Source organism: Tachypleus tridentatus, chromosome 6, assembly GCF_004210375.1.
Source record: "Tachypleus tridentatus isolate NWPU-2018 chromosome 6, ASM421037v1, whole genome shotgun sequence".
Taxonomy (NCBI): domain Eukaryota; kingdom Metazoa; phylum Arthropoda; class Merostomata; order Xiphosura; family Limulidae; genus Tachypleus; species Tachypleus tridentatus.
Window position 1 is genome coordinate 169,158,895 of NC_134830.1, and position 245,961 is coordinate 169,404,855.

At 33.2% G+C, this 245,961-nt stretch overlaps 9 protein-coding genes across 34 annotated transcripts; 2 read left to right on the forward strand and 7 right to left on the reverse strand.

Moving 5' to 3' along the window:
- Positions 1 to 3,759: 3,759 nt before the first annotated feature.
- On the reverse strand, positions 3,760 to 50,963 carry LOC143254417 (kinesin-like protein KIF19). Of its 2 annotated transcripts, XM_076509545.1 has the most exons (22): positions 50,606 to 50,962; positions 48,193 to 48,273; positions 39,329 to 39,442; positions 36,911 to 36,998; positions 36,566 to 36,702; positions 36,229 to 36,354; positions 34,133 to 34,333; positions 32,709 to 32,787; positions 30,653 to 30,834; positions 29,687 to 29,828; positions 26,913 to 26,994; positions 26,097 to 26,174; positions 23,466 to 23,670; positions 20,857 to 20,938; positions 20,097 to 20,228; positions 18,769 to 18,795; positions 14,316 to 14,428; positions 13,120 to 13,226; positions 10,914 to 11,201; positions 10,173 to 10,254; positions 8,544 to 8,664; positions 3,760 to 7,745 (listed from the first exon to the last, which is right to left on the reverse strand). In XM_076509545.1, the coding sequence occupies exons 1-22, from the start codon at positions 50,648 to 50,650 to the stop codon at positions 7,633 to 7,635; spliced, it is 2,625 nt and encodes an 874-aa protein (XP_076365660.1). In that variant the 5' UTR covers positions 50,651 to 50,962; the 3' UTR covers positions 3,760 to 7,632. The 2 variants fall into 2 exon arrangements, with proteins under 2 accessions (XP_076365660.1, XP_076365661.1); XM_076509546.1 differs by lacking the exon at positions 3,760 to 7,745 and having other exon boundaries at positions 8,544 to 8,676; positions 50,606 to 50,963.
- Positions 50,964 to 54,592: 3,629 nt separating this feature from the next.
- Positions 54,593 to 63,068, reverse strand: LOC143251539 (putative methyltransferase-like protein 24). Its single transcript, XM_076502811.1, has 5 exons — positions 62,714 to 63,068; positions 61,418 to 61,601; positions 59,164 to 59,313; positions 56,337 to 56,496; positions 54,593 to 54,902 (listed from the first exon to the last, which is right to left on the reverse strand). The coding sequence occupies exons 1-5, from the start codon at positions 62,733 to 62,735 to the stop codon at positions 54,687 to 54,689; spliced, it is 732 nt and encodes a 243-aa protein (XP_076358926.1). The 5' UTR covers positions 62,736 to 63,068; the 3' UTR covers positions 54,593 to 54,686.
- A 2,589-nt stretch (positions 63,069 to 65,657) lies between these two features.
- On the reverse strand, positions 65,658 to 98,111 carry LOC143254418 (splicing factor U2AF 50 kDa subunit-like). 8 transcript variants are annotated; one of them, XM_076509549.1, is made up of 15 exons: positions 97,985 to 98,111; positions 96,999 to 97,111; positions 95,429 to 95,493; positions 93,971 to 94,079; positions 89,782 to 89,884; positions 89,048 to 89,157; positions 87,385 to 87,512; positions 82,373 to 82,489; positions 81,523 to 81,673; positions 80,114 to 80,193; positions 78,405 to 78,527; positions 76,833 to 76,922; positions 75,599 to 75,722; positions 67,615 to 67,718; positions 65,658 to 66,759 (listed from the first exon to the last, which is right to left on the reverse strand). In XM_076509549.1, exons 4-15 carry the CDS (start codon positions 93,996 to 93,998, stop codon positions 66,628 to 66,630), a joined length of 1,290 nt encoding a protein of 429 aa, XP_076365664.1. In that variant the 5' UTR covers positions 93,999 to 94,079; positions 95,429 to 95,493; positions 96,999 to 97,111; positions 97,985 to 98,111; the 3' UTR covers positions 65,658 to 66,627. The 8 variants fall into 8 exon arrangements, with proteins under 8 accessions (XP_076365664.1, XP_076365668.1, XP_076365665.1 ...); XM_076509553.1 differs by having other exon boundaries at positions 89,782 to 89,909; XM_076509550.1 differs by lacking the exon at positions 95,429 to 95,493 and having other exon boundaries at positions 97,038 to 97,111.
- Positions 98,112 to 104,096: 5,985 nt separating this feature from the next.
- Positions 104,097 to 116,224, reverse strand: LOC143254419 (ribosomal L1 domain-containing protein 1). The gene is made up of 7 exons (XM_076509556.1): positions 116,101 to 116,224; positions 115,033 to 115,202; positions 109,716 to 109,866; positions 109,000 to 109,148; positions 106,887 to 106,988; positions 105,714 to 105,880; positions 104,097 to 104,967 (listed from the first exon to the last, which is right to left on the reverse strand). The coding sequence occupies exons 1-7, from the start codon at positions 116,137 to 116,139 to the stop codon at positions 104,621 to 104,623; spliced, it is 1,125 nt and encodes a 374-aa protein (XP_076365671.1). The 5' UTR covers positions 116,140 to 116,224; the 3' UTR covers positions 104,097 to 104,620.
- A 2,462-nt stretch (positions 116,225 to 118,686) lies between these two features.
- LOC143254420 (soluble calcium-activated nucleotidase 1) lies at positions 118,687 to 128,109 on the forward strand. Of its 9 annotated transcripts, none has more exons than XM_076509559.1 (5): positions 118,687 to 118,825; positions 121,774 to 121,947; positions 122,353 to 123,040; positions 124,501 to 124,704; positions 125,396 to 128,109. In XM_076509559.1, the coding sequence occupies exons 3-5, from the start codon at positions 122,386 to 122,388 to the stop codon at positions 125,764 to 125,766; spliced, it is 1,230 nt and encodes a 409-aa protein (XP_076365674.1). In that variant the 5' UTR covers positions 118,687 to 118,825; positions 121,774 to 121,947; positions 122,353 to 122,385; the 3' UTR covers positions 125,767 to 128,109. The 9 variants fall into 9 exon arrangements, with proteins under 9 accessions (XP_076365674.1, XP_076365679.1, XP_076365677.1 ...); XM_076509562.1 differs by lacking the exons at positions 118,687 to 118,825; positions 121,774 to 121,947 and adding exons at positions 118,860 to 119,730; positions 120,463 to 120,654; XM_076509557.1 differs by lacking the exon at positions 118,687 to 118,825 and adding an exon at positions 118,861 to 120,654.
- A 4,516-nt stretch (positions 128,110 to 132,625) lies between these two features.
- LOC143254422 (histone-arginine methyltransferase METTL23-like) lies at positions 132,626 to 141,291 on the reverse strand. The gene is given in 7 exon segments (XM_076509566.1): positions 132,626 to 133,155; positions 134,683 to 134,834; positions 134,990 to 135,074; positions 137,401 to 137,586; positions 137,589 to 137,643; positions 140,158 to 140,262; positions 140,739 to 141,291. Coding segments are annotated over 7 exon segments (810 nt in total). The 5' UTR covers positions 140,916 to 141,291; the 3' UTR covers positions 132,626 to 133,105.
- A 2,045-nt stretch (positions 141,292 to 143,336) lies between these two features.
- LOC143254424 (dehydrogenase/reductase SDR family protein 7-like) lies at positions 143,337 to 163,804 on the forward strand. Of its 2 annotated transcripts, XM_076509570.1 has the most exons (7): positions 143,337 to 143,470; positions 148,330 to 148,516; positions 154,083 to 154,186; positions 154,890 to 155,109; positions 156,092 to 156,184; positions 159,006 to 159,158; positions 161,181 to 163,804. In XM_076509570.1, exons 1-7 carry the CDS (start codon positions 143,447 to 143,449, stop codon positions 161,399 to 161,401), a joined length of 1,002 nt encoding a protein of 333 aa, XP_076365685.1. In that variant the 5' UTR covers positions 143,337 to 143,446; the 3' UTR covers positions 161,402 to 163,804. The 2 variants fall into 2 exon arrangements, with proteins under 2 accessions (XP_076365685.1, XP_076365686.1); XM_076509571.1 differs by lacking the exon at positions 156,092 to 156,184.
- A 612-nt stretch (positions 163,805 to 164,416) lies between these two features.
- Positions 164,417 to 194,041, reverse strand: LOC143254423 (chorion peroxidase-like). Of its 3 annotated transcripts, XM_076509567.1 has the most exons (13): positions 192,806 to 194,041; positions 191,752 to 192,080; positions 190,738 to 190,864; positions 188,939 to 189,165; positions 183,012 to 183,350; positions 180,647 to 180,748; positions 178,393 to 178,509; positions 175,536 to 175,663; positions 172,912 to 173,164; positions 171,776 to 172,103; positions 169,346 to 169,515; positions 166,929 to 167,037; positions 164,417 to 166,017 (listed from the first exon to the last, which is right to left on the reverse strand). In XM_076509567.1, exons 1-13 carry the CDS (start codon positions 192,844 to 192,846, stop codon positions 165,942 to 165,944), a joined length of 2,346 nt encoding a protein of 781 aa, XP_076365682.1. In that variant the 5' UTR covers positions 192,847 to 194,041; the 3' UTR covers positions 164,417 to 165,941. The 3 variants fall into 3 exon arrangements, with proteins under 3 accessions (XP_076365682.1, XP_076365683.1, XP_076365684.1); XM_076509568.1 differs by lacking the exon at positions 180,647 to 180,748; XM_076509569.1 differs by lacking the exons at positions 180,647 to 180,748; positions 183,012 to 183,350.
- Positions 194,042 to 196,984: 2,943 nt separating this feature from the next.
- LOC143254425 (uncharacterized) lies at positions 196,985 to 237,686 on the reverse strand. Of its 7 annotated transcripts, none has more exons than XM_076509575.1 (15): positions 236,373 to 236,545; positions 231,146 to 231,265; positions 230,093 to 230,175; positions 220,606 to 220,791; positions 216,947 to 217,384; positions 215,942 to 216,045; positions 214,374 to 214,520; positions 213,885 to 213,938; positions 211,861 to 211,902; positions 208,314 to 208,421; positions 202,861 to 203,086; positions 201,264 to 201,662; positions 200,318 to 200,532; positions 198,521 to 198,611; positions 196,985 to 197,469 (listed from the first exon to the last, which is right to left on the reverse strand). In XM_076509575.1, the coding sequence occupies exons 3-15, from the start codon at positions 230,148 to 230,150 to the stop codon at positions 197,183 to 197,185; spliced, it is 2,355 nt and encodes a 784-aa protein (XP_076365690.1). In that variant the 5' UTR covers positions 230,151 to 230,175; positions 231,146 to 231,265; positions 236,373 to 236,545; the 3' UTR covers positions 196,985 to 197,182. The 7 variants fall into 7 exon arrangements, with proteins under 7 accessions (XP_076365690.1, XP_076365689.1, XP_076365687.1 ...); XM_076509574.1 differs by lacking the exon at positions 236,373 to 236,545 and adding an exon at positions 235,874 to 236,027; XM_076509572.1 differs by lacking the exons at positions 230,093 to 230,175; positions 231,146 to 231,265; positions 236,373 to 236,545 and adding an exon at positions 237,177 to 237,686.
- Positions 237,687 to 245,961: the final 8,275 nt, after the last annotated feature.

Below are 245,961 nucleotides of genomic sequence, written 5' to 3' on the forward strand. Positions count from 1 at the left end.
TTTTTCTATACACTATAAGTTCTTAATCTAACTAATTTTTGCCACTAATTATTCTGTGAATACGCCACGAATTCCTTTCATGAATGATCTTAATTTTGATTGGCTCACAAATAAATTTACTGGCCATTGACTGCGTCGTTTTTGGTCAAGGTTGATTTTGCAATATATATTTATTTCAGTTAGCAGTTCTACTGCGGAAATGTCTCAGGTGTGCCACGGAATTTTTGCAATTATTAAGTAATTTTTGTTTGGTAATACAAATTTATTATTATTTATTTTCATTTTCAAATCTGATTTCTTTTCTTCTTGATACACGGTATATTAGTAATTTCTGCGTGTCTTAGTCAGAGGGTTGCCACTTGGCCTGCCGTAAAACGTTTCAGACATTAAAAGTGTGCCAAACTGAACAAATTTGGGAAGCACTAAACTAACAGGGTAATGAAAGTTACTTCTGCCGATAAGTAACAAAAAGTGATTTTAATTATTTATAAATGTATATTTTGATCAGTTTGTTTGTTTTTGAATTTCGCGCAAAGCTACAATAGAGCTATCTACACTAGCCGTCCCTAATTTAGCAGTGTAAGACTAGAGGGAAAGCAGCTAGTCATCACCACCCACCGCCAACTCTTGGGCTACTCTTTTACCAACGACTAGTGGGATTGACCTTCACATTGTAACGTCCCCACGGCTGAGAGGGCGAGCATGGTTGGTGCGACGGGGATTCGAACCCATGAATTTTGATCAGTAAGGCGAATAAACAAAATATTGAATAATTCTTATTACGAGAAATTTTCTAATAATATAAACATAGATAATGTAATACAATTAACCTTGTTACTGAATACGTAACTGAAATTAGACAGTCCGTTTTTCTGTAATGTTCAAAATCTTTTCATGAAAAATATTATTACTTTCGTCTCACTTTCCTGCCATCTAGTGAGCACAGTTACATTTAACTTCGTATTTTTAATGTTTTATGTCAATCAAATAGCTAAAATTTCAAATAATTTGGTTAAACTTCGATGATAAACTACATCTAAAAAACACAATTCGTGAAGTCAGACATTTGTTGTTGTTGTGTTCCTGTCTAGGTAATCTTCACTTAGAAGTCTTGAGTTCACGTATCATAAGCTGTGTTATAGACTACACGGAGAAGTCTCGAGTTCATGTATCATTAACTGTGTTATAGACTCCACGGAATTTCGGTAGAATCTCCCATATGACTACTCCCATATGACTACTGTTTTTTTCAAAATATAGTATTTTTTTTTATTTCACATATGTCTGAGTATTTTATAACGAAAATAATTCTTACATTACAAGTTACCTATTGGTAGCCTTTTTTGCTTCAAAATAAAATGAATCAAAATAGATTTATGACAAAAAAAAAGATAACCGTGTGATACCTTTATGAGCACTTAGAAATGAATGATTTTTGCTTAACATTTTGCTTTCTTCTAACAGATGGGCCAAACGTGTCCTAACAGTTAGTGTGCTTAAACTGTAAATCTGAAGATTCATGGTTTGCGTTCCACCCCTACAAAACCATTCTCCGCACTGTGGAGCCGTATATACGCTATAAACGTTACAGTTAAATTCCCTGTTCGGTCAGCATGGAATAATCAAAGAGTTAGCGGTGGAGGCTGTTTAACAGATAAGCCAAACGTGTCCTAACAGTTAGTGTGCTTAAACTGTAAATCTGAAGATTCATGGTTTGCGTTCCACCCCTACAAAACCATTCTCCCCACTGTGGAGCCGTATATGCGCTATAAACGTTACAGTTAAATTCCCTGTTCGGTCAGCATGGAATAATCAAAGAGTTAGCGGTGGAGGCTGTTTACTATATGACATCTCTTTAGTCTTTCAGTTTAAAATTAAGGACATCTACGTGCAAGTAACGTCTGTGTAACAGCGATAAGATTATGGACCAACAACGCTAAAATCCGGGGTTCGATTTTCCGCGGCGGATATAGCAAAAAGCTCAATGTGTCTTTGTTCTTGAAACAAACTTTAGAATTCTTGTGTAACTGTGGATGAAAATGTTAAAACAAACAAACTTGCTAATAAAACTCGGAAGGTTTATCATTTTAAACAAACAAAACGATTTTCTTGACACAGTATTATATCATGTGCTATAGAGAGAAAAGTCAGGCGTTTCACAAAATGTCTTGTAAACGCATAAGTGACAATCTGATAAAAATATCAACTTCAATAGAACATTTCATACAGGTTTGTGGACCACGTGCTATAAAAAAATACACTCATCCATTCAGACCAGCTCCTTGTGCACTACAACAATCAGACTAGTACAAGTGTGGTCAGACCCGTTTATAAAGCTTTCTAAAACAGTTGTGTAAACATATTCAAATTACATCATAAAATATTTTTACTAAATTAGAAATACTTCTGACAGCAAAAATAATGTAAATCTAGGCTTCCAAGGGTCCGATAAACCACTCTGTAAGTTTGATGTGTGTTATCGGCTGAATAGAGGAATATTTTAAAGATAATCTAGACATCTTGACTAGTGGAAAATAATATAAAGTTCTTATTTACATTCACAGTAACGGTCTTCTTACTTGTTTCCTTCTAGAAGAACATTTTTACACTATTACTAGTTTATTGGAATTGAGAAACCTAGCTACGTAAGCCATCTTCATTTGGTAAACAGCTACAGAAAAGTTAAGTATGCAAACTTTCCATCTTTACTATGTTCTATATGTGAAACTTACATTATAAGTGCTATAATGTAAGTCACATACATGTAACTTACATTATAGCAGTTATAAGTTACATGTATGAGGTTTACATTATAGTAATTATAAGTTACATGCATATGACTTACATTATAGCAGGTATAAGTTACATATATGTAACATATATTACAGTTGTTTCTAGTTTCTTGTGAGTCATATAATTAGAGTACTTCTAAGTTACAAATTAGTATATAACATTAGAACAGTTCTAAGTTCCAAACGTGTAATTTACATTAGAACAGTCCTAAGTACGTGTAAATTACATAAGAATAGTTCTGAGTTTCACACGTGTAATTTACGTTAGAAAAGTTCTAAGTTCCACTGGGTAATGCCCCTATCATATTCGTGATTTATTAGGAACTACAATAAATGTTACGATCGAATTATGTAACATGTAACTTTCTGAGCCTGTCTGTTGTGTAGCGGCATGAAGAACGTGGCTTTAGTGTCATTAACTTTAATAAAGTGCTTTGCAGGTGGGTCAGGGAGAGAGAGCTGTGTTAGAAAATTTCAAACATGACTTCAGGCGAAATATAAACAGTCATACCTCTGTCCCAAGAAAGGGTCAGACAAGTCTACGGATTTACAACACTAAACTCAGGGGCTCGATTCTCCTTAATGGACACAGTAGAAAGCCCGATGTGGCGTGGCTATAATTAAAAAACAAATTTCTAGGGGTAGTGTTTATGAAAGTAATAGTCTCACAACTAGCAATATACCAGTTTACATTCGACAGTACTTTTCTTAACTTAACCACCTGACAACTCATGTTCGAGCAAATTCCGCTTTCGTCGATGGATCCAGATCAATTACATAAGATATTTCTGTCCGATAGAACAGGACATTGAAGGAAGAAATCATAGCGTGGTGCACTCGCTTATACACATTCTCTTTTCGCAAAAAACGAAATCCTAGGTGTGTATTTTTAAGAAAAACATTATGAAAAGAAATCAAAGTGCTCAAAAAAATTTAGGTAAAACTTAATAAAGCACTTTATTCATCTTACCGAGATCACGCCAGATGGATTAGTGAAATATACAGCTTACAGACTTCTGGTATATGCCTTGAAGCCTTTGGAAGTGGTGCTTGAAAATCTTGAAAATGAAACCATGTTTTGTTCACTGCCGCTGGTTAGTGAGATAAGTGGGTTACAAAATTCAGATTTACACGATCATGCTTTTTATTAACTTTTAGAGCTGGTTCTTAGAACTCGTGAGATTGAAATAGAGTTAAACATCACAACATTATTGTTTGTTTGTTTGTTTTAAATTTCGCGCAAAGCTACACAAAGCCTGTCTGCACTCGCCGTCCCTATTTTAACAGTATAAAACTAGAGGGAAGGCAGCTAGTCATCATCATCCACCGCTAACTCTTCGACTGCTCTTTTACCAACGAATAGTTGAGTTGAATGTCAATTTATAACACTCCATAACTGAAAGGGCGAACATGTTTGGTATAATGGGGATTCGAACCACGACCCTCAGATTGCGAGTCGAGCGCCCTAACTACCTGGTGTAGAGTTAGAAATAATACAAAAGATACATTTTTACTGTCTCTCTTTTAATACACGTTGAAAGTAAAATTATCTACAATGATCTACAATCTTGAAGGACTTGTTTACGTATCACGGTACATTTTAACATATTGACGACACACGTGCCATCTACAGACAGGGTAAGTAACATACACTATCGTATAGATCATGAGAAATGGTTTGGTTTGTTTTGAATTTCGGAAAAGCTTCACGAGAGCTATCTCCGCTAGCCGTTCCCAATTTTGAAGTATAAGACTAAAGGGAAGGCAGCTAGTCATTACCACCCAATGCCAACTCTTTTACCAACAAATAGTGGGATTGACTGTCACATTATAACGCCCTTACTATGAGAAATGAAACATGAGATATCTAGAACAAATATATACTGTGTTAAGATATTTTAACAGTGAATAAAATAACAAATGAAGCGTACATTTATCAGTTGATATTTTACATTGGCGTTATCTCATGTTGAAAAGGCACTTGTCAGTAAGATAGTTACCTTTGAAATTAAAGGTTGAGCGAATAGTCATAGCTTTCAAATTTTTCTCTAGTCGCCTAAAACACTTCTGTAAAAATATTAACAAACATTGACTAAGGTAACACTATAATAATCTATGTAAGAACTATGTTTTTTTATAATCTCACGCCATCAATAAACATTAAGCCTAACATTCAAGGTATCATGATACAACTCCACAACACAAAAGGCACATGAAATTTTTTTAGATAACTTTTCTCCCTCTGTTCTTTTCATTTCCTAATCTTTAATTCAACTATTTATTCGCTCTCTTTCCTTTTCTTCTTTTTCCTTTTAACAGCTTTTTCTTGTTTCCTTCAGCTCTGTCTTTTTCCTTATTTACTGCATTAATTTCTTTCCCAGCTAGTTTTTACTTTTCTCTTATTCAATCTCTTTCTTTTCCTTCCTTTCCATCGTTTTTCTTCTCTTTTCAAACCTTCCAGAAACAGCATCCTTCATTTTTCCTTTGTTAATGTTCCTTTTTCCTTAATCTATTCCTTCATTTTTCCCCTGTATCCTCAAATCTCATTATTCAAGCACGTTCCTCATTTCTATCTTTAACTTATGTAGTTCTCCCGTCTCTTGTTTAACTAGGCTTACGACACAATAATTTTGGTCATTTATAAACCTCAGTAGATGTCCTGTACCAAGAATTCATATTTAATCACAACTGAAAGGTTGCAAGTATTATTAATTAGTTTACGAAGGTTTGATACTCTATCTGTAGCAGTTTTAGCTGTACAACTCAATTATAGAAATCAGATTAACGTTGTATGGTTAATAAAGACTCTGATTTATAAGATACACCAAAACACAAACTCCAAAATAAAAGTAAGAGATTTAGGCCTAATGCCAAGTTTTTACAAAATTTACCCTCAGATTAAAGTAAATATTCTGTTATCATAATTTATGAATGATGTAATAGTAAATAATACAGTTTAATATTTAAATAACTCACTTTCACAAGTAACGCCATCTGCTGCCTTTTTCTTTATTAGTATGCTTGTGTGACGATTTCTAATTCAAATATATGTATAGCTTTGTGGATACCAGAATACTACAAAATTCAAGATATTTCGATCTCTAAATTTAAATTTGCACGAACAGCCTAGGCCCTAACATTAACATACTCAGAAACAAAGTAAAACCGTTTCTCATAACCTCAATGTTAAATTGATTTTTTTTTGTGGCATAAATTTAAAGGCAACTTGCCTTTTCGAATCCATAAACCTAAACAAAATGGCGATGATCATGCCAACTCGAGCCTTTAAGTGCATACCTTCAACGCTGCAGTTCCCCCAAACAGATAAAAGTTATAATTTGCATATTAAATTTGCTACGACAGTACTTACTCCATTATAAATAGGCTTTACAACAGACAACAAATAGTTAACTTTTGATACGAATGACAGAAAAAACAAGTCACAAGGAAAAAAAATAGTTTTCTATCACAAATCGTTTCCATAAATAATCAATAAGAACATTTTCAGTATCTCTTTTTATATGTAAAAGTGTTGTAGCAATGACGTACTGCAGACTCGATATTTTCTTTCCGTAAAGTACCTTTGGACTTAAAAAAAACAAACATATGACGAACACAGCTTTAAGTTTGTTTTGGAATTTCGCACAAAGCTACTCGAGGGCTATTTGTGCTAGCCGTCCCTAATTTAGCAGTGTAAGACTAGAGGGAAGGTAGCTAGTCATCACCACCCACCGCCAACTCTTGGGCTACTCTTTTACCAACGAATAGTGGGATTGTACGTCACATTATAACGCCCCTACGGCTGAAAAGGCGAGCATGTTTGGTGCGACCGGGATTCGAACCCGCGACCCTCGGATTACGAGTCGCGCGCCTTACGTGCTAGGCCATGCCGGGCCGACACAGATTTAAGAAAAACAGGCAGCAAATCCTACGACACAGAATAATTTTGCAATTAAAAGTGCATGCAGAGCTCCACGGAAAATTAATATGCACAGATGCTTTATAAAATTCTCTTATACTCTATTCAGATTCACGATGAACTTTATGATTGTCTTCATTTGGAACTGATTTATTATTTAATAGAAATCGACCTGAGTTATCAACATTTTAAACTAAATCTCGTGCAGGTAATTCTGAAAAATGCAAACAACGGTTGGTTAAAAACATATAACCATATGTTTTGTAATTCATATATTTGTATTGTTTTTAGCTAGAGAGAATTTTTATGTCACGTGACAGCCTAAGGCTTAGTAATTAAGATTTGCTTGAGAGTTTAGCAGACGATTTGAAAGATACAAGATATGAGTTATGTTACAAGAGCTGTTGATTTGTTAAATTGTAGATTACGTCGGTGAAATGACTTTTCAAATTAACGAGTTTATTTGTTGATTTTCCTTTTACTTAAATTTTGTGAATAGTGACTTTGTGTCTTGAGAAAAAAACGTGATATAAATGTATTATACGCACGAAAAGTTAACGAGTAACTAAATGACTGCAATATAGCGTTATTCGTGAAGTTAGGCTTACCTGAAACCACGTAAGTGTAAAATTGTAGTCGAAGATATAAAACGGTTTCGTTATCATTAAGTGGACAGAACTTGCTACATTATTGTTTAAGAACCCGCCTAATAACAGAAACCATTACTTTAATATCTTGTGTCAACCATTTCAGTAATCTGTAATACATATTTAAGAAACATAATTTAAAACTACACTATTCAGATGGTCACAATGTGGGTTTTGTAAAATGTGTGCTAGGACTAACGAAACAGCCTTAATTACACTCTTACAGGTGGGCATACAAATAAAAATATCATTTCCATAACAGTGTGAACTAAAACTAATGGGCCAGTGAGAAACCCACTAGATCATCCAGTGTCTTCGGCTTTCCTGATAAAGATGGTCTCCATGTTTTATATCGACGTCTGTCTCTAAAGTTAAGTTCTTTTTCTTCTGGAATTATAAAAAAAGAAAGGAATACACGATATTCTGTATTTATTTCAACTAATCGAAGAAAATATAATATCGTAATATGTGCAGCAGTTGAAGTAAAATGTATAATGCAGTATTATCTATTAATCTAGGTCACTGTGATCCATCTGACGGCTCGAGCACTCACTATAGAGCTCATTGTTCAAGATGAATTTTTTACTTTAAGAACATTTTCTCACAAGTAAATTTTAATAAGAAAATCATCTCATGGCAGTATGTCAGACTTATCGCTGAGCCAGTAGGACACAACATTAATGCTATCTAAATGCTTTAGGCTTAGTGTTTGTTATTCAAGCTGAAAACTATTTACTAATTTGTTAACTGCCGCTACTCAGCAAATAAAATGAAACGTCCATTCTTTGCAATGTTATACACATAACTTGTATTTCGCCAACTAATAATCTTAGAGAAAAAATTAAAAATACATAAATAAATTGCACTCAAAATTGCGTGTGTCTATATGACCATGGTCAAGGTCGATAATTTTATTAAACATCTTACTAATAGCATGTATTTCGATGATTTTGTTTGTTCGTTTAAGGGCTCATGTGACTGTATAATATTTGATAAGACAAATTTTTAATCATGGTACTAGTGTCTGCTAGTGCGCCCAGTGGCTCAGCAGTATGCCAACTTTTAATTCCAAAAATTGGGTTTCGATACTTATATAGATAAACCATTGTGTAGCTTTGAGCTTAACAAGAAATAGACACACAAATAAATATTCACTATGAAAAGACATTGCGAAAACTTTCAAACCTTTTATAGAAGTATCACTTTCACTGTTTCTACGGCGGTGAAGTTTCGGTGACCCAACGTGAATAAGTGATTTACGTCTTTGGGTTGTTTTCAATGACGGTAAAACTCCGTTCCTCGACATCTACCAATTAACCTATTATAAATATTTGACTAACTACAGTACTTACAACTTGAACACAAAATATAAAAAAGTGCAAAAAATACAGTTGTTAAAGTAATCTTTGCATATTAAAGTTTTAAAAAAAAGGTTGTCTGTGAACTACTCCGTGGTCTTTGACCCAATCTCAATCACACTTGGTATAACGATACATTGGTCAAAGGGGAGTGTCATAGGTGGTTATTATTGGCTTCATTCATTTTGAGTCACGCAAACACAATCAAACATGATGAAGTCTTAAATGAATGTTTATTCATGAAGTTTCTAACTTACCGAGGTAATTAACGCCAACGAAGCCTCAACATGCATCAAATTAACCCTTTTGTTTTATAAATTGTCTACAGGAACATGCCTTTTGTCCCTTCCCACACCCCCAATGGAATAATTTCACTCTTCAGTACATTTTCAACAATTCCTGTCTGGCATATCTGGTAGTTTCTACTGGTGCACTATACAATACCACATCAAACACAAATCTATAAATAAACTATTATATTTCACAAGTGTATAACCACATTATCGGTCAAGCGTCAGAAGTATAATGTCGGATTCTTATCAAAACTAAACAACAAGGAAAATACTTAATATTTTGTGATAAAAATAATATAAATCGCAGGTGTGTGTTCTATTTCACCAGTCCCTTAAAATTTGTCCATTTTTGATTGAAAATCAGAGACGCGTAAAAATACTCCTTCAAATCTATCGTTTGACTACTACAAGTCACTGTCCAGGAGAATTGGTCAGTTTGGCCGGAAGACGGCTGTAAAAAGGCTTCTCTAAAATGTTATTATAATTATAAGCTATATTTTTGATGTTGCGAGTTTTGTTAGCTAAAAGGTGCACGACGCCTAAAGCAATTAAATTTGTAGGAGTAGTTGTAGAATATTTTAAATTGACGTAACGGAAGCGTAGTAACTTTGAGAAATGCCTAGAAGTAGGATTATTATATAATTACAGGTGATTCGGTCAATAAAAGAGGTAAGCTTGCAGTGAAGCGTCAAGAAGTTAGCGAGTTGTTTTGAATTTGTTTGTTTTTGAATTTCGCACAAAGCTACTCCAGGGCTATCTGTGCTAGCCGTCCCTAATTTAGCAGTGTAAGACTAGAGGGAAGGCAGCTAGTCATCACCACCCACCGCCAACTCTTGGGCTACTCTTTTACCAACGAATAGTGGGATTGACCGTCACATTATAACTCCCCCACGCCTGAAAGGGCGATCATGTTTGGCGCGACGGGGATGCGAACCCGCGGCCCTCAGATTACAAGTCGCACGCCTTAACACGCTTAGCCATGCCGGGCCATGTTGAGTTGTTTTGAATAGTTTGTGTGTGAACGTTTTGTAACCTGTGTCAGACACGGCGTATATCGAGTTAAATAATACAAGTAAGTGTATTTTTACGTTAATGTTGTGCAAGTAGCGTGATTGTAAACGTAGAGCTGGAACAAGTTACAAATTTTATGTCGTCTTTCTTACCTCCTTTCCACAGCTGAAACTGGAACTTCTGCTCCTACCATATCTGGTTTCAGGAGGGGAGCTTTCAGTTGAACTACAGGACCTATAATGAAATCAATCATTCAAAATCATTATTATAACAATATAAATGTGTTTTTTTAATCGACCAATTAACCTGTTCAGTGCCGTAGACGAGATAACTCGTCCAAGCCGATCGGTAACACGGTGCCACGGACGAGTTAATTCGTTCTCAATAATACCTAACTTCAACGCTAGATGTCAGCACCATCCATGCATTTGACCTACTTACAAATTGTTTCACTTTCGATCCAAAATGGCGTTACGAAAAAAGTTATAAAATGAAGAAGCATTAGAGTTGTATTGTAGCACATGAAATACTTGGCAGTCAACAGGTTAAACATATTTATATATGTACAAAATTTCTTCGTTAATTAAGGTTTTAGATAAGCATGAATAATAAAAAAAAATAATAAATGAAATAATTTTAATTGTTATTCAAGATATAGCTGTTGAAATATGTACCATCTTTTTTAACAACTTACAGATATGACTAGTAATCAACTAAAGTTCAATACAAGTTTGACATAAAAATTCACATTTAGGTATTATACATAGATACTATTAAGTCATGAAGGTGTGTGTATGTGTATATATATATATATATATATCTTGTTTCTGCCAATTTATTTTTAATTAATTTAGATTGCATATTAAACAAACAAATACAGTTTGTCTGCCTACCTTCGGCGACTGAAATATTCATCTAAGGCGAGCATGTCTCTGTCATTGCCACGTGCACTTCGTCGTTTGGCGGCCAAGTTCGATATGTTACGTGTGCTGGCAACGATGTGGTCATGTGACGCTCTCGTAGAACTGGCGTTACCCTTGGTGATTGCGGGAAATTTAAGATAGTAACTGGGAGAAGACGGTTCAGAGCTCAGGTAACTACGTATACTCAGATAACTGTCGCTTCTTGCGTTGCTAATATTTGGCGATCTGGATCTTTTGAGGAATAAGTCCTCTGGAGCACTAGAAAAAGAGCAAATATACGGCATTAATTTACATAGAAGGAAACGGGAAATATTGTCACTTAATACATTTAAAAACAACAACTACCATGTAACAAGCTTATATAAGCGAGAGACTGCGGCATTAGAATTCTACTCAATATATTGGCTTCGTTTGTTTGTTTTTTTAATTTTGCACAAAAATACATGAGGGCTATCCGTCCCTAATATAGCATTTTAAGACTAGCTAGAAGGCAGCTAGTCATCACCATCCACCGCCAACTCTTGAGCTACTCTTTTACCAACGAAGAGTGAGATTGGCCGTTAATTGAACGCCTCCACGGCTGAAAGGGCAAGAATTTTTGGTGTGACTTGGATTCAGAGTAGCGCACCCTGAGATTATGAGTTGAGTGTTCTAACTTCCTGACCACGCTGGGCTCCTTGGCTTCGAAAACCACACTTAAACAAGTAAAGTGCATCAAGGTTCATTGGAGCTTCAACAGAACATAAACGTGTGGTCGTGATTCCCGTTTCATTGGCGTTTTTTCATGAAAATAAACATGAATTTCGAGGTGTTGCAAGAAATTTGTGACCCTATGGCTTGAGAAGGTCCTTCGTCGGCTTCGAATCCATATTCCTTTAATTGTAGTTGTACAGATATGCCCGACTTCATCGTAATGGCTCTTGGATCGGAGGATTCTTTTTCGTAGTTACAACTTTCGCTTCTTGAATATAGGTGTTGTTTTGGATTAAGTTGGAACATTGCTTTGAAGTACCATATTCTTCTAAACACTTTGATGTGCAAGTTTATTCTTCTTCGGTGGAGAACATTGAAGTGTTTGGTGCTACGAAATGGTGTGCTCTTTAGTTTTACAACGTTTAAAATTTTGATATGAGAATAACTTTCCTCAGAAAGCACTCCACCTATAACTGTAGATTTTGTGGCATTACACTGTCGAATCACTAGAAATGTGCCGTTAACTGAATGTAAAGAGGTTAAACATATCACCTGTAACACCACAATTGACGTATGCAAATCATTCGTATAAAATAATTTTAACTCCATTGACTTACCGCTCTACCAGCAGCAACAATATTTAAAAAATACTCAACAGATATTAAAGATATAATACACTTTTGTTTTAATATTGGCTAAAGCTAATTCGATAACCACAGTCGTACTTAAGCATGTACCTTGTACATAATTTTTCTTGAGATTTTTTTTGCACATTTCGATTCATGCCTGATTAACATTGTACGAAACGTTTATTTTATGCAACTTAACACGAAATTATTTGTTGACGTTAAATCCGTTTCCTTTCTATACACCCCTCCCTCCAGTGGCACAATGGTATATCTGCGGACTTCTACTGCTAGAAATCAGGTTTCGATATCCATGGTGAGCAGTACACAGATAGACCTTTGTACTTAATAAAAAAATAACAACCTTTCTTTACATTTCGTCATAAGCACGTGTTGTTACCATAGAGATCCAAATCAGAATTCGCATAGGTCGTACTATTCTAAAGTAGTAATTATCTGGCTTGTAACTGTGCGTTTATTTCATTAACCTTGAAATTACCGATGGGTCATGGATCTCCATCGGTCTTTAAAATCATTCATCGATCGAATTGTGGACTTCTGTCTTTTATTTCATTACTCTCAGGGACCCTAATAACATACATAATATACATAACATATCAAAATTTAAACACAGGTACATTTGTATCACAAATAAACCTAATAATTTCTGCTGGTGTTTTCTGTGTATTTTTGATAGAAAATGGATAATATAACTCTCTTTTTGTTGTTATTTTTTACACGAACAAAAAATCATCAGAATGATGCAAGCAGTGTGTAAACAAGTCAGGGTTAAAGCAGTTTATATTTTTCTAAAGGGTGGTTGTCTTATGAAATAATAGACGATGACGTCAGACTACCTGCTGATTGGTGGAAGCTGAAGTGAGTTTCTTCTTGACTCACGTTCAATATTCTTCGCATTTAACAAGCTGTCGGTGGTCCCTGGTGGCCTCGCTTTCCATTGGGTCTATTGGGTGAAAAATAAAAATATAAGTTAAAAATATCACACAAACCACACTCACCATGATTTACTTATTTTTTTACTAAAGTAGATAAACCACATTCACCATGTGCCCTAATATAAAAGACCATTTGGTGCAAATATTGTTTAGTTTACTTGGTGAATGAATATTGTATGATTATTTAGGTGTGTTTTTTTTTTTTTATTATAAGAGGTTTTAGAGCAGACGATTACTGAAAATTGTGTTTGTAACTCATTGGTGTCGAGAATATAGCGAGCAGATGATTTAGTGATAAACATGTAAATACAGGGTATTCAGAAAGTCACTGTGGAGTTTTGTCTGTTAATAAATATATAAGTGCATAGTGACTTTCCGAACACACTGTAGTATGAGATGAACGGAAAACAAAGATGCAGAGACAATAGCAGGCAGAGGAAGGTAAAGTCACTGCCAAGGAAACGTTCAGTAGAATTAATAGGCCTAACATTTAATGTGTTAAGAGTAAAACTAACAGTAGAAGAAGAGATAGAAGAATTATTTATTTCATCAAAATATGGTTCTAAAGTGATGAATCAGCTAGAGTGCACGTTGATAAAAGAAACAGGCGATATTTCGAAGAAAGACGACCAAATGATAACTGGAAAAGCAGTGTACGACCACGATGACTCGCGATAAATTTGTAAGTGAATTATACATGGAATACTAGAGCGATAGAAATAGGAAAGGTAGTTCGGTTTGTCAAACGAAATTCTAAAGTAATTGAATAGGCCTAAGTAGACTTTTGACAAGCAAAGGAAAACCATATAGCGTCTACGATATCCTCTATGATCACTATAGTGAGAATAATTTGTTGTGTATATGTTAAGTTAGTACATGTATATTATTTTGAAAACAAGTGGATAGCGTGTTGTTCATTTATCTTTGAATTTTGTCAGAAACACCTACTGTAGAAGAATTATAAGCCTAACAGCAACATAATATATATTTATACCATAATGTTGTATAAGTAAATGTCTTTAAAGGACAAATGGCAAACATAATTTAACATTTGACACCATTTTTTACTTAACCCTAGAGAAGTAAACGGCACTCACTCTGTGGTCAATATTGCTGAATTGGTTTGTCACTGATTCTCGACCACTCGCAAGATCATCCAACTCGCGACTGTAAATCCGGTATAGCTCCTGAAGTTCTCTTGATGGTTTCACTAGATATTTTAAAGATTGTTCTTTTCATTCCAGTGTGTCTTAATTCAATAACGAAATAATTACATAAATATTGTAATTAGTGAGAGTTGTATATCTGTAGTCTTCGAATAATTGATGTCTTATCAACAACGTGCAAGCATTCAAGTACAGATGTAATTCAACTTTACGTTTTATCAAAACTATGTAAGAAATCAAGTAAGAATCTAATGTTTAAGCCCGCAGACATATCGCTCTGCCACTGAGGGGAAGGGGTTAATTCAAGTTTACTTTTTGTGAGAAACGTGCAATGATTCAGATGAGGGTATAATTTTAATTTACGTGTTTTTAACAATGTACAGTTGTGTGAGAAATGTAATTTTAAAAAAATCCTACCTTTTTTTCTCGACAACTTATTTCAATAAAAATAATTTTTAATAGTCCTGAAAGGTGAGGTAAGTAAATAAAAACAAGTTACAACTGATTTGAGATTAAAAGTTTGTTTTAGAATCTTCGCGCAAAGCTACACCATGTATGCTAACCGTTCCTAATTTAGATGTGTAAGACTAAAGGGAAGGCAGCTAGTCATCACCACCCACCGCCAACTCTTGGGCAACTCTTTTACCAACGAATAGTGGGATTGACCGTCACCTTATAACGTCCTCACGGCATGTTTGATGTGAAGAGGAATCGAACCCTGTATTTTGGGATTTTGACGCTAAATAACCGGGGAAGGGATACTGACACGATTTGGAAATCATCAACGAATCGGTGATTGTCGTGAATTTGTTTTCAGCTTATTGGCTGAGAATTGATGATAGACAGGACAAAGTTAGCTTTTTTCCTGTATTAATTTTCTCATACTATTTCCTGTTCCAGTATTACCATATAAATACCAAAGGTCATATAACATGAAGTATATCTTTGTTGTAGTACATGCGTCCATCTATCCATCTTGACCTATATTTTTGTTATTGGCCAGCATGGCCAGGTGGTTAAGGAACTCGACTCGTAATCTGAGGGTCACGGGTTCGAATCCCCTTCACATCAAACATGCCGTGAGGACGTTATAAGGTGACGGTCAATCCCACTATTCGTTGGTAAAAGAGTTGCCCAAGAGTTGGCGGTGGGTGGTGATGACTAGCTGCCTTCCCTCTAGTCTTACATTGCAAAATTAGGTACGGCTAGCGCAGATAGCCCTCGAGTAGCTTTGCGCGAAATTCAAAACAAACCAAACCAACCAATTTTTCCAATAAACATAACTGAGATAAAAACAAAACCTATCACAGATTATGAAAATACGTTACGAACAAATGAAATATCTCCCTACAAGAATTACTTGAAGCAATAAAAAAACACAAAAACAAATCTCCAGGTGAAGATGAAATGCAAGCTATCCTTCTAAAAAAGGACACTCCGAAATTGTTTGACCACCTAAAAACACTTTTTAATCTATCTCTGCTCTCAGGATATATCCCAGTTTCTTGGAAGCTTGCTAATATATTAATTGTGCTTTTCTTATAACAAAGCCACATTGGGCTATCTCCTGAGCCCACCAAGGGGAATCGAATCCTTGACTTTAGCGTTGTAATTCCGTAGACTTACTGCTTTACCAGCGGGGGGCTAATATATTAATGTTCCATAAGGAAGGAAAGCCAGAAAATAAACCTAATAGTTACCGTCTAATCAGCCTGACAAGCTGAATAGGCAAAATTCTCGAAAGGATAATCAGTAATAGACTCTCCACATTTTTGGAGATAACATCAAAATTACCAAAAAAACAAAATGGATTCAGATAATTTAGACAAACGACAGATCATTTAATTAGATTAACCGAAAGTATAATAAACAGCTTCAATAAAAAAAAAAATGCACTGTCGCTTGCTTCCTTGATATCGAGAAAGCATTGGACACTGTATGGCACAATGGTCTAAGGTTCCGAATGAATGAAATGGGATTCCCGCGTGGAATTATTCGCTGGTTATCTAACTTTTTGGAAAATAGAAAGTGTAGTGTGAATGTTGAGGGTACCTTTTCTGAGTACTTTACTCCAGAAGCTGGTGTCCCTCAGGGAGGGGTGGTTAGCCCTATACTCTTCATCATATATGTAAACAATATGCCACTGAAGGATCCAAATCATGGATTCTCTTCACAGTTCGCAGATGATGTGGCAGTCTGGAAAAGTGCCACAACACCCACGATAGCAGCCACTAACATACAACTAAATAGAATAAGTGAATACTGTCAAAAATATAGAATAAAAATAAACACAGCAGAAACACAACTCGTAGTCTTTACGAAATTGACAAAACACAAAAACAACAGGCAGAATTATACATGAATGATACACTACTCCAGATTGCCCCATCGGCAAAATTTTTAGGTCTGACCTATGATTCAAAATTAACTTGGATTAATCATGTCAACGAAATTAAAGTCTGGCGAAGAACTAACTATGCTAGGAGTCTAACTGGCAAAAACAGTGGACAACATACTAAAAATCTATAAAACATATATCAGACCAGTAATAGATTATGCAGCTCCAGCATGGATAACTGTAAATGATAAAATAATTAAAACCAAACTACAAACAATCCAAAACACACTCCTCACAACTGCATACAGAGTTCCAAGAACTATATCATCTCAGTTCATTCACAAATATTCGAACATACCAACCGTACCAGATAGACTCCTACATGGTACAATAATGTACTTCAATAAGAATTGGATGAAAAACGAATTACTATGTGAACTAGATAGGTACCTCATACATGATGAAGTTAGTCCTAAGTATCTCTTCCCAGTTAATTTATATTTTAAACATAAAAATAACTAAAAATAATAAATATTAATTGATTAAAAAAAGAGTGCCACCAACAAACTTGACATTCTGCTGATAGAGCAAAATAACAACTATGTATGTGCCACCATACATGGACATTGTCCTGAAAAGGGTGTGTTTTCTTACAGCAAAGCCACATCGGGCTATCTGCTAAGCCCACCGAAGGGAATCGAACCCCTGATTTTAGCGTTGTAAATCCGAAAACATACCGCTGTACTAGCGGGGGGCATCCTGAAAAGGATCAGAATAATATTCAGTTCAATAATTACAAATATCAATACTGCAAGACCATAAGTACGGGGAAGAGGAAAAGGTCACAGAGAACCTGACCCTCCAGGGTATGAACATTTCTTACCCAAACACTGAGAGAGAGAGAGAGAGAGAGTTATTTCCGTTGTTTACTCGAGCAGCAGACGATGGTGACCTTACTGGTCACTCTCTATAACAAAAGTGCTGAACTTTTGAGTAGTAAAAATGTGTAAAAATGATATTAAACTGTTGACTTGTGTCGCTACTTTAAAAGGAATTAGGACATTTCACAATGAATATTAGTGCGTTTTGTTTTATTTCACGTTTTCACTTCGTGTGCTTTGTTATATCATTTTACAGTAAAACTGAATGCTACCTTTAGAAAGTAAGGAGTTCGTTTTGTGCGTTTTCTCAAAGTTTGTGATTTAGCTTGTTTTGATATATTTTTCGTTTCCCACTTAATTTTTGTTTTATATATATATATATATATAACGTTCTTATTTTCTGTTATGTTAATGATACCTTTCACGTTTTTTGTATATCTTATACATACATGAAATATGTGTGTTTTTAACGTTCACTCCAGGTATGAGATGCCAAAGATAGAAAGGCCCTTTAACTCACAAGTTAATTAGACTTAACACCAGAGTGCAATTTGTAGCATAAATGTCAAAAGATTATTACATCGTAACGAGCTGTCTCACTTACGGCAAGAGAGGGGATTCTAAACCAGAACAGATGTGTTCAATATTCGCTCCAGAATACGTTTCTATCACTTGGTCAAAAGCGGTTGTTGTTCGGCAATACCATGTGTCGCACAACGTGTTGCTTTTGTTTGTTTGTTGTTTTCAAATCACAGATATATATAATGCCCCTTGGTATGAAATCAAGAAGGAAGGATTTACCCCTTCGAAAAAGTTGGTTCAAACCCGTCTGTTATATTTACAGCAGTAACTGCCGGCAAAGGCTCAGTGATAAGTCCGAAACCCTATTATGCTTAATGTCAGGTCTCAATATGCGTGGAGAGCACAGCACAGACAGCCCATTGTGTAGCTTTGCGCTTAACAACAAATAACAGCAACTAGTTTGTTGCAAAAACCGTCATAAAACAGATACGTCAGACGATTTTATGGGGAGTCTTTTAAGTTATATATCATTATATTTACTAAAATTAAATAAATGTCTCAGATAGTTGGAAACCCTAAACCTCCTGTTGTGACTGCCAATTATATTTATCGCTATAAAGTAAAATATATAAGTTTTTCTTACTATTTTTTTCCTCTCCATTATCCATAGCTGTAAAAGAAAAAAGTTGTTATTTAGTTAATTTGTCAACTTCTCAAAATTCTAAACTACTTTCACAAGAAAATCTGTCAAATTTATAATACTACGTAACTTTATAATTGTTTCTACACATTTTCATAACATCGTTGTATAAATGTTTTTCTTATTTGCACAACGTGGTTTTCAATTTTATATTGTTTCTGCATGTTTGCATAACGTTATATATTTGTTTATATATTCTACATTTTTATATTGTTGCATAGCGTTAAACGTTACATTTTTTATAATATTGTTACATACTTCTGCAATGATGTTGCATAACTTTATAACTTTTTTCTGAGTTCGTGTCTTCTCCTCCAGTTCCTTCAAAATCTAATTCATTTTTCATTTTATCTTGACAATTAAAACTGAAACTAATATCATAAACTCCGAAAAAGAGAAATGGATTTTAAAAAATAATTTATATTTCCGTATATATATATATATATATTTGTTTTATGAATATTTCTTTTACTGATGTTTTTTTTATGTTCATTTACTTGAGGATAAATTCTCCTTCTACAGGGTGGCCCGTAAGACCCTACCCATCCATATATCTTATGTATCCAGTGTATCTGTGTGGTGTCACCAGTGTTCTTGCGCTCATGTACCCACGTACTTGTCACAATACGCTCTTCAAGTGTAGATGGGCTTACATCGGCCATATTTATCTGAATAAAAGAAACACATTTACAATACATGCGTAATTGAATATAACATAACAACATATGGATGGGTAGGGACTTACGGGCCACCCTGTTTATGTTTCGGAATAATTTCTTCCACATTTCTCAAGGCTGTTCTATTCTTTGTACTAACGTTCTTTATTTTCTATTCCACTTCTGTTACTAACCTTCCCAATAATCCTCTACGGAAAATGACAGTTTATGTTTCGTGTTCTATTTTGCACTCGTCTTTTGTCTTAATTAACCACCATTTCTTCTCTGTCACTGCTTTTAAAGTTTCATTATTTCGATGTTTATAGTTTTCGTACTTTTTAAAGTTATGACATTATTTTCAAAATTTTATGTCCAAAAAATGTTCTCTCTCTCTTTCATCATTCACAATGTCCTGAATTCCTCATTCAGTCCACTTATTTCTGTGTGTATATAGCATCCTTGGCCAGTCTCTACCCCTTTGTTATCAACAGGGGCCAAAGTTTCTCTCACTATTGCAAAGTTATTTCAAACATATTATACATGATCTTATGAGATGTCTGATACAGCTGTTTCTAACCGATATTTCTATTTAATTATATATATATTCATACTTACAATCAATCATGGCACGCTGTTTAGTAATAATTTCATCACATAGCTGGCGCTGCTTGTCAAATCGGGCAAGTAGAATGTCACGCTGTCTCAGCTCGTGTTCTCTAAGAATTTGATCTGCCTGCATCTCCATTTCTGGATAACGTCAGGTAAATAATAACCAAAGAGCCATCTCTAATTTTAAAGTTATAGCCTATACGGGGAAGACAAAACACCTACTCAAGACCACCCACACTCTTGTGTTACTCTTTAACAATGAATAGTGGAATTAGCCACTACATTTTATCACCTTCATGTCTAAAAGGACGATCATGTTTGATAGCGGGTTACCGTTCTGCAACTAGCAAATTACGAGTCAAGTGCTGTTAACACATGCTGCCTATTTTATATATAAATATAAAATATTATAATAAGTATATGAACTTTGAACTAGTCCAAATCTCAGTTGGCCGAAACTCATCATATATTTTATTAGAATTACGGCCGAAAGCGTTGTTTACAATGAAAACACGCAATTTCTAAATCAGGATATTATTGTCGTTATCAGTTCTAGTTCTGTGGGTACGCGCAGTTAAAATGGTGCATTAAATTAACTGTGTTGATTCAGTTATAACTGACCTAGATAGATTAATTTAATCGGAAAATATTAATAATTGATTTCAAATTTAATTTAAAATCAAGTCGTCAGCCTTACACTTATTTTCTTCAATAACTCAACGTTACGAAAGGGTACGATCACGTAAACATAATCAAGATAGGATACTTTCAATTTCAAGTTCATGAACTCTCATTAGTAAGTCAAGTAGTTCTTTCTGTTCTTCTGAATTTGCTCGTTGTGGAAAAGTCTGTTTTGAGAGACAGACAAAATATATCTTAAATTTAAAATTGAAATATCAATAAAAGAAATGCAAGTTAAAAGATGAATACATTTAGAACTTGTAATATTTTCAGGTGTACACTTTCCAGTTCTGAGTGCTTTTAATAAGTTTTTATAAAGTAATATTACAACTGGATTCAAGAGAATATCAACATTCTACCTAGACTTTAAGATATTTTGTTCAATATATATTATGTAAATGTGAAATAATTATACAAGAACTCACATCAAACTACATAGAAAAAAGTGTTTAAAGCTTAAATAATTTTTTCAAAATCGATTTTGTTCATTCGAAGCATTTTTTTCAATTCACATTTATGATTTATTTTCAGTTAAATAAGCTTCGAGGCTAGGCGCCATTCAGTGGTTGGCATGATGTGAGCTAAAGTTCTGTGGTTCACGTCCCGCTACTGCTAAAATGAAACGTTGGAAACGTGTATGCGTTAAAAGAGTGACAGTCAAATTCATCTATTCGTCCAGAAAAGAGTAGTCTAAGCGTTGGCGATGGGTTGTATTGGCTAGTTGCTTTCTTCTAGTTTGTCAGTTTAAAATTAGACTTCCAATGCGGAAAGTCTTCAAGTAGCTTCGCACGAACATCCGAAAGAAGAAAAAACAAACAAAATGGCAAATTCTTTTACTGTAAGAAATCAGAATCAGCTTAGCATCGACAGCTTTATAGTTAACACCGATATTATATAAAGCTTTCATACAATATTTCTGCTCTTCTGGCAGTTCTCTGCACTTTGTGAGCCTTAATATATCTAGCGTTAAAAAACACTGCTTTTATCAAGGTTTATTTGTGGGAGTGATATTAAATTGGTTTATTCTAGCATCTACCGGTACCGCGTGCTAGCTTCTTTCTATATAGTTAAGACACTGCATGAAATACTATGACAGTTATTATAGATCCTACATTTTATCAGTATATTCATTCAAGCAGAACTCTTATGATATGCCCTTTGTGCAAGTATATGGTAATTCTAAAGAATGATAAGTACCCTCACCCTGGTTCATTTAGTTGACAACAGGGACCAGTGAAGAATTACCATGGTGTTGAAATCTACATTCTGTAATGACATGGAATAATTAACAACATAAAATGGAAAGAATGATAAAATATTCTCTTGTCTTAACATTTTTGCAAACTACTGTACAGTTAAAGTGAAAACCCTAACCATTCACTTGATCATATCATTTTGTGTCTGTTTCGAAATGGTTTTGTGTTATAAATAGAGCAAGTGTTTTATGTACAGGCTAATGCTGCAAGATAATGTTTAAAAACATTGGTAACTGGTATTAGAAACTTGGATAACTAAAACATTAAAGGTAAATACTGAAATGACTCGAGCATTAGGGATAAAGGCTGACTAATTTACTAATTCAGTAAAGACTGAAGTGATTGCAGACATCAACGGTAAAGACATTATTCGGGTGTCGAAACACGATTCTTACTTTCAAATACCCTCAGGTTTGTCGCTGTTTGGTTTCTAAACCGAAAACTAAAAACGTCTGAAGTAATTAAAAGTTGAAACTACATCTGTTGAAACAACAGATTTACAAGCTTAAGATTGAGTTGATTAAAACTAGTTTACTGTTTTTAAACAACTGATAGGAGCTATGTTTTTCAAAGACGGGAAATCTGAACTACCGAATTCACAGAATTGAAAACTCTATTATTTGTAAACGAGCTACAGTGCACGAGTTTGAAAGCACTTACAGTATGAAATAAGCGCTTGAAAACACTTCTAAATGTATAAACTAAAATATTTTGAATTCCATAAATCAAGAATTGCGGTGTTCGTGTTTTTTTTTGGGGGGGGGTTTCGCTCAAAGCTACTTGAATGCTAGCTGTCCCTAATTTTTAGCGATGGCGTAGGGGAAAGGCAGTTAATCAAAATTACACACCGCCAACTCTTGTCCTACTCTTGACAGAATAAAGAGTGGGATTTGACGGTCACTCTTATAACGCATCCACGGCCTCAAAGTGCGGAACTTTATATTGTTGTTGTTTTTTTGTTGTTTCATCTAGAGCGCGCTACATACTGACCTTCAACTACATATCAGGGACACTACTCATATCTCGAACATCGAGTGTTCAAACTCTCAGATTAAGAACTATAGTGTTTACATTTACCAATATAACTTACAGTGTTACAGTACATTTAATAATTACACCTTTTGGGTTTAACTGAAGAGACATTTAACATATACAAAGTAGTAAAATTCAAGAGCTTTGATACGTATATTTTTACCCTTTGTAATTGACTTCTACAGAAACTGCCCTCCAGCTTACACGTTTAACTATGTAACAGTAGGCTCTGTTTTCACATATTTAGACATTTCTGGAATTAATATAAGATCAGGTTAATTTAAGTACGCACTTGAGCCCAGAAATATTGGTTGGGTTAACCAAAGATACATACAGTAATACTTCAGCGCAAGTACACATTCTAGTACGCAGGTGAGCACATTTGTTTTAGAATACAACGTCTTACTTCAGCCAGTTTATAGGTCTTCTCACAACATGAATCATACTCCTTCTCCGTCTCTTCTCTTAGTGACAAATAACGATGCTGTTCTGAAATAACAAACTCAATATCGTCCCATGCTTGACGCACGTACTGAGGCTCTTCCACCTCCTCACCATCGCTGGTTTCTTTATCTTTTTCAGCATCTGACTTTGCTTTTTCTGTTTCCCATCTACACAAAAAAAGAAAAAACCGCCAAAATATCAGAAGTATGTGTTAAATTACATTAAATAATCTTGTAAGAGTTAATCATAAAAAATCAAATATATGCGCATGTGTATACATACACTGCTGGCCAAAATCTTAAGGCCAATACACATAAAGAGAAAATATGCATTTTGCGTTGTTAGACTCAACCACTTATTAGAGTAGAGCTTCGAAAGATCAAAATAAGAAAAGGGAAAATAAAAAAAAACTTTTTAGCATTTAATAGGAAAAATGTGAACACTATGAAATTAGCCTAAATACTAGCTGCTCAAAAGTTTAAGGCCATACTGAAACGAAGCATCAATCGGTAAACACGTAACGAAATTTAGTCATTTGTGTTCAAGCATTAGCGTTGTCAACCTCCCAACGTGCCATCGCTGGTGAGATTGGGCGTAGTAAAACTGCTGTTGCAAATTTTTTCAAAACACCCTGAGAGATACGGAATGAGAATTTCAAGTGGTCGGCCCAAGAAAATTTCGCCGTCATTCAGCAGGAGGATTCGATGGGTTGTCCGGCAAGACACCAGTTGATCATCGAACCAGATTAAGACCCTTATGGACGCAGAATGCAGCTCAAGAACAATAAGACGGCATCTACAAGAGAAAGGCTTTAAAAACCGTAAACGTCTTCAAAGGCCACGCCTCCTTCCACACAACAGAAAACACACTACGAAACAGCTCGGTTAAACTTTTGGATGTAGAAAATTGGACGAAGGTCTTGTTCTCTGATGAGAAAGAATTAACCTGGATGGTCCAGATAGCTTCCAACGTTACTGGCACAGTGGAGGAGGTTCCATCATGATCTGAGGTGCTTTCTTCTTCCATGGAACAATGGAGCTTCAAGTTATGCAGAGGCGTCAAACAGCAGCTGGTACATTGGAATGTTGGAGAGAACATTCTTATTGAATGAAGGCACTCACTTATGTCGAGGATCTATCAGCAAGATAACGTTGCAATCCACAATGCCCGCAGGAGAAAGGACTTTTTCATGGCGAATAACGTGATTCTTTTGGGCCATCCAGCGTGTTCGCCCAAACTGAACCCCATTGAAAATGTTTGGAGGTAGATGGCAAGGGAAGTCTATAGAAATGGACGTCAATTCCAAACAGTGCATGATCTTCGTGAAGCCATCTTCACCACTTGCAATAATATTCCAGCCAGCTTTCTGCAAACGCTTATATCGACCATGCCAAAGCGAATGTTTGATGTTATTCGCAATGACGACCGTGCAACTTATTACTGAGACCACATGTTGGGCATTTCCTACCCTGTTTAGGACTTCTTTTTGGTATGGTCTTAAACTTTTGACCAGCTAGTATTTAGGCTAATTTTATAGTGTTCACATTTTTCCTATTAAATGCTAAAAAAGTTTTTTATTATTTTCCCTTTTCTTATTTCCATCTTTCGAAGCTCTACTCAAATAAGTGGTTGAATCTAACAACGCAAAATGGATATTTTTTCTTTATATTCATTGGCCTTAAGATATTGGCCAGCAGTGTATTTATATTACTTGAAATTTTGAAAATTGTAGAATAAATTAAGTATAGTAATTTTAGTTCACAGACTCAAACAAATTCTGATTTTTTTTTTAAAGTAGAATTGAGACTAACTGTTATGAATGGTAACTCTACTTCCTACGCTTGATTATTAACTTTGCTCCCATTTCTGGGTTTGTTCTCATGGCAACCACTGAATGACAGGAATCGTAATGAGGCTATCATATCATGTACTTTCTTTTCAGGATATTGAAACAAGATCAGTGTGACGTGATTGGTAAAGAAAAATATCTTATAGATGAATAGAGCGTAACAAACTTCTGTAAAAAGTTCTGATGGGTAGAAAACCGGGGAGAACGTGCCCTCCAATTTTTCACTCAGTAGCGAAGTGTCCTTTTGAATGGGAACAGACACTTATGTGTACTTACTGCATGAAGTGTGTGGGTTTCATGATCATTTATATATTTCAAAATCAAGACTTATGCAGAGTATTCAAACACATAAAATTAGTTGTTATTGTACGTGTAGTCTAATAAATATTATTAGTATTAAAGTGATTTAAGGCTTGCTCTGTCCTTTGTTTTATCTGACCCGTCATCTGGTAGTGAGCTGTTGAAGTTTTATCCTGTTTTTCTGGTTTCTCAGTTGACATTCTGTGCACCGTAATAACTAAATGCTCCACTGCTCTGGTCTGATTAATGACAGTCAGTAATCAGCTCTTACATGTTTGATAAGCTTGTGAATTGCATATTAATCTCACAACTAGAATGGAGAAGTTTTTCGGTTTCATCAGATATCCACCTTGTCTCTTACGAGTCCATTTGTATAATTATGAAAGCAAACGTAAAATAGAACTTGAATAGTGAGTATTAACATTTTTTTTTCTGAACACTTACTCATTCAGAGTAATAGCAAGTTTCCCAAACTCTGTGGTTAGTTCTAATAGCTTGTTATCTATCTCCATAATCTTCTTCCTAATAAAAAGAATAAACAGTTTAAGTATACAGGAAACATCTAACACTTTATATGACGTTAGAGTTCCAAGAAACCCTAAAAAGCATAATAAATTTATAAAGTTAGAAAATTAAAATAGAGAGTAATCATCGATGAAAGTAACTTTATAAGAAAGGGATAAACCCTCAGTTTGAAAAGTAAGTTAAATATGTCGCAGTAAGTTAAGAAGACATAAAGTTATTAAAAGTTGGAGTAACGAAAAATTAGTAAAGTGAAACTTACGCTTATTAAACAAATATATACACAAACTCGTCAATTTTTGGAAAACATCTAGACATAAACAATGTCATTTTTGGAAAAACATACAAGCACAAACATCGCCACCTTTTGGAAAATGTGTCTAAACATAAACATCGCCCATTTCTGGAACAAAAAGTCTAGACACAAACAACATCACCTATCCCCCGGTAGAACAGCTGTAAATCTTCGAATTTACAGTGCTAAAATGAGGGGTTCGATTCCCCTCAATGGACATACCAGATAGCCAGATGTGGCTTTACTGTAAGAAATCACACACAGCACCATCTTTTGTAAAACATATCAAGATAAAAATATATCATCAACGTTTGAACACACAAACATTAACTTTCAGAATACAAATCTAAAAAGACAAACACGTTAATTTTGCGTAGTTAAAACGTTTGATATAAATGTACACAGATTGTTCCTATTGCCTACCACACACGAAGTTTTAATACCTGACTTCCATCTGACGGTTAAACGAAACAATTATATCGTCTCGGAGTTTCTTCATCTCCTCATCGCTCATCTTTGTCTCATCTGAAATAACCAACATCTTTAGAAGTTTGTTCTCTCAGTTCCTAACGACTGAGATACCGTAAAAATACTACTTACACAAGCACTTTTGAGTGTCCGCATTTCACCATAATCACCTTACGTTCAAGTACAAGGGATATAATAATACAGTACTTAATAATTTTATAATTTAACACTAATAAATATGGACAGTATAATTTATTCAAGGGTTTAAATGAAATGGTTGTTGCTTAGGCATAGAGCAAGAAAACAAGATATCCATTGTTAAGCATTTTAACATGTTTTAGGAATAATGAAGCAAAGGTGTTTTACCTTCTTAAAAGCCATTTTATATAAAAGAATATATGTAATTCCTAACAAGTCAGTGGTGCTTCAACAGGTAATATTGATAAGAAAATTGTAAAATTGAACGAATTATTTACTGTGTTTTATTCAATCAACGGTTTTCAAAACAACTGTCTTTACAAAAATGTTTATGAATATAAACACAATAAACCAAACTCATATTGCATAATTCATTGGCAATAAATACTGTTCTTGTTAAGCCTATCTCGTATAACTCTTTGCTTCGTTGACAATGAATGATGTTACAGTTAAGCTTATCTCGTATAACTTATTGACAGTTTATGAAACATTAAATATTATAAATTCTAGTTATCCGGACACTGGTATCCCAGAAACAATTTAATAAATGTATAAATAAATTTATTTATAAAGTTTAAATATCTTTTTTTCAATAATTCGTACGAAAATTATAATGAGATATTAGGCCGTAATTTTCAATTTTATCTAATCAACCATGAGATCAAATATATATGATATAGCTTAATTATAGGCTAATAATATGCACAGTATTTCTTACAACTGTTAATAGAATAATTTATGTGAAATGTTAGTGCTTAAAAGTTCACTAAACTTAAAGTGCACATATTTACCATAAAAACACTTCTAAACATAGAATAACTTTCACATACGTTTTGTTTTATAAATAAATATCCTAAAAAATCTGTAATATCTAACTAACGAAATTATTAACATGTAGTGCATACCTCGAGGTGTTAAAATATTTTGATGTGCTGTCGTTTCTGTGGAACGCTAACTATGGAATTTGAGCAGTGAAATAGGACATTTAGTACTAAAATAGAACAACGAAAAATATTTTCATTTTTTTATTTTATTTTTAAAGCATAAATAATTGAATATGATCGTTTGAAAACTGCAGTTTCGTTTATATTTTTTGGAAAGGTTCAACTTTCTCCAAGCCGTTTTTTTTTCTTTCTTTTTTTTTGCATTTCCCTCTTCCTTTCCTGCAAATAAATGACAATTATTTTACGATTTCGTTTTTTGGGGATGAATATTTATGTTAACCTTCGAACAAGTACAGAATTTATAATAAAACACCATACAACAAGTACAGAATTCGTAATGAAACACCTTACAACAAGTACAGAATTCGTAATGAAACACCTTCCAACGAGTAGAGAATTCGTAATGAAACACCTTCCAACGAGTACAGAATTCGTAATTAAACATCTTCCAACGAGTACAGAATTCGTAATGAAACACCTTCTAACGAGAACAGAATGCGGTAATGAAACACCTTCCAACGAGTACTGAATTCATAATAAAACACCTTCCAACGAGTACAGAATGCAGTAATGAAACACCTTCCAACGAGTACAGAATGCGATAATGAAACACCTTCCAACGAGTACATAATTCATAATCAAACACCTCCCAACAAGTACTGAATTCATAATGAAACACCTCCCAATAAGTACTGAATTCATAATGAAACACCTTCCAACGAGTACAGAGTTCGTAATGAAACACCTTCCAACGAGTACAGAATTCTTAATTAAACACCTTCCAACAAGTGCTGAATTCTTGATGAAACACCTTCCAACAAATACTGAATTCATAATCAAACACCTCCTAACAAGTACTGAATTCATAATCAAATACCTCCAAACAAGTACTGAATTCATAATCAAATACCTCCCAACAAGTACTGAATTCATAATCAAACACCTTCCAACAAGTACTGAATTCATAATGAAACACCTCCCAACAAGTACTGAATTCATAATCAAACACCTCCCAACAAGTACTGAATTCATAATCAAACACCTCCCAACAAGTACTGAATTCATAATAAATCACCTCTTACTTCAGCTGTTTGCTTTTCTTTTTTTTTTTTCTCTTTTATTTGGCTGATTTTGATTTTTGTATCATCAGGGAACTCTTTGATGGGGTTTGCCTCCTTTATCATCTCGTATATTCCTTATAAAATATGGTATAATTTCAGTTATTTCCGGAAGAACCCAGATTTAGCTCCGTCACGTTACGAGAGAATCAAAACGTTTATCCACTTTTTTTCGGTTTAAATAGCTTCCTAGAACTAAGAACAAATTTGTATTCTCAAAACAGCTAGTATATGTATTTGTACTTGAATTAAAGTGTTAGTACCCATACAAGCCGTTTTGAGAATATTTTTACTTAAAATGGGTTTCTCGTCATCATGAGAACAAACTTGTACCGCGGAGGTATACATTACTTGTTAAAATCTGTATAACGATTTAAACAAGATCTGAAAATATCAGAAGCATTGGAACAAGTGTAAAAATAATAAGAAGAGTTCTAAACAAACAGTATCTATGAACACCTTATTTAGAAATCGACTTTAATTTTTCACCTGGGTTTCCACTAATGATTGGTCTAATTTTTACTTGTTCCAAAACTTTTTCCTGTAGTTTCTGGATCTCCTGACGAAGTTCCGAAATAATGTTCTCGTATTGGTCAATATGGTGTGATACGTCTTCCACATTGTTTCTGACCTGTAATTAGAGTAAATATCTAAATTGGGCCTAATCCTCATGTCCTAACAAATATAGTGTGTAAACATAGGTGTCTTTCAATTAACTTTTCGTCTCTCCACCCCGTGGGTCAGGGGTAAGACTTGTAACGCAAAAATTCGGGTTCAATACCTGCTGATTGTAGAACACAGTTAGCCCCATTGTATAGTTTTTGCTTTACAACAAACAAAAAATCATTTTTGTAAGATTGTTATTGGTAGTGACATCACCCCCACTATACAGACGTAATACCTGGAGAAGAGGGAAGGCTTAACGATGTATAATTCTCACAGAGTCTGTGTACGGTTAAGTTTGTTTGTTTTAAAATATTGTAGATAATAGCAACTTGCACATAGTCATTCAAAATTTTGAACTTATAAACGACAATAAAAGCAGCTAGTCAACAGCGCCATCCACCAGTATCTTGTGGGATTTCACAACCACTCTTGTAGCGTACATCTCAAATTAATAGTTAAAACAACTAGAATTGAGACACTTTAAACCTGTAATTTTTCTTGTCATCACAGTTTGTGGTGCATAATGGAAGGATTTACACATTTTGATAAAATCTACCTTCATACTCTAGATATATATATATAAACGAATTTTTTTAATTTTAGCCAACGTTTCGCCTTGCGGCTTTATCACAAGGTCGTTGTTTTCTAATTTAAACCTGTAATTTATTAAAGTATTATTAAATTGAATATAAGACATCTCAGACTAATACCAAAGCATCTAGCATAAAGATACTTTAGATCTTGAGTTTATTAGATGAAGATAAATAAAATATTTTACCGACTGCTTACCTTGTTGGTAATATTTTTAGCTCGGTCTGCATAAACCAAAGTGTTACGAGATTCGTCAAAGTGAATGGCTGCTGGACTAACGTGAGCGATCATCAATGTCTGACAGTTACCATTCAGGGGTTCCTTCAGAAGTCTAGTCAATTTACTGTCCCGGAAATTCACGTACTTAACCCCTCGAACCGCTGGAGTAAAAAAAAAAAAGTAGTTTTATGAGAATGAAAGATAAGAATTAAAAGAACCTGACATGAAATGGTATTGTTGCCACATTTCCGGTAAGATTTGGTTGTTTTTGTTTGTGCTTAGTTTTCAAGTCAACATCGTCATTGTAAAATGTAATGTCAGTACAAGACAAACATTTTATCTATGCTAAATAATGTAAGACGAAATTTAGTCCATAATATTTGGCGTGATATCTTGGCTAGATCCGACCTGTAGAATGGTTATATTGTAATATTAATAAAACTTTTCTGAATGTGTGTGTTTTCTTAAAGCTGAGGGGAATCGAATGCCTGATTGTAAATCAGAAGACTTGCAACTGTCCCCTATTTTTTGAACGATATTTGTGTTACAATGAAAATAAGACCTTTCTAGAGAATGGTGACTTTATACTGTACACAAAACTTATTCGAATGATGGTTATATTGTTTTATACAAATATATTAGGTGTCATCATTTATAGCTATATTTTATCATCCTGATACACTAAACCTTTCTGGATGATGTGATCGAACAATGAACAATCTATATTTCTAGATACTGACGTATTAACAAGAAATAAGGACCGTGAATTACAGTTGTAAGACAACGACCTAATATTGGCGATGGAAAATTTTCAAAATAATTCTTTAATATTAACGAAGATATAAAGTTTAAAGATGCTTCTTGAGCTATGGTCACTTTGCAATGTATTCCAATATATTTCTTCGTTATAGGTACATTAAAATGTATATAGAATATTTTTGGATGATGGCAAAATAACAATGCACAAAGAAATTATTTGGATAAGAGCTAAAGAAGAAAGTATAGTAAAGAAATTTTCTGGATGATGGTTAAAGAAAGCACAATAAGGGAATTATCTGGATAAGAGCTAGAGAACAAAGTTCCATAAAAGAATTATCTGGATAAGAGCCAGAGAACAAAGTACCATAAAAGAATTATCTGGATAAGAGCCAGAGAACAAAATATCATAAAAGAATTATCTGGATAAGAGCCAGAGAACAAAGTACCATAAAAGAATTATCTGGATAAGAGCTAGAGAACGATTCCAAAGAAGTGTCCTGCATGAAAGTTAGATGACAGTGCACAAGGATAGTTTTAATATTTTCTAATAAACAATGCACAAAGAAATATTTTTGTGTATTGTGTAGAAAACAATATACAAAGACATTTTGTATGGTACCTAGTAAACAATGTACAAAGACATCTTTTTTATGTTGCCTGGTAAACAGTGCACAAAGATTTTTTGTATGTTGCCTAGTAAGCAATGAATAAAAGAATTTTCTGAATAATGGAAAGCGAACAATTTACAAAGAACTTGTTATATTGTAGCTGGAGAATAATTAATAAACAAATTTTGAGTAACGATTAGAGAACAGTACATAAAGAAATTTTCTGGATCATGGCTAGAGAACAACTGGCAAAAAATGTTCTATATGTTGGCTAAAGAGTAAGGCATAAAGAAATATTTGAAAGACGGCCAGAGAAAAATGCGCAAATAATTTATTAGGTGATGGCTAAAGAACAATGTACGAAAAACAATTTGGATGTTGTCTAGAAAACAATGCACACAGGAATTTTCTGAATGATGAATAAAAAACGATTTACAAAGAAATTTTTGTGAATATGAATAGAAAACATATAACAAAGAACTTTTCTGGGTGATGGCTAGAGAACAGTACACAAAGAAAATTTTTGAAACAGTTATAATGTGATGTGCCTAACAATAAAAACACAAGACAGGGTGCGGTGCATTTTATTTCGTCTAAAACAAGCCCAGTTTATTTTAAACGCGAAAAAAAATGCTTGAAACCTATCAAAACCTCTAAAGTTAACTTACCCAGAGCATTGATGCAGTTTCCTAAAGCCAAGAGAGACATATTTATATGTGCTCCTTCTTTAAAACGTTGACCGGTGTTCTTTACCACAAAAACAAGAAAAACAAGTTTAGCTTATGTTGTTTCTTTTCACATCTTAATAAAATGAATTTCACAATATTTTTTTATAATTAAAACCTTTCAAATATGATATTTTTATATTGATAATAAACTGTGTTGAGTAATAACTATTCAAGTTCTTACCAAAAACGTTTTTAACCTGTTATTTTGAGTGATGCTGGGTCGTTAACAAACGATATTCTCTTGTATATTATATATCCTTAACAAACCACCTTCCTCACATCTAATTCTTGGTTCTTAACAAACCACCTTCCTCACGTCTAATTCTGGGCCCTTAACAAACCACCTTCCTCACGTCTAATTTTGGGTCTTTAACAAACCACCTTCCTCACATCTAATTCTGGGTCCTTAACAAACCACCTTCCTCACGTCTAATTCTGGGCCCTTAAAAAACCACCTTCCTCACGTCTAATTCTGGGCCCTTAACAAACCACCTTCCTCAATCTAATTTTGGGTCCTTAACAAACCACCTTCCTCACGTCTAATTCTGGGCCCTTAACAAACCACCTTCCTCACATCTAATTCTGGGTCCTTAACAAACCACCTTTCTCATGTCTAATTCTGGGCCTTTAACAAACCACCTTCCTCACGTCTAATTCTGTGTCCTTAACAAACCACCATTCCCACATTTAATTCTGGGTCATTAACATATTACTTTTCTCAACTGTAATTCTGGATCACAAACAAACCACCTTTTACACATCTGATTATAGTTCCTTAAAAAAAAAAAAAAAAAAAACACCTTTCTAAAGTCTAATTCTGAGTCTTTAACAAACGATCTCTCTCACGTCTGATTCTTTGTCCTTAGCAAACAAGCTTGTTAATCGGTAGTTAATAAAACATTTAATAAATGCCTGTATAGGGTTATAAGTATCAGTATCGTATTTGGACAGTAGTAAACTAAAAGAAACTTTTAGTTGAGATGAGAAGAACCCTTGTTAGTGAATACCAACTGTCCTTATGTCATTTCGTATCAGATCTTTTCCTTCACTGTCGATAATGCCTTTAAACCTTTTTTGAAAAGCTACATATTTTAGAGCCACTCCCATTTGCTGCCATGGTCAAACTCTACAACACGTAAATGTAAAAAAAAAAAAAAGAGAAAGAAACGAAGCTAATCATTATTCATTACGCAGACTGGTGTCGCCGTTTGTTTGTTCATAATAAACACCAATTGTCTATCCTCACATACAAAAGATACAGTGAAAACGAACCCGAATTCCACCTCTAAATTTATCTATTAAAATGAATACATAAAATAAACATACACAAATATCGAACCATGTATTAGAAACTGAGTCCTTACATTAGTGTGAGATGCTCTCTCGGAGCCAGCTAAATCTACCATATATAGTGTTCCTGTCCGAACTTTCTGTACAGTGTTCCGTAACCTGTCACTTTGCTTCACGTGCACTTGCAGCATAGCGTGTGAGCGTGAAGATGTTTTATTCGCCCCCGTGGCTTCTTGGGTCCTGTTTTTGTTTCCTTTGGTCAAAATTTTCATCACCTTGAAAGATAAGAAAGGAAAAACCTTAGTATTTCTCTTTTAAATTTGCAAGAGTTTAAAACTAGCCAAACTGGCGACCCGCGTGTCCCATCCAATCCCACAACTGAAGTTATCTGTCCCTCGTACTTATTATTAGTCATATGTTAACATTGAAGTTTATGCATCAAAAACTTTAACTCACAGATTCATTTTAGTAGAAGAATCTGATTTCAGTAAGTCGTGTAAGCATCAGATTATGACCCTCCAATGTTCCCATCTTCTACAGTTCGGCCCTCCAAAGGTTGGACCATCCTACTATCAAACTAGAGTATGTATGAAATATCTTAAATTTGTCTATTTGCTTTTGTCATGATGCCTGCTAAATAAAGGTAAGCAATAATATGCAGAAGACATTAAAAAGGCAGAAGTTAATTGACAAAAAAGGGCACCTTTCAAACAACATAAAGAAAACAGGTTTTTCTGGTTGTTTTTATGGAAGAGAGGTTTACTAAATGAAACTATAGGGATTGCACGTTACTTGCATCCACGTAAGCTAGAAAGTCATAAGAAATAATTTGCAACGCTAAAACCGGGTTTCGATACCCGTGGTGGGCAGAGCACAGATAGCCCATTGAGTAACTTTGTGCTTAATTCAAAACAACAACAACAACATTAGAAATAAACAAATTATCTTTTATTCCTATTCAGTTGGACTTATAAATACTTATTAAAACTTAAAAGTAATCATTGAATTATTGTGTACTATCAGATATATTATCAAATCATGGTTTGTTTGTCTACCTACAATTTCCAGTGTGCCATTCATTCTAAGATTATATTGTTTCTTCCCCAAAGTAGCTTCAGGTAAGCAAGGTGTGGAATCAAAGGTGTATTTTAGTAGTTACGGACAATTTCGGGTCATAAGAGCAGAAGGGCTCACCCATCCAATCCACCTGCTTACATCACTTGCGTTAACGCCACAAAAACATTAATTTTAATTGTAATTTGTCAGCAAATCAATATTTTACAGCTTGTAAAGTGAATATATTAAATAAGTATTAGTAGGTGCATATTTTTGGCCATAAGATATATATTTTTTTTTAATTTCTCAACTATTCCACAAAGACTTAGCTTGTTTTTAAGTGAAGCTCTTATTGTAATTATGTTTCTGTTGTTAAGCACAAAGCTGCACGATGGACCATATTCGTTGCAGAGATCGAGCCTCGATTTTCATTCAGAACACACGCCTATAAGTACCAACTCATATTTTAACGTCTACACTATCCCTCTGTTAAACACACTGTATCCAAATTAATATAAATCATATATTCGTTTAATAAATCACGAGCCGGTAAGAGTTGCCATGGAGGTTTGTGTCACACCATAATTGTTTACTGAAATCACAAAGTGTCATTAGAAAATTGTATCCTATTCAAACTTCCCTTAAGTACATTTCCATGCTCTGTGTGTGTCTGTCTGATTGTTTGTTGTTAGGCGCAAAGTTACACAATGTGCCATCTGTGGTGTTGTGTCTGCCACGAGTATCGAAACCCGATTTTTATTCTTATAAGCCTTTATTGAGGGACGTGGTCTATATTTATGGTTCCCAACCATTTTGCAAGAGAAAACTAGTTAGTTTAGATCCCAAAATTTGACAGATCACTTCATGCAATGTAAACTTTTTAAAGTGTTTTTATATAACATTAAAATTTATGACTCTAGTGGCCGTATGTTAAAACACGTTTAAACTATCTTGCGGACCGGTTAAAATCTTGTGGGCTGACGATTGGAAAAACTCTAGTCTATATGGTTACTATAGCATCATACTACAAGAAACATTTAAGCCTTAAATAGTTTAACATTTACAATAAATTTTACTTTATATAATAAAGTTAGAAGTCGCTCTGTGTTACTACCTCATCTTCGTTAGAAACAGATACTTCCGATAACCCTATCACCTGGTGATTTCCTTGTGAATCTTCTCGAAGGTCAAGTTGTCCAGAGTGGGAATTCAGAAGGTCACGTATGTTTTCATTATAAACCTGAAATAGATAATCAGTTATTTTTTGTATCTATCGCGAGGATAAAAACAAATAAATGAAAAATGGAACAATGATCAATTTTGCCTTAAGATATGACATTTTGGCCACGTAGGAAAAATGGAAAAATTGAACAGTCATAAACCTTACCTCTAAATATGACATTTTGACCTTGCTGGATATGGCACTGGAAAATGAAACTGATAAATCTTACCTCAAGATATGACATTTTGACCTCGTAGGATGTGGCATCGCTATTGTTTCGAACTTCTTTGAAGAGGTCACTTAGGGCCCTCACCATAATTCCCGGATCTTCATCCGTGCCAACCATTGTATGGGTTTTTCCAGCACCTATGGATAATTAACTAGGTCATCTCCGATGCGGAATTGATTTTGCGTCTTCTCTTAAACGTTTGTTTTACTGCTGACAGTTTCTGGTTTGAATGTTTAACAGATACAATTACGTTGAAGTGTGTTTTTTTCTCTTCAAGATGCTTGTGTGTGTATGTGCTATCAACAATTCATAAACACCTAAAGTCTGAAATGTAAACAAACTCACCGGTGGCTCCGTAAGCAAACACTGTAGCATTGTATCCTTTCATGACGTTCTCCACGAGCTTTTTAGTAGTTTTGATGTAAACTTCCTCCTGTAAGTATAAGAACAGAAAGTACTTCTGTTTTCAACTCAAACCACATTGAAATTACGTGCACGCATAAGCTAAACGGTCAATTCAGAGACTTCACAGGTCACATCTCGCCGTGTCTAACTTTTAACTAATGACCAGGGGTAAGGTAGACAGCCAAAAGCACTCTGTCACTTCACGATCTGGGTCAAGCTTTGAATATGGAATAGCGGAATTGACTGCCACTCTTATAATATACCCATGGCTAAAAGTGAAAATCGTGTTCAGTAAAACCACATGCCATACCCCACCCAAGAATAAAAATCATACTAAACTCACTCTTTTCGTACTAATTACAACATTTTCTTAAGATCTTATGACAATTACAGAGAGAGAAAGATGAGATACAAATTATTCTATCCTCGGCGTTTCCCTTCATTAAAGGTCGCTCTCCTTCACCCGTGTTGCTCTCCTCCAATCATCTCTATTCATGAAGTTAAAATTTAAGTTCCTGTTATATTTTTTATTGCGTATTAGCATGGTCAGATTTAAACTAATTTCTTATTAGATTCCTGAAGCAAAGAATGTCCTTGTTCGTCTCATTGGTATGTGACACGAGATAAAATTCATTAGGATTAATTATAAATGTCCTGTAGGAATATTTTATAGAAAGGTGTTGTGTTTTTAAAAGAAAATGAATGGGGGTTTGTTAGTTTACTCTTGAGCAAAAGATACACACTGGGCCATCTGTGCTGTGCCCACCATGGGCATTTAAACCGAATTTTAGCGTTTCAAACCTTCAGACCACTGCTGAGCTGCTGAAGGAGGGAAGGGAGGCAAGGACTGAGGGAAGTGTGTCTAGAATTAACATAAATAACTTAATAAAATTCGAGTGATCTGGAGTAAAATGTGCAGTCATAACTTTGACTGTTAACGCAAAGCTACACAATGAGCTATTTGTAGTGTGCTCACTAGGGGTATCGAAACCCAGTTTTTAGCATTATAAGCCTTTATACTTACTGCTAAGCTACTGGGGGCTTGCAGACATAAAAATGTAACATAAAGTTTATGGTATTTTTTAAATGAACGCCACTTTATGCAATACACAGGCTAAATGCCCGGGTCAGAGACCTCCGAAGTTCAGGTATACCCTTCCCAAGTTTTGATATGTTGAGGAAATGCGACCATTCAGTAGTATCTACTGCCTACACAGCTATCTTAAACCTAGTAATAGAACGATATTTTTTAGGGCTCTTCTTATTTTCAACTCTTTTTGCTTTCATGATATTCTGGTAAAAGATTTAAAGTATCTGCGATCTTAGTTTCGGCCTTTAATGTAAAAAAGAAAAAATCCATGGAACGTGTAATCCTTATAAGCATGACAAGACAAAGGTTCATTTTTTTTAACTGTTAAAGAAAGAAAAAAATATTCGAACTTAGATTAAAACCGAAAAATTGAAATAGAAGTAATAAATTTAAATTCACCTAAATATATTAAATACATGTATGTGAGTTAGAAGAAGGAAAACACTTGATGTTTAGGTTGTCCTTATCTAAAAATAAAATATTGCTTAAATAATTAGAATTATAATGAAAATAGTTTTCTGAAAATTTAGTTACGAAAAATAATGTAAGCATTCCAAGTAAAATATTATTAAAAACTATATTTTTATATTGTAATCCAGACATTAGTTAGTTAATAATGTTGGCTTAGAAAACTAAAAATTGTCTTCAGATTTTCTAGCAAAGTCAAGAGCTCGATTTTAAAATAAGAGGTCCAGTAACGTACTAAAGAAAGAGTTCTTTCTATTCAGTAGAATGAATCAGGCAGAAAGTGTTTTGTTTTCGGTTATTTGATTGATCAGTCGTGACGTAATACAAGCAAGTCTATTTTTACGTTAGTGTAGTATATTTAGAGGGGCTGTAAACGTGACCTTTAAGTAATCATAGTTTTTAAGCTTGTAGAAACGTTAAAGGATGAAATAAGCTAATTGTTATCGTTACGTAGAGGAGGGTTGAATTGTTTTTACCAAATAATTTAAGAGAACTGGTGAAAGAAGGAACAACGTTATAACTATATTTTTGAATAAAAGAGAAAATAAAAAGCAAGTTATTATTTCTAATTGAATTTCATAAGCTTTCTAAAGTAAAAGAGTAAAATCTGTATAGATTTACTGTTAAAACTGTCATAATTAATTGACGTTTTCTATCTCCACATCCAAGTGTATTATCTTTAGTTTTAATAATTTTGACCTGACACAGTCACTTAAGGGTGCAGACGTGATATCTGATGGACGCTAAGCTGATTACATTAATGTTATAAGTCTAACATCAACATATTACGCCAAACCAACCTGCTTTGATTTGCCATCGAAAGCCCAGTCGAACACAAACCGTTTCTCGCGTGATCTCTTGGCTCGTAAAACATCTGCTGTGTTCCGCGCTTGTGGATCTTGAAGTATGACTATCTGAGAACGAGAATAAAACAAAGGCGGTCAAAATATGTAGAATATTTACTTACAATTCGACAAATTGTTATACCAGCTTGAAGATTTTTGTCTTTTATGTTATGTTTTACGTGACTATATAACATTATATTAGTTCTTCTGTAACTAGATAATGATGTAATGAAAACTGTTATTCGAAAACCTCTTAAATAACAATGCTTAAGAAATCAACAAAAATACTATCCTTTTTATCTCCGTACCACACATTGTTTTGACGCAAACATAGTTAAAAGGGTAATATTTAGTGCATCAAAGTAGTCATAATTTTATTGAGACTTTTTGGTTAATAACGCCTCCTGGTAGTAAGATAAAGCAAACGTGTACTTCGTGAATCTACATAGTAATGTTTAAAGTGTTCTTAGTCATTAAATATATATGTAAAAACGGCTGGTATGCCTTGAGAAAATTCTATGTAGAGAAGCGAACAACGTTTCGACCTTCAGTCATCGTCAGGTTCACAAAGAATGAAAGAGGTAACTGACCGATAGCTGACTACATGTTTGAAGGGGGTTGTATAATTGAATGTAGGAATGTAGAGAGCGTGCTCAGATGTTTGATTATATTTATTAATATAGGTATGAAGGTGTTCCTTTGTATTGGTTTATTTTGGGCTTGAGTTGTTGTATAAGTAAAGCTTCTTTAATTTTGCGTTTGTTTATGTTTGTTTCTTTATTTAGTATTTGAGCGTTTTCTATGATTATGTTGTGTTTATTTGAGTTGCAGTATTCGAAAACGTGTGAAGGTGACTTTTTATGTTCTTTGAATCTGGTTTCCATTTTTTTCCTTGTTTCTCCAATATAAAAGTCGTGGAAGTTATCACATTGTAGTTTATAAATAATGTTGGTGTGGTGTTTGTCAGTATAGATTTTACATAGTATAAACCTCAGTTTTGTGCCTGGTTTTTGAATAAGTTTGGTATTAACTGGAATGTCATATTTTGTTATTAGTGTTTGCCAAATGCTCCTCTACATAGAATTTTCTCAACCCAAACCAACCGTTTTTACACACATATTTTTCTCTACAAGTGGGTTTTCTCGTCATCACGGTTCTCAGTCATTATTTCGTAAATTGGAATTTTCAGTCTGAATTACACGTTTTGCACACGTGGGCTAAAGGGATATGTCAGAGACGCCCTAGAGTTCAAGTTCCGGTGACACCCGTAACCGCAAGAGCTATGAATAGCCCCAGGAATCGAATAATAGGATTATATTTTCAAGACAGGTGTTATGGGTATTAACACTTTAATTAAAGTAAAGTATAGAACAATGTTTCGACCTTCTTAGATCACCTTCAGGTTAAGAAAGAAAGGGTTTCTCTTACTTTCAAGCACAGATTTGCTAAATTTTGTGAAAATTTAATAATTAAAGTGTTTAGCGTCATCACGTGATGTTAGCTAAAGCAATTAGAACATAGCGATGTTGTATACGGCTGTACTGAGTACATGGAGGTGATGACAAGAAACTGTAAACCTAGATTCCATTGCATTACCATAAAGAATTTCTGTTCCGAATAATAGAATTGCGATCCTAAAGCTAATTTTGGTTACTATCGAGTGTAACTTTCTTACTTGCTGGGGCCCGGCATGGCCAGGTGGTTAAGGCACTCGACTCGTAATCCGAGGGTCGCGAGTTCGAATCCCCGTCCCGCCAAACATGCTCGCCCTTTCACCCATGAGGGTATTATAATGTGATGTCAATCTCACTAGTCGTTGGTAAAAGAGTAGTTCCAGAGTTGACGGTGGGTGGTGATGATTAGCTGCCTTCCCTCTAGTCTTACACTGCTAAATTAGGGACGGCTAGCGCAGATAGCCCTCGTGTAGCTTTGCGCAAAATTCATAAGAAACCAAACCAAACTTACTTGCTGTAGCTTGTTGGTGTGTATTGGTAGAAAGTCATTATATCTAATCAGAAACACCTTAGATGCGATATAAAACACCAAGCCAAAAAAATAGAATTGAGCGTGAGACTTAAAGAAATGAAATCAAGATTACGGGCCAAACAGGTATCTACACTTATAGCATTATAATCATTTTACAGTAAATATTCATACACCAGTTAGTTAGGCTTGGTGTTCTGTTTTATCCACCGTCATGCCACAAGTTGAACAAACAAACAAAAAACTCGGCTTAGCCCACACATTTTTTTTCGCCGTATCCTTTTTTTTTTCGAACCTAAGGTGGTTTGGAGTGGATAATTTTACCTCTTCCTGTGGTAATTAAAATACGACAGTGCACAACTTACACCTGTGTATAACAAAGTTTCAAATTTTATTATTAATAAATAAGTTGGAGGACAATAGACTTCTGTGTAACACTATTAGTAACAGTTAAGTGAACAGTATGTGGTCCGCAGGCTTCCTTAAGACGATCTGTATAAAGGAGTTACATAATTACATAAAGTTTGTTTGTATAGAAACACCAGCTATTTGTGCTTTGCTCACCACAGGTATCGAAATTCCTTTTCCAGCGATTTAAGTCCACATACATACTGCTGTGCCATTAGGGGTCAGTTACGGAAAGAAAACGGTAGTATAATGAACAATCATGATGTTTTGTGTTTATTAATTAAATTTTTTGGTATTTAATTAATTTGATTTTTCGGTGTTTAATCCCTTAGTAGTTGGGATATGCTTAAAGTATTCGGAATAAATCATTGTGAGCAATAAGTCATCAGGAAGGAGTAACTAATTACAGTAGTGTTTGGTTGGTTAGTGTTAAGCACATAGCTACACAATGGGTTATTCATGCTATGCCCATCACGAGTAACATCAGGTTTTTGCCATTATGTGTGTTTACGTGTGTTTTTTCTTATAGCATAGCTACTTCGGACTATCTGCTGTGTCAACCGATAGGAATCGAACCCCTGATTTTAGCATTGTAAATCCGCAGACTTGCCGTTATTCTAGCGGCGGACTTTTGCAATTATAAGCCTTACAACTTACCGTTTAGTCTCTGTGGAACAGGAAAAAATGAAATAAACATAAAATGAGCCAATATTTCCAGTTATTTCTGTGTTTGTTGGATATTTACGCATTTTTATCTTAAGGGAATGTTTATCGGTTAAAAGTGCAAATCATAAGTTACAGATATGTATAAATATTTATTTGTGGTACGCGATTTTAAAGAAAATCAGGCGACTCTTGAAAAATAAATGTGAGAAAAACTGTTCTAGAAGCTTTACAGAGAAAAAAAAACTTCAATAAACTACTCAAACCGATCGAAAGATTATTTTTTTTAAACCAGCTTATGGCCTAACTCACTAGTTTAAAACTCTTATTAGCGCCGATCTCTATAAGTTATACTGGTTGTTCAATTCTGGATAATTATTTTTTACAGAAGAGCCATAGAATGCAGAAGATTTTTAAATCCAGAGAAACCTTTCTTATTTTTAATTGATTTTTCAAAATAAAATACCAACTTAAGTCAAGCCAGTAAGAATGCCAAAATCTCTATCTACAACATGCTTTACATTTTAGTCTACACTTTACCGACTTTATCATGTCTTTAATATTGTAGTTTGTGCTCTTTTTCTCAGAAGGCACTTTACGTCTTTTTAAAAAACGTGGAGGACACCGCTTCTTGGTGCCCCCCGGGTTCACAGCTTCTGCTAAGAGCTAAGTAACGTTGAAAATCAAAATATAAACCTACAGAACTAGGACTAACACAGGACTTTTAAGCTGTTCCTTTTCTCCCTCTCCTCTCCCCGAACCTACAAACGTGGACTACCAACAAACTCTTAGATTATGTGTCTTTCCCAACTTAATAAAATTCTACTTCGGTTACCACAAAACTTGACAAACTAGAATGAGGGCAGCTATTCAATAACACTAACATTTGAAGTACTCTAATGAACTAGTGGGATTTCGCCGTTACTCTTATAACACACAAAGTGAGGAGTTCGTTCTTATAACAACGAGGCGCAAACCATGGACACCAGACCAGTTCAGTCCATAGTGCATAAACGATTATAAAAAAAGTACTATTTGCTAGGCAACTGTATTATATCATTGCTTAGCTTTGTTTAGGTTCAAGGTTGCAAAATGAAATAACTTTGGTGTGCTCATCACAGGAATCGAACCCCTAATTTTTGGCACTATAAACCCCCCCAAGATTACCTTATTTTACCTGTCATTAAAGTTGTGTAGTTGTTTTCACTTGGTAATAATCCCTGCCTTGAAAATAATATAAATTGATTAAATTTAGTGAAAAGACTAAAAGCCTCCACACTGAAAACAAAACAAAACAATAACTATAATGCCTCATTTTCATATAACTTCGCAATCGCTACTGAATGCTTACGAAAACTGGTTCCAATCAATGTCACCATGGCACCGCCGTCAACGTACGTAAATACTAAGGGTGTGGCGAAACACCGATACGATACGACTGTTTCATCATGAAGCTGTGATACAACTGTATCGATACATCGTCCGATACGATACGATTTATGTATCTTTACGAAATGTCGCAAGCTTTCAGTAAACATTGAAGGTCTTTTGAACAGGAAAAAAATCCCCATTGCTAATAAAGTATTTCTGCTAAAAAATTAATGATTTGAGGAAGAAGAGTATTGAGTACTGCATGTTGTATTTATTTATCACAAACACTACATGTAAGGTAACATAACAAATTAACAATAGCAAAAATGTATTAACTTTTTTATTTTAATTCTTTTGCTAGCTTCGATTTAATTGATAAAACCTGAGAATTTGAAGAAAAAAAAAACACCGTAAAGTGTGAAATACTTAAATAAGACAACGCTGGTAATATAGATAATAAATTATAGACAAACAAACCATTGGTAAAATCCTCTGTATCTTGTTACGTATCTTACCTAGCCAGTTGTTTATGGCTCTTGACTCTAAAGGTCGCGGATTCGAATCCCCGTCTCACTAAACATGCTTGCATTTTAAGCTGTGAAAACGTTATAACGTTATGGTCAATCCCACTATCCATTAGTAAAAAGTCACCTAAGATTTCACTGCTAAGTTAGGGACGGCTAGCGCAGAAAGCCCTCTTGTAACTTTGCACGAAGCTCATATCAAATCCTATCATACCGCGAAAATAATATTTAGACACGTATCGTATCGGTTACTGTGATGAGATACGCACCCCCTCTAAATACACTGGAGGGGTTAGAAACCACATAAATGCTGAGATCTGGAAACATACTTAACGGTTATAGGGTGTAGAAGGGGGAGTTCTCTCGTTAGGAAATTGTTGAAAGGTTTGGGTTGAAAAACAAACGTGATGTCGTGTCTTGTGTCAGAAACCTCAGATCGAAAACACTGTAGATACAGTGACACTATTAACACGAGTTTCGAGTCTTTTTGAAAATCAGTTAGTAACATCGTGTGTATACGTTCAAACTTTGTGCAAGGGAATTTTCTTTTCTTTCACCGTTGGGCGTGTGGTAAGATTCCGAATTGTAGTTAGCAATCCTAGTTCGAATCCAAACACTTCCACAAACTATTCCCCGTGCTTTATGCTGTAGGTGTGCTAAAAGAGTTACAGTCAATCCCTTAACGAATGTGGTGGGTGGTAGAGTGCTGCTGATTAATTGCCTCCTATGACCAGTAATTCTGTAGTCCCTTATTCTAAATTAGAGAGGGCAGCACCTTAGTGAGTTTGCTACAAATGTAAATTATTTCACCATTAAATCAAAGTTCAAAAATAATTTCATAAATCCTACCAAGTTTGCAGGTTAAGTAAATATTTGGAGCTTCTTTGATATCCAAAAATTTAACGTTTATCCTAAGGTCACGATTATCTGATAAAAGGATTTTCAAAAATTCTTTTACTTTTTCGTAAAGAACGATAATGATCATTTCAACTTGTATTTTCTTAGAATACTTCCTAACTTGTCTTAACTCACAGATACAAAGGATTGCACGTTATAAACATCACATCTATTTAGTTTTCTAATTATCTCTTAACCTTATCGTTGATATTTTAGAACGTAGTGTAAATAGCATAAGGAAGAAAATGTAAAAAGTATGATTGGTTTGGTTTCTTTTGAATTTCGCGCAAAACTACACGAGGGTTATCAACAATATCCGTCCCTATTTTAGCAGTGGTAAAAGACTCGAGGGAAGAAAGCTAGTCATCACCACTCACCACCAGTTCTTGGGATACTCTTTTACTAACAAATAGTGGGACTGACTGTCATATTATAACACCCCCACGACTGAAAGGACGGGTATGTTTGGTGTCACGGAAATTCGATCTCACGACCTTTACACCGCGAGTCGAGCGCCCCCTAACCGCCAAGCCAAAAGGTACCACAGAATGAATGTGTGTTTTTTTCTTATAGCAAAGCCACATCGGGCTATCTGCTCAGCCCACCGAGGGGACCACAGAATGAAGAAACACTGTTAAGGAACCTTAGAAAATCAATGAAAACATAAACTCACAAAGATTATTAAGTTGACCACTAGTGTTAATAAATGCGGCATGCAGCGAATAGCAATTAGTGTCTGAAAGTTTACAGACTTCCTAGCTAGGCTTAGGATTTTTCTTAGTTGTTGTATGACTAGTGAAGGTCTCGTGCCGCCCTAGGAACTACTTACTCCATCATCGACCGCGCTCATTCCGATAGCCATTACTACGCAACGCTTCTCTGCAGCGTAATTTGTTTTGTAAAACAAGTGTACGAATGACAGCGAGGTCTATTTTAGGAAAACATGTCTTGTCACACCTTCCTCAGGTTCCCTATCTGTATAGAAGTGAGTTTCAAGACCATAGTTAAAAAGACCAATGGCAGAAAAGTCCAAGTTCAACGAGGTTGCATGGAACAGGTCCGTTAATCCTGAGCTTCAGTATCTTTTATTTACTTTTTTTGTGGATTGCGAAATCTTCGCTAAATCCTGGTTTATTAATTATTTTGATAAATGTAACAGAGAATATGCTTTATCAGAATATCATTTTGAGTCAAAGGATCCCCCCTTTTTTAAACTATACCCGTAACTTTGTGGATAAAGTTTTTTGTTAACTGACACCGTTTTAGAACGTTCTGAATTCAATCATGAAGCCGGTTGTAAAGTACTTCTCCAGTCAGGATCCTGTGCAGCATTGCACTGTCGATCGGTCAGAAATTTATCGTAAACTATGTATGTGGATATTAAAAACGCCAACGGCGCCACGACTTACATACTACTGTATTGGCATATGTAAATACATTTCACAGAACGTGATTAACCTTCATTAACGTCAGTAAAAGTTGACCGTACAATAACATCGAATCTTGAAAGTAACCTTGATTCCCTCACAAGCTAGCGATACCTTTTTAAAGGACGCGATGTCCGAATAGGCACTTATATTTCTGAAGTTTGTAGTAATCATGGCTCGAGACACAAACTTTGCAATGCAGAACAAGATATTTTAATGTTTAATTGTATATTTTCCTGCTTTCTGGCTTTTGTAAATAAATCTAATACAGAGTTAATAACTCATTGTAATTCGTAATTTTCTAAATGGTTACACTGAATAATCTTGCCTTAAGTGAGTGAGAGTTTCAAATTTTTATTCTGTTTATCTGCTAGCAATTCTCACTAACTCAACATAAAACGTATTGATCAAGTATTGGTGAGTTGCCTAGCAACCTTTCTCTGAATGATTCGGTTTTCTGTGCCAGCCACTGCTTTGTATTTATAATGCTAATTAACCGTCAGTCATAAACTAAGCACGCAACCCCTTTGACCTTCTGACTCAGTTTAAAGTTACTGTTTAAGTTATGATTCAAGAAAGAAAACACATTAACTGAAAGTCAAATCCAACTCATGTCTCTACGATACATAGGAGCTAGTAATGAGTTCCAGTTTCAGTGGCACGAGAAGATGAAAATGGTAACATGAACTCTCTGGGCAAGAAACCAGTCAATTGTAGGCTAACCCTCCAGGCAACAACTAGGTACTCATTATACAGCCAGTTCAATTCAATCAACTGGGATAATGTATCTTGTTCAAGGGCACAACAACAAGTTGTGAGCAACTACCGAAAGAGTCCAAAGTATCAGTCAATGGGTCAGAATGTCCCCGAGAAAGGAACGTACTAATGCGAATTTTCTGTAAACAGGGTGGGTTAAGGTCAAAAGAAGAGCCACTGCTAGCCACACTTTAAAGGTAGAACTGAAAGTATACAACTGGGGGATTGTTCGTACTAGTGTTCACTAAACAATCAACATGTGAAGGAGAAAAATATTTTTTTTAGTTTGTCTGATTGGCAGGTAGAATATTACTGGAGGAAACAAACGTCAAGTGAATGTGGGCTAAATAAAGTCAGTAAGCCTAAATGGTGAAATAAGGTCAAAAAGAAATATTTTCGGTTCAAAAACTATACTAAACATGGCACGTAATATTGAAATATTCCTAATACCAACAAATCTACGACACACTTCATTGAAACACCCCTTATATAAACACATTTACGACACGCATCATTGAAATGCCCTTGCAACAACAAACCTAAGAATCACTCCATTCAAATACCTCTTATACCAGCAAATCAGAGACGCTATTAAAATATTCCTTATAGAAAACAGTGTAAAGTAACAGTGGAATATCCATCAGTTGTATCATGATTTTCTAATTCCTCACTTCACCAGTTAAGTACAATGAACAGTGTAGAAACGTCCCTATATTTTCATAACTCTTGATATTAAAAAAGCTCAACTAAACACAATTATTCGAGAATTACGTAAAATAAACGAACTTACTTTTCCAGCAACTGCTCTAACTACCACTCCAGGTCCTCTGTTCGCTTCATTAGCAAATATTGGCCGAATTCGTAGAGCAACCTGAATAGAAACGATATCAGCTTCATGTTAATGTTCTATGTTATGATTTCCTTGGTTCTGATGTATAACTCTTTACTGACCGCAAATAACCTAAAATATTCTAAGTGTTTAGATAATATGTTACGTACCAACACACTTATATTTCACCACTATAGGAAGCTTTTCTTTTCTTTTTTTACTTGCTTCATTCTTCCAAGCAGAACTGGAAACTAGTCTGCTGCCGCAGTAGATGCAAAACAAATAATAGATTAGGCCTCTACATTATAATTTATTTACTGAAATTCACGTTTTGGTAAAAGAACAAATTCACTTTGTTGATGATAAGGAATTCACATTTTTTTTATGACGTAAAGACATTTGCAAATTTGATGAGATTAAAATATTCACGAATAAGTTCTAAACTGCTGTGAACTTCATATTTTCCGTTACAATATGGTATATCAAGAACGACTTTTATCCACTGTAAACACTAAAAAAACACACGAATAATTCTTTAATGTTGAAGAACAAACATTGACAATTCATATTTGAACATATTTCACTTGACAATTAGTTTGTTTCATTTTCATATTTAATTTTATCGTAATTAATTAATTTCATCCATGGGATAACGAGTGTGAGAACGATCTTTACCAAATGAGACACAATCAGTCATCTTATTTATTGAGTGATTACAGGTTACTGACATTTACTATAGTTTACTCAGTGATTACAGGTTACTGACATTTACTATAGTTTACTCAGTGATTACAGGTTACCGACATTTACTATAGTTTACTCAGTGATTACAGATTACTGATATTTACTATAGTTTACTCAGTGATTACAGGTTACTGACACTTACTACAGAGTTTATTCAGTGATTACAGGATACTGATATTTACTACAGTGTTTGCTCAGTGATTCCAGGATACTGATATTTGTTACAGTGTTTATTCAGTGATTCCAGGATATTGATATTTACTGCGGTATTTACTCAGTAATTCCAGGATGCTGATATTTACTACAGTGTTTACTCAGTGATTTCAGGATACTGATATTTGTTACAGTGTTTATTCAGTGATTCCAGGATATTGATATTTACTACGGTATTTACTCAGTGATTCCAGGATATTGATATTTACTACAGTGTTTATTCAGTGATTCCAGGATATTGATATTTACTACGGTATTTACTCAGTGATTCCAGGATATTGATATTTACTACAGTGTTTACTCAGTAATTCCATGATACTGATATTTGTTACAGTGTTTATTCAGTGATTCCAGGATATTGATATTTACTGCGGTATTTACTCAGTGGTTCCAAGATACTAGGGTTAACTCAATCTTGATAGTATGAGAAAAACTTTTTTTTTCAACCTTAGAAATGTCTGAGAAGCATTTCAGAAAACATGAGGTTAGGTTTGAATTTCGCCCAAAGTTACACAAGGCTTATTTGCGCTAGTCATCTCTAATTTAGTGGTGAAATACAAGAGGGAATGCAGCTAGCCATTACCACCAACCGCCAACTCTAGGGTTACACATTTACCAAGGTATAGTGGGATTGAATAGTGGTGTTTGTCATCACATTATAATGCCTCCACGTCTGAAAGGGTGAACATGTTTAGTATGAGGAGGATTCGAACCTGCGATCTTGAGATTACGAATTTAGCGCTCCCTAACTATCTGGCCATAGAGGGCCGAAAACAAACTGGAATAAAACTGAAAGTATCGAACTCGGTGTGAGATTATATTTACATAATGAAAGCGTGAAGGGCATTTGGAACGAGTCAGTTCTTTCGCGTCTTAAATTAAATTAATTATAAGGAGTGGTATGATAAATGTTAAAACGAGTTAAAGTTGTGCCTCTTAAAACAAATCAAATTACACGATAAACGCGAGGAACGTTACGACAAGTTTAAGAGTGTATTTCTGTTTATGATTTGTATTTATGGCAAAGCTGCTAGAGATATCCACCGACGTCCCTAACGTATAATTACTAATTATAGGAAAGGCAGAAGCACCTTACCACTCACCATCCACATTTGGGGATTGACTGCCCAGCTAAAAAGAGGTTGGAATTATACAATGGTATCCTACGAACTGGTATGGCAGCTATGAAATTCAGAACTCCACTAGAGGGCCATCCCTCGCCTTTAAAATCATGTCATTTTTTGAAAATATTATTTATGTGAACTAAATTGGACGCATTTGCTTTAAAATCCAGTTCATTTTCTTGTTATCCTGAATCAGGTTTTAGATATTATCTCCAGACACTATTATCTGATTTTAAGTCTATTTCACTCTTTCTCAGTTGACTGATTTCTTTAACGTATAAAGAACAACTTACCATTAACTGTTGTTGTCCATCTGTTGACTTTTGTTTACCGGCCATTTAGAAGAGTATAAGCTAAATTTTGGAATCTTTCTGATAGTTTGATACGCTTCTATTTCATGATGTCGTTTATTTCACTGAATATTTCCATTTTATGCAACGCAACTTGGTGTTCGTCATACAAAACTGTTTTTTTTTATTATTATCTTCAGTCGGTCTGTTTCACGTTGGCAACGAAATTTGTATTCTCTGTCGACTCTTGGTTTGTTTTGGTAAACGAATGTTAGCAACCCACGTGTAGTGCATTGATTTTACAGTACGATATAAAGACGGTCATGGCGCTGTTCTAGACCTAAGTGAAAATTATAGTAAACAGCACAAAAGTAATTTCAATACAAATTATACTTGAAGACTTGATGTCACGTGAACACTTATACAGATTACAAAATAAGACTCTGATTGGTCAGTTGCATCTAGTCCTGGGATTTCTGTCCGGTCGATAACGTTACTTATCTTCACTCTACGCAGAATTTATGTTTAAATATAAATTTTTGTTGTACCACGATTTGGCTCCTAATTACTAAATAAATTATGTTTATAAATAAATGCAGTTGTTGTTTCTGTGTTTTTGTTGGAAATTATAAATAACGCGTCAAGCTTTTATGCAGTTTGGAAAATACTTGATAAGTTATACGGATATTTACTTAATTTACCTAAAAACATAGTGTCTTTATTAGCATACTAGAAAAACAAAAGAATAAAACAGTGCTTTGAACCCTGTTGTATTTAAGAAATGTTTTTAGCTGTTTTGATCTGTTTCACCTGGTTTCTGCAGTTTCACATATTACAGCCAGACTTTTGTGTTTAATACATTATTTTGGCCCGGCGTGGCTAGGTAGTTAAGGCACTCGACTCGTAATCTGAGAATCACGGGTTCGAATTCCAGTCGCACCAAACATTCTCGCTCTTTCAGGCGTGGGGGCGTTATAAAGTGATGGTCAATCCCACTATTCGTTGGTAAAAGAGTAGCCCAAGAATTGGCGGTGGGTGGTGATGACTAGCTGCCTTCCCTCTAGTCTTACACTGCTAAATTAGGGACGGCTAGTGCAGATAGCCCTCGAGTAGCTTTGTGGGAAATTCAAACCGAACCAAACTCTTGTGTTTCCATTGAATAAAAGTGCATGAAATTATAATGTTATTTTTAACTTCATTGTACTATACTGCTTGAAATTCTAGCGTTTTATCAAAGTTGATTTCATTTCGTTATTTCATTATGTGGGACGTTATTAACCATAGTGTTTGTTAGTTGGCTTTAAAATTTGTCTCTCACAAGAATCAATGACACACAAATTGTAATAACAGATTTTTTATATTAAAACCACCAGTGTAAAATACTCAACGCCCGAGCCCCATATGTAAGGAATACAATGCACGAAGTTTATCAGTTCATGGCAAAATTGTTAATAAATATATAACATCAAAATATATTCATAAAACATTGCAATGTAAACCAATGACGCGTGAAATTTGTAAATAAGTCCTTAAGCTTACATTTTTGTTTATTTTTCTCCAATCAGTGAAACACGACTGATAGAATTTAAAAATCTGTAAGTGATTTAAGTCGTAAGTTGTCAAATAGTACTGAAAATATATGTATATACACTGCTGGCCAAAATCTTAAGCCCATATAAAGAAAAAATATGCATTTTGCGTTGTTAGACTCAACCACTTATTTGAGTAGAGCTTCGAAAGATGGAAATAAGTAAAGGGAAAAAAGTAATAAACATTTTTAGCAGTTAATAAGGAAAATGTGAACACTCTGAAATTAGCCTAAATACTAGCTGGTCAAATGTTTAAGACCATACCAAAATGAAGTCCTAAACAGGGTAAGAAATGCCCAACAAGTGGTCTCAGTAGTGAGTTGCACTCATAACTTTAAACATTCGCTTTGGCATGGTCGATATAAGCGTTTGCAGAAGGCTGGCTGGAATGTTATTCCAAGTGGTGAAGATGGCTTCACGAAGATCAAGCACTGTTTGAAATTGACGTCCATTTCTATAGACTTCCCTTGCCATCCACCCCAAACATTTTCAATGGGGTTCAGTTCGAGCGACACGCTGGATGATCCAAAAGAATCACGTTATTCGTCATGAAAAAGTCCTTTGTCCTGCGGGCATTGTGGATTGTAGCGTTGTCCTGCTGAAAGATCCAGTTATTTCCACACAAACGAGGGCCTTCAATCAATAAGGATGTTCTCTCCAACATGCCAATGTAGCCAGCTGCTGTTTGACGATTCTGTATAACCTGAAGTTCCATTGTTCCATGGAAGGAGAAAGCACCTCAGATCATGATGGAACCTCCTCCACTGTGTCGTGTAGAAAATGTCTCCGGTGGGATATCCTTATCGTGCCAGTAACATTGGAAGCCATCTGGACCATCCAGGTTTTTTTTCTCAACAGAGAATAAAACCTTCCACTTTTCTACGTCCCATGTTTGGTACTTCTCAGCAAAGTTTAACCGAGCTGTTTCGTGGTGTGGAAGGAGGCGTGGCTTTTGAAGACGTTTACGGTTTTTAAAGCCTTTTTCTCGTAGATGCCGTCTTATTGTTCTTGAGCTGCATTCTGCGTCCGTAAGGGCCTTAATCTGGTTCGATGATGGGCTAGTGTCTTGCTGGACAACCCGTCGAATCCTCCTGCTGAACGCGGCGAAATTTTCTTGGACCGATCACTTGAAAATCTCGTTCCGTATCCCTTAAGGTCTTTTAAGAAATTTGTAACAGCAATTTTACTACGCCCAATCTCACCAGTGATGGCACGTTGATAGAGACCTTGCTTTTGCAGCTCGATAATTCTGCCACGTTCAAACTGTGTCAACTTTTTCGCCTTTGCCATGTTTTTATCCAATGCAACGCAGGAGATGTCAGTGGGAGATGTTGACAACGATTATGCTTGAACACAAATGACTAAGTTTCGTTACGTGTTTACCGACTAACGCTTCGTTTCAGTATGGTTTTAAAATTCTGACCAGCTAGTATTTAGGCTAATTTCATAGTGTTCACATTCTCCCTATTAAATACTAAAAAGGTTTTTCATTTTTCCTTTTCTTATTTTCATTTTTCGAAGCTCTACTCAAAATGCATATTTTTTCTTTATGTTTATTGGCCTTAAGATTTTGGCCAGCGGTGTATATCCATTAAATGCATAGTTCAGAGACCCACCTCTTCATCTTTGAAATACTTTTGAATTGACTGTTCGCTTTCTAAATTACAAAGTTTTTTCTTGTTTGCTTCCTTTGCTTTTCGTTCTTCGAAAGTATCTGGTATTAATAAAGACGAAGTCACTTTACTGGAAATGTGACACATTAAGTGCTGACTCAAACCTATATCACCACCAAGAAAGTGTCAACGCATAACTGTACCACCACTAAAAGGTGTAGGTGTCGACTCAAGTCTTTATAATCCCTAGAAAATGTTCATTCAAAAGTTTATCATTACCAGAAAGTGTTGATTCAAAACTCTATCACCATTAGAAGATGTTGACTCAAAACTGTATCACCATTAGAAGATGTTGACTCAAAACTGTATCACTATTAGAAGATGTCGACTCAAATATATACGATCACTAGAAGATGTTTTAGTGTCTTTAATTCACATCAGTGAACTTTTATTTAATAGGTTTTGAAAATTTTGTAACACTTCTGCTACTAATTTGCTCTTCCAGATTGTGTAGCAGGCACGCTGTTAAGGACACTTAAAAATAAATGTGAAACTTCCTCAGTCTTGAAATTTGCTTAACTGTATTGATATATCCAAGTTACCTATTTGAGGACTAAACAGAATAACATATTCTAAACGCTACATACCATGTCTTTTTGTGTACTTGGGTTGCCAAGTTTATTACATCATCCACGTTACCCAGTGAAGACCCTAGCCAACTAACACGTGTTATTAAAACCAATGACCTACCAGTTTTCCTGTATAAAGTAAATTTCAGTTCACTACAAAAATATTTATTTCAGTGTAAGGGAACAAAGACAACATTTTGTAAGAATCGCTATTTCAAGGTAAACATGAAACCTTTAGAAATATACAAAAAAATTAATAGGACTTAATGTCTTTAAACCAAGCTAATTCATAAAACAGATAATCCGTTTTATTTAGTCCGGGTACTTGTTTGGGTTTTACAATGGTGTTGGGTCTGGAACTAAAGAATCTGAAACCGGCCTCGTTTTCAAGACGTTGTAATAATTTTAATTTTCGGTCAAAGTCTAGGCCAAAGTGGAGATGGATTTCAACGCACAAATGATAAACTCTCTGAAAAGTAATAAAAAATATGTATATTAATAAGGCACAACTAATATTCTAAAACAAATTAAACAATTAAAACAAATAGATTATTTCTTCGTGAAAAATATAATTTATCCAAATACTTTTTTCATCCTCAAATGGCTCGACATGGCCAGGTGGTTAAGGCACTCGACTCGTAATTTGAGGGTCGCGGCTTCGAATCCCCATCACTCCAAACATGCTCGCCCTTTCAGCCGTGGGGGCATTATAATGTGACGGTAAATCCCACGATTCGAAGATGAAAGAGTAGTCCAAGAGTTGGCAGTGGGTGGTGATGACTAGCTGCCTTCTCTCTAGTTTTACACTGCAAAATTAGGGACGGCTAGCGCCGATAGCTCTCCTGTAGCTTTACGCGAAATTCAAAACAAACCAATCACCCTCAAAATCAAAAAAAGGGTTATGTTTCAATCTTAAGCCTACACCAACATAACTGTATGTCACAAGGATAAAAGTAACTAACACTAATGAAAACAAAATGTATTTGTTTTTACAATTTTTCTCTTTTACGGTTTGAAACCATAGAATAATAAAAAATAGCATTTTAGAATACTTGTCCTTTCCCACAAGTAGCTGCTCTATTTTTAAATATATATGTATGTATAGTGTTACAGTTTAAACGCTGAAAACTAGCTGAATATTGGAAAATTTGTTTGTTTGGAATTAAGCACAAAGCTACACAATGAGCTATCTGTGGTCTTCTCACTAAGGGTATCGAAACCAAGTTTCTAGTGGTGTGAGTCCTTAGACATAACGCTGTGCCACGGGGGAAGGGTAGTATTGGAAAACCAAGAGGCCTAGTTTGTTTGTTTGTTTTGGATTTCGCGCAAAACTCGAGGGCCATCTGTGCTTACCGTCTTTAATTTAGCAGTGTAAGACTAGAGGGAAGGTAGCTAGTCATCTCCACCTCTTGGGCTACTCTTTTTACCAACAAGTAGTCGAATTGACCGTAACATTATAACATCTCCACGGATGAAAGGGCGAGCATGTTTGGTGTGATGGGGATTCGAACCCGCGACCTTCAGATTGTGAGTCAAGCGCTCTAACCACCTGGCCATGCCGGGACCCCAAGAGCCCTAAATTGTTATAAATCTTTCGTTTTCTTTATCGATGAAATAGAGCATTTTATTTGAATAAATTACTTTATTCACAGAGTAACGGTCCTAGTATACATCTGAGAAAATGAGTACAGTCAGTTACGAAAATAAAGTCGTTCGTTACTGAGAAAACAGATGAATCTTTAAAGACAGTGAATTAAAATATAATGAAGATGGTTTACAGGAAAGTCTGGTCAATATGTATATATATAAGTTGTCTAAAAATAAACTTGATTTTTAAATTGAAAGTGTTTCAAATGTACCAAAACAATTATAGGTGTGAATGATAGAACATAATGCCTCTTGCCTGTAATACATCATACTCTAGCATCTCCTCAAGGGCGTCCCATTCAGCGCCCTCCACGTCCATCTTCAGGACATCTATCACCTGGTTTTCATGTCTTAACATCTTCATGATAGTTCTTAATGTTCTCAGCTTCCATGTTGACTTGTCCTTAATGTGAAAACTGTGAAGTAAATAAAACAGAAAATAAAAGCTTGTGATCTAGTTCAGAGACTTAGAAGAAACATTCCAGCCCAGTTTAAACGGATAAGTGATAGTTCTGTCACAGATGCTCAGGTACCACTATGGTGGATGTCCTAATGGGGTTTATATATGGGTACAGACTCACTCCCCTTGAGTAGCTATAAAAATAACTGGGGCTAAAGGAGGAGCTTGATCAGTACACTGGTTCTCTGAACACCGCAATGGAGGGGGTCTGTTTTATATTAGCATTCACAATATGCAGAAATAAAAATGGCGGACATAACAGTAGTGGAACTCTGGAAGATGTATGTATGAACATATATTCTGACAGGAAACTCTATCCAGATAACACTATAAACATAGACATCAATAAAACAGCATAGGCCACTTTAAATAAAGTTATTTTATCCTAGAAATAGTCATTGCTGTCGTTTCTGTATTGAATGAAAACAAATAAAAATGGTTATAATGTATTAGAGAACTGTTACACTCTTTCATAATTATGAAATTTAGTTGAACGAACGGTAACTAAAGTCGTCCCCTATATTGTGTTTCTACAACAAGCAGTTGTCGTCCATTCAACTAAATTAACTTCATCACAAATAGCCTGCCTAAACAATCTATCAAATAATTATTGACATTTATCAGTACACACCTGAAGTCCATATGGACCTTGTCGGTAAATAGGTTTCAATATTTTTTCATTGACTAGTTATATTTTTATTTATTTTTATATAATTGTCACATTATCTTCCTCTGACACAAAAATAGTAAAACTGTCTATGTTTTGTAGTCCAATAATTTTTGTAAATAAAAAGTTGCATGGGTTCCGTGCAGACATCAAGCAATATACAGATGTGGAGCTCTGTGTTTTCATCAGGCATTGTGTGTATGGACCCACAAAGGTTATCCATTGTGATAAACGGTGATTATGTATTTAGATCTTTCCTGAAGTGAAGTAATGCGCACAACGTACTTCAGAGACGTCTCCAGAATCCCAGTGCAGTGCAGAAAGGCGTCAAATCTGCCTTTGTAGATTTAGGATTGTTTGACACAAGACAGCATGCTGGTCAAGGTGTTCCAGTAACAAAGAAAAACGATGTTATCTTTGCCCATGAATCGCGGACAGGAAAGTCCGTCAAACCTGTACAGCATGTGGAAACCATCCATGTCTGCGTTGATCACTCCACACCCAGTGTACGGTGTGATGAGTGTTTGTAAAATGACTGGTAAAAGATATGACAAATATCACTCACAATACGTTTTGCTTATATGTTGTCCAAAATTTGGCATTAGTTTAGCTCTGAAACAAAGTTTGATGTAGTTCGATCCTCTTGGGTTCGTTCGGACCCCAAGCACATTTTAATACAATTTTGTGTTTTTTGTTACATATTCGAGAAATCTGTTTCTTCATTCAGTATTTTATTAGTTTTAATTGTAAGATGAAAATTAGAGAAGATGTGACCCTATATTATTGAAATATACGCCAATTATGACAATATTTTGTCTAAATATGAGAAAATGGTATAAGTAAATTTCATAATTTGTAATAATAAATCACATATTATATACTTATGAGACACAGTCTTTCTTACAGTTTATCTACACAATGCTATGAGAAGCCAGTATGCTAACTTTTCAACATCTTAATCATAGCTTCAACATTATGATCATTAAATATATGCGTGATCCGTATAGACCCCAGGTGTACTGAACGTTGGATATTTTAACGTGTACTGATGAAGGTTAATATTACATGAATAAGTGAGTAAGTTTGAATCCCACCTCTGAACATGCTCGCCCTTTCAGCCGTAGAGGCTTATAATGGGTAGGTCAATCCCACTGTTCGTTGGTTTGTTTAATTTTGTATTTCGCGCAAAGCTACACGATGGCTATCTGTGCTAGCTGTCCCTAATTTAGCAGTGTAAGACTAGGGATAAGGCAGCTAGTCATCACCAACCACCACCAACTCTTGGGCTACTCTTTTACCAACGAACAAGGCCCGGCATGGCCAAGCGTGTTAAGGCGTGCGACTCGTAATCTGAGGGTCGCGGGTTCGCATCCCCGTCGCGCCAAACATGCTCGCCATTTCAGCCGTGGGGGCGTTATAATGTGACGGTCAATCTCACTATTCGTTGGTAAAAGAGTAACCCAAGAGTTGGCGGTGGGTGGTGATGACTAGCTGCCTTCCCTCTAGTCTTACTTACACTACTAAATTAGGGACGGCTAGCACAGATAGCCATCGAGTAGCTTTGTGCGAAATTCAAAAACAAACAAACGAACAGTGGAACTGACAGTCACATTATAACGCCCCCACGGCTGAAAGGACTAGCATGTTTGATGTGGCGGGAAATCAAACCCGCGACCCTCGGATTACGACTCGAGTGCCTCAACCACCTGGCCATGCAGGGCCATCTGTTCGCTCTTAAAGAGTATCCTAAGAGTTGGTGGTAGCTGTTGTTAATCACCTGTCTTTCCTCCAGTATATCACTTCTAAATTAAACGATGACTAACGCAGATAACCTTTCAAAAGCGAAACAACCAATAAGCAAACTTTATATTGATGATTTAAGTGAAATGTGGCCAGTCGAAGGTTGGTTAAACATATGCTTCTGTTGATAGATTGCGCGCTTCAGTGTTGGCTTACCTGTCACTATTCTCTCCAGCGATCCCAAATCTGTAAAACCAAATGTTTTGGCTATATTGATGTTTCCTTACTTTCATGCTAGGATCAAAAGCAAATACCTGACAGCCAAACCGTTCCATCTCCTTGTCAAACGACCACTCGTCATTTATTCTGTAATGAATAAAAAGTAAAAAATTCATAAATGTTATGTTTTTATTCTTAATTATCTTTTCTTTATGTAAGACATATGTGCGTCATTCTTTGTATATCACAGTAAACAACCAAATTGATCAAACCTAAGTTCGCCGCGTGCATCTCCTCTACAAAAACTGATAATGTTCGAAAGGTATTACAAAAATGCACGTGCTCATAGGATAAATGACTACTTTAGCATATGGAAAAATTACTTCAACCCAGTGATTCAGATAGATAGGTGGCAAATGTTACAAACCCAACTCAGATCTCAGCTACTAAGTATTCCCTTAGAAATATATTCGTAAATGTGGTCCCTCTTATATCGTTTCACTTATTGATTGTAAGATGCGACATCTAACGTTTAACTCGACAACACGTATTCCACCTTTAAGAATCACGAGTCATGTTTCGTACCTTGCTGATAAAGTTTCCTTTAAGATCTTAATGTAACAATTTAACCAATATATTGTAGTCAGTTAAAATACTTGTCTGTAAGTCATATACCACCTATTTCTTCATCGATAAACCGTACACATACCTAAAACCAAAACACACATTTATAATATACAGAATCTGAAGTAGGTATAGAACTGATCAGGAACATCTATAGCAATGTTCGAAATAGCGAAACTGTTTTATTGGCTCTTTTCACAGGGGATTGTTTGTTTGTTTTTTAATTTCGCGCAAAGCTACACGAGGGCTATCTGCGCTAGCCGTCCCTAATTTAGCAATGTAAAACTAGAGGGAAGGCAGCTAGTCATCACTACCCACCCGCCAACTCTTAGGCTTTTACCAACGAATAGTGGGATTGACCGTAACATTATAACGCCCCCACGGCTGAAAGGGCGAGCATGTTTGGCGCGACGGGGATGCGACTCGCGACCCTCAGATTACGAGTCGAACACCTTAACCCACCTGGCCATGTCGGGCCAATATTTCAGTAACCAAACTCTCTGCCATTACAAAAACACTAGTTTTGTTATCAATTCAGTTACTATTATCTCCGCCCCCTAGTGGCACAGCGGTTTCAATACCCGTGGTAGGCAGATCACAGACAGTCCTCTGTGCAACTTTGTGCATAACTTCAAACAAATAAGTACTATTCTCTCCAACTGACAGGCTTTGGGGAAAGAAGTGTATGTAATAGCATTGCCAAGAGCTTAAAATAATATTCCTAAGCGCCGAAATTGTCTTCGCCCATCCATTCTTAGAAAAAATTAATAAATACATCTACTTTTACATTTATGTAATTTTTGTTGTTTTTATTTATTTATTTTGAACACTGGTATGGTAAACTAAACAAAGGGTTGTCTGTGCATCCCTATTATTGAGCTTATAGACTTAAAGGGAAGGTAGCTAGTCAACGAAACAAACCGTAAGTTCTTAGTTTGGTTTGGTTTGAATTTCACGCAAAGCTACACGATGGCTATCTGCGCTAGCCGTCCCTAATTTTACAGTGTAAGACTAAAGGGAAGGCAGCTAGACATCATCACTCACCACCAACGTTTGGGCTTCTCTTTTACCAACGAATAGTGGGATTAACCATCACATTATATCACCCCACTGCTGAAAGGACGAGCATGTTTGATGTGACGGGGATTCGAACCCGTGACCCTCAGATTACGAGTAGAGCGCCCTAACCATCTAGCTAATGCTGGGCCGTTTAGACAAGAAAACAAAACACAACAATCCACCAATAAAAAACGGCCGCGTACATCGGATCATGCGTCATTAGCGCAAAATATATATATATATCGCGCTCCGTCATTTGGACTAATTGGTGCATAGTAAGGATAGCTGTTAAATCCCACGATTCAATAAGAGTATTCTAGAAAATGGCGATGGACAGTGTTGACAAGTTGTCTTCTCTGTAGTTCGTCACTTTAAAATTAGTAGTAGCTATCGCATATGTTTGAGTAGCAGAACGAAATTCAACAAAACAAAACAAATTAACTCGAGAGTTATTTTAATTGTAAAAAGAAACACGTAGGATATTAAATAAATACACTGTTAGTGCATCATTGAAGCGACGTACTTTCATGTATCTTAAATTGAACCCACCAGATTTTTCTTCACCTACCCGAATGAATAAACAGTACAGTTTGGCCGAAGTCCTGGACCAGGTGTTAAACAGATTACTTTGTCCCCATCAATTTGATCTTCTTGAAGTGGCACTCCACCAACGGATAAAGCGGACTCGCAAAGAGTAGAAGGGTGCCGGATATACGTCTTCAGACGCTTATAGCTATCTTCGAGTACGCTACCTTAGTAAAAGAACACAGAAGAGGGTATTTAAAAATTCGAAGTGTCATTACTAGTGCGCATCTGATTCGGAGCACTTATTTTAGTTAGGTATTTCTCAGGCCCTGAAAGTATCTGGAAGATAACCAGGGGGCAGTCAGAAACAGAAGTTTCTCTTCACCCAATCAGCTTCGTGACTAATGGAAAAAAAGGACTTTCGAGAAGCGCAAAATCAATGTTTTCGGCTTCGCGAAGAATATATTTACTTAATGTAGGTTATTAATTAACGTATTAATCTAAATTGTGTTACGGATATTTTTGTTGTACAATTCAATAACATTGCATGGTCTATATAGCAGTCCTTGTGTTTACGTAGTTGTGGGGGGGGATCTTGGTGTATGTACTTCAAATAGACAGAGTATAAGTAAACAGAGGATTGAATAAAATATATTTAAAGGAAAAGCATTTATGGCTATTACTACACACATTTAAAAAGTGTTACGTCTTTAAAACGTGATGGAATAAACAACTGATGGTAAAAAATAATTAACCATGATTTCCATAATATATTCCAAGGTTTTTCATGTTTTTTTATATTACAACTGAATTTAAGTAAAAATATAAATTTCGTTTGCGATATTTTGGCTTTACAACAGTCGTAAATGTAAAATGAGGACCAAGTTAAACTGGTTGTGGTATCGTGTCTTTTCTTTGTGAAAACACTTCTCAGTACTGATAGTAAAATTAAAATGAATTTAAATTACACGACTTTGCAATATTTTAGAGAATTAAAAGGAAATTTTTCGGTTGTGCGTTTCACACATCAATAACTAATGTTAAGTCATCGTATAAAAAAAGTGTTACGTCCGTTTCTTTGCCCGTTTTGTCCTACAGTATAAAAACAAAATAATCTTGTATGTCTATTCAGCGAAATGTTATGAGGAAAATCAATGCAATATGGAATAATTTATATATATATTCATTTTTATAAACTCTAAAATTATACCTTTCGCGTAAACCTATCTATATACATTATTTGTGTAATTGTTATTTTTTCTACATATATAATACTTTATAAATAATTAAAATCATCTCTATTTAGTAAAAATTAGTTTATCTATATAAAATACGTCACCTCTTTCTCGTAATCCTTGCATTCTGTGTTCTTGAGTAAAATAAAGTATGCTATAAAACAACCCACTTGTTACCACAAAAGTAACCACAAACGATGCAACCTTTTTTACCGTTTACTGGAACGAACGTTAAGAAGGTACAACGCTTCCTAGCAGTATGTAACCACGGTAACATTCTTCATCGGCTAAAAATAAAATAAAAGTGTACACGATAGTGTTACAAAGTTGTTAAGCCACAGATGTTTCTAACATAAAATGACCACCAAACACTGTGCATTACACGTAGTTCTAGAATTCAATACTGACACACATGCATCACGAGATCCCCTAGTAAGTAGATGCTTCAGGTCTGGTTTGACCCCTGTATAACGATAAGGCGTGTTAGGGTTATTTGAAAGATGCTTCATGACCTACTTTAAGCCTTAGTGAATTGTATTCAAACAGGAACGTCGACTTTTTGGATATATATAAACAGGTTTTTATCATCTATTTAAGCCTTCCTCAAACCACACAGATAAACGCGAAGTTCATTTTGTTAATACTCAAACGTCAACATTTTAAGCGTCTCGTTATGAATCCGTTCTTAAAATTACGTAATACAACCATTTGTATTATATCTGACCATTGTAAAAAAGAGCTACACAAGCGACTAACTCTGCTCTGTCCATCGTATTAAATATGTTTTAGAGGAAAATCACCTTGTACCATCGACTACGTCCACTGCGGAGAATTGAACCCCGTATTCAGCGTTGTAGGTACGTAAACTTACTGCTGTCCCACCAGGGGGCCACGGGTATCGAAACCTGATCTTTTAGTTATGAGTCCGTAAACTTTCAGTGGAGATGAACACACAAGCTAATTCTTCCAATTAAATGGTGTTACAGAAATAAGCTATGGGGAAATCATAATTCATAAAATGGAAATATGTATTAAAAAATTATGAAAATTCAAATGTTCGATTTCAACTGAAATAATGAAAGTAATACAGTAATATTTCCACACCTCTAAATTACCTTATTTCTTTACCACTAATTTTTAAAATTTCGACACTGCGTTTAGGTCATCTGCTAAAATATTTCACAGTGTAGGCAAGAGACCAATTTAATAAAACAATTTATCCATTTTTATTTTATTCAATTATTTCAACATATTTAAAATACAATTCCATCTTGTGTATTAACTGTATAAAAGTTAAAATATTTTCTCATATTGAAAGAAAACTTTTTTTTCTACCTTCGCGCAAAGCTACATGAGGGCTATCTGCAATAGCCGTCTTTAATTTAGCAACATAAGACTAGAGGGAAGGTGGCTAGTCATCACCAACCACCGTCAACTCTTTTACCAACAAATGGTGAAATCGATCGTCACATACCGCCCCCACGTCTGATAAGGACGAGCGTGTTTTGAGTGGTATGGTTTACTTTGAATTTCGCGCAAAGCTACACGAGAACTATCTGCAAGAGCCGTCTTTAATTTAGCAGCGTAAGACTAGAGGGAAGGCAGCTAGTCATCGCCACCCACCCTCAACTCTTGGGCTACTCTTTTACCAACGAATAGTGGGATTGGCCGTTACTTTATAACGCACCTACGGCTGAAAGGGCGAGCATGTTTGGTTCGACTGGGATTCGAACCCGCGATCCTCAGATTACGAGCCGAGTGCCTTAACCACCTAGCCATGCCGGGCCAGTTTTGTGTGAGTGAGACTCAAATCCGCGACCCTCAGAATGCGAGTCGAGCGCCCTCATCACTTTTCCATGTCGGGGCCCAAGAAAGAAAATTAAATTACATTATCAGTCGTCATAAATAGTATGTAGCTGGGAAATACATTTTTAAAAAGGCATCTTTTTATTAAATTTAATAAAACATTTTATTTGGTCAAACTTCGCATAATATTGTTTTTTAGATCTGTCCAGAATATCTATAGATCACGCAACTTTGTTGAAATTTTGGTTAAAAAGTTAGCACACAGGATTACGTACAAAAGTCATGAAGGTTTTCAAATGAGGCCCAAAACTCGAGCGCTTGCAAATAGTTCACTATTCATTTAGAGTACCCGTCTACTGGACGAAAGTTAAACTTCGATGATGCTTCTACTAAACGACAAACTGAATTAACTTATTCAGAAGAATAAAAAAACTATTCAAAGGCGCTCGATTTGTGGATTTCTTTTGAAAACCATTACAACTTTGTGGAAAGATACTAATGTGTTTTGGATACTGTTTTACACATCATGGTAGTCAGATAACATCTATTTACAAAATTTCATTGGATCTGATAACGACGACTTATAGTGGGTTACCTTATCTCTTCAGCTCGGTTGGTTGAGCACTTGACTAACATAGAAAGTTCAGTTCCTAATATAGGGAGTAGAAAATGCTGAATTTATACAGCAGATGAATTAATCCATCAAGCAAGAAGTTTAAAATACACCCCCCTTTTCGACACCAACTCTTTACCATCACCATTGAATGTAGATATCTGAAAACGTTATACCGGATGTGTTATTGACAGAAGAGAAAGAAAAGAGATCAATGAATCTAAAGTAAGAGAATTAAAGAATCCAGAATTAGTTACAGATGTAAACAGGTGTACCACAAGAAAATTCCATTTGCTTTAATTGATTAAACTTGGAGTAAAATCCGTTAGAAACTTGTGTGTGTTAGCGTCTTTGTATTGGTTGTAAAAGATATTTTATTATTCATTGATTGGTTTGAAACTGGTGGTGATGAGAGGTTATTAGAAAAAATCCATGTTTGTATTGTTGTTTGTGTACTTGATCAGGATACGAGACTTCGGTAAGATCTACATTTATAAATTGTACGTTCTGAGTGACCACAAACTATAGAATTGACTACATACTGATCAATGTTGAGATTCGTGTCTGTTCTTAAATAAATTCTTTGTTTTCAGAAATGAAAACAGCACAATTTTGAAGAAGTACAACAATGACAAGAAATTAAGTGTGTTTATTTCCCACAGCAGATACATGGTCATTCAAGTGAATCTCAGCTACACAGGGAAACAAACTATTCAAACATAAGTTCACCGAAACAAAAACGATCACAATTTCGTACGTTCTTTCCGAATTTGGTGACATTACATACTGACACCTGATGGACACCAGAATATATAGAAGGTAACAGCTGTGAAACAAGAATTCCAAGTTAAGCAAGCCTGAACACAATGATTTTTGATGAAAACTAATAATAAAAAAAATGTCTGGTATTGTAATACAGTAAACATTACACAATTTTATGATGCTGTTTATACTATTACAGAAGATTTAAAAAATCTTTTAAGAAAGATATAAAGACAAAGAGGGATCTGACAATCTTTCAAATATTGTAACTGATAAATAATTTTAGTAACAAGCTAAATTATGTGTGGCCCCAATTTTTCAGTTCTTTTCCAATAATTTTTATATCCAATATTATCATTGGATTTGTATGAAAATTACTCGATACTAACAAATTTACCATAAAGTTCACACTTAACTCTGCAGTTTAGATAGGTTGTAACATGAAGGGATATTAAAAAAAAAAAAGGAGGGGAGGGTGTAACGCTCAAGATGTGTCTCATACAAACTTCACAAACAAAAATTCAGAATTAAACTTACATTACAACAAGACTTTCTGAGAACTGAACAAAATCAATAGCAGTTTTATAAGGAGAAAAATTTACTGAAATTATTTTCTGGCATAAAGTGAAAATTTTTAACAGTTATTTTGCTTTCTGAAGTAACATTACAAACATGTTTAGGAATATAAAACAATGACACAATTGGAACAAGATGAGAATACTTGTAATCTTCTCCGAAACCAACGTGAAAGCTAATAAAATAATCTGGTCTTTGCTAAACAAGTCGTGATGCTGTCATCATGAAATGCTATTGGTCTTTCTGTTTGGTAGAGTAAATTTAAAATTCACGTCTGTGGTACTTGTCAGGGTCAAAATACGATGTGACAACAACTCTGTTGGCAAACTTTCTTCCTGTAAGATTTTGTTGAGCTTTCTGACAGTCGATAACAGAGTTGAACTCCACAAAAACCTGAAGGAATAAAATTCAGTTTACACTATCAAAGTCACGCAGACAAGAAATCAAATATTTCACAAAATAACTCAAATAACTTAATTAAACAAGAAATGAAAGATTGAACTATGTTCAACATCATCACATCTAAAACAATGCACCTCTGAATCTACAGCTCAGTATACTAACCACTAGACCATGCCCAGTGCAACTAGCTAGGTACACTAACCGCTAGACCATGACCAGTACAACTAGCTCAGAACACTTGAAGAGATAATTTAAGTTGAGCAAGTTGACAATGATTCTGGCTCTGAACCTAAAATATCTGACACTGACATTGACCATATGACAGAAAAGTGTCATAAGGGTTAAGTTTATTTTGTTTTCCAACCAATGGATAGCTAAATATACTTAAAATGCTTTACTAACAACTGGATGTATATTCTTCACGCACACCTACACAAGTTGCTATTATTATATCAGTCAGATCTACCATCAAACTTTTTGTTTGTAATAACTCAATGTCAATTGCCTTTAAAGGTTTTAAAAAGATTAACATTTCGTTCTAAGAAAATAAATATTCAGTTAAGTTAAAGTGGTAAAGCAGTGCTTCATGTATTTAATCATTTTACACCAACCTTGATTTGAAGTTTTCATCCAGCATCATTATGATGCCAAAGTAACTCTCAATAATTATGAAAACTTAAAAACTAATCTAAAAGTGAACAACATACTAAATAAGCAGACATAACAAGAATAAAAAACAATTTATATTACAGCTGAGTACATTTACAACTGTAATTACAATTACAAAAAGTCCAACTTTACATGAAGGACAGACTTGCACTCACTTCATCATGTATTAATACTCACTTTGCCACAACCAGGAACATCCACACCTTCAATAGGACGAGGAATTTCAAGACTCTTGACCACTCCATACTTGTTACATTCTTCTCTGATGTCATCCAAAATATCTATTTCAAAGTATAATATACAATTTTATAAACAAGGTAAGACATCTTTAATTTCACAAATATATACAGATCTAATGCATTATCTTTCACAGTTGCACAGACTTAGAATTCAATACAACCAAATATGAATATTCTATTACAAACAGGTTACTCAGTTACTAAGGCACTTTAAAAACACTTTTTAATTTGTAACATGTTAAAGCATACCATGCCCTACCATAAGAAATTCACATACATCAAATACATATTGTTTCTAGGGGCATAACACTGAAATATGTACCTTAAAATATATCAGTTATAACAAATAAAGAAAAGTGACAAGATACATATTTATACTCGAAAGATATATAATTTAAGTTAATTCTCTACAATATTTTTAAATACTTTATTTTCAATTCTTTAAATATAACTATGCAATGATATTTCCACTAAAATACATTCTTTTTTTGTGAAGTTAGTGAAAATAGTTATTTAATAAAAATGTCATTATACATTTAGGGTTTGACTTAACCACATGGCTAAAAGGATGACTGTTATTATCTTTCATTAGGTGTGGGAGACAGGAATCAATTTGTTCTGAATTTTGCACAAAGCTACATCAGGGCTATCTGCACTAGCTCTCCCTAATTTTGTAGTGTAAGACTAGAGGAACAGCAGCTAGTCATCACCACCCACTGTCAACTCATGGGATACTCTTTTACCAACAAATAGTGGGGCTAGCCCTCACATTATAATGCCCCCACAGCAGAAAGAGCGAGCATGTTTGGTATAAAAAGGAATCGAACCCGTGACATTTCCAAATTAATATTTAGTTGCTAATGTTTAAATCTAACTAATTTTTGATGTCTTGTTTCTTGAGAAATTTCATTACATTGGAAAAAATAAGCCAAAACCATGCCATTGTTACACATTATCTTAACCAATAATTTATACAACTTTTAAACAGAACAGCAATCTTGGCTTGGCATGTTCAAGGTTTTCATTTTAACCAGCTTGATCTGTCTGTCAATTACAGTTTGTGGTAAGATTAGAGTTGGATTGGAACTCTCACACATATTACTACACCATACCATGTACACATTTCCAGAGCACTCCACACACTCATGATATGCTGTCATTCCTATTTGTAGTTTGTAATGACCTGGGTGGAGAGAAAGCTAGCCTAATTTCATTTATTGTTATTCTTTTTCACACTGACCAAAACATCTTCATAAAATTTGTTTTCATTTATCATTATGTTCTGTTTAATTCATGGACTTTCACACTTTTCTTATAGTAGTTAGGTCTCTCCTATTTCCTAGACTCGAATGGTCAAGTCTGTCTTGTATTAGCCTTACGTCTACATGCGACTAATAAACATGGAAGTCTGCCTTTCAACTATGATAATTAAAAATGAACATTCGGACATAGATTAATGTCCAGTAGACTATGATGCTGTTTTGAGTAGGGGTCTGTTCCAGGGTGATAATTGTCTATCAAACAACATGGGAGTTAAGTTGGTCATCCAAGGAATTTTTGGGTTGTCTTTGATGGCCATTAAAATTGAACCCCATGACAACTACAAGTTCCTAGTAATTTCTGTACAAATATTTTTGCAAAACCTTGTCTTATCACTAGAATGATAATGATGGAGTTTGACTTAACCACATGGTAAAGTGGACTTTACATGTGACCCAGTCGACCCAAGTAGACTGCCAGCTGGCATGGAGCCGAGCCTTGAATAAAGGACTACAGTTAACCAATATACTGGTTAAACACTAGTTAACCTGAATGGTTCAATTACCCATGATGAAATTAGTTATCTAAGATTACTTGTAAATTTAATGGTTGGTTGGCTGATTTAGTGTTTTATGGCACAAAGCAGCTAGGCTACCTGCACCAAACATCCGGTTAAAAGTTAAAAGGAAGTTTATAAAAGGAAATTAAGGTAAAAAAAAACAAATAACATAAAGCCAATGTTTACATTTAGCCAGAGAAAAACTCCAGTAATTCAAGTTGAAAAGGACTTTCTCTAGCATGACTGTAATAATCATAACTCACCAGGAAGACTAACATGTTAAGTACAAAAACCACCGTCAGTCACCTGAAGTTGGCCTTTCCAGTCCTGGTTTCTAATTACTTAATGTTATGGTCAGTTTCTAATTTCAAATTGAACTAGATGAACTATGATTTTTAAAAGGAGCCACATTAAAAAGGTATAATGTATAAATAAAAATACTTAAATGGCATTAGAAAGATTAATGGCCTTTACAAACCTAAAAACATTACCAAGGTGGACAGTGTCACCATCACCAATTACACTGTCTAACGTTATGGACAAACCTTAGGACAGAACATGCTTAAAATTGTGCCATCGTTGTGAATTGTAACGATGAAAAGAAAGTAAAATGTGGCTTATTGTGATGTGAGTATTACACAAACTACACACTGGTGCATCAGTTCCAGATTAAAAAAAAACATGATGAGTTAAAAAACTGTGACCAATGCGTAGTACAGTTAGAACAACTTCCTCTTTCCAATCCTTATGTAAGCAAGATGGCAAAAGTCTAACATAGGGTTTTATTTGGAAAAGCTTGTTCTCGTGTTACTCACTCCAAGTCGACTACCAGCTGGTATGGAGCCGAGCCTTGAATAAAGGACCATAGTCCATGTATAGGACAGGTACAGCAGTAACAGTGCCAGAGTAGACAGATTAAGCTGCAGTGTTGGTGAGCTCATTTCTGCAAATACCAACGTGGAACAGTATCCAGAAAAACTGGATAGAAATAGGTATTAGAGAAATGGGCCAGTCAGTTTTGAATATCAGCAAGAACTGGGTGTGAACCAATGTGAAGCGATTCCATGGCCAGTACAGAACCAAGCGAGTCAGTATAAATCGTGCAATTTGAGTACTGCTTAGGTTCTATGTGATCCAGGGCAAGAGAAATGACATACAGTTCAGCAGTGAATACAGAAGCTGTAGAGGGGATTCTGTGTGCAACCACCAAACCACAACAAACCATGGCAGAGCCCACACAGCCACCTTATTTTGAACCATCTGTATAAACAGGAATGGAAGGATGGTTTGAAAGATGTTCAGCAAATAGCAGACAGTATTTCCAATCAGGAGTGTCTACTTTTCTCAGATGACTTAAAGATATGTCACAATTGGGGACTGTAAGAAGCCATGGTAGGATGGGCTGACCAGTGGATACAGCAATGTTATCCAAGGACAGACCCAATTCATCTAACTGCACCTGGATACAAAGCCAAAACAGGAGCAATGGCAGACCGTTTGGTCTGAAAAAGCATGGTCCATCGAGGAAGGAAAACACAACCACAGGTTGGATGCTTTGGTAAGGAACGAAGTTTCGAAGCATATAGTAAAGACAGTTACAAACGTAGGAGGTGCAAAGAAGGTTCATGAGACTATGCATAAGCTCTGAACTGAGGAAGTGCAGAAAGTCCCAGTGCAGAGCTAAGTCCTTGATGATGAATAGGGTCTAGCATCTTTAAGGCTGATGGTCTGGCAGAGCCATAGACCAATGATCCATAGTCGAGTTTCGATCGACTAAGAACACAATAAATCTTTAGCATAGAACATCGATTCGCTCCCAAAGTGGTGGGAGAGAGGACACGGCAGATGTTCAGTGCTCTTGTATATTTGACCTGTAGCTGCTTGATATGTGGTATAAAGGTTAGTTTATGGTCAAAAATAAGCCCAAATAACTTAGTCTCAGAGACTACAGGCAGCACAAGTTCACTGATACAGAGTTCAGGATCAGGGCGAATACCCCATCAGCACCAAAATTGCATGCAAATGGTTTTAGATAGAGACAAGGTAAAGCCATTTGCAGTGGTCCACTTTAATAAACAATTGAGAGAAGTCTGTAGTTGCTGCTCAATATACCTCACGTTTGACGACTGGCATGAGATGTGAAAGTTGTCGACATAGAGCCTGTTTGCAACAGTAAGAGGGAGTTGTCGAGTGATGGCATTAATTTTTATACCGAAAAGTGTGACACTCAGAACACAGCCCTGAGAGATTCCAAGTTCCTGTAGAAAAGAACGGGAAAGTGTCAAACCCACACAAAAGCGAAATCTCCTGTCCATTAAAAAATTTTTAATAAAAATGGGCAAATGGCCACGTAACCCATATATATGGAGGTCTCACAAAATGCCATACCTCCATGTTGTATCATAAGCCTTCTCAATGTCAAAGAATATTGATATAAGATGTTGTCATTTGAGAAAGGCTTCTCTAATTGACCCTTCAAGTCGAATCAGGTGGACCATGGTGGAGCGCTGTCGTCAGAACCTACATTTGGTGGGTGAGAGGAGGTTGTTTGATTTGAGGAAGCAAATAAGACGAACATTAACCATCCTTTCTAAGGTCTTACAGAGACAGCTCGTAAAAGCAATTGGACAGTAGTTTGAAGAAATCTTGGGATTCTTCCCAGGCTTGGTGAAAGGTAGGACAATAGCCTGGCAACAGGCATCAGGAAAAACATCCTCTTGCCAAATCCTGTTAAAAACAATCAGAAGAATAGCAAGAGAGAGATGTCACAGCATCTCATAGTGTATATCATCAGGTCCAACCGATGTACTGCCAGACCGATGATGGGCTAGTTTGAGTTCCACCAGTGTAAAGGGACAGTTATAGTCATAGAGACAATCAGCTCAGAAGGAAAGAGTTGATTGCTCTGCCCCAGTCTTGGTGGCTAAGAAGGTGGAAGAAGCAGAAGTGCTAGACACCCATCAAAAGCTTTCACCTAGAGTATCGGCAATGCTCTGAGTATCAGCCACTTTCTGGCCATCAGAGAGCAAGATTGAGAGGGAAACAGAGAGATATTGCCCACTGACCTTTCGAATCTTGTCCCAAATGACTTTGGAACTGGTGGTAGAGGATATGCTGGTTGTGAACTTAATCCAAGATTCCTTCTGGCTTTGACGTCTTACCCATCGAGTACGTGCACAAGCCCACTGGAAAGCAATGCGATTCAAGAGTGTGGGATATCCACGGAAAAGATCCCAGGCTCATTTTTGAGCCTTCCATGCCATGTGGCAAGCAGGATTCCACCATGGACGATAATATAGTTGAAAACGTGTCAAGGTTTTAGGAATACATTGAGAAACTGCTTGTACAATACAGTCAGTTACTGCTGCCACACAGTCATCTACTGATGGTTTACAGACAATGGCAGGATCAAGTTCTGCAAGAGCAGTGAAAGAGTGCCAGTTTGCCTGATCCAGCTTCCACCAGGGCATGCGGGTCAGGTGGCATCAACCATGGCCAGTCTCTCTCAAGATTATATGAAAATAATCACTGCCTTGTGGATTACTGTCAACCCTCTATGAAAAATGGGAAAATAATGAAGGGGAGCAAATTAAGAGATCAATAGCAGTAAAGGACTGACTAGGCACATGAAAATAAGTAGAAGAACCAGTGTTGAAAAGAGAAAAGTTGTTATCAGAGAGCATATGCTCTACAGAGCAACACCCTCCTATCAATATCAGCACTTCCCCAGAAAGGATGATGTCCATTAAAGTCCTCAAGGACGAAAAAGGGGAGATGGCAACTGTTCAATGAGAGCATCAAGGTCCAATTGATCAAATGTCTATCCAGGTGACAGGTAGAGAGAACAAACAGTGATGATATGACCCAAGGAAACAAGGATGCTATGGCCTCCAAGGGTGTGTCAAGTGGCAAAGACAGAGTGGTCACATGCTGATCAACCAACAGTGCCACTTTTCCATGCACTCGTCCACCACACAGCCTGTCATTTCTGTATAAATAAAACTGCTGAAAGGTGACTGTATCAGCAGGTTTCAGAAATGTTTCTTGTAAGGAAAGACATACAGGATGGTAGGAAGCAATCAGTTTTGATGTCATCCAGATTAGAATGTAAACCTCGACAGTTCCATTGTATCAGGGTGGCCCTTTTTATTTATGTGTGGGCAAGTTGGCAGAACCTTTCTGTTTACGATCACGTCTTTTTTTCCTTATTCGAGGGAGGTCTGTCGACCTACATGGATGCTGCCCTGGGTCGATTGGGCAGGTCTTTGCTGTTGGAAGGGAATTCCAACAACTAAGGACATGAACAAATAATTGTTTTGTAACTTGGGGTGGGAGAAGATGTATCCGAGGAAATGCCTGTACCTGACACCAAAGAATGTGAATCTTGGGGTTTGTTGGAATGTATGTAAGGGACAGAGATGTATTGAAGTTGATTCATCAATTTTTTAACCATGAAGGTCAAAAGACTTTTCGTTTGGAGAACGATTTTTTAAGAGGCACAGAGAGATCTGTCTGCACTCCCACAGTAGCTGTGCAACAAAGTGCAGCAGCATACATCCAAGATGAGGTGATTGACAGCAATTTTCGAGCCTCAGGATAGGTAATGTTATGAATCATTTTCAAATGCTTCACCTCTTTTACTTCCAACCATTTAGGGCAAGAATGAAAGTAGGACAGATGAGAGCCATTGCAACTGATGCAATGAGGGTCTGTTTCACACTCGTAGGCATCATGGTCCTTGCCACTGCAATGAGCACATGTCAAGGAACCACAACATGACGTCTTCAAGTGACCAAACCGTTGACAGTGGAAACATCAGAGAGGGTTTGGAATGTATAGCCGTACTCTGCAATTAAGATAACCTGCCTTGATGGTAACAGGCGGACGTGGTGACGTAAATATGAGAATGAGGACATTGGTCGGCACCATAAGTCCATCTTTGCAAGTGGAGATACACCTCACTGCAGAAACTCCTTGGGTGGAAAAACCAGTGAGAATCTCCAATTCTGGGATGTTATTCAAATCTCTCTCAACAATAACTCCTCATGATGAATTCAAAGTAGCATGATGTGTAACCTCTATAGGTATATCCCTAATTGGCTTTGAATGCAACAGGAGTTCACTGTGTTGAGATGTGGATGTTTCCACCAATATGTCACCAGATCAGAGCTTTTTTACTGACTTTGGAGTACCAGTAAGTCCCTCTAGTCCCTTCTATAGACTATTTTTTCACTATTTTATTAAGATTTTTAATTGAAGTATCCATATTAAAGAAAGGGAAATTTCGGTGCCCACTGACCCCCACCCACCATAAAGCCCTAAGAGGGAACGCACTACAATGTCAAACAAAGACACTGCAGCAATGCCAGGGTTTCGTGAGTACTATACTCAAACTCCAGCATCAGATACAATGTCCACAATACCTGTTGAGAACATACAACACTGGTACTTGGTTGACCCTAGCCCGAGTGGACCAGCTGATTGACCCAAGGGAGGCCACCCAATGCCACCCGTCTACAGGAATTCAAAGCCAAAGTGGTGTGTTAGGGTTGGACCCCTCAACCACCAGAATCCTCTCCTCCCCTTCACAGCAAACACGTGGGTGGATGTTTAGATCCTAGAGGAGGTAAACTGAAAGAACAGAACATTCCCTAGGAGGTCGCCTCACCAAGTACAGGAATCCACACCGAGGGTAAAATTTAATGACAGAATTATTAATTCAAAATTCAAATACTGACAATAATTAGGCTTACTGAAATTAAAATGTGTTACAAGTGTTTGTGTACATAAAGTAACAGCAGGCCAAGTTAAAAACTAAGATGGTGTTGTAATTAACTTTTATACATCCACAAATTTCATAATTTCAATGGCACGGATTTAAGAATGATAAGCAGGTAACTGTAGAACATTTAAATAAACAGTAAATATTTTTTTTATCAACAACCTAATTCATTTATTCACTCATCTAAATTATCACCTGCAAGTCTCTCATACAACACTTAGAATAACGTTAACTCTCCTAGCCCTTCATATCTGATTAAGCATCAACTGTATAGAAACTTGTGAAAACTAAAATGGACTTCAGAAAAACTTCCAAACTAACCCTCGTATTCTTCTTCATCTTTGAGTTCATCAGGAGTTACCATGTTCATAAGACACAGTACCTCAGTTGGAGGTCCTGCTCCACCAGAAAGTTGAAGACCAGGTACTTGGATCTGAACTGGAGCCTGATTGAAGAATTCAAACAAAACATGGGTATTAAACTACAGGAGTAAATCCAGACTAGAGAAACTTAACTAATTTTTAAATAATGGTATTTAATATGTTAATATAGTTACAATTTACATTTTTCACATACTTCAGAATACAAATATAAAAACCAAAAATTACCCCTTAGAGTATGGTCAACACAATACAAGGTTTAATCAACAATGTTTGTTACATAATAGAGAAATCTTTGAAAAACAGGATTGTGCTTGCCTCAGACAAATATGTAAATACTATATAATTTCTTCTGTCAAATGTTCTACATTGGTGAAATACAATGTTTTATTTGTTACATTCATAAACTGGAAATATGTATTTATTAATCTCTGTAGACTTCAAAGTTTTTTTCTGTTTCTCCTACCATGAAAGAGGAATAGCCTGAAAAAAGTATTTAAACCAAACTATCTTGTATAGCTGGGATAGCTATAATCACTCCATAAAATTACCTTACAGTGCCATATTAAATACAAATACTAAATTATCTATTTATATAAATGAAGTCATATGAAACTGTCTTTTACTTATACATGATAAAAGATTGTTTAAAAATAAGATATACTTTAACACTATATTTTAGTACAAACTGGAATACCATCAGGAAAAAAAAAGCTTTATATATATATATTTTCTTACTTTGGCATGTAAGTAGTGTTATAATAAAAGTTGTTTTGAATGCATTTATAAAAATGTCCAACACTCATTAAATTAAAAGCAAAAGGTTTGCATGTAGTAAAAACATACTGAATGTGACTCAAACACTTACTACAAGCTGTGCAAATTTCTTCAGAAAAATAATGCGCATACAAATTTAATATAAATCCTGATTTTCTTACAGTAGTCTATAAACATTTGAAAATTGTGTAGCAAGTAGAAATAACAGCCTGTGAAAAGTTACTGTTTAGCTTAGCTGGATTTGCTCATATACTTAACAGATTAATTTTAAGTACCATAGCATATGCAGCAAGCTGACAGAGGTACAGAAAGCAACACTGAACCACCTCAGCAGTTTAATGTGATTTCACACAACTTTTAGTATTTGTACAAAATGTTAGAAAACTATTTGAACTTACTGCCATCGTACTGTTTCTGGCTCCTACACTGGCTCTTTGTACAATCAGTTTCTTATCTCCTAACTGCATGCCATTCAATCCAGCTATAGCCTAGAATAAAATATTATAAACACATGGACTGAGAGTACAATGGACTTCTACAATTTTTACTGGTTGAGATGAAGTTTCAGATATTTTAATAAGTAGAAGCACAGATGTAACTGAAATATTCTGCTCTTCTCTCACAATTTTTGTACTACCTAACAAATACAAATTATTTGGTATTTTTAAGGAAACATATTAACTGACACATTACAATAAAACAAACAGTTTATATATCACGATTTGAAAAACATTTTATTTCCACACTCAACACCTCCCATTACAACAGCCATGTAGAGTAGCTTACCAAGTTATACCTAGCATTAAGCAACAAAATAAGCAAGTTTAGAAAACAATTCATGTCTCAATACATCTTCTCCCACCTTAATAACTAAGCTTATGAGAAAAGTTCTTTACAAACTCACTGAACAACAATCATAACAAATGTCAGTTTCCATCAAGACCCAATCAGTATGAAGAAACTTATTTTCTCACATATTCTATAAACTTCCACTCAAGCCACTTACTAGAAACTTCTCACTCATAAATCAAATTCCTATTCATAACATTATGAAACAGTATTCAAACCTACATCAATCATGTAATGCAACTACAAAGAGCAGCAAAAATATCAATTACACAAGTTGAACATGTTTATCATTTCACAATAACTTAATAAAACTGTCATGCAATCACAACAGATGCTTCTCTTTTCTATTATGTACTTTTAATGAACATTTTAAACATGTTTCAAATCACTGTTTTGTATGACAACACAGAACAATCTAATATTTCATTAAGTTTTGATCACTTAAATGAAGTATTGACCTGCACATGATAGTACTGATGAAATATTACATACAACCATTTTTAAATCAAGTTTTTAATTATTAGCCTTATCTATTTCTAATTAACTCTCAAATTACTTGTGTTTTTTTTATACACTATTCATAACAAATGGGCTCTATTCAGTGTAATGTGTCAAGTAATTATGTTTTTTACCTATTATAACACAAGTGATCAAATAAAGTGGATGAAACCACTTATTTTCTATATACAATACAGAGAGAAGATAACAGTTACCATACTAATTAACTGAAATATTGATGGTACTTTAGCTCACTTGTTTTTTGCACAAGTCATGTAATAACATGACCCTGCAACCAACAGTCATTCATTCAGAAGCAACCTGATACATGAATAAATCAGAGAAATGCATTTCAAAGCCAATGATGTTATATAAGAGATAAAGTGAACCAAATGTCTCAAATAGATCAAAACAAGTGTACAGAATGTCCTAGTTTTACCAACATCTTGTGTATGTCAATGTGAAAAATGCTTGTTTGTTGAGTGGACAACATTAATTCCCACATAATTCATTTTCAGTAAATATTTTAATAAATGTTTTTCTTTCCAGTCAAATTGAAAAGCTACGAGAAATAACACTGTAATAGGCATGAATACATAGTATTACTGAACATTTTCCCTTACCTGATCAGTGAGATTTATATCAAAATATTCACAGAATGCATAACCTTTAGAAAGTCCTGTTGCACTGTCCTTTACCAAATTGAAAGCTCTCAGCTGACCAAATGACATTAGTAATTCTTTCACCTAAAAGTGCCACAGTTATCACAAAATTAATAAATATTAGTTATACTTACTCTTTTGTTGTTTTTTTTTAAATAATAGAGCTGAATTATTTTTCTGTTTCAGATATAGGGTAAAAGTAACAAATGTATAAAACATTAATAGCATATTGATCATAGAAGCATACCAAAACAGAGTAGTGCAAAAAATAAAAACAAAATTTAATTTCATAATTTTCATGAGAATGCCCATTTTGTAAAATTTCTTTACTCATTTAGGTGAAAACTGAATTTACAACCAATAATTAGCAAAGTCTACAAAGACAATTTTAAACATTTATGAATTAAACAGAAAAACTGTCCAATGGCACAGACTGCAGGAATCTGTCTAATTGAAACAAGGCATTGCAATGACTGTTGGACGGTGCTGATGCAATGTGATTTCTGCCTGGTGCTCTGAATGTCAATGTGAAGAAATTCAACCAAGCACAGGTTAACAGTAGGAGTAACTACAACTCTCTTAAGGTAGCCAAATGCCTCGTCATCTAATTAGTGACACACATGTAAGAATTAAAGAGATTCCCACTGTCCTCATCTACAATCTAGCAACACCACTAGACAGAGCTAGCCTTATTTCATTTATTGTTATTCTGTTTCACATTCAGTTAAAGGTAGATACATAGGTGACATGAGCTTCTGACAAGTTTTCCTTCCCCTGGTAAACAGTTTACAGATAACTAAATATGAAAAGTAGCACTTTTATAAAATTGTAGAAAAATCAGAAACCTTAATTCCAACCCACACTTGTTTCTGCATGATTCCAGTTTCAAATGAAAAGAGCAAAACATCAATTGTGTCTATAAACATTTTAAAGATCAAAAGTAGGCTTAGTTTGAAACGTGGTACAACAAACCTTGTGTATATATAAAAGCTTATATTCTAAGTTTTTTAGTTCACATTTCAAACTCTACTGATCTAAACAATTAAAACATAAAGCTCTCATTTCTAAACAACTACATTTCACTCAAGTTAACAGCTAACTGATCATGTTCATGTCAATTATTTCTCTATCGACAAGAGAAGAAAAAGTTCAACCTGTAAAACCATTTGTGAATATGACTAGCCTCTCATCCTGAATCTTAAGGGTTATTTTTTATATTCCTCAAATTTAACTTAATGTGTGTGTGTGTGTGTGTGTGTGTGCCAATTGTATTTAGGTTTACTGTTTTAACTCATCTTTTATTTAATGGTTAACCAGTCCTGTATGAAACTTTAATATTTATACCCCCAGAAGTCCTTAAGAACTGTCTAACTTAATATTTATTACAACCTAAACATCTGAATTAATCAACTGTCAAATTAACAGTAGACGTGCTAAAACCAGATACATCTTTTCAAAGACGTATTTCATAAATATTTTATAGTTCACTGATACTTGTTAAAAATACTTAATGTTTTAATGCTGTATACTTAATAAATGATACTTCAATAATAATCCAGCAAGAACTTTTGTCTAGAGAACCTTTAAAATATACAAGTAGACACAAAAAACATATTCCAACATACTGTCCTAAACAACACATCTTCTATAATTCCAAAAGCACACATTACCTGATCTTCATTCAAATAGGAGGGCAAACCACCAACAAAAATCTTATGTGGTGAGTCTTGTACTACAGTTGACACAACACCTATATCAAAAAATTAAAAACACTTAATGATATACAATTACAGATTATGGTGCATGATTTTCAAATACTTTAAAGACATACAAAATTCACAAAAGAACTCTACATGTAGAACTTAATTTCACTTTAAAGATTGACCTTTATCAGGTACTCAGTTGTGATTTACCTGCAATTATACAAAATCTTACACAAAAAACAGTCATTGTTTTTCAGTTAATTTCACTTACTTTGAATAAGACACAGGATGGAAAAAATTTATGAAAAATATTTAAAGATCTGTTACTTCTTTTGTTTCATTTCAAATCACACCATTTTGAAACTTTAAACTATTGTGTCTGGTACAAGCACTGTTACCACTTCATTAATACAGTTTACAAATTTATACGATTTTAACTGAAACTTGAAAACTAATATGGCAAAAATGTCATATTTATAAAATAATAAAAGTTCAATACACCAGTCTAGTGATATACTCCCATTTTCTTTAGAGACTATGCAAAAAAATAAAAAGCATAATTTAAACATGGCCTGTAATTCTTAAAGTCACACTTCAGTCATGTTTTTGAAAAAGTGTAGAAACAATAAAAACTTTAAACCAAAGCTACATTTGTTCAAGTTTCAAAAACTATTAAAGAAATTTCTTGTCTTTAGCACTCATTAAGTAATTCAAGAATTCTTACAACCTAGTGTAACAAAATGTCAACTATCACAATGGAAATATGATCACACTATTTATGAATATACAATCTGATAGGACAAACACTACATTTTTACTTTTTTATATTCTATCTATATTTTTGTGACATTATGAAAATTAGCTGAAACAGATTTCAAAATTTATTAATTTATTTAAGCCAAATGTTAGAGGTACAATTAACAAATTTCTAAACATTTGAAATACATCAACCATTTTTAATACATTTGATTAAAATTTGAAATAATAATATTAGATTTTTTGTTCAACTTATCTTTTTGGTGTCAATCAATTCCTGCTGTATTAGCTATAAATCTTAGGGACTTTTTCCTCTCAAAAACAAACAGAACTGAACTTATTACTCTGAGTTTATCAGCTTTTTGTCATTTTAGCTTGATTGCTAATGTCCTTAAACACTTTAAACACCCAATTTTTATACTGTAACATGCAACAAATTAGCTCAAAAACAGCCTATAAAACTCACATGTTGATCTACAAAGTGTGGTTTGAAAGTATAAAAGTTCCTATCAGCTTGGCTTGAATATTAAATTAGGTTAACAAATGGACCTTTATATACAATGCTGTATGTTTGTATTAAGACAAAAATCTATAAAAAAATAAGAAACAGAAAACTCAACTCAGCATAGTACCTGCAACAGCACTATTAGGCTGTTCAGACATTCCAGGCATTGGCTGGTAATCATGAGGTCGACGAATCTTCAAACTCTGACCTTTGAAATTAATTCCATCAAATGCCATTGCTTGTGTGGTCTCATCAATAGAACGAAACTGAAAAGAATCACTCTATGGATTACTATTTAAGATTTTTTTATACTATGCACATAACCAAATAATGTTAACTTCAATTTTAGCACAAATAATAAGTAGCTTTCAAAGAAATACAGCAGTTATAAAACTTAAATGTTATGCTCTGGTATAATAGTTTAATGAAAAATTTAAACTTCACATCATCCAGTTTTAAAAATATTATACAATTTTGTTTCCTATTTAATTATTAGCTTGTCAAGAAAATAGAAAAACTAATGTACCAAGTATATTTTTTTTCTATTTTTATTTCCTTTAGCTATAATAATATAAATAAAAATGCTAAAATCTTTAAAACAGTAGCAGGGAGACCAAATTCCCAATTTCATGATGACAAGAAACCAACACAAAGTAAAAGTGGATTCTAAAGATGACTGGTATGGGTATTAAAACTTTAACTAAAGCAAAGTACAAAATGTTTCAGTCTTCTTAGGTAATCTTCAAGTTAACAATTTCTTTAGCTAAAATACTACTACATTTGAAATGTTAAAACTGTTAAAAGAAGTAGCAGAGAAAACAAAACTAAGGAAAGACTATATAAACAAATTTACAATTTATTTTGCTGAAATAGAAAACATGTAAGAGACTTGAAATGCTGAAACTTTTAAAAAGTAGCAGAGGGAACAACATGGTTTTGAAAAATAAAAAGTCGTATTAACTTACTTCGAGAAAAGCAAAGTTTTTATCTAGATTGATCTGACATGCAAGGACAGGATTTCCTTGGGCCTGTGAGAAATGGCAGGCATGCATCTGGCTGTTGAAATAATCCATCATCTCTTCCTGTACAAAAATTATACATCTTCATTAATACATACATAAAAGGTTTCTAAAATTGTATTACTAATTTAATTCTCCTTAATAGTATTTTAAAAAATGAATTATAGTAACAAAAAAACTTAGCACACGTTCTCTAACTACTACGTAGACAGCAGTGAAAAACTTAAAAATAAAAACTGCACTTTACCATGTTTGTTTAGTTTTAAATTTTGCTCAAAGCTATATGAGGGCTATCTGCTCTAGCCATCCCTAATTTTGTAGTGCAAGACTATAGGGAAGGCAGCTAGTCATCACCACCCGCCTCCAACTCTTGAGCTACTCTTATCAACAAATAGTGGAATTAACTGTCACATTATAATTCTCCTGCAGCTGAAAGAGCGAGTATGTTTGGCATGACAGAGATTCGAACCAGCAACCCTCAGATTACGAGTCGAGTGCCTTAACTACCTGGCCATGCTGGGCCTTTTACCATGTCACCAGTAGCAATGGTAAAATATTAACAAAACTAACTTATTCAGGAAATAAACATATTTAACAAAAGTCTAAGAAATTAATATCAACATTTTTTTGCTAAACGAATTAGTGTTATAATTACAGTTTTTATTCACTATCAGATGCATGTCACACAAACTATGATTTGTAAAATAACTTTTTTCTGAGTTGACTCATGGAAGATATCCCCACTTCAAAAAAAGAATTTTTAATAATACTAAAAATCTTTATCTGAAATAAATCCTATTATTTAAATTTTGTAAGTTTCAGAGCAATACAATCTACATCACAGTTTACTCTTTCATCAATACAGGTTTTTCAATGTACAGATGCCCTGAAGTCAATTATTACAAGACTTGATAATTTAATAAATTTAAAATTTCTACAAGTTAATAACTTTAAATTGCAAAATTGCAACTGTAAAGTTATTTCTTAAAAATTTAATACTTTTTTTGACAAATTATTTCAATAATCAGTTCATTCTGCCTTTATTCCACTAAGTCTCCCAATAACGTTTTTTTCTTTGCATGATCTTAAGTACATTCTTAGGTTTCCAAATCTAAGATTTGTTCTCATTTTCTAACAGAATTCACATTTGTTACTTCCTCTGTCAGCGTAGTTAATAAAGGAAAAAAGGTTCATAATTTCATTGCTCAAAATTGAATGTTATTACAAATTTTTCATTAGAAAGTTATGTAAAAAATAAGTATAACAATTCATCCTTACGTGGTTTGTTGTATTTTCAATATTTAGACACTAAAAAATTTTTCACCACTGTTTTACATTGTGCACCTTACATTTTCTTCATTTATAAATTTCTATTTGACATTATGCCCTTTCAAACTTAATAAACCAGTAAACCACAAGTTTGTGTCTTAGATTTCTTCTAAGAAATAAATAAATTTCTATTTTCTTCAAATCGTCCTTAGCATTCATAAAATTGCAAGGAAAGCAGTTCTAAGCAAAAAAAATGAGGGGGTTCTAGTCAAAGATATGGCAATAACAAAGGACAGTTCTAAAAAATTAGGCAGATAAAAGGTATACTACTTAGAAAAAGGAAGAAACTGAGAAGCATCTGTTTACAGTTGTTATAAGTAAACTCTGGAAATATTACTCTGTTATTTTCTGCATGACAATTCTAATTTCTACTTTCCTCAACAAATCAAAACAGTACTGTCTGATCATTCACAGAAGCATACTTTTGGATAACCTATAACACGTATATATCTACCTTTCCTTGTACTTGGAAGAAATCCTTTGGTCTTTAAAAGAGGGAAAACTACTTTAATTTATACCCTAGATACCCTAGAAAATTTGAAAAGATACAATTCATTCTTACTCGTAGATAGTAGCGAACTATGTATGTCTCTGCAAGTAAACAAGTTAAAAACCAACAACTATAATCACTTGGCTGCACTACAGCTTTTAAAAAGAGAAGAGTATGAAACAGTTAAAACTCATAGTAGGACATTCAATACTTCATGTTACTGTCAGTTTTATCACTTCCTTAAGATTGTATAAAGTGCTGTAAAACACGTCTTCCTCAGTTTGTTACTGCAATTCCACCTAACAAAGAACTTTCCAAAGAAATAAACATCTTTATGGGTCAATAAAACTTTTATATTTCAATATGATGTTTTGGCCTGTAAACTTCATTATTCTGATTAATTTTTTTAAAGGTGCTGTCTTATGTACGAGTCATCACAGAGTATGATAATTACAAGTAAAATTATAAACTGTTTTTATTTTTTTTAAATTTCACTCATTTTAGATCAAAAAAGGAAAACTAATAAAACAAATTACTAACAATACACATCACAACATTGCACTTACACTCGTTATTGTATCATACAAGCAGAAAATTGTTCCTATGATATTTATAATGGGTTCTAAAATTCATCTGCAAATATCCCAGCCTAGATTGATCAACATACAAATAATAGGTAACATAAGAAACAAGCTGACAAGCTGTCTTTAACGTTCATTTCACTCACAGTGATTAGGTTTATCATAAACATTCTGTTATTTGATTTGTAGTTTTCTCTCTTTTTATTAATGAATTTCATGCAATAAATGAATACTTCAGACTATTTTCTGTTAATTTCAAAGTGTCCATGCTAAGAATGAAATGAGGAAAATTCTGAAAAATTCACGTTATCAACAATTTTATAATTTTAGATTTTCTTCAAACCGGACTTGAGTTTATTTTATGCTAAGAACATCATTCCAACACTAGTTAAAAACACCTGTTTACAGACAGAAGTTCATAGTTCAAAGCCTGTTACTGGTCAGTGTTACTAAGACAGTACATTTCCCATTTTGTGAAGTGTAAACTTTTCTACAGATTACTTTCCATAAGACTGAGATAAACATAAAAGAATGTGGATGTAACAGTTAAACTTAAGACATTTGGAGGACCTCCATATTAATTTTTTTTTTCCTGTTTACTATAATTTCCAATTCTAAAAGTGTTAAAATTTATAACTTTCTAGGGTGTTAGTTCAGTAAAAATACTGACCAGCATTCAAACATCTGTGATTTTCAAATGTTTCAGAACTCAAGATCAAAATTTTTCACTAAGATTTTTTCAAATCAAAACCATTAACTGAATTAGTTTTATCATTAAAATCAAATCAGACTTAAAAAGTCTGTCACGCAGCCTCACTACAACGGTTCACATTTTTGTTAATAATTTACCACAGTTTGACTGTCATGCCTTACACACTTTTGTTAGAAATTTACCAAAGTTTGATATACATGCATTCATTTAACAATCAGGCCTTGACTGAACTCTTATCACATAACAAGCCAACACTGCCAGCACTTTCTGGCTTCAAGCCCATACCTCTGGAAAGTAAGAATTTTATGTACTTAACATTCTATCAGAGATAACAAATCCCTGAAGAAATTTAACTTTTTTGTACTAAACTGTACTTACCCACAGTATGAAACTGTGAAATTTAGTGCTAGAAAATCAAACACCATATGAAGAAATATGTGAACTATAGTTCTATATATTAACAAAAAAGTTTGGAAAGAATGCAGCATAAAGAAGTCAATCATACAGACTAGCACTTTTAAACTGAGTAAATGGTCCAGGTCCACCCAGAGGTTAATGAGATCACATACAGGGTGATTGAGCATTATCAACTATACAAACACTCAAGAACAAAAGTCATTAGTTATTATTATTTATTTTACTCAGTGTGATAGATATATTTGTTTTGTGTTTATGTTGTATTCATTCTAGTCCTAGTTTGATGTATATTTAAACCATAATAAAGAGTTCTCCATTTTAATACTTTTGTTGTCTTTTTTAGAACCAGGATGAATGAGCTACTGTGAATAATTTAAATGGGTGAATGATACTGAAAATGGTTGAGAAGCACTAATACGGACAAGAAAAATGAAGTAAAAGCAAACATAAATAAAGTTGCAGCTAAAAACTAAACATATTTCTTAACATTAAATTATTTATAAATCATGAATATTTACAATACACAAGTACATAAAACTGTTAACTTAGCAAACTGTAGCCAGTAACATCATCCTTACATTATTCTGGAATTTAACTTTACTAGAGAAATTAAAAAAATAAAATAAAAATAAATTTAATGTGAAAAATATTCTTAGGTCAGTAATGTTCAACCTACAAAAATACATTTTTATTTTATAAAAATAAATTATTTTGTACATTACAACTTAATACATTATAATTACTAGTATTACATAAAATCTTCCTTAAACTTATTTCTTTACTCAGTTTATTCACTTTGTATGACTTTAGTAGATGTAACTAATCAGTTGATATGAAAGTTCCAGTCTTCATTATAACTGTTTTATATATTATCTAATTTAAGATTCACATTTATAATAATAATTACATTTCCTAATGCAAAACTAAATGAAACTAAATCTAGAGGTTTCTTTACAAATAATCTTACACCACTCTTATAACATATCACAAACAAAATGTTAAAAATGGTTACAACTAAAGTAGTCATGTAGTGATAAGTTAGAATTGAGCATTTGAACAATATCTGGTTTACAGCCTTCTTTAAACATTGTCATTACAGAGTTAAATCAAGTTAAAAACCACAAATAGAATGTTATAGTTACATTAAAATTATTACTTTTGATTTGATCACAGTTACTAACAATTGATAGTGTTAACATGTAAAGTAATAAATAATTCCTATAAAATTGATAAAAATTACACTGCAGAAGGTCTTGTTCATGCAATTTAGTAATACCAATAGCATCTCAACCATTACCACACCCACTGTATTCCAGCCAGTCTAATGAGCCCTAGTACTGGGTACAAGACATTTTGGGCACAGGAAAGAGCAGACACATTGTTACTCTTGTTTTCCACCACGAGTGAATAAGAAACAGTACATAAGTACCTCAGAGCATCCAAATGGAATGTTTCCTACATAGAGTCGGCGAGCTTGCCTAGTGATGGTGCTCCCTACAACAGGCACTGGTGCCATCCCTGGTGCTGCTACAAGTGTTGCTGGAATCTGTCCCGCAGCTGATAAAGACAGAGTATACAGACTTAACCCTTTTGCAACAAACAGATCAAGGTGTGCATATCACCTTTTTAGACAGTTGCATTAAAAATTAAATCAATTTTATCACAAACCACAAATAAACTTGGCATTAAAATGTAATTAATCAATAAAGTTTTAATGTTATAAGTTTTAAGTTCTTAATTTTAAGTAAATATTTAAAAAATCCTCAATCTCACTTAGATTAAGAATTGTGACAGTTACTTTACAGGTATTCCCTCTTCTCTAGTTTATCTATCTCCCTCTGAGTAGTATGGAACTTAACATATATTAGTCATTATAATACAGATATTACTCAGGCAAAGCATAGACTTTATAGCTTTCAGTCATGTTTGTTTACATAGCCATAAACTAGAAAACGACACCCATTCACCAGGTCCTCCTGCCACATCATCTCTTTCACAAACTGCCAATAGTTCTAACACTTTAAATTACATTGTTTACAATCAGTGGAAAAACCAAGGTTTTAATCTATCAAATGACATTATACTACAGTTTTCTGCACAGGGGATTATACAACACAACATTCACTTTCAAATTTTTTTCCATGGGAATCACTTCAACAAGTTCAGCTGAGTTTTTAAGAGACTCTCATGATACAGTAGAAAAATTGTGACAGTTATAGGACATAATTTGCCTTATGTACATTATTATTCTGCATGCTTAGCTACAATATTTACTAAAATAAATTATTTAATGTGGTAGAATAATCTGCTATCGATAATCAACAGCAAAACAAAAAGACCCAAGTTCCATATATCTTGCTTTTCAAGTGTATTTTTATTTATAATTATAAAAAGTAATTAAAATGTAAAAATTAGGAACTTAAGTTAAATCAGCTAAGAATATGAAAAATATTTAAAAGATGTGCTCACAAGCAGCTTGTACGTTACTTCATTAAATATGGTAACACGATCAGCACATTCACCAATTGGCTTACAGTCTGAGTGGTAGGATTATCAGTTAGACAATGTTAAAAGGAAATAAAATAATAAGAACAAAAACAAACAGATGTATACTGTTATGAGCTTTAAGTTATTTAGGATAAACAATTATAGTTTCTTGTTATAATTCTAGAAAGGAAGTGTGAACAGCAAGCAATTAATTTTGTAGTGTTTTTATGTTCAGAGCTCTGAAATAAAAATTTTTAAATCAAATAATGGAGTTAAAAGAAATCCAAGCATTAAAGAAAAATTAATACAGCTCCCAATCTTGATATTTCTCAACAAGGAATGAGTGAAATTAATGAATATACATCACCTAGGGCCACATGATTGGTGTAATCCACTTACATTAGCAAGAGGGTTAAATACATTTCTTAATTCGTGGTGACAAGAAATCAATTTGAAGTAAAAATGTACTCTAAAGATGGCTGCTATGGTTATTAAAACTTGTTTTGTACTTTATTTTAATACTGACACCAGCTGTCTTTAGAATACATTTCTTAATGAATGCTTTTACTTTCTATTTAAAACATATATTTCCATTTTTGTGCTACCTTGCATGGCTTTATACTGAAGAGGTGTGATATGTTCAAATCCAGCTGGTGGCACATCCCAGTACAGAGACTGTTTCCTTCGTCTGGCTTTCTTCTTGTCTACACCAAAACTATTCCAAGTAAAATGTATAATACAATTTCAAGTGTGACTTATTCCTCAAGCTTATTAAAAGTTAACATTTCTTTTATTATGCATGAATAGTTGCTACTGAAAGGAATTACTGATCCTCTTTATCAGAGTTACAAGTCTTGGTAACTTTATTAATTTTGAGTAACATTTCCCCAGTATACTTTAGTAAATCACACACTGAAACATGAGAGCATGTAAGAATAATAAATTATCCTTAACTGGAAGTATTAGTTGATAATATGCAAAAAAACAATTTAATGGTGATAATGTATTAATAAAAAATCAACCTGGAATATTTTTTGTGCTACATTTGTAAAGAACAAAAGAAATGTCCACATTATTTCCATATTTTGAACAAGTATTATCTAATAAGGACTATTGGTATAATTTCCAAAACTTTACATTTAGGATCTTAGGAATGGAACTCTACCCTAATACAAGCTGGCTTAAGAGAGTCTCCATTTCTATAATATTCACAGACTGGAAGTATAAAGAACGTATCTTTGTTAAAATTCTATACAAAAATTAAGAAAATTAGATATATATAATAATGTAAACTTTGAAGTAAAAAAAATTGTGTCCTAATCACACACATTAAACTTACCTGTTGCCCTTATCACGAGATCTAGATCGTGACTTTCTCCGCCTGTCTTTACTCCGGGAACGACTCCTTTTGCGATCACTTCTTCTTCTGTCTCTGTCTTTGTCTAAAGAGATAGAAAAGCAGGTGACCTGAGAAAAAACAAAAAATATATCATTACAAAGCCACTACATACGTAAAATTTGTTAAGTGTGAACAACATCCACACTTATTTTCACAGAAATTTTTCTGTGCAGAGCTTTGAAATGAAAATTATGATCAAGTTAATTAAGCTAAAATAATCTAAGCATTAAAAGAGAAACTAATATAAAAAAAAAAAACAGGCTCCCGAGCTTGATATTTCTTGATAAAGGGATGAGTGCTAGGAATGAATATACATCACCTGTAACTGATGAGAGCTCTGGAAATACCTTCTTCGTAGGTAAGTGTCAACTTTAAGACTCCTCTTCTTGTTTCTATCCTTCTTAGGGTTTGATTATCCAGTGTTATTACAAATTATTTACAATTACTAATTACATGAGAAGCTGTTAGTATTCTCTAAAATAATCTTGGGTTGTAGACTCCTGTGCTCTCTTGGAAAACAAATGTAAAACCATAAAATTGAGCAAGTATTTCATTGATTCATCATTCAATGGAGTATTCAGAATACCTACTAGAAAAACATAATTTTTACATCACATTTCATACAAATCGGTTCCATTGTAAGTGTAAATGTTTTGTAAAAAACACTTAAATAATCAGATATTAAATGTAATGCTACTTTGAGCATGATAAACATTTGAAAGCTCAATATACTTACTCTGTACCACAGAAACTATTTATCTGTTCAAACAAAAACTGATTTATTTCTCTGCAAGGTGTAGACTGCATCATGTCTGGCTTCAACAAAACAGTTGTTATTACACAAATGATTTATAAAGGTAAGTGTGACAGTGACATAAGTCTTAAATAATACTAGATCATACATACGCAAATCACAAATTATAAACAATTCATGAGACAGCAATGAAGAAGTAACTATTTTATAGACAGCTTTTATTACGAACACTAAAAACAAATGTTAAGACTAGTGGAAGAACAACACAAGTGTTAAGTAAGAAGCATTTGAGAAAGAAATGTCTAAACCAAGATGAAAATTTTGGAAGTCATAACCACACCACTGTCATATAGTGAGACCACATGACCTTCTTATACAGTAGCTTCACACAATTTTTTACCTATGTAGGAAAGTGGCATTTGAACTCCTATAACAATATATGGTTATAGAATCAAGAGGCAACCCATGAAACAAAGGAATAGTATACAAAGACTAGATTTGTAGTTTGTAAATTATCCTATATTTTTTTTGTAAAAAGGTGAAACCTGTTTGACAGTACAACTGTACTTACATTTAATGTACAACACCTATAGATATATGGTAAAAATAATCAGTTTGTTTCTTTTTTTAAGTCCTTGTGAAATTTAAAAGTTTTAGCAAAACAACATGCACCCCACTGGATCAATAAACAAAAATTCTAACTGGATAAATATGAACATGATTAGAGTTAGACCTGCCTCCAGGAAAAAAATAAACTAAATAAACACAAAGCTGAAAGTATACAAACAATAAAACCTTAAGTTGGCTTGGTAACTGATAATTCAACTAAAATTAACCAGGATAATAAACTTCAGGATGCCATCAATTTCATACTTTTAATCTAGGATATATCACTCCCAATGGAAATATTAATTTAACTCACGATGTTAGAAAAATACAGGTGTTCAAGAAGTCTTAATAGAAATGAATAAAAATCCTACAACCTGAGAACTTTCAAAAATTGAAATTCCAAATTTCAATTGGATAAATTACCAATTCCCAATTAGCCCCTGAAGAAGAAAGATCCACATTTCAAAAGCATGTGAGTTATTGAGTTTTTATTCATTTCTAACAATCTCTGGATAGTGTATGTCACCAGCTGAATAGTATCTCAAACAGTAAACAACTTTTAAATGTGAATTACGTAGCTGTCTACCAACTTTAACCCTTTGAGTGCATAATTAAATTTTGGGTAAGTTCTAGAAAAATGTCAATTATCACTAAAAATGATTTAAAATTTGACTTTTTTAGTACTTTCTCAACATCAGAATCCACTAGTTGCACATTTGCTTGATGGTGTACACATAGCATGGTACTAAGGCAGAAAATTCTAGATGTTAGTATCCCAAATGTTACACAATGACAAAGTTTTTGTGATACCATGAGATAAATCTGCCTGTCAGATCAAACAACTATAAATGTTAAATCAGATAAATCTAATTATAGCATCCAAAGTGTTAATTAATAATTCTCTGTTATTTGTTTTGAATTTCACTCAAAGCTACACGAGAGCTATCTGCACCAGCTGTCCCTACTTTAGCAATGTAAGGACTAGAGAGAAGGCAGCCAGTAATCACTACCCACCACCAACTCTTGGGCTACTCTTTTACCAACAAATAGTAGAATTGACTGTCACATTTATAACACCAACACAGTTGAAAAGACAAGCACATTTGGGGTGACAGAGATTCAAACCCATGACCCTCAGATTGCGAGTCAAGCACCCGAACCACCTGGTCATGTCATTACCACAGTTTCTAACTCTAAAACACTTGAGAAACGATATTTTATCATTTTATATAAATGTTTTGTAGTACTGCATTACTATATAGCATCAGTGAGCTTTGCAGGTAAGTACTGCATTTATGTAGATTAATGGAAGTAATCTTAGCAGTAATTTCTGGTTTCTTTAGATAATAATGGCTACTCAGATCTTTTGTATGGGAGTAAATGAAACTTTAGAACACCTGGGAACAAATGGGAATATTTTAAACTTTTATCTAAGATATTTCATTTATGAAAAAGTTTGTCTGTTTAAAAGCTATAGACATTTTCAATGACATTAGGTAAACTTAGTTAGACTTAGCAAGTACAACATAAAATAGTTACACATTTTGAGTTATAAGATGCTAAAATCTTTGTCAATTTTTGCAGTTTTTTTAAAATAGTTTATAGTTTCAAGTGGTAAGTATCAGTAAAATAAGATATCCAAAAAGATGTATATTAATAAATAACAGTTGACTTGAAGTTGACAATGTATTAAGTGGAACCTGCTTACCACCTATTGAAGTTCTAAGTCAAAGCGAAATATTTTCAAAGTTTTGCAACAAAAGTTTGGACAATCCACAATCTAAAAACAACAAATGCTAAATCCCATTAAATTAATGTTGTCTAAGCAAACCTAGACAGTGCATAATACATTCACACTAAATTTCATGCATATATTTAAACTGATCATACATAAGAATGAATAATGTTTGACCAATCTTTCACTGATCTCAAACATTCATACCACACACATACAAACACCAAACATTTGGAATTACATTAAGCAAAGGAAAATACATAGAAACAAGTAAATAACTGTTATATTCCCATACCAAGAAAATTGTAAGGATTAGTTATAATGTCTTTTAGATTAAGTTTTTGTTTTAGCACAAAGTTATACCTGTTAAACGTACTGCAGACTTTATAACACAATAAAGCATGTCAATAAAAACTGTACAGCTAGTGAACTATAATCTGATATATTTTGTTTAAGATTCTATAAATAGTTAAATTATAGTTTCAGCTACTTTTAGACCAATCAAAATTAAATTACAAAATGAATGTTGCTCTACAAATACCTTCAAAATAACCTAACTGCAATGAAGAGCCATAGAATGCACAACAGAAAGGGATTAATATACTTACATATGATAAACAATTTATTTCACAGCTATTTATCTTAAGCAACATTGCAGTGTATATATTACAAATTCAGAAATATTAAAAGTAGGTAAATGCAGAGAAAAAACTGCTTTAAATACCACCACATGTCTATGTATAATGTAAGCAAACAATAAAAATACCATAACAAAAGGTAAGGTAATTTAGCTTTTTAATACAAAGAAATTTAAAAAACTACACTCAGGCTACCTCTACCAAATACACACTCACTAAATCTATATTAAATGTAATTATATCATAGTACTTACTAACTTTTCATACGAGTTAAACAATCTTAATGAAAACAAGGGTTTCAGGCAAATGAATCTTCATTTTTTGTACTTAAAAATGTAACAACTGATTTAAACCACTACGATATTTGCTTTTAACTCTACTTTTAAAACTTACCTCGATCGAAATCTCTTTCTTCTCCCATTTTCAGTCAATTCCACTCGTTTCAATATTAGTGTTTAATGTCAAAAATATTCTTAGGTCAGTAATGTTCAACCTACCCAACCTACAAAAATAAATTTTGTACATTATGACTTAATATATTATAATTACTAGTATCACATCAAATCTTCATCCTTAAACTTATTTCTTTACTCAGTTTATTCAGGATACCAACATACAGTCAAAAATACAAAGAAACATTAATGACACATTACAATGTACAGTAGAGGCCTTTCTTTTTTTCTTTAAAGGGTAGAATTATAGATAATTAAATATGCAGGCAATAAGAATAGAGGGTAGAATTTAAATAAGAAAAACTCAGACATGACTATAATTAAGGCAGTATAACCTTTCTATACAAGTTACCAGTCTTTGAATTTCATAAATAACAAGGGCTGCTCTAGGCTTCACCATTTATTTCTTCTGGCAACAGTCATGTTTGACAACTCTTTCTGCCAACATCTGATGCCAGTAAAATTTCAAGACAAACATTTTACTGACAATGCAATTACAACATGACACTTGTTTACTATACAGTTTATACATATGATCTTGTCACACATTACAAATTCATTGTTCAAAATCTAGTTCCTGGTGTTTGGAACTAGTGACAGTATTACAAGTTTTGTAACTTTTGAGTTCTGACTTTTAAGAGCCACAGAAGTCCTTCCAACTTTTTATCGTTCTGAAACACTAGGCCCTAAGAACAAGGACAATACAGTTTTAAAAGGGTTTTATCTTCAAAGAGTTGATTATGGTTATGTACCTTCATCTACTTAAATACAAATCAAAGGATATATTTTTCTCAAGAAGCCAGATTATCATACACTATCAGAATATTAATTTTCCATCTCACTTGTCACATGTGGTTCAAATGTATTTAAAAACAAAATCTCTTACTTAACAACTAGGTACCTTTTTACAGAATATCACAAAGATAACTTATTTGGAAACAATGCTAAGCTAGCAATTAAACTTGTGCATACTTTCACACTGTAGGTATTTATCTCTTAAAACAATACACAACTCCCACCATGAAAATGAAGTTAAAAAAAAAAAGAGTACACAATTTGTATGACTTCAGTCAATGTAACTAATCTGATGATATGAATTTCCAGTCTTCAGTATCACAGTTTTATATGTTATCAAATTTCAGATTCACATTTGTAATAATTACATTTCCTAATGTGAAATGAAAAAATACATACACGTAATTAAAAATACTGAATCCCAAATTTTTTTTACTTGCTATTTCATACTTGGGAATCCAATTGAAACACATAAGAATGGTTCTTAAACAACCAGAAAAAGCTTAATGAATGGCTATAGTTCTACCCAAAAACATTGTGCTTGTAGACAGTGATTTTTTTTCTAGTAACTGTAAACAATATTTTAAATCAAAAACATAATTACACCTAAAGGTTGGCACAGCTCAGAAGATTTAGGTTAGTCCAAAGTCCATATTCTTAGCTAACAACCTGTTATAAAAGTATAATATGAATAAGGTTAAAAATAATAAAGCTTGATATATTAAACATTCTAGTTAATATCACCAATGGAAAAATAAGAGTTTATTTCATGGAAAACACACAACTACCAGTTGTTTGTTAGCTTCATGTACTATTAAATATTTAATACTTGTTAAAGTATAATCAGTATGACCTTGTACAAGCAAAACTCTCCACAATTCTTACTAAAAATGTTTTGTTGCCAATGAAAATTATTCAATATCTCCAACAATGTAGCTTGAAACCTGAATACAACATACCACTTATGTCAAAACACTATACACACTGCATGTTCCTCCAAAAATAAACCATACCAAGTTTCATACTGTGAGAAAGGTCACTGTCATTGCTGTTTTTATTAGGCCTTAACATAAGTAACTTCAGAAACAAAATATATACATATAAAATGAATACAAGTTATGTTTAAAACCTACAATGTATTTTAAATAAAACCTTATTTACAATTTTAGAAAAATCAGCTGAATTGTTATTTTTGTATGGTATTTTTTAATTGTAAACCTTTGTTTACAAACACCTTGAAACTATATGGTATATTTCAAATCAAAATATTAGATACAAATTTTATAAGAATGTAGAAAGGCATCAAAAATCAATATTTAAATACAACAAATTTAAATATTCTTAACTGCTTCTTAAAAAATTACATAACAGAACATTTCTGAAATCTGGAAATTCATACAAATATGACATATAAGCTGCAGAAATATAATCTGGGGTTTCAAAATATTTCATCAAGTAGTTGCTTTATTTTTAATGCAATAGAACAAACCACAACCTATTTGTCCCATTCAAGTGTTTTAAAAGCTAAAATGGTCATTTGATCACCATTTTATATATACAGAAATCCATGCAAGATAGAAACTAAATGAAAGGACTTTGTCTTAGCAGATGATACATTGTTCAAGTCAGTGGGGCATTAACTATTACTGACAGTTAAGCTAAAAACATTTTAAGATGCAAATATACAGACACTGATTTTCAGTCTGAAAGAAGTAATTATCTACATAGTACATATACAAGTTAGGCCTCACTTGGAATACAACATAGTTTTGGTCTGTTCATATAAGAAATTATACAAGATTTATTAAAAATGGTTCAAAGGAAAGCTAACAAATATTCCAGGGATGAAAGAATTATCTTAAAGACAGGTTAAGATATATATATATATATATACAGATTAAACATCAATTAAACACAGGCCTCCAAATTTTGTCATTCTGATGATAATTGAATGAAACAAATATAAGATAAAACAGGATAGGTTACATTCAGAATTGTATGATTTATCTAACAGGCTAAATGACTAACAATATTTAATTTCTGTAGTGCATGTTCGTGTATCAAAGACATTTTAATACTTGGGTTTGCATTTTAGGGGAATGCTCTAAAAAAAGTCCTAAAATGAAGAGGCTGTATCCAGTTAAAGAAAAAACATCAATTTGATATTAACTTACAAGATCCTTTATTTCCAGTATCATGGGTAAATGACTTACAGAGTGGAGTTTGTCAGTCAGCAGTTGTGAATGCCAGCATTTTACAAGAATTTATAAGGGTAATTGATGATTTCCTGAAAAATAAAAGGTTTTAAATTTTTCTTTTTTATAATTGTCAGTTGGTACGGACAGCCTTCAATTTATTGACTAAATAGTCCTTTATTGCCCATACTTTATATTAAAACTTAAAATACTAAATCTTGCTCTCTTAATAGCCACACATCTGATATGATTAATCTATTAACAATAGTATTTTGACATTTAGAAAATCTGCCATAGATATCCTAATTAAAGTTAAATGGATTTTTTTTAGATAAAATCTACTTTACTAAACTGTGAATGTTATTAATTCTATCAGAGACGTAAGAAGGAGTTGCAAAGTGGGAGAGGTTGACTAGAAATGTAGATTAATATAGTAATATAACCTACTGTTTCTACGTAACTTAAAAAACAAATGTGTAAAAGTGAGGGTGCTGTAGCCTATAGCACCCAGGTTCCGACACCTCTGTACATGTATACTAATGACAGTAATATAGTGCAAATTTTCGCGCTTTGAACCCCATGCTCACTATCAACGTAGATGATGTACGTAAAATACAAGTTTATAAAACTAATGTATAAATAGAAAACGGGCCTAGTACTATTACAGCAGAAAGTGGTAATATTGATAATGAAAGTTCATACTTGCAGCGATAGTAAAAACCTTCAATACAAATTCAAATGCTTATGTTTAGACTTTAGCTTAGGTTAGGCTTAACAATGAAAAAATGTACGAAAATTTCATTTTCATAACCTAAGTGAAATGAAGTTTGATATACAAGTTTCAGATAAAAAAGTACAAAAGTATATACTTTTTCTTTCTACAAACAACTATGAATATTAGTTATTTTCGATAAATGATTAAATGATAATTTGAAGAACGAAAATTAGGCCTAACTATCACTCACCAACTCAAAATGAACACGCACACAATGCATAAACCAAGTAACCACCTTTTCTTGATACATGTAGAAGGAAGACGTTAGGTAACACCCGTTTAGGCACTACTTTTTTACTGTAGTCTACAATAATAACTAATTGTTATTAACTAAATAACGACTTACGGGTTTGAAACTTATAAAAACAACAACAAAATTATATATTTATAATAAATATTAATAATAGGATCAAAACGAATAATAAAGAATGATAAAAAACATGTTGCCGAATTAAAATAAATCTACATTCTAATGATAAAAGAATACGTTATTCGGAAACAACAGAATTATTTAAAAAGTGTATGTGTGTGTTTTTCGTTTTGCAAAGCCACAAAGGGCTATCTGCTCAGCCCACCGAGGGGAATCGAACCCCTGATTTTAGCGTTGTAAATCCGGAGACATACCGCTGTACTAGCAAGGGGTATATGAAAAAGTAAAATATAATCCTCTGCTTGAATTTACGTTGAACATTCAAGTCGAACGAGTTGTAACAAATTTTGAAAAGAAAGTAATCTAATTGTTAATTTTAACATTTCTAGCAACAGTAATTGATATGATTTACTATATACTTCATTTAAAAGAAGAAAAAAAAGGATTGAGTAAATATGATTTTTCCATGATTTATTCCTAAGTACTCTTCCAGCAATTAAATTAATAATAAATACATAAATGGCCCATTGGAATACAGCAAGCTATGCTTACTGTTCGCTTGCTTTACTTGTAACTATTCATGTTATGTGAATTTTGTTTTCCATTATAACTGAAACTCTTAAAAAGATTACCCAAAACCAAGTTTAAAAACTTTCTGAAGTTGTAAGCCTTTTTATTTATGAGTAAAATATTAATACAACAAATGCCTATTTATTTCATTTTCACGATAAATTTTATACAACGAAATAAATCTAGTGCAGCACATTACATACGTTCAGATATTCGGTCAAGTGCACAAAGGAAAAGACAATGTGTCAACATCATTCTGTTTGTTTGTTTGGAAATTTCGCACAAAGCTACTCGAGGGCTATCTGTGCTAGCCGTCCCTAATTTAGCAGTGTAAGACTAGAGGGAAGGCAACTAGTTATCACCACCCACCGCCAACTCTGGGGCTACTCTTTATCAACGAAAAAGTGAGATTGACCGTCACATTATACGCCCCCCACGGCTGGGAGGGCGAGCATGTTTAGCGCGACGGGGGCGCGAACCCGCGATCCCTGGATTACGAGTCGCACGCCTTACGCGCTAGGCCATGTCAACATCATTCATCGTCAGTACTTGGGCTACTTTTATCTCTTTAAATGCAAGAATTTGACGATCATCCTCTTAACATGTCGATAGCTTCGAAATGTAAAGTTTAGTGTTTATTTGTTATTTTTTGCTCAACAAGAGGTGAATTGTAGCATACTATCCTCTATATCACAGCTATTGGCTTTTAAATTTTTCATTCTCAATATAACAAAATAATAGTATCGTAAAGAAAAAATTACACCCCACGGTTTGTTGATAAAAGCAGAGTCACACTATGGGTTATTTGTATTGTGCCACCAAGGCAAAGAAATACAATTCTTAGCGTCATTAGTCCAAATCTGACTTTTCGCTGAACCACATGGATTACTTTCTTCCTATTAACTCCTATAAAATATAATCAAAACCTAATCAAGATTTAAAAAACACTTTACACATAGTTCAGTACACTGTAACAAAATGACCTGGATCGGAATGGTCAAGCGTGTTAAAGCGTTCGACTTGTAATCCAAGGGTCGTGGGTTCGAATCTCGGTCACACCAAACATGCTCGCCCTTTCAGCGTAGGGATATTATAATGTGACGGTCAATCACACTATTCTTGGGTAAAAGAGTAGCCCAAGAGTTGGCGTTGGGTGGTGATGACTAGGTGCCTTACATTGCTAAATTAGGTATGCTAGCGCAGATAGCCCTCATTTAGTTTTGTGCGAAATTCAAAACAAACAAAATGACTCTGAATATGCAATTCAGCAAATAACTTGACAGTCACAGCCGACATAAAGTCGCGGTAAAATGGAATGTAATATAACTACATTTTGATATTGTTTGCCGTTCGTAAATAGTTTGATCCTACAAAAAGTGGATCCCTTTTGGGAAGGATAAGCAACAGCATTTTCCTACGCAAAATATTCATATATTCAGATTATAAATGTATGTTCACATTGAAAATTATGACTTGCAAGACAGAGACCTCCTTTATAATTAATTACATTAAAAAATTAGGAATATTGGGTCGAGTTGGAGAACCAGAACCATCAAGAAAGAGATCTGCAACAAGTTGTACCCCAGCCGTAGTAAGCAAAATGTGGCATCTTGTAATAGGTGAAAAATCATAAACACAAAGGTCAATGGCAAAAGCCATCCATGTGCCCTAAGCAACATAATCAAGAAAGATCGCCATCTGAAAAAGTGACACATGCTGTTTCCATGACATATTTACTCAATCGCCACATACCTTAAGCAGATGGAGTAAGAAATTGGTATTTGTGCTATTCCATATGAATGCATATAGGTCAACTCATCAGACCCAGCGCCTATTTGTGTTAGTTAACTGTTTAAATAAGCACTAGAAACCAGCCATTCTTGTACAGTAGATAGATTATGAGAAGAATGAATGGAGGGTGTGCTTTAGACATGAAACGTTATGACAGTCTTTTGCAATGTAAACTACTCCACAGATCTAGTTTCAAGTGAAAAATAATCAGATGTGTGAACATGGACTGTAATGACGTAATAGGGTTCCAAAATACGTTTAACATATACTGTAGTCAGATTTCGTATTAGCAATAGTTAAGATATATGGTGTAGAGACATACCATCTGATTTCTACTTTTTGATTATGATGTAGATTTTAAAATATTTTATATACTGTTTTAGCATAACCTGTGATCAAGAAAATTGTTAAGTTGAATTCCTTTTAGCTGCCTTTGTCATCCCTTAAATATAACAACTGGCTTGCCTGTATTGGGTAGTTATAAACAGTACCTTGTGCATGAAGATTGGTAACGTCTAAACAACGTATGTCATGTGATATCTCGAAGTTAAACATTCCTTGTAGTACTTTTTGATTATGATGTAGATTTTTAAAATATTTTATATACTGTTTTAGCATAACCTGTGATCAAGAAAATTGTTAAGTTGAATTCCTTTTAGCTGCCTTTGTCATCCCTTAAATATAACAACTGGCTTGCCTGTATTGGGTAGTTATAAACAGTACCTTGTGCATGAAGATTGGTAACGTCTAAACAACGTATGTCATGTGATATCTCGAAGTTAAACATTCCTTGTAGTTGAATAGTAATAATCAGTCAAGTGAATAGCGCTATTTTCCAACTCAATAACATATTTAGTCAGTGTGGAACATCATTTTCAATAAGTCAAGCGGCTGAGAAGTTTCGAGGAAACATAGCCGTCCTGATCATTGCATAACTTTAGCATAAGACAACCGTCGTCGTGCATAAAATGAAGTACACACACTGCTGTTTCTTAATCAAAAGGCCACGCAATGAGTTATCTGTGCTTTGCTGATACTTTACATTATAATATTATAGAAGTTATAAACCCATACAAAAAAACACAACGATTTTATTATTTAGAGGCGATGAAAGACTGAAATACATTAGTTTAATTTAGTAAATGACAAACACAATAAAATATCAATAATTTAATCTTACATTATTCAGTCTGAGGGTGCTCATGAAAAAAAACGTTTTACATCATTACCGTGAGCCCATAAAATTAATAATTATTTTGATTTTATTGTGGTGAATTAATTAAAGTATGAAGCTGAATTAACAATTTGGTTTTAATAACTTAATCTTTACGTATAATATTCAAGTGTATTTCGTATATATGTATTCTTATGGATTGGATACGTGAAAACATTGCGAGATTTTTATTCTCAACATATTGACTGCATTAACTCAACTGATTTGTATACATGGATAGTGCACGCCACTATCGAACCGTGGCGAAAGGTGGAGGTTTTGAGTGTAACGAATATATCCACAAAATGATGATAAAGATTGTTATTATTTCGGACACCTTGTTTATAAAATAAACAATTTACTTATATATCTGTATGTTGTTCCACCAATCGAAAAATATTTAATTTGTTGTCAACATATAATACTTATTTTAATAATTATTAATACAACTCTTTTAAGTTTCAATCACAACAGTAAATACATCGGGCTATTAAAACTCCCAGAATCATGGTAACCGATACCTTCTGTAACAACTGTGCTGTTTTACTACTCTTATTGATTTTGGCCTAGCGCGTTAAGGCGTGCGCTTCGAAATCTGAGGGTCGCGGGTTCGCGCCCGAGTCGCGCCAAACATGCTCGCCCTCCCAGCCGTGGGGGCGTTATAATGGACGGTCAATCCCACTATTCGTTGGTAAAAGAGTAGCCCAAGAGTCGGCGGTGGTGGTGATGACTAGCTGCCTTCCCTCTAGTCTTACACTGCTAAATTAGGGACGGCTAGCACAGATAGCCCTCGAGTAGCTTTGTGCGAAATTCCAAAACAGACAAACAAACTTATTGATTTATATTTTTATGACTATGTGAAAAAAAAATCATAAACCTTACCTAAATTTTCATCAAAGATTCCCGTGCCATATACAGTTATAATAAATATAAATGTAATTAAGGGGTTACTTCATATATATTGACGTTGCTCTGAATTTTTCCATAAGAATATTCCACCATTCAACACTAACGGAAATCGTAACAATTGAGCAAGTATTTGTTTTCACCTTGTAAAAAAAAAGTTTAAACTACCTGATGAGGTAGTTCTGTATTTCTATTTTAAAAACTCCATTGCTATTTTATTTATCGTGTCATTATTCGTTTTCTATTTCTTATTTACTGTAAGCATCTAATACACCATGTAATATAATTGTTCTGAATTTCGCGAAAAGCTCACGAGGACTATCTGAGCTAGCCGTCCCTAATTTAGTAGTGTAACACTAGAGAGAAGGCAGCTAGTCATCACTACCCACTCTTAGGCTACTCTTTTACCAACAAATAGTAGAATTGACCGTAAAATTATAACGCCCCTACGGTTGAAAGGGCATGTTTGGTGTGACGGGGATTCGAACCCGATGTAATATAATATCACTGGATTTTTTTAATCCAAACTACATCATCACATGTTCAAAAGGTTTTACAACTAAACACAAGACATTTTATCATAATAATCTGTACTGAAAGTATGTTTGGAGTCACTAAGTAAAATCAAAAATAAAGTAGGGTTAAACCATGAAGATGATGCATACTACAAGTAAACTATTTGTGATGTATACAATTATACAAAGATGAGCAAATATGGACTTCAGACTTTGTGAGAGGCCATAGATAGGTGCAAGTGCATTATTTTATGTAAATATTATGGAATATGACTGCTTGAGGTCAAGTGTCCCTATAAGTAAAGAAACAGCACCTTCCAACAAATATTTGAGTACAGAACATTCTGCTCTGATGAGAAAGACTTGTTGAAACGTCACCAAACATACTTCACACAAACATAGCAGGAAACATGTAAAATGCTAACTTTGTGATCTTGTGGTACACTTAATCAACAAATTACCATATGTACTGTTATTGGATATGAGCTTATAAATGCTGCACTTTCCAAATTAGATACTTTCTGAAAACATCACGCCTTAACTTATAAACACATAAACTGGAATACCATCCAAAGAAATACTTACTCCAACAAAATACTTCAGTTCATAAGTCTCAAACTTATTCTTACTATCAAAGGAAGTAATCCACATGTCAGGATAACACCAAGACTGGGTGTGCCAATTTTTGTTACTTACAATCACAAGAAAGTGAGGTAGTACAGTATAAATCAGTTTTGCAAATGTTATGATGGAATAAATTAAAAAGTTTCCATAGTAAGTATAACAAAGAAGTCTGGTATATGCAAACATTTTATATGAGACCTGTAATTTGTTAAGATGAGTAACTTAGTATATGCATGTGGACTGAATGGCCAAATCAGGGGGCTCTAGAGTTTAGGTGTCATCATTCCTAATTGTTAATTATTAACCAGAAACATCTGTCATTACAAAACCTTTGTTTTATCTCTGAACCAAATAATAGCAGTAATATTACATGTGAAAATGCAGTGTTTATTCAGAAGATAATTTGTCAAACTTTAGACCCTTTCTCCTGCAGCCTCACACAATATGCTAAAGCTGCTAAGAGAAAGATTTTCACTAAATGTCTAACCTTAAAAACATTATTGTGATAATCCTAAGGAGAATTTCACTAAACACTGATATAAAAATGGATACTTATAATCTTGTATAGTGAAAATGCTTCTTTTATAAGATACTCAGAAGTTTGATAACTCCAAACAAGTAATGCTGTTGTGAATATAACATTTCTTTTGTGATAATAAATTTTTTGACAAGAGGGGGATATTTCCAATCACTAATATATAGTCACTTGAAACTAACAAACAAAATTTATATTTTTTTCCCCCACAATGTTACAGATATTTGTGCCTTCAATCATTTTTTTCTTCTTTTTTTTTTTTTTGTTAACCCAAATTAACTTTGTCTACAGCAGTTGTATTCTTATGTTTTCTTCACCCTCTTTTCTGGGAAGCTTCCTTTCTCCATTTTATCAAATTCATTAGACAAAATGCTTCTCCTCCTCTTTCTATCCTTTGCAAGTCGTCTTCTTTGAAATTGTTTACGTTTAAGCTTATTCATTTTCTTCTCTTCAAGCTTTAACATTCTTTTTTCCATTTCTTCAGTTTCTGATTGATCATCTTCCAATACCTCAGCCTTACTGTTTGGTAAAACTGATACTGTTCCATCCGGAAAAACTTTAACACAAGTCTTTCGAAGTGTTGTAACATCTCCCACCACCTGTTTTTTAGTAGGTTCATCCTTAGGCAAGACAACATTGTTTATAGATGCTGAAAATAAAGCAAATTACATATTTATGCTAAAATATTTTAAACAAACAGTCAAAGATTTTAACACAATCATCACAATGATTATTTGGAGCATGTATACACAGAGAAAAACATTTTATACTTTTACAAATACTAATACTTATTAAACATGTAGACTTATGAACTAAGCTGCATCAACTTAATATTTTTAAAATAGCAATTTATGCAATTTTATTTCAAAATCTAATTATGCATATTTTCTTCTAGCAAAGCCACATTGAGCTATCTGCTGAGCACACCAAGGGGAATCAAACCACTGATTTTAACTTTGTAAATCCAAAGACTTACCACTGTACTAGTAGGGGCAAATCTAAGTGAGGAATAGTTTATGATTTCATGATGACAAGAAATACACTTGAAGTAAAAATGTATTCTAAAGACGACTGGTGTGGGTAGTAAAACTTTAATCAAAATAAAGTACAGAAAAACATTTCAACCTTTTCAGGTCATCTTCAGGTTAACAAGGAGAGTTGTTCTATACTTTATTTTAATACCTATACCAGCCATCTTCAGTACATGACTTGCAAGGTACCCCTTTTTTTTAATCTTTTGTAATATCCACCCCCTGACTCATTATAAATCTTCAGGCATATAATGCTAAAATCAGAAATGGATACAGCATAAACAACCCACTGTGTAACTTTGTGATATTATAACATAAAAACAGAGTACCAAAGTAGGGGTCAATTTTAAGGTAAAAAAATTACCTAATGACATATAAATGGGAAGAGCAACAGATTTGTCAGTTTTGATGTGACACGAATGGATATTCTCCCACTTTCCAGGTACTTCCTCAGCAAGCTTTTTACATACTGCAAGGATGTTTTCTTTAATCATTAAATCTGAGAAGTCAAGATGGCCAACTGGTACATTACTGGAATTTAAAATATTTTTATTAAAGAAAACAGATTTGCCATAATCCTGTGAATAAAACATTCAATACATATATTCACTAGAAACATTGATTTATATTAAAAAAAAAAAAAAAAACTCGTAGTACTTAAAATTGTCCCACAATGAAACTAAGTTAATTCTATAAAAGTTCAGTACATAAATACACCATGTTTCATTATAACTTACAATTTAATTCCTTTATCCTGTAATGTGTGGTTTAAAAATAGAGATAAGTCATGCTGTTTCAGATATAACAGTAATCACTGTCTATAGCACTTTATTACTTTAACATTAGTACAACATGCAGGGGCCCCGACTTAATTTATTACAGTACCATGAGTGTATTTGAAATTGTCCAGACAAGAAGGAAGTACTCAAATTAATACAGTTATTTACAACATTGACAAACTTAAAAAGATTAAAATCTGGAATTAAAAAAATTATATTAATGTTCTCACAGCAAAAACAGAGTTTAGTTTAAACAGAAACATTTGATCTTAAACAGCATTTCAAGATGAGAAGTGGAGTAAAAAACAATTTCCTGATCATACAAGGTCATAGATCAAATTTAATGATCCCAGGAGCCAATTACCTTTACTTTTCCAGAGGCCTCCAAGATGGAGTAACAATGATCATAGCAATAAAATAATGCAGTCACAAGCAATTGATGAATAGCAATATTAAAACATACAACTGCTCAGAAAAACCCACCTGATGATTTTGATAGACACATTTCAAAACATTTCCAGTAATAACCAAACATTATAAAAATTAAACCAGAAAATATTGAAATGATAAGGAATGGATTTTTTTTAATGAGTAATCAGTTAAACCAGTAAATATATAGTCACATAACATCAAAATTAACTGTTATGATAATATACATTTATTTTTAATACTTCAATATAAAGTAACCATGGTAATTTTAAAAGGTTTTAAAGAAATTAACAAAATATGCAATATTTTTATTGTCAGAACACACCAACCTGCAAGATCCATGGGCTCTTACATACATTACAGTTTTATTCAGAGTTTTCTCAACTTCTTTCTTCAAATTTTTAACTTCCATATTCAATTGAAGAGGGTATCTAAAACAATGCTAATTTCAGTTTTATCATTTTAAGTCACACCTTTAAAAGCATTTTAAAAGTTAATTTAAATAAGTACAAAACTATTGGCATATACTTTAAAAAAAAAAAAAAAAACACTAAAGAAACCAGAACCACAAAACTACAAATGCTTTTAACAAAAGAATCATTTTTTCTAATATAAAATAAGTCCTAATATAATAATTTAACAAGTTCTAACAAAACCTTGGCTTTTGTGGAAGTCTTATTTTGTATCACAGACAGTCCACTTGGGACATCACCAGTAAGGTTTTGTACTTACAATAAAGATGTGGCATTTGAAAACCAATTGCGGTTAGGGTTAGTAGCTTACACAAACAGCTAAGTTCAATTACTGTTTGTTTGTTTTTTCATTAATCTTATAGTTTAAATTGTCAAAAGTATAGAAAAAATACAAAAAAATCATTTTCATATTTTATGTTTATTTTTATATTATTTAATATGAGAAAGTGAAAAGAAAATCTAAAGCTAAGTGTTGAGCATTTGAATCTTGCTGTTTCACAAAATTTCTAATAACATTTTTTCCCAGGAAAAAACCAACAAACCAACAAATAGATCATATGAAAATTATATTTATATTGTGCTATTACAAAATGTCTATCTGTTACTTGCAATGTATAATTATATATGATATAAACAACAAACTTTAATGGTTTCCTTAATTAGAATTGAAGTTATTTTTAAATTATATAAGTAACTCTTAACCCTATCACAACAGGCTCAGTATAATATACAGGAATTCATCTGCAGATCTGCATGTTAAGTATTTTCACTATAACTTTTGATACAATGTATATCTTCACAAAAAGTGGTAGACCTTTAGTAAAAATTACAATTTTTTGTACACAAAAAATCAGGTTCTTTAATGAAATATTTTTATTAAAGATTTGTTTGTGAAAATATTGAGACTGTTTTGTTACTAGTCTAAATGCAAGATGATTTCACATTGATTAAAAAACTATTCTTCATTCCAAAAATCTCAAATGTTATTTGTATAATCTCTAAAACCTACTAAATACATTTCAAACATTTTTTTCAGTGACTTTACGTTTTCTATACCCAAATCATGTGGAGTGTGTTACTTCACCAACCTAATAACCATCATAAAAAAATTAGGAAATAAATAGAAATTATCCTTTTTTCATACTAAAATGACTACATATTGTAACACAAAAATTCAGATGTTTACTTTAAGTAGATTAAATCTCATAGCACTATATTTATATATAGTTGAATAACCATAAAAATCATAACTGATGCCACAGAATTCCATTATAATTTATTTAGCTCAGTAACTAAGATATTTTTAGGTTTAAAAAATAAAATAAAACTTTGAGCAGACTAAAGACACAACCAGTCTTCTTAAAATCTTGGTTTGAAAGAATGTGCAAGCCTTTCCACAGATGAATATGGCTGAGAAAACCCCTTGGTGCACATTATAAGTTGTCAATTAGCTATTCACATGTCACATATTGAAGTTATACAAGGGACTGTTGCCAAAAAATAAAATAAAACTTTGAGCAGACTAAAGACACAACCAGTCTTCTTAAAATCTTGGTTTGAAAGAATGTGCAAGCCTTTCCACAGATGAATATGGCTGAGAAAACCCCTTGGTGCACATTATAAGTTGTCAATTAGCTATTCACATGTCACATATTGAAGTTATACAAGGGACTGTTGCCAAAAACAGAAAGAGGTGAACGGGGCTACTGTGTTTGATCAAGTACATAAGCCATATTTCAGCAAAATAAAAATATAAGGTTCTTATTTCACATTCTAGCTTGTCAATATTAGTAATTTGAGTTTACAGACATACCACTTTAAGAACTTATATATTAAGTAGATTCTTTTAACATTTCATGTTTCTGCTCTATTACCTTTCATAATAAAATAACACAGGAGAACACACTAAAAACCTGACTAATAACAAAACTACAGGACATTTGTTTCATTGAATCATACAGAAACTTACTTTCCTTTTTTGAAGAAATGTTTTCCAAGAAGGCCTATAAGGCAGTTCATAATTTTCTTATCAGCCAAAAAAACATTGAAACCATCAGCTAGATGTCGTTTAGCTTCATGGGGTTTAAATTCTGTACGTAATTGTCTTAATGGAATAACCTAAAATGTTAACAACACATGATGTAAAACATGATATTTCAATGACTTTAACCACAATCATAAGCTTCAAGAAATATGACATACTTTCTTCCAGAAACTGTTAAATATCTAAATCCAGATGTGTAATATGTTCTAAGGATACCATTAAGTTTCATCTCAAATTTCTCAAATGAAACCTATTAGCATATTGCATGAAAATGTCTTAACCTTCTATTGGCTGAGGTGTTTTACCAATCACATCATTAATTTTGTTTGTTTTTTTATGTGGAAACTAAAGTGATGTGCTTAAAAAAAAATAAATTTTTGAAAGAATATAGCTTTATTCAAGTAGATAAACATCATTAACAACACAATTTCAACAACTGCATAAATGCATGCAGCTCATTACAGAACCATCTCGGGCACTGGACACTGAGAAAGATACTTTTTCTTACCAATGAAAATATTATAGTTTGTATAATACCACCATTCAAACTTGGTATAAAGATTACATTATAAAACAATTAAAGATTATTGGAAATTTAAAAGAATTCAGCTACATTAATTATAAACTTTCTTACAACCAACCTCAGATATACAGTTGATCCCTTTTTCTGCTAATAAATCCTTATAGTGTTGAATTGTTGGTTCTATGTCAGCCTTAATATTCCACCTGTTTAGGTCTCCAGTAAACAAACACACACTAGTGTCTTCAGTCATCAAAGTATGTGGTAACGGTCTGAATAAAATATAATTTTATATGTGATATCACTTTCAACTAATTTCTGCATCTAAACTTGAACAAAGTCTAGCACTAAAAAAAACAAGTTGTTAACAATCATGTTTTCAAATTTAATGAAAGACAAACTTTTGTCTCCAGATTTTTGTACGCAAGTTTTCTTATCATTAAGGTTTTGTCTTCCTCCAGCAATATTTTGTTACAGTTAAATCCTTTGAGATTTAAATAACTGATACTTGAAATCATCCATACTAGATGGAATTCTATAAATACAGAACTGAGAGAAAACAAGACAAGTGTGTGTTTCACAAATATGTCACTGATTATAACCACGGCTTTACTGGCAAAACAATGATCATAATAAATGACATTCATGAAACATACAACTATCTTGTTTCTCCCCAATTCTTTGAGATTTAATTTTTCAGTATATACACACCAATATAATATGCACTGTTTAAAAAAGGTTAATCCTACTTAATACAGGTCACATCTCCAATGACTTCCAGTATGAGTAGCAGTAAGTGAAGTCTTTACTAAAATCATTACCCCTTATATTTGAGCCACAGAACAACTTAATATGATATGTCACTGGACCATAATGAAACCATCTAATTTTAAATTTGACCTTGATTCTTCCCTTTTACTTTTATACACTCACACACATTTCTGGGATGTTTTCTAATATAGGTAATAAATAACTGCAATTACAAAACCAGGCTTTCCTGATTTTGAAATGTCTAAAAACACATTGTTACATTTTACAAATATAGTTCTTGTTAAAACAAACAGGAATTCAAAATAAACTTCATATTTAAAACCAAAGTATGTTTTTACTGATATGACAAATGAAGTAGTACTTGTATGTATAAGTTTATTTTGATAAAGAAGTGGTTTAAACATAAATAAAATAAATAAAAACAACTAAGTGAACACCAATCCTAGTGCAGCATTAAAACAACTATCCATCTTCTAAAATTCTCTCAATGTCAAAAACACCACTCACATTAAGGGTACCCAATGGAAAAAATAAGATATTCTTATCTTTAAAGAAAGAAAGTATATATGGCACAATTAGGTATATTCCTTATTTTTGGTAGCTGGCTTTGATCAGAAGTTAATATTAACTATTATTTACTAACTTGACGTGTTCATGATTAACAAAATACAGATATGATACAGGTTTTTTTGCCACAAGTCATAACACATGTATATATTAAATGTGGGTGAATCAAAGCTAAAAATCTAGCAAAATAAAAACAAAAATATTTATAGAACAATATTTTCACAAATCACTCAGGTATATTATAAGTGTAAATGGTCAAGACAATAAATTTAAACAAAAGTTAATTACAAAATATAAAAAGAAGAAATCAAACACAAGTAATGAAAAACAAACATGGTTGTGTCTATATTATGTAAAAACTACACTGACAAACACAATATTATTTATAAAATACAATATGATAACTGCCACGACTTCTATATTGGAGAAACAAGGAAAAAAATGGAAACCACATTCACAGAACACAAAAAGTCACCTTCACACATTTTTGAACACTGCAAGTCAAATAAACACAACATAACCATAGAAAACACCCAAATACTAAATGAAGAAGCAAACATAAACAAATGGAAAATTTAAGAAACCTTACTTATTCAACAACTCAAGCCCAAAATAAACCAATACAAAGAAACACCTTTATTCCTATATTAATAAATATAATCCAACATCTAAGCACGCCCTCTACATTCCTACACTCAATTACACAACCGCCTTCAAATGTGGTCAGCTATCAGTCAGTTACCTCCTTATTTCTTTGTGAACCTGACGATGACCAAAGAAGGTCAAAATGTTGTTCGCTCCTCTATATAGTGCTTTCTCTACCCATACCATATATAAACTAATTAACTGTGTGATCTTTCTTGTTTTCCTGTTTTTGTTTCATTTTAGAAATTTATAGAAAAAGTAATATCATAATCCTAGGGTATATTTATTGCCCAGAAATTGCTGTAAAGCACAAATTTGTAGTTAATAATTTAGAACATTAATTTTGATTATTTTTGTGCAGCATGACATTAATCAGTTTAACTGAACAATCTTGAATTAATTGAAAATAACAAGACATCACAATGGCAATAACTTGAACAGTTAAAATAATCAAAAACAGTAGTAACCAGAAATAATAATACTATTTAGTCAATAATTTTCATCACACTAATCGACTTGCATTTAATTTTGATTAATCAATTATTTCACACTACAAAAACACCCAATTTTGTTTGGGTTATTAAGTTAATGTATTCCAGATAAATGTCAGCGTGTTTATCCTTAACTCATGTTAGCATAAAAGTTTAACCCAAATACTTTTGTCACTAAGCAACATGACATCGTTTCCAAAATGCATTTGCTGTTCTCAACCTAAGATCTACAAAAGTAATACTGAGGCATTCGTGAACTCTTTTCTTTAATTAAATACTGCATACAAAGACATAAAATAACAACACGTAAAAAATAAACTATTTCGTAATTATCACAATTTTTCTGGCTCCTCTACATATGCGAGAAAACCCATTAAAAATTCACCTAGCTTATCAATGTTTTCTCAAGGAGAAAAAATTAGGATTACAGTATCAATAAAGCAATGCCAACCATCTCATCAAATAAGTAATTTTTCAATACTGCTGTTCTTTCAATTGCACATTCAGTAAAATGTATCTTTTATTTAATAGCAAAAAATGGGAAAACAAGTTGACTATTAATTAATAAAATAGGATCTTCTAAAAACAACAAAAAATGATAATAAAAGAGGTCCTTGGGGGTGAAAAGATTGGGAACCTCTGTATTATAAATTGTTATATTGGGAATAACTTCTTTTCCATGTGCTTTTTCCCTAGCTTGCCTTATTAAAAACATGTGCACACACATGGATATAAAATGTCAGGTGTCTAGGTTCTTTCTTCTTTGAACAATGGTGGTCACACACAACAGGCACTCAAAGTGTGTGCACTTTTCACCATATTGATTGATTTATTTGTAGTATTCATTAAATTGATTACTTTACATTACACTATTTAATGTAACCAATCATAATAAGTGATTGATTATATCAATCAATCATCAAGCTATGGAGTTCAACATTGATGTGAAACTTTAATGTATCACCCCAATTCAGAAATGCCTTCAGTTCTATCTTTTGAACTTGAGGTTTTAAAAACAAAAACTATTTTCATTACAAATTTGATTTTTTTTCAATACCCATCATTATAAATCAATATTTATATACAGGATGGTCCAAACATAACAGTATTCTAGAAAATGTGCAAAATAAATAACTTCCTATTCTAACAGTTATACTAACAATAGACTGTACACAAAACTGTACACAAATAAAAATGGAATTAGATCAGAATAATTTACTTCATTATGAGAATTTATGTTGCATCTATTTCTATACTGACTGTGAAAACATTACCTTTTTATGATGCATCTAAAATCATACATCTAAGTGGTTCCCATATACACAAGTATGCGAGTGTGAATTCACAGCTGCAAATATGTTTTATATAAAGAAAATACTGAGTATTGTACACTAAAAAACAAATGGAAAATGTCAACAGTGTAAATACACGTTGAATTTGCACAATTTATTTCAAAGTAATCATACTCCCACTAATCACGAACTGTCTTTAAAAACATTGCAATGATTGCTGAACCTGTTCTTGCTAGTTGGTAGTGACCAGCAAGTAGTGTTAAAGCCAAAAACAGGGTGTTAATTCAAAGTGACTGGACCAACAAGGATCAAGCACATCAAATGACAGCTCTCTTCATACTTTACTTTGGATCTAGAAGCATTTATTATTTGCAAACAAAAACTTTAAAACTATTTAAAATTATTTTTAAATCACTGAATTTGTAAAAACAAAGCCATACAAAAAAACTTTGTGGTGAAGATTAGTTAAATGCTTAAATCAATACTTAGATATGTCTACCCAAAACAAACCAACATGTAAAAAATAATGAATAAGAAATATAAATAGACTACATACTGGCTTGGCAACAAGTTGCTTTATGTCATATTATAGAGCATAAACAGAAAATATGTTGTTCTGAAAACAGTTTACTATACATCATATAATTGGGTGTGGCAACAAATAATGTATCAATTACATAATGATTTGACATAGAACAGAGAAAGGTTATTACTGATACATACCTGTCAATCATGGTAATTCAAGTTTACAACCAATGAGAAAAAACATATTTTTTAACAAGTACACAAGTATGCTCATACATCATTATTAAACTTTAGCTATTGACAATTTATATTTAGCAATATAATATGAGTTCATATTTATGAGTTAGAACCTGAAGGGCTTTATTGGGACTACATTTTATCTTGCCCTGACACAGGTGTCACAGTATCAGGTTACCAGGTAAAGCAATAATTTGATATCAATCTCTGCCACTTTATTAATATTGTTCCAAGGGAAAGGATGATTAACGGGTACAATTTTTAATTTCTTTTCACTAAATATTAACTACATAAATGAACTTGCAGTATAAATTATTAATTTGTGACTAGCTTAATCAAATGGTGTACAATTTTATTTTCATTATCTAAAAAGTCACCAAAACCCCTAATACAACCTTTAAGCAATGTTATGAATGCTTCTCAAAATCTTTAACTTCTAGTAATGGGTCAAATAGTTGTCAACTACAATAATCTCAAATTCTCAGATCACAACAGCTAACTTTAAATACTCTCCAAATAAGCTATATATCAAATTATAACTGACAAGTATATAAGCCATGTATCAAATTACTGAAAATTCAGGACCCATATATCAAATTATAATTGAGAAAGACTATATATTACTTTTAATATTAATAGGTCATCATCATAATTATAGTGATATTATTAGATAAAACTTAAGACTGCATTGTTTATTTTATCAAATATTTTTTCATCAAACTTTAAGCATGACAAGGTATACAGCATAATGCATTATTTGTATACCATTACACTGTTCTTGGCTTCAGTGGTTGAAGTTATAAAAATACATACAAAAAGATAAAACAAGCCTTATAATAATATCCCACTGATTTTAAATAATTTAAATCTATCAAAAAAGTAAACAAAAATATTTATTTAAAAAACTCACATTCTTATCATTTTCACAAATTTTTGGTTTGGCAACTTCTTCAAGGAAATTTGAAGGTGAACAATTTTATTACATTTGTCTTCAAAAAGTTGCTTTTTCGTTTTCTTGTTTTCATTTTTCTCTTCCCATATTTTGCTCAATTCTCTTAAAGCTGATATAGCTTCATGGATCTATTTATTATATAGAAAAATAAATTTATTTCAACAGTAATTGGATTATACAAGATGAAAGATGTGGTTACACAACTCATCAAAGAATAAACATTTTAATCAAAAATTATTTCAGCAATTACCCTTTGTCAGATCTACACAGTGACTTGTACTTATGGAGCAGTTGCTTGATGTGTTACTGATCAAACTGTTTCTACTCTTGCAATTTTTCTAACATTATCTTTCATCTCTATTTATGATGTATATTTTTTGTACAGTTTTACAGTTACATGATATTTATAACCTAACTGCTAGAACAACAATCTCATTACTACGTACAACTTTTAACGTGAAGATTTTCTCAAATTTCCATGTTATGTGACATGGAAAAAAAATACATAATAGTATTTTATATAAGCTCCCACCATCCTAAACTTTGAAGATTTGACAACGGAGCTAAGACAGTAACGACATTGTTATGTATTGTTCCGAGAAATTAAGAGTGAAATTATGTGACAACATGTGAACAAACACTACTGTATTTACTATTTCCAGTGTTGATGAAGCCTTTTGTTTTATATCAACAGTTGGATAACGACACTGTGCATGAACAATGACTGTTATTCGTATAAAAAAGATAAGGCTGGAAAAATAAATTTCGTGTCAATAGACTTCACCCTTAAGTTAAGGGTAAATATAAATAACTTTAATTATTGATGTACTGTAGTCTATAATACAGAAAAATATACTGCAGAATTATCACTATCTAACTTGATTACGCCAAGTTTTTCACCTCGTGACAACAAAAAGTTAATGTATTTTTCACTTATTCACGGAAACAAATCAAATATTAATTAGTAATATCTTCAATATGTTCTCATTATCATAAAAGACAGAACTAAAATAAAACAAGAATTACCTTTTTTTCCTCTACAAAATTACAATCTTCTACCGCCATGTTAATACAATTAAAAGCACGCGTGCAGCATCAGTGTCACATAGTGACCCAATAAGTTAAAATAAAATGTTTCAAACAAATATAAAAAAAAAATGTACGTTTTTTTATACTTATGTTTACAATACAGGGCATAATTTTGAAATGTTGTATTGTTGTTAATCATTTTGAGTTCATTTTTTCTTTGATTTTATAATATGATAATGGTTTCTTTTAGGTTTAATATATTTTCTTTCACCTTTTATGATGTTATAAAAACACATAGGTTCAAGAAGTCTTAATATAAATGATTTAAATCCGTATATAATGATTTAATTCTTTTCAGACATCTTTACTTATTATTAAAGGTTTATTTTCATTATCATGAATCTTTCTAATGCAAAAGGCTACATTTTAAGCTGTATCTTATTTTCTTATTAATAAATTTATGATATATTACTGTGTGATTTTCTTTTGAATTTGATATATACATGTATGTATATAACTGCTATGAAAGCGTTCCTTCTTAGTGATTTCGCGTTGTGTTAACGATAAAGGGATATCACATTAATTTTGGAACATGATTGTTCATAAAATAGTCATCGTCAAGTTTTACTGCTAGGTACAAAGTATCTTGGTTCAATTCAACATATTCCTGAATTTATACTATTCAGCCCACCAGGTAGTTCTCATAAACTTGGATATTTGGCCTGGCATGGCTCAGCGCGTAAAGCGTGCGACTCGTAATCCGAGGGTCGCGGGTTCGCGCCCGCGTCGCGCTAAACATGCTCGCCCTCCCAGCCGTGGGGGCGTTATAATGTGACGGTCAATCCCACTATTCTTTGGTAAAAGAGTAGCCCAAGAGTTGGCGGTGGGTGGTGATGACTAGCTGCCTTCCCTCTAGTCTTACACTGCTAAATTAGGGACGGCTAGCACAGATAGCCCTCGAGTAGCTTTGTGCGAAATTCCAAAAAAAACAAAACAAACAAACTTGGATATTTCAGGCTGCTTACTCTGGTACTTTTCAACACGGAACTTCTACTCCCTTTTTCTGTAATAACTAAATACATTCTGTATGTACAAAGCTTCGGCAAAAGAACTTTCAAGGCATTTCTGGTTAAAATAAAACACTCCAGATGAAAAACATAGGAAACAAACGCTATAATTTAACAATCGCTTTCTTATCTTTTGTTTCAACATATTGTTCTTCGTCTGCCGTAAAACATAAAGTAATATTTTTCCATTGTCCCTTGCAACTCCAAAGAGTATCCTCAGAGAATATATTCTCAGCATTTTGTTCTTTCAAACTATCTTGCACTTGTAGAGTTGTTGCATATTCTTTTCTTTTTTTTTGAAAATATGATGCCAACTTTCTTCACTTATTCATGGCCTGACATGGCCAGGTGGATAAGACACTCGACTCGTAATCCGACTGTCGCGGGCTCGAATCTCCGTCGCACCAAACATGCTCGCCCTTTCAGCCGTGGGGGCGTATAATGTAATAACCAATACCACTATTCGTTGGTAAAAGAGTAGCCTAAGAGTTGGCGGTTGGTGGTGATGACTAGCTGCTTTCCATCTAGTCTTACAGAGCGAAATTAGGGACAGTCTGCACAGATAAACCTCATATAGCTTTGCACGAATTTCAAAACAAACCATTTATTCATAAAAAAAACTTACTTATGTTCACTCACCAGGGCGTTAGTAATATCTTTAAATAGTTATCGTTTCATGAGAATATCTTCATCAAAATTTTCAGCAGATCGTTTAGAAACATTATTCACTAGTTTATAGTAAAGTTATAAGCATTTCAATGCATGAAATTTTTATTATTGTTCAACTAATTATATATAAGCTAAATCGTAAAAAAATAAAATAGTAAAAATAGATTTAGTTTTAAACACATCCATTACATGAGAAATATTTTAAAATGTGTTTATTTAACTGTCGTCTGTGTTCCCAACCTGGACCACTGTCTATCTCATGTTAATGATAGACGGTGGAACATCGGTAAGTTTAGAGACTTATGATGCTACAAACAGGGGTTCGATTCCCTGTGGTAGACATGAATGCTAACTTGATGTGACATTGCGCTAAAATAAACAAATAAATGTCATATTAAATAATATTATCGCAGTGTATGTTTGAGAGAAGTTCTCAACTAGTGTTATTTATAATAAACTGAGTTTAAATATCCAAAACATCATTTCTTTTTTTTTTTCAAAATTAATGAAGTTCTCGATTTCTATTAAACATAATGCAGAAAACTTTTGTGTGTTTTTCTTACAGAAAAGGCACATCGGGCTATCTGCTGTGTCCACTGAGGGGAATAGAACCCCCTGATTTTAGCATTATAAATCCAAAGACTGACTGCAGTCCTACCGGAAGACATCAGAATAGCTATTCTGTTTGTTGTGTGTATGCGTTTTTCAGGATTTTGCTTTATAAACATGATTCTTTTTTGTTGTTAAGTTTTGTTTCTGTTAATTTTCGTTTGAATTTTATGTGTTGTTTTTGTGGTTAATTCCTGTTTTATATCAGTTATAAATATTTGATAAATTTTACAACTATTTTTTCATATTGTAATTGTGATGTTAATTTTATACAGGTTAATTAATCACGGATTACTTTCTAGGCCATTTTGCTGTTTGTTTGTCTAATTTTTGTCGACTTCACGACGTTTATGATTAGTCGCAGTCCGATTTTTTGGGTACCATTTTATGAATTTATTTTATATTATTGTGATGACAGCTTTCGGAGGTTTAAATTTTGTTGTTTGATGACATAGAATTTGTCCGAGCGCAAACAAACCGAAGCTGTGTTTAGGCGTAGTTAGTGTTGTTGCCACGTCAGTAATAGGTTTATTATATATATATTTATACTTAATTTTAGGCGTATGCCATGTTCTATTCTATTTATCTTCAGGTCGTATCAGTACTTAAGTTATAAACTGAAAGTATGTGTACTGTTATCGGTACAGAAATTAATTCATACTATAGTATAAGTGTAAGTAATACTGTATTATATTTATATATGAGACTGACGTTTTAAAACTAGTTTACAAAACTGAGTTTCAATTAAACTTTTTGACAAGTTATGAGACAAACTACACTGTATTATTTCTTAAATATCAGAATTAGTTATTTTTCATTTTTTATTTCAGTCAGAAGAGAATGTAGTGATAAAATAGTTTAATACATTATTTATTATTAAATGTTGCTGTCGTTATGCTTAGTGTTGTCAATGATCTAGATTGGGTGTAGATATTTATTCCCAACCTGTAGTGTGTTAAACGCTCACAAATTGTAAGATACAGTTAATGGAAAGACTAAATTTTACTTGGGAACGAGTATGAACTTTTAAGAAGGCTAGTTGTGTAAATGTGTAATTTGTTTACAGATAGACGGTGAAATTAAAGGCCAGAAATGATTTTTAGAAAGCTAGGAATTGGCTAGAAGTAACGAACTTAATTGTAATGAGCAGTTTATATTAATGGATTTTTTAGCCTTTAGCTTGTGCAGATTAGGATATATAGGAGGGAAGTAAAACAAAAGGGACGTATGGGGATGGTAATGAAGAACATAAGATTATATTTATAGATGATTCTTTAGTGTGGTAAGTGTATAGGAGAGTCTATGGAGTTAAAGCATATATATAGGGGAGGCTGAAGCAGGTTTTGCTAAATCCCCTGTTTGTGTTTCCCTAATAGAACAATGCTGTAAAGAAATGATTTCACTAAGAACAAATATGGATGGATGCTACTATAGTATTTGGTCTGTGCAGCTACTATCACCATTTTAATGACTCACTAAAACATAATTTCTTGCTAAGTGATTTGTATCTGTTCACATTTTTGTTCAGTAAATAATGATCATTTTATAAGTTGTGTTATAAACCAGTATCTGAAAATTAAGTCATAATTTCACTTGTTTTAATTGTTGGAACTTATTTAATTCTGATTACATTTGCCCCAAAATATTTTGTAATGGTATTTTGTACTTTTATTTGTTTAAAAATGTTATTTACAATAACTGGTACCATTTGTAAGTAAATAAAAGTTAAATGGTAATGATAATATCATTATATTATGATAATACAATATACAATGATAATATAATATCAGTGTAGTCTGCATACTATAGTAGCACCCACAGATGACTAATCACATTGTATCTGCAAGAAGTGCAGTAATACTGTAAACAAATCTAGCACTAATGTTAGCATTTTGTGGGTTAGTCAACAACATGCCCCACATGCAAATGCAAAATGTAGTTCTGTGGAGGGTTACTTTAATAAAACAGAAACCATTCCTTTTCTTGACCACATCATCAGCAACCTTTCTTCCAGATTTGATGCATATATAAAGCAAACAACATCAGTTCAGAAATTTGTGCCATCAAAACTTACCAAAAAGAGTTTTTATCTCTGGTATCAGACAGGCTGTAGATTTTTACCTGGAAGATTTGTCAAGTTCTGCTACTTTTATGAAGATCTGTACCTCTCCAGGACAGCCCTCAGATACTGCTTGACTGCTTCAAAGTAAGCTTAATGTTACTTTGTCACCAAATTCATGTGAATGTTCAGCATCTGTTCTCTGTAGGTTGAATAATTACCTGAGGAATACACAAACTGAAGAAAGACTGTGTGTTGTAGCTCATATAACTTGCAGAGCAAGTGATATTGTGAAGTTCCCTGCTGATACAACAGTTAGTCTACAGATTTACAGAACTAAAATCAGGGATTCGATTCCCCTTGGTGGACTCAGCAGATAGCCTGATGTGGCTTTGCTATAAGAAAACACACACAGATATTGTGAAGTATGCTAGTAGGAGTGATAGTTTTGGTATGTTATAGTGCATATAGGGGGCCAGTATCATTATATATGGGTAAATACAAGAGATTAATAGAAGCATTTAAAGAACGGTCATAAATGAATTTTGTTAGAGATACTGCCAGAACTTAATTGTGGGAATGAAGTTATAATTCTAGGCTTAAGGTAATGTACAATAACAAGTAGACTGACTGCTTAGCCATCTGGGTAACATAAAAAAGATTGTCAGAGTGGATAATTTATGTGTACATCAAATAGGAACTGACTTGTTTGCAGGGGTTATTAATTCAACTGTGAAGACAGCTTTACATTAAGACTACACAGTAATAATGGGCCACAATAAAATAAATGAAGAGAAAAAATATAGAGAAAAGTGTATTTTTGGAACAAAATGAGCAAGTAGATTTAATGATGGATCACACTACTGTTGTCATGATTGAAGTATAAGAAATAAAATGGACTTTATACCATCATTTGAAATAGAATTTTAATGTATTGAGAATAGCTGAAACTTCATAAATGTAAACAGTCTTGGTGAAAGGAATATTTTCGAAATACAGATTTATTTTATAGATAAAGTGAAGGAGAGGAATGGATTTGTTTGTTAAATGATAATTTCATTCTGTTAAAAATGAGAGTGATAAAACTAATAGCAACGAGGTTGAATCTGTTTAGATTTTTGTTAGCAGTTATAAGGGAAGAAAGCTTCTAGTTGGAATTTATTACAAACTACTAGATGAACCAGAAGGGAGTAGGAACTTTGGAGGATGGTTCTTTATCTTATGATTGAGATTACTGGAGTTATAGTTTTTCTTCTATTTTGGCAGTGAATGTTTAAGCAGTATTCTTCATTCTGAATAATTTTGTGATTGAGTTAAGAAGCTTCAATGGGACATGTTAGTTTTGCTTTCCCTCCTGCAAACTACTGAATGTGTTCTACACTTGGAATAACTTGAAGATCTAGGACTTTTTTTGATTGTAATGAATTCTGTCATCAAGAGGTAATGGTATATTTGCTGGTTGATAATTAACACATGATTATAAATATTCAAACCAGTTGTAAACAATGGACAAAATTTAGGGTTTAAATGCCAAAATCTGGCAAAGCATTGAAAACTAATGGGCTCAAAATTTATGATAAAAGTAATACAAGTGGTAATTTTTTTTTAAATTTCTTTCCATATTCCTCTTGATCATTGGGCTGGTTAGCTTCCAGTGCATTACCAGCTTTTGACATTTAAACAATAACTTTTAAGTATAAAGTGTTCTGTAACTTGGTTCATAAACATATTTGGTAAACAAAATAAAAGGTACAGTGGTCAGTGTACAAGACTTATAACTTTTAATGTAGCTTTCATTGATGCAAGTTGGTCTGTTGAATATAATATTTACTTTTATGTCAACAGTTTTGACCAAGGCACCATCAGATCAAAGTCAAGATGAGGACAAGTTTATCTATGTCTGCTCTTAATTTAGAAGAATGGAGACAAGCCGTTCGTTCACCTCCAATGTACCGAATTGGCAATACAACCATGCGAATGCAGTTTAATTTTGTTGGAGCTATAGTAATTGTTGGTGTTGCTTTTCTTGTAGTACTGTATACATTTATGCCTTACTCTAAAGATGGATTCCACATGACCAATGACTTCTTAAAACATGAAGATCACAAACATAATTCATTAAGTGTGATAGAAAAAAACTATAAACCAAGTCTTTATTATAATACCACTTATCCTCTGACTCCTCCAGTTCAAACAGATCATGGACTTCGATTCAGAATAGCAGTTGTGAGTGATTTGGATACAGCATCAAAAGCTGAACAAGAACCATATACATGGATAAGTTACATTAAAAAAGGGTTCCTTACAATTGATCTTGCAAAGAAGTCGGTGGAATTAAAATGGGATAAAGAAATCATTGCAGTCAAGTCCAAGCTTTCACAAGAAGGTCGTGGGATGGAGCTTTCAGAACTTGTCTTCTTTAATGGCAGGTTATTAACAGTAGATGACAGAACAGGAATTATCTTTGAGCTAATTAGCAACATAGCTATTCCTTGGGTTATTCTCACAGATGGAGATGGAAAAAATGCTAAAGGTAAACTTTTTTTGGGGGAGGATAAGTATTTAATAAATTTGTGAGTCTCGGAATTTGTGGAACTAGTGGATTAAAAATTTCTTTTTTGGCTGAAAATGTAAAAAATTAAAGTAAGGATTTCTTTATTTGCATTGAGGGATGATAAAGGAAGGCTATATCTGATGATTATGAGATATCTACATTATTAAATTTTGTTTTTTTTTTGTTTTTTACTAATGAAGACAGTAATAGTATTCCATGTCTTATATAGTGGATAAACAGATATGAGATCAAACAAGATGACTGGATTAATTCTGGGCTGATTAATAAAAAAAAATTTAGGAAGTTTAAAAACCAATATGGCTCCTGAGCCAGATAATATTTCCTTAAGGTTTTGAAAAAGGTTAAAGATTGGACATGTGAGCCACTTATTTTTTGTCACTCTTTGAACAGTGGGCAAGTACCAGAGGATTGAAAATTAGCTTAAAAACTGGTACTTTTTTTGCCAACTTGTATGGATATTTCAATTTAAGAATTGATACTTTGTCAGTTCTGTAAACCTTTTCCTTATAACTAGTACTTTTGTCAGCTTGTACAAACTTGATACTTTTTGTCAGCTTGTGCAACCTTTTACCTTAAAAACTGATACTTTTTGTCAGCTTGTGCAACCTTTTACCTTAAAAACTGATACTTTTATGTCAGCTTATGCAACCTTTTATCTTAAAAACTGGTACTTTTTGTCAGTTCTGTAAACCTTAACCTTAAAAACTGGTACTTTCTTGTCAGTTCTGTAAACTTTTATCTTAAAAACTGATACATTTTTGTATGTTCTGTAAACTTTTTCCTTATAACTAGTACTTTTGTCAGCTTGTACAAACTTTTAACCTAAAAACTGATACTTTTTGTCTGTTCTGTAAACTTTTAGCTTAAAATAGCACTTTTGTCAGCTTATGTGGACTTTTTCACTTAAAAATTGGTACCTCTTTTAACAAATAATAATAAACATTAATCTTGTTATGTTATTATTTTAAATAGAGATTAAGGTTGTAAGTTTAATAAAACTAAAGTTACTTAATTAGGTTGAAAAGGTCTAAATATTAAAACTTGTTTTTTTGGTCAGAAAATTTAACAGTGAGTTATACTTTAATAACAAATTGTCACATTTCTCACTGAAAGTTTTTTGTGAATTTTGGTAAAAAAAAACTACTTTGTGAACCTTATGTGAGTCTTGTGTGAAAACCTGTTGTTAATGGTTCTGAGCACTTACTTTATAATGCCATTTTTGAAAGATATATGTAATGTTATGAATTTCTTTCCAAAAGTCTAGCTATGGAAACTTTTATTACAGACTACATTCTTATAGTAGAAAGGTGCTGTTAGAAAATGAGTGTTACAGTCATTAGTACAGGTTTGCATTTGTTAATTTAAATGGACATCTTGTATGATTAGTTATTTCTGTTGCCTGTTGTATTAATCTGTAGGTTTCAAATGTGAATGGGCAACAGTAAAAGATGGACACCTTTATGTGGGAGGGCTTGGAAAAGAATGGACATCACCTCAGGGAGAACTTCTGAACTATAACCCTCAGTGGGTCAAAGTGGTTTCACCAAATGGTGAAGTGCAGCATCAAGATTGGCGGGACAAGTATGTTGCAGTCAGAAAACAAGCTGGTATTGACTTTCCTGGTAGGTTCATCCAGTTTTGTAATGTACTTTGTGTTATAATAAGCTTTATTGAATATGGTTTAATCATGAAGTTGATCTGTATATTGTATTGGTAAATGCAAGATTTTTTATTCCTACATACGTAGCAAACCATGACAGTTTTAGTATTGCTTTTATACAGAGTATAGTAATGCATTTGTGTTTTATTTACTTAGTTTTTTTTGTTGCATTACTTAAGTATTAATTACTTGTAAAGTCACTGTAATCCTACAGGATTGATAAAATATTTTGTGAGTGGAATATTGTAACTGGTACAATGATATATTCAACTCCAGGTATACAATTAGAGGAATGTTGAACCAAATTAGTTTTCTCTTCTCACTAAATTATTGGTGAACAACCTTTTATACATCAAAAGCTCTACTCTTTTTTTATATTTCCGTAACACTAATTGGATCAAAATGATTTTACAAGGTTATTTTTTTTATAAATGTATCTTGTGTTAGTTTCCTGTAATAAACATGTTAGTTCTACTAAATTTAAAGAACTACATTAAATTGTTAGTGTTAAATGAGTCAGAATAATTTGAAAGTTTAGGTTTTATTTCACTTGTCTATAAAATACACAACTCTAACTACAAAAAAGTGGTATATGAAACTTTTTGCTACGTTTGGAATAATGATTCAAAGTTTTTTCTTTTATACTCCCACAGGTTATATGATACATGAATCTGTTGTGTGGAGCCCAATCTATCGAAAGTGGTTCTTTTTACCCAGAAGAGCAAGCACAACCCGATATGATGAAAAAGATGATGAAAAAAAGGGAACTAATTTGATGATAGAAGCAAATGAAGATTTTACAGCCATAAATGTACATACTGTAGGACCTTTGATTCCATCACATGGTTTCTCATCATTCAAATTTGTACCTGAAACATCAGACACTGTGATAATTGCTCTCAAGTCAGAAGAATTAGAAGGAAACATATCAAGTTATGTTACTGTTTTTACTATAGATGGAGAAATTCTTCAACCTGAAACAGAGATAGGGAAGTATAAATTTGAGGGTATAGAATTTATATAAATATTTATAGTTAAATGTTCATTAAAATTTGAAGATATTTTATTTCCAGACATAATAGTAATAGTGTTTGAATCTGTTGGGTTCTGATGCATAGACTTACCATCACAGTTATGTTATTTATATAGTTTTTAATTTTTTTCACCAAAATGTGGAGATCAGTAAAGAAAAGCTTTTGTAGAGGCCTAATCTGTTATTTGATTTGGTTCTGTTACGGTGAAACAAATAGTGGAATAAATGAGTGCATCGAAACCAAGAAACTGTTTACATTCCACCATTATATGAGGCCTAATTTATTTATTCTTGCTGAATTCAATTAATGTGTTAATTTTCTATGTCATCTTTTCTTCACAGAAATTCAAAAATTTGATTTAAAATTAACTAAATTGTTTCTCAAGTTGGTTAACAAGAAAGTTAGTTATAAAGTCTGAAATTTAATTTTACATTCTATTTTAGTATTGTTAGAAATGTCAGTTTTAGATCTGGATTGGTGATATATTAATTTTAATTATTATTTACACAAGAATGAAATAAAAGAATGTTAAGACTTACGAGAATGTCAGTTTTTAGATTTTTGCATTTGACGTTTTGTCAGCAACTTTTTCACGTGTAAAGTTATACATAAAAAGAGAAATGCATGCAAGGACAACTGTTTTGACATTGTAAGACTCTAGAGATAAGGTATTAATTTGTGTTGTGATGCAACACAAGGATTGTGAATGCATAAGTTTCCCACATTTAGCATAATACATCAGAAATCACATTCTCCAGATCTTTACATTAAAAAAAAACGAAAAATGGAGAGCAGAAGAGAAGTAGTGTCTGCCTTAATAGGATGAGGTATTCTTTAACACAGTTGTGAAATTACAAAACATAATCAGAACCAAATCAGTTAATCGTACGTTTCGATTGGACACAGTACTTCAGTGGGTATTCATGTGTTTTTGTCGTGTTCCAAATATATAAATAAAAGTAATTATTTGTAGTGGCAGTGGATTTTTCTCAAACTGTTTAAACCAGTTAAAACATCTTGACAACATATAAAATATTAGTCTCTTTTCACTTAAAATAAAATAGTGATTTCATTGTTTCCTGTATCTTGTTAGCAGAAAAAGTTGATAAATGATAACATAGGTGTGTAACTTCACACTGTCCAAGGACAAAAATAAAAGTTAGTTACATATGAATTATTACCAATTTTCACTGCTAATATGATACCAGAAACATAATTCAGTTCAAGGTTGTTACAACTGAAGTAATAAATGAATGTATCCAGTAAGTTTGACAATTTTGGGGCTGTTTATTGAAATTAAATATAAGATTTTGTGGAAAGATTAAATAAAGTTTCTCTAGAGTAAAAATACAAAAGCCAAAGATATATTTTATTTAGAATTGTTTGTTTGTTTTTATATATAAAGACACTGTTCCTAAGTCTGCAAATTTCAGATGTTCATTCTCTCTGGTTATACTTTACGGGAAGTTATATCAAATTGTAGAAGGGGTGGCTTTATGTGCAAAGCAATCGGATATTAGATTAAATGTAGACTATTACTTATTTTGGTTGTCTCTCTTTAACATTGAATTTGGTATGGTTGATAGGATACAGTTCTATGTTGAAAAACAGTATTTCTAGTAATAGTAACTGACTTACTGACCCAATATGTATTTCATTTTTAAGGTAACTATTAATGTGTTGCATGTAGTTTGGTACAAAGTGTTTTTACAGTTCATCTTTCACATTAAAACAGCAGTCATTACTCAATACATTGTAGCAACCCACCAGTTTACATTAAAAAAAAAAACAACAAACTCACTTACATGTATTATATATCTATTCACATTCTCCTGTGATTTTCAAGAAATGATTATCCTACCCTATAATCCCTAAAACACTGCCAATAATTTTGGGGCTTGTATGAAATTAAAAGGAGTAACATTTCTCATCTGACTCCATACTTGTACTGATATGTAATTTTGGAGAAATTAAGTATTAAATTATCTGATGGGTGCAGCTGATGTTGGGATGGAAGTAGTTTCCAAGGCTTTACTCATATACGTCACAGCTCAGGCCTTAAGTACTTAAGGCCTATGAAGCTCTGTTGTACAGTTTCTCTTAATTATGGAGCCACATGTTACTGGACTGATTGGAAAGGATAAGTTCAGTTCTCACCTAGTTATTATGTAATATTTGTTATCCAGTGTAAGTGAGCAAAAATGTTTGGTAATATATTTAATTTATAAAATCTTAATTGTATAGTATTTGTCATTAGAATGTATCTGTTGATCATGAAACACATTGATTTGAGTTTCATATCTGCTTATGAAATTAAAAGCTTCAGGCCAGTACTTTAGTTTTGGTTATTGTAGTAACTTCAAAGATACACTTTTATAATTTGTTCAGTTAATTGTATACACTTAATCAGCATTTAATTTCTTTAATTACAAATCAAATAATAAAATGTGAGTAGTATTTAGTCCTAAAGTTCTCATACACTTGACAATGAATTTTCATAGTTATAGTACTCAGAAATTTACCTTCAAGACAAAATATATGATCCTTAATAAACTAAAAGTAGCAAGATGAACTTAAGTTAGTAAGCTATTAGCAAAAATTATCTGAATAATATACTTCTTAAATATATGCATATACCTTTTAGGTTTTCATAAGAATAACTTCTGGTAATAAAGTAAATTAAAAACTAACCTTGAATATCAGTACTGCCAGGTCACAGTTCTATTTTAGCAACTATTGGTTCAATAAAGGATTGTTAAATTTATTTAAATTGTGTAAGGAAAAATCTTTCAACCAAATTTCTTCAGATGATCTTTCCTGCATGTTAATGTTTTGGTTATTGCTGTTCAAATTATGATAGCAATGATGTGTCAAAAGCATAATGATATTAGAAAGGGCTTTATTTAATTGAAGTTATTGTGGTATAATAAACCGACATGTGAAACTCAGAGTTACTATAATATATTAGTGATTTATCTTGGATTTTTGCTGCTATTCATATTTCTTGGTCCAGAGAAATAAAGTAGGAAAAAAAAAATTCTGATTTAAGTTTGTTTGACAACTTTTTACATTTACAAATCTAAGATAGACCTTCATGGTACTAATTTATCATCTTCAAAGTTATGTTTTGCTTCTGATAATAAAAATCAGTTTCATTGATTATAACTATGGTATTTTAAACCTGAATGACACCTTGCGTGACATGTGGGTTAGATAGTTTAATTTATAACTGCAATCCAGAGGGACAGAACCAGTCAGCAGCACCCACCACCTATGTGACTACCTTTATCCAAGTAGTGTAAGTGATTTATAATGTCAGAAAAACAGGTAAGTTAAAGAAATCTCAATACAAAAGTGATAAAAACCCTGTAACCTGAGCACTTTTTCAGAAGGCATACTTTTCTTCAGGGACAAACTGGAAATGCCCCTGAAGAAGAAAAGTCAACCTTCTAAAAAAAGTGCTCAGGTTATAATGAAAATAGTTGTCACTTTTATAAGACAACCATTTCAATCTTCTAATCAGTAGCTTGGTATCTTAACCACCAGGCAATATTTGGTAGAAGTTACAAGTTCCTAATTTAATAATAATAATAAGGAAATAATGTAAACTTTACCATTTCTTATTCTTCATCACAATTAATAACTTATTTCAGCTAGTGGTGACAACAAGCTTGAGTTAAAAAATTTTTGTTACTTATTTCAGCTAGTGGTGACAACAAGCTTGAGTTAAAAATATTTCAGCTAGTGGTGACAACAAGCTTGAGTTAAAACATTTTTGTTACTTATTTCAGCTAGTGGTGACAACAAGCTTGAGTTAAAAAATTTTTGTTACTTATTTCAGCTAGTGGTGACAACAAGCTTGAGTTAAAACATTTTTGTTACTTATTTCAGCTAGTGGTGACAACAAGCTTGAGTTAAAACATTTTTGTTACTTATTTCAGCTAGTGGTGACAAAAGCTTGAGTTAAAACATTTTGTTACTTATTTCAGCTAGTGGTGACAACAAGCTTGAGTTAAAACATTTTTGTTACTTATTTCAGCTAGTGGTGACAACAAGCTTGAGTTAAAACATTTTGTTACTTATTTCAGCTAGTGGTGACAACAAGTTTGAGTTAAAACATTTTGTTACTTATTTCAGCTAGTGGTGACAACAAGTTTGAGTTAAAACATTTTGTTACTTATTTCAGCTAGTGGTGACAACAAGTTTGAGTTAAAACATTTTGTTACTTATTTCAGCTAGTGGTGACAACAAGTTTGAGTTAAAACATTTTGTTACTTATTTCAGCTAGTGGTGACAACAAGCTTGAGTTAAAACATTTTTGTTACTTATTTCAGCTAGTGGTGACAACAAGCTTGAGTTAAAACATTTTTGTTACTTATTTCAGCTAGTGGTGACAACAAGCTTGAGTTAAAACATTTTTGTTACTTATTTCAGCTAGTGGTGACAACAAGCTTGAAAAGTTTTGTTACTTATTTCAGCTAGTGGTGACAACAAGCTTGAGTTAAAAGTTTTGTTACTTATTTCAGCTAGTGGTGACAACAAGCTTGAGTTAAAAGTTTTGTTACTTATTTCAGCTAGTGGTGACAACAAGCTTGAGTTAAAAATTTTTGTTACTTATTTCAGCTAGTGGTGACAACAAGCTTGAGTTAAAAAATTTTTGTTACTTATTTCAGCTAGTGGTGACAACAAGCTTGAGTTAAAAAATTTTTGTTACTTATTTCAGCTAGTGGTGACAACAAGCTTGAGTTAAAAGTTTTTGTTACTTATTTCAGCTAGTGGTGACAACAAGCTTGAGTTAAAAGTTTTGTTACTTATTTCAGCTAGTGGTGACAACCTTTTTAATCGGAATATCTGGAACCTTTTAGAATCGAATATCGAAATTTTATTAAAATATTCACATTTGATTGAAAAAACGAACTTTACATAATTAAATTCAGTGTGAAGAAAATAATGTATACCCATGGGAATAAAGATAGTGGGCAGATCAGGTGTGCTCCTATGGCAGGAAAAACAAATATGATTATAGATTTGCAAGCCTTGTAATTGCTATTGGCTTGGCAAAAATTTGGATATTTACACATTTTAGGAAGTTGTAAACTTAACTTTTAGGATTTCTACAGGGATATTTTTCTTTTATTGGAAACTAAAATTACATGAAAAAAGTTAGGAAAAAGGAAATTCAGGCATCTATTAAAATCTCATGAAAATGCTCTTGTGTTATAAAGACAATAGATGTTCATCTGAAAAACAAAAAGAGGAGAGAAAAGTTACAAGTACATAATGTACAACTAAGTGTATAAAGGGAAACTGTTGTCCAACTCTTTTAGTTTAAGTAGCAGAAATACCAGCAACTTATAAACAGGAACCTTGATTATAGTGGTTGTTTAAAAATGAGAAATGACCAGGCTTTGAGTCAGCTCTACTGTCTTAAGAAAAGGAAGGATCAATGTTTGTTTTTGTTTTTTTGAGGGGGCTACCACAGAGCAATACATTTTTTTTTAAGTGATGATTTTTGAAACCCCAGTGGAAAGAACTTGGGTGTGCACTGACCATGGAAAGCACAAAATCAGAATAAACTGAAAGATTGAAAAGGGGTAACTAAAAGTTGCTATAAAAACTTAAGTTCTGATTTTTGGAAAAAAATGCAATGTAATGTCATTTATCTTCTAAACACTGAATATATTGTCCTTACACATATTTCTAATGCAAGCTTTCAGTTTTCTTAATGGCAACTGGGACTAGAAAAGAAAAGAAAAACCTGAATGCAAATTGAAACAAACTTAACCAAAAATAGAAATGGATGAAAGGGACGTTTATCAAAAAACTGTTAAATGGCTAAATTCAATGCCAAAGTAATAAGACACATTAAGGAGCCATTTTTAATATTATTAGCCTAATCAACATTTCCCTCAGCACACACAAAAAAACACCCAACAAATTACATTTCCTCTGAATAGCTAGTTGCATAATATTTTTGAGTTCAAATACAAAAACAAGACCAAAGACAGTATAAAAACAATTTAAGAAACAACTGCATCCCATTGCCTTAACTAATCTCAACCCAAACAATTTTATGGACACAAGTTTTGGTTATTCCAATGTACATATAGGAATGGCCCAGGTTAGCCTGTACCAAAACTACAAATCCAATAACTCTTACTGTTAAGATAATGGAATCAGTAAAACTGGAAGTAAATATAAAGATTTACAGATACATGCAAAGATCATTCAAAGACTTTCCTAGTCAACTAAGATGTGAAAAATAATGGCAAAAGACGAATTGACACCTTCTGTTACACAGAATACTCAGTTGTTTTACCATTTTTAGCCAAGCCAACTTTCAAAATTTGGAGAAAATTGAGATGATTATTCCTGCCTGGTTGCATGGTCTGTTACTTGTATTTTTAAACTTCAAAAATTTGAAACTACATTTAGTTTCAAAACTGTATATAGTCTTGTAACATATCTGCCTGTCTTTGTTTTACCAGGGTATTCAAGTCAGATATTTCCACAGAGGTCACTCTTAATTTCTATCTTTGTCTCTTGTTTTGCAGGTTTTTGGGCACATCAGAAAAAAGCCTGGGTAGTTTTGATAACCTAACATTGTATTTGTTAAATAAAGAATTTTGTATTTAAAACCACATTCATTTGTTTCCCTTCCTGTACTGTCCCATGTTCAGTTTAATGTGTACATAACAGTCCTTAATCTGTGTTTTTACAGATGTTTATCTATTGTATATGCATACCATGAATACCACAACAGCACTTAATCCTACCTGTATATACAAAAACTGAACATTGCTGGAAACAGACCTGTACTCACATGGATAGCACATAAAACACTAAACCTTGATATTTGCAAAAAATAATTTTATCTTACAGATCACTCAGTATAATTACATTTTATATATTTAAACAAGTATAACAAAATTGCTTACATTGAACTGTATGTAAATCTGGGCTTAGACATTGTTAATGTCATTAAAAAAAACAAACTAGAACAAATACAAGTATCATGTAACAACAAATATACAATGAGCAGGTACCTTATTTTTCCAAAGTCTGTTACAAGGTAACAACTTCTTAACAATAAAAAGGTACTTCATCTTTCCAACAACTTGTTACACAGAGCAGTTTTAAAAATAAAATTATACAACAAAACAATATGCAAAGACAACATTCAGCTAATTATTGTCACAGTATGTAACAAACGTTAAGAGCTTTTTTATCACAAATATTGGATTTAAAGGAATAAAAATCTTTATTGTTTTGAATTTTTATCAAAACAACTCTTTAGGACCAAAATTTATGGTTTACATATGTAATATTTCATGTCGTTTCTGTGCACTTCACACACATGCTTAAACCATTGTGGAATTCTGAAAGACAATGAAAAAAATTTTTTACCTTACAGTTAAAAGATTATTTTAATAAAATGTAAGTGTAGGTTGATAATGGTTACAAAAGGTACATGTCTGTTCATAAAGTCCACTAGATATTTTAATATTACTCTAACAGAACTGAGTACAATGTCATTACTGTATACAGTTTAGATTCTTACAACTATAGACACATGATTAAAATTTAAGTGATTAAAAAAGGCTCTAATTTTTCCTTGAACAGACAAGTTTCTCTCCATATTCAAATAAAAAAGGTGACAGAAAAAATTCAATGCGTGTTTTTAAGAGAAGAATTGTTTCTAATGTTACAACTAGTTACACGGACAGTTCTGTGTGAGGAAAAAAAAAAAATTTGTTTTGGAGCCTAAATACTATTAACAAGATGTCTATATAAATATAATGCAAGTTTCAGTACTTTACACAGTACCAAGTTTTACAGATAGTAGATTTTTAGGATGCATAACAAATAGTGTCTTGGTCCAATAACATTACTTGCAAGTCTAAAAAAACTAAGCCAACAACAAACTTAAGACACTGCTTAATATCTAAATAGTAAAACTACAGTACAAGTTATATTAGTGGATATTGTAATGCTAAATTTCAGAAAAATTTGGAAGTTATAAACAAGTCTACATTTTCTAGTTTATACTTCCAGTGAGAAACAACTGTTAGTCTACACAACATCTAGCATTGTTGGCACATTTGTTCATTCTCTAAAACCACCATTTGCTTTAACAACTTGTGTGCTAATGACAAGTTAGGTTAATGTATTGTATTTAATGTTACTTGAAATATATATGAAAGTCATTATAAATCACTTGATTCCTAATTTTAGACTGAGCTATATTGTTTTAAAAACATTACACCCTCTAACCACAAATCCTGGACAAGACCAAGTAAAAATACTAAGGTTTTTTTAAGGTGGTAAACTGTATATTATAGGTACAATAAATTAAGTATCTTTCACTCACCACAGTGAAACTTATTTTTATATAAGACTTTAATGTATACTAATATCACTAATTATTCTGAATTATTTTCTTTTGTCAAATATTTGTGCAATGTGAAACAAGGTATACTTGTACTAACCACCCCTAATTCTAACATGACAGACTATAAAGTAGTTAGTCAATAACACTTTTCACCAATTTGTTAGACTACTATAGTCTAACAGCAGTATTTGACCATCACTTTTAAAACAACCACACTGCACAGTATATAATATTGAAAAATTTAACCAATACAAAATGGGGAATTAATGTAATATTGTGTTATTTTATTACCATATAAACATTAAACATTTATTGTTCACAATGTTTATAAAAAGAACTTGTGCTATTAATAATAATAAGACCAACATAATTATGTTATACAAATGATCCACTTCAATGAGTTGTTTACATTAACACTACATGTTAGTGTAATGTTTTTCTTCTGAGAATTTAAATCATGATAATTTTTACTAAAAGTAAATGAAATTATAAATTCAAATAAAGACATTATTACCTTTAAGTTTTATGACCAACAGGTGAATAGTGTGACAACCAGGCATGGTTGATCCTCCAATTTCTTCACCATCTGCATCAAAGTTTGCCAGAGGAACTTCCTCACAAGAAAGACTCCATTTTGACAAAAGATGTTCAATCGTCCAATCTGAACTGACATTTCAATGTAGAATTAAATAATTAATGATATGTGTGTGAGATTCTTGTGACATATTTTCAAAAAGAAAAATATTTCTTGAAACAGAATAATGCAAACTCCAGTTGCAAGAAAATATAAATATGAAATAATAGATAATTAGAAATCAAACCTTCTCTCCTGATAGGCACACCAAAACTCTGCACTTGGATTCTGTTTCAGTAAAAATGTGACTGTAACAAGAATATCTTCAAAATCTAGTAAAAAAAAAAATTAATATTGATTAATTGAATAATTTACTTGCAATAACATAAACTTAAGGGGCAAAGTATGTTTAAATAAAAATCAGCATATATTATTTTATTATTTACTTATTTAGAAAAGTTAAAAATTAAAGAAACAATAGCATGAATTTTACACATCACATCCAAACCTTAAATGAAATACAAATGTATTTTTTGTATTTTTATGAGCATGAGAAACACTAAAAATAAATAAAGCTCTGTCTCACAAAACTAAGCTTATGAATGAAAGAGCCAAGCAAATGTGTATAAATTGTAAATGTGTATACAATTAGAGTTCAGTGTATATATCATCTAATTTTTGTTACTTGTAAAACATGATTATCAGTGATAACATGTATTAACAAGGGTATCACAGGGATGCAACAATGTTATATCCTTTAAATTAATGTTAGCATCTGCTGGATTACTGAAATGTCATAGAAGTGGCAGCTAACAACCAGGATGCTAAAACAGTAATAAAATGCAAGATATGATAACATACAGTTCCAGGTAGTCAAAATTTGTTCACATGATAATACAAGCACAATACAACTAAATACAGAGTTACTGTGCTGGTCCAGATAGCCAAACTAAAACATTATTCAAAACCAGATTTTATTGGATGAAACCCACTACCTCTCTATTCATTTTAATTAGTAAAAATTTTAAAAAGTTATTTCAGTTAGACTGTCATTAATTAAGGCTTAAGTTCTTTTTAGGGAAGTAAAAATTACTTGAATATAAGAATAATGTACAAAAACTAAAGTGAAAATGAAAAACAAATAAACAAAAAAGTTAAGTATTTGTTTATAAAAAGAAAACAGTCAAAAACAGTGATCCAAAGTCAATATTTCATTAATATATCTAGGAAAGATCAAATATTTTCAGATCCACAAGGTCAGCAGAAATAAAAACTGTAAGTATCTCCACTTTTGCATGAGCATACAAGATTATTATAAAAATTTAATTTAATCATTTCAATTGACTTAACTTTAAGAGAACTTTATGTAGATTATAATTCTATTTGAATATTTTCACTTTTTAAAGTTATATTTGACACACATAGAAAAGTGTCTACTACTGAAAACAGTACATAATCCCTGTAAACAATTATATACATTTATAAACTGTTATCACATTCATTATACAAAGGTAGCAATGAAAATGGAGATCAGTGCCTTCTTGTTTTTAGAAATACAGTCTAACATAAATCAACTTAAACAGGGTTCCCACACTTTCAGCACAAAAAAAATTCAAGAACAATTCCCAACTTTTTACCTTTAGCTTCAAGAATTATATGTACTTTTTTCTAAAATTTATATTGTAAAGTTGAGAATCAATAACTGTAACAATATATTTAGAAGGTATAATGTTATAGTTATCAAGTACAATGTCAGTTTATTTACATTGATATGCTTCTATACCCTTAACATTCTCAGAATGTTTTGTCACAGAAAGTTAAAGAAATATGAATGACATGTATGACAAACTTATAGCAACTTTGTTTTGGACAATATTTTATTTATTTATAAAACTAAACTTTTAAACTATCCTCATTTTAGACCATAATTTTATGTTTTCTAAAAAAATCTCCAGATCTGTTAACAATGAAAGTGATTTCTACCTGCTTTTAAGAATGAGGGCAAGTTAAAGATATTATTTTAAATACAATTGACACTACACCCCTTCAGTTCTAACACTCTTTTAAGTGTTGTAAGAGTACTGTGAAAATTATTTAACTTAAAAATTACTTATACAGAGAACACACAACACTGGCCCAAGTGTCAAGTTATGAATAGAAGCACAAGTTTACCAACACCTAATCTTGACCTACTCCTTGTAATATGGCAATTTCTGATTGGATCAAGCTGTACATAGATCAATGACAAACTGTGCAAAATCCACCAATGGTAAACAATATTGCAACCTAACCAAAATGACAACTAGTTGACCAATAAATCGAAATTACTTCACTAAGCTGGGGACTGAATACAATACTGAAAATTATTTGACTAAAAATAAAATGATTTTCCATAATCCTATTTAGGTTTCCAGAATATTTCAAGCAGCTCCAAAACAGTCCAGACCTGGAATGTTAAATCAAAATCTTGATATTTCCTAATTAAAAAAAAATTAATTGAAACCTTGTTTAAACCTGCAAAATATATAAATCAAAAAGCTATTATCCAACACCAACCTTTGCATCTTTGAATGGGCTTACAATTGGGTATTAGAATTTTACTAGTTAAAATAAATTTCATTTGTTCCACTTTTTGTACTACATGACTTCAGAACAAACCTTTTGTATCATAAAAGCAATCTGATCCCAAGATGATATCTACAGGTTTCAAGCTAAGAAGCTGCAAAGAGAAAAAACCCCAGGTTATGGCAACGACTGTTATTTTGGTAGAGTCTAGATCGTTAAGAGATATGTTCTTAGAGACATGTTCCAGGCACTGAGGAAGAAACTCTGTGTCTGACAAAACACTTCACCTCCAACTTTGGCAGCAACTATTCCTGGCAAAGCCACACCTGCACCAATCTGTAAGTGATTAAAAATAATTTGGGTTACTTTCTATTAACTCATTATCACTACATGTTCCACCACTCATACCTACTAATAATATTCATGTGCATGTTAAAACACACTTAGAAGTAATAAAGTATAACAAAACCCAAAACTATAAAGTACTTTGGAGGAAATATAATATTATGCTTAGCATTTTGAAAATTGGAAAGTAAGTGCAACAATGAAACAGTTAGGTTTACTTTAAAATTATGAATTGCTAATGAATTATCTCTATGTTGCCTATTGTTAACTGATTTCAGTAAATGTAAACACGGCATATCTGTATTATTAATAACTTCTACAGGAAACAGATAATATAATGGACATTTTATATCCATTCACACATCATGAAGATATTACTTTATGTTACACACTAAATAATGAGCTAGGTAAATATGCCTGTCCTTTCTTCAAAATGAAATACTATCAGGAGTTACCATGTTGGCCACAATATTCTATTTTATCAATACTTTCCAGCCAATAAGTGACCCTTTAAAAAGAAAATACAGCACTATTCACTGGTTGGTCATATGAGTCTTACTGGAAGACTATCACGACCCACCAGTGGGTTGTGCGAGAGCCAACATGTTACGTAACAAGTCATAAAACAACAACAACAGTTTTTGCATAGGATCCTATGATAACAATTTTAAATGTTACTAAAAATTACTGATTAAAAGCATTTATTTATAACATTAGTACACTTAAATCACAGCTTGCAAAATGAAATAAAAAGACAAATTGGTGAGTACAAAAATGATAATTTTATATTGAGAATAGTTCAAAAACAAGCCAGTAGGATACATTTTGTATCTAGGAACATGTAAAGCATGCTACATTATTTATATATTGTTACTTTCATCAGCAGTATATTTCATACAATTATTATATCAAATGTATACCTTTTAATTTAATTTTTTTTTATTAGTATAATTTTATCACAAAGATTGTTTTGATTACCAGCTTAATATCTTTATTTAGGAGTAGCCTAAAACTCCTAAACTGGCTGAGCCTTGCGAAATATTATTGGGAATATTGAAAATATTCCTAACTACAAAATCACCCAACTTATGAAACATTACATTCTAATTTCTGTAAGCAGAAACCTAACAGATTCATCATACTAGTTGCCAAGTTAATTTTTAATGTTACAGTATATATAGCTTGCTTTGATCAGAAGTTAATTATTATTTGTTTCTTAAAAAACGTCATGATGAAGAGTTCCGATAACTATGTATAAATGTCTGAATTTTCACCACATCTTCATATATCAGAGTAGGGTTATTTTGTTTCAAGACAAACATTAGTACAAGTCAATGAAATAAACATAATCTAACCATGAATCAATGAGATGGGCATAATCTAACCACACTTCTGACAAAATTATGAAAGGTTCAGCTGTGAAATGACTGAAGAGGTTTAGAAGGTCACTGTTAAACACTAGATTAACAAAATAAAATTAGGTTCATGTTTTCAAAAATAATAAAAGGTTTCTTACAGGTTCAGTTGCAATTTAACCTAACTTGTCATTAGCACACAAGAATTAATTTCACTTTTTAAAATAATAAATATTATGTTATCAATACTTCAAAAAGAAAAACAGGTTTGTGTCAAACAAATACATCACAAGAATCACAGACTTGGACAGCATGAAGTAACTCTTTATATCTAGGTGAATTCAATACATCACTTAAAGCCAACTAAAGCAGCATACTAAGTAACATATAACCTTACAGCTACAATAAGAAATTCTTAGAGGGAATTTAAAATGAACAGATCTCGTTATTCCAAAACTCCATGAATAAGTAATATGCAACTTAACTGTTTTCAGAAAGAAAAATTCCCATTTTGTGTAAGTTTTCATAAGTACTTGTAAACAGTACTGTCTCTCATAGCTAACATGGCATGTTCCACTAACACAAAATGGATGTCACAGTAACTAGACACAAGATGCTTGTAGTCAAGAAAAATAAATTACACAAATATTATTTCAACAGCTTATTCTTTTGAACAATGAACTAGAAATTTTTAAAGGAAAAGTTTCATGAACATACTCAACTAATTCTTTCATGATGATCAACAGAAATTTTCCAAACAACAACTATTCATCAACAAGCCACAAATAAGTTTAAAGAATATTTCTGTGAACTTTTTCAACTTCACTGTAAGCAACTAACCTTCAACTTATAAAATCTCAAGTTAACCATTTGAGCACAAATAAGGAAAACTTACAAAACAGATATGTTTTCTTTAAAAGACTAGGAATAAGTAGCGATTTGAAAGATAAAGTTTTCTCATACTCAAAGCTCTTAAAAAGATTTATTGTGACAATGTATTAAAAAAAAGAAAGAAAAATCATATGTATTATTAGCCAAAGGACATGAAATACTTATTTTACTACAAATAAAATGGAACATTTTTGTGATCTCCACACGGGTTTTATCTAAATAAACGTGTACATCAATTTTCTAACATAATACTAGTTACCTCAAGTACAACTTTTCCAGTCAACATCTCCCTGTTGTACCATACATACTGTGCTAACACAGGAGCTGAAGGCCATACATACAAACCATAACAAGGGTGAAGAACCTGTCAGAGTTGAAGAAATAAAAAAATTATTTCTTTTGATAAAAACTAGATGTTATAATAAACTTTATGTATTTCTTTCCCTTTTTTTCATAAGGCAATATCAGATTATCATGAGATCTGCAACTTTGTGAAAATAAGATTCATAACTAAAAGTAATACAATTTTCAAAAAATTTACAATAAACACGATATAAAAAAAAATCAAGGTTTATGTAAAAATTCATCTTCATCAAGAAGACAATGTCTTCATACATCACACACGAGTAAGTCGTTAAAACCGTTAAAAAAAAACACCTGCAAAATAATTTTCTGTGCCAAGCAAAATGTGGTTGAATTATTTCAGTAAATTTAAATTTCTGGTGAATTAAGTTATCTGACAGTACACATACAACTGATAACTGTACCTCTCTGATCTTTATTTTTAAATTTCTGGTGAATTAAGTTATCTGACAGTACACATAAAACTGATAACTGTACCTCTCTGATCTTTATTTTTAAATTTCTGCTTTTATTCCTGCTAGTAGTAGTACTGGTAGTAATGGCTGATCCTTCTTCAGAACTTGTAAAAACATCTTTTCCTGTTGCAACATAATCTTGAAAATAAAACGTTTTAAGAACTGTTTTCGAACCACTTTCCTCATCTCTCACTGACATGGTTACTCTAAGAGGGAGACGTGGAAAACATTTTCACAAACAGCTGATCGTCAACATGAGACATCGGTCTACGCAAAATTGTTGTATTTTATAACTTAAACGGGTACTTTCGATATTATTCAAACTAGTTTTGCAAATTATGGTTTTTCGAAGTTTCAACCTTCAAAACTTTTTCTGCACATTAAAGCTACAAACTAATTAAATTAATAATTTAAATATGGTTACAGAAATTTTCTGTATATATATTACCACCCCAGCGACTGCAATATCACTAATCGCTGACGGAAACGAGCGAAGCGACGTTTACCAACACACGAAAGTTTCGACACGCCTAACGAATGATATTTGAACCTTCTTTCAGTTCTTACCGATAATTACACCTACGTTTCCAACTCAGAAAAGCGTTTCAACACACTTCATTTTTAATGATCTATTTTGCTCAAGATCTCTTTAAACAAATTTAGTTTATCTCTAAATCTGTCATGATATAAGTATTATACAGGGTATTCGGAAAATCACTGTGCAGTTTTATATCAGCATTCATTCAGCATATTTCAAGCCAGGAACTGATAGCGGTGTTTGGAAACAAAATAAGAAGGATCTAAGCCTGTATTGATGCCAACGGGGGTCACTTTCAACATTGTTTATAATTGTCATTCATATTTACCTCCTGTATTCTATATTGAAACATGTCTGTTAATAAATATATAAGTGCACAGTGACTTCCCGAACACCCTATATGTATGTGTACCATAATAATATTATTTGTTTGTTTTTTTTAATTTCGCGCAAAGCTACACGAGGGCTATCTGCGCTAGCCCTCCTTAATTTAGCAGTCTAAGACTAGAGAGAAGGCAGCTAGTCATCACCACCCACCGCCAACTCTTGGGCTACTCTTTTACCAACGAATAGTGGGATTGACTGCCACATTTTAACGCCCCCACGGCTAAAAGAGCGAGCATGTTTGGCGCGACGGGGATGCAAACCCGCGACCCTCAGATTACAAGTCGCACGCCTTAACACGCTTGGCAATGCCGGGCCCATAATATTATTATAATTAATTATTTAATCCTCGACTTAAAAATTTTGATTGCACTGAATATCTTAGTAGCTAAATATTTTTAACTATTTTACTTTTTTAACATATAAATTAAAGATGATGTTCAGACCGAAATAATCTTCCATAAGTTAGGCCAGACCTGTACTACGAACTTTACATATCAAAGTGGTTATAATATGCATATTTTATTTTCGTGTATACATCTGATGTAACAACAAACAAACGATAATAATATCCTACCTTTATTGCACCATAGCATGTAAAATATAACACAAACATAAACGAAATACTATATTTTTAAAACTTGATGCATTCTCATGTAATATCTCTATCTGGATAAACTAAATATATATAAATACGTATTTCTACCTTTTGGTTCACACACTGACAATTTTATATATTTAAAAACGGCTGGTATGGATAGAGAAAGCACTAGAGGAGCGAACAATTTTGTTTTGTGAATATGAAACAATTTGGTATTTGTGTGAAGTCATGGAACGCGCGAGAAAATAAAGTTAGAATTATTATATGTAGATATATGTATAGATAATAAAGCAACAGTTTCATAACATAAAAATATAACTCCACAACAGCATCAAAACTTCAGTCCTAGCCCAGACACTTAAAAAGATACGCATGTAAAAAATAAGTTATTTAATTTACGTATTAAATTAAGTGTCTTTGGTTTCGAACTTTTGTATATCACCTTTATTAGATGACTGTATATCATTCCATTCCGACAGGTGTTCGCCGATGATAGTTGGATACATACGACTCGTATTTTAATCTCTGATGTTCTTTGTATGTTCTTCCGAAGCTTCCCGACACTTGAACCAACGTACTCGAATTTTTCATGTGGACATTCATACTTATGCACACAACAGAAGACTTTTGCATATATTCATTTTTGTCCTCAAGAGAATAGAATCTACATCTGGCTCGTAGAGCTTAGTTTGGTTTGTTTTGAATTTCGCGCAAAGTTACACGAGGGGTATCTGCGCCAGCCGTCCCAAGTTTAGCAGAGTAAGACTAGAGGAAAGGCAGCTAGTCATAACCAACCACCGCCACGTTATAACGCCCCCACAGCTGAAAGGGCGAGCATATTTGGTGTGACCAGGATTCGAACCCGTGACTCTCGGATAACGAGTCAAGTGCCTTAATCATCTGGCCATGCCAGGCCTTTATCATGGATGGTGAACATCAATGAAAGTCAACTATGAGTACATTTTTGTAGAACCATCAAACAATTTGAGAAAAGGCCGCAGGCCCAATAACCTTCCGTAAGAACTAGCAGCTATACCTGCTAGGAAAGGGAGTATTTCTGCTACTATTTCTTAATGATTAAACTTGTGTAATTATTTGCGTAAAAAGATATTAATTTTTTTAGACTTGACTGGAGTTGCATGACGCCGCCGTATGACACAAACGAGAACTTGTATTGCAGGCTACTGACCGAAAGGTGTAAATTTCGATGGAGGAGGACGATTTTAACGAAGTGGGTAAACGATATACAATAATTTTTATATTATTAATGTCAAGAAAAATCAAGCCATGAAACGTTATGTATAGGTTGAAATAACCGTGTAGTGTAATTCTATACAACCTAAACAAAAAGACAGCTTCAAAATCGAACTCTGATGAGACAGTTGTTTACTCACGTGTGATAGTTTGAACCATTGAATATTCTAATAATAGTATGGGGATTAAATACATTATGTACTCATTTCTTGTACGTACTCTAATTCAAAATTAAACGGAAGTATAATTTTTAAGTTATTAACAGTTTTAAAAGTACAAACAGCTGATTTGATGGCAGTGAGTGGCGAGAAAGTTGAAATTGAATCCTTGTTGTTAACTCGGATTAAAGTGTTAACTTTAACATCCAGGCCAAATATACACATTTTGAAATTCATACATCAAAATTTTTTGTAGTAAAACAAAATAGGCTTGGTGGTTAGGGTGTGTGACTCAGAATCTGCAGGTCACAGGATCAAATGCTGAACGTGCTTGCTCTTTCAGCTGTGGGGTGTTATAATATGCCGTTTAATCTCACTGTTCATTAGTAACAGAATAGCCCAATAGCTGGGGGTGGGAGGTGTTGACTATCCACCTTCCCCCTCTAATCTATCACTGCTAAATTAGGGACAGTTACTGTAAACTGTCCTCATGCAGTTTCGCACAATATTTAACACGCATACCAATCTAAAATGCAATTAGTTCCCTGTAATCTTTTCAAAATTGAAGAATGGTTTAGCTAATGATTTGGCATGCACTGTTGTAACAACATGAATCAATTTAAACATACTGAATAGGTTTATAGACTATTAAGGGCCACATTTGAATTATGAGACAACAAGGACTTCCTTGATTCACTGTGCTGCCCTAGTCACTTTATCAAACATCTGTCCACCTACATCTAACTTCAGTTTCTTTAAGTGGTCATCAAACCTTCTTTTTCAATTACCAGTCCTATTATATCTACTATGGGTGAAGAGTGACCTTCTTGTTAAAAAGAAATAATACTGCTTAATTTTTATACTACTTATACCCTAAGAAATCTTAGATTTTGTCATTCGTACAGAAAAAAAGATGATGCATTAGTCCTCTCTGTTTCATTTATAATTTTTTAACACTTCAGTTAGAACTCCCAGTTAGATCCTAAAATGCCAAACTATTCATTCTGTAAATTACCCTAGTAGTCTCTCAAATTTTTTCTAACAACTCAATACCATTCTTGAAGTAAATGACCCAATAATTAGTGCAATATTCCACAGATATCTATACAAGGAAAAAATAACCTTCATTGACCTGTACTCAGTAGTCCTGCAAATATAAAGTACTGTTTTTTTTTTTCCCATTTGAAACATCATGCCACATAAGAGATTGGTTACCAATAACACAAAGTATTAGTTGCACTTTTAAGGATATTGATGCAGAGTCAGGTTTGTTGAAGGTACTGAAATTCTAATAAATTAAGTGGTTTTGAGCCAGGCATACATGTTGGTCAGTGACATCAATAGATGATCTGTATCTATCTCTAATGAGAACCTTAATATAATTAATTAGAAAGTCTCATTGGTCATTTTCATTTTCGAAAACTTATTGATGCCATTGAGCATTTAATTGTCACGGTTGGCACTAGGTACTATTACAATATATTATCTTGCAGTGTTAGAGTTTTCTGTTATTAGTAGTCTACTATTGTGTTGTTTTGTCCTCTCTTCTCATTGCAGAAATAATGGATTTTGCAATCTTCTTTTCATGCTTTCCTTTCATATTTTAATTTTGTTTACACTAATATGAGTTATTGTCCTGTACATTTCTAGGTGGCACCCATTTTCACCTTTGTTTCATCATATATTCATTTTTTACTATTCCTGCAAAACAATTCTGATTGTTCCTTACATTTTTTAAGTAGTGTCTGGAAGTTAATTTGTTAAGTGTATATCAGCCACAATGCACACACTTGCATTTAGCTAAATAAAAACAAAACTAACACTTCAGTGAGAGTAAAGCTTTTATAAAAGCTATTTTTTAAATTGCTTTTTGAAATGGATGTTTGTAATTACTCAAAGGAAACATATTTCACACATTATTTAGGTATTTTGGGTTTATAAAAGATTGGTAATGTAGGTGAACATCAGTGAGCAGATAGCAAAACAAAAATGTTTTTGAAAAAGTAACTATAATATTATTACTCCAATTAAAAGCCTAACAATTTATAATACATCATTACTGACAAAGGTATTATTATTAAATAAACAAGTTACTTAATTAACACATTATCCCAACTCTGCTAATATACACTGCTGGCCAAAATCTTAAGGCCAATGAACATAAAGAAAAATGTGCATTTTGCATTGTTAGACTCAACCACTTATTTGAGTAGAGCTTTGAAAGATGAAAGTAAAAATAAAAAAACTTTTTAGCATTTAATAGGGAAAATGTGAACATTATGAAACTAGCCTAAATACTAGCTGGTCAAAAGTTTAAGACCATATTGAAACAAAGTGTTAATCGGTAAACACGTAACAAAATTTAGTCATTTGTGTTCAAGCACTAGCGTTGTCAACATTTCTCACTGACATCTGTGTTACATTGGGTAAAAACATGGCAAAGGCTAAAAAGTTGACAGAGTTTGAACGTGGCAGAATTATCAAGCTGCAAAAGCAAGGTCTCTCTCAACTGCCATCGCTGGTGAGATTGGGTGTAGTAAAACTGCTGTTGCAAGTTTCTTAAAAGACCCTGAGGAATATGGAATGAGAATTTCAAGTGGTCGGCCCAAAAAATTTCGCCGGCATTGAGCAAGAGGATTCGACAGGTTGTTCAGCAAGACACCAGCCGATCGTCAAACCAGATTAAGGCCCTTACAGACACAGAATGCAGCTACAGAACAATAAGACGGCATCTACAAGAGAAAGGCTTTAAAAACCATAAACGTCTTTAAAGGCCACGCCTTCTTCCACACCAAGAAACAACTCAGTTTAACTTTGCTGAGAAGCACCAAACACTGCAGAAAAGTGGACGAAGATTTTGTTCTCTGATGAGAAAAAAATTAACCTGGATGGTCCAGATGACTTCCAACATTACTGGCACGATTAGGATATCCCACCAGAGACATTTTTTACATGACACAGTGGAGGAGGTTCCATCATAATCTGGGGTGCTTTCTCCCTCCATGGAACAATGGAGCTTCAGGTTATACAGGGGTGTCAAACAGCACCTGGCTATATTGGCATGTTGGAGAGAGCTTCCTTATTGATTGATGGCCCTCGCTTGTTTGGAAATGACTGGAGGTTTCAGCAGGACAACACGCAATCCATAATGCCTGCAGGACAAAGGACTTTTTCATGGCAAATAACATGGTTCTTTTGGACCATCCAGTGTGTTCGCTCGAACTGAACCCCATTGAAAATGTTTGGAGGTGGATGGCAAGGGAAGTCTATAGAAATTGACGTCAATTTCAAACAGTGGATGATCTTCGTGAAGCCATCTTCACCATATGGAATACAATTCCAGCTAGCCTTCTGCAAACGCTTATATCGACCATGCCAAAGCAAATGTTAGAAGTTATTTGCAGTGACAGCCATGCAACTCACTACTGAGACCTCTTGTTGGGTATTTCCTACCCTGTTTAGGACTTCTTTTTGGTATGGTGTTAAGCTTTTGACCAGCTAGTATTTAGTCTAATTTCATAGTGTTCACATTTTCCATATTAAATGCATAAAAAGGTTTTTATTTTTAATTTCTCTTCTTATTTTCATCTTTTGAAGCTCTACTCAAATAACTGGTTGAGTCTAACAACGCAAAATGCATATTTTTTCTTTATGTTCAGTGGCCTTAAGATTTTGGCTAGCAGTGTATGTTGAAAACAGCTCACTATAAACCATGAGATTATCTTAAATTGTTAACACAGTTCCTAAAGAAACAGATTACTGTGGAAGAAATAACAAAATGCAATGGGAAACCATAAAACCAATGTGCATCTCACTACTATCTTTATAGATACATGTAGTAATGCAGATAGGCTAAGTCCTTGTATAATGGATATATTTTATATACAGAGAACACAAACAAATATCTTCAACAAAAAATATAAAATATAAATAAATGATTGAAATTGCTGTAAAAGAAAAAAAATTATTTTCCAATATTCTTATTGCTATAGTGGCATTCAAAATTAAAAGCAGAAATGTACTCAAGTGAGTATTCAAAAAATAACAAAATCATTTAGACAGGGAACACTAGGAACTCTTACCTTTGACCATTGTGTAGTGAGCTAGAAAGAATGAGAAATAATAATAGAGATAAAGTATTATTTGTGAAATAAATTGTGGGCTTTTAGTATGTCTATAGTGTACATGGTATGTATTTGCATTCTATTTAAATGTTGGTAAGTGTAAGGACTCTGATAAAAATCCCTATATATGAAGTTAATTTTTAATATGCTTATTTTTTCCAACTGTGCTACAAATAATTATTAATATTGATTTAATTAATCTGCATGTCATTGTAGTTTTTAGTGTATGTAGAATTCCTTCGTAATGTTTTTTGTTGATGGATATTTCTCATGCTTGTAATCTCTGGTGGGACATTGGTAAATCTTTGGATTTACAACATTCAAATTTCGGTGTGATTCTCCTCAGTGCACATAGCAAATAGCTCAGTTGGCTTTGTTGTGAGAAAACACATTTCTCATTTGTGTGAACATTATTCAGTAGTTAGTTCATTTATTAAACATTTTCATGCAGTTAAATGTATATTGGCATTCAGTTCTTTTATTTGGAGATGTTTTTGATGGTATTTAAAGTGAAAAATACGTCTTAACTCATCATGGCTACCTTTTCTTTACAGGACACAATGTTTTCAGGTTTGAAGTATTGGTTCCGACTGATAGCAGGAGGTCTTTGCTTGCCTTTTCTTTTTCCATGGCTGGTGTATCAGCTGTACAATTCGCATTTCAGAAATAAAGTTCATCGTGATCAATCTTTACAAGAGAAAGTTGTGTTAATTACTGGAGCGAGCTCAGGTCTTGGAGAAGGTAATATTAACAATATCTTGGTTATTTTCTCAATTGTAAATGTAGTCTCATTGGTGATGTCAGTGTTAATATGCCCATAAATAGTTTTGATCATACTAGTTCTGTTAATAGGGATACTGATACATGTTAAAATATCAGGCCAAAGTTTTGTGGATTGTACTTCATCAACTTTTGAGCAAAGTCTTGTATTCTAATCATATGCATTACAAAGAAAATGGCTTTAAATGGTCAGAACAAAGATTTTTATGATATTATATCATTGTATACTCCATTAGATAATATATTTAAGCTTGAAACAGATAATTCAATTGAAACATTAACATTGCTGTGTGGAATCTGTATGGCCTGTAGCACTTGGCAATTAATTCGATTAATCAATATAATTGATTACCTATGAACATTGGTTAACATCTATTAGTTTCGTGTTAACCAACAAATAAAAAGAAAATACTATTAAATCAATGTCACAAAAATAAATTATTTTTTCCAATTTTTCTATTTTTTAATATTCTGACTGCAAAGAAATTTAAACTGATTAAATTGATTGTAATGAAAATAATAAACTTACCAAAATTAGTGTTTTCTGTTATTCCAGCTATTCAAATAGGTAAAATATTGCTGTCATGTTTGTTTATTGTGGATGTTTTGAAAGAGTGACAGACAGTGTAATTATTTGGTTAGAGTAGCCTCAGAGTTGTATGTGTGTGCTGTTGGTGAAATCCCTTCCATCTAATCTGTTAGTTCAAAATCAGGGATGGCTAGCATAGATAGCCCTTGTTTATCTCTGTGTATTGGTTTGAATGTGTTCAGAGGTACAGCTTGATAACTTATAATAATAGTAGCCAAAGTTTAACAGATGTTGATTAGAAAAAATTGGTTTGCATATTTGCATGAGAATAATTACTAATTGTTATTTTTCAGGCAATGTCAAATAATGTATAGAACTTGTATTAAAACAACTTTCATCAAATTCTCTTGATAATATTCAGATAAAGTACTTTGCTCTTCTCACAAGATTAGCTATTCTTGTTTAGTGCTATCCTCTATATGCAAAATATTTCTTTATGCATGCCACAAGCCTTCTGCTCCTCTATATTGGAATCAAATAATTCCAACATATCTCTCATGTAAATCATTGTGCATCGTCTCTCCACTAATAGAAGTGTGGCATATGTGACACATGCGACTCCCTCTGTACATCTCTACCAAACTATCATTTCTCGTTTGGCAGGACTTGTGCTCAGGCATCATCCGTTTTGTTTATTAAGTTTCACATTCATCTTTAATGTACTCACGAAGTAGTCTTCATTTATTTTACTTCTAGTTTGTATTAAGACTCTTTCTTAATTACATGTTAGTTCTAGTTTATTACAGTCACATTGTTATTTATACTTTTGATTATTGGTTGATTCTTCCTGATTATGAATTCCAAAGTTCTTGTTACCACTTTGGGAAATTTCACCTGTAATTTGTGCCATGTGTCAGGCCTCAGGTATGGGTGACCTGGCAGGGGATTTATCTACATTTATTTTCCAGAAGGTTGAATACTACATGGGTCAACTTCTGTGTCAGGACCTCATCCCATTTCCTCCCAAACATGCTGAGCTTGTTCATACAGATGAGGACTTGAATCGCCTGCTTGCACCTTGTTATTTTGCTGTGCCTTCTCATGCCCTGCCTGAGGAGTCAGTTAGTTCTAATAGTCTTTTTGGATTTCATTTCTTGGGTATGCAACATTTTAAATATTTTCTATATTTCCTATGAACCACGCTCTTCCTTACTACATGAACAATCTACTCATTTCTGTTTGTTTTGTTTTTTTTTCACCTTCCTAGATATCTGGTACATATTGACCAGTTTGCCTCACAATTAAGTAAAAGGATTAGCATGCCTCATCCCAGTGGGCTTCAGATCAGTTTGCTCTTGTGTATCATTGTGCAGACTATCCTCTTCTGGACCAGCAATTATAAAGTCCCAATTTTACTGTCTTTGTCTTACTCTCACAACTCTTTTGCAGTATTCTCTACCATTAAACTCCTCTCTGTGGTTCTTCACCAAAATCCTCAGGGGTTTCTATGGACATTCTCACTCTTCTTTCCTCCAAGTTGGATCATTTGTTATCTTCAGCTCTGACTTTACATATGTGATTTCTCTGTTTTTGGGATCTTCTAGGTTATTTATGTGATCTTGCATCTGTTTACTATCATCTTATCTTTGGGATTTATATATCAGTGCCTTGTCTTATAATTTGTTTCAATGAGTTACATTGTGTTACCAACACTGTTGGTGAGTTCTGGTGCAGTGGAAGCTCAGCTTGTATATATTTTTCATCAAGAATCATTGGATTGTTTTAGTTTTATTGGAAGGATTAATGATCTTCTTCCCCCGCCCCCCATCTCCCATGTCTCCTGTACCCATCAAACCTATTCTACATACTTCATGAGGTTTTTATTCCAGACTCTTTGTTGTTCCAAAGAAAACTGGGAACTGGATGTCTGTCATTGATTTGTTCTGCCTCATTTGCTTTGTTCAACTTCCTGTTTTAACATGAAGTCATTTCTCTCTTTTTGGTGGGTGTGTTTTACCAGATTTATGGACGACCAAGATAGGTGTTGCCAGTGCTTGTTCTCCACATCCTTATATCACCTCATGCTCCACGTTTCTCCTTTCCCTTAAAACATATTTCTCTCTCCTCTTAGCCTGTGAATTTCAAAGGTCTGTTTGCAGTTGATGTTTCATGTACATCTTACCACCCTACTTATCTTTTATCCAGATTATTCTTTCCTCTTAAAGACCTTGGTGGCTAGAAAAAGTAATTCACCTTTATCACCTATCTTTCTTCCTCATGCTTCTTCTCTCTGTCCTCGTTCTGATCTAGATAGACTTCTATATCTGGTTCATATTCTTTGTTGTTACATTACCTGCATGGGTTTCATCCATGGTACACATTCCAAGTTTTTTATCACTTGACAGTCTTTCTCTGTTCAGGATCTTTCCCCTACTGTCCTCACCAATTGGGTTTGACTTTTAATTTGATTGGCTAATTTTTCCTTGTCTTCTCACTCCCAGAATTTGTTCCAAGTGTCTTCTCATCAAATCTGACACTTCACCCTTACCCTTACATCTCATCTTTATCAGCTATTGGAGGAAATCCTAGTCAGGCATGTGGAGTACACCTAATACGTCCATCTCCCATTATTTATACCGTATCTTAGTTTTTTCTTATCAGGTTTTTGTCTTCTACCTCTGGCTATTCTTCAGGTTTCAGTATCACTTTAAGTTTATATTCATATTTTTCTTTTGTTTCAGAGCCCCTTGCTTCACTTACTTGTTGCAGGTGAATAATTTTGTGATGTAATTGTTTCATAAATTTGCTCATTCTGGACCCATAGATAACATGGGGATAGCTGTCCAGCCCTGCTGTGCTTTTTTATTGAATAAATTGGTAGGTTCTGCTCTTCAAACTAAGGTTTTATGGACATTTATTGCACTGTCTCAGGTGTTGATGTTCTCCCAGACCTAGTTCTCGCTCCCATTTCTTCTAGTGGAATATAAGAGTCTACTATTTTACAGTTTCAAGTCATTGGGATGGTTGACAACATAACCATTCAGTGCAGAGTAGGATATGGGCATTCTGCAGGTGTAGATGACATGCTATTCTCTAATATGCAATATATACTGAAAAAGGAGTGAGATGTCAAATTGCAGTTCACCCATTCAATGGTTATATGTCAGCATCCTGTGGATGGGTTTTGAATTTATAGTAGAACCAATCACCATAAGTCCTTCCATATGTTTATGGTTGTCAGTTTCTTTATTGTTGGCTACAATGGAGAAAAGGGAGGTTGTTCCAGTTCTAACCATTTTGCTGTCCTTTGTTTTATCTTATTTCAGGGATGTGACTGCTTTTTAGAGGGTTTGGTCTGTTTTGCAGTTGGGAGAGTTGATTTATATTATACAGACATTTTTTTGATACCATTGTAAAGTCTCCAGATCATTTCTCCAAAGCTAATGCATGTTATGCTCATGATTCAGAGTGGCTCTAGGTTCTCCCTGTTCTCTCCCACTTCAATGTACCCTTCTTTTTTTTCTGCCTGTATCTACTACACATTTTATGGTTTGGCAAAGGGTATATCTAGTTCAGAAATGTAGGTTCCTCTCATCAGATCTTCAAATCAGATTTTCTCATTTCCAGGAGTATCCTTCAGATATTTTCAGGGAGTACTACTGTCATTCACTCACACTGGTTCTGCCACCTAATCAATGTGGGATTCTAGCTAATCTTGTGAGAAGAAGGAAGTGCTGTAATGGAAATTATAATTTTACTATACTTAAAATGTATATCCAATAGGGACTTCTTTCCACATGCACTTTTCTTCCTTATTTCTTCCAGTACTAATGTCTTCTGCCAAACCTCGAAGTGATAGTTTAGTATAAGCGTACAGGTGAAGTTGCATGTGTCACGTATTTCATGCTCCCATTGATGGAGAAGTACCACATGATTATTTACATGAAACATGTTGAAGTACTTTGATTTCAATAGGAGGGAGCAGAAGGCTTGTGGCATGTGTAAACAAAATGCATATAGAGGGCAGCACTGGATGAGAATAACTAATCTTATGAGAATAGGGAAGTACCTCTTGGAAATACATTTTCAGTATAGGAAAATTATAACTTTGAAGAAAAATATAGATGTATGTTTATTTATATGTATACATGTATAACATACTCACTACTTTATTTAACAAGCTGGATATTAGAAATCCAACAAAGTTCATGTAGTTTTCTTAATGTCAGTTGCTGTTGAACAAACTGAATATTAGAAAAGCAACAAGAGAATATAGTTAATTTTTCTAACACCAATGACTAAACTTATTTATATCTTCAGACTGATGTAGCTAGATAAATCATTTAACTATAATAAGGAATACTGTTGTCAAAGTAACATGTATAAAGTTTTTGATTCCATAACGGTTTGTTTTGTAACTGGATTGATATGGTCTTTAAAATGCAGTTATTTCCTGTCTGTAGAAATAACATTCAAACTTTATTTTAAGGCTACTATTATTATAGATTTTAATTTAAAACTTATGCATTAACAGGAGGTTAACACATTTTATATTTATCTAAAGAAAGTTAAACTTTCTCACACAGATATGAGCTTAATTTATAATTGCTTAAACAAATTGTTGTGTTGAGTTGATAATATTTTTGATATTGTACAAATAGTCTGATCTATAGATGTTATTAATTAGAAACTTTGTTTAATAGGAGGAATGTTAGAGCTGGAAAACAAGTTTTTCAGTTCAAATAATTTGAGCTGGACCTACTAGTTTTAATAAGTAAATTTCTTTGAATCTTGTTTGAAAGATAGTGGTTACTGATTCTTAGAAGTAAGTTTGCCAAAAAATAAACAAAAATACAATGAGATTTTGATAAAAAGAGCTTGTTTGAAACATTAAGTGATGCTTTTAAAGAAAAACGTGAAGATCTTTGATGTTACTCCACTATTCTTATAGTTTAAGTAACAAGTGTGATTTTACATAAGTTGTTGGTTTTTTTTCAGCTCTTTGTCATGAATGTTTCAAAGCTGGATGCAAAGTGATCCTAGCGTCTAGGCGTAAAGAAGAACTCGAGAGAGTGAAAAAGGACCTCATACATTCAAAGACAGTGTGTACATATTATCCTCTTTTCATATCTTATTTTTATTTTGTACTGTATGTTTGTGTTTCCACATACATTTATGGTAGATTTACAGTGAAATCTTACTAAATATTAGGCAAAGATTGGTGAAATGCATAAGATCTAGAAACCTTCTCATTGTTATAGATGTCTGGTTAAATGTAGAATAGATTTTTGTAAACATGGTAAGACAAATGTTTGTTATTAGAAAATTTCGATATACATAATTACAGTTACAAGATTTCAAGAAACAAATCACAGATTTAGTAATGCCCAGACTTATCAGTAAGATATGAAATGTGGTATTCTTTGCTGTGTTTTTATGGATCAACTGTATTTTCACTGTCTAAGATTATTTGTAAAATTGGTATAATTATGAAATATATATGTACACAACTGCTTAAAAGACTTAATTAATACAGTACAGTGTGCTTTGGCCATTGAAATCAGATTATGTTAATAAATATGTACTTGTATTTTGAACATTGGAATCAAGGTTTGTTGAAAAATTTGTGCACTTGTGTTTTGGACATTGTGTTCAAGATGTATTTATAAGTTGGTGCACTTATACCTTAACCATTACAAACAAGGTTTAATATAAAAATCTATACTATTTATTTGAATACTGTATTGGCAGGTTTCTAAACAGTACAAGTTATTCATGTGAATATGATATTTCTGATGGTTTTAGAAATGGCCAGTTTATGAACCATACATTCTTCCCATGGATTTGAATGAACTAAAAGATATACCTACCAAGGCAGAAGAAGCTCTCAGTGCTTTTGGAAAGATTGATATTCTAATTAATAATGGTGGGATTAGCTACAGAGGAGAAATTACAAAAACTTCACTTGATGTTGATGTTAAACTGATGGTGGTCAACTATTTTGGGCACATTGCACTTACCAAAGGTATTTTGTCACTATGACTATGGAGTATTTAAGAAATAAATGGTCAAATCTTTAAAATAAAATTGGGGAAGCCTAAATTATTTTGTATGTTTGACTCTCAGAAAGGTTTATTATTAATAGGTTTATAAATATTTTTTTTGCAGTGGCATGTGTGTCTGGTGTGGACATGTTTTTCTGTGGATGCCTAGTTATAGAAATAATAATGCTTTTAATATGTGTGAAGGGGAAAACTAATTCTGTATGTTTGTGTGTATGTACAAGTTTATGGTATTTACTTAGGAAATAATAAGTTTGATGAATACCTGTTGTGTATGAAAGTAATAATAGTGTTTAAATACCTGTGTTGAAAGTAGTAGTGCTCTAACCACATGTTTATGAAAGAATAAATACTGTAAATATCTTGGTCTGCAATTACAGGTGCTGTGGGTACTTGTTTGTAAATTTGAGTACTGTGGAGGAAGAATGTGTTAGTTCTTTGGAGATCTTGAATAGTGATACTGTTACCATAAATAGCTATTTATGGAAGTACTGGTACTGTGAATATCTATATACAGGTACCAGTGCTGCAAGTACCACCATGGATACCTAAGAGTGGCTGTATTAGTGCTGTGGAGATCTTGTATGGTAATATTTCTGCCAATATTGTGAATATCTGTATACAGGTATCAACACTGTGGCTGAAATGCTCTTTTAAATATGTGTACCATGGATACCTAAGGGTCAATATTTTAGTGCTTTGGAGGTCAGTGTATGGTGCTATATATAACATGTATATGTGTGGATATGAAGTACCAGTGCTGTGACTTCATTTTTTTGTGGAAACAATTCCACTGTAGTTACATTTCTATGGATGTAATATTCTAATAAAGATACTATTACTGTAAGTGTCTTTAAGTATGATAACAAGAAGTTTTCTTGTTTGTGACATGTAACATATCTTTCCATAGTGTGAATAGTTGCTAATTGTTAATTTCATCCCTAGCAATATTGCCCTCAATGATAAAAGCAGGAGAAGGACACATTGTTTCTGTCAGTAGTGTGCAAGGGAAAATAGCTATTCCATTTCGTTCTGCCTGTAAGTAAGAAGCTGTTCTTGTGGTTGTATTTACAACATTACAGAATAGTAAATTTGGTAAACATTTTCTTGTAATTTAATTGTACTTTATAACATTTGGGACAGTGTGGGGCATATTGATCCATGTTCAGAACAGCTTATTAGCCAGAAGATGACCTAGGAAGGTTGAAACGTTTTCCTCTGCTTATCAATAAAATTATTAATACCCATACCAGTCATTCTGAGATACAAGTATGAACTTTGTCAATTCCATTTACAGCCCTAAACACCTTTATCAGATCCACATCTTCTTTCAAGAGAAAACAATTTGAGAGATTTCAGCCTTTCCTCATACGACAATTCCTTCATCCCAGGGAATCATTCTAGTAACCTTTCTGTGAACCATTTCCAACAATTCGATGTTCTTCCTATGTTAAGAAGCCCAAGACTGAACACATTACTCCAAATATACCTGACCAGTGACCTGTACAATGAAATTATATAACCTCTTTAGACTTGTTTTCTGCAGATAAAATCTAAAACCTTATTTGCCATACCATTAGCAATAAAACACTGCTTTGTTCTGTTGAAAGACTGATCAACCATTACACTAAGATCACTTTCATGATACTGTTAAGGTTATTCCCATTCAAATTATAATAACCTTTATCCATTATTTTATATTTATTACAATTAAAATCCATCTGACATTTATTTGCTCAACTCACTAAATGATCTAAATCCTTTTGTGAAGCAGCATCATCCTCATCAAAGCTACTATCATCAAGAACCTTGACATCATCAGAAAATGTTAAGTAACTTGTGAACTATTCTGTCTTCTATGTTGTTGGTGTAAATCAAAAAGAGCAAAAATCGTAAGACTGAGCCATGAGATAACCACTCGTGACATTAATCCAGTGTGACTGAACTCCATTTGTAACAACCCTCTGTTTTCTTCCATCCAGCTACTCGTCTATTCAATTTGCTAACTTACCTCCCACATTTAAAGAAACACTACACTACACATTCCTGGCAGGCATTTAGTTTAAAGAGAGACAAACCAGGGTACTTCCCCCTCCTTCCCCTCATACTGGGGTTTTCAGGAACATTCTTGTTCTTCTTCAGTCCTGCCATTGGAATTTTGAGTTGATTGATACGTGATGAAATTGTGACTGGTATTGAGTTTTAAATGAAAATTGACTTTCCCAACTGAGATTGGGGATGCCGGTGTCCTCTTTTGCCCTTCTCGTGATTTGATTTAGGTTAGTTATTATTTTCATGGTTTGTGTTGATTTTGTTTGATGGTTTTGGAAGTTTTTATTTATTGTGTCTCACCATTGAATTATTTGATTAATTTTGACAAAGCCTGAGCTGTCTGGTTCCTAGAGAAACAATTTTTTAAAAAAACCTTTTATGTGACACCTCGTAAAGTGCTTTCAGAAAATCCAGATACACCAACTCTACACCCTTACCCTCATCTACATAAGCAGTAACCTTTTCAAAGAATATCAAGATTTGTAAGACAGGATTTTGCTTTAGTAAAACCATTTTGACTGTTGAATTAAGTTGTAAAGATTGTTAAATATCATTGCAAAGTATTTTTTGACATACTTTCCAAAACTTTTCCTACAACTGATGTAGACTTAATAGACCTTGAATCTCTGGCATAATTTTTTATCATCTCCTTTGAAAAAAAGGAATGATATTAGCTAATTTCCAATCCTTTGGCACCTGCTTACTATTCAAGGACTAACATGAAATAATAGTAAGTGGCTTGCATGCCCAATCTTTAACCTCCTTCAAAACCCTTGAGGAAATATTAAATGGTCCAGCAGCTGTATTGTTTTTTAAATTTCCCATTTTTATCTTAACCAGCTCAGAATTAATGCAGTCATCTTGTTTCATCTCATTTCGGTTTACCAAATTTATGAGACATGGAATACTGTATCTTCGTCAGTGAAAATTAATTTAATAACACAGACATCTCATAATCATCAGACTCTAGCCATCCTTTACTATCCCTCAAGTGATCTACCCCTCTTCAAACATTTTGTTTACCCATAACGTATTTAAAGAACATTTTTCTGCAGTTGAACTATTGTACTTAATAAAATTTTTCTTTTTAACCCAATATCTTGTGGAAACAGTTGAATTATATCTGTTAGTTATTTCCTACAATCAGCCAAAACTAAAAAAGACAATTTCTGCTCTGTGAGAAGAGAGTATAGGAAAAATGATGGTGTAAAAATACCAAGTAAAGATGAATATTTTATGGTACTCATTTAAAAATACTGATCTTGTTTCTTAGTGTACCCTGGTGGCAAATCATATAAACGTTTTTGCAATTATCTTTTTGGAAGTATACTAAAGTATCTCCAGTAGGTAACTCTTTTGACAAAAAATATTAAAAATCTTGCACGTGTTTTGTTAGCTATCTTGATAAAAACATAAAAGGTGTGATAATTAAAACATTACTTTTAATAACTTTGTACAATTAAAAACAAAATTACCTGATGAACATAAGATACTTCATTAATCAAAAGTATTTATAAATGAAGAGAAATGAACTTATGGGTTGACTGAGAAATCAGTGTCTAATGTACAGGTAAAATTACAAAAGTAGCCTTTAGGTAGCTCAGTAGTAAGTTTGAGGGCTTATAATATTAAAAATTAGGTTCAGTGCTCATCATAGGTTGAGCTTTGTGCTTAATAATAAATAATAAAATAATTAAGATTACGAGGAACGTCCTGCTGTAACTGGTTATGTTCTTCTGTAGAACAAATTAATTAATAAGTGATTATAGTTTTTCATAATAACACAGTGAACATTTGTATTCTTAAGATGCAGCTTCAAAACATGCCACCCAAGCCTTTTTTGATGTCCTGAGGTCAGAACTTGAAGGTACTAACATTCATGTATGTGTTGTTAGTCCAAGCTACATAAAGACTAACCTGTCTTTGAATGCTCTTCAGAGTGACGGTTCTACGTATGGAAGTGAGTACTAACTTTGAACATTTTTCTAATTAGTGGGATTGTAAATCTTTGAGATGAATGCATTACGTGTTACAGTAGTTACAACTATCATGAACAATGAAAAATCTAAATATTGGAATGAAATATTAATGAGTGTGTAAAAGAATTCTTGATATGACCACAGTAAAGAGGAGGTTACTCATTGTTAAGTTTTCCTTGTACCTCCGAAAGAACTAGAAAAACATCTTGTTCACAATTGTTGTATCTTTTTTTAATAATTATAATTTTGATGCATGTTGTGTGAAATATCTGCACTGTACTTATTACCATTTTTTTTAGTTGTTATGAAGAACATTTATTTCATGGAGTGAATGTTTGTTAGCTATGTACTTATGATATACATACAAGAAGGTTTACGTGTCTCTACTTGCATAATAAAAGTAAATCACGTTTGTTTTGGGTTCAAAACCTTGATATTCTTTGTCAAGGCGAGTTTTGAGTAATCATTATGATGTTTCTAGATTTATCTATTTAGACTAAAAGTTACTTTTTTTGGAAGACCAGTTCTACTATTTTATAATTAGAAAGATTATTTTTAATTACCCGTGGCATCAGCACATTAGATCAGTGTGTGACATATTCACGATGTCATATCTACACCCTGAGAATGGAGAAAAATAAAAGTTCTCCATGAGAGGGAATGGAGCTTAAATGGGAAAATTGTGACTGCTGTTGCAAACCTATATGCATACAAGATAAAAATTTTACAAAGTTAGGGGTTGCACATTGTGTAATAAAAACCTTTTTTCTGGTATCATATAAGCAAGAATTCATATTGTAGTGTGATATATTTATTTTGAATTGTATTTTCTAAATTTTTTCTTTTATAATTTATAAAATATTTTCAAAATAAAACCTAAAATAATGAAGTGTATAAAAGCTTGTTGTGATAACTGTGAACTAAAAAAACAAAATTAATGTGCAAATAGTTCTTCATCAATTCAAACCTGTTTGATTTGTTAAGTAGTCTAAACTGTACATACATAGGTTAATTTAGCTCTTAAATAATGTAATAGTTCAATATTGTAAGAAAATCAAAGCCATTAAAAACTATTCACAACAACATAATGTGTGAAACAGTATTGGAGTATGCAGGAAGCAAGCAGAAGAATGGGAAAGTTATGTATGTTTATGTGTTGAATGACTAGATAAACATGCACATTTATGCTTTTGAATAGAGAAAAGAAGTTATATAGATTAATGTGTTGAGGGAGTAAATAAATGCATACCTTTGTACTTGTAAATAGACAAAGAATGAAGTTAAATAGATTCTCATGTTGAAAGACAATAAACACATTTATACTACTAAGTACTTAATAAGGATTTCTGATTGAATCAATTCTCAAATTTATATTATAAAAAAAAATACCTTTTTCTGCCATGTACAATAAATATTTTAAAAATACGGTAGTCACCTTAAATTTTAATTGTAAGCGTAAATTTAAAGTAATGCATGACTACTGCTAAAATGTAACCTTTAAAATTGTAACAACCAAATGCATGCATCATCACATTAAAGTCACTGTAGGGTCAACAAAATTCAGGTTTATTTGAAACAATGACCAGTTTACCCACAAAAACTATTAAAATTCAAAATTAAGATACTGTTAAAAATAACAGAAAAATTTCTTGACTTTATACACACAAAAAAGAGGATGGTATTGTTTAAAGTTTTGTTCATTTCATCACATAGTATATGAGAATAATATGTAAACGTGACTGTAGCTTTTATTTTGTCCAGTTATGTAGGTATTCAATAAAACATTTACAGAAAGTTTCTCAAATAATTATCTTATAAAATTTAAATTTGACTATTAAAATTCAGAGTTGTATCAGCCGTTTTAATTATTGTAGGAATTTCAAGGGATATAAAACCTAATGAATGGGTTTAGAAGTTTATGAAAGCAGAGGACTGGATCTTTGAGAAAATTAAATTTTCTGTGCAGTCTTTCAGTATTTAGATGTGTACTTTGTTGTTTTCAGTCACTGATCAAACTACAGCAGAAGGAATGGACCCAGGAGAAACTGCCGATCTTATACTCAGTGCAATAATGTCGAGACAAGACGATGTCATTCTTGCACCAATGACGCCAAGGCTGGCTGTTGTTTTACGTACTATTTGCCCTCCTCTTTACTTCCATCTGATGAAGAATAGAGCTTGGAGAATTCGGAAAAAGATAGCAGATGAACATCATAGAGATTAGCATAATGTGCCAAGTATTCCTTACATCTAGTGCAGGACCAAGTTAGACTGTGATTAATGTCAAGAAAACTAGTTTTAATTTACCAAAGATCAGTAAACACAAATACTGCCATACATATACCATCTTTGTTATTGTACGTTAATAACCTACAAATCAGATGTTTCTCTGAGGAAAGTAATTTTTAGTTTCTGTATTGTTTGAAGTTTAAATTTTTGATAACAATAGAAACTTGTTGTATAGCTTAACCCTAAAATAAACCCACTTACTGGAGGTAAAAACCTCTTAAGAAGAAACTGCTTGATATACACCAGTGGAAAAAAAAAGGTAATTTTCAGCTTGAGTTTTGTTGGCTCTTATTTATTCCAGTTAAACTTTTGACATTATACAATTAACTACCAAAGGTGTAAATTATTCTAAAATAAATAGCTCATAAAACTTGTAAATTTGTTAAAGCCCCCACCCTTCTAAAGTGTCCTTGAAATCTGTAAAGAGCAAGTGTTAAAAACATAAAGCAGTGTTTTCTAGGAGCAAGGTGATGAGGCTGATAACAACATAATAACAACAATAACAATTACACCAGTAGTTTGTTTTTGTTTTGGAAGGTCATAAGTCAAGTTAGAGTAGCAACCTAAAGCTTCAAGTGCTTTGTTTGTAAGTCTAAAAGCATAAATCCAAAGTATTACTGATTGAGAATTTAAGGAAATTGGTAAGAACTTTACATGTAAACAGTTCTTGAATGAGGTCAAAAACTAAATGATTTATTAATTAAGAAATTACTTAAATTGCTTAATGTTTTTTATAATTTTTTTAATTCACTTTAATAGCAAGAAAATGCACAGATAGAAATGTTGTATTATGTTATCAAACCTAACATCAACATTAAGCCTAATCAGGCATACCATTAAGTATCAAGCAAAGTTTCAGCAGTGTTTACTGTTATTTTTACATTTTTCTAAAATGAAAGAAAAGATATTTTGTTAGTAATATTCCAATATTTGGAAAACTAAACTGTATATTTGTTTTATATATAACAGCAACAACAACAACAACTATTTTAAGTTAATCCAAATTAAATGCATTTTTGAATTCCATAGATATATAAATTAAACTCTGATAGTTTTTTTTTGTATCAATAAAGTTAGGATATTTTATCTGTTCCCAGTAAAACAGTCTGTTTTATTTATTATACCTCTTGGTTTTATGTGGCATTTAGAACTTTTCAATAAAGTAATTAGAAATTTTCTGTAAAGGAAGACAAAAGAAAAATTGAAAAATTTAAGAGTAGAGTTAAAAACAACAAAAACACATCTTGATGTATTGTCACAAATATTAAGCCTAAAAGAGTTTATTTTCTAGCACTAGTAACCTTGTTGTGTTTCTTCATTATGTTATATAATTCTTTGAAGAAACTGTTTGTATCAAATGTCTTAATCAGCTAGTCTAGAACAATTCTTCATGTATGTGTGCCACATAATTGTATCATTGTTGAAAGAAAATACAGAATCGTGGCCATAAGTACCTATAAAGATTTTCTATAGCATATGTTAGTGGTTCTCAAACATCTTGGTATTCTTTCCCAGTTCTTTTATATATCCATTTTTAAAATGTTATATTTAGTGTTCAATGGAACACGGACAAGCATTTAATTTGGCAAGAATGAAATAAACATAACTTTTAATATTAACTTTAGTAAATCAATTTATTATGTTAGATATGCAAGTGATAACAATATTGCTTTTAGTGTGAACACATTATTCACAACAGTGAAAACAAATAATTTTTATGGTAACTTTTTTCCCCCTAAATTTTATCACAGTCTCTTGAAATATGTTCATTGCAACTTTCCTTCAGTGTGGTACCTCATTTTAAAAACCATTAAACTATATAATATAGTAGTGTTGTATTAACATTTTTAGTCATCAGACTAAGTCTTTTTTTATGTAATTGTGTTGGTAAATAATGCTATTTAGGATGAAAACTATCCAGTTTGTTCAGATTTTTTAATTTATATACATGTCATAAATATGCTGATATTCTCAGCTGGTCAGCCTTTAAATATAATTCAATTTTCATTTCTGTATGTTAAGTTCACATGATAAAAAACAACGTCAATGATTCAAAATTTTATGCTAGTCATTGTATGGGAAGTTTCAAAAAGTGTGCAGTTCATGTAATACATATTGATAGCTTATATTCTGTTTTGGGTTATGTTATCTCACTGTGTTTGTTTAAATGGTTCATGAAAATGTGCATTTGATAATTCTGATATGTTATAGATTATTTTTCTATCTATAGAAAAGAGAATGTTTTATTTCTCTCAAACTGTTTAAAGATGATGGGTTCAATATTTCATTGAAGAAATCTTTGTGTAGTATAAATAAATAGAAGTTATGTGAAGGTCAATTCACTTTGTACATTTCAGTTATTTTATTACTATAGTAGAAGTTTAATTTATGAAACTGAACAGATTTAATCAGAAGATGAGACTTCAAAATGAAAAGGTGGTTTAGTTACTATCTTTGTATAAATTATAAATTTTAGTTGAAGATAGAAATTTTTATGAAAAAGTAAAATGCATATTAACTCATTCCACTGCTGGGATGAATTGTGCTTCTCATATTTACAACTATGAAGGTTGGAGTTCAATTCCTTTGATCACAATTATAAAATTGCAAAGTATATATATCTCATTACTTGAACTTCAAAATTTAGGATTCCAAAATGAACATAATTCTGTGGAAATGAAAAGAAAAATGCCTCCTACTCTGTTATCTTTAATATTTTTGCAATAATTAATCAGTAATAGAATGCTTGAGTTTTTTTGTTAAACAAAATTAATTATACAAATATGGCTTGATTTGAAGGTCTAACCGAACATAATGAATATGAAAATATTTAAGGAAAATAGAAAAGTTCGACAAAAAACTAGAATTTAAGAATATTTTAGATCTGGTGTTTTATAATCATAATTAAAATGCCTGTTTATTTTCCTCCTAAGTCAGTTTCATTTTTAAGTTACTAAAGAAAGGAATTAATTAATACCACTGATAAACTATTAATAGTTTAATGTTTGTAAAGATCTAACTGAAACCAAAACTCAGATGACTGTTGACAGTGGTCATTAATCCATTTGTAAAAGAGTTACCTATAAGTTTGATGAGCACAGAAATAAAAAATTGTTTACTTTTGACTGTAATTGGACTTGAGCAAACTAGCATTGACTTTTATTTTCTATTTAAATTAAACTTCATGCAAGTTTATTCCTATTGCTAATGTGTACCATAAACAGTCAAATTTTTATTTTCAAAAGAAGAAAAAGGCTTACTTGTAAAACATAAAACTGTTTGTTTATTAAGTAAGCCAGTCGTTATTAATGTTGTAACAAAAGGTTTATAGGTTTATATTCACAACACTCATTTGTTTCAATCAAAACAGGAGGAGTCAAGAATTTTAGAATAAAAATAATGGTAATTGAGTAGTGATATTCCAGAAACTGGTTCTGTTGCTAGTCTTCCATTACTATTTAGTTGTGACAGTAATGTTTTATTCACTGCTTATTATTAATGATGGCCATTAAGTTAAATGAATTCAGGTTAAGTAATTAGCAGGCGAGATCACCTACAAAAGTTGTAACATTTTCAAAACGAGACCCAAAACTCGAGAGCTTTCAAATAGTTAACTATTCTTCTTTAGGTGAATACAGGGTTATGTGTAATGAGTCTAATGAAATATATGAAAGTCAATATCATAAACTGAATGTTCAATATGAGTTGTCTTGAGAGCTAGCTAATAATAACCTAGAGTTGTGTCAAGTTCATAATAGTTATAGGAATTGTTAATTAATTTATATAAAGATAAACAATAGAAATAAATTTAAATAGTGGCAAAAGGCAGTGGAAAATAGAGAAAATAATAATGTAGCTCAATATACAGGAAATCAAACCTACATATACATATATAAATATAAGGGAGAATAATACTAGTAATGTAAAACATGTTTAATCGTGAATTTAGTTTTGGAAATCATTTCAAGACTACTTGAAGGTGCTCAAGTTTTAGGTCTTGTTTTGAAAATGTTAAGAAAATGTCCACTTTTAAGATGTAATGAAAAACTTACAACTATAATGGTCAGTGAAAATATAACAGGGACTAGATGTGACTGGTATAAGGGCAGAATTAAACAAAAAAAACCTTCAGGTGTTAAAAAAATCATGAGAATTCTATTATAAACATAAATTAAAACATAGCTTTGAATACTTCTATAATACTATATATACAGTTACAGGAACTGAAGGAATATTTAGTAACATATATAACAGTTAAAACAGTAGTATATTTATTGTTTTTTTATCATTCACAAGAAAAAGAAATTTCATGGTACGTAAGATTGAAGGTTACATACAGAGAAATATTTGTTATATGCTTAAATTAGTATATTTTATGACTATGTACATAAAACAAAGAAAGTCATTTCCCACTAACTATACATAAAAAGATATCAAATCACAGATACACTTTGAAAAGAGGGAACTGCTTCATATCAACCAGGGCTCTCTATCCACTTATTCAAGTTCAGGTTTGGAAGACTGGAACTATTACACAACACTCGAGGGTTCCTACAGAAAAAACATTTTTTTTTTAATATTCTCAACATACGTACATGTGTCAGTTACTTGCTGAGTACATATTAATCAAGTGAAAAGAAGTCAATGTTTGAATACTGACCAGATTTTAATAATAGGAGATAGTTATATTGCCTTTATAAGTGAAGACAGGTTTCTCATTAATGTATTGTTTTTTGTTCCTTGGTTGATTGATTAAAAATCCTATGGTCCAATTCATAGTTAAGGCCTTGCAGAAATCACATCTATGTGTTCCTCCATTTATTTACACATAACTGTTAACAAGGTTGAAAATGGATTACAGAAATTTTTTTTTTTTCTGAGCCATCTATGTTTTTATTATTTAACATCATTGCCTTAAACAGGTACAAGAATAAAGACAGAATGTGTTTTGAATTTTGCCCAAAGCTATACGAGGGTTATCTGCACTAGCTGTCCCTAATTTAGCAGTGTAAGACTCGAGGGAAAGCAGCTGGTCACCACCACCCACTGCCAACATTTGGGCTAGTCTTTTACCAACGAATAATGGGATTGACTGTAACATTATAAATGCCCCTACGGCTGAAAGGGCGAGCATGTTTAGTGCGACGGGGATTCGAATCCGCGACCCTCGGATTACGAGTCGAATGCTTCAACCACCTGGCCATGCTGGGCCCAGAATAAAGACAAACTTGTATATAAACAAGCTGAGGTAATAATGTAAGCCAGTATTTTTTACATAGACTTTCACTTGAATGAAAAAACACAGGAAAACTCATAATAAAATTGTGGTCTGCATAAAACATTTCAATTAAGACTACATCCAGTTCTTCAGGATTGCATAGTAGTTAGTACAATAACGTTTTTACTTACAAGACCTGAAATTGTTTGGGATATGTTTATTTATTAATTAAATACTTTCTTACCATCTAACATGCCACTGTTCCATTGGTCTGCGTTGAATAGTCATAATCTCATCCATATTATCACACAAGATTCGAGCAAAAGATGTTTTCCTCAATTCCTGAAGTTGTTCTAGGAAAGAATTGCAATATTCAGGTATCAAATTTTTACCAACTGTATACTTTATACCAATTTTACTGTTAATATTTCATTAACTAACGTACATGTTAATGTTTTAAATAATGCTAGTAGTAGTAGCATTTATCAGTATTTCAGCAAATTATCAAGGGCTGCCTTTAAAAAAACAACAAAAACAAATAGTTTTGATAACTTATACTCGTTTAAAACTATTAGCGCAGATAGCTCTCGAGTAGCTTTGCATGAAATTCAAAAAACAAACAAGTATTAATTGAAAAATTAACCCTTCCTAACGGCGCATTTATTAACTAACTCGGATGTAATAGAAATGCAAGTTGTTAAGCCTCGTATATTCATTGGTTGTAATATTAAGTTTACTAACCTCACTATCTGAGATATTAGAAAAAGAGAGAGATAGACACACTTGAAACTTTTGTTTTATAATTATTTACATGAAGTTTAATAATCCATTTTAAAACAAAAACATACTAAAACAATTAGAAAAGGAATACTTAGTTTGTGTTTTATAGTAGTTGTGTATTATGACACTAAATGTGCGTTACACTAGAAGTATTATAATAGTAACTTTGTCATAATAAAAGTTGTGTATTACAGTAGTTATATATCATAACAATAGTTGTGTATTATGAAAAGAAAATCAATAAATGAACGTGCCTGCATTAACGCCAGTAACTAACCCAATTAATCCGATCAAAATGACAGAGATAATCAACGTTAGACAAAAGCAAAGTACGTTTTTGGCATTCTTTATATAATTTTTTGTCTGAATAATTTACAAAAAACCATGAGATTGAGAATAAAATCATGAATCTTTCAATAACCAACTGCACCCAATCACCTGACAAATCTCTACTATTATAGTCATTTTAACAATTCTAGTAATGCCAGTAGCGTCACTGCTTGGTAGATAGTTAAGTCAAATTGTGAAAATACTTTTACCAGTGTAGCGAATACATTTAAACACATGTTTTCTAAATGAAAGAGTTTAAAAATTAATAGGTATTTGTGTGTGTGTAATATATGTACACACTTTTTAATATATCTTTATCTTTTTGGTGCAATTTTTTTTACAATTTGTGAATATCTTATATCTTTAGTTTTGTTATAACAATATGTAATTTGCTTTTAATTGAACACTAGTTTACATAGAACAGTAGTACTAAATACTGACAAATAATTTTACAGTACTGTTTTACAACGTTAAGCTTGCGGATTTATAACGCTGGAAATCTGGTTTCGATGCATGTGACGAGCGCGGCACAGATAATCCATTGTGGTTTGTTTTTTAATTTCGCGCAAAGTTACTCGAGGGCTATTTGCGCTAACCGTCCCTAATTTAACAGTGTAAGACTAGAGGGAAGGCAGTTAGTCATCACCAGCCACCGCTAACTCTTGGGTTACTCTTTTATCAACGAAAAATGGTATTAACCGTAACATTATAACGCACCCACGCTAAAAGGGCGAGCATGTTTGGCGTAACGGGGATTCGAACCCGCGACCCTCGGATTAGGAATTGAGTGCCTTAATCACCTGGCCATGCGAGGCGAATGCATTGTGTTTCTATGTACTTAAACAAACAAACAAACAGAAACTGGCCTTTTCAGGTACCACAGTAATTCTGTAAATTATGACCAACTAAAGTCAAGTACTAGGCGTCACAATTAACTTTCAAAGTGTTTTAATAGCGGCGTCCTCGGCGGTCAAAATTCTCATACTTCATTTTCCTTTACATTAAATAAACACAAAAAAAACAAAGTTTTATTATTTTAAGCCCACTCAGTGTTCATTTAAGCAATATGAAGACATCATCTACCTATTAAGTGTTTGATAATCAAATAATCTAAACAAGAAGCGGAACTAGCACGAGGGGTAATGTCTTAGAGTTCCGCGACGCCTTGAGGCCTTAACTGGTATTATCTTCTGAAAAAAAGAGGTTCCGATTAGTTCTTTGCCCCGAAGCACCTGAACTGTTTGTTCCGCCACTGGTCCAAACCCATTTGTTTATCTTTATTGTTTCTTGATTGTTAAATAGCCACAGTTATGATTTACGAACTTTACATACGTAGTTACACGTATTTTGTACATTGTTATGGACGACAGCTCAATACACGAACGATAAGAAAGGTAACATTTACAAGAATTGTAAATTTCACTTAAAAACTTTGTGATGTATTGTCGTGAACAATAAATACTCAGAAATGTGAACGTAACAACCCGATAATGCACAAAAAATGACGTTCGTCTTAAAATTATGTCGTCGTGTATTTTATGGTTTTTTTACCTGATGAAAAGGAAGATTCAAACCCCCCATTTTCATACCAAAATCTATCACCGATTCTGGAATTTTGAAACTGTTGAGCAATAATACAGGCAAATGTGGGTCCGACCAACCCCCCAATTACTGGTTTCTCCGCTAGGCCTGCTATGTAAAGATCGATGTCGTCCACGGTTCTGTAACAAACAAATTATCGTTACACACAAAATAAACAAATATATATATTTTAAATCAAGTGCAAAAATGTAGAACAGAATTCTAACTTATCACAAAATGTACTGTTGTTATTTGTCACAACAAAGCACATTTACACACACACACACATTTATATACACTGCTGGCCAAAATCTTACTACATGTATCTATAAAGATAGTAGTGAGATGCACATTGGTTTTATGGTTTCCCATTGCATTTTGTTATTTCTTCCACAGTAATCTGTTTCTTAAGGAACTGTGTTAACAATTTAAGTAGATAATCTCATGGTTTATAGTGAGCTGTTTTCAACATACACTACTAGCCAAAATCTTAAGGCCACTGAACATAAATAAAAAAATATGCATTTTGCATTGTTAGACTCAACCAGTTATTTGAGTAGAGCTCCAAAAGATAAAAATAAGAAGAGAAAATAAAAATAAAAAACGTTTTAAGAATTTAATAGGGAAAATGTGAACACTATGAAATTAGCCTAAATACTGGCTGGTCAAAAGTTTAAGACCATACCAAAAAGAAGTCCTAAACAGGGTAGGAAATGCCCAACAAGTGGTCTCAGTAATGAGTTGCATGGCTGTCACTGCAAATAACATCAAATATTCGCCATCCAACCCCAAAAATTTTCAATAGTGTTCAGTTCGGGCGACACGCTGGATGGTCCAAAAGAATCACGTTATTCGTCATGAAAAACTCCTTTGTCCTTCGAGCATTGTGGATTGCAGCATTGTCCTGCTGAAGGATTCAGTCATTTCCACACAAGTGAGGGCCTTCAGTCAATAAGGATGCTCTCTCCAACATGCCAATGTAGCCAGCTGCTGTTTGACGCCCCTGTATAACCTGAAGCTCCATTGTTCCATGGAAGAAGAAAGCACCCCAGATCATGATGGAACCTTCTCCACTGTGTCATGTGGAAAATGTCTCCGGTGGGATATCCTTATTGTGCCAATAACGTTGGAAGCCATCTGGACCATCTAGGTTAAATTGTTTCTCATCAGAGAACAAAATCTTCGTCCACTTTTCTACGTCCCATGTTTGGTACTTCTCAACAAAGTTTAACCGAGCTGTTTCGTGGTGTTGAAGGAGGCGTGGCTTTTGAAGACGTTTACGGTTTTCAAAGCCTCTCTCTCGTAGATGCCGTCTTATTGTTCCTGAGTTGCATTCTGCGTCCGTAAGGGCCTTAATCTAGTTCAGCGATTGGCTGGTGTCTTCCCGGACAACCCGTCGAATCCTCCTGTTGAACGCCGGTGAAATTTTCTTGGGCCGACCACTTGAAATTCTCGTTCTGTAATCCTCAGGGTCTTTTAAGAAATTTGCAACAGCAGTTTTACTACGCCCAATCTCACCAGCGATGGCACGTTGGGAGGTTGACAACGCTTATGCTTGAACATAAATGACTAAATTTCGTTACGTGTTTACCGATTAACGCTTCGTTTAAGTATGGTCTTAAACTTTTGAGCAGCTAGTATTTAGGCTAATTTCATAGTGTCCACATTTTCCCTATCAAATGCTAAAAAAGTTTTTTATTTTTATTTTCCCTTTCCTTATTTTTTATTTTTCGAAGCTCTCCTCAAATAAGTGGTTGAGTCTAACAACGCAAAATGCATATTTTTTCTTTATGTTCATTGGCCTTAAGATTTTGGCCAGCAGTGTATATATATATATATATATATATTAACCAAAGTTACCAACAGTATATCTGATATGTATGTATATCTGTTCCACTCTATCCGTTTCCTGATTTATAAGAACCATTATGTGACATCTACTGGTATGCTTTGAAAATTATTCGATTTTAAAAACAACCTTTAAAAAATGTTTTTTTGTTGTTGTTAAGTTGCCGCGCATAGCTGCTCGAGAGATATTCTGTGATGATAGTCCGTAATTAAACAAGAGATAGCAGACAAGTGGTCAATACTACCTATCGCCAACTTTTTACTAACGAATAGTGAGATCAGCCGTAATATTATAATGCTCCCCACGACTGAAATAGCGAGTATGTGTGGCGACGAGTTTTGATTCGGCGACTCGCAGATTGCAAGTCAAGCGCTCTAATCACCAAACCATTAATAATAATCGAGACACTTTCTATGTCACGTATAGTTTTCTGTTTCATCGTGAATTTAAAAAAATACGTCTAACACACCACTTTTCTCTTTTGAACGAGAAACGCATTATTAGTCTTAAATAATGAATTGTATAAGATTATTAACCTATGGTTAACTTACTCGTACATTTCCTCGAGTCTTCTGATGACATTATCTTCCATCAGACCTTGAAGATCGCTAAAAGAGTATACGGGCATGAGACTACAGTAGCGCCGCCAATCGGTGTAGGATGGAATACCGTGATCTCTGCCTCGTTGAATGTTCACGGCAAATAGATCCATGCCGTACATGTGGTGGTGACGCTGAAAGAGGTGATTACAGAGCTCTTCTGTGATGTATTCATCCACTTGTTGGGCTTTCTGGTTTAACAGGCCTAGCAGTAACTTATCCATGGATCCATCTTGAAGCATTGATCCAGGGTTAAAGAATTCGTTTCTTAAAGTTGTAGCTGATAAGTAAAATAGTAAAGAGTAATATACCAACAACGGTTAAATGATAGCTATTATATCCTCCTTCGTTAAGTTCTCTGAATAAGTGAAAACTAAAATTACTTACCAAACATTCATTGTCTCAATTTCACTTCTCCGGAAAAAGTCACAAAGGACAATATTTTTCTCTTAAAAACTTTACTGCTGGTAACTATTTCGTGTCAAACACAGTTCGTTGTATTTTACTCATAAATTGTTATTTTACTAAAAGATACAACTGGCAACATTCTTATCATCAGCTAATCTCTCTGTATCCTTATCATCAGTCAGTGTTTATCTAGAATAATAACAACAGTCCTCCATTATCTTATACTGCTATCAATAATTTCATGATGTTCAGTCCAGCGAAAGTGGAACACGCTGAAATGTAACAAACCTGTTTCGGTATGGTTTATTTCCATCAAAATTGTTCTCAATATAATAATTTTTGTTTGTTTGTTTGTTTACATTCCCATCAGGAGTAATGTAGCAAAGCTCTACTGTTTACTGGAATATTTACGAAGTTGAATGAGTTGTTTTAAAAATTTGTAACAATAATACCAGTCGACAGTAGTCGACTGGTTGTATTTAAGTAATGTGCTACTGAACCTATATTATGAATCATCGAAATCATTATATGTTGAAACTTCTTCACAGTCTGACTTGAAATGATAAACTGACAAGAAAAAAAAAAGAAGAAGAAAACATTTACATGTATGTGTTGTTGTTTTTATCGTTGTGTTTTCTTCTCAAATTATAAAATTTGTAATACAAACGTAAATAGAATACCGGAAGTTACGGAGTTGTGGTCCATGGAGTAGCGGAGAAATCTTCCTGGTACGAGGCTATGGCCAAATCGAAAGGCCGCTGTAGCGAAGGCATTGGACACTCCTGCATTCACGGTATAGTCATACTCGGTGTAATAACCACGTGATTTTAGGGTTAAACCATACACTTTCATGACTAGTTCTCCCAACACCACGGGCAGGAATTCGTTATACGTGATGTGTTGCATCATGGCGCCCACAATGCGACGAGATTCCTGAATCACATAAAAAATAATTGTTTTAGAGCAATCACCGTTTGATAACATCTGATTACAAATACTGAAGTCACTAAAACATTTATTAAACTATGCACAAAATATCATGTTCAGTGTTCCTGATTTGTTTATTTTGAAACTTCGTGCAAAGCTATACGAGAGCTATCTGCGCTAGCCGTCCCCAATTAGCAGTGTAAGACTAGAGGGAAGGCAGCTAGTCATCAACACCCACCGCCAACTCTTGGGCTACTCTTTTGCCAAAGAATAACGAGATTGACCATCACATTATAACGCCCTCACAGCTGAACAGTGTTTCTGGACTAACTATCTAACACATTCGGATGTGCTTGCGTGAACTCTTCTATAATTTTGAAAAAAACAAAACAAAAAACAACAATGACCAGTTAGTTTAAAACTAGATAAAGCGTTTTAGGTGATTTTATTTTTGTTTATTGATTTGGGGGGAAAAATATATTGATACTTCTTTGATACGCAGCCAATAGTATGTTTCGTAAATTATTTTCTTATATTTTTGTTGCATTTAACTTATTTCAATAACTTTTGTTACTTGTTATACGACTTTTTTATTCATTTAATATTTTATTTTCATAAACGTAAGTTGTTCTGTTATCTTGCTATCTGACCCTGTAGTGAAACATAAGCATGTCAGACTAATTTACTTTAAATGTAAGGTTACAATGTTTAAACCATTTACTGAGTTTTTATTGGTCACTAGATGCTAATAAATATTCTCTTCTAATCAAAGGATATTTACACAATTCAGAAGAATTATATTGTTTACACATACTACCGCCACAGTGTTCAATGAAAAGGATGTTAGTGCTGGAGCTTGAAGCGAAAAACTAGTTTCTTGTGTTGTGAGGTATATTATGTTTGTTTGCTTTTAATGTTAATTTAATTAACTCTATTTGTTAAATTGTTAGATATATACAAGTTATTTATTTTCATTAATTTTAGTTTTAATTATGAGAAGGTCTTTGAATTGTTAGCTCAGAATATTTTTTTGAATTAACATAAGTGTGTGTTTTCTTATAGCAAAGCCACATGGGGCTATCTGCTGAGCCCACCGAGGGGAATCGAACCCCTGATTTTAGCGTTGTAAATCCGTAGACATACCGCTGTACCAGCGGTGGGCAGGATTAACATAAAATCTCATACACTGACTGAACTTCGTGAAACAGTATTGGAATTACGGCCGAAAATGTAGCTGACAGCAAGGTTACCAAACAAATAAATCAATGCGTCCTGATAAATAAACGTAGTAACTGTTTGTTTTTGGAATTTCGCACAAAGCTACTCGAGGGCTATCTGTGCTAGCCGTCCCTAATTTAGCAGTGTAAGACTAGAGGGAAGGCAGCTAGTCATCACCACCCACCGCCAACTCTTGGGCTACTCTTTTACCAACGAATAGTGGGATTGACCGTCACATTATAACGCCCCCACGGCTGGGAGGGCGAGCATGTTTGGCGCGACCCTCGGATTACGAGTCGCACGCCTTACGCGCTTGGCCATGCCAGGCCCAAACGTAGTAACGGTACATTAAATTACTTATATTCATTAATGGGTTCATGTTTGGTTCTGACCTATGTGGGTAGTTTACTTTTGTCAAAAACTAATGATAACACAAAATATATATATATGAAGGACATGATATTTAAAAAAAACACACACACACACATAAAACATATAGCAACACAAGTTTGCAAACTGCAATAAAAGAAACTGATGCGAGCCAAGTAAAAAGAGTGAATCATTAATAGATATAATAATTATTTGTTTTGATTCGTTTTGAATTTCACGCAAAGCCACACGAGAGCTACCTGCGCTAGCCGTTCCTAATTTAGCAGTGTAAGGCCAGAGAGAAGGCAGCTAGTCATCACCACCCACGGCCAACTCTTGGGCTACTCTTCTACCAACGAATAGCGGGATTGACCATCACATTATAACATTCCCACGGCTGAAAGGCCAAGTATGTTTGGTGTGACAGGGATTCGAACCGGCGACCCTCAGATTACGAGTCGAGTGCTTTAACCACCTGGCCATGCCAGGCCTATAAGAATTAAATCATTACATCAGGACATACCAACAGTTAGACATTATTCGCTCGAGTTGAATGTTACGCTCTTGAGTAGGTTTATGCATGCACGATGCTCCACAAGAAATGATAACACATAAGGTCATGAGTCAGTGTTTTCATTGTGGCTCATGGTGCGCTAAAGGTTAGGAACGCTTTCTTGTATACTTCTGACGGGTACAACAGTAATAACAAAGAAACAGAAAATGTTATTTTTATACTAACGACATAAGTTATTTATTTTACCAATACACGAAGAACTGTCTCCATAAATACCTGGTAAACCTTCTCATCGTCCCAATGAAGATTATATAATGTCAGATGATTTGCCAGGCGATTGTGTTGACGAAGCCATATAGTATGCATGGCAGTAAGGCTTGGAAGTTCGTTCACACGAGCGTCTCCTACCGGGTAAACACAGAACAGATCTTTGTTTAAATATCTCTGGGCAACAACAGTTTAATTCACAATACATAACAGGTAACAGGCTTGACACGTTTAGATGCTAGAATTATTATCAAACACACACTACAAAATGTTTACCAAGCGAAAAATTATCCCCATATTAAACATACCAAAGAAAGTTTACTATGCAAAGAATTAGTCCCATCCTAATCGTACCAAAGAATGCTTACCAAAGGAAAAGCTAGTCCTCTCCCAATCAGAGTAAAGGCGATTTTCCCAAATAAATAGCCATAAAAACGTTTATTTGTTTGACTTAAGTGTAAAGTTATACAATTAACTATTTTTGACATGCTAAGTGCAAGGATCTAACCGTAATTTTTAGCATTAGAAACTTCTAAGTTTACCGTTAAACCTCTGAGGAGGTTCTTAAAAATGACGATGAACTATTTCGATCTGTAATTTAATTCTGAGAACCTCAGACATGTTTCTCATAAACTCAAATAATTTTATTTCGTAAAACTCGTTATTATAGCAAAGTTTTACATTTTTACTTGGGTGGTATTCTGTTAACCATAAACAACCGGTAGCAATAAGCAAATATTCAAGGATCTGGCGAGATAAGTGAACTGTTCTTGAAAAACATAAAAGACCCTGTATTAAGGATAAATGCTTAGCAATAAGCAAATATTCAAGGATCTGGCGAGATAAGTGAACTGTTCTTGACAAACATAAAAGACCCTGTATTAAGGATAAATGCGTTGGTTTACAAGTAAAATAAATGTACAAAAACGTTAAACGACTTTTTAAATGACTACTGCTTGACATGTCAGGGTCGTGTAGAGGTGAAAAGCTGACCCAGTTTGACCTTCTCGCCCTGTTCTTGAAGAAAGATTGTCACTTATGTCAGTGAAAATAATAAACCAGAAGTATAGAAATATTTTCTGAACAACATTGAGAATTTTTAGAAAAGTGCAATCTTGCCAGTATCAATAAGATGAAAAGAATGGAAGTTCGGGAAGTTCTAGATAAAACAGAGCTCACAGACACAGAAACTGCCATGGGAAACTCAGTAAAGACAAGTTAGAAGGAGCCCGAAAGAAAGAGAAAAGTGTTGCAACAAAGAGAGAAAAGGATCTACACTGGAATCTTCAGGTACTAAACAAGATGTAGTTCCATTTGCTTCAGTGGTTGTAAAATCATTAAAGTGTTTTTTGTAAGTTCGGGATTCTTGATGGTTATACAAATATGAGACAAGCGGATATAGAATTGCAAGATACAGAATTATTAGCCAGGATAGAGGGCGCTAATATTGTTGCTCTAAGAGGAAAATAAAGTTTGGCTTGAAATGAGGATTTAATATTGGTCTCTTCCAAAGAAAAACCACAACATCTCCAGCAGCTACGAATAAAACAAAAATAATAATCCAAACCAATGTCTTTGCGAAGCTCACTTTTTACTCGGAAAATTCAGTAGAAGATGATATTTTAAAATTTTAGAATTATGTCAGTTATATCAAATTCATCTAAGTAAATTTAAAGTTACGAAAGAAAACAAATTAAAGTTGCTTTAAAAAACAGGTCTTACGTCACTTTACTCAAGTCAAGAGGAAAATGCTAAGAAAAACTCAACTTTGTTTCCCAACAAGGAATGCAACAAATGCGAAACAAATTATCCAATGAAGATGAGAACAAAGAGGCCAGAATGGCTGCATCATTAGATGCATCTAAAAAGGCTCGGAGGAAGTAGATAGACTTGCGCATTTGTAACCGTTCAAAACAGAACTGAGACGAAGTCTGTTTGTCTGTTTTACGGCAAAACTTTTCACGTTATCTCTCGCCATCCCTAATTTTGAATTGCCAACTAAAGAGAAGGTAATCAGCTGACAGCATCCACCGTCAGATCTTGGGATGTTCTTCACCAACGAAAAGTAGGATTGACCATCATATTATAATTCACTCATGTTTGGAGCCGTGTTTTGATCGCACAGATTGTAATTCAAGTGTCCTAACAATCAGGCCGTGCCAGGACAAGACCAATATTGAGTCCCAATATTCTTTATGTTATGACTGGTCGAAGAATCGTGTTTACTTTGTATAGATTGCAAGAAATTGTCTATGATTCTAATAAATCAGTTTACAATTGAACAGGATTATTTTATATTATTGGTTAAACAATTAAAAACAGTAATATTTAAAAGAGCAGTGACAATGAAAAATAAATCATATCAAAGTATTTTTATGCTTAAATAAATAACTTACATTAGTATGATTTGACCCACCCTCCGTTATGTTTAACGTATATATAGCATATATGTTGTAAACATAACAAAAGTTCATCAGGAGAGTTGTATTTGAATAGAACTCACAAAACGGTCGGGACTTAGGAATAAGAAATCGAAAATAGGTTGGTACTCTTATCTGGCATGACCCAATCCTCTTGAATTTTGATGAAAGTGTATCTGCCATATACTGTACTGACGAGGTTTTTCGTTCAATACCAGGATCGTCAAACTGATTGGGATACAATAGATACAGTAGGGCTCAAGGGCGAAGCTACTTAAATTATCACTTATACAAACAATGATTTTTATATTAAAAACTACATTAAGTAAGCTTTTTTTATTTTTATAATTATTATCACAAGCAATTGGATCTTTATGTGGCAGTGAAGTTGAATCAGATATCCGAAAGAAGCAAAGGTAATAATTTCCTTTAAGTGTTTACCTTACCTGCTGTGAAACAAGCGGTATTGAGAGGATCAATATGGCGACATTCTTCTAATTCTTTGACTGTTCCTTGGGGCAAAATGGACTTTTTGAATTTAAAAGACGTTTCTCGTAGACGACCTGTTAACCAATGAAAAGATGCGTTTAAGACAAGCAAAAGAAATTGGTATCTTTGGCCTTATCACAAGTAACTTTTTGTAGAATAACATTATTACTTGGCGGGATAGATGAAAATGGTTTGATTTGCTTGAAATTTCCCTAATCTAGCAATAATAGACTAGAGAGAAGGCAGCTAGTCAACGCCACCCACCGCCACTTCTTAGGCTACTCTTTTTATCAACGAATTATGGAATTGCTATCGATTGTATTTGATGACGGGGATTCGAGGCCGCGACCCCCTGACTGCAAGTCGAGTATCTTAACCAGTGTCGATAAAATAAGTTAAATACAATATTGGCATTACAATTCTCTGGAAAATCTCATGTAACTCCCTGTGGAGTATACAATCTGTATTTATTAACAGTATTCTTCATGATGGCAAGTGTAAAAAATGGCAAACCGAGAAAATTATTAAAATTGTGAAATAAATGAAAAAAGCTAATATTTAATAATTAATATTTACATTTAATAATTAATATTTAATAATTTACAAAATACAAACATGTTGAATATGTTATGATATCGGAATCAGTTAATTTTGTTTGTGGTATTATAACACACTGTTTATTTGTTTCAGAGCAAATCCACACTAGGCTGTTTGCTGTCTTCACCACAGGGAATCAAACTCCGGATTTTAGCGTTGTAAGTTTATACACATAGGGGAACTAACACACTGTTAACAGCAAAAGGAATATGTCAGTTCAAAGGGAACCATTTATATGACAAAGATATTGAGGCTACCTACCGTCGTTCCTGATTTGGAACAACTGAACATAGGATAGGCAAACCTTGTCGCCCACCGTTCACACTAAAGGACTGACTGTTTTTCGTATAGTTTATCCACAGCTTAAAGTACTGAGAATATTCTGCGATATCGCACAGATTCGAACTCGGTTCGCCAGCTCCAAAATACAAAGTTCAACTAGAGAGCAGAGTATATTGTGGTAAATTGTTCCTATCAAGAGTAGTGGTGGTGTTGACTAGCATACCTTTCCACTTGTCCCTTACTTGGGCCACTTAGGTAAATTTGTTAGAGGATCACATATGACACATGAGTACCTAAGGTGTTTCAAAAGTTGTAAGCGGTCATCTGGACAGAAGAAAACAAGCATTGTTCGAATGGTGGTTGAAAAACAAAACACATCACACACACGATACATTAATTACAAATGAATTACTCTTGGTCCAGTGTGAGTAAATAAACATAGTAGAAGATTAGAGGTGGAAAAGTTGAGCATTGAAATCGAAGATCTAGAAGTTAGAAAGAAAAATTAAAGGATAAAATTCAATTCAAGAAAACTGACTTGAAAATGCGGAATTTTTGTTTTTGAATTTTGCGGAAAGCTACAAGAGGTCTGTCTGCGCTACCCGTCCCTAACTTAGCAGTAAGAGCCTAGAAGGAAGGTAGCTAGTTATCATCACCCACCGCAAACTTTTGAGCTACTTTTTTTACCAAGGAATAGTGGGATTGACCTTTCAGGGTGAGCATGATTAGTGTAATGTAGATTCGAATCCACGACCCACAGATTGCGAGTTGAGTGCCCAAACCACCTGGCCATTCTGGGCAACTTATTTAATGAAATTATGGAATGTAAATTAGTTGAAATTAATTATGCATCATGGAAGAGAGAAGAAGCAAAAGAAAAGTGAAAAAAAATTATTTTACTATTTGTATCACTGGTGCATAGTTGTATAGGTTTTAATTGTATACATATATCATATGCAACATAAATATGTAGAAAATATAATTCATGGTGGGACGTTTACCGGCTAGGATAGAACATTTACTGGCTAAACAGAATAAATGTGGACTTTTAAATAAGAAAGATCCTTAAAAACTACATAAGATAAGATTTATATATTGTTTGAGTTTATCGCATATAATTGAACAGATAAATATGTCATCTTCATTATTAACAGAACCGCCCTAAATCTGGCTGGTAGTTTTAGCAAAGATGTGCAAACCTACGATGTTAACAGAAAAGCGGTAACGTCTTTGTAACTCTACTGACAAAAGGTGCTACAATTAGATTTACTTACCAACATTTTCCTTTACGTAACCCGTTCTCAAGAGACTGTAAAAAGCGGGAGCACTTACCCCCCTTAAAGACTCGCAGGTAGCCCGCGACGGTCGCTGTGGAACCGTATACATTCGAAGCGTCCAGGTAAGACGTGATTTCGTTAATCTGTTCCTGAGGGCCTGTAAACAAAAGTTTGTCAATCGTAAACCGTAGGTACTTGTATCTGATTCAATCGTGCAAAGTGTATTCAGAAGGGCACGACTGGGGTGTCTCGCGATTCGATAACAGACATGATCCCAGTCCACTTCCGGGATTTTCAGTGTGTGAAAAGATCACGATTCGAAACGAGTTTCAAGACTCGGAAGTAACCGTTTGTTTGTTTTAAAAAATAGCATTCGGCTATCTTCTGATCCAACGTTGGCAATTGAATCCCAGATGCTAGAGTTGTACGTCTGTAAACGTACCGCTATCCCACCAGAAGTTTTTTTTTTTTTTTTTTTATAGTGCAAGGTCACTTTGGGCTAACTGTGGTGTCCGCTGCGGGGAATCGAACCCTGGTATTTAGTGTTGTAAATCAGTAGACTTACCAATGTTTCACCAGGGGACTAGAAGTATTAATTGCTTTTCCTAAAAGTGTTCGATTTCCCTCGGTGGACTCAGCAGATAGCTCAATGTGGCTTTGCTATAAGAAAAACACACACACACAAACTTAAAACTGTTAATACTGTAAGGGTAAAAATATAACAAAGTTTCAGTGCTAGGATCTAAAATGTCGTTAGTGTAAAGATTGTTCTAGTTTTAATAAATTAGATACAACGTTGCATTTCATTAGAAAGATTTTATCACGTTCTTTTCGGATGATCAATGACCATTTTGTACACATCGGGAACAAACAAAAGTGACGTGTTTAAACTGGAAAATTGAGATCTTTTAAAAAATTTAGTTTTTGTGCAAAGCCATAGTGTGGACTATCTGCGCTCTGCCCACCATGTTGTATAAGCCTGTAAACTTACCGCTGACTCATCAGAATACCTGAAAAAGGTCAAATCTTTACTACAAGCGCTGAGAAGTGGTACTTTTCTACAGTTATTTTTGTTACATTCCTTCAATACTGTTTACTGTGGCTTTTAAACCAGAGCTGTGTGTACTCCTGCTGCGAGTCCGCCCCAGTTTATGTACTCTAGCGTTGGTCATAAAAAAAACCAAAAAACCTCCTGGACAGTGAGAAAGAAGAGAATAGTTCGGTTATACACCCATCATGCCCTCTAATAGCATAGCAATATGTCTTCGGACTCACACTACTAAAAACAAGGTTTTGATAGCCGTGGAGGGCAGAGCACAGATAGCCCATTGTGTAACTTTGTGCTTAATTCTAAATAAGACACCCATCACAACTTACAAAGAGAAGTGCAATATAATAATCTGTATTCAAATTTGGTTTTGCTTGCTTGTTCAGAATTAAGCACAAAGCTACATAATGAGATATCTCTGTTCTGCCCACTACGGGTATCAAAACCCGGTTTCTAGCGGTGTGAGTCCGAAGACATTCAGCTGTACCTCTGGGGGGCAATAAAATGTGGTACTTACTCATATCTATTATGCTTAAAAGAACAGTTATAGGTGAAATTTTGATATCAATACCCACAGGACTGAAAGCAAGAACAGATAAAAAAAACAATAGGTATCAATTATGAGCTCTGAAAGGGAACAGTTATAATGGAAATGTGGAAGACTTAAAAACCACTGTCACAAAAAGTGGGTCATTTTCACGCAAAGCTGATCGAGGGATATTTTCGCTAACTGTTATTGATATTAAAGTGATAGACTAGAGGATAGACTGCTAGTCAACACTTCTCACCGCCAATTTTTATGCTGCTCTTTAACAATGAATAGCAGGTTTGTATTTCATATGGGAAAGACTACGTGTTTTTTATGTTACTTTTAATTACTTGAACTGATCTAAAACAGGCTTAACAAACAAAGAGATTTATGTCACAAATAGGTTTGACAAATAAAGACTTTTATTATTAGGAACAGGCTTAACAGACAATGAAGTTCTGGACTAGATTCAGGTAATGAGTTAAACTTTTAAATTATCGACGAACTTACAGTACACTGAAAGTTCAAGATATTAAGTCCTTGAAATCCTTTATTAGACTTCAAAGCTAGGTGATTATTAATGAAAATGTTGCCAATAGCCTGAATTTGCTATTTGTTAAATACGGTTTTAGAAACTAAATAAACATTTTACATATTTAACTTAGAGTAATCTGATATAAGATTATCGTAGAGAAAAGTTAACTTTGCGGTCAGTTGTTTACCCTTCCATCAATTCCTTCCCGTACAAGACTTGCGTTTGAGTCTTAATAACTCTGAAAGCATGTTCGATGTCAAAATGTTTCCACGACCTCTTCTGTATAAGAAATAAAGGTTCATTCTTACCAAGACCACATCCGTGATGAGGAGACGGGCTGGAACGAGCAAATTCCATACAGGATACATTGTAGCGGCTGTAGAAGATGTCGTCGTGTGGGATGACAATGGGAAAGCAGGACGGATGTTGAAAAGTTGGTGACACTCCGCAACAACGCAGTTTGGATCCGTTGAAGCCCGTTGTAACTGCGCTATGGGTCATATCGTGATCCAAAAATTGACCCCACTGCATCAGCATCACTGAAGCCCGTGAGTGAGGACGGTCATGATGTTGGATTAGTGCGTTACTAAGGAGCCGAGCAGAAGGCAGAGACGTCCGAGACCGTGATATCCTTGGTTTAGAGACGCCTGAGTATGACAGTCAACAGTGTTAGAAACAACCTATTCCACTGTGGAATACGTTTTTACAACGTGATGTCACTGGTTTACTATCTAGATGAAAACGTTCCAACCAACTGAACGTTCTTGTATTCAAATACAAATATACACACAATTTATCCTAAAAGAAATGAAACAACGGAAGAAGAATATTTATACAAAAAAAAAAAAAAAGATGGAGAGTGGTTTAAATTAAATATATATTATAAACATACATTTTTAAGCCATAAACAAGACACATCAAAATTAAACAAAATACGCTGTATATTTTTAAAACGATCGTAGGATACAAGTTATATCGTGGGATTATAAAATTTATCCTAGGTTTTGGAGGTGACTGTAGAGGCAGAACCCACATTGCGGTTGGGACATACCATCTATCAATCTTAACCTCCAATTCGCTAGCTTACATAAGAAGATTAGAAATTTAGAAGTTAGGATAGCGAAATGTGGGCGCGCAGGCCCGGCCCACAACGTCCCACGTCTATATGACCTTCACTGTCTACAGACAGTAATGGGAAGGTGACTGCTCTTCCAAGTTAAAATAATAATAAGAGAAAGATAAACATAAAAAGATTAAAAATAAATAAATAAAATAAAGTAAAAAAATAAGGAAAAAAGGTACAACCATTTGAGGGTAAGTAAGATAAAACTTATCTCTTGAAGTTAGCATTCCTGCCCCCAATATAATTTTGAATTTGTTTACAACAAGAAGTAACTGTACAATGAATCATGAAAAAAAGAATCTGGCATGAACTATGAAAAAATGTTACACATATATACAAAGTGAAAAAAACGTAATAATTAAACATATATACAAAACAAAAAGTAATTAAACACATACAAAGCAAAACAATAAAAATAAAAATAATAATAATTAAAGAAAAGACAAATATACACAAGAAGCGAGAGTGGAGATAGGGCAGCCCAGAATCCAAGTTCTAACCAACTCTCCTACCAACGCACAGAGTGGTGAGACGTCCGGCCGCCACTGATGGAAAAAGTCCCTGGAACTCAGCCACAGAAAGTCTGTCTCGAGGTGGAGTAACAGCCTTACCCAGCATCTTAAAGTACGACACTGGTGTCTGCTCGAAAACTAATTTGTTTCGAACAAGCCAGGTGACGTACTTAAAGACTGTTAGAGTGTACTGGAAGGAAAATACGAGGTAGCTGGGAACAGGGACCAGCACGCAGTACAGGATAGTCTCAGCTGAGAGTGGTGAGACCCAGAGAAGGCGAGCCACCCTTTTCCAGATCTCCACCGACGTCGGACAGAGGACCAACCTGTGCATGACAGACTCCACCTGAATGTGGCACACGGGATACAACTCAGTTGCACAAGAGTTCCACAGGTATGCATGCTCCCTCACTGGAAGGATGTTACACACGACGCCCCAGTTGAAAGCCTGGAGATAGCGACAAACATGATGCAGCGCGACGCGGCCCCAAATAATGTTCCACAGCAGAACAGGATGTGTTGCTCAATTCTGTGGGTACATTCAGGGATTAGCAGGCGGTAGAGGAAACGGAAGTCCGTCGGAATGTCGGCTGACAAGGCACGACATCGCCGTAACTCCGCAGCAGCGTCTACATACCAGGAAGGAGGGTCAAAACACATTGGTATTTGCAGGCTCAATGGAACACCAAATAGCCTGCGACCCGTGCCAACCAAGAATCTGTTGAGGTGGCAACAGGAATGACCCTCCAAGGGCAGGCAGCAAAAGGTGGTAGACAATAAGAGAGAAAGACACTGGGTTTGGACACATCATATGCCCAGATTTCCTCTGCGAGGCGGCAATGTCAAAGAAACCCGAGATACAGCCTCAGACATGCCACCCCACAGGAAGGTAAAGACATGGCACTCAATAGCCCATGCAGTGCAGCATCCAGGAGAAGAACAGCCCCAAGGTACCAGACCAAGGGGAGTATCCTCCTCTTCACCACCTACGCCCTGTCAAACAGGTTAGCAGTGCAGTAGCAGTAATCGTGAACAGCCAAACAGACAGCTGAACCACCTCCCCCCATGCAATCTCGGGGCACATGAGAAAATGAACCCAGAAGCAAGTAATTGGGAAGGAGGTTCAGTCCAGTTCAAACAGGGAGTTGGCAGACGAGGCCCATTTGCCCAACCCCTACCCCATGACTTGGGATAGTTGAGCTTGGCACCACTAGCCTGAGATAACAGTGGACTATGGCCAGTGCTGAACCTTATGTTCTTAAGTTATCTAGAAAGAGGTTCACATCGCCTGCATGCGAAACGTATTTGACGCTCGTACCCCCCGACAATTAGAGGTCGTGCACCGAGACTGAGTGTTACAGATAAGAGAGCAGGCACTCGTTCACCAAAGCATAAAGTGAGTGGAACAAAGGACAATCCTGACAAACTCCCTGTAAGATGGGAAAGGAAGACGTCAGATACCCGTTAATCAAGAGCCTACTCGAAGCAGTCGTGTACAAGACTTGCGTGTACTGGACAAAAATGGGAGGAAGGCCACACCTCCCCAGAAAGAACCACAAAAATTTGTGGTGAACTCGATCAAAAGCTTTGCTTTGGTCGAGGGACACAAAGATTATAGGGATATTCCGGTCCATAATGTGATGGAACAGGACCCTGAGAAGCACTAGATTTTGTTGGATACTTCTGCCCTGCATGCCACACGTCTGAGTGCAGTAAACCAAGGAAGGCATAACCCCACCCAAATGGGCACACAAGACTTTAGAAATAATCTTTGTATCCATGTTCACAAGAAATATGGGATGCCAAGAGGGAAATTTTTCAGACTAACTGGGATCCTTAGAGATAAGAGTAATGAGCCCATCTAGCGTTACCGGCAGCATTGAACCCATGGCCAGATAACTGTTAAAAAGTCTGATGAAATAGGGTCTAACAACATGCCACACATATCAGTAGAATTCCACTAGCAGTCCATCCAGTCCAGGACACTTACCAAGTGGCATGGATCGAATGGCCATCCAATACTCACCCAAGCTGATGGGTTCCACCAGCTGTTCTTGAAAGGAAGGGTCGAGGGAAGGCAAAAACTGAGTATTGTCATCCCACAACTCCTCATCCACAGGTGAAGCTGAATATAAATGGTGGTAATAGCCGAGGCACAAGTCTAGAATGTCAGATGGCGACTGACCATTCTCCAACACCATACTGGAGATGTGTCTGGTCTTGGCCATCTCCCATGCCTTGCACAGTGGAACTCGAGTAACATTTCTGGGATCGAGGGATTCCATCTGACTAGAGACACTTCCTGCATGGAATAGTTTGGAATAATCCAAATCTATTTCACTGTGAAGGTTCTCAGTGTCCAAGAGGACCCAGCAATCCATCGTCTGCCATGGAGCAAGGCTGCTAAAATGTCCTGCTTGCTTTGCATGGCCAGGCAGCGAACTCGCGAATGTCTCATGCCAGCTTGCCTCAACAAGGAGGCACAGGCTTCCTTCAGACCTGCCCACCAGGACCCGGTGACAGACTCAACAGAACAAAATCCCCAGACAAAGGCAATCAGTTCGTCTCCAACCTCATCCTCGGCAAGGAGGGAAACGTTGAGCCTCCACACACAAGGGCCCAATAAAATGGGACAAAATCCTGGAATGTGGTGAGAAGTGTCCAATGGTTGGAGAAGACACAAAACGAAACATCCCCAACCCAGTGAACTGCAGCCCCACTAAGGATCTGCTGAAGGCCAGGAGTTACATAGAACGTGTCAAGGTGACAAGAAATACCCTAAACAGTCCAAGTGGCCACAAAAACAGTCCCATGTAGTGCGTGCCAGATATCAGAAAATTCGAAATCTGTCAGCACTGTGCACAGAGATTGCATACACCAATCAGGATGGTGTATTAAGGATGGGCCTTAGCTCCCTCAGAGGTCCTTCCCACCTGAATAGCCCTCGGAGCGTCCCCCACCTCCCCAGGGACCGAAGCCCCCTCAACTTGAGCGGGAGAGACCCAGCCCTCCTCATGAGACTGAGACCCTCCCGACCGATTCATGGGCTCTGCTCAGAGGCCCCACCCTCGGCAGTTGTTGGTTTTTGGGGCGGCACCGCCCTTCCCTCCCTTCTTAACGCGTTGCCCGAGGGGTGTGGCCACCATTACACATATCACACTTAACAGTACAGTCACTATCTGTATGCCTATATGCCAGACATTTTCCGCTTCGCGGGGTCTAGCAGTTATTAAGCAGATGGCCTTCGAGGCCACAGCAACGACACAGCCGCCACATGCCCGGGTAATCACACATTACCCGAAAGCCGTGTAAAGTTCAGAACCGGCTTCTTTATATCAATACACACTCGCCGGTACCCTGTGCACACGCCCGGGCGGGTCTGATAAGTCTCATATTCTATTTTCCAAACAGCCCCATACGCCAACAAGACGTCCTTTACGTCGTCGTGGACCAGTTTGAATGGTGCCGACCGGAAAGTCATCCATTTAATGTTTTGCCCAGCCGGCTCTACGGGCACACGCAAAGTCCCCTTTGGTCAGCAGGTCTCTGGTCGTGTGTGGCCGACGCCAGCGTCGCCACATATCGCCCATTACCAAAGTGCTAGAGACACTCACTATGGGTACCCCTAAGTCGGTGTTCAAGGCGTCTATAATCGCCGAGAGTGGCGAGGCCGCGGACACAACGAAGCAGATGAACTGCGGCCGAACAAAATATGGCCGAATGACCTTAACCATACCGACCGACACGAACAACACTCCTGCACTGTGTACAAGCTACACAACACTCGGACAAGGTACACGGACTTACGGAACACGCCGCAGCACACGGTTATAAAACACAAACTCCCGCATCGGGCACAGATGACGACGGCGACACACACACACACACACAAAACCGCGGTAGTCGTTTATACCTGCTGCTTAAATTCTAATTGATATTCCCATATACAACTTATCCCAGTATAAAACAATTGCAAAGGCATAACTTAACATGACATCAGTAAATTGATAGTTTACTGTGACTATCGTGCTTTTATATGCGGCTATATCCGCATAAAGTAGTGCCAAGTTCGTAAATGACGTTATTTTTAACTAAAAATAATTTTAGTAATTTTTTTTATTTTACTCTATTTGTACTTATTTAATACATTTTTGTATTTATTACAGAATAATTTAATAACTTTACTTAAAGTTTCTGTATTAAATCCATTAACTATTAATTTTCGTATCAGTATATCAACATTATTAATACACCATTGCAATTTATTACAAATTTTTACAATGTATACATAACTGTGAAGTTATAATGTTTATAACAGATGGGTATATAGGTTATAACGTCACAGTCAATCCCACTATTCGTTGTTAAAAGAGTAGCTCAAGAGTTGGCGGTGAGTGGTGATGACTATCTGCCTTCCCTCTAGTCTTTCACTGCTAAATTAGGGGCATCTAGAGCAGATAGCTCTCATGTAGCTTTGTTCGAAATATAAAAAACAAAACAAAATAAGCAAGCTGCATGGACCCCTGGCGGTCGCCCAAGCCTTAATCTGTCACTGATTGAAAATCTTTATCACAAAAGAAAAGAATGTTACTATACTAACCGTCTGAATAGTCTGGAGGCAAAAATCTAACGAAAGGGGTCAAACTTCTGCCCCAAAGGAGGTTCACTTGGTTATTACAGCTGCCGTCGGCTGTCCGGTAATGACGACTAAACCAGGGACATTCGGGGTTTGGTTGCACAGGGAGTGGACAGTTGGTAGAGAGAGGTGTGTGATGAACATCGATTTGTTGCAAGCCTGCTGTGATCTGTTCCCTTGTAAGCTGGAACCTGAAATATAAAACATTGACCAAATTATTGACATCAATTTACAGATGAACTAATACTCAAAACCTAAGGAGTCGATTTAAAGCACCATACAGTGACCTAAGTTAATTTAGGAGTGTAAGATATACACATTGCTGTTATAATAAGTCTAACTGTATTTCTTTGGTCTGCTGACGATGAACCTTGAACAAGGCAAAATTAGACTCCATAGTAGAAGATACAGCCAATCAAAGAATGCATCAGGACCTTACGTCACAGATTCTGTTTTTCATTTTTACTTTCGATGAAAAAGAAAATAAATCGGTAACATATAATATTCGAAACTTTTTAATTATGTGTATTAATGGAAAGGTGGCAGCCCCTACTTTAAGAGTGATAATAAATATGTTTCGGCATCAAATAAAAACGCTTGTGTTTTTTTCTTTCTTTCTATGATACATATTAAAATAATTTCAAACACACTCACTTCACACTTTTATTATATGAACGGCGCCTACAAAGAAAATCATGCAAAACTTGTAAGACACTTATTAATCCAAGAATAATCCACGTCACACCAAACATGCTCGCCCTTTCAATCATGGGGGGATATAATGTTCGGTCATTCCGACTATTCGTTGTTAAAAGAGTAGCCCAAGAGTTGGAGGTGGGTGGTGATGACTAGCTGCCTTCCCTCTAGTCTTACACTGTTAAATTACGGACGGCTAGCGCAGATAGCCCTCGAGTATCTTTGGGCGAAATTCAAAAGAAACCAAAACACTTCGTTTTCTGACGCCGTTTGTTGTTACGCACCTAAACAAGACGTGTCTTCATCATTTGGGACCATGAACTCCAAACAGAGAAGCAGAGCGGAGGCTGAACCTGACCCGAGGCTAAAGGTAACGAACACTATATCTACCATTATAGAACGTTTTTTTACAAAAAGAAGTGCACCCAGCATAAAACGCAGAAAAATAAGTCTTCAGTTAATATTATAGTGATTTTACGCACTTATTTTGTTGTGTTGAATTATCCTGTTTTATATAATCCGCAGAACCCCCTCCCACAAAAACAACAACCATAAAAAACGTCAGATGTCTCACGAACAAAAAGGTTTGTTCGTTTTTGAATATCAAGTAGAGCAATTTACGCTAGCCATTCCTAATTTAGCAGTGTAAAACTAAAGGGAAGGCATTTATTCATCACAACCTCCCGCCAACTCTTGGGCTACCTAGCCATACCGGGCGAAACAAACATTTGGGGACCACTTACCTGGAGGGAAAAGTAGTGCGCCAACACCACTCTACAGAAAACACTTGTTTGAACGAACTGGTCACCACTTTTATAGTACACTCATAGCCTCAAAGTGCGGAATGCGTTTTTGAAGCAACATAAATAGTACGATGAACTCTCAGATTCACGTTCAGGGTATACTAATAATTAATTCACGCCTAGATTTTTTCCAAAGGACAACATTTTTCTATAAAATAAAATTCAGGTGTTCGAGTTACTAATCTACTTTGATTCTCATGACTTAGATACACATCAACAATCTTTACGTGTCACATTTCACTTTCTTTCCAAGTTGTAACATACCTCTCGGATAAGAGACTTGTTGCGCTAACGGCAGCCAATGCAACTCGAGACATCTGCTTAGCCCGAGGGTGAAGGCTGGAGAAGACAGATAATAACGACCCCACGTCCGAGTCATGTAACATTACTCCTGGAAAAAGAAACAAACACGTAAGGCATAATTACCATATTTAAACAGAATAAAAACACTATAATAAAGCTGCTAGAATAGCTTGAACATAAATCAGCTATTCCATAACTAAAATATTAAAACCTATATCATGGATTGATATAACAACTATATAATAATACTAATCATACTCTAATGGAACTCTTGCTTATATGTTACTGGAAAAAAACAAAAACTTTATTACAAAATATGCAATTCCTGTCTTCGCAAAATTTTTATCCTGTGTGCATGCAGAGTTGCAATATGGATCACGATTTTCCCGATTCGTCTTCGTTTCCTATCAAGAAGAACTTTATTTTTCTCCATTTTCAGGGTGCAGATATGACATCATGAATACGTCAGACGTGAATCAAATACACTAGCGCTACGGGTAATCGGCTAGTCATGATAATAATACATTGAAATCAGATTACTGTTTGTATTTAAAACACCTCACTAATAAGAATATATTGCTTTTCAATTCGTAAGGATTTCTATACAGTCAATATAACTGCAAGCTTGAAATTTGTAAAATAATAATAATGATTTTATTAGTGTAACATCTATAAATTTTCATTGTTACCCGCCCCCAAGTGGCTTTCGATACCAGTGGTGTGCAGAATACAGACAGTTCATTGTATGACTTTACGCTTATTAGAAACGAAGAAATTAACAAACATAGTTACTCGTAGTGGAAGGCAGGTTAATTTGAAATGTCTCTGATAGAAAAGAACTTTATGTTGAAACGTTACAATATCATACTACAAAGATACTTACTAATACGTCATTACACTCTGTGATATTAAACATTATACAACTGGCCATTTCAAAAGTAATTCAACAGTTGAGAGAAAATTTTATCTGTTTACCTTTACTAAATAACATTGGTTCCAGGGTTTCTACGATGTCATTAGCCATCTGTAGACCATACTTAGCAGCAGTGTTAAGAATCAACATCCGGGACTCGGTATCTGCTAAAGCTATAGGAACCAATGGAACATCAAGTTCTGCACGATTAGTCCGTGGTACTTCGGGGCTCCAACCACTTGCCGGTGCTTTGTCTAAGCTCCACAATCCTTCTACTGTTTGACCTATAGTTTCCAGTCCCTCTTTATGATACCCATTTTGAACAGCGGTCAAGTTTCGACTTAGCTCTTTACTAAGTGCTACCGTCGTTAAGAGAAATATGGCTAGCATTCTAGGAGAGAAAACATTTGAAAAAAAAAAAACCAACAGAAACAGTTTATTCTCAAACTTGTAATATTAAAAAAACATTCCAGTAAATGTAAACTCACAAATAAAAATAAATAATAAGTATTAAATTGAAATTAAATTTTACAAATTAGCTACGGATATAAACAACTCTGTGTTGACAACGGTTAATAGCACGTGCTTATTTGATATATTTAAATATATACACGTTTTATTTTTATTTTCAGTTCCGTCTTTTTCTTTATTCGTGTTCCCCAGTGGGAATCAGTTAGGTTACGAACTTACAGCACTAAAATTCGATGTTCTTACCCACAGCAGATAGTTCGAAGTGTTTTTGCTCTAAAACAAATAAGCAATTTATTTATCCTCCTGAATGTTTATAACTGTGCATATAACGTCATAAAAATGTTTATGTGTTAACTTGAACTGTATTATCTGTGTATGCTGAAGATGATTTCGTTCTTTCTGTTATGTTGCTGTTCGTTACTTGCTCAGAATTTTTAAACTTTTAATCAATATAAACTAAGAACGAGTTGAAATAGAATGCTAAAAACACATACACAAAGAAATGTTATAATATTCTCAGTTAACATTGATAAAAAAGATGTTTCAATACAAAACAATGTAGGTTATAAGCGTTGACATACGTTTTACGCTTTTCTTCGAAAAACACAAATTCGCACACAGGAATTGTTTTACAGAGTGACTTACCTGCTCGCAGAAAGCCAGCTGATGTTGGACTGAATGAACATGGTGAGAAACCAAGAGACTGACCTAGGATAAAGGGTGACGGCTTCTTCAAGGTCACGTATGACTGTGTAACCAACTGGAAACTTGTAATGATTGTTTAACCGTTATACTGTGCTTGTTTCGATAGAACCAGGTTACAGGATTTGTTTATAACTTTACGGGCACGTGCTTTAACTGTTTATTAATAACGAAACGTTACTTTTTTTTTTTTTCATTTTATGCATTCAGTCCTTTCGCTCAACTGAAATTTGTAAAACGGATTCATGACGGGGAAACTGAAGTTTAATAATAAGGCGAAAGACCCACAAAACATCTTATTTATGAGATTCGAACGAAATATGAAATTCATGTTAGGAGATCAAATGATAGCTTATGCCACATACTTTTGTTCTCCATATATTCGCCCGATTTCCAGCAATAGTCTGTGCACATTCAGCCATAAATACTTAATACTCTACTTATAAAATTATTAAATCTGATTATTTCGGCGTCTAACCATCTACTTATATTTGAATATTGACCAGTATTTACATAAACTGTACATTTTGATCATCAAGTGCGTAAGCCTAACGCCAGAGATCAAGTGACAGCTTATGGCACATACTTTTGGTAAAATTTCTGAAAAAAAAGGAATAATAGAACAATCCCTTTTATTTTAATGTTACATTTTATTATGATCTTTACAGTTATCTAAAAGCGTATTTCAGTGAACCGTTAAACTGATTTTTGAATTGTAATTTATTCCGCTCATATAACTTTAGAGTTGTATCTATTTCGCACGTATCTTTTTGTCATTACTTTTTTATTTGTTGGCGTCAGTCGAAAGCAACGATTTTGTGGCACTGTTAATGATAGTTTTGCACTCAATTACTTAAATCAACTTTGAATTTAGAAACTGCACATAAAATATTTTTTTATATGATGAGTTAATGCACAATGTTTATGGGTTTGTTTGTTTTTCTGAATTTCGCGCAAAGCTACACGAGGGCTATCTGCGCTAGCCCTCCTTAATTTAGCAGTCTAAGACTAGAGAGAAGGCAACTAGTCATCACCACCCACCGCCAACTCTTGGGCTACTCTTTTAACAACGAATAGCAGGATTGACTGTCACATTATAACGACCACGCGGCTGAAAGGACGAGCATGTTTGATGTGACGGGGATTCTAATCCGTGACCCTCGAATTATAAGTCAAGTGCCTTAACCACCGGGCCCTTCTTGAGTTTCAAATACCCAATTAAAAATTACAAAACTATTCCTTAAGGTGGCGCTTATACCTCCCTGGTGTGTATTTGCAATGTTTTGTTTTTGAAACATTTTCACTTGTTTATTAAAAAAAACAAATATTAAAATTAAACTGGCATTCTAACAAAGAGAGAGAGAAAAAAAACAACTGAATTTTATTTTTATTTAACTAGTTTATAATAATCAATGGAGGCGGTTAAATGACCGCCTGTCGAAGATTTATTTTACAATTCTTCATCTTGAGACTGTAACGACTTCTTAAGATTTGAATACTGTCGCTTAACAAATGTCATTTAGGCTAAAATAAAGCACTTAAAAGAAAAGGTCCAAGTTATTTAGGGTGGAAGACTCTCCTTCCTTATAATCTGTAGTATTGGCTACAACGCTACCAACCATACTCTATCTGCTATATCCAGTGTCGACGAGGTTTTTCGTTTAATACCAGGAATATGAAATGATACCTACTGAGATTATTTTTACAAGTAAAGAAAAACTTTTCTAAAGAGGAAGTAAATGTGGGATCGTTAATATCAATCCTTTGAAAACAAGACAGTTGTATCATCCCTATAAGAGCAGCTCTAATTTTTTAATTTTTTTTTATCAATTACAAACTTTTAGCTCATAGCTCCCTCATCTCTTGACCGATTTGAAATCTAATTACAGTTTTGGATTCCGGAGGTTAAACTCTTTCGACTGATGTATTTGAACACGCCCAAGGTTTCATAGATTAATTTATTCTAATCCTGCTTAAAGAACTTTTAATATGAAGGTAGACTTGTAAAAATTCTGATGAGAAGTAAAATCGAATCGGGTATACGTGTACCCCACACTTGGTATTGCTGAAGCATAAAAATATAGGTAACAAAAAGGAAAACAAAGGCCCCATAGAGTAATACACTTTGATTCTGCCAAAAACAATTTCAAGTGCCGTGGATACTGAGAATTCCCTCTTTTTTATTTATCAACATACAAACCAAGGTCGCGCTTAACTTGTTAAAAAAATTCAGTCTTCATAATTACTTATACAGTTATCTTGATCACTGGTGCGCAAAGAACCAACCAAAACTTAACTACCAACCCTCTCCCCTTTTTTAGCATTTCTTTTTAATAAGCGCTGGTGTTACACACATGAACAACTGATCTATTGAGCTTCCTCAAACCCACACTGAGCAACAAGAATTCCGATTGGTCGATATGAGGGTTTTTCAACACAGAAATCGTGTTCATGCCCAACTAACAAGCTTTCGTTTTTATATGCTTGAAGTAATATTTAACTTTTTTTCTATAAATACGCACAAAAAATATCCCAAACTTTTATAACACATTTTTAAATTGTAAAAGGAAAATCTTTTATTTTGTTCGACTAAAAATTTATGTAACGTTGTCAAAGGATAAACCGGTAGAGTTATTTTACCGAAAGAATTCCAAACTTGATAATGTTATTAACTCACGAGTTACCAAGGTTGCACAAAGTTGATCTTAATTATTAAATTTAGTTTACTATAAATGATTTTTATAAGTAAAATTAATTTTGTGCAGTGAAGTCCACTTAGTAATGTAAAGTTGATTTCCTAATTAATGTTTATCCGCGTGCTACATAAAAATAAGAGTTAAGTATAATAACATAAAAACATGAATTTCACTAATAACTTTCGGTAACAATATAACTAATACCGACAACTGTATAGAAACAGTGTTGAAAGTACATGTGATAACTAATAACAACAACTGTACATAAACAGTGTAGAAAGTACAAGTGTTAAACAATACCAACAATTCTATAGAAACAGTGTTGAAAGTACAACTGTTTACTAATACCAACAACTGCACATAAACAGTGTAGAACATACAGGTGTTGACTAATACCAACAACTGTACATGAACAATGTAGAAAGTACAACTGTTTACTAATACCAACAACTGCACATAAACAGTGTAGAAAGTACAAGTGTTAACTAACACCAACAATTGTACATAAACAGTGTTGAACATACAACTAATACCAACAATTGTGCAGAAAGTGATGAACTTGTAAGTATTAATTAATACCAACAATTGTACAAAAACCATAAAAATGTATGTAATGTTTGCTATTAAGTCAGCTCATTGTGGTGAAAATGTTAATTACTAAAGTAAATACAAGGATTAAACAGAAACCATAAAAATGTATGTAATGTTTGCTATTAAGTCAGTTCATTGTGGTGAAAATGTTAATTACTAAAGTAAATACAAGGATTAAACAGAAACCATAAAAATGTATGTAATGTTTGCTATTAAGTCAGCTCATTGTGGTGAAAATGTTAATTACTAAAGTAAATACAAGGATTAAACAAACTGTACAAAAGTATGTAATGTTTGCTATTATAACAGCACAATGTGGTGAAAATGTTAGTTACAATATAGTAATTACTAACATAACTACAAGGATTGGATTTGACATGTAAAAGGATATACTCCTTTAATAACAGTAACTTTTTGTATTCTGTTTAAAATAGACACTTCAAACATTCACTTCACTTTTTTCTACACATCAGATTAAAATATAAAACGTGCATATAAAGTACAAAATAATTTGAAAGCATGCAAAAAAAAGAAACAAAAAGTGACACCTGTCTACAAAAAAACCTTAAAGTTTAAGTGTTTAAATATGCAAAATTAATATGCATTATTTTTGTTTAGTGTTTGTTGTTAAGCACAAAGCTATGAAAATGGCTATCTGTGATTTGTCCACCAAAAATGTAAAAACCCAGTTTTCAGCAATATAGGTCTTTAGACTCATAGCAAAACTGCTAAGAAGCTGCTGTTATTTAAACATTGACTTGTCCTCCATTAATTAAGAAGGTAGATTTCTTTTAGAGTTTATGTTTTATGAGATTTTGAACACAAAGGCAACTCATTGAAGTGAACACATCAACATTTATTTGCTGAAAGGAACATGGTAATTACACTTTACAAAACATGTCTGAAATGTTTTAACTTTATAATACACCTTAGCAATCTTAAATAAAGATGAATAGTTCAAACATGATATATTTCTTAGTAAACTCTCCTATGTAAAGAGCTTACTAGAATGAATGAATAACTATGCAGCATGTCATGAGGTACTGCTAGCTTGCTTTGAAAGAAATATAAATGCTGGATTACTGAATGCTCCAATACGCTTTTGTACATCTACGGCTCGCACAGCAAAATGGTACTTGTGTCCTTCTACAAACTGGGTCAGAGTGCAGGCCATGGGCAATGGCAAGGCTTTGATATCCCCTACTTTCTTCCACATACTAGTACTGGGGGGTCGTGCACTTTCCTGGTAACCATACAGCTGGTAGGTGACAACAGTAGGGTAGGAACCATTCAACATCATGTTCCATGAAAGGACAATACCTGTAATAATCAGAAATAACAGACAATTAATAGTTCTAAAGAGGCAATGATGTTCTAGTGTCTAAAAATATCCTCTGACATTCAAAAGCATGATTATAAAACAGGGTTTCCTAAAGATTCTGAAATAAATATAACTTTCAGCAAGAAGTTTGACCTGTATACTTTCTTGATCAACAATAAAAAATAGAAAGTTCTTGTGGGAGATACAATGATAAAATGTATGTAATACACCATGAAAGCTGTACTAATGTATGTCTTGATATGATGAAGAATGTTTCATCTACATTACAGATTGTGCTTGTGTTAATAGTTTATGTATGACCTTGAAGTGTTGTTAAATTTTGATCAAACTAGCCCTGCCTGTTAAAATGCAAGGTTATTATGCTTAAACATAATGTCATCACAGCATAAGCAAACAGACTGTTACAAACTTGTTAAAATGAGCGATTGTTCTTGTATATATTATAATACTGGATTATTCAAGCATTGTTTAGCTATTGTATACAGTGTTAAAACTCTAAGATATTCAAACTTCGTTAAAGTTTGAGATTTATTTATCATTATTACATTGCTAAGCTGCTTATACAATATTAAGCATGCTAAGTTGTTCTGTTAAGAAAACAGGACAAGCTAGTTCTGTTCCTTAGGTACAGTATTATTAGAATCACTGGATTTCCTACTATATTAAGATTTTAAGTTGCTAAGTTACTCTACCATTGTAAATGTACTGACCTCTATTAACATGTTAAAATGATGGGCTGCTAAGCTACATTAGCAGCATAAATGTGCTGACCTCTACTAACATGTTAAAATGATGGGCTGCTAAGCTACATTAGCAGCATAAATGTGCTGACCTCTGCTATCATGTTAAAATGATGGGCTGCTAAGCTACATTAGCAGTGTAAAAGTGTTAGTCTATTTTAACATGATAAGATGCTGCACTACTCATCTACCCTATTATTAAGATACCACTAAACTGTTGTTATCCTGCTCTAGAATCATTATCACGTTGAAATATTTCATTTTGTTAAATAGTTAGATATATACATACCATTCACCACTCTAGAAGCCTTTAGAGCAGGCTTAGGTGGAAGATCCTTAACATCTGAAGGTAACGTAGCCTCAGGAAGTGGAGCTGGATGCTGAAAAAAATGATAATCTGAGATAAAAACAAAGGGACAATTCTCACATGCCTCAGTTTCATAAGGAAGTTAATCAAATAAACACGTGAAAAACAAAACATATTTATCATGGTGTGCTAAATGCTTTTAAATAACACAAACAACTAAGTTAGTAAGTGTTTATGGAATATGTAAAACCATTTCCTGTTAACTGGTAATTAAATCTTTCCCTTTTGAGTCTTTGCTGTTCATTGTTGTTAAACTGCAAAACTACACAATGGGTTATCTGTGCCATGTCCATCACAGGCATTGAAACTTGATTTTTTAATGTTATAAGCCTTAGGGCTTACTGTTGAAACACTGAGGGTGGTGTAAAGTTACACTTATGTTAGAGATTTGTAAAAGTGAGTACTGCTGGATATTTTTTATTGTAATATATTACACATAGTTTGCTTATCAATGTCACTTCATCAACTCACTGATTACTTAGCCATTATTTAACATAGGTTGCAATGCACTGTACCATTGGTAGATTATACTATGCATTTCATCAATTTATGTACAGGTTGATCCAATAAGAAAGATCCATACAACAAAGACTACACCAAAATTAGATGTTGCTACATTTGTACTCACACTCTCAAACTTGCTTCCAAGGCTGATAATGTGTATACTTTACTCAGGTTATGTGGTCTACAAAATACTCTTATGCTATAACACTTGATAAGAGTGTTATATCACAATGGTTGTAGTGCCAAATGCACCTGACAGCAATATTGTGATAGCTTAGCTTCAAGGTTATGATTAACAGATTGAAGCTACTTTCATTGTCAATTTGTCTGGAGACTGTTTGGGATATTTACATTATAGTCTAATACAGAGTTAACCTAAGAATGTAGATCCACAAATCACGTAGATGAACCATGAAAAAGGTTTTCTGAAATGTTAAGGACTAAACATTGTACTTGCTGTGGTTATAAACATAACTTGGTGCAGAACAGCCATGTAACGGAAAACAAACCAACATCATTAGAACGTGACTATAAGACAACTCATAACTTGTGTTTGAATTGGCAAAACAAATACACAGACAAATCAAGTACTTATTTTACCAAATCATTTTGTTATAAAATGGTTAATGGTAATAAATGTATGTGTCTTTAAATATGTATACTGTCCTTTCTTGGAATTAATGCCAGTCAATGAGTATACTTTAACAACACTGTTTAATAATATTTACCAGGGTGCCTATGAAGAATGAGGGAACAAAAAGTTGAAGTACCATTGCATGAAACATTATGTTTTACAGACAAAACTTGTATCTTTAGCAACAAATATTTGTCACTAGAAATTATATGAAAAACTGTAAAATAATTATTAAAATTCATAAAAGTATTCTGGAAAATTTGAGAATTATTCTATAATTCTTTTTTTTTTTTTCAAAGTAGAGAAGCTTTGAAAACTTTTAATTTAAAAAAAAGATAGTTTGAAAAATCAGTTCCAAAGAAATCACCATAATGATATGCATACCACTGTGGTGTACTCACTGACACACCAGTAAAAGTACACACCACTAATGGTCTACACGTGTGGATGATAACAAGATGCAATCTATAGTATGGTGGGGTAAAACAATGCTTTTAAATTGTGAAGGGGTTTGTGCACTATAAAGTAAATACATATGTTGTTAATATTGGGTCTGAGCAATAGTTATTGATAAAGTCTACCTGGGACACACAAGATATCATCACAGTGCCACTAGTACAAGTCAAATTAATTGTGTTTTGCATACTTCCAGGAGTCACCACTGTATCTGAAGTTGATTTCTGTGTAGTGGTGGTGTTAGATGATGCTGTTGTCAGAACACTTCCAGCTGAATTTAACACAGGAGTCTGTAAATTCACAGTTGAGCTATTTACTGTCTGTAGTAACCTGTAGTAACCTACAAAAAATGATAATGATAATTAGAAAGATGCCATGGAATTCATTAAACTAGAGACTAGAAGTTCTGTGATAAACTGATAAAACAGTACAAAATTTTTTGTTATTCATGTAATAGCAATGTTTTTCCTGAAAACTGCCTTGGCCTCTTTAACCTATAATTTATATTAAATATGAAACACAGAAACTACACAGTTTCTGAACAAATTGAATGTCCTCCAAAAGTTAGAATAATTTAAGAAACACATACAGAAACTATTTAGCACTAAGTAATTTCTATATTATCATGACCACCTCTCAACATGAAGCAGAGCATTATGTGTTACAGTGGCATTGTGTCCACCTTCATTATGACTGTGTAGTATGTGTTTGAGAAACAATTTCAAAATTGTGGAATTTCATTGTAGGTGATGAAATTTGGTATTTATTTTTATTTTTCAATTTTATTGTAATTTTCACCACTATCAAACAGAGCTCAATCTTACTACATGTAAAAATTTCTTAGTTAATAGGCTAAGCCCTAAACTACTAACTATTTTTTGCCATTTGCCAAAACTGGTAAGTAAAATACATTTTGAAAAAAACAACAAAAACAGAATAAAGAAATAATAAACTCTAGAAAGGATATAGCTTGACTGTTAGAAATAATACCAATTATGACTTCTAGTGGAAATGTTCATTGTTACTTTTAGTCATGTATGTATATTACAGTTATTTTGTAGCTTAACTCACTTCCAGACTGCTGCGATGCCATGCGAACCAAGAAAGTCTGTATTGGCTGTCGAGCACTATTGGTAATTCGTGAAGATGAGGACAAAGTAACCGCTGATGTGAATACTGGGGACGATTCACCATTTTTACCCAACAAAGCTGTTGAAGAAGCAGGAACAAGGTAAGTGACCTTTGCTCCTTGGGGTATACCCTGAGAAAGTACTGACGAAGATGATTTAGCCAGTCTTAAAGTTGTCCCAGTTGAGGAGAGGAAAGAAGATGAAATCTGGGCCCCTGATGGAATAACGTGCACCACAGATGGCACTGAGCTATAGACAGTAGGTATGCTGATTACTCCACCAGATGGCCCAGTCTGAACATTGCTCAATAAACTACTTCCTCGGGGAGAAAGTTTGACAACTAAATGCAGGAAAAACAAAACAAAAAGGAGTTAAAGTGTTAAAATATCATAAAGATAAATAGTAGTTTCTAAGGTAAAAAATTTACTATGAACATACACTTGTTTGTCAACCCCAATCAACACATAACTAAATAAGAAATACTGTGAATCGAGCTTACTTAAGATTACTGTAATAAGATCTACAGGAAAATAAAGTTAAGAAGTTATCTGCATTTCTTAAGTAATTAACTGATAGTTCCATTAATCAATTAGTGCATTGTTCTTCAAATCATGGTATAAACAAGTAAAATTGATATCTGGTGCTGCCAGCCAATTGTCTTCTCTCCAGTTAGCAGTTCAAAAGGTGAGACAGAGATTAAAAACAAACAAGAAGTAGTCTTCAACAGCTGATACTTGAAATTTTTTAAAGGAAGAATTAGAGTAATTTAATCTATGAGACCTTTTCTTCCCTTTTTATTAGCTATACTGTAATACCAAGCATGGGATGCATGTATATATTTTATTACTCATCAGGATCTCTACCAGACTACCCTCAAATGGAAATTCTTTTAAGTAGGATTAGAGAAAATTAATCTATGAGACTCGGGCATGGTCAAATTGGTTCGACTTCTTGAGTCCGAAACTGTAACTGGATCCCAAATTGACCCAGAGATGATGGAACTCTACCAGCTCTTGCAGATGAGGCTTAATTTTTCTTCATATTTTCTCATTAATCATAATTTAAACAGAAAGACAAGATTATTAAAGACAAACCTAGTCTAAATGCTTACCAGTATTGTTACCCTTCAATGTCTTGGGAATCATGTTATCAGAACAAACAGATGGCAGCAGACAACAGTTGAAAACAGTAAAGAAAGAACTATGTAAATAATAATGGTAAAGAAAGTCAAACTTTGGTCAGTCTTCACATTTGACATTCCTACCATAGCATCAACAGCAGTACATAGTCTTAATAAAATTCGACTGTTTCATTGTCAAACCAAAAAACTTAGTAAAAACTCTGACAGTAAGTATATATAACTATTCTTCATAAACAAAATTCAAATCTCTTACTATGTAAGTATTGCATCAAACCAGTACCAGATTAAGTAGAGGATGCAACCAATAAAATTGCATCAAAGGTCTCCAGCATCACAGTATTGCATGGGGTGTGTCTCGAAGGGTCTATGTCTGTTTCAGCATTAAACTGAAACATACCTGTGTTTGAAGCAGATGTTGAAACTTCAGGAATGGATGTGACTAAACTGCCTAACTTTGAGTTTTCCTTCTTTTCTCTAGTCAAATCAATGACTTTGATAATTGAGTGAGAGGAAGTTGTTTCTATGGGTCTGTGTGCTCCAACTGTGACTGCCTGGGAGGTTGCAGCATTAGCAATCAAATGGACAGGAATAGGGGGAATAGAGGAAGATCTTGTTCCTACATCCTGTTGGGAAAAACAACCTTATTAACTTAATGATCTATTAAATGGTTATAGCACATAATTCTGTTTCCATGAGGTTTCAAACAAAATATAAAATAAACTATTTCAAACAGCCAAGTGTAGAGAAATATCTAAACAAATGATAATGACAATGAAAGAAAGTTGAAAATAAATCAGTGTTTATGTCTCACACTATGTTCAGTTCTCATGCGATGGTTCCCTTCAGGGAACTCCACAGTAGTATGTTGTTAACAAACAGGGTAGGAAGATCTTTTGTTTGAAATATTTTCACAAAAGAAATAAAATATAAAACTAAAGTATTTTTTATAATAACTTATTTACAACAGTCTAATTTATTTATTGTCATTTTACATATTTTTTGTTTCTTCTGGTATTCAGTAACTTTCAATAAACTCATTTTTCTTCCCTGATGATGTAGTGGTACACCAACATCCTTAATTCTATACCAACTTAAAATAAGTTTGTTTCTCTTTTATAATGATTATCATATTTTAAGGTTTTATAGTTTTATGTTGAGACTTCTTGAACCTACATGCTTTTCTGACACTGAAAGTGTTTCCACGTAAGGAACGTGGACCCAGTTTATGTAAGTATAACCTTTTATTTCCTAACAAAAGCATTTTAGGTGATTCAGTGTTCAAATACCTATATGATCACTTAAATTTTAATAATGAACACCCAACCCTTTCAACATCCTTCAGAATAAATAATGCCATAACTATGACCACTTACATCCTTCTCTAATCTCATTTGTGATAATTCACTTTGGCATTAATGACCTGAAACAATCCAAAAAGACTAGAGAAAATTGCTTCTTAGAACTTAAAAATACAATAGCACATATCTTTAGCCTAAGACCACACATTAAAATGGATGTCTCCAGCCTCTTCCAAGTCAGTTGAACCATCTACTATTTCTACTTCAGACTGTTTTCTGCTCTTTCCTGTCCAAATTCTACATTTCCTCCTATTTCAGAAGCTATCATTGTTTCACACAATAATACCTCTATCATTCTATATGAAAATTCATTCACTCTCTCAAACTGACTCTCCATCTTCTACTTTAGATTCTGCTAAGGGACTAAACATCAATCACACTTTTCCCAAAACATCACATTCCACAAACTGCAACATTCATTATTCTGTTGTTTGTTCTCTTTATTCACAAACCTTTCAACTCTCTTATCTCCAAAACAATATTACTATAAACAGTGCATGTTCTACACTACAACCTTTACCAGTTGACCATTCTCTTACTTCTTTTGTTTGCAGAATTACCTTCATCAGAACACCACAGTCCTATATCTGTGATCATCAAATCTCACACTAACCAGTGCTACCTTCATTGGAACACTACAGCCCTATATCTGTTGTCAAGTCTCAAACTAACTAGTGCTACCTTTATCAGAACACTGCAGTCGTACATCTGTTATCAACTCTAACCAATACTACCTTCATTGAAACACCACAGCCCTACATGTGTTATCAGCTCTCATAATGACCAGTAATGTACTTTTTAAACTTCATCAACCTGATGGCTATGTCCCTCTCCTTTCCATTGAACTTCCCCTTCCTTTATCTCATGCTAGTATCTGTCAGTAGTTAAACTGAGCAAGCTGTGAAACACTCAACTACAGCAGAAAACAGCTTTTTCAGAAATGCACAAGAATCTTATAAAAATGCCAAGTCACTAGTTTGTAACAAAAAAAATCTCTAACATTAAAAGCACCAATCACAACAGAAGCAGATGATGAGAATTTCTACAACAAGTGGCAACAGATCCTTGAAAACACCACCTTAAAACAGGTGTATCAACAAACATTTCTGTTGACAATCTAGGTAAAGAAATTTCCCACTGTTATCACCTGTACAACCCTTTGTTGGAAGGAAAAGAAGATCTACAAACATTTACAAAAAGGATTGAAACATTTCTTCTTAAAGAGTAACAACAAATCTCTTACCAATAACACCAATTCAAAAAGTACTTATCAACCCCCATTTTTATAATAAAGAAATAACCATAGTATCATGCACTCCACCAGAAACTATCAATAACCTTTTATCTCACAATTAAAATCTTTAAAAATATGTTTTAAAACACTTCATCCTTTATTACACACAAGCTCTCTCAAACCAACAAACCTATTAAAAAATAATAGTGACCTCATAAGTTGAACAGGTAATAAACAACACACCATATATCTCTTAAGATTATTAGTCTTTCTAACACAAATTTCTCACAAGAACTCAGTTTCCTTTGTAAGTGTCTCAACTCCTGCCCAAACAATAACTTTGTTAATGAACCCAAACTTTTTAAAGACCAACATTAACTATCTGGAACACTAACACTTCACAAGTGTTTTCACAACAAACACCTTACTGTAAATCAATATACACTGAACTTCAAAGAAACATATTTATGGATATCAAATACAGAGCCACATTTAAAGAGTTATATTAAAGCACTATACAATGGCACAATACACACCTTAAAACCTTTCAAGCAATGTCATAATAATCTTACCTGAAATGAGAGAACTGATCTAAACAATCTTAAATTGAACAGTATCATAATACAACAAGCAGATAACATGGGATTACTGTTATTCTTTACAAAAATGACAATATTGGTGAATTTAACTGCCAGCTTTAGGACATTAATTTCTACAAGCATCTCTCACAAGGTCTTACAATCATTTTATTGAGACTATAGCTGATAAACTTACAGAACTCAACCAAAACAATACAAAGAAACCTTTTAGTATTTGATACCCACACAAGCTTGTTCAAGTGGACTTTATCTGTTGCTTAAAATACACAAACTGAATGATTGTGACCAACCAATAATTTCTAACAGAAACATGTCTGTTGAAAAGCTGTCTGCTTTTGTTGACCAACACATAAAATGTATTTCCCGTTAGAGAAATAACTTATATTTGTTTCATATTTTCATGTAGTGTAAACTTTCAATGTTTATCTCTAATCTTTAAATACTATTTATTTGTGATAATTTTCCATACCTCTTTTTATATGTTGATCTGCTTAACATTTCTTTATCAATCAATCTCTATGTGTCACCTTTACTTAACTTTATGAACATTTACATATAGTTTTTCTTGACTATTTGTAAAACAAAACATTTCTAATATCTTTTTACATAACATGCTGTTTACAGCCAGATTTCAAATGAAATGAGACACACAACAGTAACAAACACACTTCCTGGAAGCCCAGGCAACCTTCATGATGTCACTCAACTCCCTTTATTATACCACTATTCCCAGTTTACCCTTGAAGAAATTCACCTTTCTGATGTATTCATGTTGTAATGTTTGTTTTATATCAGTATCTACATGTTCTTAGCTTTACAGTAACTATAATAATCTCATGTCTTTCTTAATTACACACTAGTATATAAACATCCTTAATCTATCTATACTAAGTTTATATAAAACAGCTGTAGATGTGGATTAAAACTATATTTTTTCTTAATCTACTTCAAATTTACTTTCCTAAGTTTCATTTCTTGGTATCTATATGAATGGTACTGGAATCAAGAGTTTTGTTTGTGGTGCTTTTTCAAGTATTTAAAAACAAGTGATTGTTTTCCTTACTAGTTCTTAGACTGAAAGGGCACTCTACTATTTACTTTTAAATAAAGTATAGAATACAATTTTATTTCAACATAATAAAATGAAGACAAAAAAATATTTTTCTAACAAGTGCAGCCAAATATTATTGTAAAAACAACAAAACCAGATCTAATAAACTTTTCAAAGAAATTCACAAAAAAATAGTAAAGATCTCATGCAATGGATCATTGTTTGTATTGAAAATTCATTTCAACTATTTTACCATGCCAGCTGAAAGAACAATTTAAAAACTGTTAACAACACTGTTTCACATGCAGCCACAATATAGCTAATTTGTAAGGCCAAAATTGTTGCTAAATCACCAATCGAGAAAAGTAAAAACTTAACAGTTTTTCCATTAATGGCTCTGGTTGTGAAAGGTACTTTTTCAAGGATTCGAGATACACTTGAAGTCTTAAAAAAAAAGTTTTAATGCATTAACCTCACCCGTAAAGACAGTACAGAGGATATGGAGCTAATTAATTACAGTAGATATGCACACAAAACACCACATAAAAGTCTTGAATGGTATCATGCATCCAACAGTATTACACAAACTACCTTACAAAACAGAAGATGAATAGATGAATTCACTTGCATAGCACAAACATTAAGAACATTACAGAATTATTTGGAATGTGAGGTGCAGGAAACAAATAAAAAGGTTAAAATAATGTCAGAAAAATACAGTTTTATTTTGTTGACATCAAGCATGGCAAACAAAAATGGTGGTTTCCAGCATTTAAAAAACAGAACATATCTAACATAATGACTGTTATTCATTTCCTATATTTATATATGTTTAATGTTGACTGTGCCTGACCTTGATGATAAGTTGAAAGTCAGCTGTTATTTCACTGGTAAGCTTGCTCAATAAACAGATAAAAAACAGTATAAATGTTCATACCAAAACAGTTTTGAAAATGATTTTGTAACACAAGAAGAAACACTCCATATTTTATTATATGCAGCCATTCCTTAACCCTTTCCAGAAGGTCATGGGTCAAACAGGAGTGGCTCCTTTCATCTCTTTACATTTTTGGGAAGCAGTTCCTTACATACACTTACATCTATATATGACATGTGAATAATGACTTGAAAGCCTATAATGTCCCCCTAGTGGCTTCTCAAACATTTTTAAATACAACAGGGTCATTCATTTCTTTAAAGATAAACCTTTAGGCTGGCAAGTGTAGTTTTTAGCCTGTTTGAAAGCTCATATTTTTTATATGTGAAATTTGAAGGTTTCCTGATACATAAAGGTATTTTGAATCTTAAAATGGAAATTACTTTGCATGTTGGATACACCATGCTGAAAGAGTTAGAAAGCAACTGCTAATTCATACTGTTAACATGTTAAATGTTATTAACATGCTGCTTAAAAGATATGAAAAGTAGGTTCAAACTACTCTTTTTTTTTTCCCCCTTTTAACACATCACAAATATTATATGGCACTAAAAGAATCTTATTATAAACAAAAGCAAAATCTAATTAAAAATCTGTATTTATCTTGTACATAATGCCTTTTACAAGTGCACTAAATTATCTTATTAGTAGTACAAATAAACATTCTATACCTTCACAAATGACGTGGACATTTTGCTTGGTGGCATAAACACCTGTTTTCCAGAAGTGTGTGCAATTCCTGATTGCCTGATTTGATTTAAAGGACTGGCAATTCCACCCTGTTAAATACAACATACTAATTCCTTACATAATAATGTTTTCATGAAAGTTTAATAAGAACAAGTGTAAAATATGTATGAAACCACCTATTTTTCCCACTAACATTATAATGTTCATTTTATTCCCCCAAATTTGATGATGTAGTACCTGTCCACAAGACTGGAGCAGATTTTTTATGTACCAATGAGCTTTTAACCTCGACTCATGACCCTTAAAAGTTAATCAGGTATAGAACTTTGTATACACTACCTGCAATCAAAGCAATCCTTCAAATCTTGAAATATTTTGTCTAGGAGAATGGGAAGAACAGACAGGGACAAACCAACATGTTCAGAGATCCCACTTAGTGGGGGCATAATTACAAGCTGACTTTTTTGTCATGCTGGATTTAGACACTATACAGTGAATTATTGAAAAACTAAATGTTTCATTACAATCATATTTGGTGTTTAGAGGTTGTATGCTGAGTGTGAAACCTTGTGTTCTGATGGTAAGCATGTTTCCAAACAATTAGCTTGTTTAGCAAAGATAAATATTGGCTTTCAATGATTTTGATGTAGTATATGAAAACAAATGTTTTTGTTAGAATAGTATTTTAGAGATAAAAAGAAATATTTTACAAAATTCAGATAAAATTTAATAAATTTTAACATAATATATCTCCAATTAATTTGTCATATTTTAACTGTCTTAACTAATACTTCCCCGACTTACAGGGCAACGCTGTGTCAATACTCTTTGTTTTCTTCAAACACTGAAAATACTCAACCTAATTGCATGTATTTTGGCACATACATATTACAGGATATCTATTTTGTGCTTTACAGGTATTATACAATTTGATTTAGTATCTGTGTAATATTTTAGGTAAGTTTTGTTATGAAATACTGTTTATAAAAAAACATTAAATACTTGATTTTCTCAGTTTCCATTATTTTATACTGCAGGCATATGATGATGTAAATGTAAGCTTATATGAGTTATTCTATCAACAGAACTATAACTATTTTGTTAGTGTTGTTTCAATAATAGCACAATCCTTTTCTTGTCTGTTCAAACAAACATTTGCATACAAGTAACTATTAAAATATAGGAAGAAACTGGATATATTTTTAATATTATTGAACATGCAGTTCAATTTTGTATATTTAATTATTTCCAACTTGTTTTAATTTTATTAAATACTTACATTAATTATTAATCATTACCTATGAAAACAGTTATGTAGCTGTGACAACTGCAGAGATCACCAATGAACAAGAGAACACTTAACCATTAGAAACACAACTTCCACTCGTATACTAGGCCTATACTGATATAGGAGAAACTTTTCCAACTGTATTTTTGGTTAAGTTCAATTTCTCTCTGATAATTACTATTTGTTTTTTAATGACCAAAGAGTTCTTGTATGTTGTTTAAGTAACAGATTTACTAATGCACACAAATAAAAACTTTTCTATCATGTGAACACTTAACTCACGCAGAATTCCTAGCTTACCGTACTCCCTAATCCTAAATATCTTTATCTGATGTCTTGTCATATAAGAATATTGTCGTAGTTTTAAAAACTTCATAATATAAAAAAGATTATCACACATAAAAAAGCTGTCAAAAGAACTATAGAACAATCCCAGGTTTCTGGTTTGTTCCTAAGTTTTGTAAACTTATTAGAATCATTTGTTCTACACTATAAGAATTTCTAAAAACCACACATTACTGCTTATTTTATTTACTTTATGACCATTTTAAGCCACAGGTTCTATCATGTTTTGAGGCTTTTATCGGTTCATACATAATACACTTTATAAGGTATCATAAAGCCTCTCATACAGGATTCTTGAAATAGTCAATGGGAGAAAAAGAAAGTCATGAGACACACAAACATAGATCAGTCTACTTCTAAAGGACGCCAATGTCCAAGTTAATAGGAATAAACCTTAGCATGGGTAGGAATTTTTTTTTTAAATCTGTAAGTCTTTTTTATTTATAGGTATAACCCCTTGGAGCTATTCAGAAATCAAAGTTCACCCATTTTAAAATATTTACTTTGCAAATTATCCTTAATAAATTTTGTAACATTACCAAATATCAATTCTTAGACATTTCAGACTAAACAATTCTTGAAGTATAGCTAGAATGTTTATTTTGTTTGAAATTAAGCACAAAGCTACACAATGGGATCTCTGTACTTTGCCCACCATGGGTATTCAAGCTTGGCTTCTAGAGTTGCAAGTTTACAGACATACTGCTGTGCCACTATGGGACTATTTCAAAATTAGTGTGAAACTTGATATTTAAGCATGCCCATAACCTCAGAGAGCTGTCCTGTGATCATCATATGATTAAACCAATTGGTAAAATGGAACCAATTCCAAAAGAAGCATCACTGGTCAAGTCAGTGGGAGTAAAACAAACTTCCATGGACAAAATTCACCCCTGGATCACTGCACAGTCCAAACTTGATGCTGGAATAATGGTGTGGGAAGTTAGAAATGTATGAAATATAAAATTTCAGTATGTGATTAGGTGGTGCTTATAAAGGTACTATAAGGACACTTGTTTTTTATCCAAAATCAAAAAAAGAAATTTTTTTGTAATCAAAGATAAAGCTTAAATGCCAAAGTATTACAAATAACATAAGAAATCAGATAGTCTGCAGATGTTTTTTAGCATTTCTCTCAATTTTCCTTTGGATTCTAAATCATAGGTGTGTAAAAAAAGAGCTTTTCAGATCCATCTCTTACTTTCCAGAAGTCAATGCCAAAACTATTCAGATAGACAAGCCAATGAGAGAGGAAAAAACATCAACCATTATTTAATAATTCAAATAACATTTTAACACTTTGGATGCTATGATTAGATTTCTCTGACTTGATATTTATAACCATTTGATGTGAAAATCACATTTATCTCATGGTGTCACAAAATCTTCTTATAATTCAACAATTGGAATGATCAAATGTCCTTCAATTTCCCACCTTAATACTACATATATGTATCTTATTAGTATATTTCAGGTGGATTTTCAAACTGTCATTTGTCCACTAAAACATGAAATTTAATGTTTAACCTTTTTTTGTACTTTTGCTGTATGAAAAAAAAAGGTCAAACACTAAATTTCATGTTTTAATGGACAACTGACAGTTTTAGAATCCACCTGAGATGTTATTACAAACTCATTCAACGTTATAGTCACAAAACTGAACATTCTAATGTTTCTACACTTTTTTGATTGATTTCATAAAGTTTAAAGCTGTACACATAAGCATTTAATTTTTCAAAACATAAAAGCCATACCTAAGTCACAAAGTTGCATAATACTATTACCAGTGGAGTCTAACATAAAAGAGGTAAACTTCAGAAACTGCACATTAGCATATTATAAATCATGAAGTGTTGGGCTTATAGAAAGAAACCTCAGAATTAAAAGAAACTTACTGATGGCATTCTGACATACAGCCCCACAGATCTTGTTGCTACCTGTCACAAAATATAATAAAAGTTTATGGATAATACAGACAAAAATAAGACATTCTATAAGCCCTAGGTAGTTCACTGAACAATGAAAAGCTAGACTATAAAAAATAACAGCACCTGAAGCCCAGTATTTTCGTTGATTCATAAATACACCAATTGATGTCACTTTCAAACATTATATTCACCTCTGTGATGACAAGAAACCCATTTGAAATAAAAATGTGTTCTCAAGACAGCTGATATGGATATTAGCACTTTAATTAAAATGAAGTACAGAACAACGTTTCGACCTCCTAGATCATCTTCACATTAACAAAGGTTAAGATGATCTAAGAAGGTCAAAACATTGTTCTGTACTTTATTTTAAATAAAGTGCTAATACTCATACCAGTCATCTTGAGAATATGTTATATAAACCTTTTGTGCTTGGAAGCCATACTCTTTGTGCAGCTCCATTCAATAAAATATATATCAAACACAGACACTTCAAATTCAAATCATGGTAACTGTTGACTTTTTTTATAAACAAAATCAAATTTGCTTGGTAAATTTATGATTTAAAATGAAATTAAATGTATTGTGTGACACAGGTATATATTACAATGTTATACAATATGTTAGTAACCACTGACTTGAAAACAAGGTTTCACACAAGTTAATCCTACGGACTACATTGATTCTGTGACTTGAGATCATAGAATGTATTTTCTGTTCTTATATTAGATTATTCAAAGTAGAATATAATTATTGTATATAAAAGAGATGTTATTTAACACAGAGGCTCATTTGTATATCTTTGTGCAGTAATGTCACTGTTTAAAATATTTTTCATTCCAGTTAACATTTTTGAACAGTAACAAATACAAAAACAGACACTAGTCCACTCTGATGAGAGAAATTTTGTAATACCTTTATATTACACTGCACAACAATTTTTTTTTTAAAGTTTTGCTTCCTGAAAAGTTTTTGCTGATTGTGACAGGTACCTGGTGGGTATACACAAATATAGTTTGGGTTTTGCTTCATCACGTAAGAACTCTGAGAAATAGACAGTTAACTGTTTACTGGCAATAACATATTTAATTGCATTTATGTTTCTAAAATGCAATTAAGTTCAACATAATTAAAAGTGTTTTGCTCCTGATTTTTGTTTGTATTCAATGTCCGGTGCATCACGTTGCAGTATCCAACAGTAGTCAGCAAGCATTGACGGATTCCAGTTGCCCTGATATCGTTTTTCCATTGTAGTAATGTCCTGGTGAAAGATTTCGATGAAACGGTACGTGATGGGTAAATTTGGATGTGATTTTCATGATCAGCAGCCAAAAATTTATAAGGAACACCCAACAGTGTTCAAGAAGCAAAACCTTTGTTGTGCAGTGTTATTATTAAAACTAATAAAAATATGTAGTATGTGTATATATCACATTTATAACATTCATAGCTGTGACTATTTTATAAATTATTTACAGCTACTTCAAAGGGATCTACTAGTACCCTTTGCCTCCAGGCAAAGTGAATCTAATATTTCTCTGGTTTCAACAAACAAATAACAAAATACTAGGGTTAGCAGTTTGGATTTTTTATTAATTTAATCAAAACAGATGTTAATAAGGTTTATACCAAAACAAAATTCTATGTCTGAACGTTTTATTTTGCAACTGATACAAGTGAGGTAACCAAACATGATTTTTGCAAACTTAATGCTTTCTGTTATGTGTCCTCATGAACATTAAAATCACAAGATACTAGACTAGAAAGGGTTAATACTAATTTTTATATTATGAGTTGAGTTAATGTGATGGGCTGGGCAAAGTTATCCTAGTAGCTTGTTGTTGTCCATAAAATACCATTCAAATAACTATGCTTGTAAGATAAAACAGAACAATAAAAATATTTTTTTACAATAAATAATTGTACCAATGAATGCACTTTACTAAATAATTAAATATGTAGACAGGTATATAAATCTGTATGTAACTTGCCTTTCCTTTCCAACATCCAGCACAATTTCTCTTCCCACTCAAAACCATTGCTATCTATAAAGTACATTACAGTCATATAATTTCATTTTCATACCAATGTACTAGTAACATTCAACACCTCTACAATATGCCATACACAGAAATCACTACATTTTAATTTGTAACAACTGATATTAAAAGCAACTTCTACAAGTAGCATAGCTACCAGTCTTAATTATAACAATAACTTGGTACTTCCAACACTTGGCAATAATTCATAAAAGTCATCAAACTTTTATACCTTAGGTTTAGTTATTATCAACTTTTTTTTTCTCAGGATGGTTTTATAAAACTGAAGCCAAAGTTTAAACTGCAACACTAAAATATTTTCACTTTGCAAATCAGAAAAACTAATTAAAGAACAATCATGTAAACTGATTCTGGCTTTAAACAAAACTATAATTTCTAGCTTTACCATGAGATTTTATCTACTGAAATTCTTTAACATACATGTTTTTGAAGTTCATGTGCTTTCTTTTTCCACCTTTCTACAGATTTTTCTAAAATAAGACACTTCTGCTTCAAGCTGGCGATCTCATTTTTACTTCCTTCTGATAAACACTCTAGAATTTTTTCACTCACAAGTTGCTCAAGCATCTGTATAAACACAAGATCCACATAAACTGAATAGAGAAATACAAAATAAACAAATAAATTATTATGACACAGTTTACAAGTAATTACTCAGCTAGAACATCCAGCCATTATTTTGAGAGTTTGTCATGATTGTCACGTGAATGGCAATGGTTACTTAAACCAGCTAGAACATCCAGCCATTATTTTGAGAGTTTGTCATGATTGTCACGTGAATGGTAATGGTTACTTAAACCAGCTAGAACATCCAGCCATTATTTTGAGAGTTTGTCATGATTGTCACGTGAATGGTAATGGTTACTTAAACCAGCTAGAACATCCAGCCATTATTTTGAGAGTTTGTCATGACTGTCACGTGAATGGTAATGGTTACTTAAACCAGCTAGAACATCCAGCCATTATTTTGAGAGTTTGTCATGATTGTCATGTGAATGGTAATGGTTACTTAAAGTTCTAGCTATCTCTCTCTCTCTTTTTGCACGTTTTTCATTTTTTATTAGATGGTAACTTGAACTTAGATTACTTGCTTAGTGTGATTTTATAACAATGCCCATGTATTTACATTTTTAACTGGGTGGTTGTTTAGAGTGAAACCTGCCTGGTATTACTGATGTTTTAGCATCAATGTGATTTACTATTTCTTATATTTTTGAGAGTATTTGCTGTATATCTTCATTAGGAGGGTTTGTAAATTGGGATGGTTCAGTTTTACACAAACATTACTGATTTATAAGACAGCTTAATAAAATCACAACTGAGGTTCTTTTAAGTTAACAAATCAACTTTCTCATACTAACAACAAAATTAAACATAGCTTTGGCTCCATTTTAATTTGTACAAATGTACTGTTTGTATCATTTCAGGTTGCTAAGACATTTTCAAGAGTAATCTTGAAAAACTGAATCTCCAATCCATGAACTTTATAGACTTCTAATTTCATTTATGGTTTCATCCATTTCTTTATAACTATATACAACTTTACAGTTCAGCTTAGTATCAGTTTAATAAATTACGCCCAACCAGTCTGACTTTAGTGGATGTGTACAGTATTTTCAATTCCAAAAATTACTGGATTACGTTTCAATACAGAGAACAATAAAATAATCTAATTCCTCTATAATCCAGTTTTGCAATTTTAAATTTCTGGTGTTCAGTAATCTACCAGTTCAAAGTCACAAGCACAGACTTTGTTTTAAACATAAAAAATAAGGCTTTTCATAGAACACACAAACTCTTATATTTGTATTGATACATTACGCATCCTACTAGACACAGAACAAAAATATTTAAAAAAAAATAACTATCCTTTATTTAAATTTTTTTTCAACACATTATACAAACAAGGACAAAATAAGCTATAAAAATGAAACAGGAAAAAACAGAAACAATAAACTACATTTTTAAGAAACAAAATAAGCACTTACAGATTTTGTCAATATATTTTCATGTTTAACTGTGACATTACTTGCTGAGCTTTTATTATCTATTCCATTTGTTTTTGGAACTTTCATGTCCCTTCCATTGGCTTCTGTAAGAACCATAAAAATAAACACAACAACTTTAATCATCTTTCTTAATTAATTTTTTCTTTAACAATTTCTTTTCTATTAAAGAAAGTGCACCCAACACACAGAACTATTTTCAACCAAGTACAAGTTCCACTAAAGTATAATCGTGCACTGTATGATAAACTATTTGGCTTAACTAATGTTAGACCAAAGAGAAATGGATTTTGGTGTCTGCGATTAGGATTTTTTGTACTGATTTAGGAATCCTGTATTTAAAGAAGTATTGTTACAAATGTTTTGCAAGCCTCTGCTAGTATTTTCAAAATAAATTCAAATTACATTCAAGAAACAAAAGTAATACCTGTTTCTATACTGTTACTTGAAAATCTGAAGAGCTATTTTCCTTTTTTCTCTAACCAGTAAACTATCTTTCTTCACACTCAGTAGCAATATTCCAAACAATTGGAGACAATTAATTATTTTACATCTGAGCATACAAGTTTGGAAATAGAAAAACAAATTTACATTTTTGGTCTTAAATAGTTAAGTTGAAGTAATGTTTTGTTCTAAGTTTGTGTGATATAATGTCACAATATCACTAACTGTAATTTTTATCAATTATTTTACTGCTCAGTACAAGTTTCCTGTAAGCACAAAATAACAGCAATTCAATGGGGCACTTCAGATATTATTGCTCATAAAGAACCCTTGGTCAATACCAAAACTTAACTCAGTATTAAAAGCAATAGGTTTTGCCAACAGCACTGTGTAATATGTAAAGTTTTATTATTAGTACTATTTTTCTGGAAGCCCATAATGAGCAGTAAAAAGAGAGTTGACAAAAAGTATAACCAACTCTTGTACTGTATTGATTTAAAAGATTTCAGATATTGCCACAACTTATGTTTACAGAATATTTACCTTTCATAATACAATCCTTATTAGGTCGATCACTGTAACGTTCTGCTTCATCACTTAAAAATGACAAATCTGTTTCATTTGCTGGTTCTTCACTGAAGTCTGTACTTGTTCTCACCTCAGAATTCTGGTTAGGATTAGATGAATCATTCTTTTCAATGAGAGATGTAAATTCTTCAGTGCTTTCTACAGAAGCCGTAATTTTCTCAGATAGTTCAGGAGGTTTACTTTTTAAACTGTTCGGATGTAATACAGTTTCTTCTTCAGTTCTAACTTCTGTTGCTTTTAAGTCCACTATGTTGGCTTTCTGACTTTTTTCTGATTGAGAATCATCTTTGTACAGATCTTTATTATTTTTTTCATTTAACTTTAGTTTTTTGGATTTTTGGTGTACAGGTGACAAGGCTCGTTTCTGGCTCTTGGTTGTGGAACTTTTTAAAACTGACACATTTTTGTTAAAAAAAAAATATTTGAATCAGTACTTTTAACTTTTTTTATTCAACAAATTATATTTAATTACAAATCAAACTATTAATCAAAGATGAGAGAATTAACCAAATGAAAATTATTCAATTTTCTGAGACAAATAATACTGACATAAATATCCATAAAGACCAAAATATATTGTGATTGGATATAACAGATTTTTCAGTCATTGGAAAATGATTTGCATGTCTGCTATGAACTGCACAGGGTACAAATAGCAATGTAGATGAGGAAATGTTGTCCATCTTAAAATACCAATTTTTCATGACTGATAAATCTGTTCTTGTTTCAACAGTATGTTAGGCAGTTTAGACATAGTACAATTTTGACTTTAATAGATGGTTACAGCATTTTTATTTAGAATGCCATTGTGTTCTGGCTTTAATAGTGAGGCTTTCTTTGAATTATGATAACAGACATATCAGTAGAGAATACTTGTCATCACCCTTGATAACAGACATATCAGTGGAGAATACTTGTCATCACCCTAGATAACAGACATATCAGTTGAGAATACTTGTTATCACCCTCGACAGAGACGTATCAGTTGAGAATACTTGTCATCACCCTCGATAACAGACTTATCAGTTGAGAATACTTGTCACCACCCTCAATAACAGACATATCAGTTGAGAATACTTGTCATCACCCTAGATAACAGACATATCAGTTGAGAATACTTGTTATCACCCTTGATAACAGACGTATCAGTTGAGAATACTTGTCATCACCCTCAATAACAGACATATCAGTTGAGAATCCTTGTCATCACCCTTGATAACACATCAGTTGAAAATACATGTCATCACCCTTGATAAGACATATCAGTTGAGAATACTTGTCATCACCCTCAATAACAGACATATCAGTTGAGAATACTTGTCATCACCTTTGATAAAACATATCAGTTGTCAATACTTGTCATCACTCTTGATAAGACATATCAGTTGACAATACTTGTCATCACTCTTGATAAGACATATCAGTTGACAATACTTGTCACCACCCTCAATAACAGACATATCAGTTGAGAATACTTGTCATCACCCTCGATAACAGACATATCAGTTGAGAATACTTGTCATCACCCTTGATAACAGACATATCAGTTGAGAATACTTGTCATCACCCTCAATAACAGACATATCAGTTGAGAATCACCTTGATCATCACCTTGTCATCACTCTTGATAACACATATCATCAATAGTCATCACTCTTGATAAGACATACATAACAGACATCAGTTGAGAATCCTTGTCATCACCCTTGATAAGACATATCAGTTGAGAATACTTGTCATCACCCTCAGTTGAGAATACTTGTCAATAACAGACATATCAGTTGAGAATACTTGTCATCACCTTTGATAAAACATATCAGTTGTCAATACTTGTCATCACTCTTGATAAGACATATCAGTTGACAATACTTGTCATCACTCTTGATAAGACATATCAGTTGACAATACTTGTCATCACCCTTGATAAAACATAACAGTTGACAATACTTGTCATCACCCTTGATAAAACATAACAGTTGACAATACTTGACAAGACATATCAGTTGTCAATACTTGTCATCACCCTTGATAAAACATATCAGTTGAGAATACTTGTCATCACCCTTGATAACAGACATATCAGTTGACAATACTTGTCATCACCCTTGATAAGATATATCAGTTGAGAATACTTGTCATCACAACTGATAAAATACATCAGTTGACAATACTTGACAAGACATATCAGTTGTCAATACTTGTCATCACCCTTGATAAAACATATCAGTTGAGAATACTTGTCATCACCCTCGATAACAGACTTATCAGTTGAGAATACTTGTCACCACCCTCAATAACAGACATATCAGTTGAGAATACTTGTCATCACCCTAGATAACAGACATATCAGTTGAGAATACTTGTTATCACCCTTGATAACACATCAGTTGAAAATACATGTCATCACCCTTGATAAGACATATCAGTTGAGAATACTTGTCATCACCCTCAATAACAGACATATCAGTTGTCAATACTTGTCATCACTCTTGATAAGACATATCAGTTGACAATACTTGTCATCACCCTCGATAAAACATATCAGTTGAGAATACTTGTCATCACCCTCGATAACAGACATATCAGTTGAGAATACTTGTCATCACCCTCAATAACAGACATATCAGTTGTCAATACTTGTCATCACCCTTGATAATACATATCAGTTAACAAAACTTGTCATCACCCTCGATAACAGACATATCAGTTGAGAATACTTGTCATCACCTTTGATAAAACATATCAATTGAGAATACTTGTCATCACCCTTGATAGCACATCAGTTGACAATATTTGTCATCACCCTTGATAACACATCAGTTAACAATACTTGTCATCACCCTTAATAACACATATCACTTGATAATACTTGTCATCACCCTTGATAACACATATCAGTTGAGAATACTTGTCATCACCACTGATAAAACATATCAGTTGAGAATACTTGTCATCACCCTTAATAACACATATCACTTGATAATACTTGTCATCACCCTTGATAACACATATCAGTTGAGAATACTTGTCATCACCACTGATAAAACATATCAGTTGAGAATACTTGTCATCACCCTTAATAACACATATCAGTTGATAATACTTGTCATCACCCTTGATAACACATATCAGTTGAGAATACTTGTCATCACCACTGATAAAACATATCAGTTAACAATACTTGTCATCACCCTTGATAACACATATCAGTTGAGAATACTTGTCATCACCACTGATAAAACATATCAGTTGACAATACTTGTCATCACCCTTGATAACAGACATATCAGATGAAAATATTTGTCATCACCCTTGATAAGACATATCAGTTGAAAATACTTGTCATCACCACTGATAAAACATATCAGTTGACAATACTTGTCATCACCCTTGATAACAGACATATCAGTTGAAAATATTTGTCATCACCCTTGATAAGACATGTCTGGTCAGAATATGTGTCATCATCTTTCAAAGGGTTAAATTTTAAAGACATTCCTCAAATAAATATTAACTACACCTAGTTTTATGGCAGAGATAGTTTAACAAGATTTCTGCACACATTAAAATCAGTTTGATTTGTGTTACCTGAGCTATAAAATTAATTATAATACCTTTTACTAGATTTTCTTCAAAAGTGTTCAACCTGTCTGTTTTTTTACTTCTGTCAGATACGTAATCTCTAACAATATCTTCTTGGTCAACCTGCTCTCGAGACTCTGAGGAACTCTTTAATTGAAGATGTTTGTCAAACAGTCGACCGTCCTCTTGAGCCGAGATCTTTTCAATGTCACCGTAGTCTAGAAGTAAAAAAATCTAATGTACACATAACTGAATTTTTTGGTATTTTAAAATTCAATTGAGTAATAGATTTTAGCCCTTAACTTGTGCAGGTGATGGATAAATAAATGATTTGATAGGAATGAGAATGAAAAATATGGAGATTATTATAATAGATTCTTTAGTACAGCATATGGATAGGATAGTTTGTGACATAAATAGTGTGAATTAATTAAGTATTTGGAATTAAGCACAAAGCTACACAATGGGCAATCTGTGCTGTGTCCACCACAGGTATCAAAACCAAGTTTCTAGTACTGTGAATCCATAGACATACCACTGTGCCACTGGGAGGTAAAAACAGTGAAAAGAATTAGATTATGCAATCAAAGGGTAGGAATAGAGAATATAACCAATAAACCTAGTGAAGTAGTAAATAGTGCTACGAGTGACACTGTCTTTGTAGTGCACATAGGAACCAACGACACTGGGAAGAGTAGATAAGAAAAGCTTACTGTTAAGCTTTTATTCAGGCATTCAAAGAAAATGGTTATAATAATTTAATTCTGTCAGGGATATTACCAAGACTTTACTCTGGAGGAAATTATAATGAGTCCACAAGAGCTAAATACAAGGCTTAGGCTAACATGTCAGGAAGAGCAAGTTGGGTAGTTGCAATTGTGGACTAAGTTCAATGAGAAAAGTGAACTTTTTGAATGGATGGTTTACATTTAAACATGTCAGAGGCTGGCTTATTTGCAAAGGCTCTTAAGTCAACTCTAAGAACAACTTTAAAGAAGGATTAGAGAATAGAGAGGGCCAGAACAAAGAAGCAACAATATGTAGTGATGGGTACATTGTGGGAATAAGGTATCAAAGTAGTTTATGAAAAAGTAAATTTTTATTATTATAATGGTAGAAGCATGCAAAAGAAAATGGATGATTTTAGACAACTGGCCAGAACAGAGGTCTTTCATATAACAGGAATAAATGAAACCTGGCTAAATGTAGGTGATTTCTATGAAATACAGGACTATAGGATGTTTAATAAGTAGTAGTACAATGAGAAAGAGGGGTGAATTTAATTGTAAGATGCAAGTTACAAACAGTTAAGGTTGAACCTAATTAGATTTCCATTAGTGGTTATGAGGGAAGAAAAGAAAGCTTGTGGTTAAAATTTGTTACAGACCATCAGATAAAACTGATGAAGTAAATTAGAATCTCTACAGTGAGATAAAAATTCAACTGCAATGAAGTTATAATTATAAAAGATTTTAATTTCAAACATCAAGACTGGAAAATGTTAAAAGTCAAATCAAAATGAAGACGTGTTTAGAAACTGTTCAGAAGGGTTTTCTTTAACAACTGGTTATGGAATCTACTACAAACAATACTATTCTGGAGTAACTGTTAACTTCTATTAAAGAAACAGTTGATATGATAGTGAATGGAGAACATGTGTGCAAGTGATTGTTGTTCAATTAAATGTGACATTTTGCTGCATTTAGAAATCAGTTAGAATGGGATTTTTATTTCAAATTTTGTGAAAGCAAATTTTGAAGAGATGAGACATGAATTATATATCATGAATTGGGCAACTGAATTTGTTAGATATTGGTCAAATGGAGAAATATTAAGTAAATTCGTTAATATACAAAATATGCACATTATTTATAGAAAAAAAGAACAGCTACAATTAAAAAAACCAGTTGATTTGCAAATGATGTAAGTTAGGAATACAGTGGTCAAAAGAGTTCATCAGATGGGAAATAGAAAAGTTTACTAAAAATGTAAACTTAAATGGTGATGATTTCTGAAAATACATTAACTGTATGGAAAATGTTAGGATGAAAGTAGAGCTTTTGAAGGATCATACGGGAAAGCTATTATGGGATGAATGGGTTATTAACTTCTACTTTTTTATTCAGTTTTACTAATGAAGATTTAAGCAACATTCATCACCTGAAAAGTTGCTAGGTAAAACCAAGATGACTACAATATTTCTGAGCTTTTCAAGAGAAAAATGATAAAATTCCTGGGTCAAATAATATTTGCCCAAGGGCTTTAAAGAAGATTAAAAATTGGATAAGCGAGGCAATTTTCATTATATTTTCTAGGTTCATGAATAGTGGGCAGGTTCCAGAAAATCAGGAGTTAACTAATGATTCTCCTCATACCAAGAGAGGTGATAAACATTGTTCCAGTAAATTATTGGGTCATTAGTCTTACATCAGTGGTGGGAAAAGTGTTTCAAAGTCTGGTACAAGATGATAGTCAAAATAATTTAACAAAGCTAAAAATTTCATTGGATAGTCAGTATGGTTTCAATAGGAGAAATCCTTGCCTTACTAATCTTTTGATATTCTTTGAAGAAAGTGTGGATTTGATATACTTGTACAACACAGAAAGGCTATTAAAAATTATTACTGTAAGCATGAGAGATGGTTTAGTTCACTGGATAGAAGTAGGAGAGCAAAGAGTTGTTATAAATAGAGTACCTCAGGACTCCTTAAGGACATTTGCTCTTTTTTGATTTACCTCAAAGATACAGATGAAAAACTGGTCAATAGATTATTTAAATGTGCTAACCACATTAAATGTTTGGGTGTTGTTGGTGCAAGGAAAATGTTACTGCTTTATAAAAGGATTTAAGTTAGTTGGTAAGTTGGATGAATAAACAACAAATTGCTTTTCATTACAATAAATACTAAGTAACTAATGTGAGAAATCACAATTTGAATTATGCTTCTGATGGGAATAACAATGACAATGTCATGAAAGAAAAAATTATCTTGGTGCCATTTTATCAGTCTCATGAGCCATCAAAAGCAATGTGCTGTTGCTAGTGGAAAGGAAAATAGAATTTTAGGTTTATCTACAGAAATACTGAAAGCAAATCTAAAAGGTATGAAATGCCATTGTATACATCGGTTACTGGTTAGGCCACATTTACAGCTCTATGTTCAGTCTTTGGCTCTTTACCTCATAAACAACATTGAACTCTTTTTAAAAGGTTGAAAAATGAAGTATAACATCAATATAGAATTTTTCTAACCACATAATGGCAGAAAGATAAAAGAAAGAAAAAAATTGTAAATCACAATTAATACAAAAACATAGTTTTGGTTTTATACTTTATCAGTGGCAGAAGTTTTACAGAAACAGCAATGACTGAAATAGTGTCTGGAAAACTTTGAAAAATGTCTTACACTTTCAAAAGTACTACACAAGATCATCAAGATGGATTGATAGTTGTCAACTACCAAATGATTATCTAAAAACTAAAATAAACAGAATACTTTTTATTACACATGTTAAATTTTGTTTTATAACAACTATTGTAAGTTTCACAAATACCTGTACTAATATGTTTTGATATGATATACATCTGACCAGCACAAACTAAATTTTGAATAATGTATCTATATAAATAATATTCTTGCATTTGTCTTCCTAGAACTTTTTTCACAAATTTCTTGATCAAACTTTACAAATCACATATCATTAGAAATGCCTTTATCAAGGAGTCCAGACTGCATGCCAAACATTTGATTTGAAATCACCTTGTCTGTTTTTTTGCTTAGTCAAACTTTTTAATGCAGCAAGTATCCTATATGATGGCACAATGTTACTGTTACCATATCATGACTGTCTTCAGTTTTAAGTTTTTTTATGTGCGAGGTACTTCACACAAACAACACTTAACCCACATGTAATTTCCTAAAAAAAACCAAAAAACAGTACAGTAAATACTATTCTAAAAACTTCCTCAAATTACTTAGATCTAAAATAATTTTGAGCAGTTTGTCCAAAATCATAGGCTTATCACTTTGTAAACACACGTTCAGATACTTGTACATACTCAAATAAGTTAGTCTTCACTACAACTCTAAATAAATTTGCTTAGGTTCGTTTTATTAACTGCTATAAACACTTTTTAGCAACTTTTTTCTTTAGTACAGATATTATTCTTTACTTATGCAAGTTTTTCCTTTCAAGTCATTAAACTTTATCATACACTAAGCTCTCGTAACAGTTTCATACCTGTACACTACTATACATACCATTATGTTATCGTTTATTTGACATGTAAGTTTTATTAAATAAAGTTACATGTATACAAGCTTATCCGACTGAATATAATTTTCTCAAATTGACCAGGACTTATAAACCTGACATACAATGATGGCTAGAAAGTGAACTTTAAGTGGTACTTGGGAAGATGATAAAACAGGAAAAATTCAGGTGAAGGGCATGAAAACTACCATGTGTTTTGTTGGTCATGGCTAGGTTTTAAATAAAAAATCTCAAAGTATACACTTTTTGTTATTCAAACATAGAAGAAACTAATAAATAGTAAACGTTTTGCTAATATTTCTATGTTTGGTTTAAAGACGATAATTTAGACTCTTTGTTGAAAATATTAACTATTGTTAAACTGTATGTTTAAGCCCCCCACCCAAATTAGATGTTGCATTTCTTTTGGTAAAAGTTTAGTCATGTTCCATCAATCTAGTCTTCAGACTGAAGTGGACTTAAATATCAGTGACCTTTTGCTTTGACCTCCAAAGATTAATCATGTGTAGAACTCTATGTAATACCTGTTAAGTATGTTCAAAGTCCATCACTCCAATCTTGGGATGTCCTGTTCATAAGGTTGGGATGAATGGACATGGACAAATAAGAACGTCCTTTTGTTAATGTGCCAGTGATGAATCTTTAAATATTACTAATAATTTTTAAAATAATTTTTTACATTACAAATACAAGTAGTTAGCCATTGTTTTTTTGTTGTTTTTTTTATCTCTTTCAGATAACAAATTACTCAATATGATAATGCAAATATGCATAAGGAACTGGTGATTTTTGAGAGATTCTGCCAATAAAGCTAAAGTTATAGTGATGTTTAGCTAAACTATTTACAAATCATGTAAATGCAGTTACCAGAAAACAAGTTTCTGCTCTGGATAAGATGCTAGGATCAATTATGAAATTGTAATGGACAAGAAGACTTTGATCTGTTTGTAAAACATGAAAAGGTGTACAGCTATTTTAATGTTGTTTTTTTAATTTGTAGATGCTCTCAAACAATATTTCATACATAGTGTTAAAAGTTTAAAAGAATGTATAAAATACATCCAGCAAAACAGATCATACAAATGTTTATTTCAAAATTCAACAATACTTTTGATACAATAGCATATGGTAAGAATTTCAAGTAACAAGAATTTAACACTTATTACAATAGCACAGGAAACTGTGCTAAACATTTTCCATTCACAATGTTAGATAATTACATTGCAATAAATATTAAAAATAACCTGCAAAAGCATCATTTTAATTGGATTTGCTCCCATCAGAAGCGCATACGGAAATTACCTTGTGTAGTTTGTCATTACAAATAGCTGAAATAACGTGATCTTTAATCTCTTCTTTGTTTAATGAAACAATATGAAAAGCTTTGGAAAACTCTTGATGAAAAGTTTTGTTCTTTTTCTGAACAATTTCTTCTCCCTCCCATGGTAGTTCTATTTCCTCCCACTCTGGGGGTTACTCCTCTTTCTGGATGAGTTCTTCTTGCAAGTTAAAAATATTCCCATAGAACCTTTTCTTTTTGCTCATAAACAAAATATATTATAACAATAATTTATAATTTTATGCCAAAATCTGTCTTAAGAATACAAACTAAATAAACTGACCTTTAAGTAGAGACAATGTCCTTATTACAAAGCCATCATTACTGGTTTTGTGTAAAATCTAATTTATAAAGCTATATGTAGAGAGCTACTTGAACCCCTTTATATAAAATGAATAACAGTGAAAGATAAACATTGTTTTCTTCAAGAAATGATAATTACGATTAATTCAATTTACATGCTGAAAGTACCTTGAAAGGATACCAACAAAAGTAAAAATATAATGCAGATAGATAGTAGTGAGAACACAGACCAAAACCTTGTTGAAATACACATTTCAAACTTGCTAGTTCATAAACAACTTTTGTGAAATACTTCTGAAAGCAAGAAAGTTTATGTGTTTCAGGAAATTTGAGCTATATGATCAGAAATCAATTGGTAGAGGCACTAAATGCATCACTAAACACTGGTTAAACCTTTGTGCTACCATGGAATATCACATAACTTGTACTCATTGTTAATCTGTACCTTTTTTTTTTTTGACAAAAGGATCTTAAGTAAAGTTAATGTGATGATATACAACAAAAGTGACAGTATTGTAAAGTTATATATATATATAAAATAGCCAAATACCTCTCTGTCTTAAACAGTTAATCACACACAAAAAACATTGCTTTTTACCAAGAGGGCATTATAAGAAATTTTATTTTTTGGAATTTCCAAAATTCCATAACAATATCAACATCAGTTTGTCAGTCTTAATATATGCTGAATGGTTAAACTGGAGAAAAAGTGACTTAAAAACAGAAATGTTTCTTTTTCAGAGAGAATCTCAAAAAATGGGACTTCCTCCATCAACTGATTAAAAGAAATATTCGGAAGAAGAGTAAAACTACAAGGAACAGTTGCATACAGAAGAAAAAAAAATACCCACTGTTACTTAGCAAAGCTCAACATTCTATTGTGTTGGATGCACCTACTGCATCAAAACCCAAGCATTTTTAACAACAAGGTACTGACAGTTAGTTCTAAACCTAATTCCATTGTAACATGCCTGATGGAGAAGGAAGACATCTCTATACTATTCATATTACACTCACACACAGCTGTCAGGAAAAGAAAGACATTTCCACACCATTCATATAAACAACCACATATTGGTGTCAGGATAATAAAGACAATTTCTAGACCACATATTATGATAAAATGAAAACAGAGGTTTCAGGCAGCAGATGCAAATTTTAACTGACTGAAAGTTAGCATTTTTCAATACTAAAAATGTATTTCCAATACATACCTCCTTTCACAAAATAACTTTTTTCAACTAGCACTGCCTTCTATCAGCAAATATCTTTAACACACACCACCAGCATTCCATCTCCCACTTGTGCATATCCACATGCAAATGATCATGCAGCAGCTGTACATCAACATGAGCACAACATTGCTTCCATCATAATCAATACCTTCTTCACATATGCACTCATTATTCATTTCAAGATTGGTCAAACGATCTACACCATATATCATCAAAGTAGAGAGGTGGAGTGGGAAGTGTGAGAAGTAAGTATCTATCTGAAATACATTTTCAATGGAAGAAAATACTAACTTCCAATATGATATCTTACCTCTACAACCTCACACTGAACTAGTGGAGGACTGATGGAAAAATATCCTCTTTAGAAATTGCCCACAGATATGCCAAGAGGTGTGGAACCAAAAGAGAAACCAGGAGACTTCACCATATCTGACCCAGATATACTCTTCAATCTTTATTTTACAGTGTCACAAACGTAAAAGGCATACAAACCAATAAAAATCCCAGAATATTTATGGCCAATGAACAGGACTCCTTGGTGTGACAGACTGTAGAGGCAATTTGACTTCATCTAACACTTGGCAGTATCTGGAACTGTGCATCAGTTCTGCAGCAGGTACAGGATCAAGTATCTCTTCACCTCAAAATGGAAATTGGTAGGGAAGACAAACTTCTGTAGCTGACAGCAATGAATATGGTACTTTCACCTTATGGTAGGAGGAAAATACCCAGGTGTATGTAAGCAAGAAAACATGCTGCATCCTGGTACAACTGACATCAGATCTGCTGGGAACTGACATCCAACACAGGTCAAAGGAAGGGTAACAGCCAGCACACATGTGAGAACTCATTTAGCTGAAACATCTTTCACCAACTCTTGACACACCAGATGTGTATGCCCGGAAAATGGTCGTGTGGAGTAACATCTCAGTAACCTGATTGGAAGATGGATTTATGTGCATTGTGTAACCACTTCTGCAAGATTCATTGAAATTATAAGCCAAAGCATCTGATTTAATATTTGTACACAGTTTATATGAATACCAGCCAATAATTCCTGTCAACCTAAATTACATCATTTAATAAACATTATACTTTCCTTCTATTTTGAGTAATGATTATTACTTTACACTTCTTCATTTCTTCACCTAGAAGAACATGTTTCACAGATGTTCCTGTTCTCTTCAGTTTCACCTCAATGTAAGTACACATTATGTTGAAGCAATGTCAATAAGGCAGTAAGCAGTACTTTATAAAGAGCATGCTGTTTAATATTTTTCAATAAGCAAATACATACTTAAAGTAGGTTTAGTTTTAAGCAATGACACACTGAAAAGGCTACTTAGATATATAATCCCAGTAGAACAAAGAGTGACATATGGTTTGGTTTTATAGTTTTTAAGATACCTGATACTTAACATGGAGATGAGGAGTTTAAGCAGATAATGGTTATAGAATCTACGATTAAAAATGACATTTTAGTAATCACAAAAGTGGACAAAGATAATATGACTGTTGTACTCATAAAATATTATCATGGTAAAAATCAACAAGTTTCTTGATTCTAACAATTTCAAGCTTCTAAACACAGACTCAAAACCTTTAACAATGTTAAACCTTTATTGAACAAAAGTAAAAACCTGCTTAACAAACATCAAGCTAAGTTTTTAAACTTTATGAAGCCTCACCCACCACATCTGTATGGGCTTTCCAAACTACACAAAATTATTATCCTTATCAAACACATTGTTTCCTATACTAATGTTCCCACTTACAAAATAGCACAAAAAGCTCAAAATATTTTCAAAAACCTAACTAGTTTTACACATACGTTTGGTTTTTAAAAATCTCTCTGTAACTTGAGAAGAAATAAAAAATGTAGAGATACCGATTAATGCCAAAATTATTTTTTTTATGTTTGTCATCTGCTCACCAGTATACCAGTATTAGTGAGTGTAAATAAATTGTACATGATGTAATGGGTATAGAAATAGTAAAACATGTCTAAGTCCAACAATTAAAAGTCATACTGACAATTTGCTTAGATCAGAATTACTTCAAGTTTAATGACCAAGTATATAAAAATAATGACAGGTTAGCTATGGGTTGCCTCTTCTCTCCTCATGGATAATTTACAGACGAAATTCTTTAGTGACAAAAATAACACGTTAAATATTGGTATAGATACGATGATGATGTGACAGTATCCAAATGTCAACTCAACAATTCTGTAACTCTTCAATATTCATAAAATAAATTTGATTTACTATTGAATATGGTGAAAATGGAAACATTAATTTGGTGGACATAAATACTGACATAAGTAACGACATACATTCCTTTGAAACCTTCAGAAAACTGACTTACAGTGACACCATAATACATTCTTCATGGCATCCAATGTCACAAACTTGCCATGTTTCATAGTTTGTTACACTGTATCACTGGAACTGAATTGAAAAAACTGCTGTTTACAATGGTTATACCACAAAGTTAATAAACACACTGTTGTTTAAAAAAGTGAAAGCCAAACATTTTAAATCAATATACCCACATACTCTACCAAATGACAACAAAAAGAAATAGTTTAAGGTGAGCTATATAACACACTGAACAAAGAAATCTATAAACAACAAAGACAGAATAAAGAAGTAAAGCAACAGCAATGTTTAAAAATTAATGTGTCAAGGTTGCAACAATGTAGATATGGGTCAACAAGACATTCTACAGAAACAAGAATTGAAAGAACATTCCAGAAATTGGAAATTAAGGAAAATGGATTCAACCTTTGGATCCCATCTAACTGATCCAGAAATTTATAAAGTTTTACATATCTATGAAAAAAGTAAAAAAACTAGATAGTCTGAAGATCTTAGATATAAGCAGATGTCTAAAAACAAACTCAGAAAAAATTCTAAATGACCAAACCAACTTAAGCCCCCTTCCCCTCCCAATTTGTCTTAAGATGAATATCAAAGTCATTTCTGGTTCTTTGTTCAAATATATATATATAAACCCTGCTACAAAAAAATTCAGTCTATACCTGATAATGCCTTTATTGGCAAAACCATAATCATAATAAATGAAATATTTGTAAAATGTATAATTATCTCATTTTTCCCTCAATTCTATATTATAACGTTCATGAAACAAAAGGTACTGCATTAAAATTTGTGAAAGAAAACACATATTGCAGAGCAATTATGAAATCTGATATTCCATGCATAGTATTTGTTTCTATTCAGTTTTCAAAATGTATTTTTACTCATTGATATACAACTTATGTATTACATATACCCATTCTTACCACGTTACTTCACCCTTTTCCCTATTTTTGCTTTGCTAATATACATTTAATATTAGCCTTGAAAATCTTAAATGTAATAAGCAATATAATAATTTACCACCTATTTATCCTACCTTCCTCTTTTGCTTTTTGCTATGTTCTCTCTCTTTTTGGTTAAGTGTTTCCTTAAATATTGTTGGCACAGCATCTGGTTTTAACTTCTTGTATTTTGGCTTATAGCCCATTATTTTAGCCTGGAATAAATAATTTATACACATAAATAAAAATAAATGTGCATTAAAATGCTTATTTTTGATGAACTAAAGAATTATTTTACAATTATACAAAATAACATTAGAGTTGGACAATGAACCCAGTATAACTGATATTGTTTTTTTCACATAAAATAATCACAATTATTATTAATTTGATAAATGTCACAAAATCAGCAAATAATCAAAATAAATACTCCTGATTATTACTGTTTCCGATAATTTCATTTACCCAAATAATCAAAATAGTTCCACTGAGGTTTATTATTATTATTAATAATAATTAGAGGCTATTCAGCTTTACCCTATGTATATGAGTGTAGTCAATTTGATGACAATTATGTTACCATGACATTGTACATATTATATCTCTAAATGTATTAAGTTATTTTCACAATATTTGGCAAGTTTTTGGTAAATGTTACAGATGAGCTGTTCACAAAAAATCACATTTGTCTGTAAATTTACAAAGTCTTTTCTGAATCAGTTAGGGGGTGAAAGGCAATTTACATTCTAAAAATGGAAATACTTCTCATCTTAAAATTCTCATATTTAATTTACACAACATCAAAAATAGGATTTTTATTTCTCTTCTGGTAAAGCAATTTTGTCTCTTGTTTTCTCCACCTTAATATTAACTGTGGTAAAATCATCAATATACAAAGAAATAAAAAGTTTAAAAATACAAAATAATTTAAAAATACTTTTCTTCTTTTAGTGTTTCTGTAGAATGTAAAACAGTTACAACTGCAGGAGATAATTATTTCTCCTAACATTCTCAGTTTCTAACCCTTCTACACTTGTTATGATTCACTATTTGGGTTTTATTGCACTTGACTGTCTCTCAATTTGTGAAAAGTAATAATGCTTCAGCAGGACAGCTTAAAGTAAACAAATGGATTAAACTTTATCATGCAACCTCAAACAGCATAATGTCACCAACATGTGGACACAAAAAATGTTTTAATTGTTTTAATTTATTTTTTTCATATAAAATATATAATATAAATATATATATATTACATGAGCACTAAGGCACTCTTATACTATGAAATATGTTTTAATAATACTGCTTTTTGTTTTTTTTCACACATTGTTGATCTCACACAAATATAATTTGTGTTGGTTTCAAATACACATCTTACAAAGCAAAAAAAACTACCAGGCATCAGCGCAGAAAGTCCCAAAAAACTACAACGTAACTGGCTTTTTAACTAACATATAAATAAGATTATAATTTTTGACAGCTGCTCAGACCAGAATAAGAATGATAGCAGATGGTGATTACCTCAAGCTAAACTCTTTATTTTTGGCCCCAAAATGAAATTATCGTATAAGAAATACTGTAAAGAAAAACATGCTCTTTCTATTGGTTAGAAAAATGTCCAATAGCAATTTCACAGATTTGTAAACATGTACTGAGAAACAGTGACACGAAGGTTGCCGTGTGGATTGAACAAATAGTGATATCTCAGAAGAGCAAGTAGATAGGAGGCTAACATTTTATAAAATTTGGTTTGTCAATAACAACACAATATGTGTTTCTAATAAATTAGACATTCTGAGCAAAAAATCTACAAGTCAAAAGTCAAAGTGCAAAACTTTCACTTGCCACAGAACAGAGGTGTAAATGAGATTTAAATATTTCCTATTCAAATTAAGCAAATAAACCTTGTATAATATAAAATATGAATTATAAACTATGTTTTGATATCAGGCTCATTGATATACACTGATAGTAAAGTAACTTAATGAAATTCTGAACACAATCATAATAAAAAAAAGGTTGTTATATATGAACTTCAACCCTTTTGTATGTGTAGGGTTTATCATTTAGTTTCATGAACCACAAAAATATCCCGACCAAGATCAGTTTCCAATCATTACTGTTTTTGATTATTCCTACTAGTTAAGTCTCAAATCTGAATAATCTATTAGCTGAATTTAATTAATGAGCTTGATAAATAATTGATCAGCACATTCCACTAATCTTCCAGCTTTTATTTTGTTTATATATATTAACTTTGTATGATACTCTGTAAGCACTTGAAAGATTGATAAACTGTTCACTTGGCTACAAAGTTCTTAACATTCCAGTAAGCTAGTGAAACATCTTTGACATTATTTGATCTAATTAGGACTTACTCAATACTATCCATAACAAATAATTTTACTTTGCAATATATAACTTTGCATTAAAATAATATCATGAAATCTGTGTATGTATATTTGAAAACCACAGTAACAAGTTAAAAATGTAAGAAGTTCACTCTTTCCATCTGCTTTTTCTTAGTCAAATTTTTTTTCAGAACTCTTTAACAAACCTCTAATCATGTAACGATATGGTCTACGTCTAAATGAGTACTACATACAGCTAATTTAAATAATTCAAATTTAATGGACATAATTCATAAAAATACTGTTTCATGCACTGGATGTAATATTTGGCTGAAGACATAAAAGAAATTAATACTTAAATATTCAAGTTATGTAAAAATATATGCAAAATTAAAATTACAAAACTATTGTATTTTTTATACACTAGACCCTTTATATCAACTCGTGGTTTAAAAATATGAAACCAAGCAACAGTATTATCTTTTCCATCATTTTTTATGACATCACTTAAACTGTGTTTATTGATAAAAATAAGAATGTTTTTACTTTGCAAATAGATTGTTGTATTCCGTAAAGATATTGGTGATATATAATTTTGTACAAAAAAAAATTTTATTACAACTAGACTGTACGTTAGTGACATCTACATTAAAACTCTCTTTTTACCCACACATTCTCAACAAAGTAGTCCTCTGTAAAATGGTCCTAACAAACAACATTTGCCAATTTAGATATATATACATGTGGCAATAGTATATCACAAACATGTTCCACCCTTCAAAGTTTGGCCTTAGTGCAATGTTCTCCGATTGTAAAATCAACATTTTGCTTTCAAAAGTATACTTAACTAAGTAAATAATGTGGAGGTATTTTCAACTTTATACAAATTCATTAAAATCCAGCCACAGTCTCTTTAACCTTCTCATGATATTGTGAGCTTGGTATGAGAGTGCACACCTGCAGTCTGTTAAATGTTTTTTAAAACTCTTACAATTCCTCTACCCCCTCCCTCAGTTTCAATGCAACTTTATTCAGTTTTTCTCATGTTTCACATCTACCACAAATTACTAAATTTATTTCACTATTAATTTTCCCATATTTCTAGTTTGTTTTTTATCCTGTGATTGTAAATAGAAAAACAGACAACTAATGATATGATATTGCTGGTAATTTTTAATAAAAAATTTTTAAAAAATCTTCAAAATCTAACTCGGCCTGAAGGTTACATACATAAAGAAAACTACACTTGCAATGGTTAGATGAAAATAAATAAATTTGTTTAGGGAAACCTATGGGTAAACGTCTACATTAGCAAGCACTCTTTTAGGCCTACTAAGGTTTACTTTCTCCAACCTTTCAGTCAAAAATGAACATACAAATCAGACATAGATTACCACTATATTCTGTAACTGACAAGTGTGATAACAAAATGCTTTCATTTTTAAATAATTCTTTAATTGCTTAAAAAATAAGCAAAGTATGAAAATTATTAAAATCCAGATGCCAAAATGTCTTGAAGTTGGTGAATTTCATAAAGGTGGTTGCAATTTGCAACATATTTACGTTGAAACAATCACATTATTTGGACATATTCAATCTTCAGTGCAAAGTACATTCAATCATAAAACACTTTAGGAACTTTATAGTTAAGTTTTCAAAAAACATTCAGGCTGACATATTTTCACTTGTCAGGTTTGTGAAACTCTCACTGTACCAAATTCTGAAAACATTAAATATAAATTTATGATAAATTATAATTTCTATGTACTTTTTTTACTTTCTCTTGAGAGTACATATAAAAAATATTAACGAATTACATTACATACTGTTACAAATCACTTGTTAAGGTTAAACCAAAAGTAAAATGGTACCCCATGTAATTGTTCTTTGATTTGTGGTACTAGTAGCTGAAAAATTTGTTACTTTAATTTTTGATTTAACTTTAAGAAATTAAAATATACATAAAATTAGAGTAATAATTTATAAAACAAAATGAATTACATGTGGTACACTTGTTCAAAAAATTTTAAAACATCAATTGACGAACTAAATATTAAATAAAATGCAAACAGCACTGTGATGATAACAAGAAACTTCACAATCTAGCGAATATGTAACTCAAGACGGCTGCTATACGTATTAAGACTTTTATTAAATAAAGTAGAGAACAACGTTTTGACCTTCTTAGGTCATCTTCAGGTTAACCTGAATTATACTTTAATAAAAGTGGTAATACCCATACCAGTTCGTCTTGAGATACATTTTTACTTCAAGTGGGTCTCTTGTCATCATGAATCTAGCAAATATACTCCCTGTCTTCATACTAATAACAGAAAATAAAAAATATACAAATTATACAGTCGTAACCTGTAGGCCTAAAAAAAAAACGCTAACAGATGATCCTGTTGCTAATTGTAAAGCAGAACAGATATTATGACACTAAAGTGGTTCATATAGCATACAAATATATACCTAAAAATTCATTTTCTCCGTTACTTAGGCAAGTTTGTTGTTTTTATCTTCAACCAAAAATTTTATAAACACATTTAAAGTTAAACATGCTGAACGAACGTATTATGTTGTTGGGTGGAGCTTCTTTGTGACGTTTACCAGCTATTTCTGTATCTGCATCGATATTGATTAATAGGATAGTATATCGCGTACATGGAAAAGCAACTTGAAGTTTCAAAATGCCAATATAATTCCATAATATTTTTCAAACTCTATACATCATTTAGACTAGTTGTCTTGCTGAAAACTTGTATATGAAACAAGGATCCAAAATATGTTTTGCACAACGAAAATACACGATATTTTGTGTGTTTTTAGTTATTTTATTTCCTGATGATATTCCTGCAAAATACATTAATCGGTGCAATTTTTTTAACGTAATGTTTAAGGTATATAATAACACTATATCACAAATCCCCACCAAAGATAATCTAGAGGTCAAAATACCGCGTGTACAAACCCATCGATATTTTGCTGTACTTTAACCGAGTCGGAATGATACATTTAGCAAGTCACGTGATCCGATGACATCGATGGAGGCCAACATCAAGATCTGCGATTGTCATCCCACAACGAGTCAAACTGGTTCTTATAGTGAAAGTGAAGATGGAGTTCAACAATTGACACGATAGTAAACGAGGTACGAATATTCTTTAGAAAATACTGAAGCAAACGAATATTTGTTTGTTCTTTGATCACAAAGTTACACAATGTGCTGCTACCTGCGCCGTGCGCACCACGGGTATCGAAATCAGGTTTTTAGCATTATAAGTCTTCAGGCGCAGAACAAATAAAATAGAGAACAGTTTGATAAATCTGACTGGTAAGTATGTTACATATATTATCAAAATTTGATCGTAGCAGTCCATTTTAAACGGGTTCCCGCTCATAATTTATTATTAGTATATGCACGTTACAATTTGTTAGTATTAGCCGTGTTTACAACAACAACAACAAAAGTGTATTCCAAGACTCAGAACAGCAGGCCTATTAAGAAAAGTAAGTGTTCATTGTATTAACTATACCTTTCTGTGATGAAAAATATTTTTATTTTTAATTTCGCTGACGCCTTTATCCAAGGCCTTACACTGGGGAAGGGGAATTTACATATATTGAAGTAAAATATCGAACTCATATAAAAAGAAAAAAATTGGGGTCATAATTAAGATAACCTATCGTTCTCAAAAGTATTTTATCATTTTATTTAATAAACATAACTGATATACTTCTTTTAACAGACAGAAAAACCAAGGACTCGCCTTACTGTGCTGTCTTTTTCCGTACGCTCTCCGAGGCCTGTTACTCTGTCGGCGAAATCTCATTGTTGACCGCACTGATACTTTAGTGTTATCTCCATCTGCTCTTTTGAACTTATATTTTGATACATCTCTACTATAAAATATTGTTGGTATTGCATCTGGTTTTAATTTATTGTATCCTCCTTGATACCCAATTCTAGCCATATCGTCTACATGTTTTTCATAGCAGTCTCGTTCAAAGTGGTCCGAACACAACCTGCTGTATTTGGTTGGAGTGAAGTTAGCCCGATTAATATTTTGCGTCCAAATCTTTCTTCTTACGGGGTCAGACGGGAAATTGAAGAAACTAATCCCCGAACCCCTCTTGCTTCTGTTATGGCACCTATAAGCCACACAGTATACCATCTTACCGCTAAATTCTCAAAATTAGTAATACGACTACTCACACTAAGATCAATGGCTGTTCTGATAGCTGGCTTATGCGTTTGACTCCCGTGACGTATCCTGCCGAAGATAATCGAGTATTTTCGGAACATATTCGTATTTGAAGCACAGCTAAGTACCGAGAAGTTTTCACTATTTCATTGGCCTTCAAGCGTTGAAATCACATTCGTTACCTGTTTCACTTTCTGAAGATATTCTTGCCCTAATATCAGAATATGTATATGATAAATATACATATATGTTTAATGTTTGAGGTTTAACATTAAACGCATCAATTATCAATTTGGAAAGTTTAAATGGTCTCACATTTACAAAAAAAAAAAAAAGATAAGAAAGCTATTTAAAGGCGACCCTCAAGGAATATGAACATTATTCATACAATAACATCGAGAGAACCTATATATAAGTATTTTATAACGTGCCTATAATATGCGTTTTTCTTACAGTAAAGCCAAATCCGTCATTTTAGAGTTGTTACCGCTGGGTAACCGTTTCTTTGGTAACTTATCGCAGACGCAGCTGTATTTTTCATAGCTAGATGGATCACGAATAAATTTTTAATTCTATCTGTGTTAATTTGTTTTCAGATAGCTTGTTTTGCACATGATCTATGTTTTTCAATAGTCCACTTTCTTACAAGAACAAACATCATCCAAACTTCAAGAATCCCAGAAATCAAAGTTATTAAAAACTTTAAAAAATATAGTACTTTGTTGTTCTGAGGGGAGGGTATTTCAAATATTAGAGGTCCTTCTAAGATTTAGCCAGTGTGCTACGAATGCTCTGTCTGTGTTATTTATCGAAGGCCATCACGTTCGTGTGAAATTATGTGACAAATTTGCTTGCTGTTGAATTGTTTCACAAACATTTTTTATGAACCTGGAGATTTCTCGTTTATTCATTTTTATATAAACAGTAGTTAAATACATCAATATTTCATTTTATCAAATATGTACTTTGTTCTTCGTTTAAGAGTAACAGGTAATTATATATATATATATATATATATTGTAGAAGAACAAGTTGTATGTGGAATTAGAAAGAGTAAAGTTATCAGGGTCCATGTTTCTAGATTTATAGGCTAAAGAATATATTTACTACCATATTTTGTTAAAATTTAAACTTTTTTCATAACTTTTAGCTGATGCGAAATCTTTGACTTTGAAAAATAGACTCAGTTCCCATAAATTTCTTTTATCAATCCACTATGTTTTCATTTGAACTAACTTTTCACCCCCCTACTCTTCACATATGACAGTCGTTCAAATTACGCCTCATTCCGCGTCGGTTGAGTGATATCTTTTGTTGCTATAGTGCAATTACCTTCACGACAAATGATTAAGACAAAATCGACACCAACTACTAAATATTACATTAAGCTTATATCAGTTTTCATATAAGGATTGAAATAGTGTTTTTTAAGTTATATATTTGGCTTTATCACCGAGGTAAACTTAATCTTACACATTTAATCTAAACACACCTTTCAAAATCGCCCTCACTGGGAAATTCAATTAACGTTAGAAACTTGCAGTTTTATTTTAGTACTAAAGCCAAACAATAAACACCTACGCATCATTTCTTTAACACTACCAAGATCAGTATTAAAATTCACTATAATACAAGTTTTAAGAAAACCCGTGCATCCTTCGTGTTGAGAAACAAAATAAAACTCACAACTCTGACTTCTGTACTGGTTTTGACACAGTTGTGTAATAACAAAAAAGCATTTCCGAATTTTTCATCTAATAACCTGGGTCAGTTCTTTGTTTTTTTTTAATTTCGCGCAAAGCTACACGAGGGCTATTTGCGTTAGCCGTCCCTAATTTAGCAGTGTAAGGCTAGAGGGAAGGCAGCTACTCATTACCACCCATTGCCAACTCTTGGGCTGCTCTTTTACCAGTTTGTGCACACGTCAACATTAGTAATCATTAACATAAATGTCTTGCAATCATGTTCCTTGTCTGTTATGTAATTCTGTAAACTTCAGATAAGCTTGTATTTCTCTAACATAAATTGCAATTGAGGTGACCACAAGAAGTGATTCTCCCTTTGTGCCATACAATGTCATTTATTAGCCATAACTACCTGTCAGATCATTAGAATTTCAGCTGTGTAACCAATGCTGGTTTAACTCCTTAGGTAGTAAAGAAAATCTTTGTATTCTTTAGTCACAAGCCTGAGCTATCTCTCTTGTTTGTAAGAAATGTTTCTCTGAATCATTCTCTCCAATTCTTATTATTTACCGTTCCAGGGTACAAAGCATGCAAATGTTATTGTAAATTAAGATATTTTGATGTTGAGATCCGTTTTAATTAAATGTGATTTTTTTCACATTGTTTCTTACTGTTTGTTTCAATCTTCAGTATTTTATCCAATCTGTTTGCAGTACTTGTATAGTGATACTATTTTCTTTTCTGTCTTTTATCAAATATATAATATGTCAAGATTCAAACATTTCCTTTAAAATGTTGTATCTCTAGATATTGTTCAAAGCTCAGCCTGTTTACTCACAGTTCCCTGACACTTTGTCATTACGTACAACAGAATTTTTGTGTTAAATTTTAGCATTATAAGCCCATATGTTTGCTGCTGAGCCACTAGAGTGAGGCGAGGGAAAAAGTTTCCCAACAGTCTCACTTGTATGTTCTCCAATGTCAAATAATGGTGTTTTTCCATAAACTAATTATAGTTAGTCCAATGGTTAGATAACAAATTGTAGTTGTTTAAGTAGGTCTTTTGCTCTTTTTATCACATTTTTATATGTTGTTTGTCCAAGCTATACCAGTTATTCTTATACACAGACAGATAAGTTTTTTCTGGGTAAGTGTTAGTTTGCCAAATACTCTTAAATCATTTGGAGACGGTTAACCCCATGATACACACAGCTTACTCACCTTTTTTTTTTATTCAGTACCATGAATAATTGTTTACCTGAAGCTATTCAAGTTAGTATCATAATGGCTTCTTTTGTTACCTTGGTCTTTCAGTTTTATTCACTGAACCATCAATTAAACAATCAAAGATTAAAAACTAATAACGTAACAATATGATCAATCATTAACAATAAATCATTAATCATCATTCAGAAAGAAAACTCAATCCTTCTGGAATCCAGTTCAGTCTTTTTTGCCATCATTTAGACACAATAAGTCAATGTTATCTTAAAATACATATTCAATCCAGAAGACTAGGCCTAACTGATCTCAATTTCATTTCCACCCCAGCTGGTATGGGAACAGCTGTATTTAACAAGTGGTGTTTTTTCAGTATTTCCATTGATGGAAGAGGTAAAAGAGGGAATCACAATCACGCACATCAAACGAAAGAACAGAAGGTGTGTGGAAGATGTTAATGGACTATATCACATTCTAGATACAGTCAGATCTACACACACGTGTGCTGATAAGTAATAACTTGCAAATTTTTATCACGTGATAACAAACATGAAATTCGATGAAGTGATTTTTTTTTACTTGCAGAAATGTGGTGCTATGATGAATTGAAATATTTTCTCAGTCAACTGAAAACTTAACGTATAATTTTTTAGGTTGTTTAAAATTTCTACTTATCTGTAGTCAAAGCATTCATGTAAATTATAGAGATTTAAATATTTATAAATAACGTGTATCCTTCACCACGAAAATTATCAGTTATCGTACAAAAATACGAAAAGGAGAAAGAGGCTCGGTTTATTCTTGGATTTGCTAAATGTCACTGGTTTTTATGGAGATCCACTTCACCATCAGTAATCATGGATAAAAGTAAATAAGAATAAGATTATATTTATGATGAATATAAGGTAACTGAAACACACTCACACTTAAAGTTACTTTAAAACGTTCTGAACATATTTCCTAGTTTTGTTAAAATGAAAGTTATAATAATAAATAAGTGGAATGGTTAATCTAATATTTATGTATATTCAAATGTTTAGTGCATGCTTTAGCTCCAAACAACGAATCGGAAAGAAAAAGAGCGATGTCAGAATTGCACTACATTTAACTTTGACATTTTCAAATTATATGTCCTTCACTTCCGTTATACGATAACAGAATCTCAGACACAGATCAAAGTATCTTTATTGGATTAAAATACAAATGTGTTTGTAGAGGAGTGCCAAAAAAAATAGAAACACCTGCTTGTTTTAATAGGGACCTGAAACCCTTTCTGTTGTAGGACACGTAATACACTAAACTCGTAAATTACATCTCCAGAAATCTCTGTGTGTTTATACATATATTCATATATTTACCACCTTTTTTCTTTTTTTGTACTTCGTTGCCAGATATCATGTCCTTCAGATAGGATTTATCACACGTTGAATGTAGGATAATAATATTTTTCAGAATTTCCATGCAAAGGTACACAAAGGGTTATTTGTGCATAGATGTTCATAAGTTTGAACTGACGTAATGTGAATCCAGCAAATCCAGCAATTGTATCGTCGACTAAACCTACATAACGCACATTTAGTTTTTTCAACCACGTTAACTCTACATACCCCAACATTAAGTTAACCTGTGAACTGGAAAAAAAAACAACTAACCAAATAGCATTTCTCAATCTCAAGATCACAAGAACCGATATACAATTCAAAGCAGAAATCCACAGAAAAATCAGTGCTGGAACTCAGCACATGAAACAAAACAAAAACTCGGCATATTAAAAAACTAAATAAACACAGCCACAAAACTATGCTCACCCGATAAAATTAATGATGAAATCAACAAAATAAAACAACACTTCATCAACAACAACAAATTTCCTCCAAAAACCGTTGAAAAAATTATACGCACACATCTAGATTAACAACAAACAATAATAAATCCCAAGATGCAACAAACTACAAACCTTACATTGCTGCATACCATATATTCCTGACATCAGCGGAAAAATAACCAACATTTGTGAAAAAACATATAACAAAAAACAACATTCTAGTAAACACCACATTTATTGAAAAACCAAGTACAAAACTAAAGTCCGTATTAAGTAAAAACTACTCAATACGCCATCAACATTATTTATAAAATACAATGTAACAACTGCCACGACTTTATATTAGAGAAACAAGTAAAAAATGCAAACCAGATTCAAAGATCAACAAAAAAAAACATTTTTGAACACTGCAAATCAAATTAACACAATATAACTATAGAAAACATCCAGATACTAAATAAGGAAACAACTATAAACAAACGTAAAATCAAAGAAGCACTACTTATGCAACGACTAATACTAAAGTTAAACCAATATAAAGGAACACCTTTGTACCTATATTAATTAATAGCCTGACATCTAACTGCAACGCACCCCATAATCCCGCACCCGTTTATACTCTCGTCTCTAAGACGTGCCAGGCAACGGTCAGCTGTATTGTTTTGTTTTGTTTTGAATTTCGCACAAAGCTACTCGAGGGCTATCTGTGCTAGCCGTCCCTAATTTAGCAGTGTAAGACTATATGGAAGGCTGCTAGTCATCGCCACCCACCACCAACTCTTGGACTACTCTTTTACCAACAAATAGTGGAATTGACCGTCACAGTATAACATCCCCACGGTTGAAAGGGCGAACATGTTTGGTGCGACTGGGATTCAAACCCGCGACCCTCAAATTACGAGTCGAACGCCTTAACACACTTGGCCATGCCAGGCCAGGTCAGTTGTAAACTCTCTCTTTGTTAACATGAAAATGAACTAAAAAAGGTCGAAACATTGTTTTCTACTTTATTTTAGTAAAAGTTTTAATACCCATACTAGTCGTCCTGATATATACTGCACTAGTAGTTTCGTTTCCTAATATTATAAGTAATCAAACTTAATAACAGTAATGTATTATTGTCTCTCGGCTAGCTTTTATACTAAGTAGGCGAGATTCTCGATCGTTCAACAATATTGGAAGATACGCTAGTGTTTTCTTTAAACATATTTTTGATTCTTGCTCTCGAGAATCTTCTACAAATTTAGAGAACAGGCGGGACTTGCGCAATACACATCTAACAATATACGTCACGTGCATCAAACTGAAACAAACGCATATATTAAAATAAAGGTATAACAAAATCCGTTAAGAGTCATAATAATTGGCCTGGTATGGCCTGATGGTTAGGACTCGACTAATAATCTTAGGGTTGAGGGTTTGAATCTCCATCAATGAACATGCTTGCTCTTTCAGTTGTGGTGTCGTCATAATATGACAATTAATCCCACTATTCGTAGGCGAAAGAGTAAGTAACTCAAGAGTTAGCGGTGGGTGGCGTTGACTATTACTGCTATGTTAGGGACAGCTAGGCAGAGAGCTTTCGTGTTGTTTTGTACGAAAATTGACGAAAACAAACAAAATCATAACGATCAGTACTATCTTTGAATTTTATACCAACGAAACTGTTTCAATGCTTTCACAAAAGAAATTACTTAAAGGTGTGTATGCGTTTGGTGTCACATAAAAAAACTAACCCCATATTTTTGTATTATATATTTTTGTATTATATATTTATAACACAGCTGCCTGCTGTGTTTTACGTTTTCTAAATAGTCTCCATTATTTTGATGAAGTATTCGCGTACATGTACATATATAATAGTCAGTGATTGAAATAGTTAATACACTATTGTTGTACAGAGTTGTTTAAATCAGTGATATAATTTAACAACTAATAGCTACTCTGCATCTACATGGTACAGAACTTTACTGTAATAAAACATATTTAAAATTAATTTAGGCTAATTTCCTCTGCACTGATACAACAAAAATTATGATTTATTGATTTTTCATAGGATGTTTGTGGATTTTGTGTGAACAGCCAAGCAGCTGTTTAAATTATGTATCATGAAAAACTCCTTCCAGATTTTAATTAAATGGCTTTTTTTTTTTTTCAAATTTTCCCTCCCCAGACCATAACAACAAAAAGAATTTAGTTGCTACACGCGTAATTGTAGCATCCATAGCATATTTTAAACTTCTTTAGACGTCGGGAACTATTCATAGAACACAATTCAATTTACTACACAAATCAATGTGTGTATTAATAGGTAAAAACATAAACCTAAAAGTAAGTGAGCAAAATACAAGTTGTTTTTTAAGCATAACTTATTGACTGCAATATTTCTCAAAATGTGCAGGGTTTGATAAAAAAAAAGTTGATATGTTTGTTTTTGAATTTCGCTCAAAGCTACACGAGGGCTAGCTGTCCTAGCCGTCCCTGATTTAGTAGCGTAAGACTAAAGGGAAGGCAGCAAGTCACCACCACCCACCGCTAACTATTGGGTTACTCTTTTACCAACGAATAGTGGAATTGACCGTCACATTATAACGTACCCACACCTGAAAGGGCGAGTATGTTTGGTGTGACGGAGATTCGAACCCGCGACCCTCGGATTACGAGTCGAGTTACTTAACCACCTGGCCATGCAGGGCCTATTAAATAGGTCTCTACGTCATTCACGAATTCTTTCGTACTTCTCACTAATTTAATATATCTTAATGGAGAAAGGAAGAATGCACAATAAACATCATTTACACTGTAGAATATTATACTGAGATTGTATACGTAAATTATTTATTATTTACGGCTCGGATTATTAATTGAAATGGTAGCTTAAGTAACTCCTCAATAGGTCACGAGAACTTCACAATACTGTTACAGTGTCTCCCTATAGTTATTGGAATATCTGCAAATATCGCGACAAAACATTTGAATTTCATGTTAATTTTTGTTATGCTTCTTTTTTTATTACATGTATAACTGAAGTACCCGTCCCCTGAATGGAAGTTATGTTAATTCGTGATTATCTTAGGACATTGAAAGTTGATTCCCTTATATGCAATTGTAAAAAATACTGCAAAACACAGTGTGAAACCACGAGTTTTCTTGTATTTCCACATGGATCTAAGAATCCTTCATGCCAAGTTTAATGAAAATCCATATACATAGGGTGAAGTAGTGATAGAAAAAGCCAATTACCCATGCATACGCAGAATTGAAAAGCTAGTTGTATGTACTTCTCCATGGATCTATTGAATTTTGGAGCGGATTTATCCACACCCTGCAAAGTAGTAACATGGACAGACAACAGACAGTACATATAAATTTCTCAACAAGTGGGTTTCTCGACATCACTGAGTACTATTATGTTTATATAAATAAGCAATATATGCCACATATCAGTATAACTGTATAGTTGGTATTATAACTATTCTATAATATTACAACAATAGTGAAACAGTTACAATAATCTGTACATTGTTTGACGTATGTTACGGCAGACTCAAGAAACAGAACATTACAAGCAGTTTTATAATTTAACTAGCGTATAGCTCGTCATATATGTAGGGGCAAGTACTA

Coding starts and splice junctions, on each gene's coding strand:
- LOC143254417 (XM_076509545.1), bottom strand. CDS start 50,650: ATGGCCGGTAAACAAAAGTCAACAGATGGACAACAACAGTTAATG. Junction 26,175..26,912: donor AACCGTCAGATGGAAGTCAG/GTATTAAAACTT, acceptor TCTTTTTATTAG/GAAGAAGATTATGGAGATAG. Junction 11,202..13,119: donor CAGCTTCCACCAATCAGCAG/GTAGTCTGACGT, acceptor CTCTTTTTCTAG/TGCTCCAGAGGACTTATTCC.
- LOC143251539 (XM_076502811.1), bottom strand. CDS start 62,735: ATGCAAGGATTACGAGAAAGAG. Junction 61,602..62,713: donor GCAAGGATTACGAGAAAGAG/GTGACGTATTTT, acceptor TCTTTTACTAAG/GTAGCGTACTCGAAGATAGC. Junction 54,903..56,336: donor TAGAGTATGATGTATTACAG/GCAAGAGGCATT, acceptor ATTACTTTTCAG/AGAGTTTATCATTTGTGCGT.
- LOC143254418 (XM_076509550.1), bottom strand. CDS start 93,998: ATGGGAGAAGAAAGAGATTTCGATCGAG. Junction 89,885..93,970: donor AGAAAGAGATTTCGATCGAG/GTAAGTTTTAAA, acceptor CTATCTCTTTAG/ACAAAGACAGAGACAGAAGA. Junction 76,923..78,404: donor ATATAAATCTCACTGATCAG/GTAAGGGAAAAT, acceptor ATTTTATTCTAG/GCTATAGCTGGATTGAATGG.
- LOC143254419 (XM_076509556.1), bottom strand. CDS start 116,139: ATGGCGGTAGAAGATTGTAATTTTGTAGAGGAAAAAAAG. Junction 115,203..116,100: donor ATTTTGTAGAGGAAAAAAAG/GTAATTCTTGTT, acceptor TATAATAAATAG/ATCCATGAAGCTATATCAGC. Junction 106,989..108,999: donor CATTTCTTCAAAAAAGGAAA/GTAAGTTTCTGT, acceptor GCATTGTTTTAG/ATACCCTCTTCAATTGAATA.
- LOC143254420 (XM_076509559.1), top strand. CDS start 122,386: ATGAGGACAAGTTTATCTATGTCTGCTCTTAATTTAGAAGAATGGAGA. Junction 123,041..124,500: donor AGATGGAAAAAATGCTAAAG/GTAAACTTTTTT, acceptor ATTAATCTGTAG/GTTTCAAATGTGAATGGGCA. Junction 124,705..125,395: donor AGCTGGTATTGACTTTCCTG/GTAGGTTCATCC, acceptor ATACTCCCACAG/GTTATATGATACATGAATCT.
- LOC143254424 (XM_076509570.1), top strand. CDS start 143,447: ATGGAGGAGGACGATTTTAACGAA. Junction 143,471..148,329: donor AGGAGGACGATTTTAACGAA/GTGGGTAAACGA, acceptor TTTTCTTTACAG/GACACAATGTTTTCAGGTTT. Junction 154,187..154,889: donor ACCTCATACATTCAAAGACA/GTGTGTACATAT, acceptor TGATGGTTTTAG/AAATGGCCAGTTTATGAACC.
- LOC143254423 (XM_076509567.1), bottom strand. CDS start 192,846: ATGTTCATTCAGTCCAACATCAGCTGGCTTTCTGCGAGCAG. Junction 183,351..188,938: donor GCCTCCAGACTATTCAGACG/GTTAGTATAGTA, acceptor TGTCATACTCAG/GCGTCTCTAAACCAAGGATA. Junction 166,018..166,928: donor GAACAGTGGCATGTTAGATG/GTAAGAAAGTAT, acceptor TTTTTTCTGTAG/GAACCCTCGAGTGTTGTGTA.
- LOC143254425 (XM_076509572.1), bottom strand. CDS start 237,576: ATGGTATACTGTGTGGCTTATAGGTGCCATAACAGAAGCAAGAGGGGT. Junction 220,792..237,176: donor GTACGGAAAAAGACAGCACA/GTAAGGCGAGTC, acceptor TTTTACTTCTAG/ACTACGGTGACATTGAAAAG. Junction 213,939..214,373: donor CACATGAACTTCAAAAACAT/GTATGTTAAAGA, acceptor TGTACTTTATAG/ATAGCAATGGTTTTGAGTGG.